The sequence below is a fragment of the Sceloporus occidentalis genome, unplaced genomic scaffold (assembly GCF_023333645.1).
Source record: "Sceloporus occidentalis isolate IW3139 unplaced genomic scaffold, rSceOcc1.0.p SCAF_5, whole genome shotgun sequence".
Taxonomy (NCBI): Eukaryota; Metazoa; Chordata; class Lepidosauria; order Squamata; family Phrynosomatidae; genus Sceloporus; species Sceloporus occidentalis.
Window position 1 is genome coordinate 140,520,611 of NW_028316985.1, and position 204,910 is coordinate 140,725,520.

Below are 204,910 nucleotides of genomic sequence, written 5' to 3' on the forward strand. Positions count from 1 at the left end.
TTGAAATTGATACTTTTTTTGAACATTTTCAAACCATGGATGCTTGAATCTGTGTATAAAAATCCGTGTATCTGGGAGCCTACAGAGACAGTAAGGCAGCACCAAGGAGAGCTCCACATGATCATTTTCTGATACGATATCAACTTTCGCACATTCAATTTTTTTTAATAAATTCAGTTGTTATTCAGCTTTGATTAAGTGTGGACACTGATGTTCCAATGCAATTTCTTTTAGTGGTTTTGAATGGATTTTTACATTTCATATCAGCGAATTAAGGTTTTTTAAATCTGTTAGAATGCTTTAACACCTTTCTTACTCTTTGAAGGATCATGTCGCCTGGCCCCATCAGGCGGGAGGGGTGGTCCCATAGGCTCCATAGTAAGCACAAGACACGGAGAGATGCTTCCACCAACTTTAATGGGTGTAAAACAGGCCCTCAGGCAACAAAACAGGACAGTTGCTTCACTGTTGCAAATAAACACAAAACTACAGCCAACTGGGCTTCTGACTCAACACAATCTTCCAACCCCTTTCCCAACTCTGGCTAACCTGTCGGCCCTGGGAGACTTAGGGTAATTCCACGTCGAGGTTGTCTGAGGGGGCGGAGGTGCCCCTGGGCGGCTGACCGGGGCTTGATCGAGATAAGGGCCTGAACCGGCCTCTAATGTCCCAACGCAGGCGGGGTCCGGGGAGGAACACAGGCAAAGCTTGGTAGGGTTCGGGGTCGCTGGCTGTGGGATGTTCGGGAAAAGGAAGTCTCCAACTTTCACCAACCAGCCATGCCTCACCTCTTCCGGGGTACTCGTGGCATTGGCCCCTCAGACACCGATGCGAAATCTCCCCCGAACATGCGTCCCACACCCGAGCCTCAATTTCTGCCTCGTAGCCTGTCGGTTCTGGTTGTCTGTGTGGGGGGGAACCTGTGTGTAATGGAGCAAATCTGAGGTTATTTTTGGATTTAGGATGTCAAATTCCTATAAAACCAGCATACTGTACATTTTTTTAAAAGTGTTTATGACCCTCAATGTTGCAGGCCTGAAAAGAAAAGAAACCAATACTGGAAGAAACAGGAGAAAATGCCAGCCCAATGACACAATGTGGCCTTTCCTTCAGCTCAGCATGTGTTGTTCAGCATAATCAGCATTAGCCGTCCCCTATGTAACCATTCTAGATATTTATCTGAGGCATATTTTTTTAATCTCTTGACAAGTCTGCTGTGCTATAACACCATTTCAAGCTTTGTAAGCTTCATTTAACTTTGAAAAGCCTATTTGAGCATTGTCCATGTTTAAAAGGCATTGAAAATGAACACAAAATTTTGCAATCTTCCAAAACAATGATGCTGGATTCAGTCAAATTATGTTGTTGTTGCACTTTTAAGGGCAGAAGGATTAAGCCAAAAAACCACCCCATGTGTCAGAACATGAAACCTGTAATTGATAGATAATGCTGGATAACATTTCTGTCTTGAATAAATAACAGCTCTGATTTTTCTAAGAAGTGATGCTAATCTAAGTTATTTCTACTTTTTGTTATTTTTCTTAGTGTTGAATTCCAGAAGAGTAACTTTTTAAAAATAGAATTATCTGGCAGCCTGAATAATTTTATTGTGGAAAAGTTGTGGAACTGTAACCTGTATTTTAATTTATTTGTGTTTATGTTGTGACTGCCACTTTTGATGGAAAGAAAGGATATAAATTAAATTTAAGTTAAAAGAAAAGAAAGGCACTCTTATACAGCTTGCTCAATCAAATGCACTAAGTGATCTAAAGACATGTCATTCTGAGTGAAGAACATCCGCCCCAGGTTCAATATCCCTGGTTTCTGTTGTTGTAAAAGAACTTAGATAGAAGAGCTGGGAAAGATTTCTAGAGGATCTGAAGACTTATAGTCCAAAAAAGGAAAAAAAGAAAAAAAGAATAAGCTTTTCCAAGCTTGGGTTGATTTGCATCGTCAGTATAAGGTATACATTATAAATTTTTGAGGTCCTCAGTGTATCTTTCGGTCACACAGGATGTCAAGAGAAATGTACATTCCCTGTGATTAATATGTTCCCTTTCCAGTGACAGGATTTCTTCAAGATATTTGTGCCTCAGTAATCACACTTGCAAAGTAAACTTGTGTTTACCTTCAATGGATGTAAGCATGACTAAATGCAACTTACTGAGGTGAGGAAAAGCACGTGCGGTGACAACATATATATTTTACTACTTGATGGACCCTGACTCTATGTACAAGTGTAGTATGACATTAGATACAACTGCAAATTCCATTAATACCACGTTGGATGTGATTATATTTAAACCTAAGTGCTACACTGCTTGCACCAATGATCAAATGAAAGGGAGAATGTCCCATAACATTCTCCCTTTTATTGGCAGTAACAAAGGCGGGGTATAGACCACCCAAAAAGGGCGGTCTGCCCTTGCCTTGTTTTGCTGCGGGAGGAAGCCACAGCGGACAAACCGCGCAGCTCCCTCACACAGCAAAAAGAACCCGCAAAAAGCGGGTTCTTTCTGCAGCACCATTGTGACGCCACAGTTTGCCAACAGCACACTTGTGGCATCACAATGGGGGCGTGACGTGCAGATGCTAAGTGTCTGTCGCGTCAAAATGGCGGTGCCTGTGTGTACAGGGCGCCACCATTTTGACGCTCTCATCACGTGCTAGGGGTGAGGCATGTATGGGCGATGCGCCCTCAACCAACCCCTAGCAAGTGACGAGGGCGCGGCAAAGGCCTGTCTGGACTGGGCCAAAGTGACATTATTGACTGGTTAGACTTGGGGCTCTTTCACTGCTCAGTTATAGCCCTATAATTCCATTTTACCTGCCAAGGCTGTATCCTATGCAATCTTGGAGCTTGTAGTTGAGGGAGAGGCATTTAGAATGCTCAACCAGAGAGCTCTAGCGCATCACCAAAGTACAGCATGTCATGGCAGTTAAAGTGGAATTATAGCTTTGTGATTACTGATCACACTAGATTATGCAAAGTGAAAGGGTCATAGGTTGTGTTTAGAGCAGACACACTGAAACCAATGGTACTTACATCAGTCAAACTTTCGGTGACTATTTTCTAAGTAAGGCAAGTCTGGATCAAACCTGTACATTTGAAATCAAATGGACACAATAAATCCATCTGATATCCCAGTGCTGATCATCCTACCATCAAATGTGTCAAGGCGTTAAGCCTTTTTTTTATTCTCTCTCTCTCTCTCTCTCTCTCTCTCTGTGTGTGTGTGTGTGTCTTTCTGTGCATGTACCTTCAAGCTGCTTGCTGACTTATAGCGACCCCATTAATTTCATAGGGTTTTCTTAGGCAAGGACTCCTCAGAGATTTTTGCCAGTTTCTTCCTGTGAAATATAGCCTACAGCACATGGTATTTGTCAGCAGTCTCCCATCCAAGTACTAACCAGAACTGTCTCTGTTTAGCTTCCAAGATCAGGCAGGATCTGGTGCCTTTAGGGTAGTGAGGCCGTTTTAAAAACCCTAAACATAAAAACAAAACTAAACAAAAGGCTAGGAAACACAGGACATCAAAATATTAACCAAACATGTTTTATGCATATTGATCCTTTTGCTTTAAAAGTCTCAAGATTTACCCTTATAAAAATATTTAATGTACTACTACATGTTTTGTTCATAGAAATATATGTTGTATGTGCATATTATATATATATTGTTCAGACAAATGTAGCATCCTTCTCCTGCTTATTAATATACACATGGAGATATCAATATATTTATAGTAAAATAATCACTACTCTTTTCACATACATTTCTACCTTTCCATATTTAGATATTTAGATGTCATATAGTACAATAACATCCAGAGTCCATGAAACAGTGGCGGGTTACAAACTGCCATGAAAATACGGAGTCAGTCCGTACTAGGGTTATGGAAGGTGCGGTGCTTCCGCACCCCCCAACCCTAGTACGGACTGAGTCCGTACAAAATGGTGGCTCCCCTTCCACATGGGGGCCACCATGACGACGTCACGACTGCGCCGCCTCTATACGGGGCGGTGCAGACGTGACGTCGTCGGTCTGCGCCAGGGCACTTAGTGCGTTTTGGAGCTCCTTCCTGGTTTGTGGCGCTGCTTTGCAACGCTGGGTGCAGCCTTCAGACGGCTGCGCCCAGCAAAGCAAGGGAGAAAGGGGCCAAGCATCCCCTTTCTCCTCCTCCCCGCCGCCGCGGGATGTCCTTGGGGCTTGAAGCCCCAAGGACACCACTTTTCAGGCTGTGGGGAAGCGGCCTTTTGCCGCTTCCCCGCAGCCTGGAAAACGGCGGATTGGGGCCTCGGAGGCTGCCGGTCTGGCAGCTGAGGCCCTGATACACCGTGGAAAGGGGCGGGTGCAGCCCGCCCTAAACAGGTGGTCTGTAACCCGCCAGTGATACCTTTATTGGACCAACCAAAATGCACAAAGTATATCTTGCAAGCTTTTGATGATCCATTGGCTGCATCATCAGTCAAAGATGTTAAAAATCATACAGGAGAAAAATATGACAATGTTAGTTGCAAGACGTTATAAAGTTCACCATTCTGCTATATACATGCACTGAAACATTTGCTCCCTTTTTGTGTTTGCTGGCAGACTTGTTAACACAAACAATCCAGTTCTGCCATTGCATTTACATGTTATGGTGTATCATCCTGTGGATTGCCCACTGGCTCATTGAAATGCAAATTTGAAATCTGACTTTCACTTCAACAAATTATTATAAATGCTAGTTTTCTTTCTCCACTTTTCTAGATACAATTGACAAGAAATGTATTCCATGTTAATACATGTAGGTTTTTCCAGACTAAATTGTAGCCATGTTATTGGTTCCATACATAGCAATTCATTTTTAATTAGATATATTTATACCTTCACCCTGAGGCTAGAATTTCTTATGAACAGATTGTTAGAGGAGGGAGGTAAGCTTCAGTGAAAACACAATGCAGCTGCAAACATTCTCCTGATGCTGATCCAAGACATGTGTTCTCATCTCACACAGCAAACAGACTGAAAATTCCTATTAATGGGCACAGCAACTGCTTCAGTCACTGAATGAAAATAATCAAATTGTGAGTAAATTACATACACATATTTCCATTACTCTTTCATCATGAAAGAGTTCAAAATCTAGAATGCAGAAGAATTTGTAAAGAGATACACAGAGATACTGTCAGTTTTTTACTGTTTTGTTTCAAATGTGAAATTTTCTTCTTTTCAATTAATTTCCAAAAGATTTTCTTTTATAAGCCTTTCATGATACTTATGCCTATCCTCCAAAACTTAACTGAAACACATATGGCCAAGCAGCATCAGTGTGCGGTCCAGATGGGGAAATATTTTAGTGAGGAAGAAGACACAAGCCAGGAGAGGCTTCAACAGTTTGCTTTTGCCTAAGCCTATTGGTAAGGGCAAAATTCCATCGCCCCTTCCGTCTCTCTCCCCTGCACACTACTTTTTTCCATTTTGAATTCACTTTGCAGCAAATGAAGTAAGATCTGGACAATGGGGGAAATGGGGAGGAGAAAGAAACAGAGATATTTTAAAAGCAGCTGAAAAAATGGGATAAGAGAGGATTAATGTCGACTTTCCTTGCCAAATCAGGACAGTTGGAGAGTCCATGGCCAGACCCTCTTCTAAGGAGATAGTGAGGAATTTACCCATGAAATAAGATACATAAATACTTTCTCTAAAATGAAAATGAGGGGGGATTAGTAGTGATCAAAATCACCACTGATACGACAGTACTCTCAAAGAAACCCTTAGAGGTTTACTTTTTGGCTTCTGATTTTGATTTAAAAAAAAGAGAAGCAATTAGAAATGGAGGAAAATGTTACAGATAAGAGTGCAGCCTTCTACTTGCATTTCACTTCTCATTTGCATTTTACTTCTACTTGCAGCCCAAATGAGCCTCCTGGCTTCAGGGGCCTGGAAGGCTATTTAAGATATGCAGCTGACACCACACCACTTGCAAAAAATAGCAAAGACTTGGAAGGATTATTGAAGAAAGTAAAGGAAGAAATGGCAAAGGCAGGATTACAGCTGAACATTAAGTAAACAAAAATAATGACCACAGATTATTTGCATCACTTTAAAGATGACAATGAAGACATTGAATTAGCTCAGGATTTTCCATACCTTGGCTTAATCATTAATCAGAATGGAGATTGCAATCAAGAAATAAGATAGACCACAGTGGCTTCAGCCTGGCAAGTCAGGATTGGGGGACTCAGGCCAAGAAATGCTACCAAATTATGTATATTTCACTAAAGTAGCTAATCTAAAATCTTGCCCATGTTTTCAGGCCTATTTCTTCTTTAGAGTATAGATTAGAACTTGGTGGCAGCAGCTTGTGGTCAAGACAGGGATGGGTGCACTTCACCTTGCCATTTCAGAGTGAGCCATTCTATGTAGAACATGGGCTGCCCTTATGACTTAGAAATCCTCAACATTTTCTGAATGATCTTGGATTGGTCATTTGGTCTCTCCCTGACCTCTCATACAGGAGGGGGAGAGGGGAAGAGCCATATATGACACCTTCAGCTCATCAAAGGAATGATGGGTTATAAATGTGAGTATTAATATTTCTAAAATTTACTCTTCCCCCACAAAATGCCTCTTTGAAAAGACATCAGAGTTATATGGGGAAGCAACATCCCTTCTAGATTCTCCCAGACCCAACAAAGCCACCTCACCTCCAAAATGATATTTTTGAGCATAAACTTTTGCCCAAAATGATTATTTGGGGAGGTAATGGGTAGGAGTGGTGAGAACCTCAGAAACACCTCCGCGCATGCTCCCATTGAAAAGAAAATGGCCAGTAACTGAAAACAGAAGTTGTGATTTCATGTTCTACTGGCTTTCAAGAGGATGGCTCAACACAGGGGCAAAATTGTTATGTTCATCCTCCCTAGTTGCTCAGCCCACTTTTAGATGTTACAGCTAGTTTTCTGCAACTGATTACACTTCTAATCAACTTGTCCAATAAGAGGCATGTCACTATGAAATTCATTCCCTATCTATCTGTCTATCTATCTATCTATCTATCTATCTATCTATCTATCTAGGGAAAGAATTAGCTAGCTAATTAATACCCCATCTTTCTCCTGGATGGGATCCAAGCACTCTTACTACAGTTCATGTAGGAAACAATCCATCACATTTGGTCATGGTGATTTGCAGGAATTCTGAAAGCTGAAGACCAAAACAAAAAACAACCAAAAACACTAACTTATGATAAGGTTGAACCTGAAAATCAGAATTGCATGTTGTACAAATTGTACTTTGCATTTTGTCCCTTTTCTGAACTATATCAAAATAGATGCTTATTTCCTTTGTGTTTAGACTGGGTAAGGGCGGGGTTACAAATTATCAGAGGTTAAACTCTGTACCGACCTCTTACACTTATTATAGATCAAAGTCCTATATCTGTAAATAACTGTGTTTCATTATCTCTTAACTCTAGCTCTCTTTGTGTATGGATGGATGGATAGACAAACAGCAAGAGAGAAACACACACAAGCATGGCAAAGGAAGGGCTTCATTTGCTGGACAGCTGTCCTAATGTTATGACTGAGTTATTGGGGTTGCCAAGATATTAGTAACCTGCTTTTCACAAGGTCAGACAGCAGTCTCACTTTGAGGTTTGCAGCAGCAAGACTAATCACATTGTATCTAATCATCAAAACCAAGTGCTAAATTTTATGTGCTACTAGATAAATAAATCAGAGCTAGATTGTAACTAAAATATCAACTCTTGCAAGACTAGACTTGCTTGAGGTTTGTTATTTTATTCATTTTAATTTGAAGGCAGTCCTGAGGACTTTCTTGTTATTGTCACTCTCCACCATCCCTGAGAGGAATTTTAAGCCCGTCTGTGCAGTATTACTGTTTAATAATACTGAGTAGCAATTATGTGATTTCAAAATTCCTCAGCATGTAAAAAAATTAGAGTCCTACAGTAACCAAGAAAACAAGCCTTTGAAAGATATTTATAATGTAGCATCCCTTGGGGATATGAGGAACACTGAACTAGAGGCCCCTGGCCTAATAGAACAGAGGGAAATAATTAATGGGGCTGAAAGAATAAAAAGATGCAAAAGCCAGAATCCAAAGAGCTATTTTAAGCATGTCTTGTAATCAGTTTCCCTTTTCTTCTTCAAACAGCAGGAACCTAACATTCTATCCCCAACTCTTTGGAAAGTCTAAGGTTTCAGAAATAGTGCACATGACTAACTGTACAACCAATGCTGTAAACATGGAGCTATCTATCAAGCACAAGATTGCAGTTATCTTCCATTGCCTTGTTAATGATCCTATCAATATGTCATGAAGCTGAGGCTTTTTAACCCTATAGGGTTACAGAACTGGTGAGAATTTTATCTGTGTTGTGTTTTATTCGCTTGTTCTTGATTATGTATGTCTAATATTCCCCCTTTGGTGAAGAGGGCATTCTAAATCATCATCATCATCATCACCACCACCACCACCACCATTATTAATACTACTACTACTACTAGTAATCATAATAATAATAATAATGTTATTATTGCAGTCATCACTGCCCAATGCCCCTTGGAAATCCTTTGATTGGGGCACTGCCAAGTAGGCTTTGGGGGTTCAGACTGGCTATTAACAAACATAAACAGAAATTCTCAAAATTATGAGATTGTAAATCCAGATTACAATCTCAAAATGTGGAAGAGGAAGCCATCTTGTGTTTCTATGTAGATTGTTAGCTACCTTGAGATCTTAGGGTGAAGGACAGGGTATCAATCATCACCACTACCACCACTTGTAGGCAAGACAAGATACTGAAGTATTAACTGCATGCCATGTTTTGTAACATTTGGTCATTTTATTTTAAATGTCTAAGGCCTGTAAATATTAATATTCTAAAGCTTTATATTCCAGGAAAATATAAGGGAAGATAAGGATAGGAAAAATAGGAAAATGGGAGCTCCTTTCTTAGAGAGGCCAGCATCACCTAGTCTTTGCTCTTCTTCTGACAGCATTTCACAACATTTCAGTGCCATCTGGCTTTTACAGACTAAGTATGGTGGGGCTTTTAATGCTGTGCAGTTCTGTCTTTTAATGCATTTTATAGTATTAAGTCTTTTAATGCATTTTAATATTTTTAATGTTTAGTGCAGTGGTTCCCAATCTTTAGTCTTCCAGATATTTCAGACTTCATGTCCCAGAATTCCTGACTGCTGGCCAAGCTGCTTAGGGGTTCTGGGAGGTGATGTCCAAAACATCTGGAGAACCAAAGTTTGGGAATCACCGGTTTAGTGATTTAACTTCATAAATTCATTCACACACACACACACACACACACACACACAATATTTATATTTTATTAATGTTTTTTGTATTGTGTTTAATTAGTTTTGGGTTAGCTGCCTTGAGTCCCATTGTGGGGAGAAAGACAGGATAAAAATGAATAAAACAAACCAGCAAATGAATATTGAGAGCTGCCAGAGTTGCAACTTACCCTTTTCTTATATGATTCCCAATGAAGTGACGTTGGACTACAACTCCCATCAGCTCCCTGCCAACATGGCCAATGGCAGGGAGGACAGAAGTAATAGACCAATGTCATTTGGTGACTTGAGGCTGGGAACCACGGAATTAGAGTGAAGAAAACCTGCACTCATTAATTAAGAGTTTGTGCTCCTGGATTGTGCATACACAATTATTATCCTTGCAATTAGAGCAAGTCAGAAAGTAATGAGATACTTTCACAGAGTAAATGTCCTTAAATTGAAAGGTACAATAGTTCAGGAGAGAGAAAGTATGCAGCCATATATTTTAACAGGAGAACATTTCCTACTTGGCATTATTTATAATGAGTCAGTGGACCATATTTTGTGTTTAAAACTAAGAATTATGATTCTTTCCCACAGAGAGGGGTCATGCATGACTCATATGTAGATTTTAATGCAGCACTAAATCTGGAAACCACAAATGGGAAGAGTATTTAGAGTATTTAGCTGTAATGTTTAGGGTAATTAGCTGTGTTTAGAGAGATCTAGTCTCTCTTTACATACAGAAGAATCTAACACAGTGGTTTGCAAACATTTTACCCTTGCATCCAAGTCTTGCATCCCCCCTTGAGCGACTCTTGCACCCCTGCCCAAGATTCTCCCCGCAGTTTGATCTAATACATCTTCACATTTTATTGTTATTGTTGTTGTGTCCCTTCAAATAATTTTAGACTTATGGTGACTGTAAAGTGAACCTATCACAGGGTAGTCTTGACAGCATTCTTCAGAGGAGGTTTGCCATGGCCATCCTCTGAGGTTGAGAGAGTGTGAGTTGCCCAGGGCCACCCAGTGGGTTTCACAGCTGAGCTGGGATTCAAACACTGATCTCCAGAGTCCTAGTCCAATGCTCAAACCACTACACCACACTGGTGTATTCTATTTTATAGAATAATATAAATTAAGTATAATGAACTCAAATGATCTTTATCTGAAAAGTAAGGGAGAGAGGAATCTCCAGCCATATGTATGATATGTGTACATTATAACCTTGATGGTGAGTACACATATGGATCTAAGTAATAAGTAATAAGGAACCTTTTCTAAAGGCTCTGGTACACACTTCAGCCTCACTCACTGTTTACAATAGGGATTTCTTTTTGCAAGAAAGTAGCAGAGTGGGTGAGTTGTCTTCTTGTCCTCATACATACTCCTTCATGTACCAATAGTCTTTTGACTTCCATCTGGAAACTGGTCAAATGAGAAAGCACATGATCACTAGGGTTAGGTTTAGGGTTAGAGCAGGAGGGATTTTTTGCGAACGATGAAGTTAGCTAATAGGAGAATATTTCTGCTTATGGTCTCAGAAATTGTCAGTATTGGATACCCCTGGGCCCTGCAGTAAGTAATAAGAATGGAATAATCACTACAAATTTATCACAGATTTGTTTTCAAGTACATTTCAAAATGTAGTTGAAAAAGAAATCTGTAATAAATTTGTAGCTACGTTTTGTTAGGGAAAAAATGGAATGGCATCATCTCAAACAAAAGGATCCTAGAACAGATCAAAGTTGAACTCTCTCTGAAAGCCAAGATGACTAAATTGAGGTTCTCTTATTTTGGTCACATCATGAGAAGGCACAATTCATTAGAAAAGACAATGATGCTGGGGAAGGTAGAGGGCAGTAGAATGAAAGATTTAATGCCATATGGATAGACTCAATCATGTTGTCCATGGGACTGAACCTACAGGAGCTGACCAGAGTGACTGAGGACAGGGGGGTCTTGGAGATGTCTCATCCACAGGGCCATCATGAGCCAAAGTCAATTATAGGGCAGTTTACAACAACAACAACAATCTCAACAGTTAGGTTGCAAACTAATAAGTGAGCAAATTTAACATATATTAATGGCTGCCAAATTTGAACAGTCCAGCGCTAAAGGGAAAAAGAACACCAGTGGCCTATAGCCTAAACAATGGTGAGGACTCCACAGTGGCAGAAAGAATTCCCTCCATATCAGATCATGGGCTGGCAGTGTTAGTGATGCAGTAAAAAATTAAAAGGGGGGCTATTAAACAGTTAAGACATATTTATATGTTGTTGCTGTGTGCCTTCAAGTCATTTCTGACTCATGGTGACCCTAATGCGACCCTATCATAGGGTTTTCTTGGCAAGATTTGTTCAGGCTAGACTTTGCCTTCCTCTGAGACTGAGAGCATGCGACTTGCCCTGGGTCACTCCATGGGTTTCATGGCTGAGCTGGGAATCAATCCATGTTCTCCAGAGTCGTAATCCAACACTCAAAACACTACGCCACACTGGCTCTCACTCATTCATGTACACACTGTGATACAAAGAAAGTCGACTGGAAATGTTGAAAGAAATATTGGATAAACTACTGTAATAGTTTAATAGGTAATTAAAGTAATAAGTTGGGCCAGAACGTGTGCAGGGATGAAATTACAGACGTGTCAGATTAGTGAACTGATTAATAACAGATGTTTTGAAGTTTATATAACATTTATTTACTCTTGATGTTTATAGACAGAGTAATCTGAAGTACTGAAACCATGTAATACTTTAATTATAAATTACACAGCATATAATCATATTTGCAAGAAGCACTTCTTGGATGAATTCTGTTATCGCTGGGTAACCATCTTTGCAAATCACCTTTTTCTTAATGTAACCAGTGCATCAACTACATATGAATCTCAGCAAACCTGATAGTAATGTCCGTAATGTTCTCCAAACTCAAAACAATGAGAATTACTCATGGCTTTGTAAAGCAGTGCTACTTAAAATGGTAACCCCTGCTGGTCCATAAGCTAATTGCTGCTGGTCCATAAGCTATTAAATGCTATCCTCTGGAGACTTTCCAGGAAAGAAACCAACAACTGTACCCAATGGGCATAAATACGGTTTGTTGTTCTTGCGTGTCTTCATGTCACTTTGGACTTATGGCAACCCTATCATAGGATTTTCTTGGCAAGATTTGTTCAGCTTTGCCATTGCCTTTCCCTGAGGCTGAGAGCATGTGACTTGCTCAAGGTCACCCAGTGGGTTTCATGGTCGAGTGGGGACTCTCCAGAGTCATAGTCTTACACTCAACCCACTATGCCATGCTGACCCAAATACCTGGGGGTGGGGGAGAATTGCCAAACATCCAGGGCCCCTATGGAGAGTCTACAAATGCAGACAGCTGTACTGGTCCCTATTAGCAAACTAGTTCTAGCCATTTTTATTTCCACTAGGTGCAGGTTTTTCGTACAGCTAATAGGTCATAATTACTTAGGCACCCTGAAATACTTTTCATTCCAGCAGTGATAGTTCACAAAAATATTATTGCTGCTAACACCCAGATACTTTAAGGATTGTAGCTAAGTTTAGCAGAACAGTAAAGATGGAATGGAGCATAGGTGGCAGATTATGTTATAATCCCTGTTAATGAAAAAATATTCCAGTGCTTCAGTTCTATGAGTCCTAGCTTCATTAAACCACTGAGCATTTGTTTTACAAAAAAATAATGTATCAGTTGAGGACATTGGTCAGATGCATTTGTAACCTTCCAAAAACTATTCCCGTAATCAGATCAGCTGAAGAGTCTGTGATGGTGGAAACTGCCTTCAAAACACTGAAGCTGTATCGAGTGATAATAGGCAGGTTGCTTATTAATGTTTTACTGAGAACAGATGGTGTATACCTGTGAGAAAACAGTAGCATAAACTAGCCCGAAATATAAACTCCTGAAGAGACATATTAAAATCAGAAACACTAATGTAAACACGCGAGAACCATTTTCTTTTTCTGTTATATATGCTTACAATTAAACTTAGTTGTCCCCTCTGGAATCTATGATAACAGCACAGCTGGGAAAGTTACTTTTTTTAAAAAAAAAAACAAGTGCTTAGTTGCAGTTCCTAGGCATGTGGGTTACTTTCATCTACTTTTATCTTTTTGTAAATGTTTTTAATTTGTTGTTATGGAAGCTATCTTGGGTATCATCCTGGGAGAAAGTAGACATATAAATAAATAAAGTAAAATAGATAAATACACAAGTATATAATGACTATTATCATTTTTTAAAGTAAAGTTTCAATTTGTCAAAGTTGGAATAGTTTTAGTTTTTGGAAAGCATTCCAATGTTACAAACTGTTCGGAAAAATACTCTCTCCTCTCTATCACTACAGCATTGGTGAACAACAGCACAATTTAATGATGATGATGATGATGATGATGATCATCATCATCATCATCATCATACTTGAACCAGAAGGCATTCTTCTTCCACTATTTAGTGTGGCCATAACACCATAACTACTGTATATAAGAAAGATAAAGTTACAGATGCACCATAAAGGAAAATCATTCCTTGTTAAGTTATAGGTGTAACATAACTTCAGTGAATTCAAACAAGGAATTAATTAAAAGCCAGTATCTGAGCACTGGTCTGAGCACTGGACTATGACTCTGGAGACCAGGGTTTGAATCCTGGCTCAGCCATGTAAACCCACCAGCTGACCTAGCACAAGTCACACTCTTTCAGCTTCAAAGGATGGCAATGGCAAACCCTCTCTGAAGAAACTTGCCAACAAAACCCCGTCTTAGGGTTGCCATGAGTCGGAAACTAATTGAAGGAACCCAACAACAATAATGTTATTTCCAGGGTCCAGTTATATAGAAATTTATAATTATCACTGGCCAAAACACACTGCAGAAATAATCCAGTTTCAGACTGCTTTAGCCGCCCTGGCTCAGTGAGAGGGAAATCTGGGAACTGTAGTTTCTTGTGGCACCAGAGCGCTCTGACAGAGAAGGCTAAATATCTCACAAAACCACAATTCCCAGAATTCCCTAGCATTGAGCCAGGGCAGTTAAAGTGGTCTAAAACTGGATTATTTCTGCAGTGTGTTTTGGCTGACATTACAGGAACAAGCTAAACCTAAACACTTTCAGTCATTAATTTCTTAACAATTCTCATTCCAAGATCTAGTGACCTCCCTAAAATGGCACTTCCGATAAGGAGCATCTCTGACACCTACCCTCCATTTACTTAACTTTTGCATGCCTTGGGGTTTCTTCCCCTGCATCTGTAACCCATTTCATGATTGATGCATGCTTTGTATGCATGATTTATTTCTAACATATAAAAATATCCATTTGCATGCATAGTTCTGCTTGCAATTGCTCATCAGAACACTGTATGATGAACGGACACTGATGTTGCACATTTGCCACCAAATAATGTTAAACCAACACTGATGAAATTGGTCAGTGTTGTCAGCTTTACAAATAAAATGAATCGTTTGTAGCACTGTTTTTCAGTTGCTAAGTAGGCAGCTGAATAAACAGCCCCAAAACAAACCCTGGTCATTTTACTTTTGGCACTACAGCTCTCTCAGAACCTCCCTCCCAACCAGCATGGCCCCAAAAATTAACTTTCTCAGGCTTTCTCTGCAAGAGCTGCCCCCATAGTGACCCCATTGCTCTAAATTAGTGATTCCCAACCATAAGTCTCCAGATGCTGTTACAGATCCCGCTATTCCCAACCTGTATGTCCAAGGATCAGAGGTGATCTGAGGTGTGATCTCAAAGGTGGATGCATGTGACCTTCTGTGGTTGTAGAAACTGCCAAAAATAGTAAGCCTGGATATGGCTAAAGGCTGCATTTGCACTGCAGAAATAATCCAGTTTGACACCACTTTCACGGCTGTAGCTCAACACTATGAAATTCTGGGATTTGTAGTTTGTTATGGCACCAGAGCTCTCTGACTGAGAAGGATAAATGTTTCCCTAAACTACACTTCCAATAATTCCATACAATTCAGCCATGGCAATTAAAGTGGTATCAAACTGGATTATTTCTGCAGTGTGGATGGAGCTGAAGCTGGAATATAGGTGGATGGATATGAAATCTAGGTGTATGAGAGTCCTGAAAACCCTGTGAAGAGTGAACTGCTTCTCCTGGATGCTTCCAGGTAACACCGTTTACCTTTTTCTTTTTTTTCTGAAAGGTGATCCAGGAAGGAGTCCAGGGCTGCAAAAATAGCCTGGGATCACTTTGCCCATAGCTAATGTAACACTTGGGAACCGCTGCAATAGACCTGAGAAGCCCACACAAAATCCCCACAATTTGTTTTTTTTAAATTGTGTGGTTCCCCCCGCCCGGACAGTTACTAAAATTGGGCCTTTGTCACCAGAACTCCCAAAATATCTCAAAGGTATTTCTAAAGCAAAAATAGATGGGAAACAAAATTGGAAATGTCTGTGGTATTGTTTGTGGCAACACTGGGTGCCTATTGTGGCTCTCTGTGGAAGTGATAGATGGGTAAAATGTCCTCTATTTCCTCTGCAGTTGCCTATCCTTGCCCTAGGCAGATAACCACCCTTAAATTCAACCTTGGATAGATCCTTCAGATCCCCATTGAATCTAATAAATATCCAGTGAAGAAAATATGTAATAAAATTTGTAAATACAGGCAATAATTCATCAAGTGGCAACTTGGCAATCCTACGGTAAACTGGTCTTTGAATACTATGCCAGTAGGTGAGCCATATTGTGCTTCTTTGTACAGATACCTGAATGGAGTAGGTTTCCCCCATTTTCTGGCATCACGCTACAAGAAAACAGCTTACCACATGTTAAATTATAATTTGGTATATGACTATCTATCCTTGACCAACATTGTTAAATATTAAGCAGCAGTGAGAAAAGTATGTGAACTCAAAATACAGGCTAGTTGAAAGCCTTTGTCCACATCTGGTAGTCATTTACATTTCCTATTAGTTTTTGTCACAGAGAAGCTGAAAAAGTGGATTTTGCCAGCTTATTTTAATGCCCAAGATTCCTTCCCTAGCATTACTGACTGGGTCATAGTGAGCTTTATTTCAATTGTCACATTGTTCCTCAAAGAAGGGCAACTACGATGATCAAGAGACTGAGCAAAGGTTAAAAGATTTAGGTCTTTTTAGCTTCTACAAAAAAAAGCAAAAGGGTCATGACAGACGTGTACAAAATTGTTTGCAGTGTTGATAGAATCGGCAGGAAGAGTATTTTTTCCTTCATGACACATAAAACTGGGGCCATCCAATGAAGATAATGATGAAAAGCATAATAGACATAAAGCTTCTTCATACAGCATGTAGTACAGCTATAGAATCTGCAGCCTCAGATTCTTCAAGTGATGCTGCCAAGCTGGCATGGAGCATAAGGCTATCATCACATATTACCCTCCATATCTGCAACATGTTCCTCTGACATCACATTTCTAGGGAACATAAGTGAAAGGGTAGTATTGCACTCATGGAAGCTAATGTACTGTTCTGGTTTGAGCATTGGAGTATAACTCTGAAGACCAGGATTCAAATCCCTGCTCAGCCATGAAAGTCCACTGGGTGACCTTGGGCAAGTCACAGTCTCTCAGCCTTAGAGGAGGGAAAAAGCAAACCCCCTCTGAACAAATCTTGCCAAGAAAAACCTATGATGCATTTGTCTTGACAACTTGAAGGCACACGACAATATTGCCCTTGTATTGTGCTTTTGTAAGCCAGCATAGTTGGAGTGAGTGCTGGACTAGGACTTTGAGGCATGTTACAGACCACCCAGAAGGGGCGGTCTGCTGCCGCCTTCATTTGCAACGCAGAGGAGCCCCAGGGTCCAAACTGCGAGGCTCCTTTGCGCTGCAAATAAGAAGCGCCAAAATGGCGCTTCTCTTTGCGGCGCAGATATGACGCCATGAGGTACCAATGGCGCACTTGCAGCGCCATATGCGCTGTGCGACGTGTGGACGTGTGTCTGCTATGTAAAGATGGTGGGCCCCGTGTGGAATGGGCGCCACCATTTTGTACAGACTCGGTCCGTATTAGGGTTAGGGGCGTCTGGAAGTGATGCCCCTTTCCAATCCTAATACTGACCCTGTCTGTACTTTATGCCCGTTTGTAACGGGCCCAAGAGACCAGGGTTTAAACCTCTGCTCAGGCATGGAAAGTCACTGGTGACCTTGGACAAGTCACATTCTTTTCAGTCTCAGAGGAATGCAATGGCAAACATCCTCTGAAGAAATCTTGCAAAGAAAACTGTATCATATGGTTGCCATAAGTCAAAGTTGACTTGAAGTCACATAACAACCACCACCTGCTTGTGAGTTTTCTATAGGCATCTGGATAGCCACTATGGAAAGTGCATACTGAATAAAGTCAGCCTTTGGCTGAATCAACTGGGCTATTCCTATTTTCTTATACTTATATATTGGAAAAAATACTGGCAGTCATTTGCACATTCACAAGATACATTGCAAACACAGTGAAAGCAACTGTTTTGTGCCTCCCAATAGGTCAGTCACAGTTCCTAGTAATATCAAAACACCATACAGTTCCATAAACCTGCCCAGCGAATCAGAAACCTACAACTGAAAGTGACTTGTGATTGTGATTTTTGGCCCAAAATGACATGGTGTGGCCCTTTGCGGCAGGAGAAAGGGATTTGGCCCTTTGGAAAAATTTTGTTGTAGCGGTTCTGTATTCACTTTTGTGTGTCTACATGTCTTCAAGTTGCCTGTCAACGTATGGTAACCCCATGAATTTAATAGGATTTTCTGAGGCAAGGAATCCCCATTTGCCAGCTTCTTCCTTTGAAATATAGCTTACAGCACCCAGTATTTGTTGGCGGTCTCCCATCCAAGTATTAATCATGACTGACCTTGCTTAGCTTCCTAGATCGGATGGGATCTGGCATATTTACCCTGGATATTACCCTGCATATTACCCTGGGTATACTTCTGGTGCATGTATGCCATGTGAAAATTTTGCACTTGCAAATGCATGAGGAATTTACATTATTTGTACATAAGTTAGAAGGATATACTTTCTGATTACAATATTTTTGCATAGATGAAATGACTCACTATATGATCTTAGCCATAAATGTCAGAGACCATGCAAATACAGTGGTCCCTCCACATTCACTGGGATTAGGGGTGAAGAACCCCTGTGGAAATGGAAAAAATACAAATAAAAAAGACCCCAACCACTATTCTTTTTACCTAAGAGAACACCTCTCTAGAAATCTCCAGATCCTCCAGTGCAATTCTATGGTCAACATCTGCTGGAGGTTGATCACAGAATAATGCTGGAGGACCTACAAATGCCTAGAGCAGTATTTTCTCTAGGAACCTCTGGGTTCTCCAGCACAACTCTAAGGTCAACTTCCAACAGAATTGCATTGGAGGACTTTGAGATTCCTAGGGAGCACATATTGATCAAAACTGCAAATAATCAAGTCCGCAAAAGTCAAAGCTGCAAATGTGGCGGACCAACTGCAGTTCACTTTGAAAGTAGATCCCTAATGTTTGTCTTAAGAGCTGTTAAGAGAATTGAAACTAAAGTTCTAGGAGCCAATCTCACATATAACACCAGTGATGCCATCTGAGGAGGATTTTAAGGCAGGGGATCCAGGCCCACACAACAGAATGAGTGAGAGTGGCTCAGCATGGTGGTTTGCCACTTAAGTCAATACAAATTACCGTCTTAAGAGATGGGACATGTGAGTCCAGTTAAGTCCAGTATTTCAAATTACCTAGCTGGACTCATTGCACTCCACCACAAAACGAAACAAATGCCACATTTGGAACTGCTGCTTATCATCTGACTTTTTATAAACCAGCCTGGAGGTGAATGCCAGTCTGTCTCTTACTTAGCACAGATATCTTTATGGGTACACACCCTTCTCAGCCTTCTTATTAATGTTTACAAAACTGATTGTCAGCTGATTACTACGTAATGTTTGGAAAGGCTTATCCTGACAATTATAATGCTAGCTGTTTGAACCATTTAGCTTATAGACTCCTAATAGGGAACGTATAACTCTGGGACCAAGCCTAATCTTCCCAAAATGGTCACATTCTTTCCTGGCCTCTCCTTCTTTTGGTGGTTTCCCACTTCTGTGTGGGAATTTCCCCATTTTCAAAGGCTTAGTTACTGGCAGAAAGACTTTTCAGCTGGATTGAGAAATGTCTTTGATTTCTGCTTCCAGGCTGAAAGAGGCCCCACAGCCTTGTTATATATAGAAGAACCCAATGCGGGTGGCGAATGGAGCAATAGATGTATAACTATACAAACAGTTAAAAGTGTTATAGGACAGAAGTTGTGGTTTGTTTTACAAATATGGCTACCAGATTACAAATGATTGTTTCAAAAATTATCCAAAGGTCCTTCAATGATTAGTACTTTCTTTGAAATAATACTATAATTGTTGTTGTTGTTGTGTGCCTCCAAGTCATTTTTGACTTATAGTGACCTTATAATGACCTTAAAGCAAAGCTATCATAGGGTTTTCTTGGCAAGTTTCTTCAGAGGGGGTTTGTGTGTGACTTGGCCCAGGTCACCCAGTAGATTTTCAGCTCAAGATGGGAATCAAATCCTGGTTTTCTGAGTCGTAGTTCAATGTTCAAACCACTACACCATGCCTGGCTCTCTCTGGAATTACTCGAGTACTACAAATGCAAAATCAACCCAGTTGCTCGTAGATGATTCAGGTCTACCTTATTGTAGTATAAATGTTGCTAACAAGATAATAGTAGCGATTTGTTTCATCTGCTGATTTTGTTTTCCTACCACTTTGTAATAAATCAAGTGAATCCTATTTTAATTTGTTAAATGAAATCATTAGGAAAGTACAAGCAAGAGTCTATTGACTCAGCTTTATGTTTACATGCTACTTTTCCTCATCTTCATTTTCAGTCATAGGGAACTCACACAAATAATTTGTTGATGATATTGAACCCATGGACTAAGAAGGAAAAAAAGTCTCTTCTTCACCAGACCTTTGGATAGTTCTTTTGCACTTAAGTTTTGCATAGCAGCAAAATTGAAAATTTAGGCTATATGGTCTATATCTGATTTAAAAAACAACCAACCAACCAACCAACCAAAGAATACTTAGTTTAGAGATTTAGAGACTGAATTAGAATTTATTGCCAATATTCTACAAATTTCCATATGAGATACAGCTTCAGGATAGTTAAGCAGTTTTTGGAAGAAGTGGTCACTGTTATTAAAGATATAATCCAGTTATCCATATGACAATTTTTTCAGCCCATATAGTGTTTATTTCATTTACTACAAAGCACTTTATAGGTCATCTGTATACTACACGAGCTCTCCTAAGGAAGCTTACAAAATTAATAAAGTAATTAAAATTCAATTCAGAGGGTAATTATTAATTTTAAAAAGAACTAGAATCATAGAATCATAGAGTTGGAAAAGGGCCATCCAATCCAACCCCCTGCCATGCAGGAACTCTCAGTCAAAGCGTCCCCAACAAATGGCCATCCAGCCTCTGCTTAAAGACCTCCAATGAAGGAGACTCCACTATACTTCGAGGGAGTGTGTTCCACTGTTGAATAGCCCTTACTGTCAGCCCTTACCTAACGTTGAGGTGGAATCTCTTTTCCTGCAGCTTGCATCCTGTTCTCTGGAGCAGCAGAAAACAAGCTTGTTCCCTCCTCAATATGACACCCCTTCAAGTATTTAAACAGAGCTATCATATCACGTCTTAACCTTCTCTTCTCCAGGCTAAACATTCCCAGCTCCCTAAGTCATTCCTCATAGGACATGGTTTCCAGACCCTTCACCATTTTAGTCACCCTCATTTGGACACATTCCAGTTTCTCCACATCCTTTTTGAATTGTGGTGCCCAGAACTGGATGCAATATTCCAGGTGGGGCCTGACCAAAGTAGAATAGAGTGGCACTATTACTTCCCTTGATCTAGACACTATACTTCTATTGATGCAGCCCAGAATCATATTGGCCTTTTTAGCTGCCGCATTGCAGTGTTGACTCATGTTCAACTTGTACATCTACTTGGACTCCTAGATCCCTTTCACATGTAGTTTCATTCAGCCAGGTGTCCCCCATCCTATATCTGTGCATTTTCCCGCCCTAAATGCAGTAACTTACATTTCTCCATGTTGAATTTCACTTTGTTAGCTTTGGCCCAGGTTTCTAGTCTAGATCCTGTCCTCCTGGGTATTAGCTACTCCTCCTAATTTGGTATCTGCAAATTTGATAAGTATGCCCCCAATTCTGTCATCCAAGTCATTGATAAAGATGTTAAATAGCACTGGGCCCAAGACAGAACCCTGTGGGACCCCACTGGTCACTTCTCTCCAGGATGAAAAGGTTCAGCCAGTCAACCAATTACAAATCCATGTAACAGTTACGTTGTCTAAGCTACCTTTTACAAGCTTGTTTGCAAGAATGTCATAGGGAACTTTGTCAAAGGCCTTACTGAAATCAAGATATACTATATCCACAGCACTTCCTTCATCTAACAAGCTGGTAATTTTATCTAAAACAGAGATAAGATTTGTCTGACATGATTTGTTTCTCTGAAACCCATGTTGACTTTTTGTGATTATGGAATTGCCTTCTAGACATTCACAGACTCTCTGTTTAATGATCTGCTCTAGAATCTTTCCTGGTATTGATGTCAGACTAGCTTTTTTCTCCTTTTTGAAGATGGGGACGTTTGCCCTCTTCCAGTCTGCTGGGACTTCTCCTGTTGTCCAAATGCAAAAATTAAGATTAATCACAGACAAAAACAATTTGCATCAAGTAGCTCTGTAAGAAGGACAATGAGAATGTTCTTTTATGAAGAAGAGCCCTCCCTCCATGCCAACTGTCATCTTCCAACCTGGGAGGGAGTGAAAAGGCAGGCCCAGCTCCATCAGGCCTAGCCAGAGCAAGAAGAAGGCCCTCCGTCCAGTCCATCTATCTGCCTTGGTTCAGGCCTCAAAGGGAGAGAATAACCACTGAACCTCATCCCCCTTTCCACCACCATTCCCTTTTCCTTTTGTGTCTTTTTAGATTGTAAGCCTGAGGGTAGGGAACCATCTAATTAAAATGATTGTTTGTACAGTACTGTGTAAATTTACAGCGCTATATAAATAAAGTATAATAATTTTAGGGCTCTTCTCAAAACTGAACAGATGAGGACCGATGGACCCATCTGGCCAAGAATTGCATAAGCATGGTGCCACCACTGAAAAAGCCAACTCCCTTTTGTACTCCCTTGTGCCAAACATCAGAAATTAATAAATCTCTTGGCACTTATCTGAGTGGAGTTAACATCCACATGGAAACCACTGACTTGTTGGATTAAAAAAACATGGAACATGTTGTGAGCATTAAAGTGCTGGGAAGGAAGAGGAAAAGAAAAACAGATTTCAAGCAGTTGGCTTTGTTTTACTTCTTTTGAAGGAAGAGTATTAGATATGAACAGAATGCAGCTTTGGAATGAGCGTATTATTAAGATTTAAGAGGAGTTACTATGTAGCATGTTAGGCTTTGTTAATATTTCTGCATGATTTTCATCTTCTTAAGAAAAACATAATTTAAAAGTTAATTTCTACTAAATTAGCATCCATATATGAACTCATAAAGTACTTTGTGGATTAAGATCCTTAACTATGATCATTGTTCAGGTTAAGCTATTCCCACTCCCATTTTATAGTTAGGGAATTAAAGCTTAAAGATGACAACTGCTCTAAGGCATGGATGTGGAGCTCTGGAAGACTAGAGGGTCATGTGTCTCCCAGGAGACCTTGGAGGGCCACACCTCTCCACTGTACCTGCTCCCCCCAAAAGAAATCAAATCCCTCCATGTCGTCAAGGGGGAACAGGGGCAATTTTAGATTCAGGAGAAGACTTGGAAATAAGCAAATATCGTTTAATGTTTACTTTATTTCAAAGAATGCCTCTCTTGGATCTAAATTGGGCCAGGGAGGGGCAGGAAAATGTGGTGGAAATGTGTCCCAGGACCCTTGGTAGATGTTCTGGAGCATTTCAGAGCAATTTTTGTTTTTACCAAAAATCAATAAATAACCCACAGGGGTACCTGGGGCCACAATAATGGCCAGGAGGGCACATGCAGCCCACACATTGCACTTTGACCACTCCTGATATAGTTACATGGAACTTCACAGCTGAGATGAGACTTCATGAGTACTTTTCAGGATCAGGCTTCAATTTCTTAAAAACACCTAAAATGTTACATGCCAAGGCTTACATGTCAAGGCATGCTAAAATCTGTATATGCAAAGAAAGTACTGTAATATTCTCACGGGATAGATCGCTATAAAATTTATTAAACAGCGAAGCATCACTCATATTTGTGTATCCCATGAAGTTTTTCAGAATTAATGTATGCAAGGAAGAGCCAAGAAAACCTGCAGTGAGGCATGAAGAGAGTAAATGAGCTGATCCAAGCTTCTTTGCTTCTCAGACGCGCATAGAGGAGAAAGAGCCTCTTGGCACCAATTTTCACTCCAGCTAGCTCTCCATCTTCTTCTTTTTCCGTTGCCACCATAAAAGCACTTAGGGATGTGAAGATGAAACTGGCTGTGAAGGTCAAGTCAGCACAGTATAGCAGTTAATTATAGGACTAGTATTGGAAAAACTATTGAATCAGGTTCCCACTCAGACATGAAATTCACTGGGTGACCTTTTGCTAGCCACTGTTTCTTAGCCTGAGCTACTCTTAGGATTGTTGGGAGAAGAACAAGGGTGAGGAAAACACTTTTAACTCCTTAAAGAGGAAAGGTAATTGTAAAGGGAAGAGATAATGGTAACAAATAAACAGTGCATGCATATCAGAGCTTGAAAATACTGCTTTTTCAAATTATATTCTCAGGGTTCCACAGATAGCATGACACACTGACTTATGATTCTGGGAACAGTCAAAGAGTGTAACTTTCCCAAGCTGTGGTACATACTAATGTTCTGCTCCATAGGCAGATGGTTTCTGCAGAAGCTTACTGGGTTTTTATATAGAGGAGTTTGACCGTCCAGGTAGACACTGTAGTATTGAGAGCACATTACATTTTGATAGCACAGTGGGGAAAAAAGGGAAGGCTGTCCCAGATAATGTGCAAATGGAGGCTGCCCCCAGTTCCTAGTGGCTTGAGTCCAGGCTGTTGTTTCTGCTTCATACCATACACTCACAACAACACATCAAGGGCTTGCAATTACTTTGCATTTATTGTGCAAAACAAGTTGCACAAAACAACTGAGGACACCTTATAGCTCCTGAAATGGACAGTTAATGTGGTGAAACAATTATTTCCAGTGTATAATAGTTGTGCTACATGTTCCATGCAGTTGTTTGTGGATTGTAATTTCTACATATTCACTGCATTTTCTCCTTGTCCCAGAATAATACCTCTTCAGATTTTTCAAAGGAGCATACATGGCAGTTTTGGGGATTGTATAGATTGTATGCATGTCAATTTTTAATGTGTAATGTTTATAACTTTTTGAAATTGGTTGTTTTTAAAACTCTGCATCTACAATTTAATGCATTTGTATTGTTTTTAACTTGTACTGTTTTAAATTTGTTGTTAGCCACCTTGTGTCCCTATATCAGGAGAAAGGCGGGATATAAAAAAAATTACTAAATAATTTCTGGTTTAAGATAATTTGAATTGTCTCATTATCTGCGCCTACCTGGCTTTTTAAAATAATTCTGACATCCTACATCATTGCTTAGGAATGATGACTAAACTACAAGGAGACTCATCTCCTTAAGGAGATGAATATGGAGAATATGTACTGTATGAAACAAGTAAACTGTCCATTCATTCAACAACAGTGGCAACTTTCCTTTTTTTCCTTCAACCTTTCTTTCTCACTTCCTTTTGTGTCATGTCTTTTGAGTCTAAGATTTTTAAAAGGTTTTATCTGATAAATGAGATAACAATAATTCCAATTAATGCAACCACATATTCCAAAATTTGTAACAACAGCTAATCTACTTAAATTTCATTTTTCAAATATATTTGAGAAGTATTAGGACAGTATCACAGAGTCTCTGCCTTCCCCATCCCCCTCTGTGTGTCATTTATTTCTTATATCTGTGGGCTTCCTCATCGGTAGTCTTTAGTTCAAGTCAGAATGACTAGGAAGTGAATGTAAAAAAGAGGTTTGAATGCACTTTCAGCTTTTATTAACCAAAATACTGATAACAATTGGAAAGAAAATAAAATAAACTTCACAATGAAAAACTCTTGAACAATATTAAATTATCTGCCATCTTTTCTAAACGTAACTAATCAATGTAGTCAAAGTCTTCTGGAATACCAAAGGTTTTGTCAATTTTACTGTCTTCAAATCCAAATTTCCGTTTGGCCCAAGATTTTACTGCAAAGATATTATCTGTAGACAAAATGAGAAAGAGAGGAACCATTAACATTAAATAAAAAGGGTTTCTTCTTTCAAAAAAAGTAAGAATTTAGGAACTATTAAGTCAAGAATTAGGAAATCCCAGGCACTGATGACAAATCTGACCTTCTGCAGTTTCCCAGATGACTACTATTATTGCTATCATACAGACAAAAAACAAAAAACAAAATATTAAGCTATTTATAGTATTTAAACAATTTAAAATATATCTATTCAAAATGATATAATCAGAGAGGCTGCATCTGCACTGCAAAAATAATGCAGTTTGAGGCTGCTTTAATTGGCATGGCTCAATGCTTTGGAATCTGTAGTTTGTTGTAGTACCAGAGGTCTCTGACAGCGAAAGCTAAATGTCTCATAAAACTACAAATCCTGTAATTCCATAGCATTGAGCCTATGGAAATTAATGCAGTGTCGAACTGCATTATTTCTGCAGTGTAGATTAGACCTAAAACAGCCCATTATTAAAAAACCTTATAGTGAGTTCCCCAAAACTTTTTTGAATACAAACATTTCACTCCCAACAGAAGGAAAGCTAAGAAGAAACCTCTACATGAAGAAAATTCTAGAGCTGGATGTATCCAATGAGAAGGCCATTTCCTATATCCACCTGCCCCCCAAAAACATGCCTTTCTGGTTAGAGTGGCAGAAGAAGGATGTCCCAAGAACATCTCAGAGGTTAGATAAGTTCATATGGAAATACACGCTTCCTCAGATATTCTCAATCAAAGCAATGGCATCACAGTTCAGTAATTTGCCAACAAACTCTACAGCAGTGTGGACAGTTTTTTTTTCCCCATTCTAAAAAGCCATGAAATGCCTCTCCTGACACTTAGGTACTGGCAGTAGGCGCATTAAGCAAAAATATGCTTCTATTTTTGGTCGCAGTCTCTTATCTGTGAGTTCACTCACCAACGCAATAAAGCCTGTGAAAACTTCTCTTCAGCTCCTGCCTGATTTGGTAAGTGGCATATGTACATTTTATTTTCCATTTTTCCAGGGCTTATGAATTGAGGCAAGCCAAATGTTGGATGTTCAGGGCAGGCACACTTACACTGCACTGGTCATGTTAAGTTGCAATATACAATATGGCACACTGCTCCCCCTGTGACCAGCCCATTCTAGTTTTGTTAAAATAAGGTAGCTATTTTATGTGAACAGCATACAGTTACCTAAGAGCTGCTGTTCAATCAAATTTAAGAGCTACCACTGACTCCAGGTTCACTTATGTCAGTGTTTTACTGGCCTAAATTAAAGTGCTTTGCTAATTTGAAGTTAGATACCTTTGCTTTACAGCATGGGTGCAGAGCCTGTGATTTTCTGATACTAATGACTGCAACTTCCTCACCATTAGCTATACTTGGTAGGGCTGATGTGTTTTGGAGTTCAGCATCATCCAGGAGGCCAAAGGTTCTCCACGTTTGCTTTACAGTGAACAAATGAAATTGAAAGAACCAACCCTTCTGTTCTCTATCTTACTTATGAATTGGACTTGCTTGACATACAGTGGTTTGTACCAGACAAGATAAATAACTGTAGCTGGCAATGACTAAAGCTAGTAATATAGCAGATAAACATAAGAGGTAGCATGCATTCCAGTCACACGTATCTTTTCTTGAGTAATGGCAGACTTCACCAAAGACAAGATTATATGGACTGTTAGCAACCCATTTACTTGCCAAAAAAAATCACTCAGTTGTTTTTGTTGTTGTTGTTGTGTGTCTTTAAGTAATTACTGACTAATGGAGGCCCTAAGGAGAACCTATCACAGTATTTTCTTAGCAAGATTTAATCAGACGTTTGCCTTTGTCTTCCTCTGAGGACTTTATCACAAGGCTCTTTTCCTGCTAAAATAGTGTTGTTTCTAAATGTTATATATGCTCTCTTTCCTATCACACTTTAGGGAACCTTTCTGGGATTGAATTTTCATTTGTGCTAAAAGCTTATCATATACAGCATTTGGGACTGCCTACCCAGTACCTCCCCTCCAAGACATTATCCCTGGCCTTTTTCCTAGTTTAGCACATATGCCTGCCCTTCCCTCCACTCCCCAAAATATAAATGAAAACAGAGTTACATTTAAAAAGGGCTTTTTTCTTTGTGGGATAGATCAGATTTCTAGCTTCAGACTCAACTAATCACTGGCATATGAAAGATAACAGCTACTGATCTATCTGACTGATCCTGATGCTGGCTTTCACCTACCAGCAATTAGTTAAGAGTTCAAGGATAAATGAAATAAATGCTTTTTTGAACTGTAAGACTCTTTTACACATATATTTCCAGGTATATGTGAAAGTGTGTGTGTGAATGAGAGAATGACAGAAAGAGAGACTCTGGAATGGGGCTGCAAGTTGGTGTGGTGCTGCAGTGAGCAGTTTTGCATATCTGACAAGCCCCAGTTGAGGGAGCAGTCATTTGCCAATAGCTTCTCAGTTGAGTTGCCAACTGAAAGGAAATTATACTGAAATTTCTATCCCTTCTCTTTTACACCTGAAGCAAAGGACACCTAAGCTACACCCAAAGCACACCCACTGACCACCTCCTGACCACCCAAAATTGGCATTCAAGTGCAATCAAACTTTCATGCTTGAAACTGTACCAGAACAGTAGTGGGAAAGAAGATCATTAACAGATTCTTTTTGTGTTAATAAAAACAAACACTTCTGAAAAAGTCTCCCACAGGGGGAAAAAAAACAGAAAAGAAACAGTGTCACATGGTATGCCCCAATGAAAGATACTATTATCCTGGCATAATTACAATTTACCTGCCTCATGTGATAAATCCCCAAAACTGAGAGTGTGATTTGCCCAAGGTCACCCAATGGGTATCCATGGCCAAGTAGGAATTCGAACCCTGGTCTCCGTAGGCATAGCCCAGTACTCAAACCACTACACCATGCTGACTCTCTTCTTTACTAACTCCTTAGTTAATAGATAAGAATTTTTAAAGTTTTATGTCTGATTACTCCTTCCTCTCAATTTAATCTTGCTCAAGGAAGGAGTAGGGATTCTGCTAAGGAATGTAAACACACACCAGTCCATCTGTTGGCTGCTTCCTTAGCTACTTGATTTCCTTGACCTGAAAAGAACAAGAAAAAAATCAGTATGGTAATTTCTAGATTCGTAACATGACACATCAAAAAGAGTTAAAATTACATTCTGAAGTGGTTCTATGAACAAGAAGCAAAATTCCTGTTTTTCAAAGGCTTAGAAATGTTTTAAAACTTTTCCGACTATTTAGCCAACCCACAAATATCAAGAGAAGCATCATTCTAAAGAGATGGTCTCTGCAAGTATGCTAAAGAATTAAAAAATCAAGAACTGTGACTGTTTTCTCTTTTAATTACAAATATCTATTGCACAACAGCCAGTTAAACAAGTCAGACAGAAGTACAAATTAAAAAATATTAATTAAACAGCAAACACAAGAGATCAAAACAGTATGAAAATTAATTATTTACTATAAAAATTAATTATTTAGTTGTAAATGTGTTAAATTGTCATGAATCAAACACATATTAAAAAATGAGGATCAATAAGGCTAAGCTCTGACTGTTCAGATCCTGTTTTAGCTCAGATGGATCCCAACTGCACCACTGCATTTTTTCATAAGGCTACATCCTACATAAGGCTACACTCCATAGTATATCCAGCTCTGAAGCCACAGCTCCTGCCTTCTAAGGAGTACCACTTTTGCATCATCAGTCAAATACAGCCACAGAAAATGATACCTAAGTTTAAAATACCTGTACTGCAGCATTCACTCAAAACCACAAGGTTGCGAGTTCAAGACCAGCAAAAGGGCCCAAGCTCGACTCAGGCTTGCATCCTTCCGAGGTTGCTAAAATGAGTACCCAGACTGTTGGGGCAAATTAGCTTACTTGCTAATTAGCTTACTTGCTGTTCACTGCTATGATCTTTGGAATAGCGGTATATAAAAAAACAAATTATTATTATTATTAAAATAAAAGGAGGCTGTTCTCATTCTCTCTTTCACTAGAGATATATATGCTTCTAGGAAAATATAGATTAATTACAAAAATCTTTCATTCCCTATTTTAAGTTTAAATTTAAATTATTTAAATTCTTTTCATATTGTTTGAAACACCTCATTTTGCAGAGCAGTTTATGTCTTCTTTTCAGGCACCCTTCTCCATCATGACAGCAATTTATTCAAGTAACCAATGTTACATAAGAACCAGCACCTCCTGGCATAAAGCACTGTAACTTTCATGAAATTCTTTCCACACTGAGGTTCCTGAGTCCATGCTGACACATTTGTCTCCTCATACAAAGAGACAACTTATGGAATAAGTAAAGGAAAAAGTCAGCCCTAGGAAATTTCATAAACATACGGCAAAATGAAAGATTTTTTTAGAAGGACCAGATATGAATTGCAGATGAAACAAACAAAAATCCACTTGTTGATGAAGCAGCAAATGCCTTTCAGCTCCCACCCCGCTTTTAGAGTGTTTATGGTCTCAAGACAAATTCTCACACTGACACCCTGAAAGAGCTGTCATATTTCTCACATCCACACACACCCTTTTGTCCTGCCAGTGCTTGCTGAGCATTAGTCATTGGCAATGGTCAAACCATAGCCTAGAGATCGTCTCTAGGGATACTGAGAAATTAAGGCAACATAAAATATTCTATTGTTATAAAAGTTTGTACTACAAGAAAGACCTACTTAACTTGCAAAATAAACTATTGCCAGACAAACAAGAAGGTTAAGTGTGTAAAACTCAAGCTCTTCAGTCTTCAGTAACGTGAAATATTTCACTGTATTAAAAACCTGCACCATAGATCATGGTGCATTTAGGTTTTTGGAATAAATTTTAATGGAAAGGGAAATGGATTTCTGAGTTTTACGTTACCTAGAAAGAGGAAGTGCGAACATGCAATGAGAAACAACATGTACATTCATTGAGCAGATATGCTTCGAGAAGGTTAAGAAGGAATTTTATCTTTTCTTCCACTCAAGGAAGACATTTGTTGTCCATATACTGTAACAGAAACCTAAGGATGGGGATACATGGAAATAACTGGCTGTTGTGACATGTTAAGGGGAGATTTTTTTAAAAAAATGTAAGCAATAGATTTTCAGCTCACCTTCCACCAATTACTGTGGAGCTAAATTCTAAGCAACAGCTTTTCTTATTTAGAACAAAGAGAGGGGGAAAACCCAAATAGGTCAATAGTGTGTGGGCAGCCCAACTAAAACCAGCATATGGTGGCAGCCAAATGTTTTTTTGTAGAGCTGACAGACGTCTTTTGTTACTTAGTCCTCACAAACCCTATCAGACACTTTTTAGAGAGACAGTACTTATGGGCTGATGAGATTTGACAGTCTGACCTTTCCATGAGGGACACAGGAAGCCTGTACTGATGGGACTTGACAAGAGCATTTTTTTAAAAGGTTCACAGAGATGCAGTGCTTTAACAATGCAGCCTTACAGATGCACAGCTATACAGTAGTGTTTAATATGCTCTTGAATGCAGAGGCAGATGCAACACTGTTGTATGCATTTCCTTCATGTTACAGAAAGCCTCCACAGATGTTGGGCCAAATACAATGCATAATTAAGGTATACAATAGGACTCTTTCAATGATTTCATTGAGGATAGTAACGGAGAGCATATAAAATCTGTCTTTTTCTGCATTATCACATTGCATCCAAATACAGAAGTTCGGAAGCAGCTAAACACCAAAAGAAAAGAGAATTTTAAATTCAGCCTCACTTTAGACAATATATTTCAAATGGTGAACTCATGGACTTTGCATCTTCTCAAAAGATCTTTCAGGGGTGCTTAATCTTTTTATATCATGATTCTGTGTGTAATGTGTGAGTTATCCCATCTAAACCTGATGGGGAAGTTAAAATAACAATACTTATACAGCTAACACAGCATAAAGAAAATGTGTCAGTATGTTGAAAGCAACTCGGAAGCTTGTGGAAGACTCTAAAGGAATGTGTTTAACAAAAAGTTGGAAGCACCTGCATTTGCAAAAAACCAACAACAAAAATTTAACTATGCATGTGTGTGCTGGTGAAGGATGAAACAAACAAAATAGGGATGGACAGAAGCAAAAGAAAATATGGATGTACAAAGACTTCTAGCAAAAAAGGGGCATTAGGAAGTATACTGGAAAATTCAGCTCTGAAAATGTAGTCAGATGAAGAAATGGCAAACTTCTACCATCATCTTTATCCTCATCCTCATCCATTAACATCCCACCTTTCTCCCAATAATGGTACTCGAAGCAACTAACAACATATTAAATAATACATGTTCAAAACACTACAAAAGTAATAAACATGCAAGGATGGGGCCAGCCTGGTCTCACTGGGGAGGGAGTTCAAGAGTCTGGGAGCAACCACCAAGAAGAGTCTCTGACTTGTTCCCCCCAAATGAGCCAGAGAACATGGTGGGACAGAGAGGAGAGCCTCTCCAGATGATCTTAAAACCCTATGGGGTCATATAGGGAGATACGGTCCTTCAAATAGCAATAGCACTTATATTTCTATAACACTTTGTAGTGCTGAGCTCTCTCTAAGCCAATTGCTTAGTGTTAGCCAGTTGCCCCCAACAAGTTAGGTACAGTGCACCCGCGCCATACATGGGTGCACTATATGCAGGTTCCTGCTTACGCAGAAGCCGCACAACAACGTAAACAATGGTGTGTGCGCCAGCGCACGTCACACCACCACCACATGCACACACCCCATTGTTTCCTATGGGGCGCAAGCATATGCACATTTTCCCTTACATGGGGGGGGTGGTGGTGGTGGTCCGAAACAGATCCCCGCCTAAGGAGAGGGCCCACTGTACTCATTTTACTAACCTGCAAGCCTCAACGCAAGCCGTTTAGAGTGTTATAAATCCAAAACAGCACTTTAGCAATAACAGCTTCATTTATATACTGCTTTATACCTCCAGAGCAATCTCTAAGCGGTTTACAACTGTAAGCTAATTGCCCCAACAAGCTGGGTACTCACTTTAGTGACCACAGAAGGATGGAAGCCTGAGTTGAGCCTGAGCCCCTGGCTGGTATCAAACTCACAACTTTATGGTTTGTGAGCGAGTGTCTGCAGTACAGGCATTTAACCACTGCACCATCAAATACTTTGAATTGTGCCTGGAAACGGACCAGCTGTCAATGGAATTTGTTGCAACAAGATAGCTATGTGCTCCTTGTAGTTAGTCCCAATTAACAACCTGGCTGTGGCTCTTTGGTCTAGCTGAAGTTTCTGAGCATTTTTCAAAGGCAGCCTCATGTAGAGCACATTTCAGTAATCACAACAGGATGTACCCAAAACATGTAATAATAATAATAATAATAATAATAATAATAATAATAATAAGTTTTATTTATAAACTGCTATTCCGTGCTGATCATAGCAGTATACAGGTAAACATTGCAATATCAAATACAAAATACAGGATAAAAATTGCAATACATAAATAAAACTTCAATAAAAACATTTCAAAATACAGATTAAAACCATACATCAAATCCAGGCCAGCTAAATGTGCTCGATAATGCTGTACATATAGGGGGGAGTCATATATCATCAAGGAGCATCGGGGAAGGCTTGCCGAAACAGGAAAGTCTCTTTTTAAAGAGATGCAGGGAGGTGGCGGAGCGGAGTTCCTCAGGAAGGGTGTTCCAGATCCCAGGGGCCAAGATAGAAAAGGCCCTCTGTGAGGTTGATACATATCTCGATATTGGGATCCTCAACGGATTCTTCCCAGACGACCTGAGTGTGCGGGGCGGACTATATGGGGAGAGGAGGTCCTCCAAGTACCCTGGGCCCAAGCCATTTAGGGCTTTATAGGTTATAACCAACACCTTGTATTGTGCCCAGAAGCGAACAGGCAGCCAATGGAGATCATGTAGAATCGGTGTTATATGGTCGGCCCTGGGACATCCAGTGACCAACCTAGCTGCCATATTCTGCACTAGCTGAAGCTTCCGGGTTTGGTACAAGGGTTGCCCCATGTACAGAAATTCAACCACTGTGGTTAGATCCAACTTCTCCAAAAACACACACTCCATGAACTCCAGTTGGCACACTAGCTTTAACTGTGCAAAAGCACTCCTGGTCACTGCTGAAACCTGAGCTTTCAGGCTAGCACTGAATCCAGGTGTACTCCCAAATTGTGAATCTGCATTTTCAGAGGGATTATAATCCATCTGAAACAGGTTTAATCCCTATCCCCAGATTTGTCTTTTGACTGAACAGGAATGCCTGTCTTCTCTGGTTTAAGATTCAATTTGTCATCCAAGCACTAGCACAGAAACAGCTTTCTTGGAATTAGATGAATAATAGGAACTGGATATCATGGACATATTGGTTATAACTGACCTCAGAACTTCAGACAACCTCTCCCTGAGATTTCATATACTGAATATACTCATGTATAAGTCTAGAAATTTTAGTCAGAAAATTGACCCCAAAAAACTGGGTTGACTTATCCACGGGTCAATGTAAGTACTGTATTTTACCTCTTATATATATTAAAAAGGAGTCATCCCCTTTCTCTGAATAAAAGGCAAGAGCTCAGTCTATCCTGGGAGCACCATAAAGAATGAACCCCCTCTACTCTCTCATCCATCCAGCCTTTAGGATGAACACAAAGTTATGCCTGCCATAATTTTCTTAGTTCTTTGGCATTATTTTCCTTTTCATCATACTTTACATCCTTTGTTATATGCCCCTACGTTTAACCCTCGACTTATCCATGGGTCATATCAAAATCCATAATTTTGGCCCCAAAACCTGCCCTCGACTTATACACGAGATCGACTTATAGTCGAATATATACGGTAGATGAGGAACTCCATAGGCTAATGGTCAGGGAGCCAAACAGTAATCCCCTAGCACCACCCTCTGAGATCTCCTTTCTAGGAAAAAATGGAGCCATGGTTGATGGTTATCAAAAACCATTGAGAGGCCAGCACAGGAACAGGAACACATTCCACCTGTCCAGTTCCCTGGGTAGATTATCCACCAAAGTGACTAAAGCTGTCTCTGTCCCATAACCAGGTCTGAAACCTGACTGAAATGGATGAAGATCTGCCTCATCCAGGAATACCTAGCTTTCCTATTCACCCAATTACCATATATACTTGACTATAAATCAAGAAATTTATGTCCCAAAATTGACCCTAAAATTTTGGGTAGACTTATAGAAGTATCAACCCATCAGTAGTGTTTAGAAAGGCCCTAAAGCAAGTAAGCCTGATGCCCCAATCTCCATTTAACAATTCTTTCCCAGTCCATTTGGCAAGTTCTGACTTCCTATGGAAACAAGTCTCCATTTAAATCTACTTGCTTCTCTCTCTGATCCGTTTTGCAAGCCCTGGCTTCCTATGGAAAAAACTTCTCTTTTAAATCCACTTGCTTCTCTCTCTGATCCGTTTTGCAAGCCCTGGCTTCTTATGGAAAAAACTTCCCATTTAAATCCACTTGCTTCTCTTTCTGGTCCGTTTTGCAAGCCCTAGTTTCCTATGGAAAAAAACTTCCCATTTAAATTCACTTGCTGCTCTCTCTGGTCTGTTTTGCAAGCCCTGGTTTCCTATGGAAAAGGGGCTCTATCTTCAACACCAAATTACGTTAGATACAACACTAAATGCACAATACACAAAAAGTAGCAATAAAAATGTTACTTACGGATTTCTTCAACAACATCTGGATCACATTCTTTGTATGTATCTATTTCTGCCTTTAGCTGCTCTTTCTTTTGTCGAAGGGCAGCAAGTTGCTTTGTTAATGCAGCACGTTCTGCCTGGGTTCATTTTATTTGGAGAAAATTTTGAAGAATTAAATACAAGCAATTATGAATAGATTGTAGCATTCTACCCCCTTTCTCTTTTAAAAATACAAACACATTTGTAATTACGGCACTCATACCATGGGACAGGCTTTATATGAGGCAGGACAACTGTGTGGAGGAGTGAGGGGTCCAATCCTCCCCACTTAAGAACTTTTAGCAAGCCCAAACACTATTGTTTACGTCTACAGAGCTTCTCACAAAATGTGAAGCTGCGTCTTCTCCCGTTACCATTTTCAGAATAACTGCAAAAGACTCAGGACCAGAACAGGGGTGGAGTCCCGCCCAAGTCACCTTGGGACTGTGGTAAACACACACTGTGGTTCTGAAGGTGCCTTCCACAGCCCAAAATGAAGTGGAAAATATGCACTCCTATTTAGGCTGCATTTGGGTGCTCTGGCAGCAAGTGGCATCAAAATACCACACCCCCAGAGCATCTTGAAGCCACCCCCATCTGCTTGGCTGAGGAGCTTCTGGGCGTCTTGGTGGTGTACAGCGTCGTAACGCCATGTCCCCAAGCCACCCAGAAGCTGGATTTTCTGGTCGGTCTGTTCTGGCCCATAGTTATTTGGAGACAGTATATATTCTGGAATGTTTGCAGTTGAAGTGAGAATATTTTTGCATGTTTTCATGGCTTTGGGGGAGCTGAGTGATTTTAAGGTTAAAACTACCCAAAAATGGTCCCCAAAATTGGGACCAGAGGCTTTCTGGAACTTCTGGGGGCTTCAGAGACCACAAAAGTGGCGTCCACAGGGCTATATTTTACACACTCCTACTTTATGCAAACTTGTGTTCTGAGGTCTGAAGGCAGGACATATGTATCACCTAGAGAAGTTCTGAGTAGCTTCTGCCAATGTTATATTGGTCCAGCTAGAAGTGTCTGAACAGCACGGATAGCAGCTGCAGCCTTAAACCTGAAGATGTGTTAGACTAAGGGTTAGACCCAGGCAACTGCTGGAATGCAAGATATTGTTGAAATGCTATACAGATGTTTTCTGAACACAAGGACTACAGTTCTAACAACACAGCCAATGATGAGGAATGCTGGGAGCTGCAGACTGATAACATGTGTAGGGCTCATAATTCCCATCCTTTAGACCAGTAAATTTTTGTTTGTCCTCCCTTCCCATAGAAATATCAATGATACGTAGAGTTCCCTCACAGAGAAAAGAATGCAAGCCCAATTATCCCCTGACCCCTCCAAGGTGAAGGTATTCTGAAAAAAACAACCCAAACAAACTTTCACAGTATCCTAAATCTAAATCTAATTGTTCCAACTATGATAACCTCACTGAATCAAGTGAAACTATGAAATCAACACTTAGGTTCTGTGAAGAAACACTGTCTTCTGTGCCTGCTTATAAGTTTCCATTTTGTACAAGCTTGCTTGCATGGTAGGCTAAAAAAAATCTACCTTGGAATGGTATGATATTCAAAGTACCTGTGTCATTTCCCTGTTTATGTGTGGTTCAAGTATGTTCACAGGCCCTGCTGATTAGCGAAATGTGTTTTCAACAGTGTTTGGAAAGAACTGGCATAGATACCAACATATTAGAAATTTTAGATTTATAACTGTATTGACTGGCCAGCTGGAACCATCTAAGCTATGGGTAGTTTTTCATATCAAACTGAAAATTATGTCTTTTGTCTTCTGTTTTGACTGTGCTAAAACTATGGTCTAGATCTCTGCTTTGCTAAGAGATCCATGCTTATACATTTGGTATGTATGAAAGCTCAGATAATTAGCCTTCTTATTTTCACTTGGCCATACAGATTTCTATATAGTTTGCTGTGTTCTTTAATAACTTGCTAGCATAATCTTTATTTTGCTATTGTATACAAATAAAGCTCTCCATAATTTGGTGACTGTGCATTATTAAGAGAGCTGGTTCTAAACCTAAAGCATTTTGCTACTTAGCTATTGCTACTGAATTATGAATATTTTTTTGGCTTGGTATTCTGAAAATAGATAGGGCAGGCACATGACCCTGTTTGCCAAAAAAAAATCACAACTCAAAGACATCCCCTAAGATCTAGGTTTCCTTGGAAATAAGAGATGTGGCAACTCTAAGCGAGATTGTTGTTAATGCTGATTAAATTTGGCTGGACTGGGCCAGTAAGTGGCTTGCAACCCTGACCAATTCTACTGATGCAATGGGTCTACTGTAGCTCAATTTAGAGTTTTCAGATAATACAAATTATAATTTCTAAAGCAATAAAACTTACAGTATCTTGGCGTCCAATTTTTGACTTCTCAATGCTTTCTTCTAAGATATTTTTCTTCTGGCAAAACTCTGAGAACTGACGTAAAAGAAAAAGGATAAGCCAAACAATAAAAACCTAATCTGAATGTGAATTATAATTTTTTCATCTTAATTAGACTTTGGCAATAAATCAGGAATCGAATTGAGATGTGATTGTTTCATTAACACTCTTAAGTTTAAATATTTCAATAACCAGAAGTGCAGAGAATTCAGTTAATTCCCCCCTCCCACACACACACAATTACTTTTCCCTCTAAAGGGTGGGGGGAATGACATTAAGTAGCAAAGACAACAAATAATATGTGGTACTGAAGACCAAAGCATTTATTATGGCACTGTCACATTTAATATCTTTGAGACCTCAAAATTATTTTAAGTGTTCTTCCTAGATAAAAAAAAAGTTTGAAAAAGACTGTGTTAGACTAACACAGTTATCCCCCTGGAAATTAATTTCAAATGGATAAATGTGATATTCATCTAATATCAGGAAATAAGCATGCAACCCTTCCAGAAGCAGGAACAAAAACACCAAACCCATACACAGAATGTAGTTTCAGAGCTGGTTTGTGCCTTATAGAAAGACTGGTTTCTGTGATTCTTTTTAAAATGTCATTCTGTCTAGAAAGGCCTACCACATTTCCCATTCCTATCACACCCCACCCCCATTTAAAATAGATGGTTAAGTGTACAAGTAAATGCCTTGGGGACTTTCCCACACATTTATATTCAGACATCTCCTCATAAGAAGTTATAGAAACATTGACATTGACTACAGAAATTTGATCCTAGTTGTGAAACATAAAGAAATCTGCATGTGGACTGCAGCACTTCAGATTACAAACCCTTCAAAATGCCAAATATATAAAGGCAGGAATCTTGCAATGGTGGTAGTGAGAAGCTCTCTGCTGCTTCAGACTCTGCCGTGCTGAAAGAACAAGGGCTCAGGTAAGGGACTAGGTAAAGAGTCCTGCTGTTATCTTTGCCACAAACAGTCCCAGTTCTGAATGCAGTTTAGGAATACTTCCCCTTCTCTCCAGCTATACTATTTGAAGTTTTCCCAAGCAGACTGTGCCACTTCAAACTTTGCCATTGTGACAAAGGTCTATTTTTGCAATTCCTTCTTTACTTTTGGCAGGAAATAGCAGAACAGTGGCTTACTGATTTAAGCCATTGCTGGTTATACCTACCCTGCATTGTTTACATTAACCACTGACTTTTAAAGTGACAAGAACAAAGAAAATTGCCATTCACTGACTCATACTACTGGCTCATATGGTGGAACATTTTTTACTCTGATTGGAACCTACTTCCCAGTTTTAGACTCAGGCTTTACCATATTTAAACAGGGATCTACATGCAAAACATGTGTCCTACCATTGAACTATGATGGTAGAGGCTATAATAGGTTCTATTAGACACATTCTCCTGGAACCTTATGTTGCTTCAAGATGTCTCCCAATCATTACTTTGTTTGGGTAGTTCTCTTGTTGTGCCATCTACTCCTTTCATACTGTATGGTCACTCTCATCCATGCCTCCTATATGTACTCTTTTAGACAATGTTGATACAATGTTGATCAACACAGCTATGAATAACTTGAAACCAGTGTAAATATGAAGATTTTGCTGCATCACAGCATTACATAATGATGCCAGCCCCGGAAAAGCAGCGGAGGCAAGAAGAAAAGAGGGAAGGAAAGCAGGAAGGTAGGAAAGAAGGAAAAGAAGGGGGAGAAGAAAAAGGAAGGAAGGACAAAAGGAAGCAGAAAGACTGGGAGCAAGAGAAGGTCAGGAGATCCAGGAGGAGGAGGACGAGAGACATTTTTAAAAAAATAGAACTGATCGAAAAATCAATTTATTGCTAAATCAATTTATTGTTAAATCAATAGATTGATTTTTCAATCAGTTCTATTGTTAAAAAAAAGAAAAAAGAATTGATTCTGATCTGGCATTCCCATTTATTGGGCATGCATCAGAATCGATTTTTCTTAAAAAAACCCACCTCAGCTATATAAAAAAACAAACAAACAAGCTTCATTTATATACTGCTTCATACCACCTTAAGCAGTGTCTAAGCGGTTTACAACTGTAAGCTAATTTTCCCCAACAATCTGGGTACTCATTTTAGCGACCTCAGAAGGATGCAAGCCTTAGTCAAGCTTGAGCCCTTTTGCTGGTCTTGAACTCGCAACCTTGTGGTTTTGAGTGAGTGGCTGCAGTACAGTCATTTAACCACTGCGCCATCATGGGGCGCCATCATGGGGTACAATATCTATTACAACAAGATGAATGCGGACTACAAACCATATACTGTCACTGGAAGACAATTTAAACTCCCTGTTACTGCTGCCTCTTGGGACTGAAACAACAATAAACCCTGGACAGCTACCATATGTGGATGCTGAGCTATGTTCTGTTTGGAGGATCCTAAATTATGCAGTAACAAAGAAGGAAAAAACAACTAAACATATTATGAATTCAACCAGTTTGTGCACATTTATTAGCAGGTACTATCATCCACAATGTAATCACTGAGTCAGTAAAGTAGAACTTGGAAAAATTATCTTTTTGCATTACTGGTTCCAAAATCCCCCAGCAAGCATAAACACTAACTGTGAGAAAAAGATCCAGTCCCTGGACAAATCCTTTACATATCCCTAAGTTGTTAAGCATTTCAACCATAAGCTCCATGGAATGCATATGACATCTATAATGTACAGCCTATTATAGACAGGGTGGGGCTACACTGTATTTCTAAGACCTCTAGATCTTCTGCTTACATAGCACTTTCTGAAAACAGAGAATGGTTCACAACTTATCATGCATGCAACCCTACATTGCTAAGGTTCTGCTCTACTGACTCACTGACAAGTACTTACAGCTCCCACTCTGTCCTCATTGCCTTTTATGGTGAAGCCTTTCAAAAAGATGTCCTAGTACAAGGATATCTTTACAGAGCTGCTCTCCTGTTTTTTCTCCTGTCAGAAAATCAGTCTTGGATCTCAGTCTTCCAGATCCCAATCCTTTAAGCATGCAAACCAGAAATATATTCTTAACTTTGTTCTACCACTGTTTAAGCCCTATTTAAAACAGAAAGGCTTCTACAAACCTCACTACAAAACACAAGACTTGGAAACATGTTTAATTGAAATCAATGCACCTTACTTGCAAATAAGCACATTTATGATCATGGTGCAGGCCACACATATGTTATCCCTAATGTATGCAGTGTCTAGAAGTCAATTTCTATTACCAATAAGTTTAAGCACACCAAGTATTTCCTTGTTATAATGACCTTGTTTTTTTTTAGAGGTAAACGATTCCAAAACTCCCACAAGTAAATATTTAAAAATATCTTAACCATATTATTCAATTAATCACAGTCGAATCCAAACTACCATTCAAGCCTCACCTTCTTAGCTGTTCATACGTTTGCAAAATTAAATTCCTTACAGCCAATATTCAAATTTAAATTATAAATTTTAAAGTACACATTGACTGTTTTTAATATGTATCAGTTTATATGCTCTTTTAACTGGCATGATGTATTATATAGCTGTTTCCCGCATAGATCCAGAGGAAGATGTGGGTTAGACTTTGATGATGATGATGATGATGATGATGATGATGATGGGGTAAAGCCCTTTCCAGATACCTCTTTATACAACATCTATTAAACACACAGAGATGCTGTAATGCAATGTGACTTGCAATATTATAACATATAACACAATCCAAGGAGATGTCATATCCAGATGTTCTTCAAAACCAACGTACATTCTATACAATGTAAGCTGGCACAGAAAAAAAAATCCTGCCTTCATACAGGATAGTTTATGAAGTGTAAATCCTGTAAATCCATCCATTCCTTCCTTTTCTGTGTGCTCTTAGAGCTTTGATCCTAAAACTGAAACTAGAATTCCAGTTATGTCTGAATCAGCAAAGTGCAGCTTAACATCCACTTACTAATCAGGATCAAAGTCTTGGAAAAAACACTTTACTGCCACTTTCCCCTAAAATACATAAAGGAAGATAGAAATACACACACTCCTAAAAAACTAGAACAAGCTATCTAAAATGTTACTAGTTAAAAAAAGAAAATCAATTTATATAATTAGGGTGTGGGTTGTAAACAAACATGGCAATCTGCAAAACCTCTCTTATTTTGGTCAGCAACAATACACATGTGCAAAACTAAATAGGTACACATTGGTTTTCCTGAAATTTTCAATATTTTCCATGCTGAAAAGTCTGCTGGCTTGTTTCCTTTATTACCCTCAACATCTAAGCAGAGAAAGAGCTCTGTCACTTTTGTTTTCCTAGGGCATCATTCTATTATTTCGCAAGTCCCAGAGCACATGTATTATGGCCAGCTTCAGCCTATCATTATACCCATTTCTCACCACTACTGTATTACACACTAGTTGATCAACATTCTTTGGCTTGCAAGAACTGCCTAAAGCTATTGTTCTACAAACATTTCTTATAAAGCACCTGCTCTCCATGTGTGACATACTAATTTTAATACCCAGATTAATATGCCTCATCTGGTGAATGGGTTCATTCATCTTATCTCTAAGTAGAGAGCTGGAATAGTTGCCTCTCAAAGACCTTGCAGTTCTCACTTTTCACAAAGTAAAGGTATTGCTCTATGTTTCTTCTTCTGTGGAAATAACACTGTTATTTTGAATTTGACCAACAATGTACAGAAACTCAAAAGACTAGTCTTCTAAAGAACAACAACAGTATATTCAACTCTTCTTTTACTCAATTGATTCTGTTCATGCTGAATATTTGCAACAGCAGAAAAGGAAAGGGATTTTCTCTCTAGTTAAAAGGCCTTATGCTAGCATAAAGAAAACCTTATAGCTAGCATTAATTAACGAAGGCAAAATATTTCTTTGGCCCATTACAGACCGCCTAAAAACGGTGGTCTGCCGCCGCCGGCGGTTGCTGCGTCCGGGAACCGCAGCGGCCAAACTGCACGGTTCCTGGACGCAGCAAGAAAGAAGTGCCGAAATGGCACTTCTTTCTGCACCCTGGAAGTGGTGCCGCGAGGCTCTAGTCGCGCACTTGCGGCATCACTTCCACCATGCGACGTCCAGAGACTACGCGTCCGCAGCATCAAAATGGTGGCCCCCGTGTGAACGGGCGCCGCCATTTTGTATGGACTCGGTCCGTACTAGGGTTGAGGGGCGTCTGGAAGGGACACCCCTTCTCAACCCTAATACGCCCCTTCTAACCCTAGCATGCCCCTTCGGCGCGTCTGTAACGAGCCTTTCATAGTTTGACAAAATTATGAAGGAATAATTTACATGTAGTAACAAAAGCTCCACAACTGTGCTTGCAGTCTGGGTCTGAGAGACACATGGCTCACTGAAAATTCTACATATGCAAACTCAATTTTAATGTTTTTTTCTTTAAAAAAAAAGCAATACAGAAGCAGTTTCCAAATATAACCAAAAGTTATAAAAATCTAAGCAAGGTGGGTGGCTAGAGAGCCATTTGGAAAGAGCCATCCAGTCCTTGGGGAGGGCAGTCCTATGTGGCCTTTGGGTCCCAAGAGTGCCCCAACTACTTTTAAAAAAAACTTTTAGAAGCACATTTTGTAATTTAACCCTGTTTCAAGGGCCCTTCCCCTTGAAATAGCAAGCAATTCATTGTGAAAGTGACTAGAACATCACTTCTGGTGCAGAAAATGTTGGCTGTGCACTGCAACCATGTGGGTATCAGAAATATTAAAAATGGCCCTCCAATCTCCATCATATGTTCACTTGTAGAAAGAAAAAGTTTTCAACTAAAGATTAGGGGAAGAAGCGTGACATTTACTGTTGGAAAAACGTGAATCAACCAACTGGTTCACTGGCTGCAATTAATTCTCAAGGGTCTACACAGCCTAACAGCAGAACTCATTGTGAGCATATACAGAATCTACACAAGACACACAGTGGTAATACAATGTTGGTGTTGCAGATGAAACGTGTCATGTTCTCATCTTATTTTACTGGCAATATATTGTCACTACTTCAGCACTGTACTATCATTCCACTGATTAAATCATTCCAGACTTGAATTTGAAAATATTCACTTTGCTTAGGCAAGTTGACTTCGTTCTAGTGAGCTGTTTAGAAGCATGGAATGTGAATTAATGATGCCATTTCTTCTAGCATTCAAAGACATAGCCGTGTTAGCCTGTAGAATCAGTATGTAGAGAGATTTTGTAGCACCTTTGAGACTAACTGAAAGAAAGAACATTTCTTCTAGCAGTTTTTTCTATTATTTCTTCTAGCAGTTAGTTTAAGGACAAAATACCAATACCCCCAAATCTGATGGCAAATTGAAAATCCTAGTGCAGATTCTCTATTGCCCATATAAGCATTGCAGACGAGCAGAAAAATTAGTCCTCCTGTACGTCTTGTATAGAATCAAGCTTTGCTCATGTTTATGGCTTCTTTTTCCTCATGTGTATCAGTTTTCACTGAAACATGCTTCCTTCACCTTCTGAGCCACCTTCCCCACTCCAAACTGAAGGGTGATCAACTCACACAAACACTTCATGTCCTGGCTAGTCTTGACAGTGTCTGCTAACTCTAAATGCCTCAGGCTTTCCCTCCCTGGAGAAGCTAGGTTTGTCAATCCGCCCCCCCCCCCACACTCCTGTGCCTCTGACAACTACAAAACAGGTAGAAATCCCACATCACAGATGAACCTGCTGCCAGCATAAAGATGCAACAATGGGATAAACCTCACCTGCAAAATATATGACTGTTATAGAAGTTGTGCCTTAAGAAATGAGGGCCAGCTAGCCTGATGGCTGGAAGAACATTACCAGCTACAACATGATTACATATGATAAAGTAAAACAAGAAAAGAAGTCACAAGCAGAACAAGAAATGCCAGTTATTAGCAGAACAGCAAGGAAACGGCAAACTAAGGAGAAACTCTGCTTGTATTTTGGGGGAAGCGAAGACACAGCAGGATGACTATTTAACAAGGCAGCAAGAGTAATCTTGCTAGCATCTATCTGTTCAAGTTCTCCACATTGTATCCAGTATAAAGTGGCATGCACATTTTGGAAGCACCTTTCTTACTGAAACCATGACAAACACAACCTCATAAACATGCTTTCAGTTAGGAATACATTCCATTATTAGAAACACATTCTATATAGACATATTTGTTGAATTTTTGATAGTAAATCCACTTGCCATGAGCTCCAAGTAATGCACATTTTATTCTCACAAGCCTGTGAGTTAGGCAGATGTATTCTAATTTCTTCAATGCCCTCTGTTATGAATATGTACATGGTACAGATAAAATCACTCGGATCTGCTCTGATATAAATGCTGGGGTTGATATGGCTCCAGGAGATGTAACCTTGGCTCCTGCTTGTCCCGTGTTATTGGATAGGTTTCAATTTGTGCTGCCAGAGTATGTGGACAGGATTCTTAAAGCGATGAGAGTTACCCACATGACTGTGCAACCTCTGTTCTACCTGGCTTATAAAAGCGGTCAGAAAAGGCCTGGCTGAGTGGGCAAAGGGAATGGTGAATACCTTACAGCAGCAGTTCCCAACTTGTGTCCAGGGCTCCATGAGTCGAAAGGGTTGGGAACCCCTGCCTTACAGGATTAAGGCAAAGTTCTGTCCTGCTGGGGGAAAAAAATCTCCCTGAGCCCAATGTCATTAGGTAACTACTAGCCAGTCTTCTGTATTCTTTTTTTGGGCAAAGGTCTAGAGTGTGGTGATATCCTCTCAGCTTCAGGGGTTTCTGGATGAGACAGATTATCTGGATCCATTTCAGTCTGGGTTCAGGCCTGAAGCAGATAGTATTGGTTTCTTTGGTGGATGACATACACCAGGAACTGGGCAAGGAGAGTATGCCCCTGTTGATTCTGCTGGGTCTGGCAGCAACTTTCAGAACCATAGACCACAGTATCTTTCTTAGCTGCCCCTCTAGGATGGGACTGACATGCACTGTTTTACAGTGGTTCTGGCTTATCTTAGGAAGGTAATTTGAACCACTGATTTGGGGGGTTCCTGTTCAATGCAATGGTCATTGACTTGTGGAGTCCCCTAGAATTCAATTTTGTCCCCTTATGCTATTCCACATCTACATGAAACCATTGGGAGACATTAACCAGAGTTTGGGGGTTGGACATCACCAGAATGCTCTTGACATCAAACATCAAACATCAATGTTCCTTCCCATCTATTTTCAAGGAAGGTGCAAAACCAGTGTTAAGTGTCTATAACTGACTAGAGATGACAAAATAAATAAATAAACAAATAAATTGAAACTTAATCTAGACAAGACAGAAGTGCTCCTGGTCAATTGAATGCCCCATCAGCCTGTGTCGGATGATGTTATGATCCCCCGAACTCTAAATTTGAAGTTTGGGCATACTCTTGGACCCAGCCTTGAGCCTGGAGGTCCAGGTATTGGCAATGGCCAGGTGTTTGCATAATTAAAACTAGAGAACCAGCTCTGCCCATTCATGTGAGATCTGGCCCCATGACACACACATTGATTATATTCCTTTTTTACATTGGGCTATGATTGGAAATTGTTCAGAAACTACCATGGGTTCAAAATTCTGCAGCCAAACTACTGACTGGAGCTAGTTAAAAGAAGCATAGAACTCCCCTGCTGAAATAGCTTCACTGGCTACCAGATGTCTTCTGGGAACAATTCAAAGTGTTGGTTATGACCAGGGCTGGGGAGTAGGACTAAGGAGTAAAGGAGTAAGAGGTTTTTACAGGAATAGAAGGAGGAATAAGGAGTAACAAAATATATTTGTTACTCCTTATTCCTGTTATTATATTGTACATGCAAACACCAAAAAACAATGTTATTATATTGCACATGAGAAGGGGCTTGGAGGCAAAGAGAGACACCTACACACGTGCACACGCACACACCAGCCTTGCAAAGCAACTGGGGCTTTTCCCCAGGGCTGTGGAGTAGGAGTAAGGAGTAAGAAGTTTTTACAGGAGTAGGAGAAACATTAAGGGAAAATATCTTGCTCTGGAGTAGGACAAGGAGTAACCCCAAAATCACCACTACTCCCCAGCCCTGGTTATGACATATAAAGCCCTGTACAGTCTATCTGAAAGACTGTATATCCCAAAATGAGTCCGCCTGAATTTTAAGATCCTTGGAAGAAAACTTTCAGTCTCACTACCATCACAGGCATTCTTGGTAAGGACATGGGAGACAGCCTTCTCAACGGCTGTTCCCATACTCTGGAATTCGCTCCCATGGGAAGTGAGGTTGGCCTTCTCTCTGCTTTTTTCCCACCAGTAGGCAAATACCTTTTCTGTTTATCCAGGCATTTGAGTGTTAACTGCTTGCTGTAGGGGGTCTGTTAATTGGGATCTATTACATTTTTATAATTACTATATAGTTTATGGCTTTTAAAAGCTTTTAATGTTTTCAGTATGATTGCAGAATTGTTTTATTAAAATGTTCATATTATCCATGGTTTTTGCATTTTGTTTTAATTCATACTGTCAACTGCCTTCAGTCCCATACTGAGACAAAGATGGATATATACAAAATAAGATTAAGATGAAAATAAAAAAATATATACTTCTCCAGGGTCACAGGAGGCCATTTCAGTTGCAAACTCAGCATACATACAGTTTTAGTCACTCTAGCCACACCGTTAAAGCTTCCAAGCACAAAGAGGCTTGTTTTCTTGGTTAGATGTAGATGAGTCAGACACCACTGCTGGTCCAAATTGTTCTGGGTGTGGCTCAGAAATTTTTCAAAGGCTGAATAAAGTATAAAGGTTTTAAAGTAGCTGCTGAACTGAGTTGGTGTTTTTGAATGCTGACATAGAGAGTGCATGTGTGTTATGTAATGATCCGGGACAATGCTAATTTGGTTGCAGGTAATACTTTTTAATACAAGTATCTTCAAAAACAGGTATGCACAACTTTTCAGTTCCAAGGGGCACAAAACTGCAATCTGGGGGCTACACATAAATGTGTGTGTGTGCACAATCTGGGGGCTACACATAAATGTGTGTGTGCGCGCAATTTGATCCTTAACTCCCTGCGTATGAATGCATACACAGGTTGAATATCCTTAATCAAGAATTTCAAAAACCTCTAAAACTGTATGTTGCCATCTTCAAGGTGGTGGCTACAATGCTCAACCATCTTTTAGATCCCCTCTCTACTCTCACATCTCATACCCAACAAAAATAGTGAATGAACAGGAAGTGAAGATGGAGAGACAAATGATGAGGAGTGCCACTGTTGCCTTGAAGGTGGAAGCAGGTGGCTGGCAGCCAAAAGATGTGAGGCTGGAGAGAGAGTGAAGATCTGTGAAATGGCAGAAAGCCAAGTGTAGTGCTCAGCATGGATGTATGCCTCCCACCATTTCACAGATCTTTGCATTTCTCTCCAGCTTTGAATCTCTTTCCAGCTTCTCAAATACAGTACAGGTACATCCTATGCTACTTGCATATTCCAAAACAAACGAACACACAAACCCCCATTCTGAAAATGCTTCTGGTCCCAAGCATTTCTGATAAGGGCTACTCAACATGTAATACATGAATGGAACATTCCTGTCAGTTTTAAGAAAATGAAAAGAAGATACTGTCATATTTCCAATGGCATCTCTTAAGAATGGTATGAGGTTAAATCTAAAAACAGTTGTAGAGTTAAGATAGCTTTTCCCCTGATCTTCCAGAACATAAAATTGTTATTAAAAGGCCATTCAATGCAAAAATATTTGCAAACATGGCAACCTTTTATAAATTATATTTACAAAAGAACTGGAGATAATGTGACTATGATGGTTTGATGATTAGATAGGAAGACCTTTCTAAATGCAAAGTTATTGTTCATTAAGCTGTAGGGTAATGCAGAAACGTTGGTTTGTTAAAGATGGATCAATTATAGAGGCATAATTGGGTGTTATAATTAAAGATAGAGTAGTGTGGGAAGTTAACGGGATTGCAGGGAGGGGTTGAGAGTGGAGTAGTGGTTTTACATATGTATATATGTTCTTTTTTGTTTGTATTCACCTCTATCTTGTATTAATATGCAAATATCCCTGTTTGTCTTTGTTAATAAAACTTATTTTTAAAAAAGTTTTTCCAAACCCCATGCACCCATTACTAGTTATAGGAACTCCTTTTCAGTTGTTATTATTTTGACAAGCGAATTACTAAGCGTCTTATCACACGTGAATCAGGAGCCGCAATTCAAAGCACTTCTGTAGCGAGGGTGAAGCAGGGTCACTTCGAATCCAAGGTAATTCATGTGATGAACTATCACACATGAAGAACTTAATTGTGGTGATTTCTGAGTCAAAGCGGAGTGAGAGCACTTTGAATTACACCAGTACATACCATGCGGATTCAACGATTCAAATTGGCACCCTTGCACATGCTCAGTGGGGGTCTAAACGCATCCAGACCTTTTATGCTTCCAGGGTGAAGGAGGTAGGCACTTCTTAGTTCCACTTTCTTGTGAATGCAACCCTCACGTGAATTGTTCCTGTCATCTCTCCCCCCCCAGCCTCCGATGGCCGCCTCCTTTGCTCCTACCTCTCCCTCCAGCCTCCTGTTTCATTCCCCCAACCCTGTCATCTAGATTTAAATCTACCCTTTGTTTCATTCCCTCCATCCCTTGCCAGGAATGCTAGCCTCACGTGAATAATAGGGAATGTCACCCATCCCTACATGCCCTCTGCTTCATCCGAATGTGTCACCTATCTCTAAATGCTCTCTGCTTCATCCAAGTGTGTCACCTATCTCTAAATGTCCTCTGTTTCATCCAAATGTATCACCGGCAAAATTATTATTATTATTATTATTATTATTATTATTATTATTATTACAGTCAGCCCTTCTTATACGTGGATTTGCCTTCCGCGGATTTGAGCATCCACGGAAGGCAAACCCGGAAGTTGTCCCCAATGGCGGCACGCGTGCACGCGCGCTGCCATTGGGGACAAAAGTCCCTAGCTTACCCTCCCCTTTCCTTCCCTCCCTTCCTGCCTCCCTCCTTCCCTTTCCCCACTTACCTTTTTCATCGCCGCCGCCGCCGCCACCTTGGCCTCCGAGTCGCCGTTACCGGCAGCAAGGAGGCATTGCCCTCGGCCTCTGCGGGAAGGCCGGGCGGCGCTGGAGGCCAAAGGGCTTCTAGGCAGCCACCCGGCCCTTCTGCGGAGGCTGCATCTGCGAGGAGGCCGGCCTGGAGACCAGGCTTTGGCCTCCTCGTGGCTGCCCCCTCCGCACAAGGGCCGGGTGGCTGCCTGGAGGCCCTTTGGCCTCCAGCGCCGCCCAGCCTTCCCGCGGAGGCAGCGGTGAGGCCGGGCTGCAGGAAAGGCTTTGGCCTCTTCGCAGCTGCTGCTGCTGCCTCCGCAAAAGGCCAGGTAGTCACCCGGCCCTTCTACGGAGGCGGCGGCGAAGAAGTGGAGCCGCTGCCCGGCCTTGGCCTCACCGCTGCCTCCTGGCAGACAATAGGGATAATAGGGATTTGAGCATACGCGGAATTTGGTATACGCGGGGGGGGGGGGGTCTGGAACAGATCCCTCGCGTATACCAAGGTCCCACTGTATTATTATTATTATGCAGGGAAAGTTTTTTAAAAACAACAACAACAACAACAATAATAAATTCTTTCACTGCAAAATAATCAGTGTAGAAGCTGCAGGTCTACTTGGAAGTAAATCCTTTGTATCTGAAGGAGGTTGCATCTGCACGTGGAAATAATCTGGTTTGACTCCACTTTAACTGTCCTTGCTCACTGCTATGGAATTCTGGGAACTGTAGTGTCGTGTGACATTGAGCCTTCTCTGCCAGAGAGCTCTGGTGCCTTATTTTAAAACAAATTATTATTATTATTATTATTTTGAGAGTTGGAGTTTGTTGTGGGGTCCTTGGCTCAAAGCAATGGAATTCTGGAAGTTGGATTTGTTGTTGGGTCTTTGGCTTGAGGCTATGGAATTCTGGGAGTTGGAGCCTCCACCTCAGCCTCCGATGGCCCCCTCCTTTGCTCCCATCTCTCCCTCAGCCTCCTGTTTCATTTCCTTCATCCCTGTCATCTACATCTAAATGTACCCTTCTGAGCACCGGAAGCAAATGGGGCAAAACTACAGCGCAACATCATGGGAAATGTGGGACCTTGGAGGTGGGGGGGGGGGTACCAAGAAAGAAGCAAAGTTGCATTCCACATCAGACCAATACGGAGTGAAATTGAAGAGAGCTTGGAAGCAACTTCTGTGAATTCGCTTGTTACCGAATTCACCAAAATGAGGGAGTCACTTTGGATTCACTGCGGAGTTGCCATGGAACAACTCTCCATAGAAAGCAATCACGTGTGATAATACATCACGTTATCACCTGAATTCGCATTGTTGGACCTGCGGTCATGTCGGATCAGAGCCGCAAAAAAACCCGTGTGATAAAGTCCTATGACTGAGCACTTCCAGCAGAATTTAAGTATCCAGCCAACCTAATGAATTGTTGATTACTTCAATATTCCTACTCTTAAATGCTTTGCCCTGCTTGAATGACTTAAGATATGTTGTCCCATTTGCAAAATCACCACTTGGTTGTGTGTGTGTGAGAGAGACACAACTGAGCATCAACAAATAATGCCCCCTGACAATAAATATCCCAACTGCTATTGTTTAAATGTGTTTTACTATCTAGTATGACCTATATATAACAAATCTGATAGGATGGAATTAAAAATGTAGAAATTCCAGAAATGTTGGAATCATAGGGAAGGGAATCATTTTTCCAGCAAATTTTCCTAAATAAATAAATAAACAAGAGATAGAAATATTCTTTCCAGACTGAAAGTCATTTTTTCACCTTTGAAACCTGAAATGCATTCTGTATAATTTGATTTGGCATAAAATATCATTAAAAGTAGTTTTAAATTTGTTGTTAATTTTTTATTTTGTTTACATGATCTGGAACTGTAAGGAACCTTTGATTTTGCTAGTTTATTAGGCGCAGAGAGAGTAAAAAAAACAGGGGGGAAATCATCATTAGTAAATCAAAGAAAATGACATAGGCACGTTACAGACCACCCGTTTGGGGCGGCCTGTATCCAGCCCTTTCCTTGCCAGATTGGTGCCTCAGCTGCCACAACGGCAGCCTCTGAGGCCCCAATCTGCCACTTTCCAGGCTGCGGGGAAGCGGCAAAAGGCCACTTCCCCGCAGCCTGGAAAGGGGTTCCTTGGGGCTTCAAGCCCCAAGGACACCCAGTGGCAGCGGGGAGGAGGAGAAAGGGGCCACTTGGCCCCTTTCTGCTCTGCGTCGCTGGCATGTAAAGGCTACGCCCAGTGACGCAAAGGTGGAAGGAGCTCCGAAACAGAGCTCCTTCCGGGGCTGCGGAAAGGGCGCCCCAGGCGACCTCGTACGCCCCAGTACGTCACTTCCGCGCTGCCCCGTTTGGAGGCGGCGCGGTCGTGACGTAGCAATGGTGGCCCTCGTGTGGAACGGGCACCACCATTTTGTATGGACCCAGTCCGTACTAGGGTTAGGGCGTCAGGAAGTGACGCCCCTTCGTAACCCTAGTATGTCCTGGGGACATAGTATACGACATAGTATACGCCCATCCGGAACGGGCATTAGTGTCCTCTAGTCTTCATTCACATACAGTGGACTTAGGAAAAGAAAACCGTGCCTGGACATTTAATGTGCTGATACTGTACAGTCTTACATGAAAGTCTTCCTGTTATATGGTTTTTATGAATAATTTGGGTGGAATATGAACACTTTGTCTTAAATATTTTATTCATCATTTTAAAACACAATATTCCACAATTGATTTGTTTTTACTGTACTTTTTTCCAGAAATAGCCTTCCAGACGCCATCTTATTTCCAACCCCCAGTTTTTCCCCCTGTAACTTCACATCTCATTATCAATATTTCAAGCACATTAAAATTCAGCTTAACAGCTCTCCATCAGCACCAGTCTCTGAGCTTTTATGCTAACACTCTCCATCTGACAGATTCTGTTTACTGTATATTACTGTAATATGAACCCTTGCTTATTTTTCACTTAACAGGGACACTAATGTTAATGTTGTTGCTGTGTGCCTTCAAGTTGTTTCCAACTTCTTATGACCCTAAAGTGAACTTATCAGGGGGTTTTCTTAACAGGATTTGTTAAGAGGAGGTTTGCCATTGACATTCCCTGAGGCTGAGAGTGTGTGTGACTTGCCCAGTGGGTTTCATGGCAGAACTAGGAATCAAATCCTGGTCTCCAGAGTCATAGGAGTTTATCACACGTGAGGAATTTCTCTTAATTTCGAATGAAAAGAAAGTGGGGCCAGAACGCATTCACATAAAGTCGATAGTTTAGCGAAATTACGTGAATGCTCATTGCATTCAAACCTGGCTCCCCATTGCCCCAAAATAGCACGCCATTGCCCAAATTTGCAAGTGGCAATCTATCACGCAATAACTTGAAACCCCATGATTGCACTCGGACTGACTTTCCATTGCCCGAATTTGTGTGTAGTGGGTTATCACGCAATAATGTTAAACCCCATGATTGCGTTCAGATTGTCATTGGATTATACTTCCAATTTCCGTTGTCTGATAAACTCCCAAGGTCCAACATTGAAACCACTATGCCATTCTGTCTCTCTGCTAATCTCTGTTAATATATATGGTCTCTATTAATATACATATATACTTCCCAAAACAATTAATCTAGCAGTGGTGTCTTTCAGTTTAACAATAGCCAAGACTGTGTAATTTCCAAGTTTGAGGTCTTTTCCCACAGAGTTGAATATTTTGCCTTAATTCTTTTAATGAAGACTAATCAAACTGTGTTATCGATGCAATGCTTTTTGTTTCTTTCTGATAATTACAAGATTAAGAATAGTTCGCAGGGTTGTGAAGTCCTGCTCTCCCCGCTCAATTTCTCCATTGATTGAAAAGGGAGCAGCCTGTTTTATTTTTCCACTGCCTCCACTACTTTTACATGTAGGTCATGTATGCAGCTGACTTAATGTGGTGAATGCAACAAAGGGTAAACATATAACCGAGAATATATATAATAACCATGATTATGTTGCCCCGTGATCTAGAATCTATAATGAAATATACATTGGGTCCTTGTTATCCACTGGGATTTGGTTCCAGGATCCCCTATGGATAATAAAATCTATGTATGCTCAAATCCTGTGGCACAGCAAAATGATGTCCCTTATATAAAATGGAAAATCAAAATTGTGATTTTGAATTTAAACTTTTATAAAAATATTTTCAAGTTGTGGATGCCTGAATCCGTGAATAAAAAATCTGTGGCTAAGGAGGGTTTGCTGTACATTCTTCAAAATATAGTAGCTGTAAACTGATTACTCTGCCCAGAAAATATTTGAAGAACTATAAAACAAAAAGTTCAAAACAAACATCAAGGATTTAAGTGCACATCAGTAAATAAAGTATACACCCAATTCTGAGCATTCTAAAATCTTTACACGAGAGAAAAGTTTGAAATAAATAAAACAGAAATTGAGAAAAAAAGCCAGCAGACTCAAATTAAGGGAAAGACCACAGTTGAACAGTAGTACATATGCTTTACTGATGTACAAACAGAAGAGGGGGAAACTGTTATCTAGGAGTGGGGTGGTCTACAGCAATCCCTATGTCCATCTGAAATATATGTTAGGTAGAATGCCACACCTGAATTACCTGAGTCTGTAGTTCCTCCAGTTTACGTCTTCTTGCATGAAGAGCTTTACTTGGAAAAGCCCAAAAATAATTGGAAGTCCCAATCCTATCACTGTCCACCATCCCATCATCAACTAAGCTCTGTAAGACCTCCTTCACTGACATAGAAGCTGTCAAAGAAACAAACACTGTATTACTTATAGTCACTGGAAGATCAAAAGAGTTTACTATTTAAAACATATGATAATATTATAAAAATACCTGTAAGGCTGCATCAATAGAAGTATAATATCTAGATCAAGAGAAGTAATAGTGCCACTCTATTCTGCTCTCGTCCAGTTCTGGGCACCACAATTTAAAAAGGATGTTGAAAAACTGGAGTGTGTCCAAAGGAGGGCGACTAAAAGGGTGAAAGGTCTGGAAACCATGCCCTATGAGGAAAAACTTAGGGAGCTGGGGATGTTTAGCCTGGAGAAGAGAAGGTTAAGAGGTGATAAAGCCCTATTTAAATACTTGAAGGGATGTCATATTGAGGAGGGAGCTTGTTTTCTGCTGCTCCACAGATTAGGACCTGGAGCAATGGATGCAAGCTACAGGAAAAGAGATTCCACCTCAACATTAGAAAGAACTTCCTGACAGTAAGCACTGTTCGACAGTGGAACACACTCCCTCGGAGTATTGTGGAGTCTCCTTCTTTGAAGATCTTTAAGCAGAGGCTGGATGGCCATCTGTCGGGCAGGGATGTAGCCGGGGGGGGGGGTTCTTGGGGTCCGGACCCCCCCTTCCATTAGAAAAATGAATGGTGTGTGCTGCTGCATCGCAGCACTCAAGCCCCATTATAATGGTGGCACTTAGTCTGGACACCCCCTTCCTAAAATCCTAGCTACGTCCCTGTGTCGGGGATGCTTTGATTGAGATTTCCTGCATGGCAGGGGGTTGGACTGGATGGCCCTTGCAGTCAGCTAACAGGCAAGAGGCCTGTTTTTATGGCCTTCAGGGATCAATTTTATTTTTTGAAATATTTTTGAAAAGAAAAGAAAAGAAAGCTCCAGATTGCCCAAAAATGATCTATAAGAGATGTGGAAGGCAGTTCCACCACACTTGGATTCTCCAGGGGTCAAAATGAATTTTTTGCAAACAAACAAACACCAAACTTTTAAATGTTTTTGCCTAAAAATGCCCTCTAGAGGACCAGGAAGGCTCCAAAATATACCCCTATATCCCCTAGAGGGCTTTTGAGGGCTAAATAATTGGGGGGGGGGGGGGTTGGAGGGGAGGAGGTGCAGTGGGGATGTGCTCCTCCAAGGTATTCTGGATTGCTAATGGAGCCCCACTAGTCTTGCACAGTTGCCCACCACTGCTTTATATATTCTGCAGTGGCAAAAATATCAATAGACAATGAGTGCGCCCGTGTCATATGTGGACACACCATATGCAGCTTTCAGCACACGTTGAAAGCTGCTAGGGAACCCACGGGAGCCCGCCAGGTGCAAGCAGCCTTGCGCCCCATTAAGAATAAATTTCTTACCACTGGCTGAGCTGACTAGGGCTGATGTCTGTTGTAGGCTAAAAATATCTGGAAGACTACAGCTCCCAAGCCCTGAAATTAGAATGGATCATAGCACTCATACAGCTCCTTACAGAGGACCATACTTTCAATGCCCCTATGTGAATAGTAACTTAGGGAAGATTTGATCACCTGATAAAATACAGTTTGCCCTCTCCATACGTGGAAATCCGTTCCGGATCCCTCTGCGTATGGGGAAAAACGCGTAAGCTCAAACCCCATTGGCTGCAATGGGGGAGCACTTCTGTGTTTGGCATGTACCATTCATTGGTTATGGTTAAAGCCGCATATGGCACGGTGCGCTGTATGTTGTCGTCAAGAGTAAGTATGGTGGAAAAGAACTCTGTATACTCACTGATTCCTTTCTCTTTGGGAGCAATTTTTTCAATGTCTTTTAACTGGAATACATCTTTCTGTTGATGGGGGACAGAGAGAAATAAGCACATTATTACTATAATCATTTAAAACATAAAACGCAGGGCATTTAACACACTCTGGAATTCCTTCTTCTTTGAAGAAGATCTGTGGTTTAGGCTTAATAGTTATGACCCAATAACTTTTGAAATACTGTATATCTAAGACCACTGAACTACAGCTTACTGAAAGAAGTGGGAGGAACTGGTTGACACTTTTACTAATTTTCCATCTTCTCTTTTCTAACAGCAGGTAGAATTTCTCAAGAATCCTCTGAAATTACACATATAGGAGAGTCATTGATTCTTCTTGTGACACCTTGCAAATAAATGTGAAGTACTGCAGAAATGGGAAACAGTGAACTATCCCAACCTTTTAATAATACTTAAAAGCAGAAAAACAATCCCTGCAATTGGATTTTGTTTTCTCTTGTCTGAAGATTGTGAACTGCTCCATCATTCTATTGCTTAAGCTATGGGTAAGCCTTCTACTATTGTACTACAACTCTCATCAGTTCTAGAAAGCATACTGATGGTAAGGCATGATGTAGATCAACAATGGGCAACTGTGGAAGGCTACGGGACTCTGCACCTCCTGAAAGATTTTTGTCTCCAAATACCATATGATGACCATTTTCATCACTTCTTCTTTTTTTTTTTTTTACTTTTGGTCTTCCTGGGCCCTTTTCAACAACAGCAAGTGAAAAGAAATCACTTCCTGTTTCAAAAAAGGCTTCTCCTGGGCCTAAATTGTTCCAGGTGAGCCTACCACATGGAGGAAATTCTCCCATGCTTCACAGAGGGCATATTCAAGCAAACAATTTAAATATTTAGCAAAAAGCTTTTTGACATCCCTCCAAACATTGTGGAAATGCCCTCCACACATGTCAGAAGGCACTGAGGCAAAAGAAATTTTTGCAAAAGGAAATGATAAAAAAATTGGGCTCCCAGGGGTTTCATGCCATGCACAGGCTGCACTTTGCCCACCCCTGTTATACATGCAGTCTAACAAGGGGGGGGGGGCAATTTACTCATCACTGGCTGAAGTCAAGGTTCTGTACAAATTGACCCAAAATATAGCTTTTGTTCTGCTTTTTAAAACAAAAGATGACTGCTATTGATATACAAGGAGACTGACAAAAACAAATGTTAACCAGCATATTTGAGTATAACATAGCTTGTGATTTTACCATGGAATCAGAAATTAGTACTGGAAAGCATATCTGTCTTAAAGAATCTTTGGACCTTTAGTTTGTTCCAGTGTACAGAAGGCAGCAAAGTACTCTGGAAGAAAATGACTGAGGCTTAAATCAGTTTAATTTTGTAATGAAGAATGCTTCTAGTATATTTTGTGAAAGGCATGCACTAGTGCTTTTTTTTTGCAGAGAATTTAAAATACTTCACTGAGCTACAAATTCCAGGATTCCTTAGAATGGAGCCATGACAATTTAGGTGGCATAACAGTGATAACTGTGCAGTGCAGATAAACCTTATGCTTCTAGCCAGTGTAAATGGGAAGATGAGGTAGAGCACAATCACTACTGTATCCAACTGCTGTGCAAGAATGAACATGTTACTCCTTATCAGTGTGAAGCCAGTGAGTGAAGCCAGATTATGACTCCCATCACACTTCTGGGCCTTAAATATTCAAACTTGTACTAATGGCCATACTGGTTGAGAGAATGTGAGATCTACAGTCCAAAGAGTAAGATCTCAATTTTCTGCCTTTTTGAGTATAAAAGCCCCATTCCCTTATTAGTGTAGCAATGCTTATAGAAATTCAGGGGACATCAGTATGACTATTGCCATTTCGCAGAAAGACTGGGAACAGCAGTCCTACCATAGGTACAGACTGGTGACTGGTAATTTCAAATACCTCATGCAGGATTCCTAACCCTGTGGAATCCCTATTCCTGGGAGAGCTATACCTGCTGAATAGCTGCAACTAAGAGAAAAGCTAGTAAAGAAAATGAGTCCTGGAGATGCAGAAAACACTGCAGGCTGTGCATCTCTACAAGCAAAGAAGTTGATAAAACCCAACCTTCTATAACCTATATTCATAAAGTGAGAAATTAGTGAAATGTGTGCTTGCTAGTCAACTTTTCATAATCAACATTGTGATTTACATAACCAATGCAGCTGCCTGCATATGGGAAACTAGAATATAGCACCCAACAGTAAGAAAGAAACTCTCCTAGAGCCTGCTGAGGGTAGGGAGAAGAGTTAGAAGAGAAGAATGAACGAGCACCAGTGGACCGGAAACTAGCAAGGAGGAAGAAGTCTGGATGAGGAAGAGAGAGAAAGGAAAAGGAAAAGGCATGGCGGACACTAAGGAATTTCTAATCCAGGCAAATCTGGTAACATCTGAACAAGTGTAGGGTAAAGCTTTTTCATTAGTAGTGCATTAATTAAACCACTTTTCTATAAGATTTTGACTTGTTTTTTTCCTTGTTGTTGTGTGATTTTCAAATTGTTTCTAGTTTATGGTGATCCTAAGATGAACCTATCATGGGGTTTTCTTGGCAAAAATTGTTCAGAGGAGGTTTGGCATTGCTTTCCCTGAAGCTGAGAGCATGCGACTTGACAAAGGACATCCAGTGCATTTCTGGCCAAGCTGGGAATTGAACCCTGGTCTCCAGAGTTGTCTTCCAACACTGAAACCACCACATCACCAACTTTACCACTGTAGCTTTCCATAGGTTTTGCTAGCTCTGTTTGCCTTCTGCTGCTAAATGAGTGGGTTGAGGGAGAAAACACAAAAAGAGTAAAAGAAAGAAGATTTGGAGTTTGTCTATAGTGTTGACTCAAACTGTAGACATTCCACAGTACCTGCCTCTTCTCACCACTGCCAGCATTACATGTATCGTGAGCAGTATTACTGCAGGACTACATCATAAGCAACTATTTGAAACCAGACTTCCATAGAAAACTCCATGAAAGGGATAGGTGGATTTTATTTTGTTTTCTCCGAACCCCACCCATATATGCATGTTTTCAGTTCAGACTCTGTATGTGCACAATGAAAGTATTCACAATATAGTCTGAAATAAACAAGTATGACTTACTGTTTCAAAGAAGATTTCCATCATTCGAGTTCTCTTCTCTTCAGCACTCAAACCCCTTTTCTTCGACTAAACAGAAGAAAACATGAAACAAAACTAAATACTATTTTTAAAACATCAGAAGAACATCTAGACTAGATTTTGGGAAAATTATTTTTTTTATTACACCTCTAACAGTTATTTTGTCTGCATACTGTCCCCAAATATATTGGCTCCAAGCTCTGATCTAGAGAACAAGAATTCTGTCTCTCTGGAAACTTCTGACACAATCAATTTTTAGTATTTTATCCATCAAAAATAAAATGCAGAAACACTAACATAACTGCAAAGTTTTACATAAGTTCATCTGGGTCTTCTGTATCACCTATGCTGGAGTGGGAATTGTGTGGCCCTCCAGTTATTGCTAAACTGCAGTTCCTAGCATGTCTTCCCATTGGCTATGCTGACAAAGGCTGCTGAAAATTAGAAACATTTTCATCATCCCTTAGGGCTAGTTCTGCTTGAACCAGCTGGTTCCCAGTTCCTATTCATTTTTTCCTAAGATTACGTTTAAAAGCTTTCTTGCCCCCTCCAATCCAATTGGTATCCCATTGCTGATGGACAGCACTCATTAGCAGCTCTACAACCTTCATTCCATTTCTCACACTGTTCTGAGCATCCCCCAGAATTGGAAGAAGCATTGAAGCTACAAGAGGGAATACCAGAAATCATTTCCTTGGTTCTACTAAAATAGGGCTGTTTTTCCTTATAGAGCAAGGCAGCTATCTCAGGCAGCAGTCGTAAGGCTTCATGAAACAGCAGCAAATTGCTAGTGTCATTTATTTTTTGTTGTTGTATTTTTACTTTCAGGGTTGGGAAGAAGTATTTTGTGAGATTTTTCTGCCTCGTGTGTGCTCCAACAACTTGTGTGATTCTTGCACTATGCAGTGTGGTTGCCAAGTTTGTGTGCCCATTGGCTGATATGCCCAAGTCAGAAACATCTGTTGGCCATCCCTGCACTGACAGATACTTCCTGTCTGCAACACAAGTTGGGCACATGTTGTTGTTGTGTGCCTTCAAGTCGTTTCCGACTTAAGAAGACTGTAAGGGACCTATTACAGGATTTTGTGGGCATGATAGTGTGTGACTTGCCCAAAGTCAACCACTAGGTTTCTACGGCTGAGTGGGGAATCGAACCCTGGTCTCCAGAGTTCACACTACTACACCATGCTAGCACTACAGCCCACTCACTATCTTTTTGAAAGGAGTACTGTTTGTTGTTGTTGTGTGCCTTTGAGTCATTTCCAATTTATGGAGAGCCAATCATGGGCTTTTCTTGATTTGTTCAGAGGAGGTTTGCCACTCCCTTGCACAGAGGCTGAGAGCATGTGACTTGCCCCAATGCACATAATGTATACACTCCTTTCACCTGGTATCCTCCTTTTAGTTGTGGTGGATTATTAGCCCACTAAGCATGTGTTCAAAAACCTTATCTCCCTAGTTGGAGCTAGAAGATATATGAATTGGCTTATATCCGCAGGATTCACAAGAAAAGGTTATACATGAAAGACAGGAAAGGAGGATGAAATGACATGTGGTCACTACCTGATGACTTCTATTGACGTTCAGCTGATAGACTGGTAGATTTCACAAGAAAGCAGTCTCTTGTTTTTGAAGCCCCTTGCTGTTGGGACTACCACAGCTAATGTAGCTAATGGTGAGGAATGCTGGAAGCTGCAGTTCAACATCATAGAGGGTCATATGATTCCTATCGATGCACAGACTATTGAGATCTAACCACTATAATATGCACACCAGATTTATGTCTCTGTTATTGCTTTCCGTGCTCAGCTCTTCAAAGGAAATGCATGTTGAGCCAATTATTTTTAATGCAAACTGGATACAATCCAGAGTAGACAAGTGGATACATATATTCAGTAAGCTACCTCCTGGGTTACTTTGCAGCAACTGCTGGCACTTTAAAAGGAGCTTGGCAAATGAACGCCAAAGGTTTTTACAAGGCAAACTAAGGGGGAAATGTTCTAAGTTAGTATGTGAATTTCTTGTGCATTCTCAAAATGATGAGCATATCTGCCTACATCTTATCAATGTGACTTCAACATATATTGGCCAGAATCCTCCATCACTGTAGCTTTAAGTATAATTAGCTACACTTTAAGCATACAGTCAAACTTTTGTATCTGGGGAGGGGACGCATTCTGGACTCCTCACAAATACGAAAAAACACTGGGCCTCAAGTCCTATTGTTCCCTATGGCGGTGTGACATGCGTGCAGCCACTAGCATGGTCACATGCACGCACTGTGATTTGGGGCAATGGGGCTTGCCATGCACAGATGCTCAAATCCACAGATGGCTAGGTCCCACTGTAATTAGCTACATAGCAAAGACACTAAGAAGCCCTGTTAGTGAACAGTGAAGATGCGTAAAACACCAGTGAGTGTTCTGGTGCATATTGGGCTCTATCAGACCTTTTCCTGCTGCTAGGCTCTGTCTCCCAAGCCTTTTGTCCCCAGAGAGCCTCCTAGGAACACAGTGGAGGAAGGGGGGAACTTTTTGCCAATCTACTTAGAGAAACGGATGGTTCAGTTTTTGATAAAAGTTAAGGTACTTGTCAGTGAAGACTTTTTGAATGGCTGGGAAGGAAAATGGTGGCAGTGCCAGCTGGCCCTCAGAGGCACTGGTGCTTTTGCCTCTCTGCAGAATGGATCCGAGGAGTCCTGTGCAAAGTTTTACCCTCGACTTAATGATGGGTCATATCAAAATCCATCATTTTGCCCCCCAAATTTCCCCTCAACTTATATATGAGATCAACATATATGAGTATATATGTACTGAAGAAAGTCAGGGGGGAAAGTGCAAAGGCAGGTTTACAGTTGAACATTAAGGAAGCAAAATAATCCAGGATGGTCTGTGCCATCATATTTCCAATTTCTTTGTATGGTTGTGAAAGATGGACAGTGAAGAAAGATAATAGGAAAAAAGTCAACTCATTTGAAATGTGGTGCTGGAGAAGAGTTCTACAGATACCATTGACATCTAAAAATGGGTGCTAAAGCAAATCAAGCTTGAACTTTCCCCAGAATCTAAGATAACTAAACTGAGACTGTTGTACTTTGGCTCTATTATGAGAAGACAAGACTCCCTAGAAAAGACAATAGGTCCTTTGTATCCATTGGGGTTTGGTTCCAGGGTCCCCCACGGATACCAAAATCTGTGGATGCTCAAGTCCCAGTAAATACAGTCCACGTATAAAATGGCAAAATCAAGATTTGTTTTTTGGAATTTATATTTTCTTTTTGAACATTTGCAAGCCATGAATGGTTGAATCTGTGGATAAAGAATCAGTGGGTATGGAGGGCAACTGTAATGCTTAGTAAGCAAAAGAAATTTCCTATTTTGAAATTATATGTAATTATGCTGGGCTTCTGTACAAGATAGATCTTCTGGTCAGCTTCCTGTAACTTCTGTTACAATCAGATTAGGAAAGGAACTCCTTTTAAAAAAAATGGTTACCCCACATGTACACAAACAAGTACACACAAAATATCCTAATTTCTCAAAACATTTAAAAAGCTGACAAACAGCAGGAAAGCTAGCTTTACAAAAGGAAAACCTTCTTCCTTATATTATATAAATTGAATAGGCACAGTGTTCTGAAAAATTTGAGGAGATATAAAAAGACTGAGGTCCAAAACACACTGCAATAATAATCCAGTTTGAGACCACTTTAATGGTCCTGGCTCAGCACTAGAGAATCCTGGGAATTGTTTTTTATGGCACCAGAGCTCTCTGACAGAGGTGGCTAAATGTCTCACAAAACTACAAACTAGATTATTTCTGCAGTGTGTTTTGGACCTAAGGATGCACTTGCACTACAGAAATAACACAGTTTAATCACACATTAACTGACACGGCTCAATGCTATGGAATTCTGGTGTTTGTAGTTTTGTGAGATATTTAGCCTTCTTTGTCAGAGAGCTCTGGTGCCACAACAAACTATAAATTCAAGGATTCTACATAAAGGAGCCATGGCAGCTAAACCATTGTCAAACTGATTTATTTCTGCAATGTGGATGCAGAACAAAACACAGTTTGGGTAATTATGTTCAGAGTTACTACAGGCCCCAGAATACCCCTGCATGCACACTGTGGGGAATGAATGAAAACCTTATTTAGCAGAGGAGTCATGATCAGATATTGACGAGGGGGTGAGGGTTTGTCTTTACTGGCCAGAAAACTTGGGCTGCTCCTGGACTATTCTGCCCCAAATTCCTTGTTACTTGTGCTCTCTCTGCATTTGCTGCCTGGTGCTGCCATTGAAGTCAGAACAAGGCACACAGCCATGTTATCAATGCTGAGCACTTCATTCTGATCTGAGTAACTCGCACCCACAGCAACTTTCTGGGCATCTTACAGGGACCACGTAGGAAGAGCCAAACACCGGGAGCAAAAGGTAAGGTTTTAAAATTTGGATTAAGGAGAGGAAAGGCCAAATCAGGTGTGGATGTCATGAAGACAGTCTGCACCCAATTCAGGGTTTTGGCCCTGTGTCATGTAAACAGGACACAGTGAGCCTGGGGAGAGGTTTGGAGTAAATAACCCATGAGAACAAGTCCAGAGATGGCAAAGCACATTTTTCTTCACATCAACCTCTTGGGAAAGCAAGTTACACAAGCAAGCCAAAATGTGCGTTTTCAACAGAAAGTCATGACAGGATGCAATATATTTGTACCTACCTCTCATAGATGCCTGGTGAAGCTGACATTATATATCTTTTACTCTACCATGGTTTTGTTTGCGGTTATGAAAATGTGTGGGAAGCAACAGGTGTTAAGTCTCAAAAACATCAGAGCATAACAACTATTTTAACTGAGCTGCTGACAAACAGGGCTAAAGAGAGAGTTCTGACTGAACTACTCAGTGGCTTTTCAGCCACTCATTTATGTAGCCGTGTGAATTTGCAGGACACTTCCAGCATAAGAATTGTGTTGGATTAGATCAGTGGCCCCCAAAAATTGTGGGCTAGCACCCCCTTTGATTGTGGATGATAATCCTAGCACATCCCAAGGGCTATTTCCTGGTATTATTATTATTATTATTATTATTATTATTATTATTATTATTATTAACCTTTATTTATGAAGCGCTGTAAATTTACACAGCGCTGTACATACATTAGGTTTAATGTTTGTGCAGCAGCCAGCTGGCCAGCAGATCCACTCAGCTTGCCACCATCTCCTTCTCCTCTATCTCATGTGTGAATACACCATTAAAGAGCACAGTTTGGGGACCATTGCTCTAACTCCTCATCCCCACCATGGTCCAATGGCTCCCCTTATCTTTCTTGTACACCAATACTTTGACTGAAAGCCCTTCTGCAGCTCCCTTTTTCCTCACTACTCCCTTGCTGCCTTCTTTTCCCTCACCATCCTGCTGGATCGTTCCATGCTTCCAAAGGGGTGTTCTGCCCATTTTGGGAGTCACTGGATTACATCAAAGCCTATCCGGTCCAGCATTCTGCTGCCCATGGGAGGCCCAGAAGCAGAACAGGAATGCAAACACGTCCAGCATCTCATGTATCCCAATAACGGAAATACCAACAATGGAAACTATGCAACTTCTGGATGTTGCTGGATTGTAGTGTCCAGCATTTGCAGCCCTGAGCCATAATAGCCATTACTGTGAATTACTAGGAGTTGCAGTCCAACATCTGGAGGATCACACAATTCCCACCACTGTGATATACAGACATGTACAATTTTTGTCACTGGAAATAATCTGTAGTCATGCTGAACACAAGTTGAACATGAGTCAACAATGTGATGCGGCAGCTAAAAAGACCAATGTGATTCTAGGCTGCACCAATAGAAGTATAGCATCTAGATCAAGGAAAGTAATAGTGTTGTTCTATTCTGCTTTGGTCAGGACCCACCTGGAATATTGTGTCCAGTTCTGGGCATCACAATTCAAAAAGGATATTGAAAACAGAATAGAAATAGAATAGAATAGAGTAGAATCATAGTCTCTCCTCATAAGGCATGTTTCCAGACCCTTCGCCATTTTGGTTGCTTTCCTCTGGACACATTCCAGCTTCAAGACTTATGGAGCTGGGTATGTTTAGCCTGGAAAAGAGACAGTTAATAGGTGATATGATAGCCCTGTTTAAGTATTTCAAGGGGTGTCACACTGAGGAGGGAGCAAGCTTGTTTTCTACTGCTCCAGAGACTAGAACACGGAACAATGGATGGAAGCTACAGGAAAAGAGATTCCACCTCAACATTAGGAGGAACCTCCTGACAGTAAGGGCTGTTCAACAGTGGAACACACTCTCTTGGAGAGTGATGGCATCTCCTTCCTTAGAGGTCTTTAAACAGAGGCTGGATGACCATCTATCAGGGATGCTTTGATTGAGAGTTCCTGCATGGCAGGGGTTAGACTGTATGGCCCTTGTGGTCTCTTCCAACTCTATGAATCCATGACTGGTATCCAGTAAAGGCTATAATAATCTCCATGAAGGTCTGTGGGATAGTGATGAGCGCTCATACTTCTTCTGACTGGACACATTCAGCCAAAATTTCCTCTGTGCCTCTGTCTCCTAGCTAGGTTAGAGCTGTGTTGTACGAAAAAGCAAAAGTGGCAACCAAGGGCCCACGGTCAAAGCATAGGAACCGTTATGCGACTTGGACACAGTTTTTTTGGAGCGGGGAATGAAGACATTTTTCACAGAGGACAGGTCTTCCCATCCGCAGGGAGAGGCAGGGAAATATACATAAAATTATTATTATTATTATTATTATTATTATATTGTTACAGATATGAGCCAAGGCAAAGGGCGTGTCTCAACGATGATCTGACTCCTGGACAAATGACACACTACAGTTGGCCCTCCATATCCATGAATTATTTATCCACAGATTCAATGCCAATTCCAAAAAGCAAAGCTTGCTAGTTTACATAAGGGACACCATTTCACTATGCCATTCTACTTAGTGGGACTTGAGCATCCACAGATTTTGGTGTCCATCTGGCCATGCTGGCTGGGGCTGATGGGAGTTACAGTCCACCAGCCTCTGGAGTGGCACACTCAAGCCCTACTCTATTTAAAGGAACCTGCTCCCAAGTGTGTGTAAAAGCCTGGCTATGGTGGCTGGGGGTGATGGGAGTTACAGTCCATCACTCTCTGGAGTGGCACATCCCAAATCCACTCAAGTCCTGCTCAGTGTAAAGGAATTGTGTGTGTAAAATTAGGTTGCAGCCTGGTTATGGTGGCTGGTGATGATGGGAGTTACAGCCCAACAACCTCTGGAGTGGCACATCCCTAATCCACTCAAGTCCCTGTCAGTTTAAAGGAACCTGTCAAAAACGTTTTACTACTCCAAGAGTGGATAATAGCCAGATGCGGTGAGGCTGCACTTCCCATCATCCCCCACCACGGGCCATGCTGGCTGTGGCTGATGGGAGTTACAGTCCACCTGCCTCTGATCCATTCATGTCCCATTCACGGAGTGTGTAAAATTAGGGTGCAGCCTGGCTATGGTGGTTGGGGATGATGGGAGTTACAGTCCACTGGCCTCTGGAGTGGCACGCACCTAATCCACTCAAGTCCTGCTCAGTGTAAAGGAGTTTGCTCCCAGGTGTGTGTAAAAATAGGGTGCAGCTTGGCTATGATGGCTGCGGATGATGGGAGCTACAGTCATCACCCTCTGGAGTGGCACACCCTTAATCCACTCATGTATAAAGTAACTTGCTCCCAGGTGTGTGTAAAATTATGTTGCAACCTTCAGGTCCCAAAGTTGCTCCATTAACCCCCGCGAGTAACGAGGAACGCATAGTTACAGAGCGTTCCTTCTCCGTTCCTCGCTCAGGGACGCTCCCCCGCCTCCGAAGCAGGACCCAAAGGCTGCTTACCATCTCTGCTGCCGCCCGCCCGCCCGCCTGCCTTCCTTCCTGCCTTCCTTCTTTCCCAGAATGGCGGGAATCCTCTTAGAGGCAAAAGCGGCGGGAAGCTACTCAGCCGCTCCGCCCTCTGGCTGACCAGCGCCACCTGCTGCCTGCCGGCCAAACTGCACCCTGACAAAATGGCTCCCTTTGCCTGCATCCTTCTCTTTTCATTTACATAATGGTCCAAAACACTGCATAAACAACCCACTTTGACTGCCCTGGCTCAGTGCTAGGGAGTTCTGGGAACTGTAGTTTTGTGAGACATTTAAAGCCTTCTCTGTCAGAGAGAGCTCTGGTGCCACAATGAACTACAAGCATGTAATAAATAGTAGTAATAATAAAAATAAATAATGATACTCTTATTTATATCCTGCCTCTCTGTCAATGACAATAGAGGCGGCTTAAGAGTTAAAAATTACCAGCGTTGCCAATTTCTGGAGAATTCCCCAGAAACCAGGGTAATTAATGGATTAATTAATTGAATTAATTTCTTACCAGGGATTTTGACTGAATATTCCAGTAAATATTGGGGAATTCCAAGGATTTGGGATTTTGGAAAACATTCTGGGGAATATCTTTGAGGCTTGTTGGCAACACTGCAAATTACATATAAGCCCATGTCCCAATGTCCCACCATCCCCTAAAGCATCAATTAAACAATTAATTAGTGTAGAGAGGTCTTGTAGCACCTTTGAGACCAGGACTGCATTCCCACTTACAAATCCATCGCTTTGCAATCGAAATTGATGGATCGGTTTGGCAGTGAAACGTGGTTGGCACTACATTTCCCCTGACTGCATTTTCTTCCTGCAAAATAAAACAACAATAAAACAATCATTGTCACTAGTGAATTGATTCAAAATGGGCCGGATGAAGGGCAAATTTAATTCAATTCAGATCCACATCTGGTTCACACTTGCGCAGAATCGATTTCTCCAAAAAGACACGGGGAAAAATCAGCGTCAAAAAGCGTGTAGTAGAAAAATAGGAGAAACTGAACAAAAGTTGCAGATGAAGGAGGCCATCATCTCCATTGTCTGCCGGGAGGTAGTTCCCTTGCTGCCCATGTATACTCTAATTGAGCCTCTACACATTCTTTACAATCCTGATTTGGAAGATCCTGCACTGCTCTGCCCCCTTCACAGTAAGACTGTTGCCCAGACCATGGCTAACGGCTAGACTTGGTGACAAAACATGGAGGAAAGGATAGCATGGACTGTGATGGAGGCTAAAGCCATTGAAGACCAGCTAGGTTCAAGAACGGGCCTGATGGCGTTGGTTCTGTCCTTTCACACCTTCCCAGGCCAGAAGATGATAGTTGGTAGGAGGAAGGAATACTGACCAAAGCAACATAGAGTGCTACTGTTACTTCTCTCAGTCTAGACACTATGAAGATTATCGCACCAGGGTTAAAACGTTCCCCAGTGCGTTCTAACATGCATGCGCAGGGGTGTGCATGGAGCGTGATGGGAACCCGATGGGGCCCAGAACGCTAGTTTACTGCACACAGGAATACCGCCGCCGCCGAGCATTCCCATTGAGTTCCAGGGGACGCCATTTCTGGGGATGCTTTGAAACAGTTCCCATCGCAATGGGAACGCGATGGGAACGCTTGGCGGCGCCGTTCCTGTGTGCAGTAAACTAGTGTTCTGGGCCAAATCGAGTTCCCATCACACTCCATGCAACCTGGAAAAGCATGCAGTCTGGAATCGCATTGGCTTGTTTTAGCTGCCACATCACACTGTTGACTCATGTTCAACTTGTGGTCTACTAGGACCTCAAGATCCCTTTTACATATACTGCTGTTAAGTCAAGTGTCCCACATCCAGTATCTGTGCATTTCATTTTTTCTGCCTAAGTGCTTCTTTATGGAGGTTTGAATTCACAAAGATGGTGCTTTAGCCCCATACATCTCACCAATGTAACATGCACAGGCTTACAAAGGTGTCAGACCTTCTTAGGGAATCAGGAACCCTAAAGAATACAGGCGAAATGCCATGGAAGAATGTGGACTCCAAGCCGTGGGAACCCATTCAGCCAGTCATTTACAGTAACCACAGCCCTGACACGTAGTACAGGAGCACAGTGAATACTGAAAATCAGGCACTGTGCAGTAACTGTGGGAAGAGAGATTAAATGCAGTGGCAATGGCATCAGCAACCATAATAGACCTGAAATCTGCTGAGCTTAAATTTAGCCCTTGTGAAAAAGTTTGTCTGGCCCTAGTGTGGAGTCTCACCCACTGGCACTTCCATAATCGGAGGTGCTAAGGTGATTGTGCAAACGACACACACTTCCCTCAAGTACATCCTCTTAGAGAAGGTACAAAATGCCCAAGTCTTCAATGCATATATCACAGAATGGACAGTAGCCCTTGTTAATCATGGGGTGAACTTCAATAAAGAGCAAAGAAAATCTCGCACTCCCCTCGGCCTTAAAGTCAATTGAATGAATGCTTCATTTCTAGAGAAGAAATTAAAAGAGCAACAATAGGGGTTAACAAGATGAGTTCTGTGGTGTGGGGAGAATAGAAACAGGAAAGATTGTAAAAATATTTTGAAAAGCGTGTGTGTGTAAGGGAATCCAGGTAATTTTATTAAAGTCTTTCCAGGCATTTTGACTGAATATTCCAGTAAATATTGGGGAATTCCAGGTATTTTGGTAAAACATTCCAGGGAATATCTTTAAGGCCAGTTGGCAACACTGGCAGTAGTTCTCAACTTTTGTTCACCTATATTTGGGACTAAAACTCCCAGAATTCCTAATCACTGGCCATGCTAGTGGAAACTGGGAAACTAAGTCCAAAACAGAAGAAGGACCAAAGACTGAGAAGCATTAACAAAGGCAAGGAATACAATTGCTTTCCTTCACATCTGCCCTGTCTGAAAGAGGCCAGAGGAAGCTCAGAAACATGAGTTTTGAGCAGAAACTCATCTTCACTTTATATATTATATTACAAATTTATGACTTTAATATCTATACTTCAATTTCTTCCCTATTAACACAGTAGTTGAACAACAAATATGCATCTCAGGATGATATGGCAATCCAGATGTCTTTAATTCTGGAGGGGAAAAAATAAGAGGAAACAACTTTCATTTATTTATTTTTATTTTGCGGTGTTGTGATGATAAAAGATACATATTTGATTCTGGATTTTCCTGTTGTTCCAATACAAGATAAGTTTTTTTTTAAAAAAAACTTTCTCTGAAGGACAAAGCATAAAAATACCATGGCACACATGAAGCTAAACCTACACACAGACACTCTTCAATGAACAGCTTTCATCCTCAGCCTTAACTAGACAGAATTCAATTTCTTCTAAACAGGAGGGAGAAGGAGAGTATAGCTGTGGTGAGAAAGAAAAAAAAATGACTAAGATACTTCAGAATCATTTTCAGAGAGTGCAAGACTTTATAGCATTGTTTACACAAAACGTATGAAACTGGCTTATAAAGCTGGAATGTACAAAACAAAACAGAATCCAAGGACTGGAAGAGTACAACGTATGAAACAATTAGGTTTCTAGCACAGAGATATTACAATACACGATGCACATTATGGAACATTCCCATGTCATAAAGCAGGGGGAGGGAAGCAAACCATCAGGGTTAAGGCTGTGTTGCTCACGAACATCCATTTAAAGTGTTGTACATTCATCAGAAACTACCACCACTCTGGCATCATCCTACACTACAGTACAAACATCTTCCATACATTCTCCAAAACACAGACCCTTTAAATCACTGCTCACAATTTATCATCAACAGCATTTTCAGCAGACATTAATACTTTTGCTCCGTGCTGTCATCCTTTATTTTTAAGAAAAAGATTTATTTCCTCACACAACAAGCATAACTTAATGGGCACTTGTTTTCATTATGGCAACACTAGATCCTTAGTTATCAAAGAAAAACTAGCTGTAAAGTTGAAAGCCCTGTAATGTTTACAAAGGTCAACAACAATAGACAATATTTTATCATTACATTGCTGAAACTTTAGTGTAAAAATTCCATTAGTATTTAACATTTTTTTCTTTTTTTACAGTTAAAAAACCCCTTCAATATACAGTTTGAGTTTATCCAAAAATGAATTGACAGTATTTTTACTTTGCTTCAAATAAACACATGTGTACTTGCACTGCTCATAACATGTTACTACTCATTACTGTTTGTTTAAGCACCACTTGACATAGAAAGATATCTATACCACATACCTAAGCCAGAATTACCTAGAGACCTTGCAACAAGCTGGGTGACAGTTAGTCCAGTTTACGTTTGCAATGAAGATATGTCCCAGGTTGTACCTGTTAAGCTTAGCACAATAGCAAGTTTGGGTCTGACTTGCATGCATCTTTAGGTCAGGTTGAGCAAAGTATGGCTCTCCAGCTGTTATTTGGGTGCAACTTCCATCTGTTGTTGACTGCTGTTTTAGTCAACATAACCAATGATGCAGAATGCTGGGAGATGTCGTTTAATATTTAGAGGCCTATACTTTGCCCATCCCTGTCTCAGAGATTAATTCCAGCAGAACAAACAGCATAATTCTGATAAATGTTTACCTAAATTAAAAATCTGTCTTTTCTTTTACATATTACATGTCTGCTATTGTGGTTGTTTCTGAAATATCTTTTAACAGTTAACTGCATGAAGAGCAAAAATGCCTTACTTTAGGAATGATGATTTGAAAACGTGTAAACAAGACTTTTGCTCACTAATTTTCAAATCCTTACTGCTGCAGCAAATTAATTTTGCTTTGTGCCTAGCTGAATAATGACCTTTCAACAGCATCTGGCCAGCATTTTCAATTCATCAGGGCTCCAGACTAGCACCCCTTTTATAATTGTGATCTTCTCCAATGTATTTTACAAAATCCTAACAATTCATCAAGGAAGAACCAGGATCTAAAAAAAAAGTATTGAGGGGAAGGCCACATCATCCTTAATATGTGTTAGCTTGGTTGTAAAGGAAAGAAGCAATAATTCAAATCTGAGGCAAGGTAGCATTACACACAACATTACGTAGGTATTATTTACAAGAAGAATTGAAAAAACGATTACATTTTAAGGAATGCATGGACATGTCTGCATGCATGAAATGATCTCCACATGTCAGCTTATAATAATTTAGCTTCTGATGCTACCCTTATAAAATTCAATAGGACCTTCTTCTGCACAAGATCCATTAAAATAAACAGGGATACAAAATGGCACAGGTGTTCACTAAAGGTGAGAGATGTCCTGGTAGTGCCACTGTTTAAGGTAATCTGACTCATTACCCCAAACACCCTTTTAAATTCAAGAGAACATTTCTTTTTGTTACCAGAACATTTTTACAAAAGTGTAAGCATCTAAAACTTTTAAGCCAAATTGGTGTGACAGTGAGTCTTGAATCAAGTCTATAGTAATAACATACTTAACAAGTTTGTGAGTTCCTTTACATTAGAAGCTCAGTAATAATTACAAGACAGCTTAAGTTTTTTGTTGTTTTTGTTTACATGGTTAATAAATACACATTAAATCATAAATAGGAAATCTCTTTCCTCAGAGATTTTAAATAGCTTTCAAGAGGGTTCAGTGTCCAAGACTAACAGTATCTAGTGTCTTTTGTTTATCCGAGAACCATAAAATTTGATTCTTGGCATTACCCATTGTACGGGGATTATTTTATGGGAACATGTGAAATTATTCTGTTATTCTTAAAGACAAAGAATTAAAGCCTTAAACATTGATCATCTATGTCTCAGATGAATATGACATCCCCATTTTCTGGCTACTGTTGTTATGGGCTAGCTAGGTAATTGTCCTTTCCCCCCTTTTTCCCACTCATTATTTAAATATTTTAAGCAACATATTGGTCTCTACTCAACCAAACATATAGGATGGTAGCTATCAAAATATCACTGTCACAGGACAAGAAGAAATGTAAGATTGTTTTGGATCCAGAAACTATACTGATCATTGCCTACTTGTATAAGGCTGGAGACAGTATGCTTGCTATCAAAACTCTGTTTCATTTCTTTTCATTTAATGTAAAAGGAATTCAAAGTTCATGATGATCAATATTGTTGTAAATAAGTTAAAACAAAAAAGGGACTTAAATAATTTACATTGTTTGTACATAGGCAGTGTGGGGAGGACAAAACCTTTTCAGAATATCCTTGAATGCAAATAGGACCTTGAATGCAAATAGGTCCTTGAATGCAAATAGGTTATGAATTTTCCTGGTTGTTCAAATCACCCACACTTTCATTCCTCATTCACTGTACTCAAAAACATACATATGTTAGGAAAAATTATTATTTCCTTTTTTGGTAAATCCTTATTTAGGCCTCTTACACATCATGATCTTCAAGACTTGTTCCCCAGTGTATTTATTTTGTTATGCTAAATAGATGTTTTGGGGGTAGTTTTTTTAAAAGCCTACTTTGGTAACTCTCACATTATTCTTCCCCACCTGCACACCAGATATGTCAGCTGCCAATTTTCCTTTGGTTGTGTAAGGTAGATCTCCACTTGGGTAAATGTGTGGCTTGCCATACTGTATGAAAACGTGTAAGTGAACAAAATGGGACTGTTTTCATAATCACAGCAAGACCATGTGTGAAACATGAATGTTAGCTGTGAAGTTTGCTAAGCTGATGTAAATCACTTACTTTTCTAGTCAGTGATATCAATAGGAATTTGAATCTACAAAATATCTCTATAGATAACGTACTTCCAGAGTTTTACAAGTTTTGGGTTCTGCAAAATCCTAACAACACAATGAGTAACAGGAAAGCTGATAACCATGTACATCAAATCCCACATTGGACAGGAAGTTTGCATTGATTCTTGTAGTGTTAAAAATCAAGCTGTGTTAGAGCTAACAGCTAGTACAAGAAGAGTTAATCATATCTCCTTATTACTAAGAGAAACTATTTGTTACATTTACTAAGACTGAAGAATCTTACAAGTGTAGTACTTACTATAACAATGTGATCTAGAAGATTCCCAGACTTCCTGCTGGGTTAAATAGTCCTTAATATGAGCGACTCTCAAATATGGATGCTTTAAACAAGCATTCCCATTCACATAATGAATAAACCCTATAATTACAAGTAACTTTTTAGATTCTACCCCTCCTTCACAAAAATTAGTCAATAACAGAAATGCCTGATCTACAAGCCACAGTTCCCATGTCTTAGTATTCCACTGTCTTTGTGAATTTGGGGAAGAGAAGGGAGAGAAAACAGGGTCTTATTTATTAATCCCCTAGGACAGGTTCAGTGCAGAACATATGAGGTGCAAATCCTATGTAAACAAGGTAGGCTGGGGGGGGAAATGGATCCTCCTTCGGCATTAAAACTGAAGTATTTAAGAAGTGGACATCCTACACAAAAGGATCTATATTGGCTGTCTGAGGCTAGAAACATCTTGAGCATGATCCTGCTGCAGTTTTTACTGTAAGTATCGATAGACTTTGAAACAGTGATTGCCAGAGTCTGCAACTACAACATGACCGTCTGACGTAAGGGCCAAACCTTGAGGACCATAAAGTGGATCAGCAGATGTATTTATATAGGATAAAAAGGATCCACTTCCATCAAAAACCTGCAAAAAGGATAAAGAGAACTTTCATCAGCCAAAGAAAGCAAACCATAACACATGCGTGCTGCATCTAACATACAATTACTAAAATGTGTACCAGTACCAAAATTTATGCACATTCTTCACTGAATTCACATGCACCATAATATAAAAAAAGTCTTGACTAGTCTACAGCATTTTAACAGGTGTACACTAGTAGCGTCTTTCAAGATTTAATGGATTTTTCAATTAAATTTTTCTTGTTTTCTTGTTTTTAAGCTAAGAAGTGCTGATCTTGGGGTTTTTTAAAAAAAAAATTGAGCTGCAAGTCACAGTGGGCAGTTTTGGAGTAGCTTCTAATAGCTCCCACCTTGTTTTGAGTTACATGGATTTAGTAATAATTTTCACTAAGGCAGCTGTATGTTATCTGTTTGAGAATTACGTCTGACACAACACTCTCTATGTTGAAGTACATTATCAAATTTTAATACAGACTCGATATATGCTTCCTTACAAAGGGGCTGTTCCCCCTGGTCCTGCATCATCTTGTTTGGACAACGCAGGCATTAGCCCTGGGCTGGGATTGGGCCCAGATCTCGCAGACCAGATGCGGATGCAGTGGATCCGGCTTGATCCCTAGGCAAAAGGGCCTTAACACGAGACTAAATGACCTGCCATTTGCTATAGTTTTGTGAAACTCCACAGACAACCCTGGCAGAATAGACAGCACCTTTCATTGCCACTAGGGAGAAGCCCCCCTCCCCCACCAATCACCTCGTCTGATGTGGAAATGGTTGCCTGGCTACAATCATGTGGCCAAGCACCCCGTTTCTCTGTCAGACATGATGATGGGGGGGGGTAATTCTCACTGGTGACAACAGCTAAATAAAGTAGACGGTGGTAGTGGATCTGTGGCACCAGCCCATGTTATCCTGGGCCCATGTGCTCAGGGCCAAAAGCAAGGTTAGCTGCTAGGGAGGGCAAAAGTTCTTTGCAGTGAACTATTATCAGTATAAAAGGTAAAGGTTTCCCCTTTGACAAGATTGTCAAGTCATGTCCAACTGTAGAGAGTGATGCTTATTTCTGTTACTTAGCTGAGGCCAGCATTGTCAAAGATGACTCTGTAATCATGTGGCCAGCATGACTGCACAGAACGCTGTTACCTTCCCACCAAAGTAACACCTATTTATCTCCTTGCACTTTTACATGCTTTTGAACTGCTAGGTTGGCAGAAGCTGGGAATAGTAACGGGAGCACACTCTAATGGGATTTTTCAGTAACAGCTTTCAGATACTGTTTCACCAATACTGAATTGTATTGAGCATCCAATTTGGCCTCATTTCAAAATACTGGAATTGAACCTTACCACCCTAAATAGTACGAGTCCAAGTTATCTGAATGAGTGCCTGTACGTATTTGAAATCTCTGCTTCCAGGTTCACTATTAAGATGAGATGTTCAGGTGTGGCCATATCCCACAATTTCTTTGGTTATAAGGGAAGTGGCTTCCCCTGTACTCTCCTAAGGTGAAAGTAATAAATTAGGTAATGCAACCCAAACTCACATGCTTTCTAAATGAATCCTTCCTGATTAGAGCTAAAAATTCGATAACTTTTCCCCAACTGGTCTGTCCAGTCGAGTGAGGGATGCATAGAGGGAATCCCACTGTTGGTTCCAATCAGGGACCAACCAAGTTTTGCTTTGCTTCGTTAACCTTTGTGAGGCTTTGACAATTATAATAATGTTGTTGGGTAATTGTTAATGTTTCCAACAATTCATAAAGGGTACAGAATGATAAGAAGCAATTAAGACTGCTTAACAAAGCAATCCATTGTCTACTAAAAATAATGGCTGGCATCTTATATTGCAGTTACGGATTCACAACCCACAGCTGAAAACTTTGGAATGGGGGCATTGATTTGCTGTTTGTGGTTCAGGTAGCAAAATACACTTCAATAGTCCTGGAGGAATCCCTATCCCAACAACACATAGTCTGCTGACCTGAAAAGGCGGCTTTGCCTACCTGTATTCGACTGTTTCCCCAGTCTGCAACAATAATATTTCCATTAGAATCTACAGCTACTCCTGTTGGAGCATTGAACTGCCCGTTTCCTTCTCCATTAGATCCAAACTTCAACATGAATTCACCTTCCTGGTTAAACACCTGCATGAAATATTTCAAAAATATTTCAAAATTACATAGTACCTGGAGATGAGAGCCAAGAGCTGGAAGACAAGAGGTTTATTATCCTCAGACATATAAATCAAACCTTGAGAAAAGATAAACATTTGTGTTCTCAAAGTAGAAGTTGTCACAGGCCACATACAGTTAAGTAGAAACTCAAAAAGAACTATAATACTGTCTGCAGATGAAAATGATAGCAAACTGTACAAGAATGAACTGGCAAAAATATTTTTAATGAAATGCTAAAATATTATAGCCATATTCCGCAGTTGCTAACACACACACACACTAAAGAGATTTTTGAATTCCCTCCTGTACTTGGCAAGAAAGATGTCTATTTTGTCAGATTGAACTTTTTCATGCTTTTAACCACTAGTTTTCAAACTATGTTCTGGAGATCCTGAGCTTCCCTGGAAGCTTATCATGCTTGTTTTGTTTTTCAGTGAGATCATTGTTGATGGACAAAATCTCCTTTAAAAAAACTGTTTCCCCAGCATTGCAGATTATTACTTGCATGGCACAGCTGACAAACAGGCTAGATATTTCATGCAGGAAAAAGCTCTAGAGTCCTAGGAAAACTTTCCAGATCTCTCTACCCCAAACAAAACAAAAATAAAAGCATTAACAGGATTCTGTCATTTGAGGCTGCAATTTGAAGGGAAAGACTGAAAGGGGGGGTTCCCCCCCCACAGGCTTTTTTACTTGCACAATTTTTCCTGCTGTGAATCACTCCCTTTCTCCAAACTGCTCCTGTTTACTCAACAGAGATTGGAATCCTCTGAAAACGCACCAGGAATTAAGTGCCACCCAACTCATTTGAGTGAAACTTAATTGCTGGTGAGTTTACCAAAGATTTCAGTATGGCATAGTGGTTTGAGTGTTGGATTATGAATCTGGAGACCAGAGTTCAATTCCCAGCTTGGCCACGCAGCTCACTGGGTGATCTTGGGGAAGTCACATTCTTTCAGCCTCAGGGGAAGGCAATGGCAAACCTCTTCTGAATAAACCTTGCTAAAAAAACGACAAACTATGATAGGGTTGCCATAAGTCAGAAATGACTTGAAGGCACACCGGCACAGCAACAACAACTCAGTTGATCTTACTTCTGTGTGGATATGCACACCATGTGTTGTTTTAAGCAGGGTTTTGGTATGCTAGTTCTTGATGAGATTTATGTATATAAATTTTATTCATGCAAGCTGCTTCAAGAATGTTAGGAGACCATTATTAAATATAATTTTTTTAGATAGAAAATAAAACAATATACATTTAATTTATGGCCACTGGGTAGGACCCTCAGCCCAGATCACTGGTATAACCTCCCTCCCACATGAAAGCTCCCTGCCCCATTGCTGTAAGCAGTCTACCCGGACTAGAGAGCTTTGATGGGGAGGTGTGGGAATTGCTCTATAAAATTTTAAATTAAATTGGTTTGGAGTTTTTTAAACATGAAAGTTTGGCTTTGTGACAAGTTTATAATTTATACTTTTCATTAAAATGCTAGTTTTTGGTATGCCTCTATTATCCAATTGACTGAATATGATACATAGCAGAATTGTCTTCTGTTAGTGAAATGTGGTGACATATTTGTCAGCTTTAGCCATTTTTATTTATACTACTAGTCAATGTAGAAAATATTATCTGGATCCAAGAAGTCTGAGTAACTGATAGCAGAGGAAAATGCATGCTGTAAACACAGCACAACAACAGAAAATAGTTGCCCGCTTTCATTCTAATACAGGAGAGAAGGGACAATATTAGCAACTGGAATTTGGAAAAGTTAGTTTTTTGAATTACATTTTCCAGAACCATCAACTGATGGATTCTGGGGAAATTGTAGCCCCCCATTAAAAAAAAGCTGTAGCCTACAATCTACCTCAAAACTAAAATGGTAATGCATTATTTTCAAATGTTTAGTCAGGTTCTGAATGTCTTTATTTTCTTGTTTGTTGGAGCCCAGCCATGGAGCTAACAATTGCTGTCATTATTAGGAAATCCTGCATTGCTCTAAGATTGCTGCTTCTAAGGGTATACATTGATCAAAACAGTAGCCCCCCTGCTGCTAAACTATTCCAACAATCTGTTTTATGGCCCCTCCAGTGGTCTTACTTTCTTCACTGTAATTCAAACCACAAGAGCAATTATTTCCTGTCTATTTCCAGAAACCTAACAAAGAATTTCCTCTTTAAAACTGGCCATTTAGGTCTAAGTAAGAGTTACATTTCACCCTTGCAATGTAGTTTAATGATGGCATGGAAATCATGTGGTATAGCCTCTCCCTGATGCTCAGCTTTGGTCTGCATGTTATTTGAGTCATACAGACGCCACCTGAAAAGGCCTCCATTTGGCTGGTAGCCCCTCCATAATGCATACTTGGCCTTGAATGGACTCACCAATCCCACTCACCCCAAAACAAAAACTATTATCCATCTCATACTTTTCACACATGCACTAGCATACTAGGCATAACCATTCTGTTTGTTGTGGCTAACCAAACTACCAAAATTTTAGATGTGGGAACATTTGGGAACACAGTGATGTGATAAGGACATTTCTTTCATGTTAGGGGAATTTGAAAAGTAGTTTGAAAAGCAACACAGCACTTTTATTTCATTATCATCATTGACTGTAAGTGGGTTGCTCTGGTAGCTGTAGCACATGAAACCAGTAGTGTGTATCTTGGATTCTTTCTTTCACTCACAAGCAAGTGTGCAGGCTTCAAACTGAATCAGGAGCGCAGTTTATGGGAAAGAGAGGCTTAGTGTTTCTCCCTTCTGATGCAATGCCCCAAAGCTAACAATAATTTTAAAAATCTCCCATCAGGACCAACAGGAGACATTTTAAAAACTATTGCTAATATACCAAGGAAGTATTTGGGGGGTGGAGGTGGAGAAGGAAGCATTAAATCTCATTTTAGTACATCCTCTATTCCTGATCCAGTTTGGGGACTCTTACTTTTGACTAATTAGAGCAGCACATTATGTATTTAATGTAATACCTTCATTTAAAACCTACTTGGCCTAATAGATATATTTGCTTAGTGAGATTAACCCAGTAACAGTTCACAGCTCCCATGTCAGTAGGACAATGAATCCACTCTAGGTTTTAATCCAAGCTTTAAAAGAGCAATCCAAAATGCTGAACCTATTTGGGGAGTCAAGTCCAGCACTCTAGACTTTAAACTCTGAATAAAATCTGGAGTGAATCCGCTGCTGTACTGACCTAAGAGCCACCAGCCACAACTGAACTAACCACATTTGATGCCTCAAGGGCAGTGTAAAATAAACTCTTTGTTTAAGATTCAGAGAATCACACATTATAAAAAGAAGTTCAAAATTAAGAAAGGCATTTCATTGAACATAAAAGGCATTTGACCACAGGTTCTTACTTTACACCAGAAACCACTTGTCAGACATTTTCCCCATTGCTTATACTGTCAGCCCTCCAAATCTGAGGCTCTGCAGATTTGATTATTCATGGATTTAATTAATATGTTCTCAATAGGAGTCTCTAGGTCCTCCAGCATGTCTCTGTGGTCAATGCCCACGAGAAGTCATGGTGGAGGACCTATAGATTCCTAGGGAGAACACTAGGAATTCTATGGTCAGTGTCCAGCAGATGTTGACAATAGAGTTGTGCCAGATGACCTAGAGATTCCCAGGTAAAAATATGTTTACCTGTTCTTCCAGGTAGAAATAAGAGTGTGTGTGTGGGGGGGGAGGGGTTGTGGGTTTTTTTTTTGTTTTTTTTTTTCAAATTTCACAGGGGGCCTGTGCCCCTAGCCCCTACAAATGTGTATGGCCCACTGTACTTCATTGCTGGACAATTTATCCTCTGGACTGGAAGGTAAAAATCATACCAACCTATTCTTTTTTTTAACTGTGGCATTTCAGAAGAATGAAATTGGATTAATGAAGCTTAGATTAAAACCTAGATTGGATTCATTTAACAAGAAATCACCATACATTTCTGAAAGTCCTGCTTAGAAAACTTTCTTATACTGTACTAATTATCCAGTCTGTCTTCCCAAACATAATAACAAAAAAGGCAATTATAAATGCATTATCTGTCCAAGCCATAGTGCAACGTCTGTGATTGCCTGATGATATGGAACACTTCTCACAGAGTACCACTTAACATGTCAGAATATTCCTATATATGACACTTGAAAATAGCACATGGGAATATTTTCATGGATTATTGGTAGAGAACATGGTTTGCATGTACAATGTCACTGGTCCAATATCTGACATCTCCAGGTAGAATTAGACATACTACTTCCTGAAACTTTGGACAGCTTTTACCAGTCACTGTATGGTGTTAGATGGACTAGTGGGCCTTGATAGTAGACAGTTTTCCATGTAACTATGCCACACATGCCAGCTGCATGTATTTCTCCCTTGTAATATGTGAGGTAGATCACATATTATATAAAATCCCTACATACGTCATTTGCAAATAACTTTTGCAATAAAGAATGTTGCTAATAGATTGAATAGTGTATATTAGGCAGCTCAGAACCAATTGAAATTCTCCAAACATCCCAGGACAACCAGCATGTCAAAATGATGGTAAAAGGACCCTAAGGAATATTTTATAGCGCACAACATAGGACTTGAAACAACTGAAAGAGAATACAGTGGATCCTTGTTATACGCTGGGGTTTGGTTCCAAGATCCCCCGTGTATAACAAAATCCGTGTATGCTCAAGTCCCATTAAGTATAATGACATAGCAAAATGGTGTCCCTAATAAAAAATGGAACATCAAGGTAAATTTATACTTTTTTGGAACATTTTCAAACCGTGTATGCTTAAATCCGTATATAAAAAATCCATGTATAAGAAGGGCCGACTGTATACAGGTTTATTTAAAACAGGCAAAGTATAAACATCCAATATAGTTTCTCCACCTTTATCATTAAACAATCAGCTCTTGTTGGCTCATGCAAAGAGGTCAGTTACTTCATTCCCTTAATGGAACCTGTAAATTTTCTTAAATGTTGTACACATTTCTATGCCGTAGCAGGATTTTATGTTTCTTGAAAACAGCATCATACCTTGACAGAATGATTGTGGAAGTCAGTAATAATGATTTCATTATTGTGGTTGACAGCTGCAAAATGGGGGCCTGCAACAAATAACAAAAAATAAAAAATAAAGGACTGTCCAGGAGAGAGATAAAATGAATTAAATTTATACAGCAGTTCAAATTTAACACAAAAATATTTCTTCTGAAAAATAAAAAGACTTTATTATATACAATAAAAATAAGTACTTTATTCTGATTCAACTAAAACAAGTATTTTTTTTTTGTCATGTATCACCTTGTTTCACTAACAGAAACAGTGTGTGTGTGTGTGTGTTATCCCACAAGTGCACGGCAAACCATTTCTAAAACCAAGAGAAGTTTACAAAAATGTACACTGTGATTTGGCACAGGGGCTTTTGTTGAAAGGGGGAGGGTGTAAAAATATCACATATATATGAGACACCAAATGCAGGTAGGGTAGCTACCTGCAACCTGGCCAAAGTATTTTAAAAATATGAGCCATGTTCTGCTCAAAACTGGTAATGTAAATCAACAATGTGAAGTTGAAGGCTTTCATGCCTGGCATCCATAGATTTTTGTGGGTTTTTCGGGCTATGTGGCCATGTTCTAGAATAGTTTCTTCCTGATGTTCGCCAGCATCTGTGGCTGGCATCTTCAGAGAATGCTTGCCTGGAAAGGATTTGGGTGTGTGTGTGTGTATTCTCTGAAGATGCCAGCCACAGATGCTGGCGAAACGTCAGAAAGAAACTCTTCTAGAACATGGCCACATAGCCTGAAAAACCCACAAAAAACTATAAATCAACAAGTTTCAATGTCTCAATGGAAATTAATTTAGCCATCAATTGCCCTAAAATCACAATTAACTGTGCACATAAAAAGATCCACAGTCATGACACATTAACACAATCATGAAGTCTCATTTATCTTTGTTCGACTAGAGCAGAAGGTTGCTGCATGGAGGGCCAGCTCAGGAAAATCCAAAGTAGCCTCCAGTCCAGCTATGTCATGACATCCCTTCTTTACACACACACCCCTTCTCTTCCTTCCTCCCATGGCTCCCTGTCTGACAAGCTAGTTTGTTAATGTTTTTATCATATCCATTCTATTGTTGGTAACCTGACATGTTTGTCATCTTTTCATTTCACAGCGTGTGTGTTGGGTTGATGGTACCACTGACTATTCATGCACTTTGTGCAACTGATTTGCAGGTGGGTAACAAAAAAATTATTGCACTCCAATAATTAAAAGATTGATCGTACTGTTCAATCAGTAAGTTCTTCAGAAGTAAAATGGGAGAAAAACCACGCAAATCAGCAGGGTCATGTATTTGTGGTTCTTCTTGAAATATTGCTTCTTTTTCCTAACTGACCAACTGCCGACAAAACTAGGCTTATGTTCTACTTATCCTGTACCATTTCAAAGGCAGCATTACTTACCTGATACCGTTTGACCTTCTATCTCATTGTTTTGTGGGGAATTTTTGGAAATGTGGCATTTGTTTGCAGTTTTTATATGCAGTCTTTTTTTTTTTAAATACTAAATTGTGAAGAAAAATGGTCCATCACCAATATGGCAATTCTAAAGGGCCAAATGTATTTGTTCCCTATACAAACAGGATCCAGACAATGATTCTGCACTGTTGTCTCTGGCAGAAAATGCACAACTAAAAAATGTACCTTATCAATGAGGTTCACCCCCAAAGACAAACCATTTGGGAGCCTATTTATGGCACATGAGTGAAAAATCACCCCCCCCCCCCAAATAGAGGCTTTCATTTGATGAAACCAACGTTCCCTTTCCTCTTCAAGTCTCAGTCCTTTTTGCCAACAAACAACTTCAGAGTGGGCAGCATGAGTTCCATAGGGAGAATGACTCCATCCCAGTTCCAATAACAGAAGCAGTTGTTGCCAGAATCACCCTACGGGCACCTGGCCTACAAGGTATCAGACAAGTTGTTCCAATGCTCAAATTATTCCACAAACTACATGAATGAAGCATTTCAGTAGTTCAGCAAGGGATATCTCAACATAAAACTGAAATATTTGCACACCATGGTGTAGTGGTTAGGTTGTTGGACCATGACTCTGGAGATCAGGGCTCAAATCCCTGATCGAACATAAAAACCCACTGAGTGACCCTAGGCAGGTCACACTCTCTCAGCCTCAGAGGATGGCAATGGCAAGCCCCTCTGGAGAAACTTGCCAAGAAAATCCTATGATAGATTTGCCTTATTTGCCATAAGTCAAAAATGACTTGGAGACACACAACAACAACAACAAAACTGAATGAACAAACAAAATATACAAACTGAGATTCAAAAGGGATTGTACTGTGGAGATCTATGTCCTTCCATCACCAGATTTTAAAACAGGAAGCCTAGGCTGAGGGTCAGGATAGAAGGCAGAGGCTACTTAACCCTTCCTCTGGTTGCTTTTAGTTCAGGATTACTCTCTGCACTTGCTTTTCATTTTGTTTTAGTTTAAACATTTCTGTACTCCAGGTGTAAAGATCTGGACTTAACTACAGTCAGTAGTCCCACCAGAGTAGACCCACTGAATCAATGAAACTTATATAATTAATGAATTTTCAAGTGTTCAGGAATTCAACACGTCTAACTCTGACTGGGGCCAGCAGCTGAATTTAAGAAATAGATTCTGGTGCCTTTCCTAGAGGATCTTTGCATCTTGAAATGTAAATGCAACATGAGAATGGTATCTCTGAACTAAAAAAATAACAAGAGTGACAGATACATTAAGGAAGATAGTAAATATCTTTTTTCTTTTTGCTAACTAGCCATTATAGTATATTGGAATATTATTTTAATATTTTAGTATTTTATAGTGTTGTGTTTTATCATCCCTTTTCATTATATATGTTTAATGTTCTGCCCTTTGGTGGAAAGGACATTATATGTAAACATTATTATTATGATTATTTTTCATTGCAACTGCTTGTGTAACTGAGTGTCTGATTTTACAAAGCAATTACATTATATTGTCTGTAGGCTCTCTCTCATGGGCAAAAAGAAACCTTCTCTCCTTCAGAAGTCTATTAAGCACTGATTAGCATCTCTGATGTCTCTGAGGATAAAATGAAGTCTGGGACATTAATGGGCAGTTACCCAAAGCATTTTAAAGCACAGTCTTGTATCTAAGCAAAGAACCCTACAAGTTCTGGCACAGAACTTAAACTTTAATTTCTCCTGCTGATTAAACATTAACTGTAATATGAGCAACAAGGCTGTGTTTATTACACAATGCAAAAGGCGGTTAAAAAATAGCACTCTGATGAATGTCACCAGTGATTGTTCTTCCCAGCTTTGAAACTACAAAGATGAGAAGGGCTTGTCCTTGTATACTGGTCTAGCCTCTCTTCCTTGGATTCTCCAAAATGGGAAAAAAGCTGAAGGTGCTTTGACAGCTATACAGCAAACACCCCTATAAGCCTTGACCATACAAGAAAGGCAGGTATGGCAGCAGATTGGACACTACTATATAAGGCACTCAGGGCATCTTCAGCCAGTGGTAACCAAACTTTCCCCTACAGTAGCCTACAGTTATCTGTGGCTTTGGCCAACATGACCAGCCACACACTGTAGGCTACTTTCTCATACCTTAGGATATTGGTTTTACAGACTGATAAAATGTCACTGAAATGTATATTAAAAGACGGCAGATTAACCGGCAACAGGTGCAGTACCTGCAAACTGTTTGTCTCCATTGCCTCGGCTTCCAAATCTGGTTACTATTTTCCCATTAGGCTGGAAGATAAACACACAACATGCTTTGTTGTCCACAACAATGATGTGTCCATTGCGATCCACAGAAACACCTTTTGGTCCCATAAGTTTTCCAGATCCAATTTTTGTCTAGAGGAAGAAAAGAAAGAGATAGGGAGCTTATTTCTGTATTAATTTGTTGCATTGATTGCCACTTAACTTTTCCTTTAACATACTAAATATCTGAACATGGTAACATATGCTTTAGTTGCACTGCATTTGGAATACTACGAGACATACTGAAAAACGTCCAGAAACTTACAGAACGTGGGAAATAATTTATTAATTGTAGCTGCCTACAGAGACCACAAATCCTCTTTACTAAAATATCTGCACTGGGTTGTTGATTCATTTCCAGAGCCAAACTATAGATGGTAATTGTTAAAGCCTTTTGAAGACTGGGGCCATCAAGCTGTTCTCTTGATTGAGAAGTCATCTTACACCTTTTGCCTACCCCAACAGATTTTTGCTTTGGTCCTACAGAGTATGTCTTTGTCTCACTGTTTTTATATTGAATTTTATAATTATTCATATAAAAACAAGAATGGTTTCATTTGCATTTTGCATTTGTACTTTAAACTTACCTTAAATTTTCCATCAGAGGAGAATATGCTAACCCATTTATTGTCATAGTCAGCAATAATGATGTCACCACAAGGATGCACAGCCACTCCTGTAGGCCGCTGCAACTGACCAGGAGACCTTCCCCGAATACCGAAACGACTCTTGAACTGGCCATCAGTGGAAAATATCTATGGATTTTGTGTAAGTGTGAGGAAAAATAGAATTTTAAAAAGTACAATTTTCATAAAATGTGGTCACAATCATAATATAGACAGGACATATGACAAATGTGAACGAAGTTTAAATGCATACATGGACTGCTGCATGGACAACACCCCCCCCCCCACATATATATAACATGGAACGCATCCGCACTGTAGAAATAATCTGGTTTGACACCACTTTAACTGCCATGGGTCATTACTATGGAATTCTGGGAACAACAAACTACACTTCCCAGAATTCCATAGCAATGAGAGATGGCAGTTAAAGTGGTGTCAAACCAGATTATTTTTGCAGTGCAAATGCTGCTATAGAGGCTCCTTAGGCAAACAGCAGAAAACATTTCAACAAAAATGAAGGGAAATCCCTTCCCAAATTCATCCAAGTATTTTAGTAGGTTTTCATAGCTCTGTAACTTCACACACATTTTTATAGGGATGCATGGAATGGCTTGTGTTTTCTGTATGCAGGTAGAAATCAGGGCTCTAGAGAGGTCTGTGGCTGACTGTCTCTTTTGCCAGCAATTCAGAGCATCTCATACTATGCTGGTTTATAGTGCTCCAATCTTTAGCCAATCTTTCCTAGGTTTGGGCAAAAATGCCTACAATCAGAAGATAGGTATGGGGGGAAAACTATCTACACCTAGGACATTACACAGAATACTTTACGACCAGCAAAGAGGAAAGCATCCTTCAGATTCAATTAGTCCAGGGAAATATATTTTGTCATGTCAATAGCTTAATATGCCAATAAGGATGTGGATGGCAGGAACTAACCCCATAAATTTCAAGTAGAAATAAAGAACTCCAGGCCAAGCAACATTTGATAGTACATAATTTGAAAATACCTTCAGTTAACTTCTTCAGAAGAAAAGTGGAATCCAGATGTAAAATAAATACCTTTCTAACCCAAAAAACATGAAAAAGTATTTGAGACATCCTTTCAGAATTAACAATTGCCAATTGCCAATCTACCAATTCAAAAGAAGCAATAAAAGGTCATTATACCTGTACACACTGATTATTGCTGTCTGCTATTAATATTTTTCCATTTGTAGAAGCAGCTACTCCCTGAAGATTTGTAAACTCTCCTTTGTTTCTCCCTTTGGTACCTAAATAAAGGTAGAAACATGAGCCACATTAGGAAGAAACTAACTAAAAAAAGCTACAAAACCTAATTCCAAACATTTCGACCTCAAAAGCAACTCAACTTTGTGGATTCCACTCCTTGTTTCTGGAACTTGAGTTTGAAAAGGATATTGCAAGGGGAACAAAGGAAGGATGGCCAGAGAGTGGAATACTGTGGGAATCTAGCAAAGAAACACTTGTAAAACTGTAAATCTTTGAGAAAGACCAATTTTTTTTTCCAAAATTGTAACGAGTTTTATGAAAATAAGCTCAGTCCATTCAAAATTAGGCTCTCCAGCTCCAGATGTTGCTTTATGTAACGAGGAAACCCAACCTTGAAAGTAACAAATTTGACTAGCATGCCAGTTAGTTTATTAGTCTATTAAGAGACTGGTAGCCTGTGTTCCCATGCTGATTTTGAGACAACTTTTTTCACAGCTATCTTAGAAATGTGGGTTACAAATGTCTTAGCAACCTACTTTATTTTTTTTAAAAAAGTTTTTCCAAGCAAGCAGAAGAGGGAGGACTTGAACTACTTGGTGTGTCCTCTGTTAAGGTTGCTTAGCTGCTCCAGACAGGTTATCCATTCCTTCTTTTCCAGCCCATTTACTCTATGGAATTCTAAACTCTCACCAGCTTGGAATTCCTTATCATGCATAGTGATGGTTGTAAAATACAATACTGTAAATCTAAAGGAAAGCATCTCTTTAATTTGATGAGAAAGAGTAACAGCATCAGTAATGGGAACACAAACAGGACCAGGAATCTGTCTTGGAAAGAACTGACTCTGAAGAGTGAGTATAAAATTGAAAGAACAGCAAAAAGAGAACAAAACTATTTCAGACAACCCATTTCAGTTTGTTCCCTTTGTAGCAGGGCCTATGACATTAACTGGTAGCTACTACATCATTGCTCACTAAGTTTATAGTTCAGGATGTATTTTTGTTCTTTTCCCCTTTATTTGCCCTATAGGCCCCAATGTTATGCAAGTGAACTCACCATGCTCAGCAGAGCATACTCTCAAGTAAGCAGAGATTACATAAGCATAAGCTTGCAGCCTCAGTTGACTACAAAAAAACAGATTAATCCCATGGCCGTTATCTGCAATCTATAAACCATGCTTTGCTCCATCTTCCTTATCAAAGGAGCACTGACTTACTCCCATCCGCACTGTGAGGCATTTAGCTTTCTGTGTCAGAATGCTCTGGTGCCAAAACAAAGTACAATTCCTAGAATTCCATAGCATTGAGCAATGGCAGTTGAAGTGGTGTAAAACTGGATTATTTCTGCAGTGTAGATGTCATTGAACATGGAATCACTGAACAGGGAGAAATGGTCTGTAGACATATACATGTGTCCTCAGCAAGCACTGTAAAATTTTATTCACTGTTAAGTGATTCATCTTTACAGCTTGATTAAAAAAAAGTTACTGTATTTTATTTTTCAGTCAGAATCCCTGATTGTTACAACCAGGGATGACACCAAAAACTGCTTAGACATAAAACTTTAGTGCTTTAATAAATCTAGATCCTTGCTTTGAAAACTGTTTGCATCTGCTGTTTGCTTCATGGTGCAGAGAAACATTTGCACTGAATATATTTACGGGAATAAATATTCAAAAACATTTGTGCTTGGCCACCAGTGCAGTTCTCAGAAATGTTGTCTTATAAACCCCATAAAGTCATAAACAAATGTAGCTCATGTGAATTTTTCATTCTTATATCTACACAAAATTAAAGGTTTGTAGTCACAGATACCAATAATTTGACATAAGGAAACCATTTAGTTAAAAAAACTGTAAACTGAAGCCTATTAATATGGCTCATTTCACATCATGAGAAGGAATGACTCATTGGAAAAGACAATAATGCTAAGAAAGGTGGAGGGATGTAGAAAGAGAAGAAGAACCACATGCTAGATGGATGGACTATTAAGGAGCTCACAGGCATGAATTTACAAGACCTAAGCAGAGTAGTGGAGGACATGGAGTATTGAAGATGTCTCGTCCACAGGCTTGCCATGAGTCAGGATCAACTAGAGGAAGGTTATCAACAACAAACAATACAGTCATGTGTAAAAAGCATATACACTAAGAGATGCCTATGATATTGTAACTTGAGCTACTTCTGTTTCAGTCTTCATGTTCATTCAGAATAAGGCAGTAAAATCTGGACTCTGCAGTCCTAACAAGTTACAAGACAGTACATGCCTTACCTACTCTGAAGATCAAATCATCTTCAATGGGGTTTTCTTTCCTTTTGCCAGTGCTGTACATACTAGCTGGTCTTTTTACAGCCTTCTGCTTTACATGGCCACTGCCAGGAGACTTAACACGCCTTTTAACTCCTTCAGTGGTAGGGGACACATCTGCTGATCTGATTACCTTGAGTTTGAATGGGCTGCCCCTAATATGCTGATCATAGAGCCTCAGTGAAAGAGTAAAGTCCCCTTCTTTCTGGACAGTGTACAAAAATTCGTAAGTGCCATTTTTATTGTCAAGTATTTCTCCATCTGCCACACTCCCATCAGGGGTGCTCAGCTCAGCAGTGAGGTACGCGTTCCCAGTTTTACAAAGCTCACCATCCTTGTCCTTGGTAGTGATAGTGACTGACATAGGCTGTCCTATCACTGTCTGCTTCAACCCTTCGCCTGTGGCCACTGTTTCAGAAGCAACTGCATTAGTGGTTAAAATAGTGCCAAGGTTATGAATGGACTTCTTCAGACCATCTGTTTCCACTATGAAGTCCAGCTGATCATTTTCACGAGGCTGTAGTGGGAAATCTCTGTCAGCCAGATCATTCAGCTTGTCACTCATTTGCTTCTTGACAAGTAAGACTTCTGTTTCAGTTCCATGGTTGAGAGCTTGGGCTGTAAAGTTACTGCAACTCTTAATGTTTTCCTGTCCTTCCAGGAGGGTATCAAGTTGATTCTGCAAAACCTGACAGAAAAGAAAGACATTGTCAAGCGGTTCTAGATTGTTATAAAGAAGCATATATAAAAATAAGTTTCCATCTATTATAGGAAATGTGCCAGTGTGGTGTATTGGTATGAGTACTGGACTAGGACTCTGGGAGACCTGAATTTGAACCTCTGGTTGACCATGGAGACTCAACTGGGGGTTCTTGGGCAAGCAACACTTACTCAGCCTCAAAGGAAGGCAATGGACCCCTCTGCCCCCAAAATAAATCTTGGCAAGAAAACCCTGTAATGGTTTCACCTTAGGGTCACCCTAAATTGGAAATCACTTAAAGAAACACAACGACACAACAATAGGAACAGTTAAGGATGCTTTTGAACAGGATAACATTGTAGAAAGTTAATTGGGCTCAGGTTTTTTTTTAAAAAAAAAACTTAATCATATGGGTTGAGCACATGTAAAAATTGGGCAACATTCCTGGAAAGAGAAGTTTTCTACAAGCTACTAATTTAGAAACCAAGACCTAGACACATCACTAACGTATGGGTTTTTCAACATTTTACAAATAAGCCATAGGCTATGTGAGCTTCCCTCACCTATTCCTTTTCCAGTGCAGCCAAGAAATCAGAAGCCTTTCTTAACTGTGTTCTACTTGTGTTCAAGTGAATATGAGTAATGCATCCCTTCAGATATCCTTGCTGAAGCCAGGAAGGTAGGGATAGAGAGGGCTGGATATATGAGAGATAGGCCCTATACCCAATTATTTTAGCTCTTGTGCACTCTAATAAACATAAACAGACCTTTTCTTAGTCTTATATTTGGTACTATCTTTCCTGCTCAAAGTGAGATGGAAAAGAGATTTCACATGTCAATGACCAAACTTCCAAAATCCTTCTTCTGAATATAGTGAATGCCTCAAGCCTAAGACATACAGATGTGCCTTGAAATATTCCTCATGGAGTCACATATGTTTGAAGTCAAACATTCAAACCATTACATATGGGGGTGGGGGATTTGGCATTCTTGGTTCTTGGCCTATACTTCCCATCAGCTCTAGCCACCACGGTGGATTATGTTGTTGTTGTTGTTGTGTGCCTTCAAGTCATTTCTGATTTAAGGCATCCCATGAGGTTTTCTTGCAAGATTTGTTCCGAGGAGGTTTGCCATTGCCTTCCCCTGAGGCTGAGAGCATGTGATTTGCTCAAGGTCACCCAGTGGGTTTCACGGCCAAGCTGGGAGTCGAACCCTGGTCTCCAGGGTAGCAGTCCAATACTCAAACCACTATGCCACACTGGGGAATTATAGGTGTTGCAAAATATTTGGAGGGTCACCAAATTTTTATCACATTTGCAGAAACCTAAACGTATGTGCAATCCTCGTGCATGAGGGGGGCATGGGGCTTCATATGCTGCCCCTACAATCTCCATCACCTCCTGTGCTATCCTCCAAGTGTTGAAAGTGAGAGGTTTGAAGCAAGGAGCCACATAAATACTCACTTCCTTTAGATCCTTGAACGATCAGGCTTCTAAATCACTGGGACAACTGACATCACGTACAGCAAACTACAGTCTGCCTGCCCCAACCACAGGCTTACCATCTGCAGACAGCAAGCCCCATTGGCTCTAATGGCAAAACATGCAGCCAGTTGCAGCAGTACAGCCCCATGCATGCCACCATTATGAACCATGGGACTTGATGGCCCTTGGTTTTTGGCACCGGTGGGGGGTCTGAAATAGAACCCCCATGGATACTAAGAGCCAACTGTAACTCAAACATTCCTCATCAAATTCCACAGCAGTTAGGTGATGGTGCTAGTACAATTCTTCTCAATTGCAAAAGGACTGAATGCCTACTTAGGGCTTATAAACAATTTAGTTAATAATACACAGGAGGAAAAAAATAAAATACAACTAATTAATAGCTGGTAAAATTAAGCAAAATAAGACCACCAGCAAAGCAACATTTAAAATTTAAAATGACACAGTGTTGTGTGTCATTTTTTTTTTTTTTTTTTTTTTTTTTTTTGCATTTTTGCAAAGCAAGTGTATTCGGTAGAATACACTGAGGAAACCATTTTTTCTGCACTGTGTTAGGTCAGGGACAAGCTGAATTAAACTGATGCATGTCTAACTGAAATCCAAATCTGAACATAAGCTGTCTATGTGGGTGAAATGACCTAAATTTCAAGGAGCAGTAGGAATATGTATCACTAAGAAAGATTATTTTTCAGTTATACAGACAAATTTGCATCCTGAAAAACAAGTGTTTCCTTTCTTTACACAAAGGGGAAATACACTACATGATGCTTTAATATACTAATAATATGCCTGTTTACACAAACTCTTGAATTTTAATACACTTTAGTAATGTAAATCACATGCTTGACATTGCTACAACAAACCTGTGTGTGTGTGTGTGTGTGTGTCTGCAACTGGTTTATTGTCATCAACGTCATCTAATAACATGAGAGCATTATGATCAGCCATGTTTACTTTTGATTTTCTGGTGTCCAACACATTATATCTAATCAAAGTAGACCATAACAATTTACCATGAACTGTGGCAATAATTTAATTTCAAGTTTTCGAAATTGTCAGTTACATGAATGTATTAATATACGACCAGGGAATCCAAACAGCATTTGTTGTTCCTTTAATGCCATTTCTAATCAATGTTCCTTTCAAACAAATTTTATGACAATGCTTCTGAAGCTGAAGCTGTACTAGTTGCCAGTTACCAAATAATTAAAATTAATTGGAAAATGCACAGCTGTATTAGGATTCTACATTAGCCTTATAGGTTATAGGGCACACAGACCATTTCCCATTCTTTCTCTGCTAAAGAAAATAAGTTTTTGGGTATCATTACTCCTTGCAGCATCACACATATAGTTTTACTGACAAAAGCAAGAGCTTACTTTATGTTTAAGGCCATAATTGACTTCCAGTTCCATAAGCAGCACACTTTTGCGGACATTTAAAGTCTTCTGGAGTTCATCAAAAGTGGAATGAATTTCATCGACGATGCTGGTCTTTTGGTTGGTGAGCTGATGTATAATTTCAGATATGAAATGAAGTGCCGTATCTATCTCTGGAAGCCTGTTCAAGAATAAATTACAGTGAATGGTGCCTCAAACAGGATTCCCCTTTAAATCATGTGCAATATTTTTTACATGCACACTCCAAGTGTAACTCAGGGAAATTCTATTACAGGTTGAGTCTCTTATCCAAAATGCTTAAGACCAGAAATGTTTTTTTTTTTTTATTTCGGAGGTTTTTGGCCTTTGGAATATCTGTATATACATAATGAGGTACCTTGGAGATGGAACCCAAGTCTAAACATGAAAACCTTATACACATAGCCTGAAGGTAATTTTATATTCATTATTTTTAATATTTTTATGAATGAAACAAAGTTTATATACACTGAATCATCAGAAAGTAAAGGTGTCACTATGACAGCCACCTATATGCACATTTTTTAATTTTGGAATTCCGGATAAAGGAGACTAAACCTGTATCTTATTATTTCCAAGTGAGTTTGTAGATAATGCTAAAACACAATGTAACTTTTCATAGATAAGTAGGAATGTGGCCATGCATGGTCAAACTATTCATTATTCCCATCTGCTTCTTCTTCATAGCTGAGAAGAGGAATAAATTAGAAATTTACCCTTTCACTGCTGATATTGAAGAAGGCCTTTGTGTTTGCAAGACTGAATATACGCTCCTCAAATGTGACCAGGGCAGATATTTGCAGACCCCATTTTTGAATTGTGTATGTCACTGTGATCAAGCTCCAGAAGTTCTCCATCATATTGTATTGCTTTGTCCATTGTATATAATTCCGAGGGGAAAATAGTTAAGAAGGTTATTAGAAATATTACCAGGCTAATGGCCAATTTTCTGGTGGAGGCAACAAGATTATGGCTTAAATTTTAATAACTGTAAATGTATGTTGCTGTTGTATGTCTAATAAAGGTTGACTGGCTGACTGACTTTAGTAGATTCCAAGTTTGTTGTTATGTTGCGTGACTATTATTTGTTACTTGACGTTTTTAATTTGTTGCCTGCTTTATTTTATTGTACCTTTTCCTGTATTGTTATGTATTTATTATGTATATGTATTATGCTATTATTTCTTACAACTGTATGCCATGGGCAGGTTTACTTTATCTATTTTATTGTTTGTATGTACAGCACTGTGTAAATCTACAGCACTATATAAATAAAGCATAATAATAATAAGAGAAGCAGAACTTGTGGTTTACACTCTAATTTTAGATGTCAACTGTAAACTTAGATTGGTTTTGTAGTCTGTTTAGCAAAACAGAGTGCATTTTAAACCACACAGAGTACATATTCAAACTTAAGAACAAACCAGCAATCCACAAGCAAAATTCTCAATTATTCCTTATTCTAGTAACAGGGAAGATGAGAAGAGGAGGACAGATGGGAGGGAAAGTATTACTTCCAAATGTGGTCTATTATAGACATAGTCTTCATAGTTTTGATGTTAAAACTTTCTCACAAATAAGACAGAATTTTGGACTGGGTGCAGTCTTATTCAAAACCCAACACCAGCCTGAAGAACAAAAGGTAGCTTATGTATATATGTAGTTGCATATACATTAATGCAATTTCCAGAACAGTATTATTAGCATTAATGAGGCTATAAATAGTAGTTATGTTGTAGTATTTATCCTTAAAAATAATACCAATATTAATCAATCCTGAAAACATCATGGAACGACTTAAATGAGTTTGGGATTCAGCCTGCATGTTTATGAATCTTCTGTAGTTTATGCCATCATTTTCAAACTGATGTTTCAAAAAAATGGAGGGGGAAGGAAGATCAGGAGAAAATTCAGGATCCAGAAGCTTTTAAAAAGAATGCAGGCTGTACAAAAGTACACTTTGGGCTATTTGTAGTCTACATTGCGGATAAATGTAAATAAATCAGCTTAAGACTACACGACTAGATTGATTGACTGTATTATGTAACACTAAACCAGAGCTTGGAAATGTGATTCTGGTGTTTTGGTTTGTTTGTTGTTTTTGTTGTTGTTGTTTTTTAAGCCTTACAAGTCTCAAAACCCACCAGCTAGCATGTCTATTGTCCAAAATGTAACTTCTCAAGCTCTGCATTAAGTTATGATTTACCATCATGAAAATAAGCCTTCCTATGCCTCAGGTCTGTGTACTTTCCATTCTTCTTCCAGTGTGACCATAAGAAGAGGTTTAGACTAACCATAGTTTGTCATGACATCTGAACCTGGATAAACTGCAATTACCTTTAATTATGATTAATGAAACAAGGAGGCTTTAAATCCTGGGGAGCTACTTTCAATCAATTATATTAAATACTAATAAAACTGCAACCACATTCAAATACCATAACAAGCTACAGTTATTCTAAAACCGAAATAGAAGTTTCTCATCTCTTCCTCATTGCTGCAAAACAAGGGAGGAGAAAGTGTGTGTCTCCAGGGCTCATACAACTCCATAATGTCAAAACATTACCACTGCATGAAAACCTAATCCATGGGTAGTAAACCTGCTATTCTCATTAAGATTGTACTTGACATAAATTAAATAAGAAATTAATAGTCTAATTGCTATAAAAACAGCAGATATAAATCAGGATGGGTGCTATCTACAGAATTGGTGGGAATTGTGTTCTGCATGGGACACATGAAAGTCTCCAAGCTTTCTTCAGGCCACCTGCCTTCTCTTAGGTTTGTCTCAATAAACTAGAACTCCATCAAAAATGTTGGATTTTTGTTTTGGTCTAGTTTTGGGGTGGTTTTTGTTTGTTTGTTTGATTGACTTCATGCTTTCCTCTCCCAAATGGAGAATCATTACTTCTTGAGCTCTCTAGGAGTGGCTGATTGCCTATAAACATTAAAAAAAAATCCCTCATTCACCCCCCCCCCCCCCCCCCCAAATCTGACAATCTCAGAACTCAAAAGCAGAATTTACTCCCGGATGCAATTTTTAGTTTATTTTTGCTGAACATGGTTCCAAAATGGTGTGGTGCAATTTACGGCAAGGCTGAAAACTGGCCTCTGCACCCACTGTAGTTGGCCACTCTCAACCTACAGGATCAGTTAACTGTTTCAGCAAAGGGCGGGGGGGGTGTGGTGGTGGTGGTGCTGCAACCTACAAATTTTCTAAATCTATGTTGTTAATGTTTTTGTTGTGTACCTTCAAGTAGTTTTCAGTTTATGGAGACCCTAAGGTGAACCTAACATGGGGGTTTCTTGGCAAGATTTGTTCTGAGGGTTCTTGCCTTTTCGTTTCTCTGAGGTTAAGAGAATGCAACTTTCCCAAGGTCAACCAGTGGGTTTCCATGGCTGAATGGGGATTTGAACCATTGTCTCTGGAGTTGTAATCCAATGCTCAAACCACTATGCACACTAGGTCTCTTCTAAATCCATACCATATGGAAAAGCACAGGAATACAAAGCCAAAAGCTCTTGTATTCGCTGTATCCTCTTTTGCTCACACTTTCCACTGCTACCGGACACTGATAATTTTAGAATCACTTCTTTCAAAGGATCCTAAATCACATATATTTCACTTTGGTTCTCAATCTGATATGAACTGTATTACCCTAGAGTGCCTTTTTACATCCCTAGAATGTGCAATAGGGATATATTTTCATACCTTTTGTTGACAGCATCTAACTGTACTTGAAGAGAAGCCTTGTGTTGTTCAACAACATCCTTGAGAGGTACTGTGGGGTGTTCCGCATGCTCTCCTTCTGTACATTCCCGGCACATGGCTGTCTCACAAGACTGACAGTAAAATTCCATCAGCTGATTACAGAGAGGGAGAGTATGACTGTTGTTAGAATTCCAGTCATTCCTTCTTTAAGGTCTCAGTAATACAGTACAGTATATGCAAAACAGTGTGCTTCTTAAGTGGAAAGTGTGGTCCATGAAATACACATCCTTCTCCAAACCCTATTTATTTTGCTGCCCCTGAACTCCTTAGGGTTTTATTTTTAAAAAACTGGCCAGGTGGTTTGCTGCCAAAATTTCAGCAGCAAACTGCTAAAGTTCAAAAAATGCATGGGGTAGAATCTCATAGTCAATTTAGTTACTTTCAGGTCAGTGTCCACAGCCAATATCACAGTCAATATTAAAGCCAATTTAAATAATGTAAAGTTCATATATATATATATATGGTTTATAATGGGTGGGGAGACATGAATGTAATAATTTTGAATCAGACATCTTGATTAAAAAAACATTTCAGGTAATTTTAAATCTAATTTATACATCTGTAGCCAATTTTAAGTACTTTGAACTTTTAAAAATACCCTAAACTCATAGCAAAATTCACACAACATACTGGGTTAAGGGAGAGGAAATTTCCCAGGATTTCATGGCATATGCTATGCCTTCAGTGTACAGACATTTTAAACTGGCCATGAGTACTAACTAATTTTTGTGAAATAAAGCCAAAATAGTATGCTATGTTTCTCCTAAAAGAGAAATTCTTATTGGACACATTACAGGCAAATACTGTATAACCCTACAGCAGGGATAACAGAAGGCAGATCTCCAGATCGAGACGATTTGTAGTAGAAGAGCAAGTATTTCAATCCCAATTGTTTAATTAGAGTTGCAATAAAATGACTCCTGCCATCACCCTCCAAGTTACACAGTTGAAATGGAAAATGATTAGAGTAATGAGGAGTGGATTTTTTTTTTCCATGAAAGGCATGTTCAGTTCTGGTAGTCATAATTAATACCAGGGCCCAGAATTTGTTTTTAACATCAAGTATTATGTCTCTGGCACCAGGTTACAATTGGTGATTTGGTGATTTGATCTGATTTTTTTTACAAACCCATCAAAGTACCATAGATCCTACTGACTCAAAGTCTGTCTACCACTGTCCTACACAACTTAAGCTACTTGAAATGCCACAGATACACTTGTGCTTGTCATTTTCCCCACTGTTCAGTTTTATATAGAACTGTCTTTTCTCGTGTTTCAGGAATATTATGTTGCTTCACAAATGCCTAAAGCATTAGTGAGTCATTCTGGAATATAAGTAGAATGGCACTGGGTTTTACAAATAATGAGGTCCATGTTTTTGGCACTCACAAGTTTTAACAGGGAATAATCTGTAATGCTTTGGTTGAAATTTAAACGTTTATCAGAGGAAGAGCATTGGTTATTTTTCAAACCTGGAAAAGGCACATTAAAAAGGATTATACAGAATCAGGAGACCCAAAAAGCTGCAGATTAATAAGAAGCTTTCTATATAAAAAAAAAAGATACATTTTTTCTGTAATAAACTCTTCCTTATTACCAGTCTGCATGCTTTTTAAAAAAAATATCTTTAACTAAAGGGGTTTTGAAGACCGTAACCTAATGTGATATCTACCTGTTAAAGATTTTATTTTACATATATGTTCTCTGTAACTTTGTTACTCTTTGTTCATGCCCCCTCTCTCATTCTCATAAGATATGTGTGTTATATCTACTTGGATTAGTTTTAGTGGACCTATAATATTTCAGAGTGAGGAAGGGAGGGAGAGAAATTGTTCATTTTTATGGCCGCAAAATAACATTTGGATAGCCCCTCAAAATATATGATGAGGAGGAGGAGGAGGAGGAAGAAGATAATGGTTATTGTTGTTGCACCACTGTACATTGTGCTTTACAAGTAAAAGACCAACCAAAAAAATAAAAATAAAAGCCTGTCCTTTTAAAAGGTAAACCATTGCATTGAAATGATACTCTGAATATCAGAAAGTTGCCTGTATCATGTACTCTAAAATGAAGATGCTATGGCCAGAATCAACCACAACAGACTAAGGATTAGAATCCTAAAACAAAAAATCTGGATATATGATAAATCAGATTTAACCATATAATCATTATATGGTTAAACCTGATTTATCATATATCCAGATTTTTTTGCACCGAAAAAACTTCTGTTCAATGTGTCTACAATAAATGATGTGGCAAGGGGCTGTCTCACAACATTGAATCATTTTTAAGTTCTATTTTTGTGACTGTTGCATAAACAGAAGCAATTCATTCCAGAGGACGAAAGAGCACAAGGAACCTTTTCAGGAGGCAGTGTAAAGAACTGTGCATTGCATGTAGGAGACAAAATAAACTTATGAAACAGGACCTTTTGGAAGATACACCTGCAATTCAAACAGCAAGAGAGGATCAGGAAATCTGCTTTTACATGAGTCTAGTCACCCCTGGCACTATGAAACTATCAACTTTCTATATTGGCCACAAGTTGCATTACCTTTATTGTGCCTCAGGATTTTTGTATGCCAAGTACTTGATTATGTTCCTCTTTTATAAAAAGCTTCCTAATCATGTCAGGCAATCATTCTAATGTTCATATTACTTTGATATTTCCTGAATCCAAGATAGTGCTCACTGATGTATTGAACAACAAAGCCAACCTGCCAGCTCAAGTGGAATAATACAATAATTCAGACCATATGCTCCATTTATTCCCAAGGCCCAATGTTAGCATATGTTTTTTATCCAAATTGTCCATCTCCTGGTGTCAGTCATTGTCACAATGGGAGAGCAATACTGCTAGAACTTATTTCAGAGCCATGTCATACAGAGGTGTGTGTGTGTGTGTGTGTACATACATACAGAGAGAGAGAGAGAGAGAACATAAACAGTATGTGTGATCTGTTGTCTGAAAGCAATGCTGTCACAGGTCAGACAAGCTTCACACAACCTGGTATGAAGCAGGCTGTTTTCCTCTGCAGATTTTTTTTTTTAATCTGCTTCATTGATCTGGAGGTATTTGCTTTGTAGACACCTTCTGCAATACACCTGCTCCCTCTTTCAAGCACATTACAATCTGAATTACACAGACGGGTGATAGGAAGGGACTCCCAATGCTGATGGCAGTGGAAGATAAAGTTGGATCTTTCCACTAAATTGAATTATGCATATATGACAGAAAGAAGCAAAAGAGGAATTACTCTTCTAGGTCATGATCACCTGTTTTCTCTTAAGTGAAAACTCATCCAATTCATCTTACTAAACTATGGGACATTAACATCTTAGTTTAGTAGCAATGAAGGCAGATTACTAACCATCCTGATTAACTCCATATTCCAAATTGAGAATAGTCCAAGCCAATGTGTTCCCCATATCCATTTACAGATCTGAGTGTTGGACAGTGAAAAAAGCCAACAGAAAGAAAATCAATTCATTTGAGATTACTGCTGGAGAAGAGTGTTGAGGATACCATGGACATCCAAGAAGGCAAACAAAGGGGTTCTAGACCAGATCAAGCCTGAACTATCCCTAGAAGCCAGGACAACTAAACTGAGGCTCTAGCACTTTGGCCACATCATGGTGAAAAATCAATCATTAGAAAAAGCAATGATGCTAGAAAAAGTGGAAGGTAGTAGAAAGAGAAGATGACCACATGCCAGATGGTTAACTTGATCAGGGAGAACATGAGTCTAGGCCTGAAGACAGGGGGTCTTGGAGATGTCTCATCCACAGGTCTTTAAGTCCATCCATTGCTGGAGTGCTGCTTTTCATTGATGGGCAAAATCCATCAATGCCCCCCAATTGCTCTGCTTTTTCACTTTTGTGAGAATGTGAAGATTTCCTCCCAAAGCAGTTTCAATATGCAAGCAGTCACATGGTGCAAGTGGGCATGAATGTGCTTCCCTCCCCCTCTTACCCCTCGCTATTCCCAAACAGGTTGCTTTTCCTTTTTTCTAAGCACTTTTCTTTTCTTTTTAACAATGGATTGCCATGATTCTGCAATTGTGCTAAAAATAAAAATAAATACAAACCGAAAGGCATGCTGGGAAGGGGTTAAGGCAGGGAGGAAGGTCTATGGACGCCAATGTGAGGAAGGCAGAGGCTGGGCAGAAGCAGCGCCATCAGACTTTTGAAGAGCTGTGTGATAATGATTGTCCCGACTTGGTATGTTTGCACATGCTGGACTAATGGGATTGTGGTGCATTACGAGCCTGGTGTGATAAAGTCCATGAACAAGCATTCAGACAAAACTGAAGAAAATCTTTCAGGTTGATTACATTTTTTTTAACAAGAGTACAGACCTTTTCCAGTAGTGCCTAGTTTTAATCATACAATCCACTTCATCCCATGTAACCTACCATTTTCTGCGTAATCACTAGTCAGTTTTATAAGAAACTAGTCCACTTACATTTCCTTCATGATTGGGGCAGGAAAGTGGTTTGCCAGCAGCAACAGCTGTGACAGTCTCCAAGATGGAAGACTCCTCAATGCTATTGTCTGGAGTACGCTGCAGGACATCCATCAGGTTGGTAATGAAGAAGTTGTTCTGAAGTGCAGAAACCCCTTTCTCTGGTAGAATGGATGTCTGCCGGCACACTGGGCAAGAAAGGGTTAAGCTGTGAGCTGGAATGTAATTCTGTAGGCACCTGAGGAGAATGGTAAAAAGATTAGCAGATATCAGAACAGAATAGATATCTCCTACAGCATTATTTATTCATAGGAGAAAAGGGAGTAAGCCATTAGCCCACTTGGCCATGTCCACATTTTGCAAACTCATAGCAGAGGGGAGTACAGTGTACTGTCCACCCATCCAAACATTTACATTCTGCCGGGAATCTTGCAAAATACAATGGTACCAAAACAGTGAGATGGATGAAGCTCCCCGCCCCCGCCAATTTTCTATTACTGTCGGCCCTCTGTATCCACAGATTCCTTATCCACAGATTCAGCCATCCGGAGCTTGAAAATATTTATATAAAATATTTACATTTATATAAAACTATATAAATTCCAAAAATGAAAACCTTGATTTTTCCATTTTACGTAAGGGACACCATTTTACTATGCCACTTCATTTAATAGGACTTGAGCATCCACAGATTTTGGTATCCATACAGAGTCCTGGAACCAAACCACAGTGGATACCAAGGGCCCACTATATATTTCCTTCTGAAATCCCTCAATCATGAGAAACAAATAGTGTACATTACGAACCACAAGGTCACATTTGAACATTTTATACTGGCTGCCTCAGCTGGTTCATCTAGCCTAGCACTGCCTATTCCAGAAACCGAGGTTTCAGGTTGTGGCAGCTGGTGGCTCCCATCTCAGTGCGGTGGCGAAGCCGCTTCAGGTTTTAAGCTCAAACATAAAGGAGGGCTCCAGGTGCTAAAACCTTTAGCTATCTAGGTGCAGCACCCTGGATAGCTCCTTTAATGGTAGCAAAAACCTTGGGATGATCTACTGCCTCACTCACATGGGAACCACCAGCTCCTACTGGTTTCATAGAGATGGAAGAGACCACAAGGGTCAGCCAGTGCAACTCCCTGCCATGGCCAACCAGTCTCTGTTTAAAAACTTCCAAGGAAGAAACCTCCACCACACTCTGAGGGAGTGTATTCCACTTTTGAACAGCTCTTACTGTCAGGTACTTCCTCATGTTGAGGTGGAATCTCTTTTACTGTAGTTTGAATCCACTGTTCCATGTCCTATTCTCTGGAGCAGCAGAAAACAAGCTTGCTCCATCCTCAACATGACATCCCTTCCAATATTTAAACAGGGGTATCATATTGCATTTTAATGTCTCTTTTCCAGGCTAAACATGCCCTAAGTTGTCCTCATAGGGGATGGTTTCCAGACCTTTCATCATTATGGTCTCTCTTCCCTGGACATGCTCCAGCCTGTCAACATCCTTTTTGAACTGTAGTGCCCAGAAATGGACACAGTATCCCAGTTGAGGCCTGACCAAAGCAGAATAGGATGGCACTATTACTTCCCTTGGTCTAGGAACTATACTTCTAGAACCGCATTGGCTTATTAAGCTGCCATATCACACTGTTGACGCATGTTAAATCTGTTGTCTACTAGGACTTCTAAATCCATTTCACATCTTATATCTGTGAATTTCATTTTTTTTTCCCGGCCTAAGTGCAGTATCTTACATTTCTCCCTGTTAAAATTAATTTTGTTAGTTTTGGTCCAGCTTTCTAAACTATTAAGGTCATCTTGAATTTTGATCCTGTCTTCTGGAGTATTAGCTAATCTTTTCAATTTGCTGTCATTTGCAAATTTCATCAGTATGCCCCCACCTGTTTCATTGCCTGCAATTCATTTCCTTTTAATTGTCACCAACACAGACTAAACCTAAATCCACCAAACAGTGATATCTTTATTGGCCAACCAAAATGCACAATAAACCTGCATGCCACATCATGTGATCTGCTACCAAATACATGAAATCAGAATGAAATATGAGAAATGTCCTTGTGCTTATGCACCTACAACTCTTTGGTTCTGGCCTATATCTTTAACAGTTGCATAATTATCATGTCAGTTAACAGTCAATCATCTCTTGATGGTTTTCAACCTGCATTTGTATTGAAGATTCCAATCCATATACTGAAGATAAGCATTTGCTACCAACAACATCCACACATCTGCTAAGCTTGAAAAATTAGGATAATGTCTACTCTAACAGAGTGCAAAGTATTATTATTCATGCATTTCACACTGCTTCCCACTACTTTCAGCCAATCATGGCCCATGAAGTGGCTGACAACACTTCAAGGCCTAGTTTTTGTTTCCATCTTCTTAGTAATTGTGCCTGTGGTGCAGCAAGCGGGAGTATTTGTTCAGTCCTGATCCGGAAGCTGGCCATTGCTGCAAAAGTTGAGCATTTCCACTGGCATACCAAAAGTTGAAGCCAGACTAAATTCAACCGGAGGCTTTAGATACATATGACAGTCCTTCAGGCTGAGCTGGCTTCTACAATTATATACTATGGGTGGGTGAGGGGAAGACAACAAATTTAAAGGGCAAAATACAGCCATTTGTACTTCTGTAGTTAATTTTAAAAAAACATGAGACAGCAAGAGAAAAAGAGGTTGCATTAAAAGGAAGATGAATAGAACTATCAACATATAATTATTATTATTATTAGTATTATTAGTATTATTTGGACCTCTGCTTATATTTTCTTTAATGACAGTTGCAACTTTGTTTGCATGATTGGGAAGAAATCCTGACAAAGCAGATTGCTTTGTTAGGGGTCGTTCCCACTACGAAAAGCTCTGAATCCTGATTCGAGCTATATGCCCTTATTTTCCACTGGAAATCGATCCTGATCATCTTTGGATGGATTCCAGGGGAAATAAAGCGGACCAAATGCAAAAAAACCCAGTTCATTTTGTTAACACTTTTTCAGAGGTTCTTTTGGGAAGAATCAATTCTGACGCAATTCCTAACAGTGGGAATGCCAGATTAGAATTGAGTCTTTCAGAGGGGAGGAACAAATGGCAGAGGGGTGTGTGCCATCCATCCCCAGAGATGTCACACACACACCCCAGTGCCACTGTTTTGGGTCCTTTTTAAAAAATAATAATAATAAAATTAATCGCAAAATTGATAGATTGGCAAAGCAACTACTTGCAAAGGCCAGTAGCTACTAAGCCATTCTACCAATTTTGCAATTAAGTTTTTAAAAAAAGTCTCCCGTCCTCCTCTTCCTGGCTCCCTCCCCCAGCCTCAGAGCTCCAAGACCTGACCTTGGCCCCTTCCCTGGTCTCTGCACTTCCCCCCTGGCCTTGCTCCATCCTCCTCCTCCTCCTCTCCACTCGGCATTCCTTAGACCCCTCTGCTTGCCCCTTGTGGGCCCAGGCACCCACACAGGGGGAAGGACAGGGGGAGGGATGGAGAGAGTTTGTGGCAGGCGCTGTCTCTGCCCTCCAGGGTGCCTCCTCCTCCAACCCAGCATGCCTCCGGCCTAGCACCCACGGAGCGATGCACCCGTTGCCTTGCTGCTGCCGCCAGAGCACATCCAAGGCAGAGAGGTCCTCCTGGCACAGCTGGCACCACATGCTCCGGAGCAGTGAGAGGGGCTGGCCTGGCAGATATGGAGGAAGGGCTCCCCGCCTGCTCCCTGCTCAAGCCTCGAACCTGATTCCCCTCCACTTCCCCGTGCTTTTGGTGCTGCCTGCCAAGGTTGCCACCAGCCAGCTCAAGCAGCTGATCCATGCTGGGTGACAGTCCGGGGGGGGGAGGGAAAGCGGAGGCCAGGAGAGGGGCCAAGGTATGGCTGGGGAGCAGGAGCCAACAAATGGGGAGGAGAATCGTGCCAAAGAACAGCAATTCCAAAAGGTCCCAATTCATAGTGTGGATGAGGGACCTTTTCGAATCGATTGGCATTGTGGAGTGGAGCCAATGGTTCAGGACTGAGATTTTTCAGTAAGTGGGAATGAGTCCTTATTATGCCAACTTCTTTGCTGTATATACTATTTTTGGACTCAATTTCTCAGAATCCACATACACACACATACACACCCATCATGATGTTTAAAAAACCTTTAAAATATAAATAAATAAAAGGGAAGTTTTTACTAAAACAGAATTGTGGAATCCTAGATTATTTTTGCAGTTTTCTCTATGAATCTGAATCCTTTTTATTCTTTCTTCTAAATGAAAGGAACTCAAGGTCATTTTTTCCACTAAACTTTATTTATTTTATTCAATTTATTTATTTATTACAGACATTATATCCCATCCATTATCCAAAGATCTCAGGGCCCTTAAAAAAATCAACAATAAAAACAGTGGGCCCTTGGTATCTGTTGAGATTTGGTTCCAGGATCACCCCATGGATAACAAAATGCATGGATGTTCAAGTCCCATTAAATACAAGGATGTAGTAAAATGGTGCTTGAGTCCATGGATAAAAAATCTGTGGATACAGAAGGCTGACTGTTATCACAAAAGTTTAAAAGATTAAAAATATATTATACAGTTTTTTCATTAAAAACAGACAGTTTAATATGGTTTAACCAATCTTCTGCAGTCTGGATAAAATCAGTTTGGCCTGGAGACTTTAATAAAAAAAAATGAGGTTTTAATTTGATGGGGAAATGTTTTTTACTTTGGTGGCAAGTGGGCTTCCAGAGAGGAGGGAATTCCACAACTGGTGTGCCACCACATAAAAGGCTCTCTCCCATGTCCTCCCAGAATGTATTTCCTCTACTGATGGACAATGAGGAGGGCCCAGTACATCCCAATTCTCAGGCAGGCATACACACACACACACACACACACACACACACACACACTTAAGTATCAAGATACCAAGCCATTTATGGCTTCATGATCTACTGTTCCTTATTTTGAGAGCCGACATGATATACTGGTTTGAGTACTGGACTAGGACACTGGAAGATCAGGGTCTGAATCCTTGCTTGGCGATAGAAACCCACTGTGTGAACCTGAGCAAGTCATAGTCTCTCAGACTCAGAAGAAAGCCAGGCTAGCCTTCTCTTAAAAAATTCTGCCAAGAAAACCCAAGATAAGTTCCACCTTAGGGTCACCATAAGTCAAAAATGATTTGAAGACATACATCAACCATCTTTTGTATTTCCATATTTCAAATGGACTGAAGGCTCACTGTTAATCAAGTGTAGCCCTAAGTGATTTCCATCTCATTTTCATCCCTACCTGATTTCCAGTTGCCTTCTAGAAACTGATACTATTCCAAAACAGACCAATCACAGACGTGAAATGCTTTTGTTAGGGGAACAGAAATACTTCTTACCTCTCACAGAATGTGTGCAGACAGGGGAGCACTTTAGGGTTCTTGTAACGGTCCAGGCATATGCTGCAGATCAGAAACTGTTTGTCAATCTGACGCACCACAGGACTTGGGATGTTGGAGCCTTCACTGGCCATCCTAGACCACTGACATGTGGGTCCTGTTCCTTTTTACCCTGCACGCTGCTGAAAAGTTTGAAGAAAATGTTTTAGAAACTATTATATCACTTCTTATTTACATGACCCTCAATGCTGAGTGCTACTTATATTGGGCATTCAGAACTTTTACAGCTTTCATCATCACTGGCCATTTGGGCTAGGGCCGATGGGAGCTGGAACCTAACATCATCTTGGATACCAGAAGTTTCCCATGTTTGCTACAACTCCTTGTTTAGCAAAATCTAGTAGGATGTTGAGTACAATGTATCATTTTATTTTACAATCATTTATTATATTTACAGTATATTGCACCAAGAAAAATTGGCATGAGGCTTCCAGGTAAACACTCATCTGGATACTCACTGATTTTAAAACTGATTAACCAGGAGTGAGCCAGCAAAAAGTTGCATCTGAGAAAGTAGGCTAAAGCCTACAAAAGGTCATGATACCAACTTCTTTCTTTAAGTTAGTCTCAAAGGTGCTACAAGATCCCTTTGTATACTGATTTTCCAAACTAGCATGGCTGTCTTTGAATCAGAGCAAAAACTCCTGGTTATCAAAATGCTCTACTCTTGCATATCAAGCTGATAGATGTTGATTTATGAAGCTCAATACACCCAAAAATGCTACGCAGCAGTAGGAAACTGTGAAAGAAAGGCCTGTTACAGACTGCCAAAATAAAGCTGCTTCGGGTCTCTTTGGAGGTACGCTGTGTAAATGATGCATCCGAAGAATCTGGAAGCTGCACCAAAGCTGCACTCCAGTGCTTAGGAATGGAGTGTGGCTTTGGCGCGACCTCCGGACTTGTAGGACCCATGCATCATTTAAATAGCATACCTCCAAAGAGACTTGAAGCAACTTTATTTTGGCAGTCTGTAACAGGCCAAAGTTGTGCTATATGAGGTAACTGAAAATTCTACCAGGATCCAAATCTGCTAGGTATATATTTATAATACTACATCTCTCACATGTATTATATTCAGCTCTTATATTTACCTTTTCAGTACCATTTGAAGAGATGATTAACAATTCCACATGAAAACAATAAAATAATTTAAATAGGATAAAAGCATATTAAACAAACTGCCAAGTTAATACAGCAAAAGGCTAAAACAGTTAAAACTATGCACATGTATACTTTAGAAAGATCAGACCCGCAAAGACTGTAATAAAAAAATCCATGTTTTAACATGACACCTTGAGGAAATCAACATTGGTGCCAACCAGATCTCCAAGGGAGGGGGGATGCTGCAATATAGAAGCTCCTTTCATATGTCGCTGTGTGCGATGCATCACTTCCATTAGTGGGACACTGAGAAGGGTCCTTCTCGCAGTTCTCAGTTCTTGGGCAGGTATATATAAGGAGAGTTGTTCCCTCAAGTATCAAGGTCCTAAGCCAATTTGGGCTTTAAATGTCATCATCAGCACCTTACTAGAAGTGCAGTTTCTTTGAAACTGGTCTTATGTGTCACCTATACAATACTCCAACCAACAGTCTTGCTTTTACATTCTGTACTAGCTGCAGTTTCTGAATAATCTTCAAGGGCAGACCTACATAGAGCACATTACAGTAATCTAATTGGGACTACTGTACTATCCTGTTCAGAAAGGGCCATTATCCAGTTGGAGCTGTGGAATCTACTTGGGCTTTCAGTATCATTTTAACTTTTTGCTGTATTAACTTGGTGACACACATGAATCTAGGGATACTCCCAAACTATGCACCTGTACTTTCAAGGGAGCTGAAACGTCTGATCTACAGAGTTTGCGACAGGTTGACTTAAGGACAAATTTCTACCATGTTAACCTGTCTGGGTTTTGAGATCTTCAGGAAAGGTCTCTTCTATCTGTCCTGCCCTGCTCACAAGTATGTCTGGTTGGGAACACAGGAGAGGACCTTCTCAAAAGCTGCTCCCAGGTTCTAGAACGCCCTTCCTAGAGAGACTAGATTTGGTACTTGTTCATTTGGTGCTAGGCTAAGATTTTTTTTAAAAAATAAATAAATAAAAGACCTTTGAGAACTGACTGTTCATAAGGGATTGTATTTTAGTATGCTGTCTTGTTCATATATTTTGCCTCTTATTTGATACATTTTTAAAGCTGCATTTAATTTTATTGTTCTTTAATGATATTTTAACTTTTTCATGTTTTTAATGAGTTGTTATTAAAATCTGGTTTCATTTTTTAAAGCTGCTTTATGTTCCAGGATTGGGAAAATGCAGGATATAGGTAAATAAATACATAATGAAATAACTGTAATATTAATGTTGGCATCAAGGGCCCCAGATCACACAAGATGACAAGTCCTAAGTTTGTATTCAGAGAGGGGTGGCAAATTATCTTAAGTTCTTTCTAGTTTGCAAGGTTTTATGAACCATGAACTCCATGATTCCCATCCTTATCCAATTCTCTTTGTTCAGCACTATCTTATACATACTTTCTTAAAACAATGATCAGCTTTGTTAATGATGCTTACATCTGAATAAATGTGCAGAATAGTGCAAGAAAATTGTGTTCCTGAGTCTATTCAAAAGGCTGCATTCAGACAGTCTTATCAATCACCTTTTGGGGAAATGTGCCATGGCCTCTCAAGCATTGTCTTTATATGTATAGCTTTATAAGTTGTTTTCAGGACTAATCAAACCATTGTTTGCCATTTTATCCAGCAGTACAATTTATAGAAGCCCAGGCCTAAGGATCATATGAATCCATGTGGGTAGCTATAGTGTGAACGTATTTCTCCTAATTTTGGGGAAATTCTATTGTTTATATTTCATTGAGTCCACTGAAAGTTCCATTTCACAGACAGAGCATATATAATTCAATGAGCTGTCAAGGTACATTAAATCCAAAAGGGGGGCAATGGAGTAAGGAAAAATTAAACCAAACCTATAAAAAAAAATCAATGCAAAACTACAGAGAGAAGCTATATATCTTTAAGGTGGAAAGCTGGATCCTTTCATCAGTTTTTAAGAATGGTAGAGGGGATGACACATTCACAACTGGGATGAATAAATATCCTCAGAAATGGATATAGAGTTCTCTCTAGACAAAAAGTAAATCTAAGAGCTTTAAATGTCTAGTAGCCTTTGACAAGAGATCAATGCATGCATTGAAAAGGGCTCCTTAAAATGACATCATCTTCATTTCTTCTAGTGTTATTTTTTTCTGTAAAAAGCTACAGAAAGCAATTACAGATATTAAACAATCAATATGGCCTTTATGACAGAAAAAATAATTGCACAATGGGTTTGGATATGTAATGCAATAAAATAAATAAATATATCAGTAGATGTCTATCCATAAAGAAAGAAAGCTGTAGCATGTGCAGCCACACCCATCTGAAACTGGACTCCTTGTCATAAAGGAGGACATTAAGAAGTCTTCTGCAGAACTGTAGTAGTCATATTTATCAATGGCTCTACAGAGTGGACCTAAAAAGTATACATATGATTGATGGTGGCCTGTTCAAATGTACAGGATTTTGAAATAAAGGCAGGGCTCCACCCAAGAAGAGCTGTGAATTAAGACTCTGAAAGAACAGAGCGAACAGCCTACCACTTATCAATGATTCACAGAACCTTAGAGGGTCTCAACCATGCATTATGAATGAACTGGTTTCCAGTAGCAACGTTTGGCGTAGAACTCTGAAATCTACAGACAAGGATGGGATTCCTGCTATATAAATGTTGCTTCAAAATGCATAAGACATCAATAAAATTCCACAAGCACAGCACTCTGCAGAAAAAAGCCCTTGCTGTTGAAAGGAGGCTATGAAAACAGTCCATTTCTCGCCAGAATCAGCATTAATCCATTTCTAAAAACACACGAGCAACCGATTTCTCTAAAAATCAGTTAGGAAAAGCTCTCCCGCTTCCCTCCTCACTTATGCACACCAAGTACAAAAGGTGTTTTTTCTTCTTTCACATTTGCACTTTCCCATATTATTTCAGTCAGCTGGCTCCCCTATTGTTTAAAGCACTTACCTAACAACCCCAAAGCACACAGCATTAGATTATTAATCAAATAAGAAAACGCAGTAGGGAGCTACGACAAGGGTGAAAAGACATCACCAGCAGGCTATCCAGACAGGCACAACACTGGACAAACACAAACATTTAAGACGTACCCATCTTCACGGGAAAAGAGCTTTAATCAATGCAGTGCCAAGTAAAAAAATCCTTCCTGAGCCGCGTTCTGCAGTAATCCGAAGGAGCCAACCATAATTACAGTATAATATAGCAAGACTGGGAAAGCCTCACATGTGGCACTGTGAGAGAAGCCCGACCCCTGCACAGTTGCTAAGACAGATGCAGCACATTCCTGGCTTTAGGTGACAATGCATCCCTCCATGGAGAGAATAATGGAAGAAATGCAAGGAGGCCCAAGCAAGCTGTCATTCATTCACACACACACCCTCCAAGTCATTGACAAGTGGGAGACCACGGAAAGTATTCCAGCCAATCATTCTTTATTGATTACATCTTTTTCACTCATCCCTGGGCTGAAACACTGCAGCAAACCGTGCAAGGGATTGTGGGATAGGGATGCAGCATAGAGCTGCAAAGGGATTTGTTGGGTGGATTCATTTCCCTTCCCCTTTCCTAGTCAGCAATCAGCTGTTTCAAGGCTAAATGCTGGCTGCTGAATTTGATCACTGGCATGTTTTCATAGGATTAGCAAGCAAGGACCACAAGCAGCCTGGTGCAGCAGCAGAAGACACATGTAAGGATGAGTTTAATACGAGTATTCTGATTCTGCGTGTATTTACCTGAGAGGAAGCGTGTAAGTATGAATTTAATATGAGTATTCTGATTCTACATGCATTTACCTGGAAGGAAGCGTGTAAGTACGAATTTAATATGAGTATCCTGATTCTACATGTATTTACCTGGAAGGAAGTGTGTAAGTATGAATTTAATACTAGTATTCTGATTCTACATGTATTACCTGGAAGGAAGCATGTAAGTAAAGCAGTTTGGAGAAGTCACTTTTGCCCACTCAAAGTTTCCAAAGTACCATGGCCTCTGGCCATAATGGAGGGTTGCAATCCAGAGTTGCAGTCCAAAAAAGTAACTTTTACAGCTCAGGAAGCGTTTCTGATCTTTAACATGATGAAAATGAGAAGAGAAAAATCTCTATCCATCCTTTCCAAGGTTGCATCTGCACTGCAGAAATAATCCTGTTTCACAGCACTTGGGGTCAATGCTATGGAATTCTGGGAATTGTACTTATGACACCAGAGCTCTCTAACAGAGAAGCAGTCTCCCAAAACCAAAATTCCCAGAATTCCATAGCATTGAGCCATGGCAGCTATAGTGGTGTGAAACTGGATTGTTTCTGCAGTGCGGATGCAGCCCAAATCACTTATATTTTAATGAAAACTCTATGATGTCCTCCCATGTTGGAGTGTTTGTTATTCAGGGACAAAAAATGAGCTCACCAGTCTTTGCAAATCCACCCAGAAGTGTAGCAAACTGATGGTTTTTGCTGTGACTGGAAGAAGTGAAAGAGGATATTCTCTCCCAGTAAGAATTATATATTTTCATTCATTCATTCCCTGACTCTGTTTCCTTTTGATTGGTTCAGTGAATCCTATGGCCCAGTTCCTGCCAACACTTTTATGTCTCCTACATTCTTTGGAATGTACCAATAGGGCTCTTACTGAATGTAGTTTGCATCCCAAATAATTCTACTAGAGATTGTAGAAGCATATGCTTCTAGTGAAGGCTAATCCCCACTAAGGTTACACATCATTACTTTTACTGATGAGCTGAGTACAAAGATAAGAAAGTAAAGTTGTTGTGTCTGGGTTTAACAAACCTTTCATAAGCAATATTTCTGCTTCCAAGGAAAGAGATAATATTAGAGAAAAATATTAGAAAGTGTGTCTTATGGGCAAAATGTGTCTCTTGCCTTATCTCTACCCCCACACACATCAAATTTAGTGTTCTTACTAGTTTTGCAGGCAGACTACAACTGGAATATCTTACTCAGCTGAAAATTACCACTATAATGTACATTTTGCTTATGAGGCTAAGATTTGAACAATTTTCAAAACATCATATTTTGGTTTTGAGACAGGAGCTATGTGGCCTTCAAAAGTTGTTATTTTATAAAACATTTTGAACCACCTAATGATATATGTTGTCTCCCAAAATACCCAAGATGTTGCATCATACAGTCATTTGATAATCCCAAAAACACAAAGAACAAGTTACCTAAATAATGCATTAGGAAGCAGAAAAATGAGGGCGAGAGAAGAACATCATCTAATGTGTAAGACTCGTGAATTCTGAGTACTGTACATGGTTCTACTTCAACAAACCATTTCATTTAGGGTTGCCAGAGTGAAAACTTGAGACAGCTCCTATACTTTTAATGGTTGTTCAGAACAGGAAATTTCAGCAGGCACTGTTTGCCACAAAACAAACTAACAAGAATCCCTTGCTGAAATTCCCACTTTTCTTTTGGTGTGTGGCATCAAGTTATTTCCAATATATATTTCCAGTGCAAGTTGTTTCCAGCAAGCCATGTGGCGACCTTAAGACAACACTATTATGGGATTTTCTTAGAAAGATTTTTCACAGGGGGATTCCCCTTCCTGCCCATGGTCACCCAGAGAGTTTCTATGGCCAAGTGGGGATTCAAACCCTGGTCTGCAAAGTCACAGTCCAACACTCAAACCAATACAACATGCTAGCTCTCTACACAACCATTAAAGATACAGGGCTGACTCCAGCTTTTTACTCTGGTAAACCTAACTGTCCACTTGACAAATACAAGACTAAATAAATTCCATTTTGCAGAAGCTACTGTAGCATAGTGGACTGAAGTCCATGAAAACTTACATCAGATAGAAGGTGTTATTCTTTTACATGCCACAAGACTTTCTCTTCTTTTGCTGCAAAAAATCAACACAGGATCCTCCCAGAAATAATTTAAATATTGGATCCTTTCACCCTCTATATGACAGCCTTACAAATAAGGTCCATATGCCACGTTACACACATGATAATTTCAGATGTTAGCCTCATAAGATGTACTTGGCAAATACTTGGCAAATAAATGCTCTGTCATTCTAACAAATTTAACTAATTACTATATAACTAATTATAGCTCAGGTCCAAGATATCTGACAGACCATAGCACCACATATGAGCCTGCTCAGGCATTAAGACCTTTAGGAGAGGCTCTTTCCACCACCCTCACAGCTGCAATTGGAGAAGTAAAACAGTGCCTTTTCAGTGATGGCCCACCACAGCTCTGGAATTTCCTTCCTAGGCTGCATCTGCAGCTCAGGTACCACCACAAACTACAATTCCCAGAATTCCATAGCACTGAGCCATGGCAGTTAAAGTGATGTCAAATCAGATTATTTCTCTAGTGCGGATCCAGCCCTAGGTAGCCTAGACCTGTCCATCCCTTCCTTGCAGTTCTTCCACCAGGAAGGCAAACTTATTTTACTTTAACAGGCTTTTGAAACTAAAGGTTTTAAAAGAAAGTGCTTCAAGAAGATGCTAAACTGTTTTCTAAACTGCTTTTTATCATTTTAATTGTATGATTTAAATTGTTTCGTGAAGTTGTTAACTTAATTCTGTGTTAACATGTTTTAATTTGTAAGATGCCTTGACTTCCCGCTTTGGGGAAAAGGCAAGATATAAATAAATGTGTTTGTTGTTGCTGTAGTTGTATTTATTGCTGTACAGCTGAACCAAGCAATGGATTCCAAATCCAAATCCAAGTTCAAAGCAAGCAGAGGAGTAGTGGTGGTGATATATTTCATGTTCTGTCATTGTGGTTCATGATATATATTTGATACACTTGATTTTTTGCCTTTCCTCCTAGGAATTCAAGACAACATACCTGGTCCTCCTCCACATGTTTACCCTCACAAAAATCCTATGAGGTAGTTTAGGATAAGTGACTGGCTAGACCCAGTGAGTCATCCAATGAGTATCATGGCCAAATGAGGATCTGAACCCAACACTCTACCCACTACATAACTACCAATACATGACATGGGCTAATGCCAGGTAATGCTGGTAGTATGTAGTTCTTGGGGGGAAAGAAGATTCTGTTTTAACAATGGAAAAACTGAACAAGATCATTTGACAGCCATTTCTTTCTTATACATTCAGCACCACTGCCTTTTTATTGGTTTATTTACATTTTTCAAAATAAGGGACCAGAATGAAACAGCAAAAACATACATATGAAGCAGCCAGATCAAAATGAACTCCACCTTCTAGGCTGGCAATAAAGGAGTCTCAGATGTCTGAAAACATTATGGTTAGTGGGCATCGGAGTAACTTCTCATACTACATTTCCTCATGTTTTCCAAGGTTGTCAAGGTCATACTATGAAATGTTGCTGTCATTTGCTCTCTCAATGACACTGAAGTATGAAAACAAAATACCAGGCTTGTTTATATGTAAACTGATCCTGACACAGAGGCAGCTAGGACAGGAAGTGACAGAAGGCATTCTGCATATTTCGTATGTCCAAGATTAGCCCTTGTCTTAATTTAACTATGCTGGACAACTGCCTTTGAGTTGCAGGGCAGAAATGTGGAAAGCTGCTATTCACACTCTCTGCACAAAATGAAGAATGAAACGGTGAGTCAATCTGAGCTACTCTTCAGGAAGCTTTGGACTATTCTTTCCTGACTTGGGATGGGGGAATAATGTTGCATAATAATGTTATTGGTCTGCAACTCTTATCAGCACCAGAAATTATAACCAGTGGTGAAGAATACCGAGAGTTGCAGTCCAATAACATCTAGAGGCCTGTCTGACTGCTACCAGTTTTGGAAGGATGAATATGACAGACCTTGAGGATTCCAGATTAGCCCATTTGTGATGCCCTAGATGTTGATGCACTGGAATGGCCATCAGGCATAGCCAATTGTGAAAGATGGTGGGAGTGTCGTTCCAATGACATCTATAAAGCCACCGGCCATCCACCCTGTATTAAAGATGTACATTAAGATATTTTTGTTGCAGTCTTTTCTTACCTTCATGGATTATTCATTGCAACTACCTTAGAATTTCCATCAAAAGAAGCTTAGTTTACTTCCTCTGCATGAATGGGACTGAATTAGGAACAGACTATTCCCAAGATGTTGCCAGTAGAAATCTGGGACCATCATATGCAAAAGGAAGGCAACATCACTGGCACCTACATTGAGGTCAAATTGCTAACTGAACCAAGAACTGTAGTTACTATCCTCTTCCTCAATTGGTAAAATACCCCCAGTACTTCCCAAACAAAAGGCAGAGAGAAGCATAGCAACTTCCATGCCACTATTTGAAGCATCAAAATATCTTCAGGTTTTGGCATTCAAACATTCCCTCTGCTCACCTTTCCTTTTACACAAGGAACATACTGGTATGGAAGCTTTTTTGCTTGAATGCCTCCAGCCAGTGGTGTTTCCACCACCATGTTTCCTGTTGAACAAGAACAGACCAATGGGCTGGGTTGTCAGTTTGGCCATACATCATGAAGATGACACCATGCTTTAGCCACAAAGCTGCCAAACAAAACCCAACCCTTCTTCCAACGTTAGATGATGGGGATTGCCCCACTACTGCTAGCATAATCTTTGCTCTCCTCTGTACAGTTGGCCCCCCATATTTGCTTTGACTTTTGCAGAATTTATTTATTTATTTATGGTATTTATACCCCGATTATTCACGGATTTGATCAATATGTTCTCTCTAGGAATCTTTATGTCCTCCAACTTGACTATTGTCAGCTTCTGCCAAAAGTCACACTGGAGGACCTAGTGATTCCTAGAGAGAACACTTCTCTAGGCATTTATAGGTCCTACTTCTGGCAGATCTTGACCACAGAATTGCCCTGGAGATTTCTAGAAGGGTGTTCTCTCAGGTTAAAAAATTAGTAGGTTTTTTTATTTGCAGTTTTTCCACTTTCACAAGGGTCCTGTGCCCCTAATCCCAGAGAATGTAGAGGGTCAACTGTAGTTTTTAAATGAGTGAAAGGTCTGGCTACTCATCTCATTCACCAGAGGACAGTATGAAAGCCAGGCTGATAAACAGAATTGTTTGGGCTTTAAAGTTAACCAAGACACCAAACCTACACTAGTGATTGCCACCCTTCTAATATTACACGTGGGAGCAAAGGAGTGATTTACTATACACAACATAGGTGAGGCCTCAAACATTAGTTAGACCTTACACCTACAGCCAGAAATGATTTCCAACAGTTTAAGCACACTGGGATAACCTTTATCATCTCTTGATGTGGCTCTCAGGGAGAGGCAATGCTTTGTCATGATATGATAAGAGGCAACAGTCCTGCAATAAGTGGCTGTATAACAATAATGTACTATTATAGTTTTATACATGTTCAATATATCAAGCTGGGATCAGAGTTTGTCACAACTACAGCTGACGTTTTCAGTCTGCCTCAAGATAAGAGTTTGCACATACACTGCACTTTTAAACAAGCTATGTTTTCTAAAGTGTCATTTTAAGCTGTTTTATGAACGTATATTGCACATAAATAGACACATGTTTGTCTTTCTATATGGACTCAATCACATACCTTAGTGTGTAAACAAAAAACACACAAAAATGGGATACCAAATTATTAAACTCATAAGTTCATACGTTATTGCTCTCACTATAAATACCAAAGTTATACCATAGTTTTGGAGGGATGAAATATTAATAGCATCACCAGGAGATTGCTTATCAATATGTAATCAATATCAAGCATTTTATTCTCCTCCTATCTGCGACTGATACAATAAACTACAGTATACAATTAGTATATAGAAAGCACAATAAGTTTCTGCAATTAATGCTCACACTATTTTTCACAGAATTCTGATTCAAACTTGACAATGCTAAAACCTCTTATCTTTGTGTCTACAAGTCATCTAAAATGTTATGAATATTATCTGAAATCCAAACTTACCATGTGAAGCATGTTCCTAGTAAAGATGCATGCAAAGCCAAAGTAGCTTAGACACCTATAATAAAAAGCCACCAATTTCCTCAGAGACTTTCAAAAGACAAAAAAACTCTTTTCTGATAGCCTAGTAATAAGAGAAATACTGGAGTTTAGCACCTCTGCTATGCTGAATGCCTGTCCTCCATCAAAAACAGAAGACAAGTTTGACTTAAAAACAACAACAGGAAATGGGGAAAATGTTTAAAATCACAGATACCTTTTCACCTGGGAGAGTTTGCAATGCTCCTGTTACAAAGAGAATTTTCCCACTTTATGTAGAAGAAGAAATCTGGCATGGGCCCAGATTTTGCAAAACCACTGTAAAAGAGCAGGAAATTGTCAATTTTCTTTTCTTTGTTATGGCTTTTCCTGCTTCTGCATCATCCCATAGTTTCTTCAGGCAGAAACTTTTTTTTCCAGCCAGCTCCAGGAACAGAAGATGGATAAAATCTTTCTTTACTTCTCTCTCTCTCTCTCTTTCTTTTCTTTTTCAACTTCCAGCTGATGTTCAGCACTCTCAAAGGGAGATTACCCAAATTCTAAAATAGATGTTACTCATCTGCAGCAGAAGAGTTTCAAAGTGACCTCACACAGGGCCTCCACCCCCTCCTAAAAACAAACTGGGAGGAGGAGCACTTCTCTCTCTCCCTCTCTACTTACATCAACAGTGCAGAACTGCTGTTAGCAATCTCAGCCAGAGTGTTTTCTTAACACCACTCTGAAAATATACTCTTCAATGAAAATTAATGCAAGGAAGTAGAGTCAGCCCTCTGCATCCATGGATTTCCTATCCACTGCTTCAACCACTGGCCTGATAATATTCCAAAAATGTAAATTTGCAAAAAGCAAACATTGATTTTGCCATTTTATATACGGGACACCATTTTACTAAGCCATAGTATTTAATGGGACTTGAGCATCCATGGATTTTGGTATCCACAGCGGGTCCTGGAAACCAAACCCCATCAGATACCCAGGGCCCAGTGTACTTACTGTATAGTAAACTTTTATGGTATTTAGAAAGGCAGTGATAAGGAGAGCATTGGTTGCCATCTTTAAAATGTAAGTAGCAGTTTTAACAGTTTTGGAATGATCAGCCAATTATAATGAATAGTAACTGATTTCTGCTGAAAATCTGGCCTAAGAAAGTACAGGCACAGTAATATTTTGATGTGTAATCTTTGTCAGGGAGGCTTCTATACGGAGTATGTGTGCTTTTTGTGTTTTTAAACTTTTGTATGCTTAACGTAATTTTATATTGTTTTGCCAAAATGATTTTGTTTTTATATTTGTATTGTAAATTTGTTAACTGATTTTATCTGTGAACTGCCTTGGGTCCCTTTCCAGGAGAAAGGAGGCAAATAAAAAAAATAAATATTTAATAAACAGAACATAAACAGAAACCTAAGGGAATCAGTACCATTTAAACAACTTTAAAGTGAAGGCAAAATTTTTATGTAAGAAAAAGCAAGTAAATAAAATGACATTGAAGGGATTCGGTTAAAGAAACACAGTTCAGAAAAAGAACAGGAAAGAACTGTTTGTTTTGTTTTGTTATAATGGATTTATAAATGAATGTTCTGGAGTGACTTTACTGTTTGTTTCAGTTTCAGTTAGAGGGTTTCCCTATTTTGTTTATGTAATGCAACCAGGAAAAGAATGAGAGGTTCCTTTAAATTCCTCTTTTTTCACATCTTTGCTCCACTGTTTTACAATGTAATGAGTTCTGGACATTATCCTTCCAACATTTACAGATTGCTTATCTGTCCCCACTTGGGCTCACAGCAAGGATGTAATGTAGTTAGTAAACAGAGACAAGAAAAATCAAGCAAACAATATAGCCAAACCTTCTTAATCTTTTTCTAGCAGCAGATTTTACTGTTGGTTAACTGTCAGAGCATTCACACATCTGCTTTTTACAGTTGAAGAGAGGAACTCAAAAGACAAGAGTTCTGTCCAGTTGTCAGGAGAATTTCACAAATGTAAGTAATCTAAATATCAAAGACACTAAAAATACCCAACAGCTGGCAATTCTCAGTTGATTAATTAAAGCAACAACAAAAAGGGCAGTTGTATATGCATATCATTGATAGTAAGATCTGATCCAGAATTTTAGACACTTTGTCCAAGTATCGTTCAAGCAATTTTTAATCTCAGTGCAAATTTGAATCTCAGTGCAAATGTTTTACATCCAAACTAAAAACAGATCTACAGCCTGTTTTCAAAAGCCTTTGGCCTATTTCCAGTATACTGTACAAACGTTCATTCTTACTAAGTCACACTCACAGAGGACTGAAGTATTATATAATGCCCAATGAAATCAACACTGAGCGTTATTGCATATGTAGCATACATCACTTTCTTTTAGATTGTTGAGAATGCTAGGACAACTGAAGCTTAGTGGGGAAGCTAAATCCTACACACCCACCATCCCCAGCTGACCTGATTCATAGTCTGATGTAATCGCAGAGGAGAGAGTGAAGCATGCAAACACCACATTCCCTCAGCAGCTCACACGATTCATTGAAATGACACCAGCTGGCCCAGGTGGAGTGTTAGGACTGCCAAAGGCAACACTGCCAAAATATTATTTCTTCAAGCTGGTCCAGGAACATAAGAGACCCCATACAATTGTGTGGAATTCTGACGCCATTCAGCTAGTTTCCAGTTTCTAGCATGATTTGCATGCAGATGTGTAACAGTAAGGAAAACAAAGCACACAGCACAACAGCAGTTTCCTTTGAAGAGAGACCAAGGGCCCTTTCACACTATACCATTATAGCACTATCGTTCCACTTTAACTACCACAATTCCATCCTATGGAATCCTCAAATATGTAGTTTAGGGAGCGGTATTTAGAAATCTAAATGAGAGAGTGTTACTGCCTCACCAACCTACAAATCCCACTAGATCCAAGCAATTATGTTTGGCCCCGACCCTCTGGAACACGCTGCCCATAGAGCTCCGCTCGGCCACCTCCCTGGCCCAGTTCAGGAAGGAACTAAAAACCTTCCTGATCAAGTCAGCATTCCCCGATATAAGTGGCAAGCTGGCCAGAATGTATTTTAATTGTAGATTTTAATGTATTTTATTGTATTTTGTGTATCTGTTTATTATGCTGTACACCGCCCTGATTGTAAGAAGGGCGGTATAAAAATAAAACTTTTATTTATTTATTATTTAATTATGCTATAACTGTGGAGTATGAATCAGCTCCAGGACTGTGCTTAGCCCCAAACTGTTGTGCACTAATCCAAATGGCAGATCAAGGACTGGCAAAGTAAGCATAGGTAGCAGAGTCAGAAAGTGCAGCTCAACATGCATTGGATTAGTTGGTATTTCTCGTCTCCTGGATCATCTAATCAAAATAGCATCTATCACCTAAGTGCAGCCTAAATTTCTGTAGCAGAGACTTAGGGGGTATGAATGCCATGCTGCCAGAGTGCCATAACACTGCCCACCATCCCTTGGGTGGGCGGCATGACACCGGCTTGGGGGCGTCATCAGGGCACAGATCATCTAAACACCACGCTCCCAGACCTCCCCCATGCCAGCATATTGTGCCAGTGTGTTCAGGCTCTTAGTCTCAGGGGTGTTGCAAGATCCCTTTGCATACTGATTTTCCAGCCATGGCTATGTCTCTGAATTCCAAAGAAGGAGACTCCACTGCAGTGATTAAATGCCTGTAGTGCAGCCAGTCACTCACAAACCACAAAGTTGTGATTTTAATACCAGCCAGGGGCTCAGGGTCAACTCAGCCTGGCATCCTTTTGAGGTCATTAAAATGAGTACCCAGCTTGTTGGGGGCAATTAGCTTACAGTTGTAAACCACCTAGGGAGTGCTTCAGTGCACTGATAAGTGGTATAGAAATGTACTTGCTATTTCTATTGCTATCCCATGCTCAAACAGCTTTTACTGTCAGAAAGTTCTTCCTAATGTTTAGGTGGAATCTCTTTTCCTGTAGACAGTAATACCACTGCTTGGAACATTGTGGAAAATTGAAATGGCCACTGATTCAGCTGCCTGCTAGTGGTCAAAATGCTGTTACCATCATTCCTGCTTAGCATTGCTTTTACATTGTACTGGTATTTGTTGCAACTGTTGTAAGCTGCCTTGAGCCCTGATCTGGGGGAAATGTGGGGAGAGGAAGGGGTTAATACTAATACTATTAATAATGATTAACCATCATCATCATGTCTTTTCTGCCATCCTGGCTGGCTTAGCTTACTATGTGGCTTTACTGTGGGAATGGGCATTTGCTCCTCTGTGTCAAGCAACAAAAATTATTGGGGGTACCCCTGGAGCCCAGTGGCACAGGTAGCTCTCCCTCAGAGGACACTTTGGCCCAGGGTGCTTTGGAACTTATTCTGCACATAGTCATCACGGCTGCCAGCCTTTGTCAGGCCTACCCTTGATTTTTCTGATGTCCTTTGATCAAAATATAGTCATTCCTTTTCACTGTGTGCTTGGTGCACGGTCCTTATCAAAACAACGCAACACGAATGTGCAGCATTGCTTCCGTTTTGACAGATTCACAGTGTCGTGTGCAACAACCATTGATTGGTGACCAGTGTGCAAAAAGGCTGCTTTGTACAGAAGGTGGAAGCAACCGCCTTTGCCAAAAGAATCATAACTAAAACAAGAGCATGAAGACTCAGGGCAGCATTAAAGGAAAATCCATTTGGCTGATGTCTTTGCCCCAGGCAGAAACTGTAAAACAGAGGCAAAAAGCACAAGGAGTGCCCTAAGAAAGAAAATAAAGAAAAGACCAGGAGGAAAAGGACCTTTTTCCCCTTAAGTGCACCCCACACACAATGGGAACACAGCCATAGTGCTTTTGCAAAGGTGAATGCCATAGAATTCCAGAAGAAAGAAACATTGTCCTGTTCTCCCAACACTTCTTGAAGCTAAGGCTTTGTCTTAGCTGCAGAACTTGGCAGAGAGATGGATGTGTCTTAAGCAAGTTTTTCCAGGTGATGCTTAAGCCAGTTAGTGCATTTCTCATGTGGCCCAGCCTTAGAACAAAAAGCTTAACATTTCCTTGAATATGACTTCAGTTTAAAATGTGACAACTGTTTTCTATAATACATCCACAAAGGCTCATTTATTTAAGAATATAACTCAGTCCAGGTTTATTTTCTTTGTGAAGCTACGAAACAGGATTGCTGCCAGAGAATTTTGAAACTATCCTTATCAGATTCTTTTTTTCCTATCTCATCCTCCATTTAGCTCAATATAAAATATAAATATGTAGCAGCTACAGCAGGCATTATAGATAACAACATTATTAGATAACAAAAAAGGTCTAGTTCCACTAGTAAAGAAGACACGACAGGTCTTAGATCAGACGTGGGCAACTTGAGTGTATCCAGATATTGGCCTGTAATGCCCATAATTCTTCACCACTGGTTATGATGCCTAAGGTTGATGGGAGTTAACAGTTGAGCAACACCTAGAAGGCCACAGGTTGACTAACTCCTGTCTTGGATTTATGTATTAGTTAATATCAATAATTAATAAAACTTTAATTATATTGAAAATGCATATTATTTTTTATTTTTATATTTATATTGTACATTAATTAAATAAAACTTTATATGGCTGGAAGATCATTTGAGAAAAATACAAGGGCTGGGAATTGTAGGTTTGGGCATCATTTAGCCTCCCCTGTCAGAGAGCTCTGGTGCCACAACAAACTACAATTCCCAGGATCCCATAGCATTGAGCCATAGCAGCTAAAGAGGTGTCAAATTGGATTATTTCTGCAGTGCAGATGCAACCAAGAGCTTGTCTTTGGAGCTAAAAATGAGGTAGATATTAACTAAACAAAGGTAAATATATTACCGCTCACTGGGTGACCTCGGATAAGTGACACTCTCTCAGCCTAAGAGCAATGGCAAACTGTACAAATCCTTGTGAATAAATAAATACATATTATCATTGTAAGTCAGAGTCAACTTGAATGCACATAACAACAACAATAAAGTAGCCAGTATCAAAGATGAACAAAAACTATCAATGTGTTTTCACATTTCACAAGAATGTTAGCTTCCATAATTTTCCACACTATCCTTCCTCAACATCATACCCTCCGGAGGGTTGGGGTTATAAATCCTCAATCTCCTAGCCAGCTGTACTCCAATTTATATGGACCATACTAAGTTGGGAAAGGCTGAACTTTCAATTTCTAGATAATTCCTAAACAAACCTAAGGATGCTCCACCTTAGTATGCCCCACCTTGTTGTGTCAATAGCCTGCATGACTAGTGGACATGCATCATGCAAAGCTTCTCTCAAGCTGAATTGGATTTCAGCCTAGAAAGCATGGGAATCCTGCCAGGAAGGAAAAAGTCTACTTTCTCAGTGGATTCCCTTGCTATTTGGCAGGCCTGATCACATTATAAAATCTGTGCAATTCTTTTAACCAAAACAAATTTCCCCTGTTTATTTACTCGTTATTGGAAAATAACTGATGAGAGGATTTGGGGGACAATAAAATGAAACAGAAGGCCATGTACTAGTTTCTGAAGTTCTAAAAGTCATTAATTACATACTGTGCAGTCTAGAAGAAGCAATTAACCACTTATCTTGATTTTCTCAATTTAGAAAATGGTATTTTCATGGCCTATAAAAATCAGTGAAGATTCAGGTGTTGAAGGAGAGTGTGCTAAAAGGGCAGCTCTCAACTGCTGTCATTGCTACAACAATCTATACTGTTCTGTCGGGGGGGGGGGGGATTTGGAGGAGTCTGAATCCCTCAAAGGCTAATTCTTAGTCTAACCAAATACCTTAATGTCACCAGATCCCATATGATCATGGAAGCTAAGCAGGGCCAGTCCTGGTTATTACTTGGATGGGAAATCGCCAATGAATATCAGGAGCTGCAAGCTATATTTTAGAGGCAGGAACTGGCAAAACAACCTCTGAATATTCCTTGCCTACGAAAACCCTATGGAATTCATGGGGTCATCGACAGGTGACTTGAAAGCACACACACAAAATCACAGATTCTAAACAGCCCCATAAAGATATTGCTGTTTGTAGATACTGACAAAAGATTTATCTCTGCCTCCCCCTTTTAAAGTCTTACTTAACAGTGTTCACTTAACCACTGTTTTCTCTGCATGCCAGTATTTGCTTAGTAAACATGCAGAGATTGGAATGGGGGTGGGAGCAACAGCAAGTACCTTCAACCTAAAGAATAGTGGTGTTTTAAACTGATCCAAAAATTCCTAGTTGATGTGCTCCATAAGCTTTGGCAGGCCTGGTATTTTTTATTTTGACACTGAAGCGCATGAAGCATTTATTACTATTCATACATCTTACAACAACGAAGCACTTTCCCAGAACACTAACTTTCACACAGCATGCCATCACTTAAACTTTTCCAGTTTTCCAGAGGATTGGGTTTATTCCAAGGGACCCCAACCCACACACTGTTCTTGCCTGACCTTTGAAAAATGTCTACATGTTCATATATTTTAAATGCTTTAAGATGCACATATTGACAATTAACTCACTGTTCTACCCCTGTTAAACTTTAGACAGAGCCTCTCCCAACAATTCTGCCCTATTAACCTCATTCATTTAGGGTCCCCCCCTTCCCATCTGCTTCTATAAACCTCTCAGGATGATCTCATTCTCATTTGAGGTATGAATAGAGAAATCTTCAGAAGCATGTCACTGAATACTAAGTAGCTGTTCTTTCAAAGGTTAAAGATTCCTTCCAAACACACACACTCCAAAGTCAATTCTTTCATACATATCTGAACTTTATGGTGAACCAGAAAGATCCCCAGATCTACTAAAGGAAGGTATTCTGTAATCCCCCGGGAATGGAAGAAAGAGAGTCTGATGGCACCTTTAGGAGTTTACTTACAAGCCTTCCATTCTGTTTTTCCAGTGACTGAAATACAGCCTCTAAGGAAAAGAGTCCAAGTCTGCTCCCTGCAGCATTCAGACAATTGGTCCCATTATGACCATGAGGAGGCTGTGTTAAAGGGTGGCCTTGCAAAAACATAAACAGCTTGTCAGCACAACCAAAGAGGAGGGACTGTCCTATCAGGGGACAACGTCGGCCAATGATCAGCCTCTCTTGCAGTCTGTTTGGGTCAGATATTGTGTTTCATTCTTAAGAGGAAAGTGGGGGAGTGAGAAAAGCCCGGGCCATAGCTCTGCTCACTCAACTGCATGCATGTGCTTGGAGCAGAGAGAAATATAAATCACTCAACCACTCTAGCAAAAGCACATATTTGCTCCATCTGCTAAGTAAAAACCCACAGTGTTAACACTTCATGCACGAGTCCTGCTTTTGTGTTAATTAGTAAAAAAGATTCATACAAGCATGTGCAACAAGACTATGAAGCATTTTATCTTGCTCTGACAACTGCAATTCAATAATCCTTCGATTATTTGATTAGTATTGGGAAGTGATGGCTGCAAGTCCTTGCTCAGCCTTGTTTTTCTTTTAGTAAGTTGCTATTTCCCAACCTAACCTAAAACCCTAAAGGCACCAGATCCCATCTCAGGGTGACATCAGATGCGAAGGAGGATAATAAGGCACTGCAAAATATGGGGCATTCTAGAAAAATAGAGAACATCACAAAATAAAAGCTGAAAACAATCATAAAGATATACAGTCCGCCCTCTGTAGCCAGGGATTCAAACATCTATGGCTTGAGAATATTTTAAAAATAAATTCCAAAAAGCAAACACTGATTTTTGGCATTTTATATAAGGGACATGATTTTACTCTCCATTGCATTTGGGACTTGAGCATCCACTGATTTCGTTATCCACGGGGGTCCTGTAACCAAACCCCTGTGGATACCAAGGGGCCACTGTAAGTTCATGCTTCATAGTCATGCTCAAAATGGAGGACATGTCCTGGAAAAGGAGGATGTCTGGTCACCTTCTCCCATCTGATCTTGGAAGCAGGATCAGCCCTGTTTAGTACATGAAATCATAGCAGTTAAAGTGGAATGTAAGTGCTGCGACTATGTAGTGTGAAAGGGTACTGAGTCTCTAATACATTTCTAGTGCTTCCATGATTTAACTTGAATCATTCCAGCAATGTAAACTGGCAGTCTGTTGCCTTTGTCTTATATGGCATTAAGCAGATTATAGTATTAGTATAAGCGAAAGTACTGTATACATGAATGGTCAAAACATGTACGGGGAAGTTACAGTCTACACTGTGTTACATTTTGGTGGTCTGCTATGTGACACAGAATCATATTCCAGGCTGTAGTCTTTCTTGTGAACACAGCATGCTTCTTAAAAAGCATGCAGTTTCTCTATGCAGGAAATGCAACCATCATTCCACATATAGCCAAATTGTAATTCAGCATTGAAGATGTATGTGAAAAGGCAGTAGTATTATGTTATTAGCAATATTGATTGGAAAAGGTTTCTTCTAGATCTTTCGATCAATAAATGTGTCAAGCCCCTGTGGCAGAGTTTGTTCTGAATGTTAGCTTGTTCCAACAATGGAATATTGCTTTCAGCCCTGGTGCTGTGCTGTGACTGATAGAGAATCAGTAGGGATTTAACCTTTGGGAAATCAGCGGGACATGGTTCTTCGTGCACATAGTCTAATCAATATCAGTACCAGAATTTTGCCTATATTAACTTTCTCATAAACCTAAATATGCTTTTTATGACATATCATAAAATACATGTCAAGGAGATTCATAGCCAGCTAGAGATAACAAAATGATTTAAGGTGTGATCTTACATATGCTTAATTTAGTGGTATGTTCCTTTGAAGCATTTAGGACTAAAGCAGTCTCTGCCAGCATATATTCCATTAAAACAGAAGTGATGTATGGATACCTGCATTTCCCTGCTGCATTGATCTATACATTTTACATCAAGTGACTAAAATATAGCCTTTCTGCTTTTGAATGATACAGAATTCCAGAAACTGGATCTTCATTTTAAAAAATTAGTAGGAAATTAATAATATTGCTTCATTTGATGAAATTATTTTGTGTGTAATGGGGGTGCGTAACATATTGATCTTCAGGCATACATCCTCATATATTTACTAGATACATGAGGAGGCTGCAGGAATGTGACTTGCTGGTTGCATCTCCATGACAACACATTTACCACCCATGGTCCTCAATGGCAATGCATTTGGAGTCAATCCTACATTCCTGTAATGGTATACCTCTGGGAATCGCAAACTAATTGCAGAACCCATCCACAATACACAAATATAACACAATGATACTGTAATTGCCATGCTGCACCCAATAGAACCTTGAAATGTGTCATTTGAAGAGTCACTACAGCTAATTCTAAATCCTAAACTGCAAACCCAAGGATTTCATAGGATGTAACCATGGCAGTTGAAGTGGAATCAAAGCATTGTGATTGTACTGTGCAAAAGGACACAAGAAACATGCAGGACAGGAGTCCTGATAAGACTGAATTACTGTACACATCATTTTGTGTCTTAACAGTATGTATAATAACATTTTGATAACATATGGGAGATCTGGGCACTTCATTAATTACTGGTTAGAGTGTTGGACTACGTCTCTGGAATCCAGGGTTCAATTCCCCACTTGGCCATGAAACCCACTGGGTGACATGCTCTCAGCCTCAGGCGAAGTCAATGGCAAACTCCTCTGAACAAATCTTGCCAAGAAAACCCCAGGATAGGTCTGCCTTAGGAGAGTCATAATTCAGAAATTACTTGAAGGAACATAACAACAATATGGGAGATCTGGGCATTTTATTAATTAACTAGCAGAGTTTTTAAAGTTGAAAATAATTTTTAAATGCTAGCATTTTAAAGTTTTTTCTGCTAAGTAGAAAAATATAAGCAAAATATAGGAAAACACAGCTGTGAAAGAAGCACATAAAATTCAATGTCAGTAAAGGTTTATTTAAATATTAATTCAGGGAAGATGAAAAACAATAGAGAAGAGAAAAAATGCCCTTCCATAGAGCCACCTTAGCCACAGCTGTAGTAAAAATTCAAGCAAATGTTGTCTCCCCAAGAATGGAAAAAGTGGATGTAGACCAACCATACCAGCAAAACTTATATAGCTGTATCATGAGAATTCATGCTTTTCTTAACCATTTTATAAGAGCCTTTAGTGGAATAATTTGATAGCATGTATGCAAATATTCCATAGGTGCTGTGTGTTTGTTTAAACCAGTTATAGTGATAAAGTACATCTGATTCCTACAAATACCCTGCATTGACAGGAGTCTGAAGCTGAAATTCTAGGCAAATCTACATTATGAGCAATTAAGCAAAGTGCAACTATATCAGCAGTACACATAAGCGACTTAAGCTTTTCTTTGTATTCCTTAATGGAATGTGTTATATGTCATCTTTCCATTAACCCAGTTTTTGTGAGAATTGTTCTGTCCCTTATCTAAGGTCACTGTGTTAAAAGCTAAAATTCTGGATCTCATTGTGTCTACTGATAGCTTTTCTCTTTGATCACAGGTACAACTAAGACTGAAAGCTAGCAATGTCCACAGAAAAAACTGAGCACATTGAAGTCGGGATAATGACTACACGAGTCTGAATCCTACTGAAAGAACCCATTTCTTGCCTACTCTATTCTGAGGAATGGCAATTGTTAACCACAACAATCAGATCTTTGAGCAAGTCTTTTGCAAAATGTCATCTGGAGTTCCTGGTACCAGCCACGTGCCATTTGTGCTCTTGTTCTTTACTGCTATTGCTTTTCATTGCTCTTTATCAATTCTTTCTTAATTGAAATTTTATTATTGCTATCTTCAGTGGAATTTGTGAAAGTCAACATTAGATGAATATTTGTTTGCATACATCTTTTGCATATACAGTAACAAAAGTGACACACCTCACCGCTGCCAAAAAATGATTTAAAAATAAATTGATGCAATGTAGACATCATGTGGAATATCCAATATTAGATACTATTTTCTTCCACTAAAAGCAGTTTGGAGAAAATAATTTTGATGGAGGAGGGAATGGCTCTAATACTTTTCCTTGCACTGTTGTCCAATCCAGACTCCCTCCTCACTTCGAACTTCTATTAGATGGTGAAAGGAAAGCATTCAATTAATCATCACAGTAGCGTTATCTTAACATCATTCTTCCTCTTTTCAAAATGCAATACTGTCCAATATATTTTCAATATCCAATACTGTCTCTCCCACATGATGTATAGGCCATATGGTGGATTTGTGTTCGAAAAAGGCCTTCTGGAATATAGACTGATTATAATTGCCAAGGTCCAATCTATATATTTTAGTGTAGGGAAAGTATACACCAAGGCTGTATACCAGACATTAGACCAATCCATCAAAGCTACATCTGAAATATTGGTTTTTTTAAAGGTGTGTGTGTTTAATAAACTACTCCAAACAGCTGGATACCTTTCTCTATATTTGTCACGAGTCTTGTTCAGATAAGGCAAGGGTGGGCAGCTGTCCTGGCCCTCCATGGGATCTTGGGAACATTGCCATGCAACTACAAGCATTTTTTTCCCTTTGCTTAATAGTTTCTGCCCAAAAAGGCCCTCCCACAACTCCATGAGGACATGTAGGCAGTTTCACCATGATAGGGGGCATTTTAGACCCAGATGAAGGCTTTTTTTTAGTCCAGAAGTGACCCAGAAGGTCACAAATAATCCTGCCCTGGGCCTTAAAAAAGTCCCTGGATGCCAAAGACATGACATAATTCATCCTCATGGCTTTAAAGAGGCCTGGAGGTCATTTGAGCATCCTCCCCCAAGTTTGCCAAATTTTGTTTCAAAATATTTGGAGTGGGGGGACTGAAGACATGGCTCATGGGCTGCTCTTTGCCCAGTGTGGGAATTTGACAGAAATATAAAGAAAAACCGTGCTTAACTGTTTATCTAAACAACTCTATCTAGGGATAGTCAAAGTGTGGCCCAACCTCATTTTTGTGGGCCTCAGGCATATATCAGACCACCCCCAAAACTGGAAAAAAAGCATTAAGACAAAAAAAGAAAAATCAGCCCCAAATCATCAACACTGCCACAGGACAGTTCTAAGATGTGGTCTGTTCACTTGTTTCTTTCTCACAACTCTCAAAATATAGGAAAAAATCTAAAAAGTTGACTTTGGAAGCAGGAGTAACATTAGATTACTCTTGGTGCTTCCAAAACACAAATTTGTGGACCACTTGATGTGATGGGGAGATGAAGAAAATAAATGGTCCTTGCCCCCAATATCATGAATCCTAGGAACAAATCTGAATGGCTGTTTAATTTGCATACCATACCATAGAAAGAAAAACATAATCTACAGAACTAAAAAAAGAACGTACTTTATTCAAGACAGATACAGAAATGTTGTGCAATTTTGTTTACTACCTATGTTAAATATTGCCTCAGTGCAATCTTTTTTCCCCACATTTTCTGAGAACAAAGCTGGCATGTTGAACGGGAAGCAATTATTAAGATTCTGTACCCAAAGTGTCAAGGTCAGCACTAAACTGAACTACCACCAGCATCTCCGTAATTACACTGTAAATAATTGCTTCTTTTTTAATCAATAATTATTGATTCCTAAGTACTGTGTTTCATGGCTGATAAGACCCATGCAGTAGCATTCATAATTAGTTCTACACAAAGAAGGTACATTATGTGCATCATTCTGCTGCTTTAAAACTGCCTTTTATCATCATGACTTCTAGGGTTTTTAAAAATGTATATTTGCACATTTTCAGATTGCAACATCTTATGGTGAATTAATGGCACTAGCCGTTCACGTAAAGAAACAAGAGGTACTGGAAATGATAAGATGGCAAAATATGCTTTAAAACAAACTGCAGTTTGCATACCCAAAGGCAGAAAAATGCTTACAGTTCAAGAATACATTACACCAGGAGCATGTTCACATTAATCTATATTGGGCAGTTTTTAATTTAAGTCCTTAACCAGTTTTGAGCTTCACTGGTTAGCTTTTGCTTTGTAATTACCTACTGCCTGAGCAATAACTGATTACTAATTTTATCTGTTGGCTAGAGAACTGTTACAAATCCATGGCCATCTAGGTTTTAACAGTTTTCACAATTAATTCTGGCATAGCATCTTCCATGTCTAATCCCATATATGTTTTTCCATGAAGCATAAATTCTATGTTTGAACTAGCCAGGGGTGGGGGGCGGACAATATCAGAGGACCATGTATTCTGGTACCTGGAAGAGGTTATCATTTACGTGATATGTGTAGAATATATATGCCATGTTTAAATCATACATTGTTTTAATTGTACCAGAACCACAATTAAACTTCCCCACTTAGTTTATGTGTGGTTGAAGGCATCACTAGAATATTTCCAGTATTTATTTATTACTAACATTTATATCCACCACTTCTTTTCATGAATTCAAGACAACCAGTATTACTTTTTCCTCCTCACTTTATCCTCAAAACCCTGTGAAATAAGTTAGGTTGATACAGAATACAGCCAGAATCAATCAAATCTCAGACCAATATTCTAATTGTGAGTCAGTTGCTCTGCTTCTTTGAGCAATCTTGTCTAGGTGGTGAGAGACAGTGTGGCATAGTGGTTTGAGCAGAGACTAGGTTTTGATTCCCAGCTTGACTATCAAAACCACTGGGTGATCTTGGGAAAGTCACATGCTCTCAGTCTAGGAGGAAGGCAATGAGGTGGTTAGCTAGTGATGGAGGGGTTAGCTAGTATTATACTGTAATGTGTGTAGTGTGCCAGGAAACCATGAGGGCTCACTTGGCCAGTTCATTATGAGGCTGTGCACACTGGCCATTAAGGCTGGCCTGGGGGTGGAGTCAGGGCATGGAGTCCACATAATGAACGCTCTGACTCTGCCCCAGGGTGGTGTGATGCCCTGCACCGCTCTATAAGGTGCACGGAGTCATTGCGCTCCTCTGGCGTTACATCCACACGGTGCCACGCCAAAGGAGCGGCTTAAAGCCATGCTGCTGCAGGTATCACGCCCTTTCCAGGGCGCAAAAAGAAGCCGCTTTTTGCAGCTCCTTTTTGTACCCTGGAAAGGCCATATCAGGGCTGCGGCGTGCGGTTGCCATGACCCTGATCTGTTGGAGCTGCAGGCGGCTGCAAGCCGCCCCTTAGGGGCAGTCTGCACAGCCTGTATGTCTTCTTTTTTGTTCTCACACTACATCCCAGTATTCATTCATATGGTTATCTACTCACCTTGGCTTTAGGCAACATTCTTCCTCCTGTCTTTCCCCCACAAGAACCATTTTAAAACTGAAGTTATCACTTCTTCTCATGCCCACAAAGTTTTGTATTCCTATGGATATCCCCACACAGAGGATGCTTATATAGGTCTGTGTCTGGACTTTCCTCTCTACTCCATACATCTAAGGAAGTAGAGTCAAGTCTATGATAGCTCATGCTACCAACTTCTCTCTTTCAGGCCTAAACCACACTGCAGACATAATCCAGTCCAAGACCACTCTAATTACCTTGGCTCAATGCTAGGGGCTACTAGGAACTGTAATTCTGTGAGACATTTAGCCTTCTCTGTCAGACAGTTCTGGTGCTATAATAAATGCCAATTCCCAGGATTCCCTAGCACTGAGCCAGGGAAGTTAAAGCAGTCTCAGACCGGATTATTTCTGCAGTGTGTTTCGGACTTCAGTTAGTCTCAAAGGTGCTACAAGATCCCTTTGCATACTGATTTTCCAGGCTAACACAGCTATGCCTTACAGTTTCATCTTGTTCTTCCTACTATGTAACACAGGCATTTAACACAATGGAGTGGTTGTCCAGAGGCTGGGTTTTTGGTGCTACCCATAAGCTGATAAGATTCAATTCACTCTCTCCTTTCTATTTAGATACAAAATAGCTGTTCACATTCTAATTCATGGTCTTATGTTGGTAGTCAACTTGATAAGAGTGAACAAATTGGAGCTTAATCCAGATAAAAATAAGGTACTCTGGGACAGTCAAAAGTCCCATCAGTGAACAAAGATTCAAGACTATTCAGTAGCAGCCAGGAGTATATTATCACAGCTAAGTCGAGTATCCCAAACCAATTGGGGCCTGTTGTATTGGCACACACTTCAGCTGTATGTCAGACATCTTAACTAGATGTCATATACATACATGTTGTTGATGTCTACTTTCAAGTCATTTCTGATTAATGGCAACACTCAACTGAAAATACCATAGGATTTTCTCAGTAAGATTTGTCAAGAAAGTTGGTCATTGCCTTCCTCTGAGACTGAGAAAGAGTTTCTTGGTCAAAGTAACTCAGTGGGCTTCCATGGCCAAGAAGGGAATTGAACCCCAGTCTCATGGCATATAGAGCCCAGCACTATACCACACTAGCTTCCAATCATATTGCAGTTTGCAAATTATTGTACAGGAAGATGGGAAACCATCCTGGATCAAATCAGTCCATTGGTCCATGTACCATGTTCACTCTCATACACTGTAGATGTATTCATTTGGACTACTGTAACAAGCTCTATGTTGCCTTTGAAAAAAGTGTTGAGAAATGTCCGACAGTTCAGAATGCTGATACCACGTGACCTATTAGGGAATAGGGAAAAAGCTATTTCCAATATTACAATTGATCCATTGGCTACTGGTTCATGTGTAGACTTGAATGTCAGTGCTTCTTATGATCTATAGAGAACTGTGGAACTTGGCATCAGTCCATATTCATCTCCTAATTTAGCCTACTGAGATTTTTAAGATCTTTGAGAAAGAAGCCGGGTGTAGTCCCATGACACATTTGGTTTACTCTGTTGTCTGTTTCCTTCCAAGAAATTAGATTTTTAAAACATCGTCTAGAGTTTGTTCTTGTTTTCTTTTTCTGGTTTGTTTGGAGGAACAAGCCAGGAAAAGAAAGTTGCCTGCAACCATGGTTTATTTAGCTACTCCTGGTGCAAGCAGGAATGACCAATGAGTGTGTATCCTACTTGGAATATAAGAATAGGCCTTTTGAATAGTATCTCAAGCTCTGGGGCCCTCTGTCAAAGGGGTCGGGGGCTAGGTTAGTTCCATCTTACAACATCTTTTTTGTCACCAAAAAGACAAAATGAGATCTTAAACATAAGCTTGCTTGCCATTTACTGAAATAGATTTAACTTGTGGGTGTGGTTTGTTTCTTCATTTTATTGATGTGCTTCACCTGATTTCTAAGCTTCAGTTACAATCTTGTATTTGTTACGTTTAGCTGCTCTGAGCATCATTTGTGTTGAAAAGGCAGCATAGAAATGGAGTAGACAAATAAATATATACCCCCACATTGCATATATTTTGCCAGAATGCAGATAAATATTTTATTTGTCTTTGGGCCGCATAAAATTTAGTATCCATCTTTTTGGGCTTCTTATATACATAGGCATACAAAATCAAATGCACAGAATCCAAGTTCATTGCAGTAAAATCAAGAATGCCTTAAGATAGTTAGTTTCATTTATAGCCTTGATAGTCATAGCTCAGCATGCCACACCCACACACTCATGTGTCTTCCGTATGGTTTCACTCCTCTATTTCTGGATTACAGCAACCAGTGTTTGCTATCTCTCTCTTAGACAAACCATCATTATTACTAACCTCCAAATCTGAATCAGATTTAATCATCCACTCGAAGAAACTGGACTTACATTACTCATGGCTATGCTAAATTTCACTGACGTGAATGGGTTGACTCTAAGTATATCTAAGTCTGGCTATAGCTCCATGATTTGAAGTGTGTTTGAAAACCATGACTTAGAAGTTAGTTTTAACTATAGTTCCCCAAACCAGATATTACAACAAACTAACAAAAAATAATAGAAAAATAGGAGAATTTGTACCGCACATGAAAAGAGAAGAAGGAGCATGCAAAACCATGGAAAATTCCCATGCTCTAAAATCATAGCTTACTTGATCATTCAAATTGAGATATAATATATGCAGCTTTCTATTTCTTTCAGGCTTCCCTTCTTTAACAAGCATGCAAAAGAATTGTAGTAATAAAATTGCTACACAGAACAATGCCGTGACTGAATAGCCAGTAAATAATTCATCCTGGAAATAAGCAAAACAGGACATGACAAGTCAGACAAATTGGAAATGGCAGGCATTTCTCATGCAATTATCTGATATGAGCACACGTGGTACTAGTTGCACCATTTCTAGTATGCAAATATTGTTTATAATGTAGTACGATACTGTGAGATGTAGCCTACAATCCCAGTTGGTTGTACTCTTATACACAAAAAGCAAAAATTGGTGCCACTTAGTGCAAAATGTTGACCAAAAAGAGAGATTCCTTGATGTTAAAATCTATGCTTGAATCATTAAGAAATTATTATGCCTGCTGCATCACTGCGACTACAGTGTTTCCCACGCACCATTATTAAACAATTGTATGTCAAAGGAAATGTAAGATCATGCTATTTATGCATTAAGAAAGCTTCATTTTTAAAAAAAAGCCATTGCTCACCATTCTGTTGGCATTTTTCTTTTCACGTCTGATGTGGTTTAACACTCCCTTATAATGGCTGTTTGCTGCAGCTTTTGCTGCCAGATCCTGCAGAATATCCCAGCTACAGTTCTGGAACTCTCTCCACCCCACCCCATAATATTTAACCAGGGTTTCCTAACCTTCTGTTTTAAGGAATAAATAGTTCCTGACAAATGTCTAGATCCGTCCTTTAAAAAGCTTGAGGTTCCTGAATTTACCTCACAACACACTAGCAATCTCTAATCACTGTGACATATGACTACTTATTCTATTATAGAGCTCTTCTCTTTCTCTCTTTTCCCATTCTCTTCTCTCCACTGAAAAAGTTCAGCCCTACAAAATAAAATTTACTTTCTTTTGCCTTTCCTCTTGTTGCTTTTTCAGCTACAACACTGGACTGAAATTATAATAAAATCAAACAGAACACCACCCTTCAATTGGCAACCCGGAAACAGCAAAAGGAAAGCCAGGAATACTTACATTTGCAATGATTTCTGAGACCTGTGCACTGATCCAGAGATTAGCAATTTACAAAGGAGAGAAAGAGCCCTTTGAACTGCCTTTCAAGTCAGAGACCAGCAAAAGAAGAGGCTGTTATCTAAAAGCCACTCATTTTTTACATGCTCTGCTCTACTTGCTTTCCCTTATATACGAACCACACAGCTGCCAGATTTAATAACCACATCAGGCTTTTTTCCCCAGAAAGAGGAAAAGAGGTGACAGGAGAAGATGAAATAGCCAGCATGTTAATCTTCAGTTATGCCAGCATTAAACCTTCAGAGAATGCCATCAAATTCCTCCTCACCACACCCGTGAAACTAGATAAATAACAGTGGTATGCTCCTTTCTTTTTTTTAAAAATGAAAACATTACACTAATATATCTTGCAAACATTATTAAGCACTGCAATGGGTTGATATGACATAAATCAAGCACTGGATGAATCAGCATTTGGGGTACGGAGGAATCATGCAATATGTGCCGCAGTTCACTGAACACATTAATATCCTGGATAAACAATTTCTAGTCATCATGGTTGCTTATTTTAAAAAGGAAAAAATAAAAAAATAAACATTAGATGTTTTTTCTCCCTCTACTGTACCCAGATTCCTCTTTGCTGGCTCTCAAAGAAAGGAAAGGAAGAGTTGACATTTACCAGTCAAATGTTCCCATGCAAATTGATGCTTCAAAGACTGGACTGTAAAAGATGAAGTGCCTGGTTTCGGTTCTTCCTTCATGAGTGACATTTCCAAACCCCAAACAACAGAGCCACCTCCATATAGGCCAAAGGTAGGATGGAGGGATTTGTATTATAGGATGCAGGACTCCAAATCTCCCTCCCCCCCATACATCCCTCTAGGCTATGGAGAAGGAGGAGGAAGAGATGATGATAATGATGATTGTATTTGCTATGATGCATGCATGCTGCAGAGATCACGGGACCATCCTCATTTCTATTCCCATCCCTTCTCTCTCCAAGGCACCTGTCTCAGCAGGGAGCAGTTTCTGTGGAAACTGCAGACAGCTCCTTTCCACCCCAGAGAAACTGTTGCCATAGAAACCTTACATAATGTATATGGCCCAGATTATGAGGCTTCTCGGAAACCGATGTGACATTTACATCCTAATATTGTTTAAAACAAACGAACAGAAAAGGACCACGCTGGCAGGCCGAAGAAATCTCACGGTTCGCCTTGAAAACACTGGCAGAAAGCCACATTATTTGGGGCACCAAGGAAAGGGGTCACTCAGAGCGACGAGAGCCTTTTGAAAGGAGACTTCTCTGAATGTACATAAGAGGGATGACTGTTTTGCCCAGATGGCTGCTTTTAGTGCAATACTCACAATTACAATTTAATATGGAAAGGGCAGGGAGGGGGATATTTCAGTAGCACTTCTTCCCTATGAGTCCATCCGAGAAATAAATGAGAAAATCACATTTTCTATCAATCTTCTAAATGTAATTTGTGATCTGCCCTAAAGGCACCAGATCCTGTCTCATCTTGGCTGCTAAGCAGGGGCAGCCCTGGTTAGTACCTGGAGGGGGAACAGCTATTGGATACCAGCTGCTGCAGGTTCTATTTCAGAGGAAGGATCTGGCACAACCACTCCTGAGTATCCCTTGCCTAAGAAAACAGGTGACTTGAAACCACAGAAATACAAACGCCTCTCTCTAAATTCAGTTGCAAATGTTGAGTTGCACAGCCACTCTTTAATAATAATAATAATAATAATAATAATAATTTTTATTTATATACCGCTATTCCTTTTTAGATCATAGCGGTGTACATAAACATTAAAAACAATATAAACAGCAGAAACAATATAAAAACAGCAAAAACCCTCCAACCCCCAGAATACCATAAGAACAGTTAAAAACATCAATATTAGCATCTTAAAACATCATAAACCAGCATAAAATCCCAATATACAAACCCCAATACACAAAATGACAATATAACAAACCATAACAAACTCAAAATGGGGGGAAAGCCTGGCGGAAAAGGAAAGTTTTTAGAGTCCTTTTAAATACATCAAGGGAGGTGACTGTGCGGAGCTGGTCGGGCAGGGTGTTCCAGAGCCAAGGGGCTGAGGTGGAAAACTATTAGTGAAGAGCCTAATTTGACCTAAGAGTCATATTCATGCTGGGGAGAGTTGTTAAGAGATTGCATGCCTGCAGGGAGCAGTGGCATCACTAGTGGGGTTAGGGGGTGCAGACTGTACTAGGTGACACCCTAGGATAGGGTGACACCACTGCCCCAAACATCTGCATTTTGGCAGAAATGGGGATGTGGCATTTACCTGTGTTCCTTTAAAATGCTGAAGAGATGGTGTGAGTGGGACAAAGCTCAGTGGGAGAAGAAAGGTGAGTCCCCAGGTGTTGTTTTTTTTAATTAAATTATTTTTACATTTTCTTAAAAAACATCACATTTTACCAAATTTTCACTTTAACCAAATGAAACTATGGCGCTTTACAGACTGCCCAAAAAGGGTGGTCTGCCGGCGCCTCCGTTTCCGCCATCGGGAAGCCTCCAGACGGCGAGGCTTCCCGGTGGCTGAAAAAGAAGCCCCCAAAAGGGGCTTCTTTTTGCGCCACGGAAATGATGCCACAAGAATGGGCACCGCCCATTTTGTACACGCTCAGCGTGTACTAGGGTTAGGGGCGTCTGGAAAGTTCGCCCCTTTCTAACCCTAGTACATGCTGCGCACGTACTTTCCGCCCGTGCAGAACGGGCCTATGTTTATGTAAATACATTTGGGCTGCGTATATGATAATGTAATTTAAAGGTATAATTTTAATTCTGCTAGTAGTTCATGCCACAACTATTGCCATTACATTCAGTGATATACAAGAATTATGATTTATGAGTAACAGTACAAAAAACATTACTAAAGATTCTGTGTGGTGTGGGATGGGAGAAGGCCAATTGGGGGTGACACCAGCCCTAGTGATGCCACTGGCAGGGAGGAGAGCCACAGTTCCTCCCTGTCCCCAAAATTGGGAATATATGAATCTAAGGGCCTCTACAGATGGGCGGCTCAACACCGCCCCTTTGCGGCCTGGATGGAGAGTGCAACCAGACACCACGGCCTCCGCAGAAGCAAAAAGAACCCACTTCTTTGTGGGTTTTTTGCGACCCTGAAGGGGCGCCATTGGCTGAGAGCTTCCCAAGAACTGCACAGGACAAACCATGGTGTTTGTCCGTTCTATGTAAACACAAAGACAGAGGCAGAGCTCTAGGAGGCTACACTCCACAAAGTGGCTGCTTTAAAGTTACCAGCTATAAAGCACTCTGGACATCCCAAAGTGGCTGCTTTGTTTGTTCTTTGCCTTTCCATGGAGCTGCTGCTCCAGGCATCCCAATTAATTGGCTACCAAAGGCAAGGGCACCTATCGCCAAAGGAACAACAATTGTTCTCTTTTCCCAGAAGTGCTGGATCACAGTTTCTAGCTCTTGATATTTTGTATCTTCAATTCTGCCAGATTTGTTATCAAAACCTTCTATTTCTCTACACAGTTATGTCTGAATCTTTAAGTCCCATAAGATTTTATTTCACCTTTTTTGACAACATTTCAGGCTGATCTTTAAAGATGGTATATCATTTATTTATTTATTTATTTATTTATTTATTTATTTATTTATTTATTTTTAAATTGATTCTGATGACTGGAGTTTTGAACCATCTATGCTTTGGACTCTATCAAGGAATGTGGGAACCAGTGAGATCTTGTCAGATAATGTGGCATGTTCCATGTAGCTTGTAATTGTGCTATCATTATTCTTCCTATAACAATTTCAGTCAGATGTTTCATCAGTCCATTTCCCCAGAGGCACTCAGTCTCCGTTTGTAGATCTTACTATTTTGAAGTAAATAGTAAGAAGTAAAAAACTGGGAAGGCCAGTTGGTAATATCAGAAATTTCTAGCTAGATAAATGATGCCAACCATTCAGCTTGGATCATATCTTTTTCCATTTAGACTGAGTTGTACCCAAGGAGATCTACTGTTTTATCTTATTCTGGGATTTTGATCACAGATTGTATCATTTTTACAGACCAATGTCATGGAAATGGAGACAAGAGACCCTGGTGATGGAGCCATCAGTTCCTTAGCCCAGCAAACCCACACTAGCCTAAGGCAGTAGATGCAGGAGTATTTTCCCCCTCTTCTTTCCTTCAAATAAACTGGTCCAGCACCTTATGTCTTGGGACAGGTTTCTGGGCAAACACAAAATTGGAAGGTTCCGCAGAGAACACAGACAGATCTGAGAAAAAAAGTAGGTTTGTTTCTAATGGATTTTATTGATGGAGCACTGGAATGTGGAATTTTTCAAGTTTTATGCCATTTTCTGATCAATTGCATTCTCTGATCTCCATTCAAAGAATGTAATGGAAAATGAATGCAATTAGCTAATATTGTCAATTAATTAATTAATTAATTAATTAAACAGGGGTTTGATTTAGAAGAGGTTGCTTTGATTGTGTATTCCTGCATGGCAGGAGGTTGGATGTGACAGCCTTTGGGGTTTCTTCCAACTCTATGGCGGGTTATAAACTGCCGCACCGCCGTTTGCTCCGTGCGGGAGCCGCAGCAGCCACACTGCACGGCTCCTGCACGGACTGAAAAAGAAGCTCCAAAATGGAGCTTCTTTAAGCGGCGCCTCTGTGACATCGCGAGGCGCCAGGGGCGCATTTGCGACATCACAGATGCCGCGACACGTTTGGACGCACAGCGTCCGATACGTAAAGATGGCGCCGGCCGTGTGGAATGGCCGGCACCATATTGTACGGACAGAGTCCGTATTAGAGCCAGGGGCGTCTAGAAGAGACACCCTTTTTTAAAATGGGACGTCCTGCGGACGTCCCAAGTGGCAGTTTGTAACCCGCCTATAATTCTATGATTCGAAGGAATGACTTAAATAACTTAATAAAACGAAAGGTTTTTTTAAAAAAATAACTTTCCAAACAATGGCTTTCCCATAGCATAGGTTTGGGTGCTTAATATTTTATATTGTAATTAATATGCATGCTGTGTGACACTTTCAAGATGCCATTCAAAAGTAAGCCATAAATGTTAAAGCCAATAGTGCTAGTCATACTTTGGTCCATGCTTGAAACTCTACTAGTGTAAATGTCATCAACAACATTCTCCTTGCTCCCTCAGTGCAAGCTTTGAAATAAGACAACCTTGAAAATGTGCTGAAAAGCCTTAAATTCATTGTGCAAGCAAGTGAGCCATACAGTGCAGTGGAGCATAAACAATCAAGACACATTACTGTTTTCTCCAGTTCTAGTCTGTGAACAAATCAAGAACATTTAATCTTACCTTAATTACGAAAAGAAGAAAGGAGTTAATGAAAAACTGAAATATAATTTACACCAGGTATCTTCTACATGAAAATGTTTTTTTAAAAAAAAGTTGGACTGATAATCCATTCAGATCATGGACTGAGAGAATTCACCTTTCAAGTAGCAGAAGTAGGTCAAATTGTAGCCCAGGGTGGTTGAAGCAGAAAGTAGCAACCATATGATAGATGTTCAATGACCTGTGTATATATAATGTCTTGATGGGCTCTGTCTGCTCCTTAGGCACAGAAACGCACCACATAAAAATAACCACAATTTGTGTATTTTTTTAAAACGTTAAGCAAAGCGAAAAGAACTGCTGACAGCATGACTTGACATGCAAAGGGTATCTAGTACAAATAATGCTACAGTTGGCTCTCAACTTTTATAGGTGTTGGTACATAGGACGCTGGAAACATAGGGAAAAAAATATCTCTAGCACCCCCAAACTGTATTTAACGCAATGTACATATTCCCTCACTCACTTGCTCGGGTGGTGTCCCATTCTCTAGTGAGCAAGAATCCTAGTAATCAGGTGGTTAGAATACAAGAACTGTTCAGCAGTTAATTCCATCCAGGTCAGTCACAGAGTATCCAACAGGATGAAGGGATATGTTATCGAAATCCCTGTTAAAAGTATTGTAGGGCAGTGGCAGCAGTTACAGTAATCTGCGAACAATTAGGGTTACCAGATGTCCTCCTTTTCCAGGACATGTCCTACATTTCCACCTTCTGTCCAGGAGGAATTTCAAAATACCTTCCATTTTGAGCATGACTAGAATGAATTTATATTTACATTAGTTTTTAGCTTTTTTTTAATGTCCTACACTGTGCAGTGTCTTGTCCTCTTTTGCAGTCAGCCTGCAAATAATCAAATCTGTGAATGCTTAACATGCAAATGTGGAAGGACACCTGCACATCCTCACTGGGAATAGTTTTGGGACAAATATTTGTGCAGATAATATGATAAAAATATTTGTGGGGTATTTCAAGAACTAAACAATCTTATCATTAAGTGAATCAGTAACAGTCTATGCACTACATTGATACTGACTTCACAATGGGAAATACATTGCAGCTGTTTGTATACCATCAAAAAAGAGGACAAAAGACTGCAGAGTTTGCATAAAAATTGCATGTGCTACATATATTTAGAGAAATCCTTACTGTAAAACAGAAATTCTCACCATAGTGGGAAAAAACTATGTGATTTTTTAGTCAGTTGTCTCAAGTTCTAACTGCTGAAGAGAAAGTTCAAATCTGGCGTTCTCCCTCCCAAAGGTTCTTGACTTTTAAACCAGACTTGGACTAAAAAACCCTGAAAGATGTGGTCTTCAAACAAAAGACTATCCTTTAACTGCCCTTAAAATAGGAATGTCATCTGTAAGTAGGGTTGCCATAATTCTCTACTATAAACCGGGACAAAATGTAGGACAAAATTTAGACCAAAATATAGGACAATTATAGGATAAAATTTAGCCCAAAATGTAGGACATTCAAGGTCCTCCATTTTTCTTAAATGTCCTAAATTTTATTCTACAATTGTCCTATATTTTTGGGTCTACATTTTGTCCTACATTTTGTCCCGGTTTTTAGTAGAGAATTATGGCAACCCTATCTGTAAGGTATGGCAAAATGAGTGGATATATGATCCACTGCCCCACATATAAAACTGAACTGAAATATCATAGAGTGAGGATTCAAAATCCCTGTTGATTTTTCTCCAGTATTTCCTCCATCTTGATTATGAATTAATTATGTTAGAAGATAAATAATCCATGTTAATAAAATTCTATTGAGGATGTGCCCTAGGAGATGTAGCATACCACATTCTCGTTCTGCTAATGTAATTTCTTTCATACTTTGGCTACATACGAGCAACTTGCATCTAATTAACCCATAAAACTATAATTTGGTTTTGGACCTAAAAGCGTAGATATTTTTCAAAAGCAGAGAAAGAGAAAGAGAGAGAGAGGGAAATCCCTTGAGAGGGTTAGAAAGAGTTGAACTGCCACTTTAGTGCTGAAGCTTTGACAGCTTTTGAGTGTAATACCTTGAACTTCAAAGGTACAATGCTCAAAGGCATCAATGGGAACAAATTGAAAAATGAATATTGTATAATACAAGACATTCTAAAGAAAGCAGAGACATTATTGTCTACTGTGTCATATTTTAAATGTCTAAACCGCTACTAGCGTTGCTCTTTTTGGGAAAAAGCAATATCCTTCAGTGTAACTTGGTCACACACACCCTCGGTTAAGATAAAGGTAACCTGGTGAGCTATTTTTGAAGATCAAGTCCATATAATTCAATGCAGATTAAGCTAACCCTCTTAAGTAGTGAAAAATTAACTGACCAAGGTGAATGATCACTGGCTCCTGGTCTGTTTGAGGCTGTATTGTGTTGGTCATTTAATAATTTACAAATAATATCATCTCGTGAAGGCAGCCTGCACTTAGAAAGTGGGATGACAGAAGGAAGGGAGACAAATTAATCAAGATAACAGAAGGAGAAAGTCTGCTAGCCAGCTGTAATCGCCTTCCCTCTCAATATCATTCCAAACAAGGCCCTCCAGCTTTCACCAATTACCACAATTCAGAGCCTATCTACCTCTCACAATTTAGGCCAACTGCTAATGTGTATGCAACCCAGAGGCAGTGCGTGTCGCCTGAGTCTGCCTGCTTCATTTGCCCAAGTGAAAAATTATGAAAATTGCATGCTGAGTATGTCTGTAATCTTTCCTAAAGGTCAGACATCTAAATGGTATGGTTATGTCTCCTGGGAATTCTTTTGTTTAAATGAAAAGCAGCCAGGGGAGATGGAAGTATAGCAGGTAGGGCCTGCCCTCCCAAGATATTTTAGTAGTGATAAGAATGGCACAGTGAAACATTCTCTTTCAGCCTACAGAAGCTGAGCAGTTAGTCTGGACCTAAACCATGTAGTAGGAGTTTATAAGTCATCACCAGCACTTTGAACTTTGCATGGAAATGAACCAGTATCCAGTGAAGCTTTCCTAACAGAGGAATTATGCGTTCCCTGTAACTGCATTCAGCTTTCTGGTTGCAGCATTTGTAACATGCTGGAGTTTCCAAGCCCCACATAGCATGTGTTACAGTAGTCAAAACAGGATGTAGTCAAGACATGTGTCATAGTAGCCAGATCTGATATCTCAAGGAATGGACACCAGTTTTAGCTGTGCAAATGCAGTCCTGGCCACTGCTGAAACCTGGGCATCCAGGCTCAGAGTTAAGTTCAGAAGGTCACCCAGGTTGCAAGCCTGTTATTTCAGTGGGAGTGTGACTCTGTTCCCTGATCTCCCTTACAACTGACCTGGTGACTAACTGGAAAGCAGCACAAGGCAACACAAAAATGTAAGACATTCAAGAAAAATGGAGGACATTACCAAATAAAAAGATAAAAACACTCATATAAACATTAATTCATGATTTAAAGGCTGCAGCTACACTGCAGAAATAATCTAGTTTGATACCAGTTTAACTGCCATGGCTGAATGCTATGGAATTCTGGGATTTACTCTGTGCCACAACAAACTACAAATCGCAGAATTCAATCATATTGAGACATGGCAGTAAAAGTGTTGTCAAACCAGATTATTTTTGCAGTGTAGATGCCAAATTAGTCATGCTTAACATAGAGGGCATTTTGAAATTCCTCCTGGACAGAAGATTGAAATGGAGGGCATGTCCTGGAAAAGGAGGATGTCTGGTCATCCTACACATACCTCACTCAATCCAAAAGCCAACCATACTTCATTCCTAACTCTCCTTTTGTTTTCTAATAGTGCCTTTCCTTCTGTACAGTAGAAAAACCATTAAGAAGAAAGGAATGAAAATACACAAGGCATTTGGATTGCTAGTGCATGAAACCTCCTTTAGGCAACCACCATCTGATATTTTCACTTCAACCACTATCTAAGCTCATTTCCTGCACCTTCAAACGCTACCTGAGTGCTGAAGGAGATCTCATTATTGGAACTCAAGACTGGTGGTTTCGTAGGTTTTAGAATAGTGCACTGTATGGATTACTGTTTGAGCCCTTTTCATATAAACAGTTATATTGTTTATTGTTTTTGTATATGCTAATAGAAATGTTTCACTGTCAGGATCAGGCTACAGAGCTCATTTCCAACTCTTTTATCAGATGGATGTAAATACAATGAATGAAACAAACTAGTGAAGCCCTGAAGACGAGCACATTCAGCTTTCACGTAAACTTTATTATGATTTAGCCTTCTGTTTAGAGTGAATAAACCACTGTTCTGGAAAGGCCAAGTATGATGGAAAAGATGAAGATTCATATTTGAAATGCCCACTATTACTGCTGTTTTCCATTTCAAACTAGCTCTTTTTGCTAGCGTAATCTTAAGCTCTTTCAAAAGCAAGATATTAAACTGGCACAAATATTTATGTGCAGTAGTGCAACCTCTCTCTCTCTCTCTCTCTCTCTCTGGTCTTATGGATTCCCTGTCTATATATTTAGCTAAAGTAAGTATTTTCTGCAGTGTGATACAATTAGTGATATATCTTTGAGAATCTTATCTAGTTCCTTCATAGCTGCCTTTCCAAGTCTCGGTCTGTCATTGATCTCATGCTATGTTCTCCATTTTTATTAGTGACTGAAACAAAGTATAGAAAACATTTACTGTATTTTCTGGCGTATAAGACTACTTTTTAACCCAGGAAAATTTTCTCAAAAGTCAGGGGTCGTCTTATATGCCGGGTGTCGAATTATAGGGCTGAAACTTCTGAGCCGGACTGGAAAATCTATGGTTGCCGCATATGGTGGGGGGAGCTCAAAAACGTCCACGGCCACATACCCTCCGTATGTAGTGACCGTATGAAAGCAGCAAGGGTGGTGCTGTACAAGTACGGTAGAAGAAAATCTTGGAGACAGGGAGGACTGGGCAGGCAGGGAGAGCTGACCAATCCAACCAGGCTTTGTATACAACAAGTTTTCCTGCTAAGTACTTGCATGTCAAAAGCATTTGAGAGAGCTGACCAATCCAACCAGGCTTTGTATACAACAAGTTTTCCTGCTAAGTACTTGCATGTCAAAAGCATTTGAATTAAAATTACCATATTGAAATCAAATCTGATGTTTTTTAAAAAAATTATTTGGTGTGCATTGGAAGAGGGGTAGTCTTATATGGCGAGTATATCCCAAACTCTATATTTTAACTGGAAAAGTTGGGGGTCATCTTATACACCCAGTCATCTTATACGCCGGAAAATATGGTAACTATTTTGATACCATAATTACACACTTTAGAGTTATTTAAATAATCTATGGCAGTGGTTCTCAAATGGTGGAACAGGAGCCCCGGGGTGTGTGTGTGAAAGTTACTCAAAGGGGGCACAAGACTTGGCCGGCCTGATCACCTCACCTCTCCTCTTCCTCTTCCCCAGCTTTTTTGTGTGTGTGTGTGTGTTAAATTTACACATGTGTTGAGTTAAATATTGAATTTACTTAAATAAAACTGTTCTAATTTGAACAATGTCATTTCTTCATAAAATGTTTAAATATGAATCTAAATGAATGTGCAAATGAAGATATGCACATTCATTTATATTGATTCATTTATATTAATTATATTCATTTATTATACACTAAATAAACAAAATTTCCAGACTTTTGAACACAGTGGTCACCATTCTCCGGACATGTTCCAGCTTGTCAAAATCCTTCCTAAACTGTAGTGCCCAGAAGTGAACAGAGTATTCCAGGAGAGGTCTGACCAAAGCAGAATAGAGTGGCACTACTGCTTCCCTTGATCTGATGCATCCCAGAACTGAATGTGAATTTGTGTGTGTATGTCAGCTTTGTAAATCAGGCAAAGTTATCACAGTAGGTAAAGATTTTAATCACTGTTAATGCCTTTTTTCTGCTTTGCATTTTCATCCTTTGCATTTTTTTTAGTCCTGCCTATGCCTGGTTGCCTCCCCACACATTGCACAGCCAACATTTATTGTAGTTCCCTCATCCATCCAGCTTTTAGGGTGAGCACCAACAGTTATGTTTGCTAGAATTTTGTAAGTTCTTTGGCATCATTTTCCTTTGCTTCTTCCTTTACATTCTTTATTACATACCCCAAAGTTTACCCTCAACTTATCTACGGGTCCTATCAAAATCCATAATTTTGGCCCCAAAATTTACCCTCAACTTGTACATGAGGTCAACCTATAGTTGAGTGTATATGATAAATCTTGCCAAGAAAAATGCATGGTATGATTGGCATAAATTGGATTCAACTTAGAAGCACGTTAACAGTTTGCATGCTGTTGCTACATGATTGCCTTTATTTAGCTGCTTATTTTTTATTTCTTAACTGTTTTTATTTCATTATTGTTACAGATGTTTTCTGGGTCTTTTAGGATTATCTGTCACTACATTTTTAGTCTATAGTTGCTTGCTTTATATTTGGCCACAGGCTCCTCTCTTTGGGCAATGCAGGGCTAGTCTTGAAATATGTATAATTATTCTTTATCTAGGAATTTAATCCTTTTCAAATGATGCCAGAGGCATCTACTGGAGCTGATAAGAAGGCTTTTGAATTCTCTGCCAAAATTCAAGCCAGCTGTTTAAAGAAAAATAACACTGTTGGGGCATATAGAACCATCTTCAGACTGGCAGACGTCTCACTAATTTCAATTCGGTTTATACTGCTATAGCCCTGTTAAGATAACACATTCTGCACTCTCCTCACATAGTAGTAAAATAACATCAAAGAAAGTAAAATCCAAAGAAAAAGAATCATCCCAGCACATTTACAATAATCAACCAGAATCAAATGTCTTACAGGAACAAATGAAAAGAGAAGTTATATTGCAATCTTGTAGCAGATTTTTAAAGGGTAACAAAATATAAGAAATTATCATTTCTTTTAATACACACGCAGCATCGGGGAGGAAATAAAAATTCTTTCTCTGCAGCTGAAAGTCTGTCAGTCTTGATAAGCTTCATCTCTAACCAAAGCCAATTGGCTGTGCTGTAGCTTTCCAGGGACTCTGCTGCCAAGCAATCTTTAAAGAAATACTATAATCCATTTCAGAAGTGTTCAGCAATATGAAGCTGGGGGAGCCAGTGTGGCCAGAAAAGAGAAATTGGACTGTGTGTGTGTGTGGATTTTGCCAACTCTTTCTGGAAAGAGCTGGAGATCACTGGCCCCTGCAGTGTATGTCATTGTATTCCCACATAACCTCCCAGGCTCTTGAACAAATTTTCAGAGGATGCAAAGGGAAACAGAAAGTAAAAAAGCCAAATTTGATTAACATGGCCTTTCTCTTTTTCCATAGTTTTGCACTTTACAAAGTGTTATCATCTTTTCCAACAAACCAAATCATCTCATGGTATGTCCAATGTACAACAACCTCACTTTAGTAATCTTGACCTCTAGAGAGGGTTCAGCCCTGATTTGTACTTCCTTCACAGTAGCTGTTCCAAACACAAATATTGCAAAGCTTGAATAAGCCTACTCTACCTTTTCCCAAAGCACCTGAAACCCAGGTAGGTTCTGCACTCTCGCTGTTTAGAAGATTGGGGTGAAAGTAACACAAATATGCATTTGAGAGCCTTTTGAGAAACATTTTTGAGTGGGCCAAAAGCTCCTTTCATGCTGCAAATCTTCACCCAAGAACATTAAGCTCAGCCCTTCAGACAACAGAAATACAGATCAGGTTTAAAACCACCTGGGGCTATTAATACATGAGATAGAAATTGTTAAAATGGGATGGGAAGGTGTGTTTCTTCAGATGCTGGAATGCAGCTGTCATCATCCTTCACCATGGGTTAGTTGCAAATGAACAAGTTGGAGGGCCAAAGTCACACACTCATGTGTTAAAGTGATACAAATGGCTGCTTCAAGAGCAGTGAAAGTGTAGCCCTCCAGACATTACGGGTTTGCCTTTTCCAGCATTTCTTATTATGGGTTGGCTATGCTGGCTAGGACCAATGGGAACTGCAATCCAACAACATCTGGAGAGGGACACTTAAAAAGCCACTGTAAGCAATTCATTTTAAAATCAACAGTACTTTCTGGACATTTTTTTAAAATCAGTAGAAATATACAGTTGCTTTGTCAATGTTCTCAGTTTTAAAACCAAAAGAGATATCCCTGATCAAGTGTATTGGGATCCTCTCTGCGCCACACCACATCTAGCAAATCCAAAGACTACCTTGACCTGAAGCTGTGCTTCTCACACCAGCAGCACTGGGATCAAACAAGAAGTAGTTTTGTGTTCTGTTTCCATATTTGTTATATACAGTCTGAAAAACTAGTTTCTTTGAAGATCTCTGCTTCACTGAATTCATTACTATAAATTTTGAGTTATGTTTAACCTAGAGAGTCTTACGTTTTCAAGGTCTTTTAGGATGCATCCTGTTATCTCTGTCAGTGTGCTAAGAGGATTTGAAATATCTAGGCCATCCTTTAAGACTTTAACAATAAATTACAAATACATTTTGAACAAATAATTTCCCCCCCAAACAAATAAAACACATAAAAAACAAAATAAGAAGTAAAGTTCATTATATTTTTTTTGTTGAACTTACTGATAACTTTCATTTCCTGTATGTGTATCATAGGTCATATCTTTAGCTTATTTTTCTTCACATTTAATGCATTGTTTTTACAATATGAACAAATGTTTGTGCTTACATGCAATGTTCAGCTATCAAAGCAAATAAATTGAATGTAGGCATTTTGAAGAAGTAAAAATCTGAGATACAGGTCTCAGCCATGTACACAGTGCAAAATGAAAGGGCACTGTCAACTGAAGTCATCTCTCTTAAATAAGAACTAAATATAGGAAAAACATGTTTAATACCATCACAAGGGGAAGCAGCCTCAGATGTTCACCCACAACTTCATGCCAAAAAGACTGGGTAATAATGATCATTTCAACTAAGAAACAAAAAACCATGTGTGTACAATAAATAAAAATAATAAATAAATTTTTTATTTCTATCCCACTTTGTGCCAAGCAATCAAAGTGGCGTAAAACAAGCTAAAATACAACTATATATACACAGTACCCCCCTTAAAACAAGATTAAACAATATAAGATTAAAAACCAACTAATCCAAACAAACAAACAAAAAATCATCATGGGCAGAGTCACTAGATGGAAAGTCTTGTCCGTGGCTGAGTATTTTATTCTGGGAAGGCCTGCCAAAGTATGGACTGACTTGATGCTTTCAAACACAGAAGGGCCCAACTTTGAAGTATCACCACCCTTGTTCTTGCCATACTGCTGCCATGAGAGCTGCCAACATACCCTAGGTAGGTGAGTAATTCTGTATAATTTGACCACAATCTGGAACCCTTCTTCTCTGCTAACATTTTTAAGGATTTCTTGGAGTGGGAGGAAGGATCTAGATCTATTTCTATTTTTCCAAGATACAGTACATATTTATGGAAAAACAACCCCAACTGTGCATTTTGACTTCTACTTATATTTTCAGTTCTTACAAACAACATTCTATTATTATTATTTTCGCAATACTATTGCAGATTTAATATCCTACCTTGTTCTCATTTTCTTTGGGGCTGTGTTCTTGTAGCTTTCAGCTCAGCAGTATTTCCATACTGCTGGGAGCCATGCAGCACAAGCTTGATGGCTTATGCATGGTGACAGTCTCAGCTCACCACCTCTGCTTAACTTTTATTTATATCTGAAGACTTCTTAAACAAATCTGTTTTCTGCAGACAAAAGCAACAAATCAAAAGCTATCAGGGAAAGCCAGGCTGTGGATGAAGGCACACTGTATTCTTCCTCAACCATCTCACAAAGAGCGCTGTCTTGTTGCAGGACACGAAGGTGTTGAGTTCAAATAAGGCCAAGGGATCTTGTCCCTTGATAGGATTTAGGTGTAATCCTTGGAAGAAGCTATGAGAACCAATGTTAATTTTAGAGGTGGGAGAGATAGCAACAACCTCATCTACAAGAACATACAAGAGGGAAGTAACTGTCACATTTTTCTGATCAGGATATTTAACTCAAGCTTGCTACATAAGAAACAGGTAAGTCCTCTGTATCTAGAATGTGTCCATTTCACATTCATTAATAAAAATTGAAATTTTTTTTGTACTACAGCTTCGAGTCCCCCCCCCCATCACCCTCAGCTCACATATCTATGCAATTGGTTCAGCTCTCAAATTCAGATATTTTCATTCCAGTTCTGTATCAGTTATTTATTTATTCATTCATTTATTTAAAAAAGAAAAAACACAAGTACTTGTATCTGCAACTTTCCCAACACATTTGGAACACAAAATTTGTAGCAGTGGGCAGTTCAAGGGGTAGCTATGTACTGATCTGTGCATTAGAGGAACTGTAGCACATGCTGATTCGTTTAAAAATGTGGACTACCTCTGAATTTTGCCAGCTTCTCAGCCTATTCTGATATGCATTGTTTCTGCTCATCAATTTTGGTTTGTTACGCTTGTGTCTTTTGCATCCCTCAGTCAAGGCTGAGAAACAAAAACTTGCTCAATGAAAACCAGTTCCTTTGGGGGATCCTTGAGAAAAAGGATTCTCTGAAGTGGAGATTTGTCTCCCTATAATTTTTCCAAACTCATTCATTTCTTAGAATTACACCCCATGACAAATTCACAGAAAATCAAAATTAAATTTCAGATGTTTTTGTCTCATTGCACCTTATGAAGATGCAGTTAAGAGATCCATTTAATTACAGAAAAATTATAGGAAAGTGTTTGATGTTTGCCTATGAGTAATGCTTGAATAAACTTACCCCTTCCTTCCCAAACACCCAAAACATTGATGAAGTTTTTATTTCCAAAAGTGACTTTAAATGTTGCTGATTTGATAATACAGTCTTTCCTCCTTATCAGATGGATGTAACCATCTGCAGATGGCAAGCTCCCATTCTCGTTAATGGTGATGCATACATACACCTGTGCTATCAGGCGTGCATCCACTGTGCCACCATTACATTTAATGGAACTTGAGCATGTGCAGATTTTCGTATCCATGAGGGGTCCCAAACAGATTCCCCCAAATACGGAGGTCTGGCTGTAGTATTCAGATTGTTTTAGTGGAAATATAATGATAGAAAAATTAGTCTGGGGAGCAGCACAAGTTCAGCATATAAAATACATTATCACTTTCATATAAAATATTTTCCTAATGAACTTGCCATGTTCTATCACTATAAAAGTGAAGTATTTTAAAACTTTGCTTCTATTGACAGCGAGCCAACAATCTGCTACCACTGATGTCACGAGATCTTCTAAATAAGGCCAGCACTTGTTTTCTTTCTATGAGTTTAATCCTTGGAAATCTTTATCTAATTGTAAGCTGGATCTTTGGTTTGCTATAAATTACAATAAGAAAACAAACACTTTACTAGAGTGCATGCAGGTTCTTATCAAAATATAACCAAAGCATGACCAGAATGAATTAGAGAAATATGAGTTGTTGTTTCTAGTAATCACAATTCCTTAGATCCAGTAATAGCTGGCATGCTGAAGTAAAACACAATAGGGATACAAGTAGAAGTAGGGACACAATATAAGGTAGAACTGGGCACCTTTGAGAAGTCAAGGATAAGATTTCACCCATCCTCTCTTCCTGCTGCTGAGTGCAAACTACTTTTGCACTTTAAATTCAGTTTGCAGCACCTGAACACAGCTGAGGACAAAGGAAGAAAGTGGGAGCAGGAGGGAGAAACTGGGATATTTTAAAAGCAGCTGAGTAAGTGAAAAAACAAAGGATTAATTGGAAATGTCCCTGCCAAATTGGGACAGTTTGAGGGTATGTAGTGCACTTTCTCTCCTTTTCACTTTTCTTGCAAGAAAAGGACAAATCCAGAGGAGTCAAGTGAGTCAGGGGCCACAAAAACAGCCTTGTGGGCCACATGCAGAACTGAACATATGGTGTAAGAATCAGATCCAAGATTTCAAATGCCTCTGAACTAGAACCACTTGATGAGATTTGCAGGGAAGCAGAGAGATGTCTTAACAGTAAAAAACTGTTTGACCATGGATGAGCAGGTGAAGGACTCTCGTTCATGGGAAGCTTTTAAGCAGAGTAAGGCTCAGTTGTCACTTGTTAAAGATACTGTAGTTACATCCAGCATTTCAGATCCTGCTTTAAGCAGGGGGTGAACTAGATGTGTTTCAAGATCCCTTCCAAGTTTACAATAATGTATATAGAGGCATTTGCAATTAACTACAGTGGACCTTTCCTAACAGTGAGGATTCAGTTCTACCACCCTTGCCAATGGAAAAAAACATGGACACTCAAGCCCCATATTATTCAGCGTGTATGCATCTCTGAGCATGGTCTGCCATTAGATAATGTCGAGTATAGTGAAGTGCGGACACTCCAGTCCACCAATAGACAGCCCAACGATGTAGTGGGCCCACAGTAGTTGATTCTAAAAATTCAAGACCTCTAAAAACATATCTAGCCACAACAAAAAACAACAAAAAAAAACTTATTTTTATAATTGCCATGCATTCAATTTTTCACTTCACCAAAAACATACTTTTTCCATTTCTGGTACAGGAAATAAATGGGATTTGTAACACAAGATGTCTGTGAAGCTGTCTATTTTTGAAATAATTATTTCATAGTATGGGCAGGTTGGCATCCCATGCAAGTTAAAGCCATTATGGCTTGTATGACGTCTTCAGATGCTATAATAAGAAAGTATAATATCATAGAATCCTAGAGTTGGAAGGAACCACAAGGGGCACCCACTCCAACCCCCTTGCCATGCAGGAATTCACAATCAAAGCATCCCTGATAGATGGCCATCCAGCTTCTGTTTAAAAACCTCCAAAGAAGAAGATTCCATCACACTCCAGGGCAGCACATTCCACTGTCAAAAGTTCTTACCATCAGGAAGTTCTTCCTAATGTTTAGGAGGAATCTCTTCTCCTGTAATATTCTTTAATATTGTACTACTGGTATTTGCAAATCCCCATTATAAGATTCACTGGAGGGCGACCTTTACTTAGAAATGACTTGATGATGCACAACATTAATAATCAGTCTAGCTACTATGGGAAAGAATGTCAAAGTGAATGAATGAAAAGCTGTGAGGGTTCATAATCAGTTTGTAACAGATGAGGCAGAACTAGTATTGCCCTGATGTAGAAGCAGCTAGTGCCATCTACTGGAAACAGCAAACATGTCTCCACTGGCATTTTTACTACCATTATACCAGGGCACACCTTGAACAATGGGTATACCTTTCCTGGGTTACATCCCTGAGCAGAGCTTGTGGGTTTTCCCAGAAGGAAACTGATACTTCAGCTTCTTTTCTGATTACATCTGCAAAAATGGGCAAACATTGAAAGTCCTGATCATGCATGAAGAGACTTCTGCAGCTGTAAAGTACGCTTCCACTTGTTGGTGCCATCTATAGAAGAAGCAGAGAAATAGCAAACTGCTTTACATTTTTGCACAAGAGAAAATTCATGTGCTTCTCTGTAGAAATGTTTTAGGAAGCTCTGACCAATCTTATGTACATGCTCAGAGCTAGGGAATCCTGGAGGTTGTAGTTTCTTGTGGCACCAGAGCTCTCTGACAGAGAAGGCTCAATGTCTTACAAAACTATAGTTCCCAGAATTCCCTAGCATTGAACCAGGGTCGTTAAAGAAGTCTCAAAATGGATTATTTCTGCAGTGTGTTTTGCACCAATGTGTGTGTTATAAGAACATAATGGCTTTATCTGCAAACAGATCTGTGCTCTTCTGAACTACAGTGTTGATGAAGTTATATTTTATTTTTAAGCATACAGAACATTTTAAAAAACAAAACAAAACAAAAAACTAAACCCTAACTATTGGCCAGCTTAGTTTAGTGGTTTGAGCATTGCACTAGGACTCTGGAGACCAGGGTTTGAACCCCACTCAGCCATGGAAACCCACTGGTGACCTTGGGCAAGTCACACACACTCAGCTTCAAAAGGCAAAGCCCTTCTGAACCAATTTTGCAAAAAAGAAAGAAGGAAAGAAAGAAAGAAAGAAAAGAAAAGCCCATTATAGATTTACATTAGGTTTACCATAAGTTGGAAACAAATTGAAGGTACACAACAATAACTGTTGGAACCAGAAGGCAACTTAACTCATCAAGATGGCCAAGGGAAATCTGAACCAACAATAGGCCAGCTGAAACTGTACTGAATCCAAATCTCTCTCAGTCAAGGGATGTTGGAGGCCACTTAGGACTGACCTGTCTTAATGGCTGTATCCATGGGCTGGAGGAGGTTTCATTCTGGTTCAATATGGAATCTCCTTTGTTCCAACCCCAACTTCCTTCCTTCCTTCCTTCCTTTCTTTTTCTTTTTCTTTCTTTTCTTTTCTTCTTTCCTTTGTCATTTTTTTTTGGTTCTTCTGTCAGTTGCTCTCTGACAGCAGAGCAATTGTGCTGGCAGATCTGCTAGCACAATCATTTTGCTGCCTGAGGTGAACTAGCAGCAGAATAGCCAAAAGGGAGATGGAGCAAAGGAGAAACTATCTCTGAGATCCACCAATAGAAGGGAAGTATGCTAGCATGAAAGCAATTTAGCTAGCAAAATTTTAGGTCAGCTGATAAAAGAGGTATTCTTAATGGCAGATTTTTCAATTACAATTGCATTGTCAGTTACGCTTATAAAAAATTCATGGGACAAATTACAGGTTGAGTATCACTTATATATGGGATGTGGTGGCTTAATGGTTAAGATGCCAATGCTGATGATCAGAAGATCAGAAGGTTGGCAGTTTGAGGCCCAGGTGCTGTTAGGGCAATCTGAAACTTGAAACAAACACCCTCAGTGGGTTTAAGCAAATATTGTTCTTTGATGGAGTGGGTGGATTTGAAATCCACTGAAACAAAATGGGTTAGTGACTAGTGGGCTTGACAGACAGCAAGATCACTTTCTTGGTCGAATCACATTTTAACCATATAGCATGTAATGTAGGAGACAGTACCTCACAATTATAAAATTACAAGGAGTGGCATGACAACCTGTAGCTTGAGAACAAGCTTCTGGGACAGGCCAATGAAGCTTCCCTTCATCACCTGGAACGATGTGCCCAACAACCTTTTGCTTTGCTCTTCTCAGTCCTCCCAGAATTCATTTAAGGACTATAGCAGAACCCCAAGGCATACAGAGAGCAGACTTGGCTGACAGGATAATTGTGTTGCTGTGTGAACCCTTTTTATGCCGCATTGTTTAAGATGGGCAGTGTCTCTTTCCTTTAGACCCAGTCACTTTGCTGTGAATGAAAGTTTTATTTACTTCACTTCTTCCCCACTTAATGTGGGAAGTGAAAATGACAAAACTGTTTCACAGTATTAAATGAAAGCTGCAAATAACATGGGGGGGGGGGGGTTGGTTCATTTTATGAGCTCCTGACATCAAGATGTAACTGGTGTGAATAAACTTAAAGTGTACATTTTTTTTTGACATGTATATTGCAGCTGCAGAAAGGAAAGAAAAACATGGAACAATGGGATGGGAGGGGAAGAAACATGTAACACCTCCCCCTTATTGCTGTGTTCACAAAATTGCTTCTGCAGGTTTAACGCTGGTTCAATTTTTGTTGGGACTCAGGCTGAGAGTAGAAAGTAAACCTTCCCTATTCACTTCATGTGGTCCTAATGCTGTTCTGGTGTTCTTCCAGTGGCTTTTATTTAATTTTCTTTTTATGTAAATGTTTGTTGTTGTTGTTAACTGCCTTTGAGTCAACCCCAACTCATGGCAACCCTGTAGATGAGATATTTCCCAAGACTCCCTGTCCTCCACTGCTCTGCTTAGGTGCTGCAAATTCAGAGAGTCTATCCATTTAATAGAGTCTATCCATCTAGCATGTAGTCTTCCTCTCTTTCTGCTTCATCTTTCCTAGCATTATTGTCTTTTCCAATGATTCATGCCTTCTCATGATGCCTCCAAAATACAACAGTCTCATTTTGATCATCATGGCTTCCAGGGATAGTTCAGGCTTGATCTTTTCAAGGGCTCATTTGTTCATCTTTTTGGTTTTCCACAGTATTCTCAGCACCATTCTCCAGCGCCACATCTCAAATGAACTGATTTTCTTCTTTTCTGCTTTTTATCCATTTTTTATGTAAATGCAAGGTATACATTGCATTCAAGAAATTGACACCACATCAGATCGGGCTGTTAATTCACTAAGGCAAATGGAACTTAGAGGGAAGAACATAGGTTACTGCACATCAATGGTACCATTGAGGAATGCCTCAAGTAATCTTACTCCTTGATAACTTCTTGTTGATATCAATTTATTTATTAAAATGTGTATATTTTGCTCCCTATCCAGAGATCTCAGAGTGGTGTACAATAAAAACAATGTAGTTCAAAATAGTATGAATAATAAAGGATAATTAAAGGCTAAAAACATATGAAACAATTTTGAAAAATGTAAAAGATGAAAAGAATTAAAATAGTTTAAAATGAATGAAAACCATGCATGGGTTTTACACACACACACACACACACACACCTTTATCACTAAAAGGGTATAGTTGTAGCATCTTATAAGTAACAGAAACATGTAGTAACTGTAATTAAAACAAACAATATCACTGAATCAGGGTTATTCAGTTGCAGGTGGACCATAAAGCCTAATAGGACCTTAAGATACTAAAGTTACGGTTGCTTTTTATAATGGCTTGCTTATATATGACAATGTTTGTTCAAAACCAAAAGCTGGTGATGTGGTAGTTTTCTTTTCATTCTACCCAGATTGTGATCAATTTTCATATCAAGCAGCACACCATGATAGCACTGAGGGAGTAACGTGCTGTCTTCTTCTTGGAGGAGTTTGCTGAAATCATAGACTTTCAAGGTTTTTCCTTACTTCATTTCCAGTTTTCATTTTTGTCCAGCAACTGCAGTTACCTCAGTAAAATTACCCTCTTCCTCCCAGGGGAGGACAAGGCACTGTAAAATGTCGGACATTCCAGAAAAATGTAGGCCATTACAAATCAAAAGCTAAAAACAATAATATAAAGTTGTGCTTCTTAGTAATGCTCAAAATGGGACAGAAGGTTGAAATGGAGGACATATTCTGGAAAAGGATGTCTTGAAAAAGGCGGACGCTCTGTGATAATACACCGTGGCTGTATCGGCACTGTAGAAATAATCCAGATTAACTTCACTTTAATTGCCATAGCTCAGTACTATGGAATTCTCGGAATTGTAGTTTGTTGTGGCACCAGAGCTCTTTGACAGAGAAGGCTAAATATCTCACAAAACTACAATTCCCAGAATTCGATAGCACTGAGCCATGGCAGTTAAACTACTGTCAAACTGGATTATTTCTGCAGTGCAGATGCATCCCACTGGATTTAAACCTATTATTCAGATTGTATCTATTTCTAAATGACAGCACTTTGATTGCATCACACCAATATAAAATGACAGAAACCTCACCTTAGATAGTCAACTTCTTGGTAAACAACCCATAAACCAGAAAGCCTACTATTTTTTTTAAATCTCTTTCTCTAGACAAGAGTAAGAAACAGGTTTTTTTTCCAATTCACAGTTAACCCTTTACACATCAGCCACCACCTGCAAACTACAAGAGCATCTTTAATTTTTACTTCACATATATGTATATGATCACCCTTTCAATGAAGAAGACATCTGGATTCTTTGCAACAAATATTGAATACAGCTTCTCATATATCTTCGGGAAAAGCCTGGAAAGTACTTATCTAAGGTGGGGTACAGACCGCCAGAAAGAGGCACCAGGGAGGCGCCTCTCTTTGCTGTGCAGGAGCGCCGCAGCATACAAATTGCATGGCACTGCTGCGCAGCAGAAAAGGAGCTCCAAAAAGCGGCTCCTTTTTGTGGCACTGCAAAGTGCCAGAGATGGCGTGGTTACGTTGCAGCTGCATACTAGGGTTGCGGGGTGTGTGCACATGCCGCCCCGAGGCAACCCTAGCACGTCGTGGACACGCCACAAAGGGCCCATCTGTACAGAGCCTAAGGATCCTTTTAAAGGAGCAACATGTTTTTTTCCTTCCAACTGTAAAATTAAGCACACACACATAAGCAAGAGACAAGCTTTTTTGACCATGAGATCTAATTGTCAAAGAAATAATTGATGTGAAAACATTGTTAGAATTTCCCGCTCCCTAGCTAAAATAGGAAATGGTAGATTTGACTAGGCCACAGGCAGTTCCTGTGTCTCATAAAACCATGCAAATGGAGAGTCAGACAGTGATAGGTGGGGTACGAAATGTAATATTTGCTTCCTTTTGAAATGCCTGTTTCATTTTTCATTATGAAGATTGATTGCAACTTATTTGTTACATTCCTCAACACCTGCTGCTTCAGGCAAGGTGTAGCCAAACTGAAGCTCTACCAGTTTATTTTTGAATAAAGAGACATAGTGAACATTAATTTATTCTCTCTATTTATACTAATCGAATGTAGCCCTTCTCTTCTGTTCACTGACAGCCGATATCCCTCCCTTGCCTCTGGCAACCGGGTCTAGACTTGTGTCATTTTTTAAAAAATAAAACAAAAGTTTGTTCTGAGACCAGCTAGCAAACCTTAAGACCACACCAAAAGTAGGTGCAACTTACTTATGTCATAGGAGAGATTCATACCTTACACCAAACAAATTTCATAGGTTTACTGATGACAAGAGGTTAAGTGGAGCCTACTGTGTGCAAGTAACTGGAATAATCACCTGCACACAGCATAATTGATATGGCAAATGAAAGAGAAAATAAGTCTTTATTATGAATATCTTGGTATTTTTAGTCCTGCCCCTGGCATTAAATTCTTGCTCAGCAACTTCAGCTTTTGACCTGACATCAATATATACCAAGCCTTGTCTTAAGTGGGACAAAGACTGATTCAAAAGGGAAAATCAGAACTTGGAAAAATTATTTGCGGGATGATCATGTGCCTATGTTGGCTGAAGGTTCAGAGGTTTGTAGTCTAAAGGTTTTATCACTCAAGCCCTGTTGTCACCACAATTAGGCTAGTAAGGGGAACTTATTGTATACTGGTTTTGAAGCATTTCCTCTTGTACATCTTCACAATAGTGCAAATGGGGCCTCGTGTTCTCTTCTGCACTGCTCCCTAACCATGCCTCCCTGTCTTTTGCCCTATCCAGCAAGCCTTTTTAATTTTTGGTTTTTTAAAATTATTTTTAATGCAGTTCCAGAGATATGTTAATACTATTTTAAAAGGAAAAAATAAATAAAAGAAAATGAAAAAGGAGAAGACCCTGCCTAGGAACAGTGAAGGAGAGGAAGTGATAGGGGAGAGACATTGACACCAAATGTATGTCTAATCCCAGAACTGCCACATGAATAATTTATCATATCTAGCGATTTATGAGACAGTAGTGTCCTTGGGGTTTATTAATGGGTTTTCCCATCAATGACAAGATGCACTGTAATCACAATTTGATAGCAAGGTCGTGACAAGATGGAGACGCCATTGTGCGATACGTATTGCCAAACGCACTATTTTCAGACTTTAAAACTGGTTTAAGAGCCGTTTTTGATAAAGTCCTAAAACTCATGCACACATACACCCTTTCCTCATAAAAACCTTCAAGAAACACTCCTAGCATGAAGGAGAGCAATGCAAGACACACAATAGACATTTTGGCATTATGTCCCTTCGGATCGGGAAAGAAAGCTTCCTGTTGGATTCTGGTCTCCTCTTTCTGGAGAAAAAGAAAAGAACCCGTTTTTAAAGGGAAACTTCCCCAGTCAAGAAGGCAAATAATCCACAGCTATAATTTTAGAACAAGTTATTTCTCTAATTATTGTGATATTTTAAAACATGTCTGACCTGATCTCATGAGCTCTTGTAGGTATAGTACTTGTCATGCAAATAGGCTGAATGGAGTTGCAAGGTTTAGCTCCACCCTGCCACCTAAACATTTTTCCAGCCTACAGTTTCCAGAATTCTCAGCTGTAGCATTCGGGGAGTTGTAGTTAAAGAAAAAATTTCCTGAGCTCTGTCTTTTGTGCTCCCATGCAGCATGTATATGCAAAGAAACACTATACACCAGAGGTGGGCTTGTTGTTGGACTGCAGCTATCAGCTTTCATCATCATTTTCTGAGCTGGTTAGACCTGCGTCCGGCAGAGCTGTTCAGGGTAGTGAGGGAGCTTACCCAGCTGCCCTCCTCCCTGAACTCTATTTTGGAACCATCCAAGGCCTGCTGTGACGAGTTTAACAACTTCTTCATGGATAAAACCTCTCGGATAAGGGCTGATCTCGACGCCAGTATTTGTTCAGGAACCAGAGTAGAGGTCTCCAGAGCCTCTGTGGACTCTATTGTACTGGATCATTTTGAGTCTGTAAGTACTGAGGAAGTGGACAAGATCCTTAGAAGTGTTAGGAAGACAACTTGCTCTCTCGATCCCTGTCCCTCGTGGCTAGCGGCTCGGGGGGGGCGGGCGGTTGTAACCACTATGTTGCGCCGCATAATTAATGCTTCATTCAGGGAAGGGCGCTTTCCATCCAGCTTGAAATTGGCCATAGTAAAACCGCTGTTAAAAAAGCCCTCCCTAGACCCCCTGATGCATAATAATTATCGGCCTGTTTCGCTGCTACCTTTCTTGGGGAAGGTGATCGAGAGGGCAGTTGCAATCCAGCTTCAATCGGTCTTGGATGATACTGATTTTCTAGACCCATTTCAAACCGGCTTCCGGGCGGGCTATGAAGTTGAGACTGCCATGGTTGCCCTGGTCGATGATCTCCGTCTGGACATGGACAGGGGTAGCGTGTCCCTGTTAGTGCTCTTAGACATCTCAGCGGCTTTCGATACCATTGACCATGGTATCCTTCTGGAACACCTGAGGGAGTTAGGAATTGGGGGCACTGTGTTCCAGTGGTTCCATTCCTACCTCTCAGGTAGATTCCAGATGGTGCAGCTGGGGGACAAAAGAGGGCCCTTACATCTGGTGTCCCTCAAGGAGCTATTCTGTCCCCCATGTTATTCAACATTTACATGAAACCACTGGGAGAGATCATCTAGAGACACGGGGCACGGTGTTATCAGTACGCTGATGACACCCAAATATGTTTCTCTGTGTCTCCGACTGATGCAGTGACCAAGGATGGCATCTCTCCTCTAGATGCCTGTCTGGAGTCGGTAATGGGCTGGATGAGGGAAAACAGACTCAGTTTGAATCCAGAGAAAACGGAAGTGCTCATGATAGGTTCCCCGGGCCCGGGGATGGATGTTTGTCCACCTGTCCTGAATAGGGTCATGCTCCCCTTGAAGGACTCAGTTCGCAGTCTGGGGGTGCTCCTCGACTCGTCGCTTCACCTTACATCTCAGGTGGATGTGACGGTCAGGAGCACCTGTTATCAGCTTCGGCTGATACGCCAACTGCGACCCTACCTGGGCCGGGGGGACCTTGAAACTGTGGTACATGCTCTGGTGACCTCTTGGTTGGATTTCTGTAATGCGCTCTACATGGGGCAACCTTTCTACCATACTCGGAAGCTACAATTGGTTCAGAACATGGCAGCAAGACTGGTCACTGGATCCTCCAGGGCCAGTCACATAACACCCGTGCTTAAAGATCTACGTTGGCTGCCCATTCGCTTCCGGGCGCAATACAAGGTGTTGATTATTACCTATAAAGCCCTAAATGGCTTGGGCCCAGGGTACTTGGAGGACCGCCTCTCTCCATATAATCTGCCCCGCACACTCAGGTCAGCTGGGAAGCAACTGTTGAGAGTTCCAGATGCAAAATATTCTTCAACAGCACAGAGGGCATTTTCCATCTCGGCCCCACAGCTCTGGAACTCTCTTCCCGGCGAGCTCCGCTCGGCCGCCTCCCTTGACCTATTCAGGAAGGGGCTAAAAACCTTCCTTTTTCAGCAAGCTTTCTCCTAATTCAATGTAATTTCTGCTCTCCCTTCATTGCATTTGTACGTGAGCTAGCTTGGAAGTTGTTATTTGTAATTTTTAATTCATTTTATTGTTGTTTTTATGGTACTGTGTGTCATTGCATCCTGTAACCCACCTAGATCTATGGATAGGCGGGCTATAAATAAAGATTTTATTATTATTTATTATTGTAATCCAGCAACATGTGTAGGGCCAAGCCACACAATTCCCCTCTCATTTGGCCCCCAAGATGTGTTGGACTTCAACTCCCATCAACTCCCCCTCCCAATTATTTAATGTAACTGTGTGAGAAGATTGACCTGAGTCTCCTAAAGTCTTCTCTGTTCACTTTACAGGAGGAAGCACTGTCAAACCATTGACATGGATGGGGCAGGCGACATTCGGTAGAAATATTCACAGCACAGCTGCAAATAATTATAATTTAATCTCAGGGCTCTCGGGCAGAGATCCTCTTTTGACACTGGCAGAATGTGAAGCTCTGCCAGCATACTTACAGGATGGCAACATGCACAGAGGGGGTTTCCCTGGTATCCCACAAGGCCAATTGTTGTTATTTTGAGCTGGGAGGTGGAGCTATCCCCAACAGCCTTCTTGTTGCCACTGCACAGCTAGAAAGAAATCATTGTGCAAGGGGGTACACACTACCTCCTTCGTATTGGCATAAAAGTTCATACACTTGTATATGCCTATTTGCAGGAGGAAAATTCCGGACATGATTTTTAATGCAAGTTTATATTCAGTTGGCCCTACACATTTGCAGTTTTGACATTTGCAGCATCATTTGCAGGTTTGATTAATATGTGCTCTCTAGGAATCTCTAAGTCTTCCAGTGCAATTCTACTGGAAGTTGAACATAGAATTGTGTTGGAGAACCTAGAAGTTTCTAGAGAAAACATTTCTCTAGGCATTTGTAGGTCCTCCAGCATGATTCTGGCGTGGTACATACCACCTGCAAAAGGTAGGCTGGGGCCGCCTCTCTTTGCTGCACAGCATTACCACAGCAACCAAATGGTGCGTTACCGCTATGCAGCAAAAAAGAAGCACTTCATCCCTAACCCCAGCAAATGTGGAGGGATGACTGTACTAGAAATCTGTTGTACTTAATTACAACAATGTAATTAATTTGCAACATGTACTTATTCTACTTAATTACAACAATGGCTATAACTGCATTTTTATCAAAAGGATATTTACAAAGGCATGTATGAGTATATGTGTGTTTAATTTAACCAAGTTCACAGCCATGTGTTCAGATATCTGACTTCCTGGCAACTGGTTTAAAGTTCTGCTTATTCAAGGTCATGGAATCTCCTTCAAATTCCATATGGACTTCCCAAGCTTAGCATTTATCATGATTGAGCATCGGTTATTATTCCAGCCTCATGTGCATCAGTAAGGAAGCATGAAGATGTGTGTGTCCAGGAAAAAGCATGCTTTCTCAGATGCCATTCAGGATTCCATGACAGAAATTAGTGACCACAATATCATCAATGTGGGAGGATATAAAAATATTTTCCTTTTTTAAAAAAGATCAACCAGTTTATAGTAGAATTAGCTTTTTAAACAGTATGCAGATATTTTAAAGTTTCATAACAATCCAATTAATGACAAAAAATAAAGGTTACTACAAGCAAATAACATATGTAGCACTTTCCAAGTCACAGTGTTAATGGACTTTTTATCTTTCTGCTAGTGTTTTGGGAATGCAGTGAATCACCATTCACATGAGACATAAAAGGATTAACAGTTTAATATGTTAATATCTATTAACATATTTAAATTACATCTTTAAAAATAGTACTTATATCAAGCATCCCCCACCCTGCTCAGAATAAGTGTGCTTTTAAAATGGCATCTGGATTTTATTCAGCCAAACATTTAAGTTTGTTGTTTCTTGCAAATCTTCAAGTCATTTCTGACATGACTTATGGCAACCTTAAGTCAACCTATCATGTATTTTTCTTGGCAAGGTTTGTTCAGAGGGCATTTGCCATTGCCTTCATGTGAGGCTGAGAGAGTGTGGTTTGCCCAGTGCATTTCCTTGGATGAGCAGAAATTCAAATCCTGGTTTCCCAGAGTCCAACACCCAAAACAATCACACCATCCTGACTCCCGATCATATTACATGCTACATTTATTATTATATAGGAAGATAAGAAACTACAATAGAGTGTTTCCCAAACTGGTCTTCCAGTTGTTTTGGTCCTCAACTCCCTGAAGCCCTAGCCAGTTTGGCCAACAAACGGAATTCTGGAAGCTGAAATCCAAAACATCTGGAGGGCCATAGTTTGGGAAACACTGCTGTAATATATCAAATCAGTCCATTGGTCCATGTACTTCAGTGTTGTCTACTTTAGAAGCCATTTGCACCCTCCTAGACAATACAACTAGCAGGCTGTGGAGAGTCTTCTGAGGTCCTGAGGATAGGGTTGCCATAAGTCAGGACCTCCAAACTGGGACAAATGTAGGACAAATTTTTAAATGTAAGACACTTTTTTTACATGGAGGACACACAAGAAATTTGATGATTTTTTAAAAAATGTTAATATAAATGCATGTTTCTTAGGCATGATCAAAATGGAGGACATTTTGCCATTATTCCTATACAGATGGCAGAAATGTACGTACTTCCCTTTCTGGCCAAGCCACACCCCTCCATTCCAAAACACACACGAAGCACATTTGGGCATTTCAATGGGTCCTCATAAGTTGGAAAGGAGCTGAAGGTACATAACAACAACAACAACAGAGGAGGAAGAAGGGGGAGGAGAAAAATGAATGAGAACGAGACAGAAGAAAAGGAGGAGAAAGAAGAAAAGTAAGAAAAAGATAAAAATAGGAGGAGGGGAAGAAAAAGAGGAGGAAGAGGGGAAGAGGAGGAGGGAAAGGGAAAGAACAAGAGGAAGGGGGAAGAAGAAGAGGAAGAAGAAGAGGAAGAGGGGAAGAAGAAGAGGAGGAGGAGGAAGAAGAGGAGGAAGGAGGAGGAAGAGGGGAAGAAGAAGAGGAGGAGGGAAGAAGGAGGAAAAGAAGAAGAAGAGGAGGAGGAAGAGGGGAAGAAGAAGAGGAGGAGAAGGAAGAAGAGGAAGAAGGAGGAAGAGGGGAAGAAGAAGAGGAAGAGGAGGAGGAAGAAGAGGAAGAAGGAGGAAGGGGGAAGAAGAAGAGGAGGAAGAAGGAGGAAGAAGGGAAAAAGAACAAGAGGAGGAAGAGGGGAACAGGCAAGGCTCCCTTCCCTTCTCTGGCTTCATGCTGCAGCCGAGGCCGAAGAAGGGGAGGCAGCCTCGCCGTGGCAAGGCTTCCTTCTCCCCCTCGGCTTCGTCCCAGGCAGCCGGCGGAGCTGGAAGTTACTACTAAGGGTTATATAGACCAACCCTCTTCGACCGTGCAGGAGTACATAGGATCCTAGAGCTGGAAGTTACTACTAAGGGTCATATAGACCAACCACTTTCGGCCATGCAGGAATACATAGGATCCTAGAGCTGGAAGTTACTACTAAGGGTCATATAGACCAACCCTTTTTGGCCGTGCAGGAATACATAGGATCCTAGAGCTGAAAGTTACTAGTAAGGGCCATATAGACCAACCCTCTTCGTCCGTGCAGGAATACATAGGATCCTAGAGCTGGAGGTTACTACTAAGGGCCATACAAAGCAAGGGATGGGCTCCTGTTTTGGAGCCGCGCACGCACGGGTGGGCAAGCCCTGACTCGGTGGCGGTGGTGCTTCTGGCGCCGAGGAGGAGGAGGAAGGCGGAGCCGGAGGAGGAGGTGGGTTGGCGCTGCCCAGCCCACCATGAAGAGGAGGAGGAGGTGGGTTGGCGCCGCAGCCAGCCGCATTAGCGGCAGCGGCTATGGCCACAGGAGGAGCGGACCCCGAACCGGGAACAAGGCATGGGGGCCCCCCAAACCGGACCGGGATCGGGAGGGGCCCCCCAAAAGCGTGATTGTCACGGGGGCTGCCGGGTTATGGCATCCCTACCTGAGGAGGTGGGCAGATGCAGCCCCGGGAACTCTGAAAGTTGCCCACTTGGACTACATTCTTTGAAACAGAGATTATTCAGAGCTCTACCTTAAGTTACCCTGGAATGAACCAGGGATCATCTGTAGACAAACCATGTACTTAGCCACTTAGTTATCATGTTCTTCTCTAAAGCAGATCAAAAGTCCATCAGTTCTAGAGACTGGCAGCTGCTGTCTTTCCAACCCAGTCTTTCCCAGTCTTACCTGTTTTTGTCATAGAATGAACCTGGGATCTTCTGCATGCACAGCTTAGGCTTCACCACTGAGTTGTAACCCTTCCCCAAACCCAAGATATATATCAAGCCACTTTTCTGAAACAAGTCCCTTCTAGATGTGTTGGGCCCTTATCACACATGAGACTGGGACTCAAATCCAGAGCCAGTTCGAAGTGAAGGAGAAGCAAAGTCAATTCGAATCCAAGGCGATTCACGTGATGAATTATCACACGTGAAGAACAAAATTGTGGTGATTCCTGAGTCAATGCACATTGAAATACCACACCGGTACATACCATGCAGATTCAACGATTCGAATCGGCACCCTTGCACATGCTCAGTGGAGATCTGAATGCATCGAGAACCTTTCCACTTCCGGGGTGAAGAAGGGGGCCACTTCCTGGTTCCAGTTTCACGTGAATGCTAGCCTCATGTGAATGACAGCTTCACGTTTCCTCTTCCCTTCTATTTAATTCTCCCCGAAACATCCAGCACTCTTTCTATGGGCTTTGGAGTCAGTTTTTTTCATCCTAACCAGCAGCCGTTTCTATGGGTTTTGGAGTCTGTTTTTTCATCCTAACCAGCAGCTGCTTCTATTGGCTTTAGAGTCAGTTTGCTCATCCTAACTAGCAGCCGTTTCTATGGGCTTTGGGTTCAGATTTCTCTCCATGCTCCCGGGTCCTCTCGGTCAGATTTCCCTCCATGCTTGTTACCAAATTCACAAAAATGAGGAGTCACTTCGGATTCACTGTGATGTGCCTCGGAATGACCCCCCATAAAAAGCAATCACGTGTGATAATACATCACGTTATCACATTAATTCGCATTGTTGGATGCGCAGTGGCTTTGGTTCAGAGCTGCAAAAACCTTTGTGTGATAAACACCTTGGATTCCAACTTCAGTCTCTTTCACCAACATGACCATGTGTTTGGGAAAGCTGATTTCAAGCATACTGTCTATGAATAAGTAGAAAGCATGACAGAAAACACTGATGTTTCTTGTTTAAAATATAAACACACATAAATAACATAAGTGTTACAGTACAAACTGAATAATATAGTGGACCATTTACTTAAGCCAACGTTACCAACATGTCAATACTTCATTTAACACATAAAATGCAACTGTATTGTTGGGCCTAGATGTTGTGAGAAACCTCTGTGCATAGCTGAACCATGGAAACCTTTCTGCTAAGAGTGTTTCCCGTTTTTGGCAGCCAGACAACTTCCTGATCTGCTGAGTGAATTTTTCCATAAGGGCAGTATCTCAAACCTTGTTAATCCTCTGTACAATTGTTAGAGGTTCCTTTAGCTTCCAGCAACCAGCAATTATGACTTTAGAGGTCAAGCATTTTAACAATAACATAGTAGGTCATATATTGTGTCTATTATTATGCCAGATTATCAATATTTACGACTCTGGGTGCTTCCAGACAGAGGGCTCCAGGAACTACCAGTGAAAGGCATTCTGTCTCACTCTCTTGAATGGCCTTTCTGTGGTAAGAAAAGGAAGTGGTGGGAAAAATCAAGAGTTACAAGTGGAAGACAACATTATCTAAACTCTCCTTCAAATTCTGTTCATGAGCTAATGCCTGCCTCAGTTTACAAGGTACAATAAAAACCTTGTCAGGAAATAACCTCTCTCAAAGAGGAGGGGAACCTGTGCCACCTCTGGCATTAATCCAGCCCATGAAAGTTTGGAATCCAGCCTACTAAAGCTCCCTGCCAATCTCTCCTGTAGCAATCTTTGCTGTCTTTGAACAAGATAAAGGATAGTAGCAGGGATTCCCATGCATGCACAAGAGAATCCCCATTCCTAGCCCCAGTCTCTGACTGGTAAGAATTTCAGATGGTTCCCCAATCCAAGGGTCAGCCATTTCCTAAGAGTGTCAGCTGAGATAGAGGGAAACACTCTCTTTCCATTTTTATCTACTTAACCCTGTGGTCAAGCTGAATCCAGCACAATGTGCTGCTATTAAGGCCATAGAATTTCAGGCGAATGTTCTGTATTTTTACTAAAATTGATTTAACTGTTTTATTCTGTATTTCGTGTTGGTGTGTGTAGCTTTTTTTTTTTTTTTGCATTGTTGTTTACTACTGTATTTTACTACTGCATTTTTAGTATTGTATTTTAGTATTTTATATTGAAGTAGTTATAAATGTTTTATTCTGTTGTAAAGTACCATATACATCACTGGCGCTGTATAAATAAACAAGTACAACAACAATGATAACCACATTACACAACATCACCTCGGTTTGGAGTTTGGAGTGAGAGATTCTGGCTGTTCATTTCATTTCCCCACTCTGCTCTCTCAACTAAATCAACTGGACTATTGGCACAACAGGGAATGGTTCTATCTGATGTTAAGAAAAAGATTTTGCCCTTGAATCATAATAATCCAGGACATCTAACACCAATCTTTCCTAAGTTGGAACCATCTGGATGTTTTGAATGTAAATCCCCAAACAAAATGACCAATCTCCATAGGTGATGGGAGTTTCAGTCCCAAAATATGTGGAAGGACCCAGATGGTTGAAGGTTGTCTAATACTGTCCTCAGATAGAGCCTTTGTTTTTAAGCAAAGGATCTTGCCTAATAGTTTTCTATCATAAGGAAGAGCCAAAGAGAAGCACATTAACTTACACCCTCCTTTCTTCTAAAGCAGATATAATTTTGTAGTGTGGGCAGCATAAGAAGATTTTTTGGATTAGGCATTTAGAAACTGTAAACAGCAAGACTTATTAGCAATGTCTTACAAGGAAAGATGTTGCAGTTTACTTTTGGGGATGGGCAGTGAGGGGGTTCTTTTTTCTTTTTTCTTTACTTATTATAATTACTGTTAACATTACTAAGGGGCAATCCAGACCGGCCCAAAGAAACCGGCTGGAGGCACCCAGTTTCCCTCCAGAGGGATGCCGCAGCAGCCAAACTGCATGGCATCCCACCAGACCAAAAAGAACCTGGGAAAAACGGGTTCTTTTTGGCACACTGGGCAACATCAGTAGTGCACCACTGGCACACTGTGACGTGTCCAAGACACAAGCACAGTGCCCAGCGGTGCAGATTCAGTGCCATGTTTGCATCACACATGTGCACCACGTATGGACAGCACCACGTAAAGATGGTGCCGTCCATACTTATTTGGGTTCCATAGTGTGTGGTTGCTGCATGCTCTGGAACCCTAATTTCAGCGCCGACACTGCGCTTTTGGCCCATCTTTTTCAGGCCTATGTTTTAATGTGATAAGCAGCATTTACTTCTCACTCCTAAAGTGTTCCTTTTTATGGTTCCTTTTGTTGGAGTGTTGGTCATTTCTGTATTTTAAGAGTATTTATATAAATGTAAATAGCAGCTAAAAAGTAATGTTATTAGTAATACAACAATAACATTACATTTAAAAAATATTCAGTAATCTCAGCAAATTACTATTTTTAAAATAAGGACTAATTAGTAACAAATTGCCATTTAAAAGCAGCACTCCAAGCTGTGATATACAATTGTAAACCAGGATGTGTTTTGTTTCAGGAACAAATTAGTATGCACTCTTTCATAAGAAGCACATGAATTAAAAAAAACAGGAGACTTGATTTAGACTAGTGATTTAATCCAATCCACCCTGCCATTAAATGACAGTGGAAAAGCAGGTCTCTGGCAGGAAATTAACAATCAAAGCAAGTTGAAGATGGCAGGGCCAGCTCCACCATTGCGCAGACGGAAACAGGCACCCCTGGTAATGGTGAGGAACGATGGGAATATGCTGGAGAATAGAAATATGTGTATTTATGCCCTTCCAAAATAGCTTACTACATCTTCAAATAAAGTTGATGATGCTCTTCTGATTGCCATAGCAAAGTAGGAGTCAACTGCCAGCACAGTCAGCTTCAGTCTGTGCAATTCTGAGTATGATACTGTCTTGTCCTTTACCTCAGACAGCAAAATGCTGGGACCATCTCTGAAGATGTGTTTGCCTCAAACCGATTTCTTTTTTCCCCCAGGCATACACTAAGGATGAAATAAAATTTGAATAACTGTCAGACAGTCTGTTGGCTTATACAGTCGGCCCTTCTTATACACGGATTTTTTGTACACGGATTCAAGCATACAGTTTGAAAATGTAAAAACGGATGTACACGGATTCAAGCATACAGTTTGAAAATGTAAAAACGGATGTACACGGATTCAAGCATACAGTTTGAAAATGTAAAAAAAAGTATAAATTTCAAATATCAAACCTTGATTTTCCATTTTTTTATAAGGGACACCATTTTGCTATGTCATTATATTTAATGGGACTTGAGCATACATGGATTTTGTTATACACGGGGGATCGTGGAACCAAACCCTAGTGTATAACAAGGGTCCACTGTACTGGGGTGAGCAACTGTGGCTGTTTCAGCATCCTGTTCTCTGCCTTGAAAGTGTCAAGAGGCAACCCACAGTGGAGATTATTGCATTCAAATATCCCTGATGGAATAGACGTGTGTTTAACTATCAATGATGGATCTTACTGCACTGTCCTGTGGTCAGGCCATAGGCAGCCTGTATGCAACCCGGGCTTATCCAGTGGCTTTTCAAGAACAGGGAAATCCCATTCTTGAAAAGCTGCAGGGCAAGCCCAGGTTGCATCCAGACTGCCTACAGTATGACCTCGGGGCAGTGTGGTAAGATTTCTCACTGATGGTAAAACGTGCATCTATCCATCCCCATGTGATAATCTCCAGTGTCAGTACTAAACCAGATCAACTGGAAATCCACTTCCACTAGTGAAAAAACAGGTATTTTGGGGTTAAATAGTGGAGCTCCCCCCACAAACCATTTAAAAGGTGAATTGCATCCAGGAGAGCAACACATCAGTAGAGGGAGTCTGAACAGGTCAGGGTCCATAAAAATACAGTTGTCCCCCCATATTTTCTGGGGTTAGGGATGAGGTCAAGGAAATGCAACATGGGACATGCAGTTATAGAAATAAAATATGTATGTGAGAGTCAGAATGACTAAGCATGAACAATTAAGAAATCACACAGGTGTAAAGGATGATATAATTTAGAAGTCTTGGGAGCCAAGGACAAAATTATGGAATGTACATTGGTAACACCTGAGACTTGTTACATGTATAAGGTGATCAGATGATGTTCATGGGTTGGACTTGAGTATGGGATGAACAAAAGTCAACCAATCATTGTGAATGTACACACCCACTGGGTGGTAATTGTCTAGTGGGTGGTAACAAACTTTTGCTATAATAATTGCCAGTTTTGCTAATGTAACTTGTGGGTAGTTGTGGAGTTTTGGTAGAGTGTAGAGATATTGTGGATTGTTGGGCATATAGAGATAGTAACTGTATATAGTAGAATAAAGTAGATCTTTTATCTAAGACTACTGAGTTGTGTTGGTGTCTTGAGTGAAGATACAAGAACCAGCAGAATCCTGATGGTGTTTGGAGACATCTGAAGAAGAAGAGTGAGAAGGCTTGGAGAAGTTTGTCAGGGTCCTCAGCCTATTCTCAGAAAACTCTGCTGCTTTGGGAGAAAGCAATAACCACTGACCAAAGCTGGTCAGCTCAGCTTCATTAACAAGGTGGTGAGTTACAGCCTGAGGTGAAGAGCAACAACTCCCATCATCCCTGACATGAAGGACCCCCATGAGTGTGGAAAAAACACAAATAAAAAAACACTATTCTTTTTACCTAAGAGGACACCTCTCTAGGCATCTCCAGGTGCTCTAGTGCAACTCTGCCAGAAGTTGATCATAGAATCACACTACAAATACCTAGAGAAATTTTTTATCTAGGAACTTCTAGGTTCTCCAGCAAAACTCTATGGCCAACTTCTGGCAGAGTTGCACTGGTGGAAAGATTCCCAGAAAGAGCATATTAATCAGAACCACAAATAATCAAAGCTGCAAAAGTCAAAGCTGCAAACTGTAGTTTTGGGGGTTGCATATAATCATAGGGCTGCAATTTGCCCATATGCTGAGTGCCATTTCATAAATACCATTGAAACAGTAGTTATCTGCCATTTATTCCCACTGAATAATAATAATAATAATTTGTTTTATTTATATACCGCTATTCCAAAGATCATAGCAGTGAACAGCAAGTAAGCTAATTAGCAAGTAAGCTAATTTGCCCCCAACAGTCTGGGTACTCATTTTAGCGACCTCGGAAGGATGCAAGCCTGAGTCGAGAATGGGCTGTAATAGACATTCAATGAAACAATGCTACTTAAAAATTGCCTGGACTTATTCAAATACATAGGAAATGGAGGAGACAGAGAGAAATGGTTGAAGCTTAGAATAACACAGGAAGAGAAAGGGTAAAAGCCAGCATTGTAAAACAAACAAACAAACCAAAACAAACAAACAGGAAGTCACCATAAACACATGCTGTACCTAAACTTGTAGAGATTAACCCCCTGTACAGACCAGCCTTAAAGGCTGCCTTGAGGATGGACTCGGGGCATAGTGTCCACATGACGCATGCCCCGACTCTGCCAGGGTGACATGATGCCGCATGCTGCTCCACATGGCATGCAACGTCACAGTGCTCCTCTGGCACTGCGTCTCCATGACGCAGCACCAAAGGAGCTCCATAAAGCCATGGTGCCATGGCTATCATGCCCTTTGCAGGGCACAGAAAGGAACTGCTTTTTGCAAAGGCAAGATGGGGGCCGCAGCATGTGGTTGCCGCGCCCCAATCTGGTAAAAATGGAGGCAGCAGCAGGCCGCCCCACCCCAATCATGCAAATAGGAAGATATTCAAAGTTAGCTAACCCTAACAAGTGGATGAGTGGGGGAGGTTTTTTGAGAGACTGAAAACAAAAACTACCAAAATTTCAACTAATTCTTACCAGTACATCACAACTGGCTGCTTGCTCAGAAGAATATCACACAAACTTCAATAGGGTTTTTAGAGTCATAGTACATTTCACAGCAGCAATTGTTAAATAACCTAACAGCTTCTTTGTTGCAAAATGTTCTCTCTGGTGCTTCAGATTCAGTCAGTGTTTGGACACTATATTTTACTTGGCAGATAGAAAACCAGCATTAGGCAGGAGTAAGCCAAGGGAAAGGTTTACGGAAAAAATGGCTGTTCAAGGAAGATTTAAGTTTCCTCTTCCTCTCTCTCCTTCTTGCAAAAAAGGCTTCCATGTGAATATGGGTTTAGAGTCCCAAAGGCCTGGAGGGTGATTTAGAGAAGGAAAATTTGGAGCGGGGTGGAGGAATAGGTACCTTCCCTATACTGACTGGGAGATGCTAGAGGTTGTAGTCAAAAGTAACATTTTTAAGCTCTGCACTTTATGCTGCCCTCACTTTCTGCAGCCCAGGAGGAACAAAGTGCTTCACGTAGCTTCCCCAGAGCTGTTTCTTGTGGCCCATGATGCCCCCAGATCCCCTGATTCTCCTAAAAGCCTCCATGAGTTGTGATTCATCTTCAAAACAGGTTGCAGTCCCCTCCCTCACACAACACACTTAAACACACTCATGCACAAGCCATTTTGCAAAATTAAAAGTTGAGTTCTGGCCACTTCACTTTTTTGATGTTTTCTTGGCTTTTTTGGTAGACCATAGTGTTGTGTGTGGAGGCCTGAGTTCTCAAAAGTGAGACAATGGGTGCCTCCAGAAAGTTGAAAGAAGCAGGTCTCACTCACTCTTCTACACTCTTCTGTCATTCCCTGTACAACTGTTCTAGCCTCCCCAGGCACACAATAGTAAACGTGGGATGGGAGGGTCTCTCATATATATATATGTATCTCACACACACACACACACACACACACACACACACACACACACACACACACACACACTTTTTGGCCCAACATGCTCTTATGGGACACTTTTGCCAAGGTTTTGGTCTTTTTTCTAAAATTGCTAAAACAAGATTTGCTAAGAAAGGCCACTTCTGAGCTTTAAATGACTGGGGATGTCCCTGAAACTTGGCAAACATGCTCCCCATGCTCCCTTACACACTTTTAAAGATAAGCCACTTAGAGTATTTGCGGGGGGGGGGGGGGGAGAGCATTTGGAAGCAAATAATATTACTGATTTCTGTTTGCTGTGGGTGCAGAAAGGAGTTTAGATCTCCAAATTTTCCTGTGGGACTAATGCATCCCTTTAGCCTCCCCAGGTTGTCCATCCCTGATTTATCCGCACTCCAGGATATTCCAACAAACCTGACCCACATAAAAAAATGGATCTGCTGCAAACATTACAGTATGTATGGGGTTGCTGGAGGACTCCTGGAGCAGATGATTGCTCCCTGGATTCACTGGAGTGACCAATCTCTAATTTTTCTATGTTCTGCACTTTACGGTGTCCATTTTTTCCTGTGGAAAATGAAAAGGCAAATTTTCCAGTTACTGCACATTGCAATGCTCCCTCTTTCTCTGAGTAATTTCACATGTAATGTTTGATTCAGACCTTAGGTTACCTCTCCCCTAACTCCAAGGCACTTTTTCTCACCCACACTAAAGGGCAAATCAACTGCCATGACTTTTCAGGTTTTACACCATTTTAAAGATAAGCTAACTCCTGCCACAAATACATCACTCAATGGAATATTTAGGAGCTGGGAGGAATACAACCTGGACACGTGGACTGGCTGTGTGTGCTGATTCCTCAGCCAAGTGCAGAGTAGCTATCGTTAATCTGAAACCTTGACAAGAAGCCAAAGAGAACAGTTATATAACTACATCAGAAAGTTAAAACTGAGTAAGACAAAAACAAACAAGTAAGAGCCACTTTTGCTTGAAACAACACTTACCCTGACTTACTTACCATTCTACACGTTTTATTATTACACCGTTGGGCAATCAGGGACTTCATATAACTGACTTTTAAAAACATCCACAAATGAAAGAGGGATAGCAACCCTAATTAAAAAGAACAAGCAAGATGTTGAAAGGCAATAAATTGTTTAAGCAGCCACTGCAACTTAAACGCTTGCAAAGATGTTGTTTATTTGCTACACCTGGGTTTTCAAAATCCACAGATCATAATCAAAGCAGATCTTGGGTTTTTCTGCCAAAAGAGCAAGATGGAGTTGTCTCTGCCAGTCAGAACTACAACCAAGGTGGCTAAGACCGAACCCACTCCCTGTTCTTCCTCTGACCTGAGAGCCATCTTGCATCTGTCCAGAAACCTTCATGCTCCATTGGATTTGTGTCACCTACCAAATTATTTATCAGATTCTTGTTTGTCTCCTTCAGTGCTCTGGTAACGTTTTGGGCAGGATGTTTTAAGGGTTTCTTCACAATGAGCTAGGAGGTTTTGCCTATTATTATTTCACAGTATGAGCTAATGCACATAAATACTCTAAAGGTATAAGATCCTGTCTAGTCTTAGAAGCTAAGCAAGGTCAGCCCTGGTTGGTACTTAGCTGAGAGACCACCAACAAATACCAGATCCTGTTGCCTATATTTCAGAGGAAGGATTTGGCAAAACCACCTCTGAGTCTCCCTTGTCTAAGAAAATGCTATGAAATCCATGGGGTAAATCAATAAGTGACTTGAAGGCACATATACACACACATGAAGTACAAAATATCATAGCTTGGTAAAATATTAAGATATGGTTTTGTGAGGCTCATCAATAGGGACCTGTTTACATAACACTTTTATAACATTATGATTCCACTTTAATTGCCATGGTTCCATTCTATGGAAAACTAGGATTTGCAGTTTAGAAAGGGGTATTTAAAATTCTTAACCAGAGACCATTCTAGTGCCACAGCAAACTACAAACTAAAAATCATACTACTATACAGGCTTCCCATACCTTTTGAAGCCTTGCTTTCCAACTGCTTGCTCTTTCAGTGCTTGGAAGTTACAGACAAGTTCCGTTAATTCAAAATTGGTTCTGCTGTTTCATCAGTTCTTCTTCCCTTCAAGGCTTGCTTGGGACTGTGTGCATGTACTTCTCTGTGTGCACAATGTTCATTTATCTTTTGCATGAATTCAGAAGTGATATATAGTGTGTTATTTACATTTTCAGTAACCAAAATGCATTTGGAAGATAAAAGGTTCCATTTTTTAAACCAATTTCGCTTTCTTTTCTTTAAAAAATACTGTTTAATTAAACTTTTTTAGTAAAACCAAAAATAAATACACACCAACACAAAGAGAAAAAGTCCATTCAATTACTATTTATGCCTACAGACACTAATAAGCAAATACTAGCATACACACAATAAATATACTAAAAATAAACACAATAAAAGACTTCCAACTTGCTTCTGCTGCAATCATAAACTTGACCTTCCACATTTCTTCATATTATAAGGCTAAGCAATAGATAAAGCCTACCTTAATTTCTAATCCATAAACTGTGATTTTAGCATAGAAGCATAGAGTTGGAAGAGACCACAAGGGCCATCCAGTCCAAACCCCTGCCATACAGGAACTCACAATCAAAGCACTGCTGACAGGTGCCTGTCCAGCCTCTATTTAAAGATTAAATAGGTTCTTCCCTTTATTTTAATATCAACAACTAAAACCTATTACCATTATATCCTCCTCCCTCTATTGTACATATTCTATAAGTAGTTTCCATTCTTTCAAGAAATCATTTATAAATTTTCCCTAATCAGATGGATCAGTTTTTCCATTTCTACAATTTCCACCATTTCTCCCCTGCAACATTAATCCATATTCAGAAATTACATTTCCCACTTTGGTAGAAAGGCAGGATCCTGTAAATACAATAAATAAAAATATAAATAAAATACATACTCAGTAGCCTCTAGGACACACAGTTCATCTTTCAAACAAGAGTGGCTGGAGTTTATCAGACAAAGGAAATTGGAAGTATAAATCAATGGCAATCCGAACGCAATCATGGGGTTTCAAGTTATTGCGTGATAGACTACCACATGCAATTTTGGGCAATGGCAAGCTATTTTCGGGCAATGGGAAATCAGTTCGACTGCAATTCGAATTCATGTAAATTCACTGAACTAGCAAATTCATGTGAATGGGTTCTGGCCCCACTTTCTTTTCATTCGAAATTAAGAGAAATTCTTCCCATGTGATAAACTCCACTGTTCCCACCCTGATTGGAAGGTTGAATTCTACTTATTTCTAGTTTCAGAGGGAGGACAGCTTTCAGCAGATCCTTGGGGACCAACTGGAAACTGATCCAGGGACTCACCTTGTTCTAGACATTCTGGTATATGTTTAAAGTTACAGAGATTAGAAAAGTTACTTTTTAAACACACACACACACACACATCCCTGAGTCTCCCAACCACAATGGTCACTGGTCATTCTGGGTGGGAGATTGTGGAAGTCCTCGTACAAATCAACCTCTCCAAGCTCTTGTTCAAAGGCATTGTTACCAGGGGCTAAAATGTGTGAGACAGGCATTTCAGTTTTCTTTTCCATTGCGGTACAGCCAGCGTAGGCAATGGCGGCCCTGCACCTGTTTTTGGACTGCAACTGTCATCAGACCTCACCAATGGTTATGCTGGCTAGAGCTGGACTGCCTTCTGTATTAAAAGGCATAATTATCCGATCTTACATATTGATAACCACTCCCCCCATGCTTGTTTATTAAAAATTATTAAATACATCAAATCTCATTGCCAATCACTGAGTTACATCATCATTAATGGTAGTTTCTGTAAAGCTACTGCTTTGTTTTCACATGGTTCCCATTATTCAGTATTCTAAGCAACAAGTGCATAGAAACCAGGGATAACCAACATGCACTCCTTTTTATATTTAATAACACTATTCTTTATTAAATTAGGAGACATTTCCATGAAAATGTGTACAAATTTCATGCAGACTTCATTCATGATGCAAAAACTTAGCAAACGCCAGGCTGGAAACTTATTGATTCAACCACCCAAAATATGGCAGATGGCAGCCATTTCCTTGATGTTTGCAGATGCAAATATGTAAAATTGTTCCTTACTGTTCCTATGATCATCAGGCATGCCCATTGTCCATGGACTATATTAGGTCTCCACAAGTGTGATTCTTCAACAGCAGCATCCACATTGCTTTTAAAACTGGCATGAATTTCAAAATAAGTTTATGATATGATTCTGGAAGAAGACAGATGTTCCAAGGCAAAAAGAGAACTCCACATGGCACATGGCATCTTTGGGCATACCGAGAGGAGTGAACTGGATCCTAGCCATTAAACTGATCCCTCTGAATGTGAATCTGGGAATAATTGGGATTGTTCACATGGACTAAAAATGTACAACGTGAAGTGTCTGCCAGTAGTATTGGCAAATACTTCTGTATACACATGATGGGGCAAACCTTTCTAGCAATTACTATTACAGCATAGCATAATTCAGCCATATGGCCACAGGAAGTGTCAAAATATTGGGAGAATCATACTCCTAGATAAGTAGATGTTCATCACATGAAATGAGATGAGACTCAACCATGGACTTTGCTACTCATTAGAGTTAGGATATAAGATTCCTTATGTTATAGGCCTTTCTGGTCCTGCGGTTTATTTGTTCTGTTATTTGCTTTAATGGATTGGGTGTTGGCTTGTAATATAAAGTAAACAGATTGTTACATTTATAATGAAGAGAAAAGGAAGGCTGGAGCTCTCTGCCACCTCAGGTGAGATGGGAGCACTACTGCTACCTCCCTATTGCATTGATGATACCCCAATACATTGCTGCCCCCCCCCCATTGTTGCCATCTCTGCTGCCACCATCTACTCTCTTGCCTCGCTTGTATGAGAAAGGACAGGGTGACAGTGTGGCAAGCTATATTGGTGGCACAAATCAGGCACCACCTCTCCCCACAGAGTCTGCAAAGGTCCAGATGTCTAGCTCTGAGTGGTCCTTCCTCAGAGCCAGGCACTGTTGTTGGGAGCTCCCTGTGCTTCCAAAGACACCTTGAAGCTTGTGGAAATAGGATGTGGAAATAGCTTCCAGCATCTCTTAGATAAAAACCAGGACACATGTGGCCAAGCAACAGAAGAGTGTGTTCAAGATGGCATGAAGAAAGAGATACAAGCTAGAAGACAAAACAGGCGTTTTTCTTTTGCCTGAGCCTACTGGGAATGGCAAGATTCTGCTCCTTTTCTCCTCTCCTCCCTGCTCAGTTAACTGAGTGCAAACTACTTTTGCACTTTGAATTCAGTCTGCAGCAATTGAAAACAGCTAAGGACAAAGGAGGAAAGTGGGAGAAAGAAACAGAAACTGGGATGTTTTTAAAAGCAGCTGATAAAGTGGTTAGACAGAGGATTAATTGGGACAGTTGGAGGGCATGAAATAGTCATTTCTGGGCAGTCACACATTCTTAGGAGATTTCCCCAAAGGCCTGAAGCTGATTACATCCTCTCATATATAATCTAAAACAAGGGTGGGCAAAGTGAGGGTCACAGAACCCCAGAAACCCCTAAAAGTCCCTTTGTTGTTGTTGCTAACTGCCTTTGTGTCAGTCTCAACTCATGGTGACCCTGCTAATGAGACATCTCCAAGACCCCCTGTCCTCCACTACTCTGCCCAACTCCTGCAAACACATACTTGTGATCTCTTTAATAGAGTCCATCCATCTAGCATGCGGCCTTCCTCTCTTTCTACTTCCCTCCACCTTTCCTAGCATTATTGTTTTTTTTCCAGTGATTTATGTCTTCTCATGATGTATCCAAAGTACACCGGCCTACGTTTTGTCATCTTGGCTTCCAGGGGGATTTCTGGCTTGATCTGCTCTAGGACTCATTTGTTTGTCTTTCTGGCTGCCCATGGGATCCTCAGCACTCTTTTCCAGCACCACATCTTGAATGAATTTACTTTCTTCCTGTCTTCTTTCTTAACTGTCCAGCTTTCATATCCATACATGGTAATGGGGAATACAGTAGCTTGTATGAATCTAACTTTTGTGCTGGGTTGTATATCTTTTATTTTAGGATCTTTTCTAAGTCCCTAGACCTCGACAATTTAAAAAAAAATGTTGCACCAATTTTGGGGTGATTTTTAAGCAAACCCCACTAATAGCAGCCACAGATAAGACAGTTTACTGCCCCCATCATCCCAAAACACACACACACACACACACACACACACACACATGGTGAAAATGACAGTCAGAAATGATATTGCATCACTTCTAATGTGTCAAAATGTTAACAGTGTGGCCTGCTTAGGGAGAGGCAAATAAAGTACCATGCCTTCTTTTAGAAGTGTATTTATAAACCTTTGCCATATATACGTGTGTGTGCATATCAAAATATATCAGTAGTCATTTATAGAACCTATATGTGGGTTCTGTTTGAGATTCTGCAACAATGGCAGATAATATCCAAGAACCTGTGTACCATTTTTACCTGTCCCCGGAACCTTGGAGATGGCACTGTTCTTCCAACAGCCCTGGAAATGCCTCCCACCCTGAAAGTATGGCAAACCATCCCATCCTCTATGGTTTAGGTCCCTAAATGACATGTTAGATATGAGAAGTGACAAATGGTCAACCACTTCTGGTTTCTAAAAACTGCTTTCATAAACTTAAAACAGACTCAGTCTTCTAATACTGTAGTCAATAAGAACCCAAGCATATGTGAAGCTCCGGTGAGCAATATCTGTCTAGAGAAGTGGGATAAAATAATAATAATGGCAAGATAGAGGCACAGATCAATGAGGGAAGGAGCTTTGCTTTATGGAGGTCCAGGGCAAATTCCCCAAGACGACAACCCAGCCAGCTGTGGTTGTTTCATATTACACTGGATCCTTGGTGTCCACTGGAGTTTGGTTCCAGGATCCCTGTGGATACAAAAATCCATAGATGCTCAAATTGCATTATATACAATGACATAGTAAAATGATTGCTTTATAAGATAGGAAAATCAAGGTTTGCTTTTTAGAATTAAAAAAAAAAAAGTATTTTCAAGCCACAGATAGTTGAATCCATGTATGCAGAATCTGTGAATATGTAGGTCTGACTGTAGAGGCTGGGGTGAAAAAACCAGAGGCTGGGGTGAAAAAACTTTCTGGTTTTCAACTCCCAGGAATCCTCAGCCAGCATGGCATGAGGAGATTCCTTCTGAGAGTTGCAGTCCAAAAAGGACCACTTTTTTAAGTTCCAAGTTCTGGGTCTTTAAAAAAAAAATTAAAATATTTGTTCCATTTATCCTCTTTTGACAGTATAACAGTGATTCTATAATTATAATCATAATTATATGCAATCATATTCTTGTTTATCCATTGCTTATCATATAAAACATTTGAGTCTCTTAGTATTACCAAAATACTAAAATACAAAAAAGGATGGTTTTCCAAGTTCTAATAGCAGCTGGGGCTTTTAAAGTACTTTCGTAATTTAGGTCCCAATGTTATTAAAGGATCAGTATAAAGGAGTAACAAACATCCATCACAACACATATCATATTTGTCAAGCATTTTAGCCAGGAACTAGGCAATCTTTGATTTGTGGCAAATTAAGGAAGCACATTTTTTTAAAAAAGAAAGTTCTTAGAACATAATGTTCCTAAATAAATCATCACTCATGAAGTGCTTTCTACAAGACTAATATTTGTACCACAAGAAGAATATAAGCTCCTTGAACAATATTTAAAATAAATACCCAGCTTGACCCATTGCAGACCATATTGAGAAAGTGTACCATATCTTCCCTTGCCTGGAAAAGCAGCAAATATCTGGAGTCTTAAAACTTCTCAGAATCTCTCATTTGTATTTGGGGCATCAATAGCTATTTGTGAAAAAATCTCAGGAAAGTCACAAGGTCAGGACAATGACAAAGAGATAAACTTGTATGGAATTCATTCCAATAACAATAAGTGATCCTGACAAAACTGGTTTTGAAATGATGACACATAAAAAATATGAACCCTCCAGATGAAGGTCTCCTCTAGAAGAGCACCACTGGTACTTCTTTATTTTAAATAAACAGACCATTAAATAAATATTCAGTCTTTCCACTACAAAATTGTTCTCCAGTCAGCTCACAACAATAATCTAATCCTTTGGATTGTCTTCTTTGTTGGCGTAGAAATATGATGCTGTTCTAAAAAATGAAGTGATAATGTTGCACCACTAACAAACACACTTTCCTATTTTTTGTGGGGTTTTCAGGCTATGTGGCCATGTTCTAGAAGAGTTTCTCCCTGACGTTTCGCCAGCATCTGTGGCTGGCGTCTCTCTCTTTTCTCATTTCTCTGAAGATGCCAGCCACAGATGCTGGTGAAACATCAGGAAGAAACTCTTCTAGAACATGGCCACATAGTCCAAAAACCTCACAAAAAACTATGGATGCCGACCATGAAAGCCTTCGACTCCACAAACACACTTCCCATTTGTGCAATTTGAGCATTTTTCACACAACACTAGATGCTGGAGCACTGTGACTGGTACAAGGACTTTTCTGCTTATTCCTATTCATTTTTGTCTTGCAAAGCAGCAAGGCATCCAGGCACACTCAAACGGATCTCCTGCTATTTTAACTCTGTTGCCTTCTAGTCCTGTTGCAGAAGGAGAATTCTACAGATACTATGGACTGCTAAAAGACAAATATATGGATCTAAGGGCTTGAGTTTATCTTGACTCATGTGACCCTCTGGATGAGATGCCTCCAAGGCTTCCTATCTTCCACTACTTTTCTTAGTTCTTGCAGATACATACTCATTACCTGCTTGACGGAGTCCATGAATCTAGTGTGTGGTCTTCCTCTCTTTCTTCCTCCCTCCACCTTCCCTAACATTATGGTCTTTTCTAATGAATTGTGTCTTCTCATGACATGGCCAAAGTATGATAGCCTCAGTTTGATCATCTTGGCTTCCAAGTAGATTTCAAGCCTGATCTGTTCTAAGACCCATTTATTTGTCTTTTTGGCTGTCCACGGTATCCTCAGCACTCTTCTCCAGCACTACATCTCAGATGAATGTATTTTCTTTTTATCCGTTTTCTTAACTGTCCAGCACTCACATCCATACATGGTAATGGGGAATACAATTACTTGTACAATTCTGACATTTGTGCTTAGTTGTATAGAAAAATACGATAATGCTCCATAAAGCAGAAAGCAGTAGGAAAAGAGGAACACCATACTTCAGGTGAATTTTTTCAATGACTCTGAGGTGCGTTACAAACCGCCGAAAAGCGGCGGCCTATACCCGCCCCTTTCCCCGCGGTATCGGGGCCTCAGCGGCTAGAACGGCAGCCGCTGAGGCCCCAATCCTCCGCTTTCCAGGTCGCGGGGAAGCGGCAAAAGGCCGCTTCCCCACAGCCTGGAAAGGGGTGTCCTTGGGGCTTCAAGCCCCAAGGACACCCCGCGGCGGCAGGGAGGAGGAGAAAGGGGCTGCTTGGCCCCTTTCTCCTTTGCGTCGTTGGGTGCAGCCATGTGAAGGCTGCGCCCAGCGGCGCAAACCAGGAAGGACCTGCTCCGCACAAAGGGCGCACTAAGCGCTCTGTTGCGGAGCGACGACGTCACATCCGCACCACCCCGTATAGAGGCGGCGCGGTCATGACGTTGTCATGGCGGCCCCCATGTAGATGGGGCGCCTCCATTTTGTTCGGAGTCAGTCCGTACTAGGGTTAGTGGTGTGTGGAAGCACCACACCTTCCTAACCCTAGTACGGACTGACTCCGTACTAAAAGGTCCGTTTGTAACGGGCCTGAGTTTGCAAGACCTGAGCAGTCCTGTTAATAACACGGTCTCCTGAAGATCTCTCATTCATAGGGTCACAATGAGTTGAAGCCAACTTGATATCACATAGGTAAAACTACAAAGGCTCAGAACAGATGGTTTGTAGAGGCCTGGGGCCAAAATTAGGGTTTGGAGAACAGAGCAACTGCATGCTCCCAAACCCTAGTGCATGGTGCCACCATGATGACGCAAGCGTAATGCCACATCTGCACATTATGGCACCACGCTTGCATCATCGCCACATGGCAGTGTGTCAATGGTGCATTCATGCACCCACCACAGGAACCATAAATAACCTGCTGAGGTACATTGCGTGGTTTGGCTGCTGCGGCATCCCTTGGCATAAAACAGGCGCTTCCAGCCCACCCTTTCGGGACAGTCTGTCGAACCCCAAAGTCTTGTTGCAACATGCACAACAGTCAATAGCTACCTCTAGTAGTTTCAAAAATAATGTTCAGCGTGTTACGCCATAACTGGGAAGAAATTAAAGCCCATCATTTGCTGCCAGTGTAGTCCTATGCATGTTTATTCAGAACATAATAGATTTGCTCCCACATAAGCACAGAACTGCACTTTCTGCTTCAATAAACATATAGGATGTCTGCACTAATGAAGTTTAATATCCCTTCCATTGAAACAAATTGAGCATCTAAAGATAGAAAGTTTCCTTCTCTGGACTGCTTTATTCCTTGCTTGCCAGGTTTTAACTAGAGATTATAATTTAATTTAAAAGGCTTCAAGACAGTGGCAAGAGCTGTGGTTGCTGCACCATTCCTCCATTGATTCCTGCTCCCCCACCAGCACAACAGAGGGTGGGCCAGAACTTGGGTCTCAGTTGTTATACCAGCTGGGCAAACAAAATGGGCAGATGAGCCAGTTAGGAGACACAACAAACCAGGTCTATCTTCTCTTGCTGCCTTGAAACACCTAAGGTGGACGCTAGAACCTATGGCCCTCAGAAGTCGTAGAACTTTAGTTCTTATCAGCCTCAGCTATCATGGCTAATGATGAGGGGTACTGGCATCAACCATTCATCAATATTTCAACCCTAGGAGGAACACAACTTCCCTTGCTCTGACTTACAGATTTAAAAGGAATAATCACTGGGTTAAAACGGGAGTGGCAATCATGGAAGGCCATGTGATTCCTGGCTCTAGGTTAAAACCTGGTGATGATATCTGAACTGGAAGCCAAGTGCAATTTACCTATAAACAAACTGTGGATGCAGTGTAATGGAAGGAAGGAAAGTTTTCTCTACTGTACAGGTAAACTCTCCTTCAGCCAAATCCTCAGGAACACTGTGTTCTTGTCATCCACCACTTGATGGAGCTAAGAACCAGTTTTCTTTAAACATGTTTGAACTTGCAGCTCAGAGTAAAACAAAAAACATCACCACATGCTAAAGTACATACATTGCACACCTGTTCCTAGATCAAATGTGTTGCTTAAAATTAATCTTCAATTGCACATCTCCTGGCAGGAGCACATTAAAAGCCAGATTAGATCCAAACTGCACATTATCTTTTAGTACATGACTAAAGTCATGTAAAGACTAAAGACTAATACAGGAGGAAAGAGGGAACTGCTTGGTTTGGGTTGCAGGAGATGCTGTGGGCAGCAGGCTTTAACCATTTCTAAAGGGAAAGAGCTTCCAGATGCTCCCTGCAGAACAAATAATAGGGGAATGGCTCCTTCATTAAGATCAAGATCACAGTGGAAGTCAAAGGGTTAAAGTTCTCTTTCTCTTTGCCTTCCCCAGAGGGTCAGATCTGAAATATGTCCTCTTTACATACCCTTTAAGGAGGAAAAATTACAGATGTAGCTGCATGCTGCATAGTAAAGTTAACATGTAGTTTAGACCAGAGACCAGAAATAGAAATCAGTGACATATAGCTTTCCACGTATTGCTTGATCACACCTACCAGCTCTAACTAGCATGGCCAGTGGTGAGGGAGCTTGTATTCTGATATCATTTGAAGGAGAATTGCCCAACCCATGCTTGGGAAAATGATGTAACTCTGCATTTAATTTACAAGTTTTTAAAAATGCAGGATTTTTTTTAAAAAAAATATTGCATCAGTGAGGATGAATGATAATTGAATGGATTAGAGAGAACAAGCGTAAGAATTTTATCTAAAGGGAAATTACATTTGATCCCATTGATCTCATGCCAATGGAGGATTTCTGCCTAGTGCAAAAATTCATTTATCATCACATCCTGTTTAGTTATAATACCTTTAATTATCTGAGGAAGTAGACTGAAGTCTACGAAAGAATATGCTTCCAACTTCTTTCTTTCAGTTAGTCTCAAACATGTGACATGATCTCTCTACATACTGATTCTACAGACTAACACAGCTATACCTTTCAATTCTACATTTAATTATGATATATATGTTTCTGTTATAGGACTTTTTCATATAGAAAAAAAGAGATGGGAGCATAGCGCAATGCTCTTATCAGTGTTACGTGATTTGGTGAAGATGTTCAGATGACGTCACGCGACATCATCTGAAAATTTTCACCAAATCATGACACTAATGGGAGCATCACACTATGCTCCTGACTCTTTTTCCCATATGAAAAAGTCCACAGGCACAGCACAGAGCCTCTGTCCACTGAAAAGGCCGTCTATTACAGTACTCTGTCTCATATTGAGATTTCCTAAAGGAAGATGGCACAGAATAGTTTTGCATTCACTTATCCAAATGTAAGTAGCAACATGATTTTCATTAGTTTAATGAACATAGTTTGCACAAATCAAGAACACTGTACATAAATAAATACTTAAACATTGTGCTTATGACATATTTAGTACATTATTTGGTCACCTTGAACTAGGGTTGCCATAATTGTCCACTTTTACCAGGGACAAAATGTGGAACAAATTCAAGACCAAACTGTAGGACAACTGCAGGACAAAACTCAGCCCAAAATGTAGGACATTGAAGAAAAATGGTGGACCTTAAATGTCCTACATTTTGAGCTGAGTTTTGTCCTGCAGTTGCCCTACAGTTTGGTCTTGAATTTGTCCTACATTTTGTCCCTGGTAAAAGTGGACAATTATGGCAGCCCTACCTTGAACCTTTCTTGAAAAAATGTTTTTTCAGAGCCAGTACAGTATACAGAGTTTTCCACATCTAATTTGGTTCTTGACATTTTACAGGAATAGCTGTGGCATTTAGAGAACTGAAAATGAAAGGTTAAAATAAAAGCATTTAAAGGGATCGTTTATCAACCAACTTTATGCTAAATCATATAAAATATACACTATGTAGCAGAGGTAGCATGCATCTTTCCAGTCCCTAAAAGGCTTGTTAGAGTGCTGTATGTTTGTATACACATTCAGTCAAGTGTGACTAAGTATCTTCAGACAGCACTCTGTCTGTAGGATGGTAAATTTGCTGTGGTTTTAGTATGAACTGTGAAGGAGCTATAAGGTGCTCAATTTATTTTGGGAACAGAGTTTAAAACCTTGTACAATTCCATTGAGAGCCAGTATGATGTGGTTTGAGTGTTGGACTATGATTCTGAAGATCAGGGTTCTAATGCCCACTTGGCCATGGAAACCCATTGGGTGATCTTGGGCAAGTGACACACAATCAGCCTCAGATGAAAACAAAGGCATACTGTCTCTGAACAAATCTTGTCACAAAAACCTTTGATAGGTTTGCCTTAGGGTAGGCATAAGTTGGAAACAACTTGAAGGCACATCACCACAACCACCATTAAAGTTCACAATACCCTGAGTGCATTCACCATCTCACCTACCTGGAAGCTACCAGCTGCCACAGTGTCACATGAGGTGAGGGAAGATCTCACTTAATCACTCAGTTCACCTCATACTTTTTATGAATAGCCAGGAGGCAGTATCTAGGTTTGCATCAGTTGGAATAGGCCTCCTGCTACATCAAAGTCTAAAGTCAAAGTTACACAACTATCAGAACTTAGAGAGATCTTGTAGCACCTCTGAGACTAGCTGAAAGAAAGAAATTTGCAGTATGATCTTTCGTAGACTTCAGTCTACTTCCTCAGATGTATTGAGGAAATAGACTGAAGTCTACGAAAGCTCATGCTGCAATTTCTTTCTTTCAGTTAGTCTCAAAGGTGCTACAAGATCTCTCTGCATACTGATTCTACAGACTAACACAGCTATATCTTTCAACAATCCCAGATGACAGTATGCCTGTTCTACCTGAGTGAAGCCATGACCAGTACCATGCCCCTGCCATAGTTTATTCCTGCACCCCTGTGAAAATACTCACTCTATTTCTATGCAATGGGGGCTGAATTGACGTGGGGACTATCAAGGCTCTGAGGCAATGAGTAACAGCTACAAAACAACCTAAGACATTAAATTTGGAAAAGTAAAACAGATTTGTAACAGATAGAATTTAAAATATTTTTAAAAAACTATGCACAATTAAAAGAACCAGAGGACATACCCTTAGTATTAAAGAGGGAAGGCCATAAAAATGGTACAGTCTTAGGCTGTATCTACACTGCAGAGTGAATGCAATTTAACATAGCATTCTTTAGCTGCGATGACTCAATGCTATGGAATTCTGGGATTTGTAATTTTGTGAGATATTTAGCCTTTTCTGTCAAAGAGCTCTGGTGTGTCTTCAAATTCCAGGATTTGATATGATTAAACCATGACAGATAAAGCGGTGTCAGACTGCATTAATTCTGCAATGTGGCAGCAGCCTTAGTTGCCCATCAGAAATTCAGGAGGGATGGAACCAATCCAACTTCGTTTGAGAAGGAGTTCTACAATTTGAATACTGGTACAGAGCAGCATGGTGTAGCAGTGGTCTGAACAATGGACTATGACTGTGGAGACCAGGGTTTGAATCCCGGCTCTGCCACGTAAACCCACTGGGTGACCTTGGTAAGTCACACTCTCTCAGCCTCAGAGGATGGCAATGGCAATGGCAACCCTCCTTTGAATAAATCCAGCCAAGAAATCCTGTGATAGGTTCACGTTAGGGTTGTCATAAGTTGCAAATGACTTGAAGGCACACAATAACATCAAACAAAGAGCAAATCCTGTGTACCACTGTGTCCTGTGTACCACTAACATACCTCCCAGCATGGTGGGACATGCAACAAGACCCTTGGTAAGTATTCCTAATTCCAAGCAGTTTCATATAGAAGGAGGTGATCTTTCAACTATCTTAGCCTCAAATTGTTTAGTGCCTTGTATACCAAACCAACTATCTTAGCCTCAAACCGTTTAGTGCCTTGTATACCAAACCAGCACTCTGAATTATGCTCAGAAGCAAGCTGGAATACAGTGCAGTTGATGGTCTACCAATGATCACGTAAAATGTGCAATTGACTTAGGTCTGTCATTGTGTCCATAACTGTAAGTGTAAACAGGCCAGTGGAATTAGAATTGTCCACCTCCACTTTCCTATATCAACCCCTGAAAATGTCACACGGAGGATCGAAGTTGAATGTGTTGGGTGGCAGCATAGAAAACTGAAGGGAACCTTCCTTGCAGTGTCCAGTCACATTATTCAGTTTTCCTTTTCTCCTTTCCTGCAAACTGTGTACAAACACATGTACTGCAAAAAACTATGATTTTTGACAGGATGATTGCTGAATCTTTTCAGAGCAGGCAGGCAAATAAAATTCACTTTAAAGAGCAGTGATCATAGACTGTATGGCAGTTAGTCAAGCACAGCAGAAATGACACACCTCTGCTCATATCTGACTAAGCTGTGCTTTTTGTACAGTTGTCCATCATGGAGTGTGTGTGAGCACAAAGTCTGATAGGAATGCCTTTTTTACTTGCATTCAGACCTCCATGAACAAAGTTGGAAAGTTATCTTTTTGGACTAAAACTCTCAAAATTCCCCAGCCACCATGGATACACTGAGCTAGAAACTATGGCCAGATGGGCCTATAGGGCGCCCTTGTCACATGCTAGGGGTTGGCCTAGAGCACACCGCCCATACATGCCTCACCCCTAGCACGTGACGAGGGTGTCAAAATGGCAGCACCCTGTACAGACAGGTGCCGCCATTTTGACACGACGGACGCCTAGCATCTGCACGTCGCAGCGCCATTGTGACATTGTGAGTGTGCCATTGGTGCTGCAAAAAGAACCTGCTTTTTGCGGGTTCTTTTTGCTCTACAAGGGAGTTGCGTGGTTTGTCCTCTGCGGCTTCCTCACGGAGCAAAACAAGGCACGGGCAGACCACCCTTTTTGGGCGGTCTGTACCCTGCCTATAGTTCAATTTCATTTACTAGTTTTATATATATCACTGATGACTTTGTCATTTGTCCCCTACCCTCCCCACACAACCTTGGCATCATTTTGGGATGATCCTACATATATCAACTCAGAACTAAGACTCTTTGAGTACAATGAAATTATCTGTCGAGGAGTATAAAACTCAAGCCTCAATTTTCTTTCAAGCCACCATGAAAAATCAAGAGCGAGAATCAAGTACAAATAAATTACTATAGCTTTTATTTTCAGCAGAAAATCTTTTGCTTAATTAATTATAATATTAAGAAACTGTATTGAAAAATATAAGTTATGTTAAAATCTATTGACCCGTTCACCATAACCCAGATAGTGAAATCCACTAAAAATGTAATAGACTAAGATCTTAACAATATTGGTAACAGCATTTCTTCTTCTGTCTTCAGAAGCTCCCAGTGAAAAGAAGTACTAGATTTTTAGCTGTTCTGGTTTGTTTTCTCTCTTTTCTTTTGCACTTGAAGAGACAGCCCAGCTTGCTTACAAAGGCAGTTTGTTGCCTCTTAGCAGCAGGAGCAGGAGGTTGCCTTTGGGTTCAGACTCTGCTGTTTATTGTCTGTTCAATGGCTCAGCTCTGGCACAAGATCAATGCAGTTGCTTTACAGCCAGAGAAAGTTGTCAGTGATCACAAATCTTTGTGCCTCTCGTTCATATAATTTTGCTCCAAGCGGCACCTTCAAACTACAGTCTGCTGTGAAAGCGGGAGATAGACTCCAATTACAAAGGCAAGAGAGGCACACACCCATTTAGACTGGCATGAAAGGATGACTTCAGCAGTGTGCACAAAAAAAAAAAATCCTCTGGATTCATTTGAGAACTATTTTATTTTTGCAGTGTAAAGGACATGGGACTAGAATCAAATTGTCTCCACTGAAGAAAATTTGTAGCATAAATATGAGCGCACAGTAGTAGCTAGACCTAGTTGTTGCATCCAGATGTTTTTATGAGTCACTCTAACTCCAAGACTGGCCCTACCAACAGGCACAGTAAGGAAACCATCTGAGAGGGCAGAAACTGAAAGGCAGCAGTGGCAGTCTCACAGCCCTTCTCTTCTATTAGATGCCACAGCTTCTTCTGAACAAGCTTAACCCCTTCATAAGTGCTGGAGGACCCTATTTCATTCTCTGTAAGATTCAACTGAGAGTTCACGTGGTCACTTGATGTGCAATGGAAGATGGCACAATCTTGTCCCTTGCCTCAGGAAGCAAAATGTCTTGGGATGAACCTGATACATATTGTTGTTGTGTGACTTCAGATAGAAAATATGGTCTGATCCCGCCCCCACCAAATTAATGTATAGCAAGTGTATTCTTTACAATAATGGCAGGGGATGTTTTGTGGATGTGTGGAACTTAAGCCAGCACCAAACAATCATACCTTGGCTCCACACATCGAAGAAAGTGATAAAAGAGGAAAGAATTGCCATGTTGGATATGAACCTAATTTATTAATTAGGTTACACTGAGCTTACATGCCCAATGACTTCATGGACATTTAAGATGGTGGAATGGGAAGAACAAATGCCCATGAAGGCATTGGGCATGTTAACTCAGTCAATCCAGAAACATTGCAAGAAAACAACTGACAGGCACACCAGCTTGGTTGATCATCTCATTCCAGTTCAAACCCATATAAACCAGCTTCACAACTTCATCTTTTGCCTGCATGACATCATCTATTGTCAGGTTTTAAAGAAGAATAGGGCAGGTTATTCCTGCCACTCCCCATAGACAGAGATTGAGTAATTTTAAAAGTAGCTGTTGAGCAAGAGGCTGGTGGATAAGGTTAGGACATATTACACTTCAGCCTTGCTACTAACACCTTTTTCTACCTTTCTGCAAGAAAGTCACTCTTTCTGAATTCTGCAATTGCCTGACCAGTACAGTTGCATTAGAGCTGGAAATTACATGTACATAGGGCCTAAGATCTCCTTCAGCTGTGTTTGAACTGGGCCAATTAAGTGGCAGGGTGTGTTAAAAGCAAACACCATTGTCTATGGGTTCTCCCAGCTGACAGTACAGAGAAGGCTGGTGATAGTGGTAATAAGATCCCATTTCACAAGAAGGAGAGCTCTGTGCACATTTTACTGGTTCAAATGACAGTCACACTTCCTCTGCCTCACCCTACCTCTGACCTTTTTCCTTTACAGATAAGAATCAGCACACCCAACCACCTTCTCTTTTCCTTGTTTCCTACAGTTGGCTCTGCAGAGGCTGGAGAGCTGTTCAGCTGAGGGTTTGACAGAAGAGCAAACACAGTACTCCTTCTCATCAAAGGGGCCAGAAATGATTATGCAAGAGAAGAATGACATACATATCAATCCATTGGCATTCACATATGATTGGTAGAAGCACATCACAGCAGCATTGCCAAACGTTGAAGCAGTCAAATGCCTGCAGGTAATTTTTTGAGGATGGGTGTTGCTGGCCTGTGATGAAGTCAGACCCTGTTCCTGATATAGCAGCATGCCCGCTATACATGGTTAGTCATTCCCTTTCTTCCTTGATCCATGCCCCAGGTTCAAGATGCTTTTCTCATGCCCTTACTAATCACTTGAAGAAACCTCTCACATGGACTTCTGTATAATCAAGGAAGACCTTCACAGTCCCCCCCCCCCCCAATTTACATCCTGTCTATCCTCCAGGGAATGCAGAATTGACTATATGCACAGTGCTTCCTATTGCATCTCTTCCAGTATGAGATAATTTGTGAGAGGATGAGTTACATGACACTTGTCTGGGCTCAAACCATTTGGGTTGCCTTTCCTTAAAGCATCCAGGATCAGAAATTAATTTTAAAAATACATTACAGCCTTCCCATTTAACATAAAAATAATATATTTTTCAAAATCAGAAGTAGATTCCCAGCTACTACTTCTGTTGTTGTTGTTGTGTGGTTGGCTTTTTGACATCCATGTAGCCTTTTGACATCTACAAGGCCTTTAGAGGGTCCCAGGTAGACTGTAAGCCACTTCGGCTCCCACTCTTGGGAGAAAAGTATGATGATGATGATGATGATGATGATGATGATGATGATGATGATGATGATTGATGGGCTTCATAACATTACATGTCCCCACATACTCACCCCATGTGTATTAATCTAGCAGGATTTTAAAAACAATTTTGAGAATCAGACACCCTAAAATATAGCTTACTTAGTTTGTGTGTAAATCAAGGCAACTAATAATCTTTTTGAATGAACTGGGATTTGAGCCCAGTTTTCAAGTTGAGCATTTGGCAATCCCAGCAGCAATCTTTTAGTTCACAAGCTCTGTGCTTGGTTAGACCAATTATTTCTCTCTTTTATCAGAACACATTTCATGTTTCTCAAGTTGCCACTTTAAATTTAAGTGTCATTAAAACTCTGAGACACACCCTGGAGGTTCTCATGCCCTTGGCAGCCAGAAAAAGAAGACCAGACCAGTAGGACCACCCTTGGCACTCCAGACAAGGAGCATCTGTTCTATTCCTTATCTATTCATTTAGTTTCTGAATAATTATTTTTTAAATTATACTTACAGCTCATATTACGATGTATTACTTGCATGCATGAATAGTCAACACACAACATGCATACATTATATCCCAGAAAGGAGTAAGGGAAGTACCTACCCTAGGTTTGGTTGGCCAGTTATTCCTCTAGATGCAGACTCTGAAGGGGCCCTATCCAGCCTTGAAGTTTCTTTTGCTACTATCTCTGATCGCTGATGAAGGATAATAAGCTACTTCAGCCTGGTAATTGAACTCTTGATGCTTGGCTGCAAACTGAATTCTACTTTACAGCCAAAAAAGCCACTGACTGGACTTCAGCATGGCTTTCTAGCTTGAGAAGCTCATGCTTTATTTCAGACTGTATCTGCACTGCAAAAGTAATACAATTTGATACCATCTTAACAGCCAGGACTCAGTGCTATGGAATTCTGGAATTTGCAGTTTGTTGTGGCACAAGAGATCTCTGACAGAGAAGGTCAAGTATTTTTCAAAACTACAGATCTCAGAATTCTATAGTATTGAGCCATGGTAGCTAAAGTGGGTTCAAATTGCATTAATTTTGCCGTGCAGACAGCACCTGAACTTTACAGTGGGCACATTCACTGGAGTTAGGGGCACAAGCCCTCCATAAAAGTGGAATAACTGATTAAAAAACAAAGCAAAACACTATTTTTTTAACCTAAAAGAAAACCTCTCTAGGAATCTCTAGGCTTTCCACTGTGACTCTGTGGTCAACATCTGCCAGACATTGACTACAGAATTGTGCTGGAGGACTTACAAATGCCTAGAGAAATCTCTAGGTCTTCCAGTGGGACTTCTGGCAGATGTTGCCCATAGAGTTTCATTGGAGGAACTAGAGATTCTGGAGAGGACATATTAATCAAATCCATGAATAATCAAATCCGCAAAAGCCAAAGCTGTAAACATGGAGTCCTGACTGTATTCCTGCATAGACATGCATAGAATTGAGCTGTGTTTTCTGTACTGGTGGGGAGGGAGTGGAATGTCCCAGTTAATAAGCATCTACTCCACCCACTGTGCTTTGGGTCCACCTTTAGCCTTGTCAATTCCTGGAATGCTTGACAGCCTTAAGACCTTTCTCTCATATATATATATATATATATATATATATATATATATAGAGAGAGAGAGAGAGAGAGAGACCCATAAGGTAACTTTTCCAAGCTTGGCATGTTGATCAAGAAATGCAGGGTGCAGCTTTTGCAGAAAGCCAGACTATGTCAAACCCAAGGATGTATAGGAAATAAAGAGAAGAAACAGGAAGACATGGGTGTGGGAAAGAAGAGGACACAAAGATAAAGCAAGCTAACAAGCAAGCAGGAGGGCTGAAGTAAAACTTCAATAAAATTAGCTAAAAGCAGTTAAAACTCACAGTGAGAGAGAAGGGGCGGGAAGTAGGGAAAACATCAATAAAAAGAGGAAAAGAGGGGTGGACAGAAAAGACTATTGTGCTGGGGAAATGAGAAGCATGAATTATAGTGAACAAAACATTTGCATTTCCCACAGAAAACTTGTCAAGCAGCTTGCTGCCGTTTGTTTTCACATAAAAGGGGATGATGGGAAAGGCTCGCTCAGTCTTGTCTAAAACCTTGTCAGCAGTGCTGTCATCAAGGGCAAATTCCCACAAAGTTCTGCAGAGCTATAACCCAAGTTTTTCACTCTGCACGTATGTTGATATGTACTTTTTATGAGCAATCCATAACATGCAACGAAGCATGTTATGCTTTCAAAGCATACAAACCCTTGCATTGTCACGTAGCATTCTGGAACATTCATAAATCAATCCAGTGGTTTGAATCTTTCTTAACTGCATAGTTTCATAGACTTGCATTGAAAACCAGGTCACTAATGGTTAGCCCACACCTTTCGTATCTGGAGTCTTGGAGAAAATACGGTATGTATGAAAAGATGGATATAGAGCCCGGAAAAGTTATTTTGGGTGCTACAGCTCTCAGAATCCTCTAGGTAGCATGAACACTAGCCATGCTAACTAATAGATTCTGGGGACTGTAGTCCAAAAAGTTGTTGTTTTTTTTTTTTTGTTTTGTTTATTTGTTTGTTTTTGAAGCACTGGTTGGTTATAATAGTGATTAATTATAAAACGATAAGTCGGCACTGATGCTGGATACATGCTGGCAATGGGCAGGATTACTCACAGTGGGTAGAACAAAACCGAAATGTGGATGGAATCACATCTTTTGTCTTTCTGTTTCCACCATTCTAGTTTCTTTCTCTCCCACTTCCTTCTTTTTGTTTCCCCTCTTCCACCCCAGTTAATGGCCTCCTAAGGATGGGGCAGATAGTTATTTCAGGGGCTGAACTGATTGTGTACATGGAGTTTATTTTTTAAAAAAGTTAAGCCAAGAACTGCAAGAGATCAGCTCTGGAGCTGTAGCATCTGAATTCTGTGCAGCGCATAAAGAATGTCATGCAAGTAAATGCAGTCTGATCTATCTCAGTCAGCCCCATACGATCTGTTTTCAGCATACACAACAGAGCTACTGAACCAGGCTCTGTTTTACCATCTGTTCTGTTTTAACAATCTGCTACACTGCTATGAGGCACATAGCAAATAGTTTGGCCTGATAAAATGTCCCTCATCGTAATGGGCTTTAAAAACAGAACATATTGACTGCATTCCTATTTGGATGTATGCTCATGTGTTATTCTTCTCTTGCTCAAGAAACACTTCTAAAGACTAACAGGGAAGTCACAGAGGGATAGTCTACACACTTAAAATACTCCTCATTCCACTTGAATAGAATGTGATCTGGCCACATGTAATTTGTAGGAGTTTGGGCTTTTTTGTACTTCTGCTCAAACTCCTTAAACTATGCAGGAAAAGGCTTTGTGGTTTTTACCTGAGTATCCACTGAAATTCATAGAAATATGCATTATCGCATGTACTGCTGTCTGTCTGCTTCACACATTCAGATGGCTATGCATTTTCAACAGAAGGGGGATGAACCAAAGCACACAGATGCATATTTGTGCAGGATAGTCATGCGCGGGTGCACCTTACACGGCTTCCAGCATATGCTGAAAGCTGTGCCAGAAGAAGCAGTGCCGCGTGCCAGAAAGAGTAATGGCGCATGCGCCACAGTGGGCACAAGCCCCATTGTCTTTGATAGGGCTCGAGCATACATGGAATTTCCCTGGGGGGGGTCCAGAACAGATCCCCCACATAAAGGAAGGGACCACTGTACAATAAACCATCAATGCAAATGTATGAAAATACATACCAATTTGCATTGTACACTTATGTGTTGACTAGCTCAGAGCTAACTTATTCAGAACAATGATTACCTTCTGTCTTCAAATACTACAAAAGAGCTACACAAAGACTGGAAATAGGAAAGTGAATGGGAATGGGTCAACATGTTAAGTTGATCATAAGGTAAATTTCTGATTTAGCTGAATTTACATTGGGATATTTTAACTAACTGTATTAATTTTAAATTAACATTCAAATTTATTTACATTATTACTCTAAAAATATGTCTCGAAGGTGAAAAATTCCATCCATATTTTTCACTGCTCTCTCACTATCTCACTTACCTCTTCTCTTGCTTGCCCTTTCTCCCTCTTTTATAATCTAATTTCTTTACCATCCTTCTTTCTCTAGTTCATAGAAATGTTCCAGGGTTAAAAGTCTGAAAACTCAGGGGCCATTCAGACTGCCTTTTAACCCGAATCCCAAACCGGATTAAAAGTGGGAAGTTTTTTACACACCAGGATTGGGGTTTTGCACACCAGATCTGGGGCAAATTTCCCTCAGAGAGGGTTTTCTGAAAGCGTTTTCCCCCCGTTTCTTTTGGGGAAACCCGCTTCTTCCTGGGTGCCTGCAAATGTGAACTTGGCCCCGGTCATGATCAGGTCACGTTAAGGGGAGGGATAAAGGTCAGAGGGTGGGCAGTGGGCAGAACATGCCTCCCCTCTTGCGCCGGTCCCTTTGCAAGAGACATTTTTTTTTAAAAAAAAATTTATGTTTGTGACAGAATATGCGAATGCTTGTGCTACATATGTTTCCCTTTCAAATTTGGCAAATTGATACAATGTGTGAATGCTTGTGCTACATATGTGTGTATATGTACACATATTGTACATGCTTATTGTGCTACATATATGTGACCGGAGATGGCACTGGGGTGAAAAGAGAAGGGAAGGAGAAATGGGGTGGGAATCAGAGGGAAAGCAAGAGGATGCAAAGAGAAGGGAATCTAAAATGACCCAAAGGCAAACAACACATGCACATACATGGAGGTTTTTAAATTTGACATGTTGACAGAATATGCGAATGCTGCTGCCATTTTTTTTAAAAAAGGAGGGGGGAAAGTGCCCATTCTGTTGGCCAATGGTTGTATGGAAGTGAATTTGACTGACAACAAAGGAGGCTCCATTTTAAAGCGCTACTGCAAATGTGAACTTCAGTGGAGCAAATTGCATCGATCAAGGTAAAGGGTAGTGGAAACTTCTTTCCTGGGAGATTCGGTACCAACTTACCGAATTCAACCCGGTTCCAGCCAGGGCAAATTCCCCAGTGAGAATGGGGCCTCAGTTTCGTAAGACATACGATGAGTCGCCTATGCAGTATCTGACAAAAAAACACCTCTGGGTAGTCCTTGCCTAAGAAAACCCTCTGAATTCATGGGCTTGCCCTAAAATGACAGGTAAATTGAAGGCATATACACACACATGAGCTGCTCTTATTACATACGAACTAAATTTTTCCAATACCCAACTCAGAGCAACTTCTTAAAAAAAGCAAAAAGACATTTTGCTAAATTTCAAGAGAACTAGGCTTTGAGTAAATCTAACTGGCTAATGTAAAATGCTGTGATCTATTTAATTAATTAACGTAATTCTACATAAATGTTAATGCTGAATTCTAACATGAGCCAAACATTTTTGTTATATAAAAATTTAACTGAGCTGCCCCATTTGACTGGCAAATTTGCAAATCAGTTCATCACTTAAAACCAATTAATGCATTAGTTGCTATCATTCTCCCTTTCTCACACACAACAGCATATTTTATAAAGCTAAAGGTTTACAACACAGCAGTACTCATCTAGTCATTTCTCTCCACACAATTATATAAATGCAGGTTTAGTAACTGCCATCTTGTTTCTGGCCTCTTGCCATTCTATTTTGTAATTCTTTACATGTGACTTAAGAATAGTCCATCAAATTGCAGATCCAGCCTTAGTTATCATCTTTACAATTGAATCTATGCATCTCTTGCTGAGGCACATGTTTGTAGTTTGACTAATGGAACATGCATCTAGCATGTAGTCCCCCCTCCCCAACAACCTCATGATGAGACTGGCAAAGTAATGCCTGATAATCTCAATTTATGATTTTTTCCAAAAAGGAAAATGTCAAATACTTAAAATTACAGAAAGAGGATATATTCCCATCATGTTTTCAAACTTCAAAGCTCAGGAATTACAAAGGAAAGGAAAGGTTTGCCAGGTTTGAAATTCTGTGTTTCTCATTCCCATAGAACTATCAAAAGATTCTTGGCATATCTAATTAGACTTAGCAGAACTCTTGGCAAGCGATGGGAAAAGAAACTTTTGTGAATGAATTTATCTAGTTTAGACTACAAAAATATTTGAGAAAAGGAATGCACATAATCTTACAGTTTCCAGTCATCGGAAGAAAACCATAAGCATCAGTGTTTTAAAATTATTTTTAACTAATTATAAGTAAGGAAAATGTGTTACCAATATTTTATATTGTCAGAGATATCTACAATGGCAGAGCTCCATCCTTTTGAAAACCATGTGAGAGTGTTTTAAGGCAAGAAGAGGCTCATGTCATAATGCTCTATATTCCAGCAATCACTTTAAAATGCAGTGAAGTTATACACAAAATCTCAGTAACAGCTCATTCTATCACCAAAGGCAACTGATCATCAGTTTTCTGTATGATTAGATGAATTAAGAATTCATCACATGATCACTTTTGCAGTTGAATCCTAATCCTACCAGTCATTATCTGTGATCTCACTCTTGTCTTGTGAAGTGTCAGAATATTCTCATGAACAGCCACCGTGAAAACTTTTAACTCCATGGCAGCAATTCAGTTGATCTCATTATTTTAATCAATTAAATATGCACTAATTAAAGAACAACCTCCCAAACAACAACCTGTGCACATTTATTTAGGAGTAAATCTCAGTGAACACTTTGGCTATTACTCCCAAAAAATCATACATTACAGTACACTGAGATGCCTCTTTTTTAATGAAGTGTGTTGAGAATGTGGAGGGCAAAGAGGAATGGAGCTGACTGGACATAGTTAAAGGTTTTGAAATGCAACTGGAGTTTGTTTAGTAGATTGAGATAAAGAAAATACCAAAATACCAATAGGTGAAGAAAATACCACATATTTTCTATATATAATCTCAGATCATTTTGATCAGTGAAAATATAATGCCGTGACCAGCTTGTCCATTAGGCAAAGTGATGTGATCATGTCAGGAATCAGATGTTGGGAAGAGGCGAAGGAGAACAATTCTGTTTTGACAACCACTCTGGTTGCTCCCCTCTGTTGGACAATGGAGCCCTTTATGCCACACCACCCATTTTGGGACTCGTAAACTATCTTGCTGTCTCATTTAAGGGACATGGTATCATTTCTCCACAAGTATTGAAGTCATATTCATTACTGAAGCATACTACTAGCAGAAAAAAATCATTCAATCGGAACAAGTACTAAGGAAGGTCAAAGAAGAAAGTGCAAAGGCAAACTTGCTGCTGAACATATAGAAAAGAAAAATAATTATGACTAATTATGAATAATTCAACCTTGACAATGAGGAAATTGAAATAGCTAAAGATTTTCTATACCTTGGATCAAACATTGATCAGAATAGAGAATGCTGTCAATAAAAAAAAAAGATTAGATGGACAGGGAGACCACAGGCCTGAGTCTGCAAGACCTAAACAGAGCAGTAGAACAGAGCAGTTGAAGATGTCGCATCTACAGGGTCACCATGAGTCGGGATTGATTTGAGGGCAGTCAAGAAATTGAAGTCAGATTAGTTGCCACTATATCTGGCTTCTATATGTGCCATCTTTGCCTCAGGCAGCTAAAGGTCTAGGCTGTCCCTGCATAATGCTGGCTCCCTACAAATTCTGGGGCAACTAACAAATGAACACATCATCAAAAATTCAAAATCAAGGTGTTTTGCAAATGTCAGCTTTATGATCTTAATGAAAATAGATAATTAAATGGAGGTAATTTTAAGTAAAAATATTGACAGGGAAGTGTTTTGTACAAATGTATGATGAGACTGAAGTTTTTGGAATATAACTTTTTGTTGTATTACTACAATGTATGTACGTAAAGAAAAAGAAAAAAATTCTGGTCAGCTCTAACCATGCTATTAATGTATATACGATGTTTACTTGTATTTAAGGTAATCAAATGAATTTATACTGAGATGGAAGGAGAGATACACAAGGTATACGTAGTCCCATTAATAGCTTTCTTAGAGGCTTTAGGTCTCAATTTAACCTTAAAGAAGGCAACCTGGAGGAAAGTTTAAGGGATGATAAGAATGTATTAAATAGGAATGCCCTTTGAAACTATGATAGCATAGTTCCAAAGGCCCGCCATGATACAAGTTGTAGAAAAACCTCCAAGCAACATTCCCTGTACATCAGTAGTAATAATATATTAATAACTATTTGCTCCCATTCCATGGACTAAAGTCTCCTACCTCAAGCAGCTGCCTTACTTCCCTTAATGATAGGGAAGGCTTAGGGATCTATTAATAAAAAGGCATAAGGAGAGGGCAAATCTGAAAAATTGTATTTGGAAATGGCATTCTGAAGAAGAATTATATCAATTTCTATTGTATCTTATATCTTCATTATTTATTTAAAATGTTTTCCCATTTATATATTGCCTGTCAACAATGTGATTAAAACACAATATAAACAAATCTTTGGAAGTGCACAAGACATCTATGCAAAATATTTGTTGACTGAGGGAATTCTGTCTTTAACCTGCTTCAGTAACAATATGTGCATTTATGAAAAAATACATATTTTCACTGCTGATTAATATAAGTAATAAAAATGTCCCCATGCAATAGTATTAATGCCCTATAGTCACAGGCCACAAATTATTCCATGGCACATTTTGTACAAATTGAGGGGATTATGCAACCAGTATAAAATTAGAATCTGCAAATTGATTGCAAGTGCAACTGTTTGACAAAAAGGTTCTATGAACATTCCTTTCATGAAGGACCAATTTCAGATGACTACATATCTTTGTGTAATTTTACACTTCTTCCTCCAGGCTCTCTGCTTCAGTTCTCTTTCAAGTAGGGGGAGGAAGATGATGCCTTTTCAGTGATCCTTCCAAAAGTGGGGGAGAGGGAAGGGAGGCAATTTTTTGACATTTGAACTAGTAACTCTTGGATGTGTGGTTACATGACTAATCC

General features: G+C 40.0%; 2 protein-coding genes and 1 long non-coding RNA gene across 14 annotated transcripts; 1 reads left to right on the forward strand and 2 right to left on the reverse strand.

Annotated features, from left to right (window-relative positions):
- Positions 1-25,477: 25,477 nt before the first annotated feature.
- On the reverse strand, positions 25,478-68,307 carry MND1 (meiotic nuclear divisions 1). 7 transcript variants are annotated; one of them, XM_089527025.1, is made up of 9 exons: positions 68,195-68,307; positions 65,467-65,656; positions 59,536-59,601; positions 56,413-56,470; positions 54,503-54,660; positions 37,791-37,865; positions 35,405-35,519; positions 28,759-28,803; positions 25,480-25,694 (listed from the first exon to the last, which is right to left on the reverse strand). In XM_089527025.1, the coding sequence occupies exons 3-9, from the start codon at positions 59,557-59,559 to the stop codon at positions 25,588-25,590; spliced, it is 582 nt and encodes a 193-aa protein (XP_089383151.1). In that variant the 5' UTR covers positions 59,560-59,601; positions 65,467-65,656; positions 68,195-68,307; the 3' UTR covers positions 25,480-25,587. The 7 variants fall into 7 exon arrangements, with proteins under 7 accessions (XP_089383152.1, XP_089383146.1, XP_089383151.1 ...); XM_089527024.1 differs by having other exon boundaries at positions 68,165-68,307; XM_089527022.1 differs by lacking the exon at positions 68,195-68,307 and adding an exon at positions 67,443-67,529.
- A 2,261-nt stretch (positions 68,308-70,568) lies between these two features.
- On the reverse strand, positions 70,569-138,533 carry TRIM2 (tripartite motif containing 2). Of its 6 annotated transcripts, none has more exons than XM_089525661.1 (12): positions 138,204-138,533; positions 107,464-107,645; positions 102,079-102,316; positions 97,554-97,705; positions 93,803-93,983; positions 90,183-90,906; positions 87,849-87,952; positions 86,640-86,807; positions 85,977-86,145; positions 82,285-82,355; positions 77,065-77,205; positions 70,569-75,066 (listed from the first exon to the last, which is right to left on the reverse strand). In XM_089525661.1, exons 2-12 carry the CDS (start codon positions 107,595-107,597, stop codon positions 74,914-74,916), a joined length of 2,235 nt encoding a protein of 744 aa, XP_089381787.1. In that variant the 5' UTR covers positions 107,598-107,645; positions 138,204-138,533; the 3' UTR covers positions 70,569-74,913. The 6 variants fall into 6 exon arrangements, with proteins under 6 accessions (XP_089381787.1, XP_089381790.1, XP_089381793.1 ...); XM_089525664.1 differs by lacking the exon at positions 138,204-138,533 and adding an exon at positions 137,528-137,826; XM_089525667.1 differs by lacking the exon at positions 138,204-138,533 and adding an exon at positions 137,027-137,170 and having other exon boundaries at positions 107,464-107,642.
- LOC149312907 (uncharacterized) lies at positions 116,136-130,983 on the forward strand. Its single transcript, XR_016281332.1, has 3 exons — positions 116,136-116,236; positions 120,521-120,580; positions 130,070-130,983. It is a non-coding gene; the product is annotated as an uncharacterized LOC149312907 (long non-coding RNA).
- Positions 138,534-204,910: the final 66,377 nt, after the last annotated feature.

Bases quoted from the DNA above. Each gene is read 5' to 3' on its own strand.
- MND1 (XM_089527020.1), bottom strand. The intron at 37,866-54,502 runs GTGTGGCATTCT...CTTTTACGTCAG, and splicing joins TACAGACTCAGGTAATTCAG to TTCTCAGAGTTTTGCCAGAA. The intron at 35,520-37,790 runs GTAAGTTTTATT...AAATGAACCCAG, and splicing joins AAATTGGACGCCAAGATACT to GCAGAACGTGCTGCATTAAC.
- TRIM2 (XM_089525661.1), bottom strand. From the start codon at position 107,597: ATGGCCAGTGAAGGCTCCAACATCCCAAGTCCTGTGGTGCGTCAGATT. The intron at 87,953-90,182 runs GTAAGGCATGTA...ACCTTTATTTAG, and splicing joins TGATTTGATCTTCAGAGTAG to GTACCAAAGGGAGAAACAAA. The intron at 86,808-87,848 runs GTATAATGACCT...CAAAATCCATAG, and splicing joins GCAATAATCAGTGTGTACAG to ATATTTTCCACTGATGGCCA.